Here is a 243793-nt window from a genome sequence, read left to right on the forward strand (position 1 = left end):
GAGATGGGCCTAATAGGTTTTTTGTCAGGGTAAGTCCACTTTCGCATCCCATGAAATATCAGGGATTTTTCAGCTTTCAGGGTTTATTTTTTAATAGAGTTTGCATTTTAAATACTGCTTTTTAGTTTCTCTTTAAGGCCAGGCCAAAGGAGAACAGCTGTGGTTAAAAAAGGGTTCTCCTTGAATTGCAACAAGGACCTCTGCTGCTTTAATGGCAACCCATTGGTTATGAAAACTACTTTGCTAATGAAATCACAGCAATTCCCACAGACGCCCCCACCCCAAGTTGAGTGCCTCCCAGCACATCAATGATGCCAATTGGGGGGCAGGCATTCCTGCCCCCAGGTTTTTGGACCTGCTCAAATTTCCATAGGCCACAGAGCCAAGAGTGGGGAATCATGGACCAGCCACTTTTACACAGCAGCTCTGCTCTAAATCAGTAAGGCTGTTGCCAGAACATCATTCCAGTCATAACGCCACTGAATTTTGGCTCCACGTAAATTGCCCCGCTGGCAGAGTCCAAATCCCACAGCTCCAAATGGCACCAAGCCATTGCTTGGTGGGGCCAGGATGATCTGACCACTGCAGAAAGATGGGGAGAGGAGAGGGTGAAAGGACATCAGAGAGAATAAAGTACTACTTGTAAAAAGTAGTATCAGTATTCATCTTATCGGACACATCCAAAGCCTTTCGCTCCATTTCCCCATAAGTTCCCTTACCTTTTAGGCAAATCCAAAGTTTCCCAAGGGATGCAAACCCTATTTGGTGCCCAAATTCAGTACATTTTTCCCAAGGTGACTGCCGTGCTGCCTTTGCCTTCCTGGAGCTATTCCCCCCCAACTTTTCTGCAAAATCCCAGTATCCTTAGGTATTGCCTTTCCTCCACTCTGCCTCTCTTTCATGAATGAGCTGAGTCTGGCTTATATAGACACCAGACTAGACCCTTCCCACTCCCAGCAGTCTCAACAGGAGTGGCTAATTAGAGTCAGCTGCTTGTTTTGTTTTTTTCCATCTCCTTTACCCCCATGTGACAGGTCACATCATCACAGTAAGAAAGTGTTGTAAGCCCTGTGCTTGGAAGAAAGAACAGAGGTAAGCACTGGGATGTATTTATGCTTTTGCCTGGTTTTAATAACAGATGCCTTCAAAATGCATAATTAATTATTTTTCACTTCTCTGGGCCCTGTGAAATGTGCATGTTCTGTAATGCAGCCTCCTGGGCTGCAGGCACCACTCTTTCTCCCCGCCCATCTCACTATTCATTCTGCTCCGTGAAGATGTAACATTTGTCACTGCGTTAGGATGAGGTGCAATGTCACAGGTTATTTATGAACTTGCTATTTATTGAAATATTTGCAGGTGATTTTATCACATTGGTGCTAGGAAGAGAATCAACCACAGTTCACTGATCCCGTGCGGCTTTAACCACTTCACTTCACTTGGTATGCGTCTCTGATGCATGCTTCACGTGCTGGTGGTGAAGCAGGCATGCTCAGCAGATCACGCTGGAGGAGTATTCTAGACCCATGCTATTGAACAGGCATTGTTAGGCATTCACCTCCCAGCATTTCACTGTATCAGCCTCATGCAAACAATATCAAAGAGGGGCAAGAAAGCTCCAGCAGCCAATTGGGTTTGACAAAAACATGTGTGAAGAGGAACACATTATCATTTTCTGATTGCTGGAGGAAAGACAATCCTAAGATCTCTTAGCAAGAGTTATTGAAGGAGATTTTCAAAGGTACAAGGGACAGTTAGTTGCTCAACTCCCCTTTGCAGCTTTGAAAATCTACCCTCTTATTATTTATTGCAGACCCCACCCGGGAATCTGACTCCCACAGTGTCACACACAACCCACAGATGATCCCTGCCCTCAAAGAGCTTACAGTCTAGTGAAGACAATCAGTGGTGATACAATGATGAGATGGGGAGAGCACAAAAGTCCCAGAGAGATGCTAGCAATCAGTGTAATGAGCAACGGTCACAGCACCAGCTGCTTAGCCAAGAGTTCAGGTCTGCTACCTGCTGCTTCGCTCGCACGGAGACCATCTGTTGGCTCCAGTATTGCTGCTTGCCCTGAGAATGGCTGTCTCGAACCCACGCCTGCCACCTGTCGGGGTACACCAACTGGTGCCCAAACATTACAGAGCATTTATAACCAACGAGCAGAATCGCCAGCTGGTAGATGGACCTACGGTGCCCTCAGTGTGTTCCTGTGGATGAGGCTTGAATAGAGACCCTCATGGTACATACGAAGTAGCTTTATCAGGACAGCCAAAAGGTTGCAACCCTGGCACAACCACTAGAAGCTGTGCTGAGCTTGTCTTTCCCATGTGTCAGAGCTGCAAAACCAGCAAGCCTAGTGAATGTCTTCTTGAAGGTAGACCAATTCAGACTGGAAATAAGGTGCAAATCTTTAAGAGTGAGGTTAATTAACCATTGGAACAACTTTCCAGTGATGGAGAATCCAGCACAACACGTGGTATTTTTTAAATCAAGACTGGATGCTTTTCTGCTCTATGTGCTCTAGTGCAAACTATGCAGTCCTATGGCCTGTGTTATACAATAGCTCAGACGAGATGATCTGGCTGTGTGATCTATGAAAATGCTCCCTCCCCCCTCTTAAAACAGCCTCAGACTCATCTCCCCTAGAACAAAAAGATTTCAAAGCTCTATTCTGTTCTCCCCTTCCATTTTCTCCCAGCCCAGGGCACCCAAAGGTTTTAACACAGATTTAGTTAGCTACAATTATAGGACCAAATCTTCCAAAGATCTCAGCTCCCATTTAGGTAACTAAATAAAGGCCAGATTTTAAACAATATTTAGCACCCAGTAGCTCCCAATGGGACATCTGTGACCAGATTTTCCAAAGGGCAAAGCGTTCAATGTGCTGAACTCTTGTGATAATCTAGCACCTCATGCAAAGATGCTCAGCTCTTATTTCTATAGCCAAATACCTGGCCCAAATTTTGGCTGCACAGCACTTTTGGAAGTTCCAGACATATAGTGTAATTAGGACCCAGCAACAGTGCATTTTCTTAATTTCTGGAACTTCTAACTAGCAATCAGGATCATGCTCCATTCTGGCTTCCCATACTCACAGAGCAAAGATATTGTTTCAGTCAAACGGGCTTTCCCTGTGGTGTTGGTCTCTTAACTTTCATTAAGCTATATACACATGTACATACAAGCTTCGTGCTGCGGTCACGTTACTACACAGAGCCGGTTGGAAAACATTTGGGGGGTTTCTGTGGAACCTCTAAATGAAAGGAAAAAATAAAGTTTTCACTGAATTTTTCTGACTTTTCATCAAAACCTCAAAAAAATCAATTTTCAGCAACTGAATTTTTGGCTGAAAACCAAAATGTTTATGATTTTCAGTAATTTTGGCCCAAAATTTGTGGTTTTGACACACAAACTTTTGAGGACAGCAAATGCTTCCCATAAAAAACTTTTTATGGAACTGAAAAGCCAAATTTTTCAACCAGCTCTATTGCAGTTTATAAGTATTCTCTAACACCCCTCGCAACTCAACACCACGGCTAGAACAGAAAAACAACATTCAGGAACTATAGGAAGATTCAAGCGATATACCACATATATATCTCCTTACATAGGCATAGATACTGGTGTTGTGTTTGAAGAATACTGTCTGGGCTAGAGCTGGTCAAATGTTTTCCAACAAAATGTTTTTCTGTTGGGAAAATGCCATTTCATCAAAAAGGAATGTTTCTGTGTGAATGTGTCAATTTCAAAGAATTTTCATTTTTAAAAAAGGAAACGGAGCATTTTGATGATGTTGAAACAGACCAGACCGTTTTGATTTTTGGTTTCAAAACAACTCCATTTTAAAATTAATTTTATGCTCTATTATAAAATGATCATAGAATATAAAACATTGTAAAAATCAAAATCAAAATGAAACACTTGATTTGATCAAAAGGAAACATTTCAGTTGACACAAAACAAGTTTTATTTGGAAAATTTCATTTCAATTTCAAATTTTTTTAGGATTTTTTTTTTTGGGGGGGGTGGGCGGGAGGGGCTGTGTTATGATTTGTCATGAAAATAAATTTTGAAATGTCAGAATTTCCCACAGAATGGATTTGCTGAGTTTCAACCAGTTCTAATCTGGGCCTGATTCTCTACTCCCTTCTCCGCTGCGTAGTTAGTTATTTACAATTGTGCCAAACGGATGTAAAATGATACTCTGATTTAGTAGCATTTTGCCCCACTTTGCACAACTGTAAATGATCACACAGTGTGCAAGGAAATGGCGAATCAGGCCATCTGTATACAGGAAGGGGCCTGATCCAGAGAATTACTGAGCCTCTTCATCGTTCCATAACTCCTAAGGAATGAAGTTAATCCTGATCTACTCCTGTGTAACCATATACAACTGCTGGGGCTCAGGCTCAGAACCAAATGCGGGATCTCCTCCACAGACATAGAAACTACATCCTGCATAGCAGTGAGTTCATTGCTGGTATTTAATGCAAATATCGTTATTCTGGGGAGGTGGTATTGTCCAGTGGATGGAGCACTGGGCTGAGCATCAGGAGACCTCAAGTTCTAATCCCAACTCTGCTGGCAGCCTTGGGCATGTCTCCTACCCACTCTCTGCCTCAGTTTCCCCATCTGTAAAATGGAGATAACGAACCAGAAAAGAAATAATACTCAGCTCTTCTAGTATTGAGCTCTCCAAATCACAGCCAGAAGCTCAGAGGGTTTTCTTCATCCCTCCCAAGGGCCATGGACTCATAGAAAATTAGGGTTGAAAAGGACCTCAGGAAATCATCTAGTCCAACCCCCTGCTCAAAGTAGGACCAACCATAACTAAATCATTCCAGCCAGGACTTTGTCAAGCCGCACTGGACAAAGACACACTTTGGATAAAGTCAGACAGATTTGCCAGTGTTTGAAGTTAATGGGAGATGTTGCTGTCCAAATCAAGGACAGAAAGTGCAAAAGGGCTGGTGTGAGCTTGTCAGGGTGAGGTGGGGGGTGACCATCTTCTTGAAGAACAAACATGGATAATAAACCTGTCCTAATTCCTCTTGAGGAGTGTGATCTGACCTTATCTATATGCAAATGTTGGTGCTGTCTTTCTCCCCTGTGAGGGAGGGCAAGCTGGTTAAAATATGACTGATAACGGCAGCGCATTTGCATTTCAGCAGAAGCCATTATAGACTTCTCTTCTCTTTGTTCATGGTGACTTCTGCTGTATATAAAAAAATCCCATTGGATTAACAACAGCCCTGTGCTGCTGCCACCTGTTACAGACTCACCAGAGCCTCAGGGAAACTTTTAGAAACAACTCAGCATCTCCTGCCTCTTTGTTCTTTGTCACTGGGAGACATTTGCATGGAAACAGGCTCTTTGTTGCTTAGGAATCCATCTGTTCTATTGCTTATTCCTCACCTGAAGTCAGAAATCTCTGAGTAGGACCCATTACGAAAGCCACTTTCCCCATCTCTCCACACCACAGTGCAGGATTGTTCCCTACAGTATATTCTCCAGCGCTTTGTCTGGCCCCGGGAAATAATGCCAGAGATGGAACTTCCATTCAGCGAATTATTCAGCGGACAGAAGAAGGGATGGGCAAACTAGTTAGGGTAAAGAAAGGCCCAACCAAAACCTTTGCCAAATACAAGCTACGCCCTCACTGGATGCCCAGTTAACAGAGTCCAGTTCAAGATCGCCATTACAGCGGGTCAGAAATTTTCCACCTGAACGTTTTTCTCTCGGAAAATGCTGGGCATGTTCGTGAAACAGAATGACGTCAAAACAGTCATTTTCAGGTCAGAAACGTCAGGTTTTTTTAATTCAGTTTTCTCTCCTCAGAAGCATCCAGAGAGTCCACCCTGGACATCAGAAACCTTCCCGTTGAAAAAGTTATTGAAATCGATAAGTCTCTGCAAGGCATTTCAGCTTTGACAAACAGCCTGCTCCAGCGAAAATATATTTTGTCAATTATCTTCTGACCGACTCTATAACTCAGCATAGCTCCTTTGTCAAGTACCTGTTTCCCATGGAGCTACCCTGATTTAGAGCAGCTGAAGACTTTGTCCTGAAGACAATAGGACTAATGGTGAGCTGTGACCCGGTTTGCATCCAAACTTATTGCATCTAAACTGTAGAGACCTTTTTGGCCTTTCTTCAAACCCCAGACTAATATTGTCCTCTCGAGGGTTAGTCTGTCTTTAGGGGACAAGGATACAGCAGGAGCAGGTGATTTTTAAAAAATACATAGCACACTGTTTTTATGCAAATAGCCTTAATAACAAATAATGGAGAGAAAATGGGGGAGAGGAATCTATTAAAACAAATCTTTCTGCTTCTATTCTTCTTTTTCCCTCTGTGCCCCCCTTTAGCTTTTCAATATGATTTGGGTAGTTCTGCAACGATGAGCTATAAAGCTTTTAATAAGAGCAAGAATGAAAGAAAGAATACTGTTTAAGATCCCAAATCAGTCCCACAATACATGTCTAGACTCCCGCATTACTAATACATTTACTTCTTTTAAAGAAGGTATTTGAAAATCAGTTCCTCTTTCAACTCTTCTGCTAAGCCCCACACTTGGGAGTCAATGCATTCCTGTCTGGATGGGTAATGAAATGACAATACAAACAGTGACCCCTTCTGGAAAGCACTTCATCATATGTAGCATTTACATTGTACTTTTCAGTTCTGATTCTCAGTTACACCACCCTGGGAGCCTATAGAGGCTTTCACATGGGTATAAATCTAAACCTTGATTCATGGGGGGATCCTATTTTTAATTCTGCATCATGCACTAGCACTGTGCTCAGTTCTACACAAAATACAAAGCGTTATAGTCCCAGCCTTTTTTACTGATGTCTGTGAATGTAGGGCCATTGTTTCCCATCTTGGATGGTTAACATCTCTCCTGCATCACAGCACCGCCTCCTACGGCACTGGGTGAACAGGGTTTGTGAATGTCCCTTCAAATCAGGAGTGCCTGTTTGTTCAGTTTGTCTGGTCTGGCACTCTTTTCATTAGCTTTTCACAAACATTGGTGCAAGCAAGTTTTTATCTGTGTAGGCATTTGCGGAGTGGCTATTTACATGCAAATGCCAATATTCAGACTCAGAAGGGTAGGTGTGTGTGTGAACATATGTATTTGTTATTCACTCTCCTCATGGTTAGCCAGCCAACCAGGAAGCAGATAACACCATGTGACTTGAGTGACCAGTTACAGACCAGAACAGCAAATAGTCCAGTTAAGATGTTTGGCACAGCGACATTCTCTTGGTGATGTATTTTGTTCCACACCTACAACAATGGAGCCCTGATCCAGGCCTCAACACCCTTCTGCAAAACTAGTAAATAATAAATGATGATTAAGTCAATAACTTCCAATCTGTGTCCACATAAAAGGTCTACTGAACAATTACGAACAACAAATGCACCACATTTGTTAATCTTAATTTGCCAAGAGGAAAAAAGGGCAACATTTGTTGGTGAAAATAGATCATTTGACCAGCTCTGGCCCAAATGCTGCTGTAATTGGCCAGAAATGTTCTGTACAAGCAGAGTCAGGTCACTGTGCTATACTTACCCTTAAACATTGATATTTTCCAGGCAGTCAGCAATTAGGATGAAGATATAGATAATAATACTCCTGAGATAGCATGGTTTGTCTGTTTTGGAGGCAGAGGTTGGTCTCGGGGTGAAGGCACTGAAATGAGTCTCAAGAGATCCAGGTTCAGTTCCCAGCTCTACTACAGACTCGCAGTGTGACCTTGGGCAAGTCACAATCTCTCTGTGTTTCAGTCGCCAGCTGTATAACTGGGACAATGCTACTTTTCTCTCACCCCTTCTCTGTCTTGTCTATTTAGCCTGCAAGCCATTGGGGGCAGGGTCTGCCTCTCATGCTGAGTATGGACAATGACTGAAATAATGGGACCCTGATATCGTTTGGAGCCGTTAGGTGTGACTGTGACATGAATAATTAATCACAATAATGCACACAAGTATGCAATTTCCAAAGGGTTCACAAGAATGTCTGTGCATGGGGGTTAGCCAGTATACTGCTCCTCTGTATTGCTCATGCAAGAGACAACCACGGAGCTACAGAGTGTCCAACGGCAGCTGATCTAGCACTTACATAACTCAGGAGTCTCCAAAACCACAAATCTGTCATGCAGCCTGCAGCTAAATTTAGACCCCATTTTCTATGCCTCAGCTGGGCTTTCTTCATCAATGTAATGTAAATCCCCAGTGCAGTCAGGACCTCCCACAGGAAATCCTTGTTTCTTCGCTTAGCTATTTCCTTCCCTCTTGCTCTGGGAACTTCTAGATCAGCTGTTCTGAACTAAATGGGTAGTGCTGTGTCGCAGGTGAGCGCCTTGAATCAAACCATTGAGGCTTGATGTTCACATATGTACCAATGAATGCTAGTATCCATGTGGCCCTGATTCACCCTTGCCTCAGCATGTGCTCACCTTTGGGACAGGCAAAGAACCACCTGCCACCAGAGAATATATAACTTTCTGCCTTGTCTGGAGAGAGCTCCAGGTTCTAGAGGAATGCTGTGCAAAACACAGTCATTTCGATTCCCAGGGTTCATCTCCCCCTGCCCAAGTATGGCTCAGAGTCAGGTTCAAGAAGTTCCAAAATTATATAGATGAACTCAACCCCACAAAACAAGCAAAGCTCAGCGAAGCTGACCCATCACTGCCCAGTGGCCACTTGATGCCGGCTACAACGTGTCACTCCCGTAAGTTTGAGTTTTTCAAAGCCGCCCAAGGAATTTCTCATTAAGATGAATAGGAATAGGGCATCCACATTCCTTAGATGGCTTTGAAAAACTCATCCTAAAAGCCCCTTTTTAACTACTGATTTCTCCCCTAGCTGTCCAAGAAAAAGAACTCTGGTCTTTAAGAACATAAGAACAGCCATACTGGGTCAGACCAATGGTCCATCTACCCCAGAATTCTGTCTTCCGACAGTGGGCAATGTCAGGTGCTTCAGAGGGAATGATCATAACAAGTGACTATCAAGTGATCCATCTTCTGTCGCCCATTCCCAGCTTCTGGCAAACAGAGGTTAGGGACACTTCAGAACATGGTTTTGCATCCCTGCCCATCCTGGCTAAATAGCCACTGATGGAACTTATCCTCCATGAACTTTAGTTCTTTTTTGAACCCCGTTATAGTCTCTCTTAGCCTTCACAACATCCCCTGGCAAAGAGTTCCACAGGTTGATTGGGCGTTGTGTGAAGAAATACTTCTTTTTGTTTCTTTTAAATCTGCTGCCTATTAATTTCATTTGGTGACCCCTAGTTCTGTTCTGTTCCTTATTTACTTTCTCCACTCTAGTCATGATTTTATAGACCTCTATCATATCCCTCCTTAGTCGTCTCTTTTCCAAGCTGAAAAAGTCCCAGTTGTATTAATCTCTCCTCAACTGAAAGCTGTTCCATACCCCTAATCATTTTTGTTGCCCTTTTCTGTACCTTTTCCAGTTCCAATATATCTTTTTTGAGATGGGGTGACCAGATCTGCACACAGTATTCAAAATATGGGCATACCATGGATTTATAAAGAGGCAATATAATATTATTTTCTGTCTTATTATCTGTCCCTTTCCTAATGATTCCCAACATTCTGTTAGCTTTTTTGACTGCCATTGCACATTGAGTGGATGTTTTCAGAGAACTATCCACAGTGACTCCAAGATCTCTTTGAGTGGTAACAGCTAATTAGACCCCATCATTTTATATGTATAGTTGGGATTATGTTTTCCAATGTGCATTACTTTGAATTTATCAACATTGGGTGACTGCAACAAAACGGCAGATGAAATTCAGTTTTGTGAGATCCCTTTGTAACTCTTTGCCATCTGCTTTGGACTTATCTGCAAATTTTGCCACCTGACTGTTTACACCTTTTTCCAGATCTTTTATGAATATGTTGAACAGTTCTGTTTTAACCAGTTACTGATCCAGGAGGAGTCCTTCCCTCTTATCCCATGACAGCTTACTTTGCTTAAGAGCCTTTGATGAGGGAACTTGTCAAAGGCTTTCTGAAAATCTAAGAACATTGTATCCACTGGATTACCCTTGTCCACATGTTTGTTGACTCTCCCAAAGAATTCTAGTAGATTGGTGAAGCATGATTTCCCTCAGAAAACATATTGACTCTTCTCCAACAAATCATATTCATCTGTGCATCTGATAATTCTGTTCTTTAGTTTACTTTGTAAGAAGGAAACTACATTTGACTTTAATTGGTAGTAATAAACAGTGAAAAACTCAAAATAACGCATCATTACTGCTCAGTACTGCTCATTAGTAGTATTGCCATTCCAGATCATCAACCACACCGCTTTACCTAGGTTTCAACCGAAGCTGTGAACCGACATTTCAAAACCAATTAAAATATTGTTAAGCAACCATGTGTAAACAAACCTGGATGTAGCTACAAATGGGAAATAACAATAGATCAGCAAACGTGGGAATCCTAGTTTATCTAACCTGCTGGGGTACTGAATATCTTAATGATGACCTCAGTTTGCACGGTGTCATAAGGAATAAGATCATGGTTGTTTCCCTGTTCATGCCGTAGGCTAAGCCAAAGTCTCAGTTGGGTCTGGGTCTTATAGGTTTATAGGGCGGTATTATGGGAGTATTAGGAAAAGCCTAGTACTTGTTCCTGTGCAAGTCTTTGTTCTTAGCAGCCAGGCTAGCTCGGTGGGTGCAAATGGTGGGGAGTTGGGCTGCTGTCTCAGAGAAGAGACATAAGCGTGAATCAAGGTCTAGAAGCTTTTCAGCTTTTCAATTTAGCTTTATGGAGCTAAATATTAAAGGGCTCTAACAGACTAAGATCCAGAGCCTGGTTGTTGGAAGCTGGATAGATTCATATTGGAAATACAGGGTAAACATTTAACCATGAAGGTAATTAACCATCTGAACATCTTCCCTAGAACTAGGGTGGATTCTCCATCACTTGGCGTCTTTAAATCAAGACTGGGTGGCCTCAGCCAAAAAAGTTATTGGCGTGGTGCAGGACTTGCTGGCTGGAGTTCTGTGGCCTGTGGTACAGAGGAGGTCCAAGCAGGTGATCATAAGGCCCTTTCTGGCCTTGGAAGCTATGACTCTATAAATCTTCTCTTTGATTCAGCTCCAGATGGTACTGTCCTCTCACAGCAGTCACTGAAAATTAAGCCCACTTTTTTTTCCCTCCCCCTGCTGTTAGCGGGGGTCATTTGTAGTGCTGAATTCATGGTAGGCTCCCCTGATGCTCTGAAGTTCACTTGCTCAATTACTGAATTCTCAGGTCTCAGGCTTAGCTGGCTGATTCTTCACAGGGAACCACACCATCTCTCCCTTCAGGATCTTTGACCTGACACACTTTACTCTCTCACTGCAGCTCACTTCATTAAGCTTTGCAGAGCCTGCCTCTCTCTTTGTTGCCTCTGTACTTGGTCTTGGCTCGGAATGTTATAGGATTTTATCAATGTTATAAGGCGTTTTAGGGTTTTATCAAAGCAACTACTCTAGAAATGATGTTAGCCCCACTAAAACCAAATGGTCTAATAACTGTGAAGCCATTTGGTATTAGGCTATTGGTCTGAGACCTGTTTTATAGTGTGTCTGCAAAGGGGAACGTCTGTTCTGACTTGTGTTATGTTTGCAATTCCAGTGGAATTAAAAGTAATGGCTTTTACTCATGGTAGTAAATATATATAAAGTGCCAGTGCTGATGTGGCACTTCATAGAGATTTTTAAGAGATGTGGGATGAAGTTTTGGCCTCACTGAGGTCAGTGGCAAAACTCTCACTGACTTCAACAGGGACAGGAATTCATCTGTGGTCTCTGCCTTGAATTTACAATGTACTGCTCCAATCTTGAAATCAGATCTGTCTAAAGTATTTCTATGGCCCCTATTACCGTAGTATCTGAGCACCGGACAATCCCCCATGCACTTATACTCACAATAGCTTTGTGACTTAGGGCAGACCTATTAACCACATTTCACAAATAATTGCAGAGGGTAAGTCTACAGTGCAACTAAACACGGTGGCTGGCCCAAGTAATCTGACCCTCCTGCCTCACAGGATCCCAGAGCCTGAGGGGCAGCCGGGTTCCTGGTAGACAGCTGCCAGCCGAGCTGAGAGACCAGGCTCTCAGCTCCCCACACTGCCCCTTGTAGGTCGGTGGGAGAGCTCCTGGTGAAGATGCACGCCACCGACTGACTTCAGACATCAGCCACAGTAATTAATGCAGTGGCTGTAAGTCAGCCTAAGATAGGTCGACTTATCTTTGTTGTGTAGACAAGGCCTTAGTTAATGCTTCCATCCTGCTTCACATGCCGTGTGAAGCAATTCAAGCCCGGGCACCATTTAGGTAAGGAAATGCTAGTCCCCCAATATACAGATTGACAAACTGAGGCAGAGAGAGCTGGGGATCCAGCCCAGCAGTCCTGACTGCCAGTCTGCTGCTCTAACCACTGGACAATACTCCTCTCATGTATTCTCCCCTTCTCCCAGTTATTTCCCTGATATTAAGAAGTGACCTTCCAGGGGCTCAGCATCCCAGTAGCCACATGCCACCTAGGGGTGCTCTGGCAGCACCTAGCATCTGACCTGTGAGGTGCTGAGTAACTCCTCGAGGGGCTGGGTGCTCTCAGCTCCCATTCATTCAGGGCAGAACCTTCACACGTCACTCACCATTTTGTGCAATCCAGTTCTCAGATGTCAGCAAACCCTGCTGAAAACGTAACCCACGGCTGAGTGCTTTTTAGCTCCGGAGATCGCTGGTTCAGTGCCCAGTATGGCGGCCATCACACAAGGCGATAATGCGCAGGCTGTTCGGAGAGGCAGGGTCTGGCAGAGAGCGGGGCTGTTTGATGCAGGGCTGCTGCTGGCCCAGTGAGCTGAAGGTATGTGAAGCTGCAGCAGGACGGTTATTGATGCTGCTTCTTGAGGGATTACGGTTGTTTTCATATTTATCGCTTACAATAGCAAAGGGTTGACAAGGAAAGGAATCAGCCTTGCTTTTAAGGAGCCTATTGGTAACTTCAAGAAAGGAGGGAGAAAAGCAGAACCGCATCTGTATTTATTAGCACAGCTTGGAGCTCTCCTCTCCTATCATTAGCTCAGCAGGAACAGCACAGTATGCGACAAGCACCACTTTCTGCACGGGATCTCCTGGGGTGATCCCTGCAGACAATGCATTGCACCTGTGCTCCAGGGGCAGTACCCGCTGCCCCTCCAACTCAGGATGGAATTTAAGGGGTAGATTTTGACCTCAAAAGCCCCTAAATGATTCAGGACCAGACTGCTTCAGAGATTGCCCCCACCGCCTCCTGCCATGCTCCCAGGGCTGTGATCAGAGGATGCAGCCGTTCAAAGAGCACCTTATTTTAAAAGGGAAGGGCTGGCGGCAGGACACTGTCTGAGAAGCATTCTGATCTCTGAGACTCACTCCTCCCCTTGGTCTGGCAGAGCCCAGACTTCTTGTCCTACAGGGCCTGTTGCAAAGTGGTCTGTCAAGGTGTGGGTGGAGCTCTGGGCATGGTCAGATGGGCAGCTGTTGTTAAGATTTATTATCTGTGTTGCAGTAGCACCTAGCAGCTCCAGTCGAGGGCCAGGATTCCATTGTGCTAGGCACTGTACAAACACAGAACAAAAAGACAGTATCTGCCCAAAGATTTTACAGTCTATCTAATAATCCAGCCTATTATTGTATATATCTGTTGTATAGCCATCAGGCCACCAGTGAGTGCTTTTGAAAACCCCACCTTAAAATTCCAGCAGCACCGTTGTCTGCTCACTGTGTGCTAATTGGCAGTCACCCTCCACCCCAGAGAAGGCTACAACAAGTGCTATCATATGGGTGTGGCCATAAAGTGGGTTTGGAGCTTGCAGTTTCAAAGATCCTTTGCAAATAATTTTGGGAAATTAGTTTTAATAACTCAGTCACTTCAAGGAATATCACACTTGGATTTTTATGTTTTTGGTTCTTATTTCATTTATTATTCATAAGAAAAGGGAGGAGAGTTGACTGTTTTTGTTTTTGTTTGGGTTTTTTTTTGCCAGAAAGACAGAAAGAAAACTCTCCTGAACTCATTATTGAGCTGACTCAGTGATTTAGTTTTTTTGCACTGGCTACTTTTTCATTCCTTTCCTTTAGACAGCTAATTTCTTTAATTTTCCACTTAAATCCTTTATTTGCGTGATAGCGCTGTCCAGCCTTAAGCACATTTTCCTTGTCTTTGAATTTTATCTTTCTTGGTTTTTTAATTAAAAAGCAGCCCTGAACTAGGTCACTGTAAAACATTTCCGCTTCCTCGCCCCTAAAGAGAACTCACCCTAAATTGAATCCCTCCAGACCTTTATGTTTTTCAGGGCTTTGCAGCAAGAAATAAGGACTTCCATTCTGCATTTGACTCATTGATGGATTTGATTCAATCCTCTCGATGCAAAAAGGTATCAGGAGTATAACTCCTTTAGCAAGAGTTTGTAAAGAGAGACCATTGTGGACCAAGACGGTATGAATTTAAAGTGCAACAGCTATTCTGGAATAACTCCCCATTTTATTTCAAAATAGCGATAGCAGACTACTTATTCCGCCACAGCTATTTGGGTCAACTTCCCCAGGCGGACAAGTCCTAAGTTTACCTCTGTTATAAACAGCTGCGCTGACATTATTAGTATTAGAAAGGGACCCAAACCAAACCCTCGATCAGAATTTTTATATCTTTATAATATATCAAAAGCCCAGCAATGAGCAAACTCTCCTGAATTTGAAGGACAGGGCATTTGAAATCAATTCTCAGCTTCCCCCCAAGATTTGACATCCTGGGGCCATTGAAGATAATGGCAAAACTCCCACTGATTTCAGTAGGGTCAGGATTACACCCATGGTGTCTGATTTGCTGTTTGGTTAGACCCATTACAGTGTCCATTACCAATCCACAGTGGATGCCACCTGGTGTAGTTCTATTGATTTCATTGGTGCTGCTCCAGATTACACCAGCTAGGGATCAGGCCTATTAAACACGTCTGCAAACTGAAACCCCCCCACATCAGACCCTGCATCCACCTGGAGCCCCACTAACTTCAGGTCCGTTTGCAGGACTGAGACCTTGGACCCTAACAGCAATTGGGGATTTAGAAGCAGGGTTTTGGCTTGAGCACATCTGGAATTGTAATAGCTTTACAATAGCTAAACACCGTGTGAGGATTTTCCTGTAAAGCCACCGTTTTTCACACCTTCCTGAGAAATTCTCCCTTGGGAATGAAATTTCTCCGATTGGTCTCTAGAGGATTTGTTGCTGTGATTCTCGAGTGTTTCAGCCAAATCCCCCTCCATCCTTTTTGAGTTCTTGGAGGGTGAAAAAATTACCCCTTTTTCATCTCACCAGTGACCCAGTCCTGCAATGTGCTAAACTCCCTGCATTCCTGAGAACGCTGGGGGAAGGAGGGGACAAGGAATACGTAACATCACATTAGTGATGTTGGCTGAGCCAAAATAAACTCCGGGCTTTGATTTTTACCTCCCTCTCCCCCCTTGCAAAGAGCTGACACTGTCATTTAAAATTATTTCCATGCAAAGAGGTGCAAGTGACTGGACAACCAGGGAACTCCAGGAAGGCTCACTTGGGATGTGCTAAGATTTGAGCAGATCCCACAGAGGCCCCGTTTCCCACTCAGCCAGGGGCCACTGACAAGATCTGCAGGAGAGAGATTGCAAATGCCTCATTGAAACATATGCAGCACAAACCACCAAGAGACGCAGTACAAACCAAATTGGAGGGCCAGATTCCCATTCCGGTGCAAACCTGGAGTAACCCTATTGACTTGGACTGAAGTGCTCCAGGTTCATACCCGAGTGAATTAGACCAGAATCTGATCCTCTAGCTTTTTCTGCTCCTGCCTAGAAGACCTGGGCTATTAATAGCTTCTTTTGCTACCTTGGATTGTGCAGCTTCTGTTATTGACATCAAAACCGCTGCTCAGAGCTCTGCGGGGATCATGGATATGAGCAAATCAAAGTATATTAAATAATATATTAATCCAGTTACTGCTCTCCATTCATTCCCCCGCCCTGAAATGCTGGCTGCTCAGCAACAGCACAAGCGAAGTGTATTTCAGCTTCAAGTTGTGCTAAGCAAAGATGATGGGTGGTGGGGCATGAAAGAGGGAGAGAGAAAAAACTGAGCCCCGGTCTACACCTAAAAATTAGATAGACCTAGTTACATCACTCAGCGCTGTGAAAAATTTTGCTCTCTACGAGGCATAGTTAGTTCAACCTAACCCCCATTTGTAGACGCAGCTAGCTCGACAGAAGAATTTCTCCATCCACCTCGCCACCACCTCTCAGAGAGGTGGATTACCAACATCAATAGAAAACCCCCTTCTGTTGAGGTAGGAAAGGTCTACACAGCAACCCTACAGCAGCAGCCACTGTGGTGTAGGCGTATCCTTACTGTGCACTTTACTGAACCAATGGGATCCAATCAAGCCCGAGCCAGGAAGGTTGCTGGAACTATGGTGAGGTGTCTTCTTTGCAGCTGACCAAGGGAGGCCAAGATAATACCAGAACCTAGCATCACTCATTTTATAACAGCCCCTGCGCTTGGACCCTTCAGTGTGATCAGCCACTTGGATCTCAGCATGAGGGGTGATGAGAGGCAGTGTGGCCTAGTGGCTAGAGTATGGGACTGGTCCTCAGGAGAACTGTGTTCTATTCCTGGCTCTGCTGCAGGGTGACCTTAGGCAAGTCACTTCCCCTCTTGGTGCCTCAGTTTCCCCATCTATCCCTGCCATTACCCAATGATCCTGCTCCCCCTGGTAAACACTTTGAGAGCCACTGATGAAAAGTGCTATATAACAGCTAGGGGGTGTTGTTATTAATGTAAAATCCTGGATCAATAAAGAGGGTGCTAACAATGGGGTCCTCGAGCAGGAAACATGAAACTAAGCTGCGATTGCTTATTTCTCTTCTGCCCACCTTCTAGATATGGCGCTCAAACCAGCTGTGGGCCCTGGAGAGGGTGCCATCCTACTAGATGATCCCTGCAAGGGACCAGTTTGTCACCAAGCCCTGGAGGACAGTCTTGCCAGGCATAGTTTTATTTTCCAAACTCAGGCAGACACACAGAACAGCTCCTCAGCCCACCAGGGTCAAGAGCTCCCAGGGGATTTTCGCCTGCGTTTCCCTCAGTCCCTCCTGCTTCAGGGCCTATGGCAGGATTCTTCCTTGCTCCTTCAGCTGAGCACCGCCTGCATACCTGGTCTTTCTCCCTGGAGGCCATTATTCCCCCCGCTGATTCCCAACTGCCTGCCCTCCCACAGCTGCTTGCCCTCTCTTAGTGACAGCTGAGTGCTTTATAGGGAACACCTGTCCACTCCTCAACTGCTCCTGGTGAATTCATGAACAGGGCTAGCTAGTCCCAGGCCTCTGGTACTTCCCAGGGCAGACCTTCCGGTTACTATCCTTGTACAGAGCGGAAGCTCTGTTAATCTCTTCTAATATAACCTGCTGCTGGTAGTTACCCAGCTTTGGTGCATTGTCTGAAGCTGGTGCCTGGCCAAATTTGGAGAGCCTCCGAGAAGAAAACCCAGTGTTGAGTATTATCTGTTTCCTCATTCTTATCTCCTCCCTTTGGAAATCTCTTAACTATGGGTAACCTTCTCCTTTTTAATTTCTAAAGGCTGATGCTAATTGTTTAATATCTTCATTGCTTCTGCTCTCCTTTATCTTGGAATCCCTGCTGTAATTCATTGAAGGATCTGCATTTTCTCTCCCCCTATTCCACCATGTGTGCTTGAAAATCCTTTCTTTGTTGACTGAGATACTCAGTACTAATTGATGCTTATTATTCCTTTTAAGCCTGTAATTGCTTTTCCTTTTCTAAACTTACTAGTTTTTTTTCCCCTGAAAATTGCTTTGGCTTTCTCTTCTAATCAGCCCAAATCTTGTTCTTTGCAGGATACTTTGAGAGAGTACCATTCCCTTGCCCCCTACATTTTACTATGACTATCAAGAAGTTGAAGCAAACTCAATGGATGTGTGGAGCCAAGATAGTAGAGCAAGGAAAATCTTTGGCACACACTCGAACTCCCACACACTCTATGAATTAAGTGCCTAAGGTCAGAGGGGACCATTAGATAATCTAAATCTGACCTCCAGTAGAATCCTGGTCTTGGATTTCTATCCAGTTACTCCTGTAATGGGAACAGATTTCACAGGAGCTCAAGCACATCAGGTGAACACTGGGTGATGAGCTGTTTTGGAAATCTGGCCCCAGGTGGCTTTATAGAAGGAGCTAAGACAAAATGTTATGGGTAAAATAAGAACTGACTCAAACTTTTGCTTGTTAAAGCCCCTTCCCTGATCCATACTTTGAGAGTATTGTGTGTGTAGGAAAAGCAAACACAATGTGTCCTATTGGTGAGAGCTTTGGGGCAGCAAACTGGGACATCTAGACATGAGACATCGAAGAGAGAGACAGAAGCTTATAAAGATGATATTGAGTTGTGGGTGGTTTAGTGGGAAGACTCCATTAATTGCTAACCCAGAGACACCATGATGGCACTTTGCAAATGGGAAGGAGGTCCCCAAAGGTGCTAATAATTTGAATAGCATTTTCCTCTGGTGATCTCAGTGATTGATCTGCACCAGGGCTTCCAAACACAGACCTAAAGGAGCTTCACCCTTGCTGTGCACAAGTTCTGAGTGAATCTAGAAGAAGTTATATATTTTCAGCTGAGCACCACATGGCATTGCATTCCTTCCCAGTGAAAACAGCCAAGGGGGACTGATCCTCACTAACCTCTCTACAATGGAATCAAATCAGATCAAGCCTACCCCTCTCTGACTTAGGACTAGAGCTGAGTGAATAACTGGTAATTAGTTTTGATTGGAAACTGAATTTTTTTCCAGATTGCAATTATTAACTGGTTGATTTGTTTCCTTTGCAAAAACTTAACAAAAGAAAAGAACCGGTTCAGGTTGAACGAAGCATTGCCAATGACAATTTGAAATTACATTTTCTATATGAAATGTTTGGGCATTTCTGAAATTTTTCTTTCAGCCAGAACTATTCACCAAGTTTGACCCACATTTACAAATAGTTTCAGTGCTCTGAAAAATGCATTTTTTTTTTCTCCCAGCAAATTTACTGTTTGCCAAAAAAAAAAACCCCACCCAGCTCTACTCAGGAATAATATCTTGATTGTGTGCAGAAACCCTGCAGTGGAAAAAAACACACTTAGTGCAGGCCATGAGTGTCCACTGCCCGTGTTGTCAGATGCAAAGGACATGTAAAGCTGCCAGCTAGAATTTTCTAGTCATTCACACTGGCGGCAGAGTTCCATACCCACTTTGCACAGGAGTAAATGACTATGTCAGGTGCAAGGCCATGGGGAAATTAGGCCCAGGGTGTCTAACACCAGTCGGCTGTCAAGGTGAAAGAGCACAGAGGTACTTTACAGAGGTTTTTCCCACCAACTGAGTTTCAGGTCGGCACCCTATTGACTGGACCCTATTTGTAGCTGTGCTAACTAGATTAAAGCTAGCTCAGGTATGCCTACCCAAGCCCCAATCACCCCTCCAACTGCAGTATAGACAGACCCTATCTATTCATACAGCACCTAGCACAAAAGGACCAAGATCTCTGGCAGGGCCTTTAGGCACAACTATAATGTAAATTGTAATCATCAAGTCGGTGTCACTGCAATATTGTCCTTGTACTTCTTGCCCCTCAGGTGCAGGTTATGTAAGAGCTGCTATTCTGGGTGAGACCTATGGTCCATCCAGCCCAATATCCTGTCTCTAGTTGTGGCCAGCACCAGAGCTTCAGGGAGAGAGTATACAACAGGACTATTTTGGAGCCATCCACCCCGTCTTCCTCTCCCAGCTTCTGGCAGTCAGAAATTTAGGGATGCCCAGAGCATGGGGGTGCATCCATGACCATCTAGGTTAATAGCCATTGATGGACCTATCCTCCAGGAATGTCTCTAATTCTTTTGTGAACTAACGAAATCCAAACGCATAAACAGGAGCAGCATGGAAAGAATAGAAATAACTACAAACATAGGAAAGATTCTTGGGGGATTTTCTTTTTCTTTAAAACAGATTTCTCCTTCAGCTCCAGTGACCTGATGGGAATCTGATATGAACATTAGCAAGGGCACAACTTGCTAACAAATTCTAATTAAAGATTAACTAATGGAATTCAATGTGCTAAAATGACATCCAAAGCAACAACGTTAACAAATAAAAACACAAATAATAAATTAGATTTAAACTTTTTATAGCATTTCATTGGATTCTCTACCTCTCACACCAAGGTTCAATGTACTTATGGCTGCATGTGCTATCAAGGTAAATTGGGGATTAAGATCATTAAACCTGTCTAGGGGGTTGTGTGGTTTTTACCCCAGAGGAAAGAGTGCCATTTTTCAGAGAGCAAAATAGCAAATTTCACAGGGTATCATGAAATGTATCACTGGCCAAAGCCCATATATCATCTCCATCAATCATAAGATTTTCCCATAACCTAATCTCCCCTTTCAAAGGGATTATCACTGTCCTATAGTTTCCTGAATGATGCTTTTTTTAGAATAGGGCTACACTGCAGGTGGAGGTGTAATTTCCAGCTGAGATAGACATACACTAATTCTGATTGAGCTACCATGTTCAACACGGCAGTGTAGCTGCACCAGCAAAGGCAGCGGAAGGGGTTCATCAATCACCTTGAGTACATACGTAGGGTGTCCCATGGGTTTGTACTCAGATGGCCAGCCCCTCCCTCCAGCCACACTGCCGTGGGAGCACTGCTGTTTTTAGGACACAAGCACATATGTCTACCCAAGCTTGGAATCTTGCCTCCAGCCGCAACATAGACGGACACTACGTCAGATGCCTTCGAGGCGTCGGAGGTCTGAACAAAGTCAATACTGAGTGAAGCCTTCCCAGGTTGCCGAGGTCTAATAAGAAGCTCGAGCAGAGGATGTTCAGTCATGAGGGACCAGAGTCTGACCTGTGTCCACCAATTCATCTCTCCAATAAAGAGGCAGCCTGCAGGAGGACAGGTCCCAAAACACACAGCTCCCTCTCAAACCAAGTTGGAGGCTGCTCATAACAAAAGAGTATGTTGCATGCTGGGGTCTGCCCTCTCTGGGGGTTTGCAGAGCCATGATAAAGATAGCAGCTACTCTAATTTATGCCAGACTGGTGTGGCCGTTGGTCTCCTAGCCATTTGCTAGGCAGATTTTTGGGCTCTTCTGGCATTCAGCAGATCTCATTGCAAAATGCAGAACCATGCTGCGGTTCACAGCCTCTTGGCAATTAGGGGTAGGTCACCTCTTGTCCATCACCCCAAGATCCGATGCAAGATTTGTCCCTGCAGCATAGTGTGTTCACTACATTGGCTCGAATGGAGTTACTCTGGATTTACACCCACTGGTGCCAGTCACAACAGAGGGCCAGATGCTCAGCTGCTTCAACTCAAAGCTCCATTGACTTCAGTGGGGTGACGCCAGTTTGCACCAAATGAGGATCTGTTCCCAAAATGGGCCCAATAGGTTATAGCCCAGTCCTATTCAGGGGAAGCAGGTGCCACAATGCAGGGCAACTGCCCCTGTATGTCCCCCTCCTCATCCACCCAGGGCACCCGCTCTAGGCTCCCCCCACTATCTCCTCTCTTCGGCAGAGGCCAGCATCATTCTCCCTCCTGAGCAGGGTTTTTCCAGGCTGCACGGTTCCCCAGCAAACCAGACTGCCTTAACAGGCCAGCGTCTGTGCTTTGCTTTCTCCTCAGAGGCTCCGAACAGCTGTAATTGCTCACAGTTATAAGTTATCACGCAGCCCTTTCTAAGCGAGCAGCTTTTTCTTAAGGTGACAGCATTACAGAGAAAACACATTAAAGCAATAAAAGAACCTACATGCACGCTAACAAGTTTACCAGCGATCTCCCCCAATGCCAACAGAGGCTCTGTTTCGAGTCAGTCCTTCAAACTACTCCAAAGATTTTATAATCCTATAATCACAAATTCATAACAGCTTTTTCCTCAAAGCAAGCACACACATCCACAGCCTTTCCTTTATTCAGAGGGACTCTGATATTCAGAGACTGGGAATAGGTGATCAATCAGACAATGGTGCTTTCCTCAGGGTGTAGCTTCAAAAAGTTGGTCCAGGTCCCGAAAGGTTGAGAATTTGCATTCCTCACCCCTCTCCCCAAGTATTTCCTAGGCAACTCACTTAACTTTGTTTATCCCAAAAGTTCCTTCTTTTTTGGCACACTATTCTGAGTGTCATAACACTTCCCAGGGTTTACCCTGGCCATGTTTCCCCCCATTAGAGAAGTTACATCCAATCCCACAATAATACAGAAACTTTGCATTTAAAATGCAATGGTTTCCCAAGCTATTTAAAGTGAATTCAGTAAGCCCTCGCAAAGATGCTGCAGGAAATTGCCATCTCTGTCACAGCCGGTTCCTGTTCAAAGTTAAGTTTAAAAACACAGGTGTGACATAGAAAGAACAGAAAGTTCATTAGATATTTTTATAGCACACTATACCTTTATTTTTAAATCCCTTCTAAAGTAGATTTATGTGAGATATTATTTATTCACTGTACAATTGTGGCAGTGATACAGATTGAACATGAATCTGCCCAGGAAATTTTGTAAGGGGTTTAGTTATTTATAAAGTGATGCACGCTAGGGATTTATTTCACACCATAACTCTGATGGGATTTCGATGGAAGGAGCACAGCTGGGGACCAAATTAAAACCTCAACAGCCTCCCTTGCCCTGGGACTGCAACTCCTGTCTATACCTCCCAGAAGGGTGAATAAATGGAGTCTGTGGAATGAACTCAGGGGACACACAGCTAAGAGCATTGTTACCTCTTTTGACCTGAGTGCCTAACCAGAAATGTGTGGTCTTGGAGGTTGTTCTAGTTGGGAGGAGAAAATGGTGATGCAGTTAAGTGTTTCTTTGCTGCATTTGGTTTCGTTACAAAGAATGGACAAAGGCCTCTTTCTCTGAATGCAGGATGATTCAAACAGCAGGAAACAGTTTCCTTGCTCACAGCTCCAAACTTCTTCCAGCCAACACCCAGCCTAGATTTCTTCCAGGCCCACTGACCATGCTTCTCCAGGCTGTGTCTGCAGCTTCTTTTTCTGCCTGTCCTTGTGTCCTTCTCTCCCTCCCCCAGCACACACTCCCGTCCCCAAAATACCCACTGATGCAAATACCCTCTGCCACACCATTCTAATTCCCAGGTACACTCACATTTGCCTTTGTTTTAGATGGGCTACTATAAAGGACCTTAACAGCTTCTTATAATTTTAAATGGGGATTTACACCCACCATCTTCAACAAGATTTAACCCAATCTAAAATAGGCATCATGGCTCCGATGTGCACATCTCAGCTTCCTTGGATTGGACATTAGCCAGGAGACCTTGGGACATTTTCACGGCTGATGTGAAATGGGCTCAACTCCAGTTAAATCAGCGGAGTTGTCCCCCCCAATAATTTATGTTCTACCGGCTGTTATTAATGGAGTAGAGGCACCTTGCAGAATTAAAAAGCCTGGGCACAGTGACACCTGAGCCAGCTGATGCCAATGACAGGAGGCTGTGGTCATGCAATCAGTGACTGAGAGAAGCCAGACTGAATTTAGCTAGCAGCACGTGGGTGTGGGTAAGAAATCTGTGCTTCCAGTGTGAGCAGATGATTGAAGACAAAATGGATTCCTCCAATGTGCATAAAACTTGTAAGGAGACAGTGCAAAACCGGTTCTGGGTTGAGAGAATGGAAACCACCTCCAGGAGAAGCCCGAGGCAGAGAAAAGTGAAGTCAGACAAGGAGAGCTTTGCTTTGCGTTGCAAATAGAAAGGATCAGATTCATTCCTGATATAAGAAATTGCAAATGAGAGGCAGCAGGGCCTAGTGGACAGGCCACTTGGCTGGCAATCAGGGGACCTAGATTTAATGCCCAGCTCTCCTGCTAACCTTGGACAAGTCACTTGTCATCTCTGTTGTCCATCTCCCTTCTGTCTGTCTAGACCACCAGCTCTTTCAGCAAGGGACTGTCTCTCATTATGTGTACGTACAACACCTAGCAGCTTGGTTGGGGTCTCTACGTGCTACATAAACCCAATAACAGTTTATGACTGAGTTGCACTTCCTGACACTGGGTCTGAATTTGACTCCATGTGTCTGATGAAAATGAAAATGAGCTGAATTAGGAGTATAAATCATGCCTGCTTGGTGTGGTGTTCTGTCTCTCTCTAGTGGTCGCTAGGTGAACTACAGCTCAATGAGCCTGCCATAGGCATGGCTAAGAGACATGGGTCTTTTTGCTCAGACAGTAGTGGCTCACATATTAACATCCAGAAGACTCAGGTTCAATCCCTGCTACTGACAACCCAACCAAGAGTGTCCATTTTACATGAGTTATAGCAAGGATAGCCTGCAGGTCCCAGGGTTTCTAGTAAGCAGCATACAACACCCATCACAATGGGAAATCCACAGTCAAAAGAGAGCTTTCCATTCGGAGGAATTTTCCTTTGGAATAAGGGTGCTTTTAAAAAAAAAAAAAAAAAAAAAAATTGGAGAGAGCAGAACTGCACACCACCAGTGAACTGGGAACTGGCTATGGCGTCTCTCACCTAAGCTTACAAGTTCAAATCCAGCCTAGATCATCTGTGAAAGTTCTTCACTGTCCAATGGCCAAGAGGAAGTGCATTTGGCTTCCAGTGAACACCACAAAAACCACTGTTATTAACTGACTATCTTAGCTGATACCTCATTACTTAAAAGCTACTAGAAACCTTATCAGCTTCATACAAGATGTGGGGAAAGCAGCGAAAGGAAGAGCTGGATATCAATCCCACACAACCTGGGTATTCATTGAGCCCTATATTCTGCTGTATCCTTCATATTCTGGAGCAAGTAGCCCCTGGGCATGTCACTGTGCATTTGGGAAATGGATTTTTATAGCATTTTGCACTGGAGATGGCTTTTGTCCCCAAACATCTAAAATGATAAATGCAGAAAGAGTAAGGCTGACACCAGGCAATGAGGAATGAGCAACCTTTTCAAAGTTCAACCTGAAGCTCTGGACCAAATGCAGCAGTGATGTAAGTGGGAGTGTAAGTTACATGCAGGGTGTAAATAGAATCACGGTGTACTTTGCATCAGACCTGGCATTCACCCTGGGTGCTCCAGATGAGTAATTTACCAGCTGATGAGCAAAATGAGGAGGTTAGCAGAAAAGACTAGAGGTAGCCGCTCAGGATTGGGGCCTTATTTTTCCACACCCACTAAAATACCAAATTGGTTCAAGTCACAGCGCTTTACTGCTTACATGCATTTCCTGGTCAACTCACACCCAACATGTAATTCACATGCCCAGAGATTTCCTTGAGTGTTGCATCTACTTGAACTACAACTGAATACAGCCCTCGGTCATCATTCTGACCCTCCTTGGTTTTGCAGCCCCAGAATGGCATGGGATAAATTCTGGCACGTCCCTTTGTATCTCCGAACTCTGCATTGGTGACACAAAGCGAAACAACGCTATTTAACTGGGGGGCTTGTGTGTTTACACAGAAGATCACAGCCCAAAAAGAGGAGCAAGTCTGTGTTTCTGTATACTATACAAGAAAACCTGTCATTTACCCAGAATGGCCCGTGCTTATTAAGGATTGTATGAGATAGAGATTAGCAATAAAACAGACTGTAGTCAAAGGACAATGGTCTCCTGCTACTATGTAAATGCCAAGGAAAAGACGAAGAGTTTATTTTCAAAGCAGGAAACATTGATCCTGCAACAATGACTCCATCTCCATTAGACCTTATGATTGATATTGATTTAATTAGCTGCTTGATTGGATGTAGTGTTCTGCGGCGACATCTGCTCGCTGCATCATCATTGGCCTTCTCCATTTTCACTGGCTAAGAGAGCAGTCTAGTCCTTCCCTGACAGCCAATCCCAGTACAGTTTACCATTCAAATGTGGGTTTGTAGAAATCCCTGATTTCTGATTGGCTGGACTTGTATACTCTTGCTTAAGTGTTTGATCTATAATGAAGACCCTCCTGCCTGTGTTCTGATTGGTGAGTAATGATTTTATCGCGTATAACTCAACACGTATGTAATTCCTTAACTTCCTAGAGATTTCATAGAGTTGACTGATTGATATCCATCTCTTCCTTTCACTGCTTTCCCCACATCTTGTTTAAAGCCAGAAGGAACCATTAGATCATCTTGTCTGACTTCCTGTATATCACAGGCCATTATATTTGATTCAGATGCCCCTAGATTAAGCCCAATGGTTTTCATTAGACTAAAGCCTTTCAGTCCTCAAAACACTGTCTGTTGCATGCCACAGACAGAGAACAGGAGAGACCAAAGTGCCACCAATGCCTGATGCCCCCCCGAAACTGATTAGGTGCAATATGCCCAGATAATCCATGCCCCATGCTGCAGAGGTAGGTGACAAAGACCCAAGGTCTCTGTCAATCTGACCCGGGGAAAATTTCTTCCTGACTTGAAAGCAGCTGACCAGTTAGACCCAAAGCATGTGAGGAAGACACCAGTCAGGCATCTAAGAAAGAGGATTCTGTGTACCATCTCAAAGACTGGGCCACCCCATCCAACATCTCATCTCCAGTTGTGGGCAAGCACTGGTGCTTCTGAGTAAGGTGGGGAAAAAAGCTAACCACCACAAAATACATTGGATCAATCAGTATGGAGGGAGCAGAATTCCTTCCTGATCTCCTGCAGGTGACCAGCTGAAGCCCTGAAACATGAGATTTGATTGTCATCATTGTCCTTGTACAAAGCTGTTAGCACTGTGAGCATGCTTAGAGCAGAGCAGGCAATTCTGTTCTCCCCATGGCCCATGAAGGAAGAGGATGAATGGGGGGGTTGTAGATTCCAAGGCCAGAAGGGAGAACTTTGACCATCCAGCCCCACACCCCCACACACACACACATGCACACACACACGCACTGTAGAATTTCTATATTAAAGCACATCTTTTAGAAAAATCTAATCTCATTTTAGAGGCACAGGTACAAATCCCAAGATAGTCAACTCAGCCCCTTAGCCTCCCAATGCTGACTTTGGTACATGCATTTCAACTGAGTCTTACAAAAAACAAAGGTCCTGTCTCCTGTGCATTGACATTAAGGAGTTCATGGCATTTTTCACAAGCATAGGAGTGCCTGTGTGTATTGGGATCATTTTGAAAAAGACACACAGTTGAGATGTGCAGTGGGCTGCCACCCTCCACCCCAGAGACAGCTGCATTTCAGTTGTGCAATGTGAATATACTGTTGTAGGTTAAGTGCTTTGGGATCATGCTATAGAAATGCAAGTTAGAATCCAACAGTCTCTTCAGAATGATTGTTCTATGAATGCGTTTATATCCACTTGGGACAATTCGTCTGCCAAACAATCGCTGTCCAGCTGGTACAGAAATGATTTACACAAGCAATAGCAAATTTCAAGAAGTGGAGTTATATTAGTTAGCCGCACTGTTGAGCGCCTATAAGCACATGGAGGCTTTCCAATTTCCCTGAAATAAACAGATACCCAATATAACAGCACAGCACTTGCGGGGTTTGTGTAAGACATGTTTCTTTCATTCTTTGAATTCAAAATAATTGACTTGCAATAAAAACAATAAAATGAAATATGATTTGCCATCCACAGAAGAAATCCAAATAGATCTTCTGACACAGGGTTTTCACAAATAGCAGGACAACTATCTAAACTATGCAGGAAATCATACCGCCATCAGCCATCGCTGGACGCCCCTGGGATAGAGCGGTATGGATATAGCAGTGGTTCTCAACCCACAATTCAATCAGTGCACAGCTGCAGCCATGTGACATCCTCAGGGCCATACAGGTAGTATATATATTGTGTGGATGTGGCCCACATAACACAAAGAGCTGCATACGTGGCCCACAAAGGTAAATAGGCTGAGAACCACTGAGTTATAGCACACCACTGGGTGTGTAGAGCTACAACATAACACTCCAGCTGACTTGGAACACACATAAAATGTATTGTAGGAGACCTCACTTTAAATGCATCTAAACATAGAATTTTGCTCATTGATTTCACAGTGAATTATTCCCACCTCCTCCAAGGCTGAATTTCTCTCTCATAGCTTGATATTTACTGACTCCACTGGTGTAAATCCAGGGTAACTCTGCTTTAAATTTAGAACAACTCTCCTAGTGAAATCCACTAGTTGTCCAGTGAATCTGGACGACTGTAAATTTCCTGTTAACCCCAGGCCTAAATTTGGCTCAGGAATTGCATTTAAACTGTATGTGGTTTGTTTGTTTATTTAATCTGCACATGATCACCATCACCTGCCCTGCTTGGTATTTTGCCAGTCTAAATGTAGCAGCTGTTGAAACTTGGCAAATAAGATGAAGCCCCAGATGTTTTAGTTTGGGGAAGGAGCGGGGCAGGGGGGAATAATGCTTAAATTAATCTTCTAAAAAATACAACTCTAAGACATCCAAAAAAAGTATTTTTCTTTCATATTTCAGACATGGGCCTTCCCCCCCGACACATGCTGCAAGCTTAAAAAAACCAAAAACAGCATTGTTTTAAAAGAAAAACAAATGTTTGCAGTTGCCAAGTCCCTTCGTCTTTTTGGTAGCACAGAGGAAAGAAAAAAAAAAGTGAAGGCAGAGCCAATATGTTCAAAGCACCGCTAACGTATTCTGACACCCTAGCCTCTTCCTCGGAGCCATAACAGGTGGTCCTCTTATGACGGTCTCTTTCTAGACAGAGATTTAAAGCAATCACGCCTTCAACCACATGACACACCCCAAATATCCAGAGCTTTTCTCCTTTCCTTAGGTTTTTGATGGCTCTTGTCTCCGAAGGCCCAGCTACAACCATCACTTTTGGTTTAATTCTGTCATACTGTCTGGAGTGGCTCACGAGAGTGGGTACCAACTTCACAGCAGACTGTCCGGAAACAGGGCACAAACCCCAAATTGGTTGTCTGTTCTATACTGAGATTTCATCAAGCAAGTAACAAATGTGAACTCCTAAAGCACTACAACACCTTCCCAGGGATTCTCAGGCAGCCCCCTTGGGCACTTCAGTCTTTCTTACCACCCCAGGCAAGCCTCCCTCTGTGATAGATCGTCCCTTATGCCAAAAATCACAATAATATCCAGGTTACTCCCTGTCCCAAAACGCCATTCACTTACCCCAGGCCAATTGTACACTAGATCTCCCAACGACGACAACGCTTGTAGCCAATCCTGTAATAAAATAACTAAAGGTTGATTAACTAGGAAAAGGAAATAGAGTTATTTCCAAAGTTAAAGCAGGTAAACACACACACACACACACACACACATGAGTTACAGTCTTAGACTCCAAAAGATAATAGAAACTTCTATAATAAGCAAACGAATAAGTCCTTGAGGGCTAAACCAGGCAAAACAGCTGGGGATAACGGAGGAAGGGTTTTGCTTATGCCTCGTGATTCTTGGTTCTTTTTGTTCCTCGGACTCGAAAGGGGTACGTTTCTCCGTGTCTGTCAGGGATTTTGATCTCCTTCTCCCCAGAATCCAAGCTGATGGGATGAGTTCGTGTGTGGGTCCTTTTGTGGCGGGGAAGAGGCATGCAATTAAAGTCTTTTTATATTTCACAAAGACTCATTTACTTTCAAAGGCGTCTCACTGGGCAGGACCTTCCACCTTCAATTGGAAGGCAGCATTTGCACTAGAGTTCGATGTGTTAAACAGTTGCAGAAGTTTACAATGCAAACATTTGCTATCGCTTTATGACATGGGGTACGGAGAAGTGAGACTAGTACCTGCAGCATCCAACAAGCCACTCATAAGGTCAAATGTAACTATTGGGCACATGTAATGTGATAACATCCCCTGTTCTGTTCTAACAAGTGAATTGGTACACTTAACACTTGCTTGAAGTTGTGACCTGAGCTGGCTAGTTGTCAGCACCACAGGGGCATGGCACCACAGGCAATCTGGACCATGCCACAGCCCAGAGCATCCTAGACTGGACTGCCAGTAATTAGAACAACTGGAAGCCATTTGAACTTAGAAGACTTTGGAGGACATAAAGGTGGTGTGAAGTTACTATTGCCTCCCATCCCCATAGGCTGCCTCTCCTGGGAGTGGGACACAGAATCTCACCCTGAGATTTTAAACCAAAACTCTCTCCTAACCACAACCAAGAGATAGCCTAGGGCTTGGACTACTGGAGCTCCATTCCCGGCTCTGCCACAGACTTGTTATGTGACCTTGGGCAAGTCACTTAGATCTAATCCTCAAAGGAATTGAGGCCCCTAACGTCTACTGATTTAAATAGAAGTTAGGAGCCTCAATACCTTTGACGATTTGGGCCCTAGCCACTCTGTTTTAACAAGCCCCAGGGAATTTGTCTCTAGCAGGGACAGTTTACCCAGAGAAGTAGCAGTGGCCACCATCCAAGATGGAAAATCCTCCAAACCCTCCCTCCATGCTGACCAGCAGGTATCGCTTCTAGGGTGACAGTGAGGGTGCCTCCAAGCTCCATCCAAATCATTAATAATGTCATGGCCAGTAAGGAAGCACTCTGTAATGGAGGGTGTTAATGATGTGGACGCCTGTGTGGCAGAGAATAAGGATCGACCTCCATGATCCTCTGTGTCATTGTGACAAGTAGCATCTCCAATCCCAAATGTTCAGTAGGCAGGAGTTTGCCCCCCGCTTCTCCCTCCAAAATCATGAAAGTGGCTTAAAAATCTTGAGGGTTTCTTTTAAATAATAAATTTGGAGGATGTAGTATTTTCTTTCTGGTTTCTGAGCCTTTAGGGTGCACCCGGGTCTCATTTTCACTCAGTTCTCCATAGAGAACCATAGAATCACAGGAATGTAGGGCAGCTAAGAGATCACATAGTCCATCTCCCCACACTGATGCAGGGCCAAGTAAACATAGACCATCCCTGGCAGATGTTTGTCCAGCCTGTCCTTAAAAACCTCCACTGGTGGGGATTCCAGAGCTTTAATATCCTTAGGAGTTAGTCAGTTTTTCATAATATCTAAACTAAATCTCCTTTGCTACAGATTAAGCCCATTACTTCGTATCTTACATTCAGTGGATATGGGGAACAATTGATCACCATCCTCTTTATAACAGCCCTTAACATATTTGAAGACTATTTTCAGATCCCCTCTCAATCTTCTTTTCTCAAGACGAAACATGCCCAGTAGCATTTTTGTTGTTCTCCTCTGGACTCTCTCCAATTTGTCCACATCTTTCCTAAAATGTGGCATCCAGAACTGGACACGGTACTCCAGCTGAGGCCTCACCAGTGTTGAGTAGAACAGTCACCACTTGTCTCTTACATATAACACGTCTGTTCATACACCCCAGAACGATGTTAGCCTTCCTTGCCACTGCGTCAGATTGTTGATGCATATTCCATTTGTGAGCCTCTATCATCCTCAGATTCTCTCCAGACGTACCACCACCTAGCCAGTTATTCCCCGTTTTGTAGTTGAGCATTTGATTTGTCCTTCCTAAGGGCATTACTTTCCATTTGTCTTTATTGAATTTCATCTTGCTGAATTCAGACCAATTCCCCGATTTGTCATGGTCTTTTTTAATTCCAATCCTGTCCTCCAAAGTTCTTGCAACCCCTCCCAACTCAGCGTCATCTCCAAATTTCATAAGCATACACTCCACTTCATTATCTAAGTCATTAATGAATAGTACCAGACCTATGACTGCAGGACCCCACTAGATATGCCTTCCCGGTTTGACAGCGAACCACTGACAACTACTCTTTGAGTATGGTCTTTCAACTAGTTGTACACCCACATTATCGTAATTTCATCTAGACCACATTACCCTTATTTGCCTATGAGAATTTCATGCGGGACTGTGTCAAAAGCCTTACTAAAAATCAAGATATATCATCTCTACTGCTTCCAACTACCTGCTAGGCCAGTAACCCTGTCAAAGGCTAGAAACTTTTAAAAAAAAATAAGAACTGGGATTCTACAGCAAAAACACTGGACAGGATAAAGGGGCTGCAGCACATAAAGGTTTAACAAGTCCCAGCTGGTCACAGGGCACCTCGGGATCAGGGTATAAAAGGAAGGAGAAGGTGGGTCAAAGGAGAACTAAGAGGAAAGTTGTGTCCTCCCTTCTGGCCGGCTCACTGAAGTGGAGATTATTGGCCAGCGTTTTTCTGTTGATTTGCTTTGTTTTGTGGACTGCAGAACAAAGGAGCTTCGTTTCCCTTCCCTAGCTGGTAAACCACACACCACCAGGTTACACTAAGCAATTATTTATAATTCATTTATTTCAGTTTAACCCGGAGCCCATCCAGAGCTCTAGAACACATTCATGGGTAGAAATAGCCACAGCTATTCCACAGCTCCCCATCCCCACTAGCTTTCATTTCCTGGTGTCACTATCCCAGCTATTTCCCCACAAATCTTCACATGCCTCCTCAGTGTTGTATTTTCCAGCGGATGCATCCAGTGATTTAGTGTGAATGCTAAGCAGGTGTCAGAGCTGGGACTGTACATCATACAGTTGCATGTTATCCCTGCCAGCTACAGAACTATTGCAGACTTTTAGCTTTCACTGAAAAAGTTTCTAGCCCTTTGGGGGGGGGGGGAGGGAGGGGGTCAAAAACTGAAATGCATCCCTGTTCTGTGCTGTCTGCAAACAGACAAACAATAGCTTTGAGAGATGTGACCTCCCCCAACAATCTCTCTTGGATGTTAACTCTGAAGACTAATAACTATCTAAACATCAAAACGGCTAATTCTTTCACTGCTGATTATTATAGCTGGAACATCCAGCTACTTTGGGACTGAAGGCAGAGTTTGAATATCACTACTTCTCTCCACTCCGTTGGACCCCTCCCCTGTAAGTACAGGTCTGTTTGGTAATAAATGCCATGAGGTAGAAAGGGTCTGGTCAATTTCTAACCCTCATTAGAATTCCACAAGAGGGGTAACATGATCCACAGAGCCCAACACGTGCATTTTCATCTACACAGAATCCAGCAGCTATGCACTAAGACAAGAGACCCCTCCCTTCAACTCAAATGAAACAGATTCTAGTTGTATCCCATTCCCACCAAAGAGCTGTTAATTACCCTTGATGGGTCTGTCTACACTGTAGTGAAGGCCAGGGTTAGTAGAACTTGAGGTAGCAGATCCTGGGTTTGTTAACCCAGGGCTTGAGCATTTATACTCTTTTGTAACCCCAGGCTAGGAATTGTTGAACCCTGGATCCCAGCCTGGGGCTTCAGTGTCTACACTGCATTATGCAGGAACAAGTCCAATCACCCATATCCCAGACTTCCTAGAGCCCTTCCAACATGCGGCCACTGTAGCCCTTTGTTCATGATGCAGTGTGGGAAAACATGACTGTCCACCAAACTTGACTGTCTAAAGGACAAAGAGTCGGCCCATTGGATTATGGGATACTTTTGGCAGACTCCCAGAGCACAAGTCCAGTGGGGCTGTGTCTACACTGCAAAGCAATAGGGCTTGAACCCTGGATCCTGGCTTGACTCAGGTTCAAATGCTTCATCCGCACAAGTCTTGGGACCCTGGGCCCAAGCCCTGGGTTTGCATGATGTGTGTGTAGACAGAAAGGAGGTCAGGTTTGAGCTTGAGTTCAAATTATGGTCTGACATTGCATTGTAGACATACCTGGTGAATCCCAAAAATATTACCATGATTAACAGAAAAGAAGCAAATTATGGCCAGGAAATGGGAAACTGCTCACAATGCAAATATGTGGCAAGCACAGATCACTTGTAAGACAGTTGCACCATATGAATATTCATTACTTAATACCATGTAGGAAATTGGTGTGCAGAAGCTCGTGCTAGACAAGAAGCTAGTGCTGGACTGAAGATAGATAAATGCAGTGTCCTTCCCTTTTCACTGAGCCTGAAGCAGGAAGGGAGTATAAGAGGAAAGAAATGTATCTTCCTTTGGATTCAAAATCAAATTTGTCTCTAACTTGAGGTGCATGAACCCACAAGGACATCTAGGAATCATAAGACGCACAAGCTCTGTCACTGTTATTCTCATATGTACCTGGCAGAGTTAAGAAAACATACACTGCATATTATGTTTTTATGAAAGCAAATTTAAAACCACACGCAAAACCAAGTTCTCCCTCCCAAACAGATGGAATGGTTGGCAACCTTCTTTGTGCCTTCCAAGACTATGCCTGCAAATAGGGCAACACTCCAGCACGGCTCTTTGAACAGAAGTTTCCTGAAGATATCACTCTCCCTTTGATCTTGTCTTTATGATCTATATTAAATTATCTATAGGCTTTGTAGGGAAAAAAAAAGAAAAAAACCCAGCTAATACTTCATTGATCATTTCTTGTTCTCCCTGTCTTGTGATATGACTGGATTTGACTTTGTAATCTCACCCCTGTTAATACTGATTAAAAATAAATTATTATATATTTATATCATCCATGGCAGCTTTGGCTTCTTTGTCCTTCAGCATTAACGAGCAAGGTTCTGAAGCAATTGATGCTTGAAAAAGCATCTGATGCCCCTAGAAAACTTAGTACAGAGGCAAGTGACTGCGACAGAAGAGCAGAATTGGTTCTAAATACACTGGCATTTGAGTGAGGAAGGAGCTTAACTGATTCATAATTTATCTGCACCTGTTGCTTATTCCCCACCTGAAGTTATAATCCATCAGAATCAGCCATCTCCAGATCATGCTGATATCACATACAGAGGATTACGGTAATTAAAAATCCTATGGCACTTTTCACTGGAGTAGGTAACAATGCACAGTGATACCGCCGCATTCAGTTCAGCCTTGAGTGAAGTTATTCCTGTCGGTAGAACTAATGTGTCAGGATGAAAGGTGCTTTGTACATAGAAAGGATTATCATCTCATACTGCCTGCACCCTGCACAATTTGCTGAAATCCCCAGACTTCTTCTTATTGCATCCTGAACTATTTGCATTATGGTTCTAGAAGGAAAAAAATATTCTCAGGCAAAACAAAAACTATTTTAATTCTAAATTCACAGTAAGAATACAAATGAAGGATTTCAGAGTAGCATCTGTTGGCCCTAACTGAGATCAGAGCCCCATCATGCTATGCACTGTACAAAACACATAGTAAGAGATAGGCCCTGCCCCAAAGAGTTTACAGTCTAAATGGCAGAGCTGTACAAAAGTCAGAATCTCCATCCTGCAGATACTCCCATGATGCACCACACAGCTCTATCTGAGGGAAACCAGCACGTTGCCTTATGGGAAATGTAGTCCTTCAGGGAGCCTGTCCCATATGAAAGAATGGGGCTGGAACGACAACTCTCATGAGGCAGTGCAGTGATAATTTAATACTGTTTGATGTTTTGTTGACCCGATTTGAAACAAAATATTTTGAGGCAGTTCACAAAACAAACTAGTCAATTTGGGGTCAAGCTGAACTGAAATGAAAATATTTCATTTCAATTTTCCCACCAGAAAATGAAAAGTTTTCAGGAAAATCAAAATTTCCCCATGGAAAAAATATCAATTTTGTGGTAACTGCATTTTCCTCAGAATCATTTTCTGGAGGAAAATTCCAGACTAGACAAGATAGACATGAGGTGGGAGAAATGAATTATCATCATCCCTATTATTAAACCCAAGGTCACCCAAGATGTCACTCAGTCTTTCTGTGCCTCAATTTCCCATCTGTAAAATGAGGCTCATTATTAAAGCTGACTGTAAAACATGGATACGATTCTCCCCCCCAACCCCCAGGTCAATTTTTTCCCTTTTTTCATTGAGATTTTATAAAACATCTCACCAATTTCAGAATTTGAATCAGCTCTATTAATTCTTTCTGCCACCCTTTATATTGTCTATGTAGGCAATAAGATCTTCAGAGCAAGGACTGTATCTTACTTCATGTTTATACAGCTCCTAGTTCAGTGGGCTCTCAAGGAGTTGCTATAATGGAAATAATTAGTAATAATAGTGGGGAGTTTTTTATCCTGTATTAGTTTATGATTTACTTCAAAACAAAATCAATTAGGATGTTTTCTTTAAAAAAAAATAAAGAAGAAGTCACAAGTTTTTAGAAAGTTTGGCAATACCAAGTTAAGGATCCACTTTACAAAAAAATCCAGACATTTGAAAACAAGCAAATGCACAGTTAATATAATACAAATAACCTTAACTGTGCCCCATAGCACTGTCCACCTCCACTTCCAAAACGCAAAGAACTGTGCTCATATCCTTTGTGCATGAAGAATTGAAAACATGGAGCACTGGTTTTATAGTCTTCACTGATAAGCGTCATGCTTTGTCTAGTCACTAAATCTTGACTCTTGTCCATGCAAGTGCCATGGTTTCAGCTTAGGAGATTTGCATGTGTCAATACACCAGCTGTGTTTCCCGGTGGTGGAAATGCCAGTACACACATACAGTGAGGAATGATTAGCCTCTGGATGCTTTTGTTTAATCAAGAATTGTTAATTTCTTTTTAATTCTGTAGACTGTATGGCTGTAAAGAAGACTAGAGTCTGACCATCCATTGCATGAGTAGAGTAAAGCATTGCCATTTTTGTGGCTACTCTGAGATGAATGGATGAGGTTGCCTCCTACTGTCTGGCTGTTTTCATGGTGGCGTTAGTGAGGCAGAGTTAAGGTCATTTGGATGAACTGAAGTATGCATTTACACATTTTCATCAGGCACTGACAGGATTCCCAGCTGGCATTGCTTTCAGGGAGCAGTATGCTCAGAAGTCGGAAGAAACTGTCATAAAACAGGGAAAGGGTAGGAGAAATTTAGTAGAGATGAGAGTGTGAAGAGGTTCAGCATTATTCATTTCCACCGTCATACCCACTCCAGACAGAAAACTCTTTTTTGACATACGATCTTTGGGCACCTCACTTGATGGACTTGATAAATAGGTATCCTTGATTCTTAGAAGGGAAAAAACCTACCCTTGGGTCATGCTACCCATCCAGTTTATGGAAATCATCTATCATTTATCTGATAGCTTAAGCACATCTGCATAATAAGCTACACACAACCAAAGGAGCTCTCTATATTTCACAAAACCTTACCAATGCATTTTTTAATAGAAAACATCAGTCCCAACTAGCCTCAAGGAACAATCCCTCTTTAAATCATCCACCACACTGAGGACTAATTTTAGCCAAAGGTTCCATGCTCCAAGACACCTATACTATGCAGCCAATTCTTAAATCTGTGGGGAAAGGTTCCATCTCCTTTTCAAAGTTGTATTTCAGAGGCTGTGTTAATTACTATGGCAAATTACATCTATGAGACTCGGCTAAGCTTTGCAATAAATGCTGTCTGATCTACTTCTGTTCAGTCTTGAACTCTTTGTGGAATATTTGTAAATGTAATGGGTACTCTGTTTCCACCATTGCTCCTGAATAATTCATACCATGGCAGATCCTACACATGCTTGCTCTGAGAATCAAGAGGTTTGGAATATTTCCCTCATTCGCTCTTCATGGTTAATGGATTAAGGTTTGCCCATCAGGCAGATTACTGCAGCCAGGAAACCAGCTGACTCACCAACATAAAAGTAGCACAGTTCAAACATTCATAGGTTCAATTTATAAGCATGGCTGAATGTATCCAAACTAGAGCTTGTTAGAAAATGGGTTTTCCATCCTGAAGAAAATTTAGATTTCAGAAAAAAAAATTCATCCCAAATTGAGCCAGCAAGCCAAAATTTCAAAATTGTTCACAAATCATAATTTTGGCTCAATATAAATATTACATTTTGATAAATTCAAAATGCTACATTTCAATTTTGACTATTTTGGGGGAGCTTTAAAATACATACAATGAAGTCAATTTCTAAATGAAAACTCAAAACTTCCCATTTCGAAAATCTCAAACTGGGACAGTTCAACATTCTCAGAAATATTGTTAACAATTATTTTCCTCCAAAATGAAATTGGCAAAATCGTATTGATTTTGACCAACAAAATTCAGTTTAGTCAAAACAGCATTTTCTGTTGGAAAACTGCTTTGACAAAATGTTTGGTAACAGCTCTAATCCAGTTGTCTTTAACCTAAAAAATCTCACAACAGGATCTCAGAATTTCTAATACATCCTCAGCTGGGTCAGATCTGAAATACTGTGAAGATGCAATTTGGTTGATCCTAGTACAGTCCTATGGCTGACCACTTCTTTTATGTCGGAGTAACATAACAGAACCAAGTGCACCTTTAATGTCAAGAGGCAGGACTTGCCTTCAAACGTTCTGGGAACTAAACTGGGCGTGGACACTGAGTCTATGACGTGAACTGCAGTATTTTACTTTGGAGCAGATTCTTCCTGAGACCTGTGTTCACATGGGAAGAGAGCTTCTTTTCAGTTCTGTCTTTAAAATGTGGGAGCAAGCAGTGTGGATAACATCCTATCCTCATTCTCCAAGCAGCTCACTGACCCTCAGGTCTAAGGTAGCTTTATACGCCAAGCGCAACTCAATACTACTGCTTCTCATGTGGATTTCAGTACAACTTATATGTGCTTTTTCAGGCCCCAAACTGCACACCAGCTTTCAGCATGGATCTTTAACAGAGACTGTCACTATCAGAACAAGTACTTCAACATGGGCAAGGGATGGTCAGCCAGGATAATAGCTACGTTGCCTTGACAGAATCCAGTGCATTCAGACATACATTCAGAGCCAATTTGAAAGAAATCCTATTGCAGACACGGCTTAAATTTTAAGACAGACTTATTGTGGGGCTCCATGTTCATTGTTTCCATCAAATTTGCTCAGTTTACATGTAAAAAGATGGTTTCCCCCCGAGTGCCAGGCCACAAACTCACACTGGGATGTCACGTTATTCTCCTTTTGGCTCAAACAAAATCACCAGCAATAAAGATTCTCCAGGCCTAATGCTGCCTGCACTGACACCTCTGCAATCCTGTTGCCTTCTAAGGGACAATACAGCTTTAGATTAGGGCACAAATATGAATTCAGTATGGTTACACAGCTGGCCCTACAGTTGGAAAATTGTTAACTATTCTGTGGGTGATTCAAAAACCATAAGAGAATCCCCTGTACTCCCCCAGAGCTGGCTTGGTTCTGCAGGGATGGATTGGCACCAATAAAAACTAGCTAAACCCTACTTTTTATCAACAAAGCAGATATGACTCTGTTGCTACCTGCTTGTATCCAGAGAAAGAAGGGGTTATTTTTACATCATCAGTTTTCTGACCTTAACAATCTCTCCAGTGGTATTTCTGAGCTACAAAGCAGTTTGTGTGTTAGTACCCTTATGTCAAGAACAAATCATGTCAAACCAACATAACAGCTTTCTGTGACAGGCTAACAAGCCTTGTAGTTAGGGGGGAAGTGGTAGATGTGGCATATCTTGACTTTAGTAAGGCTTTTGATGCTGTTTTTCATGATCTTCTCATAAACAAACTAGGGAACTACAACCTAGATGGAGCTACTATAAGGTGGGTGCATAACTAGTTGGAAAACCATTCCCAGAGAGTAGTCATCAGTGGTTCACAGTCAAGCTGGAAGAGCATATCGAGTAGGGTCCGCAGGATCAGTTCTGGGTCCAGTTCTGTTTAATATCTTCATCAATGATTTAGATAATGGCATAGAGAGCACACTTATAAATGGCATAGAGAGCACACATAGAGAGCAGATGATACCAAGCTGGGAGTCATTGCAAGTGCTTTGGAGGATAGGATTAAAATTCAAAATGATCTGGACAAAGTGGAGAAATGGTCTGAAGTAAATAGGATGAAATTCAATAAGGACACATGCAAAGTGCTCCACTTGGGAAGGAACAATCAGTTGCACACATACAAAACAGGAAATGACTGCCTAGGATGGAGTACTGCAGAAAGGATCTGGGGGTCATAGTGGATCACAAGCTAAATAGGAGTCAACAGTGTGACACTGCTGCAAAAAAAGCAAACATCATTCTGGGATGTATTTGCAGAAGTGTTGTAAGCAAGACACAAGAAGTAATTCTTCCCTTCTAATTTGCACTGATCAGGCCTCAGCTGGAGTATTGTGTCCAGTTCTGACACCACATTTCAGGATAGATGTGGAAAAATTGGAGAAAGTCCAGAGAAGAGCAACAAAAATTATTAAAAGTCTAGAAAACATGACCTGTGAGGAAAGACTGAAAAAACTGGGTTTGTGCAGTCTAGAGAAGAGAAAACTGAGGGGGAAACGTGTTCACAGTTTTCAAGTACATAAAAGGTTGTTACAAGGAGGAGGAAGGTAAATTGTTCTCTAACCTCTGAGGACAGGACAAGAAGCAATGGGCTTAAATTGCAGCAAGGGCTGTTTAGGTTGGAAATTAGAAAAAACTTCCTAACTGGCAGGGTAGTTAAGCACTGAAATAAATTGCCTAGGGATGTTGTGAAATCTCCATCATTTGAGGTTTTTAAGAACAGGTTAGACAAACACCTGTCAGGGATGGTCTGGATAATTCTTAGAATCATTGAATTGCAAGATTGGTAGGGACCTCGCAAGGTCGTCTAGTCCAGTCTCCTGCACTCATGGCAGGACTATGTTCAGCCTCCCATGGAATCTCCAAACAATAAAAAGGAAGATGAGAAATGGCCAGGATGCTACTGCTAAGGCCATGTTGAGCCAAAGGTGCTCTTCTAGTAAGGTCCTGTTTCGCATGCTGACCGTAGGTGGCCATCAGGACTGGGATAGTGTCTAGAATGATCACAGCAATGTGGACACCTAGTCCAAATTCACATACTTGTAGGACCATTCCAAGAGAATGAGACCATACGGTCTCGGTTCAAGGTAGATTTCTTACCAATCTTTTTCTTTCCAGCCACAGCTGACTCTATCTTAGTCAAGACCATCCACACTAGTACAAGGGGATGGTTTCCCTTGTCTTCCTAGGTGAGAGGTCTTTGCCTACGCAAATTTTTCATTTATATATTCAGTTCCCAGAGACTTCAACCCCCTTGGTTGAAGGACCCATCTTTCTCAGCTTGCAAGAGCTCTGGCCCCTTGTGTCTGCCTGTGTGTGTATGTGAGGACACATCATTACAAAGGGAAGCATGGATGAACTCTTGGAAAAACTATGAAATCTGCCCCTCTTCTTGTCTAGACATGAGCCCTCCACCATGCAACCAGGCTTCTCCTCTTTCCTTGTATCTTCCTTAACTGACTCTTTTGTCCCCAGACTCAGGATGACCTCACGCTGTTCTTCCCTTCCTGTGGACTTCCCATCGCTCTGCTGTTTCATATGTAAATGGGGCTTCCATTGGTTTTGGTCACACATTTTACAATACTATTAATTGCCAGTGTCTCATTAGCCTTCATAAAAGACCTTACTTGATACACTTTTACAATACAGCAATATTGCATACCATCAGTTGCTTCCATTCCTTATCATTTGTGGTTCAGACCCCTTCAAGAGGTTCTCCCCCACTTGCTAGGTTAGGTTGCTTTGTTTAGCTTTTATGTAGATGTACCTTCACATTGTCTCTCCCTGAGAAGCAGGCTGGTCAGACAAACACGCATTCCCTTGTCCAAGGCAGACGGTGCTTATGCATTGCTTGACAAACCCATTTTAAGAACTTTATTCTAGCACATATTCATAACCCTTTATACACACCCAGCAGGCCCGCCGACAGCAATTCCAGGCCCGAGGGCAGAACAGTCAATGGCCCCCTTAGAAAGCAATGGCTGAGGTTTATGGCCATAGGCAGCACCTGAAGCTTCCACTGGGAGGGGGCCCCAGAATGCTGCGGGGGTGGAGTATGGGCAGGGCTGCAGATGGAAGAGGTGGGATGGGGAGCTTCACCAGCCACCCATGGTATCTAACCCATCTGCCTGAGCCCTTTTAAATTTCCGGGCCCCTGGGCAATTGACCTTTCCTCCCCCCATTGGTGGGCCTGAGACCCAGTACATACATCACATAATAATATTAGTGATCAGTGAGGTATTAGTTTTCCAATGATGCCACCTTTTGGGTATATATCATGACAACAGTGTTAGGTGTAATGACTACATCAGGCCTAACAATAGTCTTGGACACAGAAAGAGCGATCCACAAATGAGCCTCTGACTCCTCAAAAGTTATCTCCTGGAATTGGGGATGGAAACCCAAAATCCTGCAGGCAGGTGTCCTAAGTTGGTGGTCAACCCACCAACCAAAAACTGAGTTAAGTCCTCAACCACCACACAAACCTGGTGTCCTTTCAGGTCAGCCACTATTTGATCATTAATCAGGATGTTCCAGGCAAACCCTTGAGACTGGGCACCATGGGTCACTGGAGAACAGAACAAGCTTTTCATGCACAGCAGAGTTGATGCACTTGTGAAGAGAGCACTTTGCAAATGGAAAGTGCTCTGTTTTAGTTTAATTAAAAGGCACTTGGGAAAGTGATAAGTGCATCATGCAATTTACTAGGCACTGAGGGCACGTATGCAACTTTGCATGGTTTATGGCACAATTGCCAACAAGCGAGATAGAGAGAAATCACTTTGTTACCCTGTTGGGGCGGGGGAACAATCTGATTTTAGCTGATGGTCAACAAAAACCCAGAGGAGAAGGGAAATTACTTCTCTAGCTGTGGCTGCTGCTGAAGTGTCAGAGGCAGCAATCGCCTCTGTTATGGTCCAGAGAAAGTTGATGCTGTAGCAATGCCCCCTCGGTGGGATGGCTTGTTTGCTTGTGGTATCCCCTCCAAGACAGATCTGCTCAATTCACCGGCTCAGATGAATTAGTGCTGTCAGCCACAATGGTGCTTGGGAAAGCAAACGGGATTCCATTCTGCCTCTCACCTTAGATTAACTACCAGCTCAGTTCAGAGCCCAGGATCCTGCAGACGAGAGCTTAAGTGACAGGACTGCTCATTCTTTACATGACAGGAAGTTCTGGGAAATGAAACAAATGAACGCAGGCCATATGCTGTCAGAGTGTGAGCTGTGTCAGTCAAGAGCACTGGGAAGGAAGCTCCTTCGCTGGCCAGGATCGGAAAGGAACTAGTTGGAGGGTGGCAGAGCACCTGAGGTCGCTGCTATCGGGGCATGGTCTGTAAGAGACAGGCTACCAGAGCCCTCTCAGAAGGATAAAAAGAAATTTGGGGGACTCAACGTTGGGCCCCCTTTGTGCAGGGCAAACTGGAAGTGGAAGTCACTGAGGGAGGATCAATCTGCCATGCTAAAATGTCGGCATAGATTGGGGGGTTTCAAGCATTCGGGAGGGAGGAGATCGTAGGGGGAGCTGTAACCATGCTTCAGAACAGAGGCCTCCTTCATTCCACCCTCCCTCCCCCCAAAAAATCTGACTTCATTCTCCTACTTTGCTGCAGGCTGGCATAGCCAGCTGGCACTGCAGAGACAAATCTAATAAAACTTGTCCTCCCACAAAGACAGTGCAGATAATAAATCACCTTGGAAGGAGTCTTGCTGTTGTCTTCTATTTCCACCCTCTGCCCCCACCAACCTCTTGTCTCATTGCTCCTTGGTCTGCTTTGTCTAGTCAGCTGCTGCTGCTGCTGCTCCCATCTCCCCACCCAAGTGGCATAACATTGACCAACTGCTAGACAGCTCAGATGGTGACCAGAGACAAATGTCTGACTAAGGGTGTGTCCACACGGTCTGTTAGTGCAAGACAGAATGCAGGGCCTGTCTGTATCCTCAGTTAGTGTGCGGCATGCTGGGTATAAAGCCTCAATGATCTTGCCTATGTTGCTCCTGGGAGAGGGGACACATCGGCAGAGGTTAAAGGAATTTTTCTCTTTCTGGAATTTCCAACATTTCACAAAATGTGTTTTCATTCCGAAGCAGAACAAAAAGCTGCTGTTTCAAACTCTCTCACACAATGGAAATTCCAAAAAGGTTTGATTTGGAAACACTTCCCTTCGGCAAGATCAAGATATGCTATAAAAATATGTTAACAATAATTAATAATAGAGTCGAGGCTAAATTAAATTAAATGAAAGTCAAATGAAAGTTTTTAATACTATGAAAAATAAAATGAAAAAGTCAAGGATGAGTCATTGTTGAATTCAGTGTTGAACATTTTGCTGGTATACACTTATTCCTGCTCAATTTTTCAATTTGGATGCAACTGTATTTTTTGATGGAAAAAATGTTCCGTCAAAATACACTAGACCAACTCCAGCAGGGACCAGGCAAAGATGCCCAGAGCTCAATTATGTTCTTAATGCACCATTATCCAGCTAGGATTCTAAAATTGCAGCAGCCTAAGCGATCACCATCCTGCTGGTCAGGCAGACCTTCTAGTGCTGGACGCTGCAGCCAAGACTTTTGGACTTGGTTTGCTATGTTCAAATTCCCTTTTCCTTCCAATTACAGTGCCCTCTTCCTCTCTCTCTCTCTTACTAAACATGCCACCCTGGTACCTTAAGCCCATGGTTCCCCACATTTACTGGTAAAGCGCCCCCTGCTGATAGCAAGGAGGACATGCATTGTCATATCCCCTCGTGCCAACCCCCCCTCATTGCCTCTCTCCTCATCCTCTCCGGCATCTCATTTTTATTCCAGCGTTTGCTCTGCTTTTAGTCATTTTTTCATCTTCATTTTCTCCCCCTCACTTGTCTGGGAGGGGTGTCTCTTGCGGCTGTGTGTGTACGAGAAGCCTAGATCAGGAGCTAGGAAACTCATGCTAGCAGGACTCAAGGGTGAAAAATAGCAGTATGGACATTGCGGCATGGGCTCTCAAGCAGGCCACTATTTTAGCATGCTAGCGCAAACACCACGAGCACAAGTCTGTCTAACTCAGGCTTTGAGGCTTGCTTGCAGCTCCAGGGCAGATGTACCTAGTGGGGCTGGGACACAGGCTCACATAGCTCAACTGTGTATAGGGGGAGAGCACAGACACCAAGCTTGGGTTGCTGAGCTGTTCCTGTACACACGAGGTGCTCCTGGGGCAGATTCAGAGGGAGGGAGGAAAGAACGGAAGGAGGTTTCAAGGAGCTACCCTACCCTGTGCCCAAGTCATCACATTTGCATGGGGGAGTTGAGCTGTTCAAGAATTTTTTTACTAAACTTTTTTCATTGGAAGGCATCAATTCGTCAAAACCAAAGCTTTTTGCAGCAAAGAGCCGAGTCTGACACAATTTTCAACTTGAAAATTTTTTTTGACAAGGTTTCAAGGTTGGGAAAGTGTTTCCTTTTGACATGAAACGTTCCAGTCCCAAATGGCTTTTTGGTTAGAAACTTAACCGACTTGTGGTAAATAAAAAGTTCAAAATGGGAACAAAACTTTTTGACTGAACCAGTAATATGGGGGGGGGGGGGGGGGGATTTTCAGTTTGGGGATTTTTTAGATTTTTGACTTTTTCTCCCAATTGGAACAGGAAATTTTTTTTGGGAAAGCTCTAAAATGTTCTCAGGATGGGAAAACTGTTTCCTGCCCAGCTCTGGTGGGGAGCCCACATGGATCCATGATCATAAGGCTTTTCCCACACCCCACTGCTCCTCACCGCTGCCTCCTACCCTCTCCCCTTTGCACTAGTCTGGCACACCTAAGGTCAGGAATGTTGACCCTGGACCATACTTGCTGGCTAGTTTCTCAGAAAGCCAATAGCAGAGCATGATACTGTACACTCAAAGAGTGGAGGTTTCCTGACTTAGACACAACCTAGTGAGGGGGCAGGCAGGAGGCATTTGGGATAACGACAGTGCTTTGCACTGGGATAGTCCTTCATCAGAGGGGCACGCCCACCTTTGCCCACCGGATCCCCAGTGCTGTTTATCATTGGTCGCGAGTGGTCAACATTTGGCCTATTGTGAGCCAATTAGAAAAGGTACTGGGCAGTGGCCCTATGCTTTGCCCAAGGCTGCAGCAACGCTGAGTGTGCCGTGCCTGTGTTCTACCAGTCTAGCACATTGCAGACAGCATTTTGACACATTCAGACACTCCCAAGGACGTTGGTTTAGTCAGTAACTTGCCGGGTCATCAGGCACAATGATATCTCACTAGCATAGTGTGACCCACAGGGAGTGTGTTACAGGTCTCCTGCAGTGCTGATCCACAGAGGATATGAGCTGTTACAGCCCAGGGACAGCGGCTTGGTTCTTTAGCTGGAGTACCTCCTGCTCTTAGCTCTGGATGCCCCCGGTTCAGTCCCCAGTGTGACGGCAAAGATAGCAGCCTTCAGAATAGCACATAGTCCACCCTGTACAGCAAACAATACGTGACCCTGGGATTCCACAAGAGACTCAGGAAAATGCCTGAGGGTACATGGAGCCTCTTGCTAGCAGGCCTGAGACAAAGGACCCCTATTTCTACCTTGCCTCCAGTTTCAGAACAATCAGTAGAGGGGTCAGCTCATGTGGCATGTGAGCTGGTTAGGTTAGAGTAGGGCTCAGGCATCCTATTCCTTCCTCTGCCACTGACTCTGCGACTTTAGAGAAATCGCTTGCACTCTCTGCTCCTCAGTTTCTCCATCTATAAAATGGGCACAATGATCCTACCCAAACTTTTGTGAAGTGCTTGAACCGCCACATTCTGCACTTCTACAGCACCTCTGAATGGAGGAGCTTAAACTAACCCTGCAGCAGATGGTACGACGAGAGAGCTAGTGAAAGAATGTTCTGTGCCTTGCGTCTGCTGCACCTGCTTTCTGGGATGGCGTGCACGTCCCTGCCCACGTACCCTTACGATGCATCAGCACTTCAGTTGGAGGTGGGACTGCAGCGTGATCTGGCGATGACATGCTAGCTTTAAGAGCCGTGAAAAGGCAGCAGCCCAGGCTTCAGCACAAAGGACACTGGGTTCTGATTGTCATTGCTGGCCCATGCCGCGGCAGCTTGACTGCTATTTTTAGCCACGCTAGCTAAATCAAAGCTGGCATGGGCGTGCCTGCCCAGGCTTAGTGCAATCACACCTCTGACTGCAGGCTGGACACACCCTTAGGGTCAGAGTCTTCACTGAGCCTGGTGCAGCACAGAACACACAGGTCAGAGTGAGGTGAAGACGGGGTCATGTGCAGCCTCCCAGTCCTGGCGAGCCATCTGAGTTATGACAATCTGTCACCCGCTGCCTATGGGCAGCAGCACTGGCTGGAATGCTGCCGTAGGAGCAACAGGTCCACCCCTGACTCCTTCCCCACCACGTTCTCTACGCCAGGCCTTGTGAAGGGGTCCTTAGCCTCAGCCAGGGGCTTTGAAGCCCCTGCAGACACTACTTCAGCCCCTTTCCCTGGCATACAGGGGGCAGAGTGGGGGATGAGAACGTCACCTTACTCTTGGAGGACCTGAGTTTTTGAATGGCTGATGGAGCTCAGCCAGCTCTGCAAAGCAAGCCCTGTGTCTTAGGGTGAGTTTTTCAGACAGTGGTTTTCTCTTCTGCCTGCCAGAGCCAGTTTTACAGCAGCTCTCATCCTGTGGGATCCCAAAGCATTTCCACGCTAACCGCACTCACGCGCACAGCACCGTCAGCCACCTCTTAAAAGGGGGGAGCAGCAGCAGCAGCCGATACTTCACAAAAAGAGGCAGGAGCAGGATCTGCCGCCAGCTAGTGTGCTTACAAAACAGCCTCTTGGGAGTCTAATGTCCACACAGCACAGGCAGGGGCTCCATTTAGAAGGTCTCGTCTGAATGACCCCCACGTAAAGCTGCAGACTACTCAGTTTATTGATCTCAGCAGAACAAAGGACTAAACTGACCCTTCTGGGATTTGAACCTGCCTTTCCTACTGTGTCTAGTTATTTAAACCTCACTGCTTAGAGCTCAAGTCTCTTGTTCCTGGCTTTATGCTTCTTTACCATTGAGATGATATGTCTTTCTGGGAAACTGCTGTTCCTTTTTATTTAGAGGACCGGTTTTTTCTAAAAGCCAACGGCCAGCCCAGCATCCTCAGTACCACTTACCATAATCAAGAGCTCAGCCTGGGGATGCATGAGTACAAGTACCCATGTGCAGAAAGACTGATCTGCACATGCAGAGTCCCTGTTTGCTCGCACAACGGCAGAAGCTGCAAATTCAAACCCAGCCCATCAGTGCTGCATACAACAGGATCTGGTACAGCAACTGCCACATGGATCCTCAGGGCAGTTTAGAATTAATGCCATGTGGCATTGTGTGCGCTATTAAACAGCAGCTGGGTTCCACCCCAAAAGCAGCTGCATTTCCATGGTAGAGAAAGAGATCATTTTAATCTGCTTCTGTACCAGATGACTGGAATATAGCTAATGTGACTCAAATTTTTAAAAAAGGCTCCAGAGGCAATCCTGGCAATTACAGGCCAAGGAGCCTGACTTCAGTACCAGGCAAATTGGTTGAAACTATACTAAAGAACAGAATGATCTGACACATAGATGAATACGATTTGTTGGGGAAGAGTCAACATGGTTTTTGAAAAGGGAAATCATACCTCACCAATCTAGTAGAATAATTTGAGGGGTTCAGCAAGCATATGGACAAGGGTGACCAAGTGGATATAGTGTTCTTAGATTTTCAGAAAGCCTTTGACAAGGTCCCTCACCAAAGTCTCTTAAGCAAAGTAGGCAGTCATGGGGTAAGAGGAAAGGTTCTCTCCTGGATCAGTAACTGGTTAAAAGATAGGAAACAAAGGTTAGGACTATATGGTCAGTTTTTGGAATGGAGAGAGGTAAATAGTGGCATCCCCCAGGGGTCTGTACTGGGACCAGTACTGTTCAACATATTCATAAATGATCTGGGAAAAAGAGGTAAACAGTGAGGTGGCAAAATTTGCAGATGATATAAAACAAGTCCAAAGCAGACTGAAGAGTTACAAAGGAATCTCACAAAACTGGGTGACTATGCAACAAAATGGCAGATGAATTCAATGTTGATAAATGCAAAGTAATGCAAATAATGGAAAACATAATCCCAACTGAACTGCTGAAATTAAATTTGTTAGTCTTTAAAGTGCTACAGAACTCTCGTTGTTTTTGCTATAATCCCAACTATACATATACAATGATGGGGTGTAAATTAGCAGTTACCACTCAAGAAAGCCATTGGAGCCATCGTGGATAGTACTATGAAAACATTCACTCAGTGTGCAGCAGCAGTCAAAAAAGCTAACCGAATGTTGGGAATCATTAGGAAAGGGATAGATAATATGACAGATAATATCATATTGCCTCTTTATAAATTCATGGTATGCCCACATCTTCAATACTGCATGCAGATCTGGTCACCCCATCTCAAAAAAAGATATATTGGAATTGGAAAAGGTACAGTAAAAGGCAACAAAAATGATTAGAGGTATGGAAAAGCTTCCAGATGAGGACAGATTAATAAGACTGGGACTTTTCAGCTTGGAAAAGAGAGGACTTCGTGAGGATATGATAGAGGTCTATAAAAATATGACTGGTGTGGAGAAAGTATATGAGAAGGAATAAATAAAACTTCCTTATAACACAAAAACTAAGGGTCACCAAATGAAATTAATAGGCAGCAGGTTTAAAAATGAACAAAAGGAAGTATTTCTTCACACAACACGCAGTCAACCTGTGGAACTCCTTGACAGAGGATGTTGTGAAGGCCAAGATTATAATGGGGTTCAAAAAAGAACTAAATAAATTCATGAGGATAGGTCCATCAATGGCTATTAGCCAGGATAGACAGGGATTGCTATTTGTCAGAGCCTGGGAATGGCCGACAGGATGGATCACTTGATGATTACCTGTTCTGTTCATTCCCTCTGAAGCACCTGGCATTGGCCACTGTTAGAAGACAGGATACTGGGCTAAATGGACTCTTCGTCTGACCCAGTATGGCCGTTCTTATGATTTCCCCCCTCCCCTCTCCCCCCCCCCCCCCCAGGGTAAATAGTCTGAAGCATCCTTGGATCCTTCCAAGTGAAAATGCTCACGCTGAAAGATTCTGATGGCCTTTGTGGGGGAAGGTCTTTGAGCTACTCTGAAATAGTACTGCTCTCTTAGGTGTGTCCAGTGGTCAGGACAATGGAGTCCTGATCCATGGCTGGGGCCTCTTGGGGCTACTCTAACAAAAATAATTAATTATAATAATCCTCCTGGCTTTCCAAACTAAGGCCAGGTTCTCAGAGGGGCAGCATAAGGCATAGTCTAGTGGTTAGGGCATGAAAAGAGGCTACGGGAGACCTGGATTCTCCTGTTCTGGGTTCTCCCACTGATCTGCTCTGAAACCGTAGGCAAATCACTTCCCTTCCCTCTGCCTGCTTAGACTGTCAGCACTTCAGGCCAGGAACTGTTTCTGTACACATAGCACCTAGCGCCCTGGGCCCCTGATTTTGGTTGGGATCCCTAGGCCTTATTCAAATAATAAGAACAGCTCCTCAAGCATAGATCAGGCTAACCTCTCTCTTCCCACATAGTGACCCTTCCAAAACCCTGTAATGATTGGGAGTTGGGGAGAATTACAGTCAGAAAGCATGAGAAAAGTCAAGCAATGTATTTTGTTCAATGGCTTATCCACTCACGACAGAACTTCTAGAGGGGTTCTGAAGTTGCTGCTGCTGCTGGCTGGCCATTCTTGATATTTATACTTCATTCACAGGCTCCTTTCGAACAGACAGGAGCCACATTCTGCCCGACAGATGTGGTTTAAAGAGTTCTAGGGTATGCGTGCACGCTCCAGCACACGTGTATATATAAAGTTTGTAAGTGATCAAAGGGACCGTGGCTGAGGCAGGATTGCAGACATTAAATTTAAGACAGATTTCCCCAATAAGCCTGAGAGAGATGGAAAAAGCTGCCACAAGGCCTTGCTGGAGGCTCAGAAATTGCTCTGTGAAATCAGCCGCAATTGGTAATTAAATGGGAACCTTGGGGGTGTTCTGAAGACTCTTTCATAGCTCAGCACAAAAGAACTAATCTGTAAACTAAATGGATTTGTACCTTTTCTCTCTCTCTCTCTCTTTATTCCCACAAGTCCTTGCTAGGAGTGGCTAGGCAGTGAACTGGGCTGCACAGGCCTCTCTTGGCACAAGGAAAACCCCGGCCAACTGCAGGCTGCTAGGTGCACAAAGATGACGGTGATGGCAAATAGGTGCCTAGACAGAACCCACTATTGATAGTGAGGGAAGGGCTGTCCCCATCTAACCAGCGCACAGATGCAGGTATGCGTCAATCACACACCTTTTCTGGGAGATGTACAGGAAGCTTAGAATGGAGCAAGAGTCCAGGGTTATGCAGGGTGGTCCATGTCCATCACAGGCTACCCAACCCTTTTAAGCCCCGTACCAAGTGTTTGAGCTATTTGCAAATATGTCCTGTATCTGCTACAGCTGATGTGCCCAGTCCACCTGTACATATGCGCCTTTCCTTCACTAAGACATTTTTTTCAGCCTAGGCACTTGCTTTCCTATGGATTGAGTTACGTGGTCTCTTAGCTACCCAGGGGCCTCCTTTTGGTTAGAGGACAGGGGAGGGGGGAAGAAATCTCCAGTCTTTGAGTTCTGGTTTTGATCTAATTACGATTGGTTTTCATTTCACTGACTGCTCACCGCTGCAAGTGAGAGAGGAACGGGTTGGGCAGGGAAGCATGGACCTCTGAAGTAAGGTCACTGCTCACGTAGGTCAGCAAGGGGAAGGAAGGATGAGGGTCTTGTGACTAAGATTAGGCCTCGGGAGATCTGGATTTTGATGCACAGCTCTCCCACCGACTGCCTGTGACCTCGAGCACATGACTTCCACCCCGCTTTGCCCCTATTCCCAGTTGTAAAATGAAGCTCCTGCCTTAGGACCCCATTCCACCGACATGGAAATTGCTCCTGCTTTGAGGCAATCTCTGTCCGTACCGTAGAAGTCATTCCCACATTCTCAGTCTAATCCCTCTCCTTTGGCAGGTGCAACTTTTTATGCTTAAAGAACAGGTGTGATGTCCCAACTCCAGCAGTAGGACAAGGCACAGGAAGGACAGCCAACTCAGACGTATCGTTAGCTGATGACCGAAGAATCAAAGACAAAAAAACATTTTTAAAAAGCAGTGCAATAAAAAAAGCACTAAATTCCAGCAGAGTATGAAGGAGGTAGCCAGAAATAGCCACCACTGGGATATATCAGCATCCATATAAATAGCAGCAACTCAAATGTGTGGCGGGGAGAGATTTCTTGCAAGAACTAGATTAGAACTTTCTAGAGACTTTGAGACGGAGCCTGGGTCCAGAAGCTGCTACATCATCACTCCTTACAGCACAGACCAGATTGGTTAACCATCCTACTGTGTCACAATGCCGCTTTCTCAGGCGTTTGGGGAAGGGGTGGAATTATGGTCTTGGCTATTGCACCCACCCCAGCCAACAGTCCCAAGCTGCAAAAGTTGCATGCTAGGCTTTGCATTTATTACACACTAGTGTGCCAGTGTGTTTGGCTGGCTGTGCAGACTCCTGCAGACGGACACACACGGGGAGCTGTCCTCCATCGGGCATTGGAGCACACACAGTTGAATAGAGGTAGGCAGTGTGCAAAGGAGTTCAGCACTGAGGTGGCACACTGGATTTTATTCAGGGCCAGATTCTACTGCCCCCTCTCTCGTTGTGTAGGCCTGTAGCCCCACTGGCTCGACTGGAATTACTCACCACGTCAGCTCCTACGCCACATGAGTGAAAGTAGCAGAGTCTGGCCCCCTGGTAGGGAGAAGAGGAAGCCAATGGCTGGAGGGGACCCCGGCGTGATTGGCAGCAAAGCGATCAACTGGCTAGGGAGGGAGATGAAATGGCTGATGGTGGATAGGGCAGGGGCTGTTGGGTGTGGGGGAGAGGGGGAGACTTCATCATTGGCTGGGAAGAGCAGGTAGGTGTGGTTATCCTGACTAGAAATGAACAGGAGCATAGGCGTAGTGGGACAATTGCAAGTCAATCCTATATATTTATGATACCAAGTATACTGGGCCCAGATCCTCAAAAGGTATTTTGGTGCTTAACGCCCATTGGAACCCAGGGGGGATTAGGTGCCTAAATACTTTGGAGGATCTGGGCCCTGGTGACTACTGTTATAATGGATACAGAGACATGAGTCCATTAATAACCTAATCTTAAATTCTGGGGAGAGTTTGGACTCACTTCCTAGCCCAGGAAGAAGAGTTGGCCACCTGGGACTTCCGGAGGGAGTATTAAAAAACCGAAAGCAACCCTGACTGGGCGAGGAGTCCAGGAGTCAGAGCAGAGAGGCCAGAGGACTAGAATATTTCAGTGCCAGAGTGGCATCTCCAACACCAGCATGTTTCTGTCTCAGCTACTTTATATTTTCGCCCCTACATCTAATTCTCTAATAATCGCCCACTTAATGTTCCATTTGCCATGCAATTCAGGATATTAATCCTATTAGTCAGTGCTAATCCTGTGCAAAACAAATAGAAATATCCAGTCTCTCATTTTCTCTGGCTAGGAAAAAAAAAAGGGGGGGGGAGGGGCAAAGAGACAAAAACGTTTTGGAGGTTTACAGCTTTGTATATTAATCTAATGGAAGTGGCCTTCTGTGGTTTCCACGTAGAGTTCTATTATCACGTAACGGGGTGTCACACGCAGCCTGGTGATAAGAGCCAGTTTGTCAGATTAAGCATTAACTATCATGGTTAGAAACCATACATTTTTCAACCCATTGGGGCATCAAAAAACAATATCCTATTTTTTCTCCCCCTCTTCACTGAAGCATTTATCTTGAGCCATCCAGCCCTCTGTCCCCCTATCTCATTAATAAGCTTTGCTGAGTAGGTAAAAAGATAAGCAAAAAGAGCAAAGAAGGGGGTTGGAAGAAAAATGAAAAGCTATAGAGAAGAACTTCATTTTCCAGCATGTTCATTTCTCTTACTTCTGTTAGGAGTGGCTAGAACCTTGTGTTTGCCTTTTATCCAGCACTTTGCATGGCAAGTCTGCCACCTAGAGGAGAATTCTGGGAACCACAGGGAGAGAAAAGCTTTCCAAACCAGCTTTGTATGAAGGTTTAATGTGAACTTTATTCCCCTACCTCCCATCCCCGTCAGATAGATAAACAGCTCTGCAGATGTAGCGATATTACCTTGAGAAGCATGCGTTGCACAAGGCACTGACAAGCTCGATTATAAAGGTGTTGTGCTCAGTGTATAGAAAAATAGCCATTTTGATTTAATTGGGGGACAGCATATAAAGAGACCCATTTTATTCATGTCAGCCAGCAATGGGGGTGCTGCTAAAAGCCCTGGGAAGATCTACATGGCTATACAGCATCTTGAGGCATTCATTCTTTTTCTATGTCTGGAGTTAGGTATTAGAGAAAAAAGAGCAGACGCACATTCAGCTCTCTAGGTACATCTCCATTAGGTACCTAGCTGGGCCCCATTACCAGAATCTTTGGGCACCGCACATTCCCCAATGCATTTATCCTCAGCACCCCTGGGAGGTAGCAGTTCCCTATTAACCCCATGTTAAAGAGAAGGAACAGAGGGCTACGGCCTCAACTTTCAAAAGTATCTAGGCTCATAATTTCCACTGAAATCAGCTTTGAGGATCTAGGCACAAGCAACTTGCCCAAGATCACACAAAGTCTGTAGCAGAGCAAATACTTGAAGCCAGATCTCTGAAGTTCTGGGCTAGTGTTGTAACCGCTGGATTATCATTCCTCTCACAGAGCTTCAGCTCCATCTTACCAGCCAGGATGGACTATGTGTTTTTCTCCAGGCTGCTCCCCCCATCACACAAACAACTGCCTTCTCTTTCCCACTCCACTCCACTACTTCCCATGTCGTTCCTCCAGCCCAGCAGCCTCTCACCACGTGTAGCTACTCTGAGTACATGGCCGATGTTCTTGCTAAGACCTGACAAACTGCTATTGGTCTTCAGCCCTTTTGTGAGTTCCCAAGAGAGGGTCACCCAGAATGCACTGCAATCCATATGCCCAGGAGAGCTGAAGAATGCAGAATGGGGTTTTCAAAAGCATCCAGGGCTGGCTTCCCGCAATGGGCGTTTTGCCACTGATGTCAATGGGAGCTGGTCTAGACCACTTTTGAAATGAAAATCCTGCCCAGCAGCAGCCTCCTCAACATCCCCAGCCACCTGGGAGCATCACATCCAGCAAAACGGCTCAATGGACTCAGAATGACAAAACCTGGAGCAACATGGGGCAGTGAGAGAAGCAGAGAGGGAAGGGAAAGGCAAAGGAGAGTGACAGAATCCAAGATGGGAGACGGGGTCAGGATCAAACTCAGCCAGAAGAGAGGCTTTTGGGGAACAAAGCCCAGCTGCAGGCTGGAAGCATCTCCCATTCTGAGACCCGCTTCAAGTCAGGGGTAGGGCCGATGTTTGCGAGGTTCTCGCTCTATCTGGATGAGCTGGCTCATCGTGAATAGTCCCCATCTAATCCACTGACCCGAACACATGCATAATTCATTGTTATAGATGCTGTTCTGCCCCAACACAATACCAGACGCCTCCTGATTAGCAAGTCTAATTCTCTCCACTATAACCTCATTCTTAGGGGACTCTGGTTCAATAGACTCACCACTTGTTTGAGATGCAGAGGCGTGGCACAGACTTGTCACTGGTGCCAAACTGATGGGGTCAGATGGAAGGAGCTGACTGTTGTCCCCTGGCTGGTGCTCATTGACTGATGCTCTCTCCTTAGTAGCAACACACACACACACACCAAAGTCACCACTTGATAAATGCAAAGTGCTATCTACCATTATGGCTAAGTGCTATCCAAACATTAGCTAATTAATTCACATAACACCCCAAGAATAACATTTGTAGTTCTGCATACTAAGACAGGGATAAGAAGATCTCCCACTGTACGGCATAAATTAAATGCAAGTTAGGAAGGAATCAGGCACACACATATTATGGCAAAATAAGCCAGCTGTGCTTATGTGGGAGGATGGGGGAGGTTCCACTTCCAACAAAAGTGCAAGAATTTACCACTGCCACAGGCAGGATATCAGATAATGAGCAATGGTCTCATGCAGCGTGGAAAAACAGCTTTTCTGTCATACTGGTGCAAATCCAGAATAGTTCCATTGGCAGCCAGGGAGTTACCCTGGTGTAACAAGAATGCAAGGTGTACATCAGCTCTGATTCTCGTCTCACATTAAGGTGACTGCAGTTGCTCCTGTGAAATTACTCCAGGTTCCCAGCTGGAGAGAGAGAAGAACCAGGTACTTATTCGTAACTAAGAGTCAGCCATCCCTTATCTCCCTGGCTGGCTGGCAATCCATAGTCTAATTCTGAAATCAGTAGAGGCTGAGGGATCTCAGCAACTCAGAGTCCAGCCCTTAATTTGCTTTAATTCCAAACTATTGGGTAGTTCCCTTCAGGTTTCTTTAGATTAACAGTCACGGCAGAATGGCAATGAAAAGGTGTGTGCACATACCTGGCCCTCCCTCATACTTTGCCTCAGCCACCTCTACACACTTGTCTATCTCTGGCCTATTCACCCAAACTGGGCATTCAGTGTTAACTTTTCCACCAATACCACTAGGCCTAGGAAGAGATGGTAGGTAGGTAGGTTTAAAACTGCAGGGGGGAGCCAGATTTTTTGTTTGCTTGGGGGCAGTATTCTTCTTCTCCAGCTTCACAGGCATAGGTGTGTTGGACCGGGTGTCTCTAGGCTAGGTAATCCTTTGAGACTTCCTAAAGTCTTTGGATTGCTTTGACTGCCTAGGCATATCTTCCAGCAACTCTACACTAAAACTTTTAAAGGAACTCAAACAGTTAAACTTTACTAATGCTTCTGAGAAAGAACTGCACCACAGCTAGTAATAGCATTTCTTTCAAGATCTAATTGCCAATACATTCAGCTAAAGACAACTTGTGAACTGTGACTCATAATTACAGGCCATATATTCCTTCCTTATCCAAATCTTTGGGAAAGAGTGAGCACCAACTATGGGTATGTTTATACATATAGCAGTGCAGTGGCGCGGCCGAACCAATACACTGCACCACTGCAGTGCATCTGGTAAAGACGCTGTGAGGGGGGGAGGGGGGGAAGCTACCTACATGAGGGGCAGAAGCTATGTTGGCAGCAGATGCTTTCCAGCTGACATAGCGCTGTGCACACAAGAACTTAGGTCGGAGTAATTTCTGTCACTCAGGAGGGTGGAATATTCACACCCCGAGTGACATAAGTTTTGCTGACCTCGGCTATGAGAGTACTAGTTTGCAGAGTAAACACATCATAGGGCTCCCCAAAGGGAAGGCTGCTCTGGTTCTGGGAAGACAATGGAACATCTTTTACTCACCTGCCCTTTTAATGTCAATGTTTGGGATTTGCTGGCAAGACAACTGGCATGGCCAGACCTACCTACAGGTGGTTTCAGGGTCCCCCACAATCAGGAGGATTGTACCTCTACTTCTGCAGGATGGAGACTATAGCTTCAGATTTTCTAGATGCTTGCCATAAGTAACCCATGCTATGATTCTGCACAATCACTGGCAAAGTCACCATTCGGCCAGCTTTCAGGTGCAAAAAGAGTCAGCCGTGGCACTAGTTCAGACTATTTTCACTGCCATGCAGCACAGTGCAATGACAAACCATTGCACGACTAGGAAATGGCAATTGGCCTGAGAGAATGAAATTTTGAACCAACTTTTGAAGTTCAACGGGTGAGAGGCGTGGGGAGTTTCTAAATATGATTTTGTTATTGCTTTGAGTTTTTAATTTAATAAACAGAGAGAGAAATAGGAACACACTTCACATAGAATGAGATGGTGAAATTCCAGGATGCTTTCTAGAGCAGATGAAATATGAGGGTGAAATCTGGCAGGTGAGAGACTGTTTCTAGTTGAAGGTATGGTACGAGGGATAGCTAGAGTACACTGGAAATACAGGGCATATACCACCATAGCCAGTATCAGAGCTGGAAAACTGGAACTGGGCTAGCAGGATAGCTAGAATGGAGGTTATTTGCAATGAGGACCTCTCTCATAGCAGTGAAAGCAGGAAAGCACCACTGTAAAATGCAGCTAGTTAGGGCATGCACAGACAGCTCAGAATGCACTGTGAACTACGAACAGAGCTGAATGCCTATTGTCCATTGTATTTTGATGTGGCAGGAGCACCCTCTGGTGGTTAGACACCTTAAAATATCTTTTAAAATATCACCTTTTTAATACATGCAGGAATTTTAGCCTCCAGAAAATACATTTAGAGAGCACAAATGCAACAGCCAGGAGATTGGCTCTCAAGCTAATGAAGAAAAGGAGATAAATAATGGCTTGGGTGATAATTAGCTTCTATGCTGTTTATTTCCCAGCAGTTTTATTTGTAGGAAAGTGAATCTGGGGTCAGTTCGGGGCAGGAGTGGCTAAGGCAGATGTTTCATGTCCTGCAGCAGGAATATGAACCAGTTAATTAGCTACATCTCCAGCTTCTCTGGTTTCTTGTGTGTGCTTTGGTGGTGGCACCATGATGAAGAAAGAAAGATAATCCAAGAAAACCCATGAAAGTGACAGAGCTCACAGGAGAGAGGGAAGTGAGTCAGTTAGGAAGGTGAGCAGTTTCCACTCTCCACCACGTTCTGGTTTCTTGGAGGGTGTTGGAGTAGCTCAGTGGCCCCACTGATGTTGTGGAGTCTATGGAAGGAAGACTGGAAAAACTGCCCATGGCTCACCCAAAAAAGAGTTTTACTCCAAATCTGTGGTAACAGTTATCTAGACATCACAAGTGGCCATTCATGGAGACCAGAACAAGCTCTCCAAAAATAAAATAAATACATAAATAAAGACCTCTCCCAGTGACCTATGGGAGAATCTTTGTAAATCTTACTACTACATTGGTTTCTATATCTCAATCTGCAGTTGATTGAGCATAGCTCTTTCCAAGTTTCAGTTAGGGCAGGTAAGTAATCCTGAGTTTGGGGTATGAATTGATCTACAAACACATCTAAACTCAGTCAAAGTCACTGTTTCACATGGTTCCAACCACAACCCTCTCTTCCCAGGCTCCCTTGAAAGCCAACCTGTATTCAACCTGCTTTGAGCAGTGGGGTGGACTAGATGACCTCCTGAGGTCCCTTCCAACCCTAATCTTTTATGATTCATGACACCGGGCCAAGTTTTAGGTTTTTAACAGAACCTCAAGTTCTCTTGTGACCATTTTTTCTCAACCTTAGAAGTTGGAGACCCAAGTTGAAGATATGACTAACCGGTAAGAAGAAAAACACTTGAACCGATCAGATTCCATCCAGTAGAGGGCCCTGGTGCAAAACCAGCAGTCAATGCACATCACAGTCAAACACCTAAAGGAAAACTTTCAAACTGAGGAAATACTGAGGGCAAGGCTACTCAGACTCTTTCAGCTTTGCTTATGGATGAGAATACTCTGCTACTTGGAAAAATTGAGCAGGAGCTTGTGCGCTGGACATAAAGGATGCTGCATCCTGTACACAGATGAGATCGATTGGACCTCTCCTGTGACCTGCTCCAATATCATACTGAGACTGCAGTGACAAGTGTCGTATCAGAACCTCAATAAAATTGTATTAGGTAGCACTTTAGTAACCATTCTGCTGCAAAAGCCTATCTATTCTGTTAGTTATTTATAGTCCTTCTCCCAGGATGTGGGTGCATTTCAGCAGTGGATGAAGTCAGTGGCTTTGGAGACTCTAGCCCCTCTGACTGGGGGGCAGATAATTTAAAAACCACAAGAGAGCTGACATTCTTCTTTATATTTCAATCTCTAGGTATTTTTCCTGCAACGAGATCTTTGGAAACATATACCCCTCTCTGAAGTGATAGCTAAAGGCTTAAAGGAACAAGGAGCTGGACTCCACTTCTGCAGTTGCAGGTGGGGATGGAAACCTAAAGATCTCCCAGCACACACCCACCTTTAGATGAAGGGGAATTCCACTTATCCATCTCATTTACCCTCCCTAGAATCTCTAGGGCAGCGCTGTGCAGAGTGGCACAATCCGGGCAAATCAGAAACTGATTATGATTGGTAAGGAGGATGTTTTGCAGGTATGGCAGGCACCGAGTGGAGCACAGCAGCAGATTAGAATTATTACAGGGCTACCATGGTATTTAGGGGCATCACAGAGATTACCAGTATCAATGCACATTATTATAGGGTGGGAAAAATACCCAATCACATGTATGTTCTTCCTACCAAGATTCTCTTAGCTTTAGTTACTACCACAGTTATTTGGTCATGATACCAATGTTAACATCCCTGCTTTTCTAAAACGTGCCCAGAGACCTTTACTCTCAGTTTCATATCTTATCTAAAAGGTGACATCTCCAGCCCCCGAGCACCTAGATGGAGCATTACTTCACTACCCAGTGGCTTGCCAATACCTTTTTCTGAAGCACCTGCTGATGCCTTGGGTATTTCCCATCCGAGTATGGACCAGGCCTCACGTTGCTGGTCAGTAATACAAAGGCCTACATTCAGCCACCCTTAGTCCCATCTATTTTAAAAGGAGCAAATTACTACTCAGAGTAAGAGTAGGAGAGTCTGGCCCAAGGCAATTTGGCTGCAGGATTTGATCAGAGCTGTTCCATTAGCTCTAGATTTCCTCAACCAGAGGCAGAATGAATGGCTTTCATTCCCAGAAGGGCAGAAGACTTGTATTTTTGAGCAGAAGCCTGAATTCCACTCCCTATGCCGTGTACGGGGTTAAAGTGACGGGTACTTGTACATGAGGATGCATCATTACAAAGGGAGACATGGATGAGCTCTTGGAAAAACTAGACAAGAAGAGGGGCAGATTTCTTAGACGTGAACCTTCCACCGCAGAACCAAGCACAAGCCTGGAGGGAAAAAAAAGTTTATTAAGATTAATGCTTTTTGACTTTCCATCTCCCTGCAGCATGGCTCCTCCATTTCCATAAACCCATTATCCTCACTGCTGTTTCACTTAATTGGAAAATGTCTATTGCAGCCTAGCATGTTCCAATACAAACCTTGGATGTATATAACAGGCACTTAAAAGCTTTCAAATATTTCAAGTTTGCTCAACACAATTATGTTAACGGAAACCCCGTGGGACTTTAAAAAAAAAAAAAAATACACACACACAATAGTCATAAAGCATGTGTTCATAGGGCTAGAAATGCCATTACATTTATTCTGATTAGAATTTGCTAAGCTTTTATGGGCTCACGCAGCTATTGGCAGAGGGGGAGAGAGGAGTGGGGAATGACGGTAAATTATTTGGCTGGTGAAGGTCAAGGGACTAAAGATGCTGGTGCCAGAATGCCTGTTTCGGTGCAGGCCCAAGGAATGCTCGATCTGCACACAGTTACTACTCTAAGTAGGGAGCTAGTGGCACAGATCTGTTTGTCTAGTGATTTGCTATTTATGCCCCATCAACAGGAAGAGCCAAGCAACCGTGTGTTTGGAACTATAAACAAGAGTAATAGCAACTGATGCTTCAGGGCCCGAACTTTCAGAAATTAAATCCACTGCAATGGAACCACACTGTCTAACTGGCCAAGTGCATTATGGGCAAGTGCAGGGCTCAGTTTTGCCCCAGAGCATCAAGTCACAACCCAGAACCCAGATGAGACAGACACAGAATAGCAATAGGCAGGATTCTGGACCTGGTGGGTTAATAGCCTGAACTAATACAGCAATTGGTACGTTACAGGTCTTGCTGGACCTGTGTGGGCCCCTATTGGGAGTAACAGGAAAGGAAGGAAAGAGGCAGGCAGATATCACTCCATGGAAGGTCCCGGCTGCCATTCCTCCCGCCAAACTGAGGATGCACATCACAAGGGTAGCATACCTTTTGTTATGCATTGACTGCCAATGCATGAATGCTTCCTATGAAATAGGGGAAATAAGTTTTTCCAAGTGTTGCACTGTACATTTTAATGTAGGCACTTCTGACCTCCCCCCGCTTCAAGGCATCTGAGCAACTCGCACACCGGGCATTTATTCTCACAATCCCCTTCTGAGACAAGGAAGGATTATCCCAGATGGGGAGCTGAGACACTAAGTGACTTTCCCAAGGAAGCTTGTGGCATGGCTGAGAACAGCCCTTTACTGACACTTTTTCCCTCTACCTTCTGATTCATAGACTCCTAGAACCATAGGGTTAGAAAGGACCGCAAGGGTCATCTAATCTAACCCCCTGTCAAGATGCAGAATTCCTCTACAACGGAGTAGAACTAAGCAAATTAAGGAGGGTTGGCTCGTCCTCAAACTCTTATTTTCCCAGTGGATGTTAGGAGAAGGCTAATCTTATTTGGATGCTGGAACAAGCTGCTGGGTGAAGAGATACTTTCATCGCACTTTCAGGTCCAGCATATCCACTGGGATGGTGCTGCACAAAGGCAGCTGGCTGTGAAACAGCTGCATGTTTCTCAGTAAGAATTCATATACTTTTGCTTTCAATGCCTCTCCGGTGGTTATTACACTCTGCACCGGGGAAGGGGGGATCTGGCTAGGACATAGCAGTACAGTGGTATGGGTGGCTATGCCCTTCAGGGAGAGATGAGGTTAGGATTTGACAGACAAAAATCTCTTCCAGAGCAACATCCTGAACTTCATACATATTCATCCCAAAGTCCCGAGTCTTCATGTAATGTGTCCAAGCAGAGCAGGGGAGTCAATTCCTCCTTTAACTTTCCTCAAGAACAAATACCCAAAGGGCAATCAAGCTTATCATGCTTGATCATATATTTTCTTCCAGACGATTTTTTTTTTTTTGGAATCACAATTTTCTGAAACACTGGAAGGGATGGAATGCAGCTAACAGCAGAGTTTGTGACTAAGAGTTGGGGGAGAAGGTTATTTTGAGGGGGGGTTCCCCTTCCTTTTCCTAGCTATGGGGTCTAGGAAGAGAAGTCCATGATTACTACTGAGGCAGCACCAGAAGAGACCCAAAGAGGAGGGGAGAGAAAGAAGATAGTTGATGCAGGATGTACATCATCCTTGAGTGGATACCTGATGGAAGCTACTTATGCATTAAATGATAGAGCTCGTGGCACAGAAGATTCTGGGCTTAGAGATGCAGCTGGAGACAATGATGGAATTCAAATGGGGATTTGAAGGCTTCATGAAGGAAAGGAGATGGTAAAGGCAACTCAAGATTTGCAGACACCTGCTAAAGAAAAGGACGTGGATGGCAGACTTCCACTAGTGGAGGGTGATGCATGGAAGAATGTGACCATGAGGACAAGGTAGAGGAAGAAAGTAGCTACTACTGGTGAAATCAAGTTGAGTAACAGGTTTGCTGCAATGGGGAATAAGGAGGAGAAACAGGCAGAAGACTGGGTGCAATGAGGAAGAAAATAAGAAATGCCAGGTGCTGCAGAAGAAAAGAAGAGATATGGAGATAGCTAGGGACTCGAGCCTAAGGAAAAATGAGGATGATGTAGAAGGTACTGCAAAAAAGATTATAAAACAGATTCATACCAATACTAGGAAGAGAACTGCTAGAAATCAAGTTGAATTAGCTCTTGACAAGGAAATAAAAATAAAGAGGTTTTTGTAATTATATAAATAAAAAAAGAATAAGGAGGGATGAGGTTGGGCTGCTATGCCGTATGGATGGAAAGGAGATTAAAGATAATCTAGGGATAGCCCAAAAACTAAATGAATACTTTGCCTCTGTTTTCAATAAGGATGATAACATGGAACATGGGCATGAAGGCAGTGCAAATGAGTACCTAGAAATAGAAATTAGCTCATCTGAAGTGGAATAAAAACCTAAGGAGGTTAATGCACTCAAATCGGAGGAACTGGATAATTTCCATCCCAGAATACTGAAAGAGCTGGCACATGAGACTGCTAGTCCAGATTTTTAATAAATGTATTCAGGGGTAGTACCAGATGACTGGAGAATAGCTAACATTGTACCCATATTTTGGAAAGGGGGAAAAGAGTGATCCATGCAATTACACACCTGTTAGTCTGATCTCAGTAGAATGCAAGACTTTAGAACAAATTGTGAGGTAAAGAATAATTAAATTCATAGAAGTGTCAAAGGGGATGTAATGCAATATGGGTTTACCAAAGGTAGATTATGCCGAACTAACCTGATTTCCTTAATTGAGAAAATCACCGATTTTCTTAGATAAGTGAAACACAGTAGATCTAATATACTTGAGCTTTAGTAAAGCATTTGACACAGTACCGCATGGGAAATTATGAGGGAAGATCAGTACAAGTATTATAAGGTGGATATGGAACTGACTAAAGGGGAGAAGGCAACAGGTTATGATGAAAGATGAATTATCAGACTGGAGGGAGGTTAGGATGGAGTTCCTCACAGACTGATCTTGGGACCAATCTTATTCAATGTTTTTATTTATGAGCTTGGCACAAAAAGTAGGGAGTGTGCTAATTAAATTTGCTAGTGAGATGAAGTTTGGAGGCATCGTCATACAGAGGAGGATCAGAATATTATACAGGAAGATCTAGATGACCTTGAAAGCTGGAGTGAAGCAAATGGGATGAAATTGAATAGCACAAAACGCAAGATCATGCACTTATGGTCTAATAATAAGAATGTCTGCTACAATCTGGGAGTGTATCAGATAGAAGCAACAGAGGAGAGAGACCTGGATGTGCAGGTTGATCACAGGATGACCACGAGCCACTAATGTGATGTGGCTGTGAAAAAGGGCAAATGTGATCCAAGGACATATCAGGAGAGGCATTTCCAGTAGAAATGAAGTATCAGTGCCATTGAACAAGGCACTGGTAACACCTCATTTGGAATAGTGTGTACAGTTATGTTTGCCCATGTTCAAGAAAGATTAATTTAAACCGGAACAGGTGCAGAGAAGAGCTATCAGGGGAATGGAAGGCCTATCTTATGAAAAAAGACTGGAAGAGTTTGGTTTGGTTAGCCTAGCAAAAAGAAGGCTGAAAGGGGATATGATTACCCTGCTCGGTATTTATTCCCCTAATGTATTTATAGAGAGCAAAGAACTATTTACACTAAAGGACAATGTTGGCATGAACAAATGGATGTCAATTGGCCATGAACAAATTCAGGCTGGAAATTAGAAGACAACGTCTAACCATCAGAGGGGTGAGGTTCCGGAACAGCCTCCCGCTAGGCATTGTGGGGTCAAACAACTTATAAATTGGGCCCGCTCTCTTGAGTGTGATAGTCTGACAGTGTTGCTTGTGATGGTAGGGGGCAGGGCTCAACAGCCCTGGGGCTCACTTCCAGTTTATGTTCCTAAAAGATCATGCTTCAGAGTTTCAGCTGGCCACTGGCAGGGGTCAGGAACTAGTTCTGACCCCCTTTTATGATTCTGGCAGGTGTTATTTTTTTTCCCATCAATCTCCCTCCTCTGAAGCATCAGGGATGGCCAATGCTGGAGATGGGACAGGGTGAGCCAGGGCTCTTAGGTGGCACTGAGCACTTTCTCTCTCTCTCTCAGGTGCTTGCTGGTTGATCCCTGCTCATATGCTCAGTGTCTAACTGATCACCATACATGGGGTCAGGAATGTATTTTCCCCCACATCAGATTAGCAGTGACCTTGGGGGGGTTGGTCACCCTCCTTGCAGCAAGTGGGTGCGGGTCACTTGCCAGGATTATCTGCGTCTCTCTCACTTAATTCCCTGACATTGTGGGGGCCTCAGGAACTGGTGCACTTAGGTCCCTCCTATTCTCTGCCTCTGGCCATAATATCCTAGTTTCCTGTGGGCTGTGAGCTGTAACTTTGGTCTCATTTCAGTTGTGGGGTTTCATGTGAGGGTGCTGGTGGATGGTGGCCTGTGATGCACAGGGGGTCAGACTAGATCCTCTGATAAACCTTTCTAGCCTTGATCTCTATGACTGACAGTGGCCTGTTCCTCTAAAATGGGGAATGAGTTATGTAGGATGAGGATGAAGCCTGGGATTTTTGTTGCATGGCACCTCAGGAACATTTCTCTTAACTGTCCTGCTGTGCCTATGAAAGTCTCCCCCCCACACACACACACAAAAATCACTCTAGTGGTTGTGGAATGAGAATTATCCTGTGATTAAACTAATCTCTGGACTGGGTTAGGAGACAGACTGCTCCCACAGTGTGGCAGCAGGAAGGACACCTGGGCAGCTCTCAGACCCGTGAGTAATCCTGGCAGAACAAGTTAGCTGTAGGGCACTCAATACTAAAACACATTCATCTGAAAATGCAAAGAATAGAATATCTTCAAGCACTTCATCTGCTGCACCTCAGCAGGCCAAACAACCCACAAGAGCATGGACCTTAGCACTAGCTCCTTCAAGAAGAAGGGATTTGAACAACGGGGTTTAAAAGCAAAATGAAGGTGAAAAGATGGATTTCCAGGATAGCTCAGCACTCTCAGACAGGGCCAGGTTAAGCACAATAATAAGCAACCAGATTTCCAAGAGTTTAGTATGTTGGACACTGAACTCTTTTAAAAGCACATGCCTAACTGAGTCCCAAGGACTGGAAAATGTCACCAGCGCAGGCTGGGCGAGTCCGGCCCAGGGCCAGCAACACCTCTCGCAGTTTGCAGGGCTCTGGGTCCCCCTTGAAGGAAGCCGAGGGCGGCTGCACACCCACTCCCCAGCCTGCTTGTGTTGGGGAGGAGGAGGGTGGAATGAGCAAAACAGCCCAAAAAGATTAAACTTTGAGTGTCTCTAATAAACCAAAAATTTATGATGCCATGGGAGAGGAATTTAGAACAGTTTTACTACCAAGCATAATTTGATCCAGAGTCTAATGTCAATTCAGTTTTTATTTCCTCCTCTCTAACTACAAGACATTGAGTTTAATGTGAAGTAGCTATTTCGCTAATGGTGTAAAGCTTTGATACAGAAGTTCAAGAGGTGGCTCCTGGTTTAGCAAGACTCAGGGTTGCTCTGAGATGGCTCAATTCCTTCACGGCTGAGCATTCCCAGAGGTGGTGTTGGGCAGTTGCTCATCTTCCTCATTATTGCAATCATGCAGGGCTCCATCTCGTCTCCCTTCGGGTTCAGGTGTTTATGGGGCTGTCATAAGTGCTAGGGAAGAGGCATGAGCAGTGGTACTTTCAGCACATTAATGACATCCAACCCAATGTCCCCATCTCATCTGATCCACCAAGTGTCGTCAAATGCCTTACTTGGGACTAGTAAGGTTAGGATTAGGGCATGTGAGACAGGTCCCAAGGAGGATGAGCTGTGAATTGTGAGATTCCTTGAATCCAGAGTAGCAGAGGCAGATGCCACAAGGTGTCCAGTGCAGCAAGTGATCCCGGAGAAGCTGGCAGGAACCCCTGGGACAGTTCTCTTTTCTTTGTGAAGAGCAAGGGGCCATGGAATGGGGTATCCTGAGAGGGGCCTAGCCCATGCAGAGAATTAGCCAGAAAAAGGGAGAGAGAGAGATGGCCATAGACACTGCTTCCCCCTTCCTTGCTCTGAAGATGGCACCCATTACGCTGAAACGGCAGCACTCTGGCACACACTGTCCTAGCACAGCTCCTTCCCCCTGCTCTTGCCCCTCTGGTTCTGAAGGGCGCAGTTTGTTTTATTCTCCTCCCTCCATAAAACCTCTTTGCATTTTGATTACTTCCACACATTCCACCTCGCCAGCATCATTACTAAGAAGTGTCCAAGTGCTGCTGACAGTCCATTCCCTCTAATAATGGAGCTGCTTCATCAAGCACGCTCCCCATTAAAGAGGAAAACACACGCCAGCTGGGCCATTTCAGACAGCCATTTTTCTCCCTTAGCATCTGCGAAGGGCACTTGCTCACACCAGGGACACTTTATTATAAAATGAAATTTGGATCCACAGAGCAGGATGGGATAGCTTCCATCCCACTCAGATGCTAAAGGGAGGGGGAAGGATCGCCCTTTGTTCACAGCCCCTTGCCAGGGGCTGTTGCTGTTCCTGTTCCTCACGGCTATCAAGTCAGTGTCTTTTAGCAGCCCTGGAAAGCTGAATAATGTTCCTCTTGCCGTACCCCAGAAGAGTCACCACCAGGGATAAGGACTGTTTTGTCTCCACAGGCCAGCGTGTCTTCTCTGCCAGGACTGCCAACATGGGGCCCAGCTAGGGACAGCTGCAGTGGTTTCTGTGATGCAGAGTAGACACCAGTGCTGTCATTATTGGGCTGAGAGCACACACAGGCCCCTGCACTGCCAGATAGAACAACTTTCCACCAATGGCCAAGATAGGTTAAGTCTTGGAGGTAAAATACTCTCCATTGTCAGTCCCCAGGCCATCCAAACTTCCCGTTCATACCTATTTCAACAGGTGTAATCTGAATCTATCCAGAGCAAGAGGGAGCTTTGTGTGGAGGCTGATCTTCTATCTGCCTGAAGAATTAGGAAAACGAGTGAATGGAACAAACAGGCGCTAGGATTAGTCTTCATGGAAACACCCCCAAACGGGGTGAGTCACTTTGCCTGAATGGTGCTGGCATAGGGTTCTGTCTGTCTATGCCTCTGACACTGCCTTCTGGGTGATGATGCCAGCTGTGCCTCTTTCCTCTGGCAGCTGATGCATCACCATTGCCTGTGTCATGAGCAATGTGTGCCTTCCAGTTCCCGCAGGTAATCTTCCATCTGAGTATGCACCTGCAACCTTTCACCCAAGTGTAGAGCGCCAGGCTGCCCGCTGACTCCCCTATCACTTATGGCAGAGGTGGTCTGGTACTTCAAGTCCTGCATGTGCCTGTGTAGCTTTTCACAGGCTGCTACAGCAAGAGAGCTTTGCTCTCGCTCTGTTCCAGCTGGTACCCTAACACATACTTAGACAACTGCAGCTGATAGGTCAGTTTCATATTAGGTCACCCAATTCTTGCTACAACTGGGATCTTAGTCTTGGCTCCTTCAGCACTGGGCTTCTGCTTTTCAGTTCAGCTTCAGAGGCAGCAGCTTCATCTCAGCACAGAGTTTAACCAGCATCTCCTTCAGCAACAGCCACTGCTACTTCCCATTCTCCATCTCTGCCTTCAGAGGGATTAGGATCTTCTGAGATGAGCCAAGAACCTACCCTCACTGTTTGCAGAAAGGAGTACTCTCAGCCCTGAAGCACTCCATCATCAGTTTAACTAATAAAGGGAGGTGACTTGGGCTAGCTATTCGAAGATCAGTATTACAAGGGAAGCCAGGACACCTGATTCCTTCCAAGAGTCAGATATGCTATAACAAAGGCAATTCGGCTGCATTACTAATGGGGATCTTATAAAGAGGACAGTCTCTAAAGAAAGAATTAGAGAGAACCTACCTTTCCTAATAATCCTGGAGAATATAGCCTTATTCTGTAGATGACTGTGTTATAGGTTGGTTTGTGAAGCCAGCCCAGAGCCATTAGGCAGGACACTTGATTCTGATTTATTTTGAGGTTCTCTAGCCATAATAAATTAGACTTCTGCAGGCAGGTTTTTCTTTTGCTGAAGAGCCTCTGGTGATGGGCGGAATGGGGCCACCCTAAGATTTCCAGAGACCAGTACTTGCAAATGAAGGATGGTCTTGTGGTTAAGGCACTGCACTGGGACTTAGGAGATATAGGTTAAATTACCAGCTCCGTCACAGCCTCTGTATGACCCAGGGCAAGTCATACACCTCTCTAGGACTCAGTTCTCCATCTGTGAGAACTGAGAATAAATTAATGAAGACTAACCAATGAGGACATTCATGAATGTTTGAGATGCTCAGAGACTAAGGGAATTGTATATAGAATGGGAGAAGCACTGCACAGATTCAGGATATGTAAATCCCCATTTCCTATGACTCTTGTCTTAATAGATCATTAGTGATCCTAGGAGGAAGGCCAACAGAATATCCACCCCAGTGCTAGAGACCCAGCAAGCCATCCATTACAAGTGAAGATGGCGAGCTGGCCCAGGGAAGCATCATCCTGCAAAGGAAATGCTACCATAGGCTTTTATACTGCTGCTCATCACCCTAGCATGACAGCACACCAGGACAGAAGCAGACACTGTTTAAAAAAAGAATGAAATCTCTAGGATTACTCAAAGCCAGGCTGAAATATACATATTCTGAAGATTTAAGTTCATAGAGTTTCAAATTCAGCTTTCAATTACTTATCTGAATTAGGAGCAATTCCCCTGAAATCACTGGAGTTGCTGCAGATTTACACTTGGATAGCTGAGAGCAGATCTTAATAGGATGGCAATCCCATTGTTAGCATACCGCTCTATTCATGCAGGTGTTGCCAGCAGATATAACAGGCAACTAAGGGGAAGAGATGCAACAGATAGAGCTGCAATGGCGCCAATGGAATATCTTCAGATGTTCTTTTCACTACTGAAACAATAGCACAGATGGAGAGGCTAAACATTTGTCTTTTTAGACCTTACCTTCTTTGGCACAGAGAGCATCTCCCCCTCTGTTTAGAAAGTGCATAGCACAAGATGGATGATGCCCCCACAATAAATAATGAACGAGAGCTATTAACAAAGTTCTATGAAATGGATGGAGCAAATGAAACCGACATCCACTCACCGGTTAGGGTGTCCTGTAGTCAAAGGGAAGTATCTCAGCCATTACGCTGCCAATAACACACTGAACCATCAGCTCTGCTTCCTCAGATTTCCTTTATAAGAGGCATGGAATGCTCAGGTAGAAAGCTAGCAGGCCAGCACTTTTTGTATTGTCCACATTCTCACCTTAAAATGCATTCACATTAGGCTGCACTTTAGAAGAATATTGGCTGTTAGTACTTTAGAGAATTAACCAAAGTGTACAGCATTTATCAAGGAGAAAGGGTGGGACACACTGTACTTCAAAGGAAGGCCCTGTAACCTCCATATTCATCATTCAGATAGGGTTGTGGTATTTCATACAAAAACAGGTTATGTAAGATATCATATGAATGGTCATGATCTGCTGAAACCCACTGTTCTGTTCAAGTACGTATATCATTATTGGGTATGAAGTTATGAGATTTTGCTGTATGGTTGTTATTGTAATATTTGTGAGTTTGGGAATCGCCCATTGCTAGTTCTCCAGCAACAACCAAGGAGGTGACCCACACCCAGGCAGGTGTTAAACAACCATTAATCAGCAGGAGAGTTATAAACAAGGGATTTACAATTCTGTAGGAGTTGTGCAAGCACCACACAATGGTGATTGCTCAACTCTATAACTCAGTTGCAGAAGACCACACCAGGGGAACTGCTCAACTCTATGACTTAGCGAAGTCCACTAGAACATGTCGGCTAGTATTTTCCAGGCCAATGGATTGAGGGTATAAAATTAGGAACAGCGGCATCATGCAATGACCTTTCTCCTCCCCCACCTACACTGAAGGCAACAAGAACACTGGGAAGACAAAGACTTGAACTAAAGAGACTGGTACCAGGCTGAGAAGGAAAGTCAGCCTACGTATTAAGGACTGTATCCTGCGTGCAACATCCAGTGGGGTGAGAAAATCTGCTTGATCCAAATACCGCTTGTCTAATAAGGTTTAGGATTTAGACTGAATGCTCACTTTTTATTTTCTTTGGTAACTCTCTCTGTTCTTTATGCCTACCACGTATAATCACTTAAAATCTGTTTTTAGTTAATAAACTTATTTTAATATTTTATCCTTACCAATGAGTTTATCTAAAGTGCTTGGGAAATCTGCTCAAGTTACAGTCTGGTGCATGTCCACTTTCCTTTGATGAAGCAGTTAGCTAATTAATAAGCTTGCACTGTTCAAGAGAAGGTCTTGAGCAGTGTAAGATAGTATATTTCTGGGGTGCAAAGCTGGGGGCTTGGGAGATTTCCTGGTGTTTCCCTGTGTATAGTTCATGAGAGGTTTGGGGAGTCTTCATGAAACTTAGCCGGGTGTGCCTCTGCATGCTGGTGGCTGAGTGATAACAGCAACTAGAGGGATTTGCTGCTTGTTACTGGCAAAGCACCATGAGAGACTAAGCAGGCTGGAGAATTAAGGGGGCACAGAGGTCTGAGAGTTCCAGGTTGTATCCTGGGGGTCCATCACAAAGGGATCAACTGGAGAGAGACTCCTGCCATGTTTCTTTAATATTTTTCAGGTATGGATAGATAGGCTGTCTTGAAATATTTTTAATTTTACTCTTACATAGCACTTTTCATAGGTGCTCTAATAAAGGCTGGAAGCAGCAGCATCCCCATTTTACAGATGGGAAAAGTAACTTGGCCAAGGTCACATAGTGACAGAGTTGGGAATCAAAGCCAGATGCCCCGACCTCAGCCGTAGCATACATAAAACAACAACAACTGATAGTTCCATAGAGCTGATCTGGAAAAATCTGAAATGCCACCTTATGCCATTCAGAAAGCCAAGAGCTGTTGAGAAGCATTTGTACGTAGTGCAGTGAAATACTGACCCTTGAGATGTACATGATAAATGCATTCATTGAATGACCGTTATAGAGAACCACAGGAAAAGCACTGGAATGCAATGAGCAGCCATAGATACACACAATATATAGCACTTTTAATGGCCAAGCTCTTCCACCACTGGGTGAGGTGAAGGTGTCCCCCTTATGGTTTGGGAGTAGGTGGTATGTGTAATAATGGTTTGCAGTTGGGAGGGGATTGCCTTCCAACCCTCTGAAGTTGCCTCCGCACCTTGCATTGGTGATTCAAAGGATAGTTTCCCTTTCAAGTTTAGTCAGAGAGGCCAGAAGCAACTGTCTGTAGACTAACCTTTCAGACACACAAGCAGTACATAGTGGGAAGGGTAAGAGTCTCAAGAACAAGACCCAACCTTTGCAATCACCTATCATTGCTCTAAGCTTTTAAACACACTGAGGGCTCTAGAAACAAGCAGTGATGTGTTATAGAAGGTGGAAGCAAGCTCAGTGAGAGAAGCTGAATTGTCCAAGTTACATTGGGGGCAGCTGCAGCCGGTTATGGAGAGACCTAACAGTAATTCTAAAGGGCAATGCAATATTTTATAATGTGACCATGACTGAACAGCAAGACGGTGTTAGGATGAACATGGCATCTCCAAGTCCTGGAGTCTTAGCATTCCACCAGAAATTGTGGGAAGGAAGGCAGAGATCAGGAGGTTGGGGGACTGATAGGATTCACTCTAAATGACTGGAAAAGCCCTGTACAGGGCAAATAGGAGTTTGAGGCTCCGGGACTTTATCCTCACCCCCCACAAACACAGACACACACACATTGCATATTTCACTGTCTAACCTTTCTGCAGGCCTATAACCATCTCCACATCAAGGATTGCCCCACTGACGCCCTTTCCCCAAGCTCAAAAGCATGGTCTGACATTCGCGCTAATGTCTACCCAACTCCACTCCCAAATGCTGAAAAATCCATTAAACCAGCCACCTGAGGCAGCTTGTCTCCTCTTACCCAACATTCCCAGAAGCAACACAAGTCTTGAGTGCTTTTAACTCCACTGCAGCGCAAACTTGAATGCACTTAGCAGTCCTCAAAAGAGGACTCCTAAGGAGCCTAGGGTCTCCCGTGCAGTGTAAATAAAGTGACAGAACCTCACTGGAGGCTTCATAGTTTCTAAATTTCCTCTCCAAGAGCTGTAAGAAAAGCTGCAGGGTCATCTGGGATCCCAGCAGATCACACATCCCCATCCCACTCCAGATGATCCATATTTAGAGGAACACTTAAAGCCACCTCATCAATTCTCTCCAGAGGAAACAAAATCCAAGGCAGTCTCAAATTTTCTTGCCAGACAGTCTTAAACTGTGCAGGGGATTTCCAATTACAGCCCCTTAATTTAATTTTTGGTCAGGACCAGTCAGCTGATTTATGTGATGTTATGAAGTTTTGTGCTCTGTTTGTTAACTGCAATATGTTGTGAGGTTTAGAACACCTACAACCAGCCTTTCAGATACAACAATGGAGTAATCAGAGGTGGTGAAGGCCCATTAAGGCGAATCCACTCTCCTTACGGCCATCTCAGAAGATTTCTCAGGGAGAGCACATAGACAATGGAGACTGCTTGATCAATGGGGGAGGACCCCATATCACAGCAAACAATGTGTCCAGAAAGCTGGAAGAAACTATAAAAGAGGGGAAATAATATCACTTGGCCTCCCAACTCAACACCTGGAAGAAACATCTGAAGGACAAAGACTTTGAACTGGGGAAGAGTGGTCCCGGGCTGGAAGATACACAGGCTGGAACTATCAAGGAACAGAAACCTATCTGTGCCATCTGTCAGAGTGAGACACTGCTTGATTCAAATCCTGTTTAGTTTGTGGAAAAAAGACAATTTTTATTTCTTAAGTAACCAACTCTGATCTCTATGCTTGCTACTTATAATCACTTAAAATCTATCTTTCTGTAGTTAATAAATCTGTTTTATATTTTCCCTAAACAGTGTGTTTTGGTTCAAGTGCTTGGGAAATTTCAATTCAGGTTACAAAGGCTCTCCACATCGAGGGAGGAGCAGACTGAATAATAAACTTACACTGGCCACGCTTCTGACCATGCAAGATGATACAGTTCTGGGGTGCAAGGCTGGGGAGCTGGGTGAAATTGCCTGGAGTCTGTCTCTAGTTGGTTCATGAGTGACTGGGAAAAGCATTCATGTAACTCAGTTGGATGTGTCCCTGCCTGTGGATATCTGTGTAAGTGCAGTCCCTGCCAGAGGTTTGCAGCTTGCCAATAGCATCACAGGGTGAGAGGGATACCCCAAGTTGGTGGGACAGACGGCTCAGTGGTCCCACAATCCAGGTTGCACCCTGGGAACCCCATCACAACAGGATAACTAGGAGTTGGGAGCTTGGCTGAGTCTATGAACTTCTTGGCCCCTGCCCTTCCACAGAAGGAGCCAGGCCGTTTCCTGGAAGAAGCTTGTGTTTCCAGGAGAAGGGTGCAGTTCCCAGTTCAGTGATGGGAAGATCATCATGCCTTTTGGTAGGAGGGCAAAGGGGCAGCACTGAGAACTCATGGGCCCTCTTAAGCTAGGGGGCAGATCACAAGTTGTTGTGTGGTCCTGCTGGTGCAGAGGGTGTCATCATCTGCTAGGATTCCTGGCTCCCTCCGTGAAGTGCACCAGCTTCTCCCTTTTTGAGCATCCATGGCTCCAGGGCAAGACTTCACAAGTTGTAGGCTCTTTGTCCTACAGCTGTCCTTGGCCAAGCTCTGGCTTAGTCACCAGGACCATGGGGTCTATTCACACAAGCAGTAGAAACTGAGATTCCAGGTTCAATCCCTGCTGCTGCTCACTCATGCAGCATTACTATAGTCATTTTATGAAAAGGTGGAAAGATGGTACAGGTCTGAACACTGTGCTTGACAGTACGATTATTTTAAGTCTGCATGAGATCTCCCCTGTAGATATTGTTAACTGACAAAACAGAATAAATATCTGCACATCTCTGGGAGAAAGCAACTAAGCAAATTGATTTTAAAAGCCAGCAGCAATATCCACTGTGCCATCTATCAAGTGGAAGGGGAAGCTGAATTGACACTCTGCAAGTCAAAGAAACCATTTTTAAAATGTGATGTTAGAGCCATTACCAGCTACATACATTTCATTTAATTATGTATGCAGCCATGCACATTATTGGCTTTTTATTTCCTTCCCTGTTTGTTTCAGAATTTTGATTAAAATTATCAAGCATTTCAAGAGCTGCCAGGTTGTGCTTAAACCATTAGGTACATCTATGAAAAATATTTGTTTTAGGAAAAAGGGAAACTGAATAATTGGTCATTTGTCTTTAACTTAGGAATCAAGCAATTGCTTCCTGGATTCTGGCTCTGTAAGGGACCTGCCATTTATGAGAAAGGCATTTAAACAGATTGCGAGAGACCACACGTTCTCATTATGCTGCAGAGGAAAAGGAACAGCGCTACCCATTGACTGTGGGTCGCATGAGAAACATCAGAAATCTAGAGCTCACAATGGATGCTGAAGCCACATTTGGAAAATTTGGGCTCTCTTTTCCAGCTGCAGTGTAATGAACTCTTGCCGAGGTGTTAGGACTGCCTCTTTAAGCTGGATAAAGTTTGGACACTTAGATGGTCTTATTAACATTTCTGAAGCTGAGAATCAACCTAAGCTGCAGAATAAGATGGCATCTACCCTCCTCTAACAGGCCAATGCAACCCATTCACATCACAAGTATCAGCATGTGATGCACCTTGCAGCCTGTATTCTCTGCTGTTCACACCTTCATTAAGGTGCAAGCAGCCACAGCTCACAACAGACCACATGTTTTATATCCAATCCAGGTCAAGTGTAGAGCTGGAGCAGCAAGTGCTGCAAAATAATTTGTGAATCTTCATTCACATTTGTAAGCCTGTTCACTGAGCCCATTTGCTTTCTAGAAACATTCTAGCCAGTAGAGTTATCAGCAGGAAATGATTACTTGAAAATGTATTGTCTGGAAATAAGGAATATTCCTGAATAGCAAGTTTCAGCTTTATAAAACATTCATTCATGATGTAATGAAGTAGTCATGATAGGACTAGTCAGGTATTATGGGATGGAGCCAGACTGCACTCCTTCCTAACATCCTGTTTTACAAATGGGAGTTCACATACATCCACACTATTGTGAGACAGTTGAATAAAGCAGCAAGTTCCCAACCTGCAGTCCTGTGAATAAAAAGTAATTTTTGTTAACTGAGCGGTCCCCTTACAAAACACTCAAATGTGATTAATGCTCAGCTGATCAGCAAATGTACAATGTAACCTATGGGCTCAATCAAATTTCATATTCTTAAGAACCACAATTTGGGCACAGTCTTATTTCTATTGACACGTATCTGCTTGTTTGCAAAAGAAAAACCTTGCATTTTATTTGCATTCATGAAGATAAATCCATAGTGTATTGTATTTACTAATGAACCTCTTTCTAAATCTGCCATCTGTATCATCTTGCAGCAATAAAAATTAGAGATGCAGTGAACCGTGTATTTTGAGACATAATGGGAATATATTTAACTACCATTTTAGATTTTGGCTAGTTTTTTTCATGCTACATGATCTTCCTCAGTAGTTAAAGCAATGTCAGCACTTTTATTGATGTGCTTTTAGTGCAGACCACTAGTGACAAATGTGCTGGAGTATGTTACACAGATAGCATAGTGGATTTTATTCCCCATTCAGCTCCCATTTTAGATTATCCATATGTGTTCACCCCCTCTTCCCTCCCAATGATACTACAAGAATCAGGAGAGATTGCTTTGGATTGACATGCGTGGCCTTTTTAGCTTGACACTTAACATGAGTAGCCCAAAATCAAACACATGTACTGCAGATGATCAATTCTTCCTTTTAATATGCTTAATTTCATACTCCCTTAGTATCTTTCTTCTGTCTCGCTTGGCAGAATTCCTTCCTCCCCATAACTAGCTCTATTTCAGGGTATGAATTCTGAATAGCTAAAAAGTTTGAGGAAAATAAGACACAGCTTATGAACAGAAAGAGGCAATTTATACAAAAACACCTCACTGCAATTGTTTCCCCAACTCTAAGGAAGACGATGCTAATATAACTCTCCTCTGGAGGGGGAAAGAGAAGAGAAGCTCAATTAGGCGGGGTTTTCAATGAAGGAGGACAGCAGAATCACGCTTGCTTCATGGAGAGCTTTGTGAAATATTGCCTTCCTTGATTTACCATGCACCAAATTCCTTGCCTGAGTTAAGCAGAATCAGACTGAACAGAAGGCAGACTCATTTGTGTACGATGTGCTTTATCAGAGGCAGGCACCTGCCAGGTCTTCTGGGAAATCTGGGAGAGTCCCAGTTACTGTGCGTCTCTAACAGATTGATGTTTAATACCGAGATCTCAGAAGCCCAGAGCTCATTCCCTGCTTTGGACTATAAGCTCTTTAGGGGGGGAAAAAAACAAAAACAAACATTCTTGTCTATAAAGCGCCATGCACGTTTATGGTTCCACACACACAAACAGCTCAGCAATGTTATCAACTGGTGTCGGCATGGCAGGATTTCCTGTATGACTGCACATTGAATAAGTGCTGCGAGTGTGAATGTTCCCTGGGCTCCGCCATTTAAAAGGAGATGCAGGACACTGAATGGACTATTAGCCTGCTATAGGGCAACCTCCAGCCTGCTAAGCATATCTAGGACTTCAGCGAGCACTAAGGCCTGTACCATGAGTCATGAGGGGAAAAGAAAGTGTAATGTGGAGATCTTCAGCGCAAGGCAGTAATTTTAAGCCATCTAGTAAAGTAAAATGTGCCGTGCGTGTATGAGAGGAAAATCCCTAATTGGACACACAGTTGTCTCATAAGAAGGGCTCCAAAAGCAACAGCTACTTTGATTTATATGGTATTTTATCTAGCCAAACGTTCCCTGAGAGCTTTGCAAGATGAGCTGCAACAGAGCTTATAAAACTAGCCATCTACAATAGAGGATGAGGAAAAGGAAATAAAAGGCCTTTTAGCATTTGAATTACTAGAGAGAAATGGGAATGTGCCAATCTTCTGATGATCCCTGGGCATGGAAGCTCAGAGGAGGGTTGTAGTGGTTTAGATATGTAGCTATGCATTGCAGGGGAACATGCAAAACAGAGCTGCATCCAGCCACCTATGAAGTCAGAGACATTGGCTAATGAGGACAGGTTCCTGTGGGATTAGTTGTAGGGGAGTTACTAGATAAGGAAGAGAAAAGTGCTGTGGTACTTTCCCCAGCAATCAGGAGTATTGGAGGATCTCACATCCCAAAGGATGTAGAATGTTCTGGGACCAGTTTCAAGACTGTGAAATGAACTCCAGAATACAGAACCCCTTGAACCTCACCTCATTTAGTTCCCAGGTAAAGCTGCTTTTCAACCTGGCCTTCAGGCAATAGGCATCATACAACAAAGTATAATTTTACAAATTCAGTTTTTCCCTGGGTAGAGGAAGAAAGAACCCCATCACAGTAGATTCTAGACACATCCCATAAGGCACTTCAGAAGGTACCTAGATACCACAGTGATGAGGAAGAATTTCTGGAAAAATGTGGAACAAAACCAGCAATATGCCTGAGATACATTGATATTTTCATCCTCTGGATAGACATCCTGAACTCTCTCAGAGTTCCACCCACCACACGTTCAACAAACACGCCTGCACCAGTATCAACTTCCTAGACACCAGGATCAGCTTCAGCAATGGAACCCTACAGTGACTATATACAAGAAACCCACGGATCACCATATTTACCTCCACAAGCTCAGCAACCACCTAGGACACACCAAGAAATTGTTATCTACAGCCTGCCACTCAGATACCACAGAATGTGCTCCAAAGAGCAAATTTGGGATACACAACTAAATACTAATGCAGCAAATAAAGCGTAAAGAATGAGCAGCAACATGGCATCAAAGGATTTAGTATGTTTTGGTGATGTGATTTCCATCCAGGATGCTCCAAGCCAGGCATCCTACTTTTGCCATCTTTATATTAACATACTGAGCATATTGTGCCATAATGCCCAAAAAGCATGACCACACCAGCATCACCACACGATGTGCCCTTTTTCCAGTCTTTATGTTCATCACCATACATCTGAAGCATAGCAGAGGCCACCTTGTATGACAGGCTGCAGAGCATAATGGGAGACAAAGTGGCCTTTGGGAGCCATTTAAACCCCCTTTAAATACCAGCAGAGGCCAACAAACATGACTTAGCCCAGATGAAGCCAGAGATTGTTGAGAATATTGCACGAGTGGGCCCAGAATCAGAGCATCTGCTTTGCTTTGCAGCTAGGTTTCAGTCACCAATGGCAAGGAAGAGGCTGCAATTAGACTAACGAATTCCATTAGCACCACAGAGAGGTAGATTTGTTGAATTGTCTCAAGGCCTTCTTAATCATTATTAAGTTAATGTATGTCTTTCCTGGGTTATACGTTATTCTGTGTATTAATGGCCCTTCTTCAAAAAAAGGGGTTTAAACATCTTGCAAATTCCTTGATAATATGAATGAAAGTTTGCAAATTGATGGTTAGGTTATAAAAGTGCTTGATGGTCAATTGATTTTAAATACAGGAAACAGTGGTGAACAAATACAGGCTGTTTCTTCTCAGCTTGGTTTTAAAACACCAAGGTACAGGAGCAAGAGACTTCCTTTTGAAACATCTTTCATGTCTCACATCAGAGGCATAATTAAGAAAAGCCTTTATCTTTTAGCATAGTTTTCTCCATTGGCTAAGTTAATGCCACCAGTGCTAGAAATGCATCTCCAGAATGGAGCGAGTTATCTAGCCCCAGTCACAAGTCTACCAGCTATTTTAAGCCCCCTTTCCCTGGATGGAAATGTTCCACTGGTTAGTCATTCATTCATGGAAACAAATATTTCATTTGTCAGAATCAGCACCTCCAGCCAAATCTCACTGAACAAACTGCAGGAATATGTGCATGAACACATTGCTTTCACTGGTATGGGAAAAAGCAGTCTGAGCCCAGTTTTTGCCACCTTCTGCAAATGATCCAAGAACTCTTTTCTTAGGCCTTTTTTCCATATGAGGTTACTATCAGCCGGTAGGAAGGCGCTGTGGCCTCCCCCGGAATCAGGACCCGAAGAAGGGCCGCAGCGGCCTGGCTGGACCGAAAGAGACCCAGCAGACAAGTCTCTCCGGCAACCAAAAGGCCAAGAAGTGATAGGGCCGCCCGTCCAGCCCAATTAGCAGCAGCAGGGCAGAATCCCTACAGGAAGGGCCAGTATAAAAGACAGGCCCCAGAGCTCAGTCAGGAGGAGACTGCCGCCTAGGCCGGAGTGGAACCGAGCCGACACCAGGGATGCTTGCCTCCCAGAGCAGAGACCCCAACCATTCCCCGATCCTGCCTCAGGGCCTGGAAACTGGGTAGGGCCCTCAGGTAGCTGGACCCTGGACCTCTGACCACCAGGCCAGAGTGACTGGACTGAGCTACCAGAACCACGGGACTGGACCGAGACCCCTGAGCAACCCGGATGGGAGATATCCCCTGAGGCCAGACAAGACCTGGAGGAGCTGCCGGACGCCGAGTTCCCAGAGATGGAACAGGACCTGGACGAGCTGCCTGAGGCTGAGCCACTCCCGAGCCCTGTGACCTGGAGGAGCTGCCCCTCACATAGGAGCTCTCCAACTTGCCACCTGTGGACGAGGAGGGGACTGGCGGGCCTACCCTGGACCGAGTACCACAGTAACCCTGGGGACCCTGACAAGACAGGTACCTGGGGATACGGGGAGGAAGTGGCCCAGGGACAGCCATAGACAGTGGCTGAGTCTGGGGCAAGAACCCCATCAGCATGTTGCGGCGGGAACCCCGCCGATTCAGTGGCAACGCCTTTGTCACTGCTAGGGCCCTGGGCTGGGACACAGTGGAGACGGGTGGGCCTGCGTCCCCCTCCCCTTTTCCCTAGCCACCCCGGGAGAGCCTACTCCTCTGTACCGCTACAGATAGCGGAGCCACTGATCATCCGCCCTGCCTAAGGGCCGGGGCAATTGACTGCTTGCTCGCCCGCCCGATCTAAGGGCTGGGGTGATTGACCACCAGACTGCCTGCCAGCGGGAGAACCACACCCTCGTCCAGGCCTACGAGCAGCTGTCTGCTGTGGATGGGGTGATAATTGACCCCCAACAAGCAGCCCAGTGGCAGCGGTTCAAGTTACGTCGGGACCGGCTCTACCGGGACGCCCAGCTCGTGGTGCCACAGCCCCACCAAAGGGTGATCATGAAGCTGGCCCACGATATTCTGGCCGCACAACACCTTGGCATCGATAAAACCCTCTCCCGAGTCCTTGCCTGGTTTTACTGGCCAGGAGTACATCGGGAGATCCGGGATTATTGCACCTCCTGCGAGTGGCCCTGGCCGGAGTTCCATGGGCCCCCCTTGTACCGCCTCCCTGTGGTGGGGAGTCCATTCGACCGAGTGGCCATAGACCTGGTTGGGCTGTTGGAAAAGAATGTGGCCGGCTTCCAGTACCTCCTCATTATGGTGGATTACACCACCCGCTGTCCCAAGGCCATCCCCCTAAAGAACGCCACCGTGGCGGGCAAACTGGTCAAGGTGTTTGCTTGGGTGGGCCTGCCCTGGGAGCTATTGATAGACCAAGGGACGAACTTTACCTCGCAGCTCCTAAAGGAAGTTTGTACTATCCTCGGGGTTAAGCAACTCCAGACCTCGGTGTACCACCCCCCCAGCCTTATGGAGTGCTTTAAATCGGACCATCAAGCACATGCTGCGGAAATTCTTCCCTGAGGATCTGCGGCAGTGAGACCAGTTGATCCCACCATTGCTCCTGGCTATCTGGGAAGTCCCCCAGGCCTTCAGGCAATTCTCCCCTTTCGAATTGCTGTACGACCGGCAACCCTGAGGGATCCTGGACCTGATGAGGGAGTAATGGGAGCAGACCACGTCCCCCACCAAGGGAATGCTCCAGTATGTCCTCGAGCTGCAGGAGCGCCTGTGCTGGGTGGGAACTCTGGCCCAGGACAATCTCCAGGCCGTCCAGAAAAACCAGGCTCGGACATACAACATGGGAGCCTGGGCCCGTTCCTTTGAACTTGGGGACAGGGTTTTAGTATTACCCTCAACCAAATCGAAGTTATTGGCCAAATGGCAGGGGCCCTACGAGGTCCTCCGACCAGTGGGGCCCATGAACTATGAAATCCACCAGCGCGACCGAAGAAAAAAGAAACAAGTCTACCATATCAACTTGCTGAAACCCTGGAAGGAGTGAGAGGGGTTACTGATCAACCCTCACCTCCCAGACCCCGAATTGGGCCCATTGATCCCCGAAGAGGAAGTGGGGACTCCCCAGCTCGGGAATGCCTTGTCTGACACCCAGTGGTGGCAGGCCTGGCATCTGGTCGAGACCTTCACAGCCACCTTTACCATGAGCCCCAGGGAGATCACGCAAGTCTACCATGTTATTGACACTCAGCTGGGGGAGGTCATGCAGACGTGCGCCCGCTTGCCGCCCCATCACCTACAAGCGGCTGTGGAGGAGGAGGTCCAAGCCATGCTACGAATGGGGGTGATTGAGCCCTTGACGAGCAAGTGGCGGAGTCCCGTCGTGCTCATCCCCAAGCCTGACGGATTGTGTCGGTTCTGCATCAACTTTCGACAAGTCAACAGCATCTCGAAATTTGATGCATACCCCATGCCACGCATTGATGAACTGCGGGACCGGCTTGGGGAGGCACGCTACTTCTCCACCTCGGACCTCATGAAGGGGTACTGGCAAATCCCTCTGGAAACCCGCTCCCAGGAGAAGACGGCCTTTGCCACCCCCAGCGGCTTTTACCACTTTGTGCAGATGCCTTTTGGACTCCACGGGGCCCCCGCGACCTTCTAGCGCCTCATGGACCAACTCCTGGCGCCCCACTTAAATTACACAGCCACCTATTTTGACGTCATCGTCATCTATAGCCAGGACTGGAACAATCATCTCAACCAGGTGGCGGTGGTGCTGCGGACCCTCCGAGACAGAGGGCTAACTGCCAACCCCCGGAAATGCCGCATTGGGTGGCGAGAGACTACTTACCTGGAGTATACATTGGGCCAGGGGACCCTCCGACCCCTGATTGGAAAAGTACAGGGCCTGCAAAAGTACCCCAGACCAGCCACCAAGAAACACGTGTAACAGTTCCAGCGCCTGGCAGGGTACTATCGGCAGTTCATTCCGAACTTCACCACGCTCGCCAGCCCACTGATAGATACCTTGCAGAAGGACCAGCCACATTCAGTGGACCCCGGAGCGAGACCGGGCTTTCCGGGCCCTGCAAGAGGCACTATGCCAAGAGCCCATCCTGTATAGCCTGGACTTCAGCCGCCCATTAGGGGTGCAGACTGACACCTTGGCCGTTGGACTAGGGGCCGTACTGACCCAAGTCTTCGGGGGAGAAGAACACCTCACCCTCTACCTCAGCCGCAGACTGTTCCCCCGCAAAGAGTGGTACGCAACCATGGAGAAGGAAGCCCTCGCCATAAAGTGGGCCCTTGAGGCATTGCGCTACTACCTCCTAGGAAGCCCCTTTACTGTAGTCACCGACCATACCCCCCTCCGCTGGCTCCAGGGTATGAAGGACATGAATGCCCGGGTGATGCAGTGGTACCTCACCTTGCAATCATTTGCGTTTACCATCCAGCACCGCGCGGGGTAAGACCATGCCAATGCCGACGCTCTGTCCCAGATAGAGGGGGCGAAACCAACCAGCCCCGGAGACCGGGAGCCGGACTTGGGGGGAGTGCTTGTAGGAAGGCGCTGTGGCCTCCCCCAGAGTTGGGACCCAAGGAAGGGCCGCAGTGACCCATCCGGAGAGGACGGCCATCCAACACAGCCCCACAAATACCTGGATTTGTTTGCTTTTAAAGAATACGGCATACAGTACGGTCCTTTCCTATGAGTATTCAATGCACTTTGCAACACTTATGTTGTGCCCAGGTACTTGGGTGACAGGCCCCTTAAGAGGCTTGAAGGATCATTAGCTTGCCAATCAAAGTTTGAGCCTTCAAGTAGGGCGAGGTGTTACTCTGAAGTCATGCCCTAAATTTGCTCAAAATCTCATGGAGGGCCCACTACTAATGCCCAAGTCCTTTTGTAGATTACTTCACTGCATAAGAAGCTGTTCTGTAAACAGTTACTGTATTTTTGCACAGAGGTGGCTTCATTCCAAGAGTGGATGAAGTAGTTATTATAGTTGGGGAATTTTTGGACTGTTGGGGATAAAAGGCGATTGCTACAGAAAACGTTAGCACAAGAGAATATAGTTAGGTTTTGATTAGTTTGGTATAGTTTGGTTTCAGAGACCAAGAAGGTGTGCAGCAGGAAGGTGACCTCTGACAGATCATTCCACATACTTGGAGCATTTATTCAGCAGCTCTCACACCTTAGAGTCTGACAAAACTGAAGAAAGTTTCCAACAGCATTTTACTGACTAAAGTGAGAGGTTTCTGAACAGAAGGGTAGATTGTTTTGTATTCAGAGTCACTGAAGCTCTTGCTGAAGTTTTATGCTGGTTAGAGAAATTTTGCAAGGAAGCCGTAAGTGCCTCATTACAGAGAGTTTCCAACACAATTTCTTTAAGTACAGCTGTTTGATGGTTTGCTTAAATACAGCTATTTGAATGAGCATGTTTGAGTTTCTGATTTCTCCCTCTGTAATTTTATGGAAAATAATATGGATGATACAAATGCTTCTCACATTACACACAGGCAACTAGTTTAGAAGAAAGTGGATACAATACAGATAAATATGAAATTAGATTCAACATCTTCAACTTTTTTAAGTTATACTTTGTATTTCAAACTACTTTAATATTAGTTAGATAAACCTAGTGTCACAGGCAGGCAGATGCTTTTAAGGGGAGAATGGTCCAGCCCACCTGAGCGTTCTGGGGCTTACATATCTCGCTTCGAGCACTCACCTACTGCCCTCTGCCCTTGCTATATCACAGCACTCAAAACCCTAAATGCTTTAAACAAAATTACCAAACCAAAGGACACCCACTTAATGTATTATGCTAACCACCTTGTCCTCAAAGTTATAGAACTTTGCTCAGGAAAGACTATTGGTATGAAATCTAAAAGGATTAAGTTGGAGAATGGTGAGGGGACAAACATGTGAGATAATATAATAAATCATTCAATCTGTAAATAAAAATATCTATTGAAAAGACCTTTGGGACGGTTTGTTATAAGGTTTGTGTGGTCTTTAAATAAAATGAAGTGTTTGATGGCATATCTCAGTTTGTTTTCAAGGGCTGTATGTATTAAATAAAAACAAACAAAGCTGCCACAAAGCAGCGGAAGAGCACAAAAACCATGAAGACAGTCCAGTGCTCAAATACATCAAACCAAAGGACAAAACAAAACACACTGGTAAAAAGCAACAATACAGACATACCTCCAGTCCCTCAGTGATCAACACTAAACACTAAATCCTGAGAAAACAGAGTGAAGACAGATTCAGAAACCCAAAGCATATCTTTTATGGGTTGTGAACAAAAGAGATGTGAAAGATCACACACTACAAAAACCTTATGAAATGTTTGATGCTGTTGGTGAAATACTGTCTCTCTTCAGAGATAGTGACAAATTAGTTAAAGCTCTTTGTGAAGATGATGATTCTTTGAAGAGAGGTGATAGATTGTTTTGTGTTGGAAGCTGCAACACCGGATGTCCAGAAGGCAAAAGACAACTTCTGAAAAACTTACACATTTTTTAAAGCTTTAACTCGTAGCTATAAACAAACATGACTAAGCTTTGGTATCAAGGTTGTACAGACAAGGGGATGTAAAAGGGGGTTGAATGCAAAAGAGATTGTGCAGAGTTTGGGGGTAAGAACAGGGTTTCACAACAGTTGCTGGGGAAACAATGTGGGGGAATCAGCGTTTGGGGATAAACAGATTGCTGCCAATAAGTTATGGGCCAGAGTCACTGCAAAAAAAATTTTTAAAAGAGGCGATGAGGAAAAAAAACCAAAAAGTTGCTCCCTGTGGATGCTCAAACCGATATGCCAGAGGATGAGGATGTGGGTCTGCCCCATGGCTCATAGGGCAGTGGTGATTCTCACATAGAGAATGATTTAGAATACTCTGCAGAAGGGTCTGTAGAGAGGCTCCCAGCCACTCCTGATGAGCCACTGGAGACAGACACTCAGTGTCAGATGTAGAAGACCCCTGATGGTTCTATTGAGGAACCCCCAAACAACCCTGTTGACGGGGATGACAGCCCCCAGATAGATGCGTACACAGAGCATGTGAGAAGCTGCCATCTGGAACTACCTAGATTTAGGGGAGTGACACAGTGGGAAGAAATTAATTGTGTCAGTCTAGAGCATATAATTCAAGCTATCAGGTTTGGAAACCACATACAGCTAGTTCTTGATATTAACAATAGACTATCCCCAGATTTTGTTCAGTTCTGTTTGGAGAGCCGTCATTTAAAACAACCCGTTGTTGTCAGTAAGAACTAAGGATGAGGTTCATCCCAGGAGCTGGTGATGCCAAGTGGCTTACCCTAGTGAGAGTATGACCCAAAAATGGGGTTGACACACTGAAGGGGTCCTCCCAGGGACTGTTCAAGAACACCGAACCTGTGGATCCATGACAAGCTGTAATCCAAAACAACCCTTTGTTAGGAAGACCTAGGGATGGCCTGTCTGCTGAAGTTTTCTAAAAATCAGGCCACTAAATTGCAACGAAAAAAAAAAGAGATACAGGCTGATGGAACATTAGGCCTTGTTTTTCACAATTGTCACAATATGGATAGGGGGTGGCCATGGAGTTTATATTCTATCCTTAACAGTCTAATCATGCATTAAAAAAAGTATTTAGAATTGAATTACACAGGTAATCTGTGTTTGATGCAGAGCCTCTTGGCCGTAATGTCTGATGGGAAACCCACAGATGCACAGAAAACTGCATTAGAAATTGGGGTGGTCACAGTAGAAAAGAAGATCATGCTCAGCCATGTAGCAGTGTTTAAATAGGGATTACAAGTTAACAACTGGTGTTTTATGTAGAAAAAGGGTTCTTTGTTTTTAAAAATAGGGGTCCCAGAGTATCTCAAGACATTTTTCAGACTGCTGCATAAAGAGCACTATTACGTGGTTTTGGATGTGACAAAGCTGTTTGGTGCAAGAAATTGTGAATTTTTCTAAACGCCATCCAGTCACAGCCACACTTGCAGGCTTCAGAGCCGCATCCGCTTAAGCAATATTAAGACAGTACAGGTGTACCGCGGAGATACCCTATCTGCAGACTGTATCATACATCCCAAAAGTGTTTAGACAGACAGACCTGGCATCAAAAACACCCAACTGAATGTCTGTCAAACTTTATGTGATAAGTGTCAGTCTTATGTAGATATGGGACAGAAATGCAAAAGGTAGCACTGTAAACAGTATCAGGGATTGCTCTCTGGTGATCTAAATAGTCACCTGTGTTTTATGGACATTAATAAAAAAGAACTTACTGATGACTCAGTCTTTTTATTTTGAATGCATATGGGGTTGCATGTGCCCAAAGTTGGAAAAATCCAGAGAATGTAAGGGTAGTGAGTGTCTCTGCCTTTAGGTTTTTTATTGGCAAAAAGTTCCAAGACTACATATTCATAGCGCACAGTTCCAAAGGCTACAATGTGTATTTTGTCATGAGTTAGTGACAGAAAATAGGTACATAGAACTGGTAACTCAAGGTAGTAATCTAATGTGAAAGTTAAGACCATAGGCATTTGTTTTATAGACTTTAAACTTCTTGACTCGAAAGCTCAGCAAGCTCCCACAGGTGATGGAGTTTGAAGGTTGCAAAGGGTATTTTCTACTTTTTAAACACTTTAAAAAACCAAAATTATGTGGAACCACTGCTGGGATGGAGCACTACAGCATTGCCTGAGGAGAAAGCAGAATTTCTTGACTGGTACTAGGGCAACCAGTGTAAGAAAATTGACTTTCAGAAACAGTTTGCATATTATTGTCGGCAGATGTCAAAATTTTTAGAGGGGCTTGTCCACTGCACAGAGAAGAGACCATGAAAATGACAGAGCTGGAAGATATTGTAGAGAAAGACAACTCTACTTCTATGAATTTATCTTGATCTATCGCACCTTTCCAGTACATAACACTGGCATCTGTCTGCATAGCTATGTACGCATTTTTACAGTCCAACACCACAGTACATCTCCTTCCAGACAACTCTCAGACAAAAAAGATATATAACCCCAGCTATTATGTGGCTGTTATATACTGCACACAAAGAAAATAGTCAGATATGATAGGTATTACAGGGTGGGGAATTACAGGTAGGACCCTGCTTTCTCGACAGTTACACCATCATTGACCAGAAACTGCCTGTGAAATTAAACCAGAGCTTCCACAGCTATGTCACCTTTTATTGTGATAAGCACAGAAACCTGTGATGGGGACAACTTTCAGGTCTCTTGATTACAAGACCGCTCCAGACTGAGTCTCTGAAAAGATAAGAGTAAGTAGTCAGGACCCTCTCAGAGCAAGAGTGGAAAGTAATAGAAACAGGTAGGGAGCTTGCAAATTTCTTGAATAAAGAACAAATGCTTCAATCTCTGGTGCCTACAGATGCTCTTTTTGGGCAGAGGACTAAAGCCATTTGCCTGTATTACAAATCTACTCCCGGTGAAGAAATCCACCATTACAATTTTACCGATCTGTTCTCTTTTGTAAGCAAAGCCAAAGAGAGTACCCTATCAACATTCCAAAATCATTTATGGGGTAATTTGGCTCTCCCACAAATTTTTCTGGAATTGAAAAAGTTGAAGTGCACCCCTCTCCCCCCCCCCCAGCCTCTCTGTCACCCACTCTGATAGCTAACGTGTGGAAACTGAGCAGCAGGAGACATGCACCCATGCTGTTGAGAAGAGGGTCATCCTCAGGACTTGGTGCACTTATGCAATTGAACGAGGCCATAGTAAAGGGGTATGTAGTTGTGAAAGTCTACGAAATCTGGCATTTTGTAGAAAAATCTGACACTTTCTCAGCACACAAAATTACACCTCTGTTAGAAACCAGAGGAGCCAGGATATCCCAACTGGTGCACAGACAAAGACCAAAATAAGTATGTTAATGATTGCTCACAGAAAGCAGTGCATCTACACCACTGAGATCATGATGAAGCCTGAAAAGTGCCAAATTGCTAAACTGTTTTTAATTCTCTGTGGGCTACATTCAGCCAAAGAACAAACTTTTCTATTACCAGCAGCGTGAGACACTCTGATAAACCCTTTCAGTACCTGTTCCCCACCACACACACCCTTGTTATGAGATTTCATCCTCTGAGTTTAATCGATTAAACCGTTCGTCTTGGAAGCATGCAGAAGAACACTACATGATCTCTGGCAAAACAAACATCTTCATAGCCTGTTTCTCCATTGCGCATGCCGGTTTAGAACTATGCAACCTGCTAGACAGGTTCCAAGAGCACTACCTGTATCATGACTGACTCAGTAATATTAGTGAAATAGGAGAGAGATTATTGGGGAATAGGGAATTATTTATGGAACAAGTGAGATCCCACCAGAGCAACACATCATGGAATTGGTGGCACGAGGAAAGATCTGTATGAAAGTCAAAGATTACACTGACTGTAGCAGGCTATGAAAGGATCAACTCAATGTGAGAAAGATCTAGGCCTGAACATGCCTAAAAAGATAGAAGTGCGGCAGCAGCATTCTATCATAAAAAGAGACAAAGTCCATTAAGAAAACGGTCTTTGCAACACGAAAGTCATCGCAGAAGGCTTTAAAACCCTGCCCTATAACTTTGGGGCATGGATACGCAATGTGAACATCCCTTTTCTGTAATTCTTACAGGGCCTAACACCCATAGGAAAAGTTACTTTATGAAAAAGGCATGCTGGATAATGCTGAATGAGTTGTCTGTTATACCAGAGAATACTGTGTGGTGTTACAGTTGTTGGCAGCCTCTATGTAAAGAAAGGCTTTGTAAATACTCTTATCAATTTGCAGGGTTGCCAGATACTTTTAACAACAACCAGTTGTTTCCTACCAAGATGTGACAAAGTGGGAATTTTCTGTAGTATTTTATGGGGCCTGTGTGCACCTCAGTTTCCCCTATATTTTTCATGGCTACCCAGGGAGGAGGGGAAGAGAAAATGGCAGGTTTGCTCTTGGAGCAGGCTAGGAGATAGCAGTGATGTGTGAGTGTGAAAGAGAGCACACCCTAATTGCCTGAGCCTGAATAAGTCATTTAAAAAGAAAAAAGGACTGGCTGAGGTTGACCCAATATCAGTGGAAAATGGGAGAACCGAAAGGGAAACCCAATCACCAGGACATTGACGTTGCTAATCAATGACCCAGAGGAGATGGAAAGGATCCACAGGCAAGTGAGAAAGATGATCCAAGGGATGGAATTCAAGCCATATGAGCAAAGGCTCAAGCAACTAGTTATGTTTAGTCTGGAAAAAAAGAGATTAAGGGGAGATATGATAGTGGTCTTCAAATACTCAAAAGGCTGCCATAAAAAAAGATGGAGAAAAATTGTTCTCTTGCCACAGAGGGCAGGACAAGAGGAAATGGGTTCAAATTTACAGCATACCAGATTTAGATTAAATCTCAGGAAAAAACTTCCTAACTGTAAATCCCCACAGTGATTGCAAAAAGACAGAAGTGTCATTTAATTTAGCCTGAAGTTAGGTAAATTCATTTACAGTAGCTTTCATTTTAATCTTTGCTTGTAACATGACTATTCTCTTCTATCTCCTTAACATTTCTTCCTGTTTTATTTACTGCATTTTCCAGCTGGGGGGGGGGAGGGGGGGGGATATTCCCCTTCCATAAACTTTTGAGAAAAATACCCAGTTGTTGGAAGTTATCCTAGCAGCAATTACAACTACAACAACATTTGGCAGCCTTGTTTCAGAGGCCAAAGAAATCAAATATTGCCTCTTTCTGTTGGTTGAATAACGTGAAAAGACTTGCACTGTATGTGGCAACTACTGTAGTCTCCAATGCTGCCAGCATGAATTTTTTCCAAGTATTCCAGCATGCTCAAAAAAACTTTAAAAAACAGTGTATCTGACAACTGATTATGTGTTATCAGTTAGCCAACTATCCCACATGCACTTAAGCTTCTTGCAGATATGCCAGATGATGATAGCAAAGAAACGAAGATCAGTATCTAGTCATTTCTACTTAAGTTTATGAACTGGTGCATCACCCACGTTATCTAGTTTCCCAGTTCAGTCCTGATACAGTAGGATCTACCTGAATTATTCTTTGAAATAAAAGGACATTTAATTCTGGTTTTATGTTCTGTGCCAATCCCTAGTCTAACACACATAAGGACTGTATGACCACATGTAGCTTTACATCTATGGCACTGTTAGACAATGCTTTAAACACATTTGAAATGCACTCAGTTGGTTCACATTCAAAACACTATTGTAAATCTAACCTGTAACAAAAAGCTTCAGCTCTTCACATGCTAAGTAAGACCACTTTAATTTAGTTTTGGATAATGAAACAGCTACAAAAAAGTTAGGTGCATTCTGGGCCAGTGGCATGTATAGCACAGATTTATATTCACCATCTTGTCTCATTTATTTTCTTGGGTTTTTTCTTCATCTCAGTTTCAAGTATCCAGGAAAGTTTTTCTGCTTCATTTACAGATTATGTTTTGTATTTCTGCTGATTTAAATTGATTAGCTAGTATATCAGATTGCAATGAATTAGAAACCACAGAACAAAAAGATATGCAAAGTCTGTAGTTTTCTTCTTCTAGTGCAAAATTAGCAACATAAGCAGCTGTTCCTTAATTGTTTTCAATTGCGTCTCTGTCTTCCCTTTTCTTTGTTTCTTTTCAATTTCTGAGTCCTTGCAATAGTTGGCAGTTCTGGTATCTGCCTCTGATGAAGATTGAAGGAGTGTCTAAAATTAAACATCACCATGCATATAATTGTATAAAACTTAGTGTTAAGACACCAGCCACAGGTAAAATACTGTAAAAATGTATATGCTAAGAGCCCTTCAGGTGAACTCTGAGTGAACTGAGGGATAATAGCCCTGATTTCTTGAGATCCAATATATATTCTAGGAGCATTTCAAGAGTAGCAGCTGCTGGGGAAATTTGCTTGGAGTTACAAACATGAAACCTGGTCCACTTTGGCTATTCGTCATATTTACCTGCAACTTTCCTACTGTGTAGGAACACTTCCTGTACCTCCGCCAAGCAGACTTTTTCTGTGTGTTGGAACCATGAAGGAGTCATGCTTTGAGTCAGAATATCCACCGGTTGGGGTGGAGAATGTGTCCTTAATTCTGCAAGAGGACTTATGGAGTGGGATGAAAAGGGATCGGCGGACATGTTGCCAGCTGCATCAGGATACCATGTCTGTCTCATCCACGTGGGAGCAGTCAGTCTAACGTTGGTGCTTTTTTTATTTTTAATCAGAACTCTCAGCAATAGAGGAAATGGGGGAAAGGCCTATAGAAGGCCCTTGTCCCGGGAGAGAAGGAGAGCATCCCTTAAGGAGTGCTGGCTGAAGCTTGCCCTGGAGCAGTAGTGCCGGCATTCCCTGTTCAGGTAAATGGCGAACAAGTCTATTGTCAGTGTCCCCCACTATCTGAAAGTGTCACGGAATACTACTGAGTTCATGGTCATGTGGGAACTTGCAGCTGAAACTGTCCGCTGATATCATCACATTGTGGGAAATGTACAAGTTCCATAGCTTTAGTGCGTCCACACAGAGGGAGGGCAATCTGACACTCCGGCCCCTCCTCCCTGATGATTTATATAGCATATGCATGCTATGTTGTCAATCCTGATCCTTGTGCATGTACACTTCTGATCAGCGGAAGGAAGTATGCACATGCGTTCCTGACTACTCCGAGTTCAAAGAAGTTGATATGAAGATATGACACAAGGCAAAGTGTCAGCCACAGAGGTATGAGGTTGTTGTGATGTGCTCCCCATCCTAAGAGGTATGCATCTGCATTGGTGGTAAGGAGGAGTGATAGGGAGGGCTGTGCCAATTGGATCCCTGTGTGGACTTTTGCTGGGTCCTTCCACCAGTTCAAGGATTGTTTGACCTTGGTGGGTAATGCTTGGGAGTTTGTCTAGGTTGTCTCTGGCCTGTATGCTGCACTGAACCACAACTGGAGATTTCACGTGAAGTCTGGCGTGCACTATCACAAATGTGCCCGCAGCCACATGCCCCAGAAGTTGAAGGCTGTGTCTGACTGATTTATGTGATGTGTTCTAATATTTTCAGTACATACCTTCCTGTTCCTTACCCAGCCTACAATTGTGTGTTAAATGTGCAGCAACAGCCAAAAAGCAGAGGTCTTCAATGAGCTGTCTACAATTTTGCCCAGGTGTTTTTCCTGAGATGTCAGTTAATTTACATTTCACTAAGAGTGCATGAGTATTTCAAATTATTGCTTCCTATGTGCCACATCTTGCACATAGATAATGTTCAAAAATTTGTGTATGTCAAGTACATGCTTTACATAAGCCAGTTCTATGAAGTAGTTGTTTAAGGAACCATATATGAGTGCTACTGCTGAAACTAAACCATCTGTCAACATTGGCCAGCAGATGGGATTCTTGAGCTGCATTAAAAACGGTATTGGGAGGAACAGCAATCAGCAACATGACAGTATCTTCATGACAGAACTCAAGTCTTTCAAGTAAGATTAGGGACCAATAGTGACCTAGTGTAAATTGGAGAAGCCCTTCAGGCCTCTCTAACATAGTTCAGGGCAACTAACCCTGTGCACAGTTGCAGCAGAATCAGGGACGTACAAAGGTAAGCGGTAAACCACTTAAGCCATGCATCTTCACACCCCGGATTCTATGCAGATCAGCAACACGGCAGAATCTGGTCCAAGGTTTTGTACAAACACTCCCCTCACTAGCACAGATTTACAAAGATTAGAAGATTATTCTGTTCTTAAAAGGAGTAAGGCTTCATTAAATACAACCAATAATTTTCAAATAAAGCTATGAGTTTCCAAAACATCAAGTGTTTGTATATCAACTTTTCAGTCAAAACAGTTATGGAATCATTATGTTTCCATAATTAAGATCAGACATTTTAAATGCAAAATTCAATTCAAGAGTCTCTCAGATTAACTGCAGACAAGCTGTTTCTACCGTGTCCCCAAATTATTTGAGAGCTTTTAACAACTTTTCATTTTAGAGCACATGCATTCCTTCAATATTTTTATAAGGCTGAAAACCCTGCTAAAAGACAGCTTAAAAAAATCACTGCATCTACAGTATTTTAGAATGGCTGTGTAAGACGATTTATACATTATGTTGTATACAGACAGGTGGAGATACCACTCTAGAACTGTACCAGAGAATGAATGGTTCTACAGTTTCAGTTACCTAGGTAACTGATATTTACCTTTACTTCCAAGGCTTTTGCTTTCAAGCTGTGTCATCTTGTTCAGGTTTTTCCGTTTCAATTCATCTAGAACACATTCAGGTTTTGTATTTGTTTCAGTGCACTGAAAAATACATGCATAAGTATTCAGTACAAATCTAATTTTACAATATGAGTATTAGTATCTAATAATATTTGCAACAAGCCATGTCAATATTCCCTAAATGAGGGTACAATAATCACTTGGTTAGCTAAGACGTCTGGAATAGCAGGAACAGACGTCTCAACTGTGGTTAACGGTTTAAAAATACAAAAGTTACAGGAATCAGGAAGGTTGGGAGATTCTCTAGATCAGGTTCAGCTGCTCCAGCAACCACTCGAATCTAGTATTGGGGGAAAGGCTCAGCCTGAGGCGGAAAACGTCACTCTGCAAACAAAAGCTTTAAACGGATGAGCTGCAGAGCAAAGACCTGTGGCATACTCATGATAAGCAGCAACAGGAAAAATTAGGGGAAACGAGGTTGCTGTTAAAGGAAACAGCCACACAGACAACAACTGCAATGCTGGATCTGCAGAACCAATGGGAAACTGACTGACCATGCACATTGCCAGCAAGAAATGGCTTGCTAGCAGAAGGAACTGCAGACTGTGCAATTGACCAACAGCACAGCTTAGGAGAGTGGTGCTGTGGGGAGCATTGGAAAGTCTGTGTTCATAAGATTAGAGAAAAAAGGCTAACCCCAAAATCAAATCAGGAGAACTTTTCTAGATTTCCCTATAGAGGTAATACTAATAGCCCAGAAAGAAAAATGATGAAACCTTTCCTTTCAGGAGAGCTCATCATAGATTCTCCTCCTGGAAAGAAACAGTAGTTAAAGGAAAGATCAGAGCCACGTATAACTCAACCCAGGTCTCCTTAAAACTTGTGCCCTCCCAAAATTGTTACCCTTCTGCGCTGGGTCATCAACAACTTCATCAGCTTCCTGATGTGTCATATTTCTGCTCCTGGTCAAGGTGCTCTGAATGAGCTGCAATTACTTTTTTAAAAGAGTGAATGGAGGCATCCGACTGGCCATCCTGCTCACTTTAAAATGAACACGGTTTTGTCAATTTCACTAATCACTGATTGGTTTGGCACTGGCTATTTAAAAGTCAGAGCAAGTTTCTCCCCCCACATTCCCCCGCTTTCTTTTCTGGTTTTGGAGTTGGATTCAAGGGTTTGCTCCTTGTTCTCATTTGGATATTCACCAAAAAGTTTGGTTTCACTTGTAATGATATTCTTTACTGGATTATTCAGATTCTTTCGGGGACCTACTTCTGTTACTTGAGCCAAATGTTAAGAGACGGGCCCTTACACCCAGGGTGCTGGGTCTATGGGTGGGCCAGGCAGCCTGTGCCAGTCCACCAGCCAAGCCATGCAGTTTCACGTTGGAGGGATTTTGGGGGGGAAAGCTGCAGTGATTCCAGGCCAGTTGACCCAGCCAGGCAGGCAGTTTCACACTCGGGGAGGGAGGAGAACTAGGAGGAGATAGGTGACAGACTGTAGCATGGAGGTGCCAGCTGAACAGTTTCATGCCACCCTGAATAAACTGCATCACCCCTCCCCCTGGAGATATACATTTCTTCGTAGCTCTAGGGATGTCTGTTGTATGGGTATACAGGGCTGTGCCAGAGTCAGTTGGCTGGGCAAGGGGACTGTGTGCAGACTGGGAAATGGCAGGGGACACCAGCCACCTTCCTCCCACTACTTGTAGTAGACAAGTGAAATGAAAAATGTTTCCTAGTGCGGTCCTTTTACATAATACATTTACATTTCACATAACATTGTCAGGGAATGGTACAGAAACTGACTAATGCTGCTGCAGAGTCGGCACTGCAATTTGTCATGGCAAAGAATTGTATAGAAATTGACTAATGCTTGGGTGCCAGAGCTATCCTAGAGTTCTGCATACGCCCCGATTGTGCTGCTACATTTGGTAAAAGATTGGCTCCTGGTTCAAAATCTCAAGCAAATGGGCCAAGTAAAGACGGACTGCAAGCAACAGCAGGAAGAATCATCTGAAACCATGGATTAAGCCTGTTGTCGGGGATGTCGATCTGACTGGCTGCAACCCTGCACTTTGTGCCCACCGTGGGCGTCTCATGCAGCACAGGAAGACAGAAGAGCACTAGAAAATGCTGTTCCATTCTCCCCGAAACGTTTGACTGATCTGGGGTTAAGGTTTCCCAGCAGATCTACTTCTGCTTCAGGGCGACAGACAGAACCGAGAGTTGTTTGCTTTCCAGCATGCCATGCAGCCACACAAGCCGTGGACATTTAAGGACATTTGGAAAATATCAGAATTGGAACAGATGGCTTTGTTACAGTGGGAAGAAACAATTGTGTACACTAAATTTCAGAAGAATATACCTCCTGTCCCGTCGAAATGTTTGCTACTCCATGCAGTGAGTGACGCCCTGGATAGGTTGCCCAGACACTGAGAATTTGATCTGAGTTCTACAAGTGGTTTTCCCACAGCACTACCTGGCAACATAAATACACTAAACTATATAGATCAACTGCAAAGTGCAGTCTCTGAAACATATACAGGTTATTTTACAACTGTTTTCTTGCCTCCTTGAAGGGATGAAATGTAACTGCACTTTCAATTGTGCAAAGAGGATGAGCGTTGCTACAATGCAGACCTTTTGTATAGGTACAGTGGTGAGAACAAAGTTTAGCTGCAATTTGTGGCATCAATCATTCAACAATTCCACCAACTGAGGCTTGGTCTACACTGCCGGCAAAATTCAGCAGCAGTCGACAGGAGATACATAGCTTGTGTATCTCCCATTGACTTCCTAGTTTCTACCTACCACAGCATCCCCACTACGCTGCACCGATGGGAAATGACCTTCCATCAACGCAGCACTACTCTTTATGTGGGGGTGGATTAACTGCATCAGCTTCTGGATTGATCAGGCGGGTCTCCACTGCTGCTCAATCGTACCCTCAGAATCGATTCGTCGGCACGGGCAGTGCTGCTGTCAATATAGACATCCCCTGGGTAAGTTATTCTAAATGGATACAGAAAACCCCATTCATGTGTTTTTGTGCTCTTCAGATCGTTGGTTGCTAGAGTTCTGAAGCCAACTTGCATGCCCATATCTGATAGAAGACTTCTCGGATCAATTTGGATGACAGAAACCACCAACCACTTTCTGGTGTAGCCTTTGGTGCAAGTATCCACATCATGGTGCAAGAAGCACAACTACAGGATCATGCATCAAAGTCAGGGGTGCAGAATGTCTCCTGTGAGGCCACCAAATAGGTTCAAAGGAGGCTGCCTGACAACATTGCAGAATGGAGCTCAGTGTCCACATTCAGGTCCTGGTATTCTCTCCCATGGAGAGCCCCCCATTGTCCTCAATACAATTGCTAAAACTATTCAACTATACAAACGGACGATGTGTTTGTATATCATTGTGGGAGGGGGTATTCTGGGAAGTTGGGAGTGCTAGCAAACCCCCTGTAGATGAATGCAAATGCAATGTAAGTGTTCTGTACACCACTAACCATACATATTACCTACCAAAAATCCAAGGGTACGATACAACTCGCACTGCAAATTTAACAGAATTTTCAGTGAGCCTTGGGTTAAATTGGTCTGAAATAGCTGATCACTTGTTACAGGGAGCAAAAGTAACCCAGTTTCTGCAGCAAACAAAGAAAGATGCTGTAAAAAGGACTATCCAGATTTCACATTCTAATGGGGAAATGATTAGAATTGCTAAAGCAGAAAAAGAACTTACTGCATATCATTGGTATAATGTTTTTACCGGATGGTCCCCCACCTCTACAGGGAGCGGGCTTATGCCAGCCCAGAAGGGAAAGGTGCACCAATCGGGGATGGGGCGGAATCTCTGGGGCTCCATGGTTGGTCGAGTGGCAGTGCCACCCCCGGAAGTCTCGGGGCCTTTAAAGCATCTCATTTTCGAGACCGCGTGGTTCACAGCTCAGGAAAAAATGCCAAGAGGAGAACATAGACACCTTCACCACTCCTGTGAGGCCTTCGGAATTTGTTTTGGCTCCGAAGGCATTGGCCCCCCTGCGTAGAAAATGTTACATCAGCGACAGTTCTGAGGACAGCCCTTTGTCTCAGCCTTTGTTCGACACATTGGAACCTGAAACGCGAGCGACCGTAAGGCAGCCTGATGAGCCTGACGGCCTCATGTTGTCCGTCCCCATGAAGGAAGGCGGCTCACGGGAGACACCAGTGGGACAGGCCAAAGGAAAAGACATGGCACAGGTAAAGGAACGAGCATGGGTGGGGAGCGTGATGGGGTTAGTACCCGATCCGGGTAGTATAGATCTAAAAACAAACACAAAAGCAAAGCTGTAGAGACTTACAGCTATTTCTTTTCTGAAAATCTCTCAGCAGGTGACCCCAAACAACGTTGCATCAGACAGCGTAAATGAATTGGGCCAGTCCTGTTTCTGCTCAACGCCGATACAAACCGATGAAGAGGATGACCCCGAGGATGATGCCTATATGGAGTTTAATTTTTTTTTTAAAAACCTGGGTATTAAATCGGTTGCAGGGTGGAGGGTTTGATGCATTTGTGGTATCATACTAACTCAAATCATGCTTGTTCTTCCATTCAAAAGGTGCAGCTACACATGTGCCAGCTTGTCTTTACCCTGTGATGGAAGGTAAATATTTGCAATTGGTTTTTGAGTTTGTGTGTTTAAAATGTTTTTTTTTTTTTAAAGTTGGTGAGGCCAGGATTTATTGTGTGTGTTTAAATTGACTGTGGGGATTTTTTTTCATTTTGTGCAAAAGGTGGTGTGTTTTTAATGCTTGAATTGTTGTTTGTGAAGCAGGCCTTGAGCTAAGTTAAGCAGTGCGTTTCTTGAAATGTATTTTGATGGCATGTTTTAATTTTTTTTTTTTTTTTAAGTTTGAGTTTTTGTTGGGGCTAGAGATAACGGTGTTTTAAATGACTTTTTTAAATTCTGTGCAAAAGGCGGTGTTAAACAGTGGGTTTCTTGAAATGTATTTTGGGGTGTTTAAAACTGTTTGTTTGTTTTTTACTCTGAGCACATGGTGATATGTTTTAATTGTTGATGGGCCTTGGGGTACAGATAGTTATGGTTGGGGGATTTAAAAAATATTTTATTGCACATTTTGGTTTTGGGACCTAGTGGCAAACTAGGCTACACTAGGGGTAGAAATCCATGTTTGTTGTACAGCCTGAAATAGATATTTTTAAAATAGTATGGAAAGATTAAACCCAATGAGTATTTTATTTTATAATAATGTTGTTTTTGCTTTACAATATGGTCAAAACATGAAAGAACTTTAAACCTGGGAGTAAAACAAGCTCAAAAGAAAAAGGAAAGAGGAAAATTCACCACCGTCAGCGACTGACAGAGAGATGAACTCCAGTAAATATATTAGTTTATGTGCTTTTTATTTTAAATAAATACGTAGCCGGTGTGGTAAAATTTCATTTTCTAAAAATGTTATATTTGACGCTTAATTGGAACATCTGTTTTCCTGACGCTGTTGTAGGTGGAGTTCCAAGGACACCTCCAAAGAACCAGAAGTCTTCTCCAAGACCGTTAACGATGACACCAGCTCAAAACAGCAGAGGGGCCCAGATGAAGCATCAGGAAAGTCCCGAGCTCAGATATGTCAAGCCCAAAGACTCTGGTAAAAAACACAAACACACCTCCAGTTCCTCAGCCGTTGACACCACACCAAACCCTGAGAACTGTGAGTGAACACACACACATTCACAAACCCGGAACACGCGCTCTAAGGGTTATGAATCAAAAACCAAGGACAAGAACAAACCTGCCGAAGACCAGCATCGTAAGAGACCCCAATGAACTTTTTGGGTGCCTGTTTTCCCCCAATTACGAGGTTTCGTCCTGCGAGTTTATCGATGATGAAACAGCGTGCGTGTCTGTCTCCAGCAATACCAACGTCTTCATTGCCTGTTTCACCACCGCTTATGCCCATTTGGAACTGTACAACCTGCTAGACAGGTTGGAAGAGCGGTGCCTGTACCACGACACAGACTCAGTGATATTTGTGTAAAGGGAGGGGGACTGGAATCCCCCTCTAGGGGATTATTTAGGGGACCTCACAATCGAAATCCCACCAGATCAGCACATCACCAAGTTTGTGTCAGCTGGTCCGAAAACATATGGGTAACAAGCTGTCGGGAGGGGTCTACCAACTGCGGGAAAAGTTACTTTATAAAAAAGTGTTGGATAACACCAAGCAAATGTTGTCTCTCACGCTTGAGAACATCGTGTGGTGTTACAGTTGTTGGCAGCCTCTGTATAAAGAGCTGCTCGGTAAATATCCCTTCATCAATTTTGTAGAGGGGCTGCCCGATTCTTTTGACGATGACCATTTGTTTCCCACCAATAAAGTAAATATGATTATCATAGACGATCTGATGAACTCTGCTTGTGAAAGCGATGAAATTGAGAAAGCCTTTACCAAGTATGTGCATCACAAGAACCTGAGCATTATGTGTATAGTTCAGAACGTGTTTTGTCGGGGGGGGGGGGGGGGGGAAAAAAAAAAAAAAAAAAAAAAGAGTTGCACGATTAACCTAAATGCCAAATACATAGTTCTGTTTATCCCTTGGGTTTTTGAACTACAAATCGCCACGCTCAGCTGGCAAACGTACCCCGGCAAGATGCAATTCTTTCTAGAAGCTTTTGAGGATGCTACCAAAAATCTTATGGCTACCTGGTGGTGGATTTAAACACTTTCACACCAGAGGCTTTTAGACTAAGAATCGGTCTTTTCCCTCCAGACTGGCCGGCGGTTTACACTTTAAAAAGAACAGCTGGGTATAAAAGAGAGGTGACTTGTTGGTCGGTCCTTTTTAACAGTCGGACCAGCTGGCCAAAAACGTGTCTAGCCATGTGAAAAGAAACCTGGTCCTTTTAAAATCACTTAGCAAATCGTCCCCACAGCAAAGGAAGGCTATACTGTGTTCAGCTTCTGCCAATTTAGTGGCAGCCATCTCAGAAATAACATTGAATACTTTAAAAGGAAACATACCTTTGACACAGAATCCAGTGCGTGTGCTGAAAAAGCCGCACGTTTATAGAAACTCTGTAATAAGAGGGTCTCGTTTAAAAGAAAAAAGCGTCTGGTGAAACAGTCCGGAGGGTTTATTGGTCCTCTGGTACGTTTTGCTATCCCTCTGCTAACTGGACTTTTGACTAATCAATAATGGAGCACATGGAAAAAATGTATCTGGTGCCCAGCCGCCAGTTGGAGCAATTAAGGGATCCCACAGAGCAAAAATATCAGAAAGACCACAACTCACTTGCTGGATGCTGAAATGAAGTCTGTTCTTCAGAGGACTGACTCAGATGAACATGAAAAGGCTAAACTATACGCCACCGTGCTTCAGAGGTACCTAATGTACATGAAGCAGAGCGATGTGGCTCAAGGGAAAATAAGTCTTTCTACCAAAACAGGAACAGAACATGCCCCTAGAACCACCAAAAACCTTTGACCCTGTTGCTCAGGAAGTATTGGATAGCATCAGTAAGCGCTATAAGAAAAATGCAACAGTATTGCTAAATAAGCTGGGACAGGATAAAAATATATTTGTGGGATGATAAAGGGGCTTTTGTGTACAAAGGCTCGGTGATTAACGGCTCTAACATGTTGGACTTTTTCAGGGCTGTCACCCAAACGCGCTCTGGTCCTAGCGGACACGAACCAAAAGGATGGGACACGATGAGTGTCATGGCGGAGCTAAACGTGCAAAAACAGCTGACGCATGATTGATTTACTACCACAGGGCTACCGATGTGTAGGTTCTCAAAGGCCCGTAGAAAGGCATCGTGGACCTGTCGAAAGATTTTCAGAAAAGAAATAGCTGTAAGTCTCTACAGCTTGGCTTTTGTTTTTATTTTTAGATCTACATGACCCGGATCAGTTACTAACCCCATCACGCTCCCCACCCATGCTCATTCCTTTACCTGTGCCACGTCTTTTTCTTTGATCTGGCCCACCGGCGACTCCCGCGAGCTGCCTTCCTCCATGGGGACGGACAATGTGAGGCCGTCAAGCTCACCAGCTGGCTCACAGTCACTCGGGTTTCCAGTTCCAGCATGTCAAACAAAGGCCGAGCCTAAGGGCTGTCCTCAGAACGGTCGCTGATGTAGCGCTTTCTACACAGGGGAGCCAAGACCTTAGGAGCCAAAACAAATTCTGAAGGCCTCACAGGAGTGGTAAAGGCGTCCATGTTCTCCTCTCGGCATTGTTCCACAAGCCATGAACCACGCAGTCTCAAAAACGAGACACTTTAAAGGCCCTTAGACTTCCGGGGCGGCGCTGCTATCTGCCCAACCGTGAAGCCCCAGAGATTCCACCCCATCTCCAATTGGTGCACCTTTCCCTTCTGGGATGGCCTAAGCCCGCTCCTCCTGTGCCGTTTCTGGGCCAATCCTGCTCTCGGCGTGTAACGCACACCTATTGGCGGAGAGTGTTGCGCCACCCGCTTCCAGTCAGTTGGCCATCTGGGATCCAATCCCATTCTCAGGGCGGTCCCACGGGGGTGGTCCTGTGGGGCAAAACCCTCTCCCATTGGTGGAGAGTGGGCAGGAGGCCTTCTTGGAGGGACCACACCACCCGTTTCCGGTCAGGTGCCCATCTTGACCCGGAAGTCATAACCCAGGGTGGGACTGGATTGTCAGGTGACCAGTTCAGTGGGACTTCCAATGACAGGGGCGGGGCCTAAGGGTCAAGGGGGCGGAGCATTTGGGGGTGGAAGTCCGGTGGCAGGTGGGCGGATCTTCCAGTGACAGGTGGGTGGGGATAACGTTTGATTGATGGTAGGCCCATTGTACTACTTTCTACCCTTTGAAATGTTCACTTCAATCTTTTTAAAATATTCATTTACTCTTTAGGAACAAGAGATCCCAGATTTTTGTCTAAGCTAGTCTCTGTAAGTCCTATATTCCAGTTTGACATGGTTCCAAATCCTATTATTCAGTGATAATTCAAGTCTGTCTTTATTTTGAATAATTCTATTTGTTTTAAGATTTGTAAAACTACTCCACTGATTTGTATCTGTTGATTTTACCCATTTTCAAAATATTTGTAAAAATCCTATTTTATATGTGCTTAAGTACGAGAAGCCAAATTGTGAAATGTAATTACATATAGCTAATTGCGAAAGACACTTGCAAAAATGAAGTAATGTTTGCTTTAAAAAAGACGTGAGTTCTTCAGCTAGGAGTTTGCACTGAGTGATTGGAGTGTTAATGGCTGAGCAATTGAGGTGGGTGTAGACGAGGAGAGTGATTGAACAAATTGGTCTTAGTAAAGGATGTCAAAACATGATGAAGAAAACACCAGCCTAATCTCCAACTTTTGAGGGAGGAAGAAAGGAGCAAAGATAACAACTTTTACCACTCAACTGGCCAAAGAGGAGTCCACCCTGATAACTCTGGAGTCAACCCACTTCAAAGGACAAAATCTGATCAGGCTTACAACAATGTGTGTGATTGAGGATCACACCAAATGCAGATGCAGCATGACAGAGCAAAAACCCACAGACTTAAATGGGATCTTTTTCCTATAAAATGGGATAGAAAGATAAAGGCTGGAGATTTGAGTCTACATCACCACACCATCCAGGAGTACCGATGCGCATCAGCAGAACCTTGCTCCTCATCCTCGTGCTACAGTCACCTGGCCAGTGACTACCACGAGCACCAAGAAGCTGGCAAATATAACGTCTGAGACCACTATGTATGTTTATCTGTCTCTGTATGCCTGTCTGTGTGTACGAGTGCGAATGATGTACCAGTTGAAACGTGTGTCAATGAAGTATACTTTATTAACAAGAGTCTCTGTATTTGCAATCACTAAGTAAAGCACAATATTGATATTGTTACAATGTTGATATTGTTTTCCTGGTATTTGCACTATTGATACTATTTACCAAATTTTGTATTCACAATAAACATGACTTGTTGCCTTATTCCCTGAAAAAGATCCTGTGATATTTGTTATTTGAATAACATCCAGCCACCTGCAAGTTCCTATAGCAATTCAATGCACTGAATATATAGTGGTACCATCAGCACAGAAGACCCAGACAATGAGATGGAGGACTTTCTATTGGACTAGGAATAGTGCCTATTATTTACACAGCGTTGGTGAGGACATTTTTTTTTTCTCTTCAGATTTAAAGATGTAAGTCTGTACCATTAACAGCCAACTAAAGTAAAAAATCAGGAGCAGGACCAAAATGAACACATTTGTAAATATTGTTTGCTTTTGTACTTGAAGTTTGGTGCACCACAGGAGTAGGGGAGATAACCATAGACAACAAAGCAGCAGATGGTGTAGAGCTGAAGGTTTGGGCTGAAGCCACAGAAAGGATAGCCTGCCTAGGAGACTGCACTGGTGGTAGCCTGCTGGTGGACTTGGACTTCTGGAAGGAAGTAGCCTCAACTGGAGGATGGAGCCGCTGACAACTGTGGTTTAAGGTGCCCTGCTGGCTAAGGTGAGATTGGGAGTTTTAGCTCATGGATTGTGTTATTGTTACTTCCAAAGTAAAGTTACTGTTATTTTAAACCCTGCTCTGGATCTGCAGCATATGGGATCAGCCAATTTGGCAAAGTGTGCACGTCAAGGAGAAGGCGGGAGGTGGGAGAGGGGAGAATACGAATGGCATCCATGCTTATGGTTGATTGAAGTGTGGTATGTTGTCTGTGCTTCTTTTCAGAGTTTGGGGCAGCTTTTGAGACCAGTTTCAGCTAGTTTTTTTAAAAATCTGGCAGCCCTTCCTGAAAAGTGGCTGGACATCCCCCCTAACTCAGGCAAAAGCTCCTCTCTGAAGAAACTCAGAGATTCTCTACATTTTTCATGTGGCTACTATGGAGACTGGAGAAGGAACCAGGTGCTACAGAAGCTGCTGCTCAAAATCAGGAGAGAGGTGCGGTTTTGTAGGACACTACCTCCTCCCCAGGAAACAAGGGGTTGATCCCAGCTCAGCTTCTTCCTCTCGCAAAGGCATTTCAGGGAAAGGCCTGTGAAGCAACTATATGGGAGAACAGAATACCTTTGGGAAGGCCAGGCTCCATGAGACGAGTCTCCACTACTGGGATGAAACTCGTGCTGGGGAACATTTGCTTGCTTTCTGTTATAAGCCCAGAGGAAGAGACCCGACTGGCCGCCTCAATCTGATAATTTCACCAGCTAAGGCCCTTGTCCCATTACTTTGAGGGTTTCCTTCACCTTTGGAATCCAGCTTGAGGCTCCTCTCTCTTTCTTCAAGAATTGAAGCTTCACCAAGGCCTGGTCTGCATACACAAGAGTGGTGCTAGTGTAATTTTTCATTTTGGCAGAAGCAGAGAGAGACAGATGTGAATTCATTTAAAAACCACAGAGACCCTCCCAAGAGTAACGAAACAACAAACTGTATGAATATAGGGTAGCTTGTACTCGAGTGGGAGTTCTTGCAGATAGGAGTCTTTGTTTTAATGTAACTCATACTTAATTTGGTGAGTTGAAGGGATAAAGCTATGATCTTGTTTAGAGGCAATAATTAAAGCTCCAAACACTGGAAGTGATTGGCCCCAGAAGGGAATGTGGTTTGCTGTTTTACTGTAAGATAGATCCTCTATTGTGTTACAATGTTTAGATGGGTACTCAAGTAGATGGAATGTTAATATGCACTAGACAGACATGTTATACCTAAGTTTGTCTGATTTCCTTTGCTGCTGCTTCTGGAAAATAGAAATTAGAGATAGAAAAGACCAACAGCATTAGGTCATCCATCCCACTGCCCTGCCAATGGATGGTTGCTCTCCATGTAGTCAAGTGTCTTGTCCAGTTTCACTGGAAAAAGTGATGGGTGTTCTTGCTGTCATGACACTTCCATGGGCTCAACCTAAAATTTCCCTCTTAGGCTTTGTTTATCTCAGAAGGTTGCACCTGTGGAGTTTGTCTATGTGAACTGCTGCGTCCACACACATTTCTTCCCCATAAGTGGTTTTCTGGACTTCCTTCAATTGCAGTTACTGTTTTCAAACTCCTCAGTTGAGGTTAAATATGTTTAATGACAATGTGGATGCATCTTGTTTCCAATTAAACTAAACCAGGGCAAGTAGTCCTCCCACTAGAGACATGAGTGGTCTGTTTACTTTTTCTACACTGCTGTAGAGGTATTTGAACTACCAGTCATTTACCTGTTCAGACAGCACCAGCAGACATATGGGGGCCATTTGCAAGCCATTTTTGTAGTGAGCAACCACTTCTTGAGATTCTAAACAGTGTAGTTTGATGTAGCTAAACTGATAGAAATATTCTAATGCCATTTGTGTTAACTAATGGCTTGTCTAATCCCATTGCTCCTAGTCGGGCCTTCTTGTAGCTCCTTAAATAAAGCCTTTGCCACCTACTTGTGAACAGTTATCACTACCTTTTTAAACATGTTGAGTTCTTTATTTTAGAGAAAGAGAGAGAGAGAAGGTGGGGGAGAAACAACTGGACATTTGCTGAATTCTGCTTCTTGGGAGCAGTCACATTCCTGTAGTAAATCCTGTTTCAGACACCTTCAAATGTCAGCTTGTTTCTCAACTCTGGAATGAGGATTAGTTGAACACATCCTGGGATGATCTAATGGGACACATCATGGGTTAAACCTAGTTAACCCTGCTCCTTTTTAAAAGGGGACCTATAGGCTCAGGAACATGCAGTGCTGAGCGCAAGAGCAGCCAATTTCTAATAAGATCAATGGATGATTTCCTATCTTCTTCATTTCTTGGATCTGAGCAATGTAAGGATTTGTTACTATCACCATATGCACCTGCCTGGCAGAGAGAGTCCAGTGCTCTTTGCTCATTCCTGTTAAGAATGCAATTGCCTTAATTATGCATTTGGTTAAGGCAGCATATAAAAAGAAGTCTGAATTCACGTCATCTCTTCAATAGAATGAGGAGGAGAGAAGTCTTTTCAAGTGATAATCAATACAAGCAAGACCTTTATTGCTCAGTTTAACTGTCTAGAGACCTGACTACTCATTTAACGCATAAATGAAGAATAGTGATTATTAGAGGCATCTGCCTCATTGCATACATTAGCAACTAGCTTCCTTCAGCATGTTGATGAGGGACACATTCCCCTTCTATGCTGAAGTGCTTCACATTTCCAGAGTATGCTGTTGTACATCACATATGTTTAAGCCACTCATTGCAGTATAGTTTGCTCAAGCCATCTCTTGGCATTGGTTTCCTAGCATAAGAGCAAAGGTGGATCTACTGATGGCACATTTCAGTCTAGGCCTTAACTAAGTAGCAAGCATTTTGTCAGATAAAACAGCCAGCAGATCCAGAACCAAGGGTAGCTTCTTCTCTTCATAATCCCCCAGTCCTGACGTGACAGGGTAGGCTCACCATGGTTAGGGAAGGCTATTGGAGCAGCCTCTATGGCAACACCTATGAGCTGACCCCCTTGCCTTTTCAGAAGGTCTAAGAGTATGCAGCCTGGCAACAGGCAACTTAAGAAAGGAGAGTAAGCCCTCTTTTTGGTACTTCACTACTGGACATAGAAATACAAAGCTACCTTTCCTTGAAAGGTGGGAGTAGTTTGCATTGGTATTTAAAATTAGTTTTGCATAATTCCTTCCAAGACCAAGAAGTTTATGCGTGTTTGACACTTGTGTGGCATCTCCTGTTCAGAGATCTTTACAAACATTAATTAATCCATGCAACATGCGGAGTTGGCTGCTATCTCCATTTTAGAGGAGCAGCTTGTCCCAAGGCCATGCCACCCAGATAGAAGATCAGTGACCAGTTAGCATTTGCATTGTACTAAACAAGAACTAAGTTTTGGGATCTGAAGCCGTTGAAAGCTCATCTTCAGCTCTAAACTGGTGGTTTCCTCTGATTATGTATGTGCAGTACCAGATCTAGTTTTTAGGGAACTCACTCACCTTTTACAAGTTGAAGGTGGCTTGAAATCCTCTAACATGGGGCACAGATCTATTTTACATATAGGTTTTCTACTCCCTTACAGTAATGCAAAATTCTTCTATTCTGTGAAATGCAGTACTTGCAAGACATACTACAATGATTACTCTCAGTCTTCTGCAAAGTACTGAATGTTTGTGATAGCTACATGAAATAAGCCTTTAGTTTTTATCTGGAATGCTTCCTTTTAGATACCCTCATACATCCATTGTTCTGCATATTGATGGAATTCATGTTCCCCCTCTTCAATGACTAAGTAGGGAAGGGTTTTTGTTAGTTTCTAGAAGATTTGGGACAGATTTAGCTAGAAACTGGAGTTAAAAAGTTTTGAAGTTGATTCAGAAGCACACCATTTTATTGCTACCACACAATTCTGTTCTATTGCTAGATATTTGATGGAAGGTGGCAATATTTTAAAACATTAAGAACAGTCATCTCAGGGACAGAGTTGTCAGATTTAAGGATCAGAAGTTATATAGGCAGCTATAAAAGGATGGGAAGTGAATAGATCAAAGTTATGAGACCCTGTAGCTCTAAGATATTAAAATGAAATGGGAGAACTATGTTTGCAAGAATAACCCTATGATTTAAGTCATGAAGCAACGTAGTGGGGTCCTGAAAAGGCTAATGTAAAGCTGTATGGTAACACCTGCATCAAGACATTTGAAAAGAGTTAAAGGCACCATTAATGTGATTTAAAAATATATCAAGCTTTGATTCTCAAGGACAGAATACTAAATGAAAATGGGACTATGCTGAAAGTCCTATTTTCTGAGATTAGAATTGGTAAAGCATTCTGATGATTTTACTAAAAAGAGCAAGAAATTATACTGACATTCATACTTAATTCAGATGAACTAGACATTGATTATGCAGTTACCCTATTTTTGTATCCCTCAAGATTGTCTATGCCCCAGTTTGTTTCATTTAATGCAAGGAGTGGTCTTAATTGGATCCATTTTCTTTGATTTTACAAAGATTAAATTGAAACGTTATACATGTTTAGGAAAGCAAATTGATGTTCAACTCAGATTATTGGTAGTGGGGCAAAGAAACTGCCAATAACATACATTGTTGCATGAATCTTAAGATCAGGTTCTTTTTCCAAAGGCGCTATGTTTGCTAGGAGTTTTTGCTCATTTTATATTCCCAGAAGGAGACCACTCTGTCCGCAGTTCCAAACAGATTCTCTTTATAAAAAGATTTGACAGTTCAGCATGAAAGAAAAGTTTTTAAGACTAGACAATCTCGGTTAAGGTACTCACTAGATGACTCCACACAAGCCACCAGTTATTCAACTTCCAATTATAAAAAGGGTGCTAGAGATGCCAGGCAGAGCACAGTGCCCTTTAGAAGCCTAACCAGATCCAACTGGAAGTTGAAGTATGCTTGCTTTTTACTCTTGAGCATCGGGGGACTTAATTCCATGTTAGGGAAAAAGATGAACTGAAATTAAAGTTCCTCACCTGAAAAATCTGTCAGATTTTGTGCTGTGACTAGAGTGAAAAGATTTTATGAGAAAAAAAATAAGCTCCAAGACTGCAGAGAAGCCACTAGAAATCTGTGTCTCAGACCTTAAGGAAAGGGCTGTAGCTCAGAACTGCAATGCTTTTTATAAGGTGCACTGCCAGCTATCAGGCAGCAGCCAGTATCAGATGCTTCAGAGGAAGGTGCAAGAAGCCCAGTAGGAGGCAGTAAAGAGATAAACCTTGAGTCCTGGAAGAGCTTTTAAATCTTTATTTTTGGATTGATAAATGGAATGTCTGCTTTTTCTAAATCCTGCTAGGCTCCTGGCCACACCCAACATCTTGTGGCAATGAGTTCCACAAGCCAACTGTGCACAGTGTGGAAAATTTCCTTTCAAGCTTTAGATTTACCACTCTTCAATTTCAATAGATGTTCTCTCTGCCCTCTCTAAAGAATAAGGGAAGGTAGATTAGGAACTTCTAGCCATTCATTTCATGTACCTTTTCCATGTTTCCTCTGTTCATCTCCTCCCCAAGATTGGTCCCAATCTTCAGTATTTTACTGATTCAGTGCTTTCAACCACATTTGAGCCCCCTTTTGATATACATTGACTAGAGCTAAAGTAGTATTCCAAGTGTGGGCATACAATTGCTTTATACACCAACATTGTAACATTTAATCTCCTTTTATGCATCCTAAAAAGTAAGTAGTTTTCTTTTTAAACCATTACTGCACAATGACCAGAAGTCTTCAGTGAGCTGTCTACAATACCCTGATCTCCCTACTGAGCTGTTTAGAACCCCTTAAAAGTTTATATGAATAGTTCACATCCTTTCCAGATGTTGTATGTTAATATTGACTTCAGCTGTTGTCTTGTTGCCCATTTCTTAATAGCCTCTTATGTAGGGACTTGTCCTTTTTGACTGGTTTTATAAAAAACATACCAATCATCAACTATTCTATTGACACTTTCAGAGAATCCCAGTATGGGACCCCTCCTGGTGACTGGCTCAAAACAATTTGCTTTTTCAGTCTATGCTAATGTAGCTACATAGAGCTGAAGGCAGAATGTTCACCTTTGACACTAAACAGCAAAAAGAGAGACAGAGGAACTGTAACTACAGTTACGAGTATTATGCTGGAAATTGTTAATCGCTTCCATGGAAAGTCTGATCCAAAGATTCAGAGACCTGATTACAGCCAATGGGTCTGCTAAACATCTTTCTTTCAGGCTAAATGAAAGCAGCAATTAAGCTGCTTCATGCAGTGAGATAGGTGGAAACAATAGAAGACATTGCCTAAGGCAGTCTGACAGGTGCCAATGCCTGAGCAAAACCTAACCCAGGTAAATTTCCAAGGCAGGGTCTAAATTTTGGGTTGGTGTGTTAGAGGCAGAAAGTGAGAGAAGCAATGGCAAGCATGACGCTGAGCTGAAACAGAGTGTTCTTGGGCACAGAACTTGGAAGTAGGCTTGGGGATTTCTGAGCAAAGAAACTACCTGCTTGTTCTACTGCCTTCTGGCAAACAGGGTTGTGTGTATATCTAGTAGACAGGATAGCACCAAAGAATACACCTAATTGGTATCAGGCCAAATGGGCAAGGATATCATTCACTATGCCTTCTTAGCTGCACCATTCTTCTTTGAGACTAGTCTCTGAGTTGAGCAGATTCAAATTCCTGTTTGACTCAGGTCTAGCACTTACATTTCGTAAAAACTAATTATAAAGTCACCTGTCTAATTATAAAGTCCAACATCTTGTTATGGGAAAGGTTCACTGTGACAAATTCTGCTCTGTGTGTACTAGGAAGATCTGGTGATTAATGGGCCTTTAAATATTAAGGCTTTCCTAGCCATTTGTATCACCTACAGCTTTCAGATTTGTTGTTGGGATGACTTGCTGTCATTGAAACTTAAGAATGGTACCTCTTCCCCAGTTAAACATGTAGGTAAGATGGACAATTCCTCATGTGAAATTGCTATATGTCGGACATCAGTAAGAAAGTGGCAACTATGCTAAAAGCAAGGGATGGAGCAGAGCTATTTAAAGCTGGGTATTAAAACCCACCCCAATCCAGATTTCAAGTTAGTGTGAAAAACCTCAAAAAGTTAGTTTAGCTCCTCACAGCTGGAGTACCCTCTGGGAGGTTTGATACTGATTTACTATTAAGTGGTCAGATTGCATTGCCCTATACCAATCATTCAGTCTGCCACCATGCTATGTGGTGTCAGTTCTCCACAAAGCCTACCATGAATATGCAGCTGATGCCTACCAGTTTGTATTGATTTATTTTATTGCTTCTTAAAATGACTCCTACCTAGCGGTACTTCATCTAGAAAAACACCATAAAGTTAGTTTAAATAAAGTAACCCAAGAGATTTCAGCTAATTTTGGTTCAAAATTCTGAAGGTATACTCAAAGTTTCAGGCAGACTTATAATGGTGAATAGTTGTATTGATTACAGAGATGTTTGAGGTTGCAGTATTTAAAAAAAGAGGGGATTGGTGAATATGGCAAAGCAATGCCTTGGTGTAGCCTCTTCCCTACTTACAATGAGCCAGCACCCCAGGAGTTATATTTTTTTAGTGTTGTTAAAGCTAGGAGGAGCCACTTCAGTCTGCATATTTTAAGTATCACTTAGACATTTAATAGTTAGAACCAGCAAAGGTATTCTAGTACAATTGGACAAATTGATTCTGGTTATTTTGTGTAATCATGGTTTGTTCCCTGACTTTTGTTTGTGGAAAGATGGAGTCTGTTTAACAGCAAAAACATTCTAAAGCAAAGTGTAAGGAATGGGTAACTGATTCGTCAGACTAGATAGAGGTATGTTTGGAAACCTAGCCTGGACTGGGGGGAGAAAAAAAAAAAGTAGTTCTTAGCATGTCTATACATAAGATTTCTTAATACCCTCATCACTAAACCATAAGTAATTTTAGCTCATGTGTTTAAATGTGTTGCATTTCTAAACTCAGGGGGCATACCTGAGATTCTAGAGAAACTGAAGACCAGAAAGTCTCCTGCTTGCCAATTACTTTGATCTGGGTGGTAGCAATCCAGACCATGTTCATTCCTTGCATTACCTCTCTAAGGCAATGGCAATGATGCAGTAGCAGCTATTTACTAGCAACTAGTAATATCTCCTATAGACCACTGAAGGGACTAAAAGCTTCAGCAGCATCCAGAGAAGGCAGTACACATTGCAACTAATACTCACCCCTGTATATGATAGGAAATAAATTCTGTTCTAAACCTCAGCTAGAAAGACTTCTACACCATACCAGCTTTACACCTGAGACACATGTGCTAATTAACCTATGTTAAGGTGATAGGGAGGACTACAGACCTGACTCATAGCTACTAGAGGTCAGACTGCCCATTCAGAAATCTTAACTTATCACAGCATTGCATAATTGAGTTTCTCCTATATTCCTAGAAGGAGTTTCACCCTCATAACAGAGATATTCCAGGATATCAACTCAATTAGTTTAAGAGGAAGAATGTATGTTGCTATCATCTTCAGATGAAAAATGTTAATCTTCCCTCATACAGTTTAGAACAGGAAGGTTAAGAATAGTTGGGTTTTTTAAAAAAAAAATTGTTTCTAAATCCCTCTAGTAGATTCATTCAGTTGGAAAACTAAGGTTGGGAAGACAGCAAAGTTACAATAGGTTTAGAAAGTAAGAAGAGTCAGGAGAAGTTTTTCCTTGTCTAGCTGAAGTACTGCTAAAGATTAGTTCTAAAGGCTCTGGTGGTCTTAATGAAAAAAGAGTTTTCCAATCTCTATACAAGAAAAGTCAGCCCCTTCTCCTCTGATAAAGGCCCAGCCTGTACACATTTGTAGCAGAAATATCCATATTCTAGACTTCCTGGCTAGAACAATAATCTCTTAATTTCTTTTTTAAAAAAGAGAGAAAGCTATCCTGATTTATATAAGCTAGTTAAACTTAATTTAGAGAGGTCCCTGTTCAGATGTCAAGCACTCATTTTGAGCTAATATTTCCTATTGTTTTACCCCTCTCCAAACAGAAAAGAACTATCAGAGTTTGGCTATTAAAAAGCCCAACCATTTGCCTCAACCACCTAGCCCTCATAGCTGCAAATCTCCCCCCACAGCAACAAACCACTAGCCTGCTTCCTGGGAGTTTTATAGCAAAAGAAGGCTGGTTAATTGGATTTAATCAGCAGCAGCTGTGGGGGCTCCCAACCCCAGTAAACACCTGTTTTTAGGCAGTCACAGCATTCTTTTCTTAAAAGGACAGCTCGGACAGTCTGGCATACTCAAAAAAAAAAAAAAAAAAGGTTGGATTTATGTTTCTGATCAGGATGGAGACTCTTTTTAATTACATTTTAAATAAAGTTAATTCAACATGTAGCTGTTTCTGTTATATGTATTCCAGGCAAATCCCCACAGTTATTTTATAGCTGATTTTAATTACCCTGCTGTTTAAAAAATAACTTTGAAAATGTACAGTCAGAAATTAGCCATCTTCTGTTTACCAGAATCTTAGCTCTGCCATTATAAAAGACATCCTTCAAGAAACCATGAGCTATGGGGGAAGCACATCATTATGGAGACTCTGGCCAACAATGCAGAAAGGGGGATGGATAGGATGATGTTATTATACACAAGGCTGGCAATCCCACCTTTTAGTAAGATTGCCCAACATTTGCCATTATAAGACCCTGTTTTCGGTTACAAATTACTTTGCCAAACTCCAACGATTTGGGCTGAAATTTTTGCTGCTGGGTGTCTGCCTCAGGCTAACTGTTTTTGGGAAATTTCAGACAAAATTGTTTAGCTATTTCCAAGAAGAAAAAGTACATTGTTTTGCCTGTGTTTGAAAATTTTTGAAACCTTTTCTTTGAACAGCTCTGGTGCCCCTATACTTAGGAGTAGGGTCTGGAAAATTGGCAGTAGAGTGGACTTTATGGCAGGGATGTGCCTTTTGCTGTCCCTCTGAAAATTCACCCAAATTTGACTAAGTTAAAAAACCTTTGAAAAATTGCAGTTCAAACTTGCACAGTAGAGACTTGCTAGAACTTAACAGCTAAAATCTCTGAAAATTCCATCCTCATTGAGCTTGCTCCAGCCCCTTACAACTCTTGGTGCTGACCAGGCTGCATATGTGCCACCTCTCCCCACACAGCAATTGAACTTGCTCCAGCCCAGGGGCTCAGAAGGACTTTCCCTGCAATGGTTGCTCCCAGCTGCTCAGGACCAGGACTGGGCAAAGCACTTGAACTGAGAATGGGGACCCCATTTCTACCATACTCTCAATGATCCCCCTGGTGGCACTGAGGCAGCAAGAAGGGGTAAGCCATCTGATTCAAATGCAGAAGGGACAAAAGGCAGACTGAAGGGAGGAAAAGGAGTAGATTGAGGAGTCTAGTGAGGGAAGAGAAACTGTGATTGGGAGTTTGAGTGGGGAGACTAGGACTGGTTGGGCAAGGAGACCGGGAGCCAGAGGGAAAGGCAGACTGGGAATGGTTAGGCAAAGAGACTGTGACTGGGAGCTGAGTCGGGGAGATTGGGAGCGAGAATGGGAAGTGGGAGCTGGGCGGCAGTTGGCAGGGGGTTGGGGGACACTGAGATCAGATGACAAGCTGGGCAAGGGGAGGAAACTGGGACTGGCTGGGCAACAAGGCTGGGACTGGGAACCAGTGGCAGAAAGAGCCAGATATGACAAGGAGCAGGGATGTGGGTGGAGAACTGGGACAAGAGCCAGGGTGGAGGTGAGGAGGCAGACTCAGATAGGATGAGGTGCCTCAGAAGGGACACTGGGAGTGGGAGCCAGTGGGGGAAGACAGATTGGATGAGGAACTAGGAGGGGGGAACTGGGACTGGCTAAGTAAAGAGGCTGGGACTGGGATAAGAAGCCTGAGAAGTGGAAACTGGGACTGGGTAGGCAAGGATTATATTTAGGGAATGGATCTAGGCCTCAAGGTCTCTGCATCAGTAGCAATTTCCCTTCCTGAAGGGCTAGATAGCAGCCTGGCATTCCTGTTAATCTGGAGGATGGAGCCAAGCCTCAGAGTCTTGGTATCAGGAACAGAGGGTCCCTCTCTGCAGGTCTATACATCATCCTGGCATTGATGTTAAATTTGAGGATGGTGCCAGGCCTCAGGGTCTCCATAGCAGCAGCAACACAAGCAACAGTAGTGTATCCCCCTCCTCATGTTCATGATGGTATCTTGGGGTGGCATGTAGGTCCCTGCTTTGAGTCACCTGGCATTTTTGGCAGCAGCAGGGAAGAAGAGATGGTGTAAGGTGTGCGGTAGGAGAGAAAGTCCCAGAGGGGATGACGTTCTGGTATGTGCAGGGGCAGGAGAACCTGATGTTAAAGCCCTGGAAGAAGAGGAGGATCCAGTAGGGACTGTTGCTACTGCAGGGGAAAGAAAGGAACTGCATTTTGGTAAATAAAGTGGATTTATTAGCTGGAAGATTCCTTAAAGTTATTGTGCAAATCCTCCTCATGAAAAATCATGTATGACAGCATCACAGTCTTTCAGGTAGTTTGTGACGCTTGAGCTGCATGCAAAATTGCTGCTACATAAGCACCAAGTTAAAGTTGGCTGGTTGATCTCAGCTGGCCATTGCCTGTCTTTTAACGTTATCTGTGCATTATCATTTCATCATTTGGGTCACATCATAATATCCTCAGCGTAGGGATTTAAAGTGGGAAACTGAGTCACAAGTCCACCCAATTTAGGCTTAATCAATTTTCGTCTTGATTTATACAATTTAAGACAGAATTATTATCACTGATAATATCTGAACATCCATTTATGCCAGGAAATATACCAGACAAGATGGAATAGGTAGAGGACCCAAGTTACCACATGCCAAGGCCCCAGGAAGTTCTCCTGTACTTGATGATGGTCATCACTTCCCCTGATCCCTTGGTCTGGTCTTTCAGTCCCTTCTTCAGTTTCTGGTCTGGTGTTTCTCAGATCTGGGCCTTGTTCACTTGGATTTTTATGAATTTCCACAATCTGCATTACTTGACTTCTCTTCAATCAGCTTTTAGCACATCCAGCCTCTGGGTTTTATGTAACCCATACATTATGCATGCGCAAGCTTCAGTTTACACAATTTCTGCATTTTTTGCTGTTTATGCAGTTTTTAAGTCATGTTGTTTTGTGTCACTCTGTTTCTTGGTCTTCCCAGAAGAAAGGCTTCTTTTACAGTTTTGTGTATATTTACCACAAAACTTCCAGCACAACATGTTACCTTTCTGCAGTCAGCAATAACATCATTTTAAGCAGATCAGCAATTCTATATAAGAGAAAAATTGGCAAAACCACTTATGCCAGCAAGGCCTTGGCCTAAGTGTTACCTCATTTAAACTCATTCACTATCCATAATTACAAATCATTAAAATATAGCTAGCAAAGCTTTTAATCCTACCATTTAGCAATTTTTCATTTTGATGTTTCAATATCCTATTCAGTACGTGTGTATCGTCCTACCCACTTCTATTTGGCGTGGGGGAGTTATGGAAAACACAATGTCCTTTTTCTATCAGAATTACTTATTTTCTTTCAATGTGGTTTTCAAAGGCCTTTTTCACTCAGGGTCTAGTTTTGTCTGTGAATCATTACAAATGCAAAAATTTTCATTAGAAATTTTCCTCTGTTGCATTTGGAGAGGTATCTCAGTTGTACGGCCTGGATATTTAGTTGTTTTTTATGATACCACGACACCATTATTAGAAGAGATAATGTCCCCGTGATTAGAGTTCCATTAATGCATCAGAAGTAAGATCCAGAAACTGAGTGTTGCTGGAAGAGACCTGCCCTGTCCAGTAGTTGCCTCTTAGCGAGCGCTAGAGTCTAAGGCCATGTCTATACTGACGGCGGCAAATTCGCCGCCACCAGATCCATCTTTCTGGATCGATTGAGCGGTCAGTGTAGACCCGCTCAATCGATCAGGAAGTCGACGCTGGTAAACCACCCCCTCAAGCAGTGTAACGCTGCGTTGGCGGGAACGCTGTTCCCGTTGGCACAGCGCTGTGTAGACAGCGCGCAGATGGGAAGCAGAGCAGTCGAGGTGTGTTACGCAAGCTACTCTGCGTAGTTTGCGTAACTCCCGTCGACTGCCGCCAAATCTCCAGGTAAGTGTAGACCAGAGCTAAGGGAGTTAAACTCCCAACTTTTATTCAGTTATGTAACGCGCCTGATCAAAAGCCCATTGCAGTCAAAAGGAATCTTTTCATTGGCATCATTGGGCATTGGATTAGGACCATAATAATTGTTATAACAACACTTGTGCATTAGCAGAGGAAATTTGTTCTCTTTTGATCAGACCTCTTAACTTGCATCTTAACCAAGGCCTAGTCCCACTTTTGGTTCTAGAGAACCCTTTGTCTATCTATGTGAATGCACATGAACTGAATGAAAGTGCACTTTATCTATTAGTTCTCAACAGATGATATTCAACCCTGTGCAGAGGATTAGAAAAAGTTCTATGCCTCACTAATCCCATTTAAAACAGATTTCTAGAGGAATTTAACTAGCATACAGCCGTCTGCTCAGTGGTGAATTTCATCCAAACAGGTATGACATGAAAATAAATTGAGGGGTCATTCAAACATAAACTTTTTTTAACTTCAGAGCCTGGGAAAATCTTGGAAACCATTTCTCATTAAAAAAAATCATGAATCCCTTTCAAATTGAATGTCTATACACCATTTTAGGTGTGACTCTGCCATTAGGGGTGCAGTAGGCTTTCCTTTATAAACCCTATCAAAATAAACCCTATTGGCAAATAAGTGCAATATTTCTGCAAATAAATGAGTAATATTGAATTGAAGAGGCTCATTATAGAGCAGTTGGATCCCTTATTTGACCAGCATTACTCCACCTTTCTTCAAATAATTCCATATACATGCTTGCTTTCGGTAATCCTGTCTATTTATCTTATTTCTTTCCTATTAATGCCCAGATTCAGTACTTACTGTAGGAGCCATAGAGGAGAGAGAACTGTTCAGAGCAGTTATTAAAATTCCAAACATCTTCCCTTTATTTGATATAGTGTGATTCTGGACATTTTCTCAATGCCAAGAAGACTGGATTCATTGGAATGTATCTCTGAAATAAATATTGCAACAGGACTTTAATTTCAGATAAAAAAATTATCAATCTAAGGATTCCCAGAAGATTTGGAGATGGTGACCCTTTGGTTTGATAATCTCTCCAGCACTGTATCATAAATGCAGCAGCTAAATTTGCTGTGTTGCAGATGTGTGTAAAAAATTTGGGGCCAAAACCTGAGATTTAAGGATTTGGCTCCTGGTCATTATCCTCCATTATAAATCTAATGGAATGTTGATAATGAAGTCCCTTTCCTATTGGCTCTCATACTGGTCTTAGATTGCTAGCCATGTAAAATGAACTCTATATATATCCATGGCAACAACCAGTTCAGGTGTCTAACTTTCCAACGTGTAAGAAGTTAATTATTTTATTTTTTCTTCACACTTCTATATTTTTCTGGTTATTAATAGCAATGATGATCTCTAGGCCATGAATTTCCAAGCACTTAGGGCCAAAAGGTGTATGGGCAGGCCTGAGGAGATGGGATTTACCATAAGGGGAGGAATTTGCCATGAGGAGGTGGCGTCTGTGCTAAGGGGGTGAGGGTTGTCAGGAGGGAGCAGGGTATGTTCTGAGGGGGAAGGATTTGCCATTCTACTAGGATCTCTGGAGGATGTTAAACAGAAGCTACTAAAGTTAGACATTTTTAAATCAGAGGGTCCAGATAACTTGCAGCCAAGAGTTTTAAAAGAGCTGGCTGAGCCACTCATTGGACTGAGGAAGTTCTAGAAGACTGGAAGAAAGCTAATGTTTCACCAATTTTTAAAAAGGGTAAACATGATGACCTAGGTAATTATAGGCCTATCAGCCTGATATCGATCCCAGGCAAGATAATGAAGTAGTTGATATAGGATTTGATTAATGATGAATTAAGGGAGAGTAGTGTAATTAATGCAAATCAACATGGGTTTATGGAAAATAGAACCTGTCAAACTAACATGATATCCTTTTTTGATGAGATTACAAGTTTGGTGATAAAGGTAAGGCATTTGACTTTGTGCTGCATGATATTTTGATTAAAAAATTAGAACAATTATAAACTTAACATGGCATACATTAAATGGATTAAAAACTGGCTAACTGATAGGTCTCAGAATGTAACTGTAAACAGAATCATCATTGAGCAGGTCTATTTCCAGTTGGGTCCCACAAGAATCAGCTCTTGGCCCTATACTATTTAACATTTTTGTCAGTGACCTACAGGAAAACATGAAATCATCACTGATAAAGTTTGCAGATGACAGAAAAATTGGGGGAGTGGTAAATAATGAAGACAGGTCACTGATTCAGAGCAATCTAGATTGCTTAGTAAACTGGGTGCAAGCAAACAATATATGTTTTAATACAGCTAAATATAAAGGTATACATCTAGGAAAAAAGAATGTAGGCCATACTTACAGGATTGGGGACTCTACCCTGGGAAGCAGCAACTCTGAAAAAGTTTTGGAGATCATGGTGGATGATCAGCTGAACATGAGCTCCCAGTGTGACTCTGTGGACAGAAGATCTAATGCATTTCTGGGATTCATAAACAGGGGCATTTCAAGTAAGAACAGAGAGGTTATTTTACTCCTGTATTTGGCACTGGTGCGATCACTGCTGCAATACTGTGTCTGGTTCTAGTGCCCACAATTCAAGAAAGATAAATAGGAGAGGGTTCAGAGAAGAGCCACAACAATGATTAAAGGATTAGAAAACCTGTGTTGTAATGATAGATTCAATCTATTTAGTTTAGCGAAGAATAGGTTATGGGCTAATTTGATCACAATCTGTAAGTATCATGGGGAACACATATTTAATAATGTGTTCTCTTCAGTCTAGTTAAGAAAGGTCTAACATGATCCAATGGCTGGAAGTTGATGTTAGACAAATTCAGATGGGAAATAAGACATACATTTTGACCAGCGAGAGTAATTAACCATTGGAACAATGTCCAAGGGTCATGGTGATTTCTCATCATTGACAATTTTGAAATCAGGATGGGATGTTTTTCTGAAAGATCTGCTCTAGGAATTATTTTGGGGCAGTTCTCTGGCCTGTGCTATACAAGAGGTCAGACTAGAATCACTAGATGATCACAATGGGCCCCTGTGGCCTTGGAATCTATGAATGAGGGAGTAGGGTCTCTGGTGAGGGATGTGTTATGATGGGGTGTGCTCTGTGCTGAGGAGCAGGGATTTTCTGTGAGGAGGCGGGGTCTATGCTGAAGGGGGGTTTCTTGTGAGAGGGCGGGTCTATGCTGAGGGGGAGGGGTTTACTGTGAGGGGGCGGGGTCTATGCTGAGGGGGAGGTGTTTTCTATTTGGAGGCGGGGTCAGTGCTGAGGAGGAGGGTTTCCTGTAAGGAGGTGGGGTCAATGCTGAGGAGGAGGGGTTTTCTATTTGCGGGCGGGGTCTATTCTGAAGGGGGGGGTTCTATTTGGAGGCGAGGTCTATGCTGAGGGGGAGGGGTTTCCTATTTGGGGGCGGGTCTATGCTGAGGGGGAGGGTTTACTGTGAGGAGGCGGGGTCTATTCTATTCTGTGAGGGGAGGGGGGCTGAGGAGGGTTTACTGTGAGGGTTTACTGTGAGGAGGCGGGGTCTATTCTGAGGGGGAGGAGGGTTTACTGTGAGGGGGAGGGGGTCTATGCTGAGGGGAAGGGTTTACTGTGAGGGGAAGGGGAGTCTACACTGAGGGGCGGGTTTTTCTGTGGGGGTCCCTGTCGTTGCTGAACCTGGAATTGTGGAGGGGCAGGGTCTCTTCTCCGGGGGGTGCAGCTTCCCTGTGAGGAACGCGGCCAACGCTGTGGCTGTGGGGCGGAGTCAGTCTCGAGGGGTGTGGCCAGTTCCACGGGGCGGGGTCAGCCGCGAGTCCCTACTCTCGGACCAACCGTCCTTTCTCGCGGGCCGCCGTACGTAATGCGAACTGCGCATGCGCCATGCCCTCCGAGTCCCGGATTTAAAGGGGACGGACACGCGTCCCGCAGCTGGACGGGGCGGCGTGGCCGTAGTAGGGCTGCGTCTGTTAGCTAGTCTACTCCCGGACCGGACAAGGTAGCGGGCGCGCGCGCAAGTCGCGGTGGGGCCGGGCTCTGGACTGCAGGCGCTGGGCTGGGGTTGCGCGTGCCCCGCTCCCTGCGGCGGCCCCGACCTTGTCGTCTCTCTCTGGCCCGAGCCGTGGCTGGGGCTGCGGTGAGGGGCGCCGCCAGCCTCCGCCGGGCCGGGCCGATCCGTGGCGTCCCGGCCCCGCCATGGAGGCAGCGGCTCCGCGCTGGACGCCGGGCGCCTGGCAGGGTCCTAGCCCAGCTCGGCCGCGGCTTCCCGTGGACAGGGGGCAGAGCGGTGCGTGCTGTGAGACCCCGGGGGGCCCCAGCTCCCTGCCCGGCCGTGGGGACCTGGCGCTGCTGGAGACCCCGGCCCACGGTGTCCTAAGCTGGGCGCGGGAGGGGGCTGATCCTCAGGGCACAAGCATAATTTTTGGGGCCCAGTACAAACGTGTAACACGGGGCCCCCCACACACCCATGGGGATTGCAGCCTGGGCCAGGCCTCCCAAGGTCTCTGGGCCCCAGTAAAGTGTACCCTTCTCTCCTCCCCTCCCCCGTCCCCCCAGGAGTCGTGCTTGATCCTACAGGAGATGGCCTTGCTCTGCCACTCCACTTGTACGGCCCGGGACTGGGCTCAGGGCAGCGTGGTTGGGAGTGCAGGCTGGCGTTGAAAGCGGTGGTTACCTGGCTGCATGCCTATGGCTCGTTCACATGCATAGTAGATAGTCTCTCTATGTTCAACCCAGGGACAACACTTTAGGGAGCGCTTACCCTGACTTAGGAAGGTGCCTTGTTTTGTTCCCCCTTTTTCTCTGACTTAGTGTTGCACCGAGGGATCTGTATGGCTGCTGTTTTCAAGAGCTTCTTCTTACAGACTGCCAGGACGCTAAGCAGAAGGGAAGGACTTTGCTTGCCCGAGAGACCGCCTTTTCTGCTGAGATTTGAAAGTCGCCTTCTTGGTTTCCCTGTGGCCATCACATTTACATGGTATCAGTTGCTGGTAAGAAATAAGTCTTTCCTTTCGGCCAGCAGAAATCAGGGAGCTTGTGCCGAAGACTTTGCTCTTTCTTCAGCTTTGCATGCTTGGCATCGTAGGGTCTGCACAGTTCCTGATGAGATGGCGGAGCAGAGGTATTGCGTGGACTATGCCAAACGTGGCACAGCTGGCTGCAAGAAATGTAAGGAGAAGATTTTGAAGGGGATGGTGCGCATTGGGAAGGTGGTTCCCAATCCGTTCACGGAGTCAGGCGGGGACATGAAGGAGTGGTACCACGTGAAGTGCATTTTTGAGAAGCTGGAGAAGGCTCGGGCCACAACAAAGAAGATAGAGGATATCACAGACTTGGAGGGTTGGGAAGAGCTTCAGGATGCAGAGAAAGATATGATAAACCAGCACATCTCAGGTGAGCTACTAGAGGGAGAACCTCTGACATTTTCTTGTGATTTAATAATCTATAATGTTAGGCAATGTCAGTGATTCCAACCCAATAGTATATGTACCAGAACATGGAATTGCAATTCCTTGTGACTAGTGCAGTTGGCTTTTCCTCATAATGCGTGTCTGATACTGGCTGCTTTCCAGTCAGTGGTGCTATAGTCCATCCTGGAGATTGGGACATATGAAATCATGAAGTGGATTTGGAGAAGCCCATGTTCCATCATGTACAACTGACTCGGAGGTGTCAGGCACTAGCAAGTATAGCTAAATTCTTTGGTTAAATTAATCCACTTGCTCAAGAAAGATTGGAAGTTAGTGGTGTAGGCTGTAAATCTACAAGCATTTTTACAGTTGCTGTCACTTGGTTGCCACTGACTTCACGATCCACTTAATTTGTTTTAAAAATGGGCTGTTTGCACTGAAGTTGATAGAAAGGTATTTGCATTTGCTTTTTAAAACATCAGGACTGCTTCTATGATGTTTTCTACATCAGTTATTCCACTGAGTCGTGATTTATTTTCTGTTCCCAATCAGTACTGAGGACTTCCCTTCACAAATTTCTCATTTTTAAGTCATTTTCATGAAAAGCTTTTCACTTTTTGGAGTCAGTCATGTAATTTAGCTGTTTAACCAGAAATGAATGCATTTCTTCAGCAGTTGTTACAGACTCTGGCTACCTTAGAAACCACCTTAATCCATACTTAACTTTTTCCAAAGAGGTTGAGAGATAAGGCCTTGAAATGGATCCCTCCTCCCTGATCCATGATACTCGAGATATGCCTTCATGGCAGAGAGAACTTGTGTGGTCACCTGGGTTAGCTCAGTTTGAGTGTGAGCAGCTACACTGCAAAGCCATACTTGAGTTACTGTGTCCGCACTAGTGCTGCACCCCCAGTTGTGTATCACTAGGACTTCTGGGGGCATATGCCATAGTTCTTTGAACTTCACTAAGCTGAGCCACTCTGATTCTTTCCCAGTGTGTTGAGAGAACTTATCTGTCCTTGGGGGCAGGTGAGAGGAACTATGGGAAGGCATTGGAGGACTATCAGCACTCAAGTGATTTATTATTTGTGTTACCATAGCTCCTGGGAGCCATGTTCATGGACCAGAATCTCTCTGTGTTCGGCACTGTCCAAACACAGAACAAAAAGAGGATCCCTGCCTCCAGGAGCTTAGCCTGTGTTCTCACAGAAATGGGTGGATTACCAGCCTAAATGAAAGAGGCTAGCGCCTGGGTGCCAATCTCCCCCCAGCTGGGCCAGCTAACCCAGTTTTAAAGCATCCCTAAACTCATGTGAGCAGGTTTTATTTGTGGATGGGAGGGGTTTAGAGGCAACATCTGAACAAGTGCCTGAGTTAACTCTGCAGTGAAGATGTGCTCTCCGAATTCAAGCACTAAAAGACTGGAAGAGAGAAGCACTGTTCTCAGTGGTGAGAGCAAGACACTGGGAGCCTCAAATCTTGGCTACCATTCCTAGCTAGCTCTATCTTGCTGTAGGAGGTTTGGCATCACTTAATCCCTCCTCATTTTCTCATTTGTAAAATGTTTACCTACCCCCTCCCATTGGGTGCTGTGGATTAGTTGTTTGTAAGCTCTGACACAAGTTGCTCATTGCAAAGTATTGTAAGTTACTCACCTGATTTTGTTGCTGGGGGTATACGGGTTGCCTTTGATCACTGACACCAATGCTTTATCTCTCTCTATGTTCCATAGAGGCCAATTCCAAGGCTGCGAACACACCTAAGAAAAAGGCAACCGTCCAGGCAAAACTCTCTCCCAGTGGACAGCTAACCACTCCCAAGAAGGAGCTACCAGGTACCCCTAGTCCATCACCAAAGAAATTCTCTGGATTCACAGGTGAGAGTTATACTGAAGCTGGGGGAACCTTCATTTAGGGATGTAAATATTGTTTTAAAAAGTACCCGTTTAAACTATTTAAAATTATATTGGTTAACTGTTTAAAACAGTTAACCAATATAACTGTGTCCCCTGCCCCCTCTACTCCTGGGTAGTGCCCCCATCCCGGCTCTGCGGGGAACCCCATTTCCTAACCATGATCCCTGGTGTTCTGCAGCAGGGCACCCTGCAGCGCTTACACCAGGGCCTCGACCTCCCTGGGAAGCAGCAGCAGCGTGGCCGCCTCTGCCATGACCCCATGCCGTCACCATGGAGAAGTAGAGCCCGTGCCCCTGGTTAAGGATCCGCACCCCTTAACAGTAGTCTTAACAGTAAGACTAACATTTATCAGTTAACCATTTAGTATTTTACATCCTCTTATAATAACTTCAGAGGCGTTTCAATTTGAGTCAAACCTCAGTAGTTTATATCTAGTGAGTAAGAAATGATTTAATGCTAATAACACTTTGTCTACACAAAATAAATGTTTCAAGTGTCTTCTAAGCTGTCAGTCATAAAAGAACTGATGTTTGCATTATTTTGGTGATGTGTACAAAAGGAATAAAACCTACCAAATCTTCTGCCCAGAAAGAGTAAGGTGAGCAGAATATTTATAAATACAGAGTTGTATTTATAAACCTAGATGGAATGTTGACTCCACTTATCTGTAATCAGCAAGGACCTGCTACTGTTGGCATCCTTGGGAAAACTCTGCACTCAGCTGTATGCATAAACAATGATAATATTTTGGAACCTATAACCAAAGTGGAGAGCATTTTTATTTTGTGACTTACACTGGCTACCTGGTTGGCTCTTTGAAGAGCCATTGAGGTTTGGAAATTGCACCCTTCTCTACAGAAAGAGAGGCTGAATTAAACCAGGGAGCACATCTGGGATTTTTTTTAAATGTTTAATGACACTAGTAAAAGTAAAATCACTTTTCCCTCAGAATTGCAGAAATTCTGCTCTTGTTATGAAAGCACTATTATGGATCCTTTTTAGATTTGTGAAACAATAGTGTTATGCTCAGAGCCCTTCTTTGCCTTGGTAACACTGGAAAAAAACTTGATTTTTAAATGAAAATTCAGTAAATATGTTTTGTTTTATGGACAAACTCTGGTTTTGTAAGTTACTTTGGTGCTCAGAATTGTGTAACAAAAGCTAGAGATGAAAAGACTCTATTACTTGACCCAGTCTTTCTTGCCCCTGTAGGATTCTCTCCTATGCTATTTTCTAGTTTTTGTCCAGTTTAGTTCTAAGGAATTGAGATTCCACCATCTCTCTTGGGTGAGGGAAGGGAAACCACATTGCTGAGAAGTGTAGCAATACATTTCTCAAGGTTTTCAGAATATAACTGTCCAGAAGCAGTGCAGATCTTAATCCCTCTCAAGTGGCATATCCTGTTAACTGAAAGCCTCTGCAATAATTTGAGCATTTGCTGGTTAGTTCCTGAAACTTGTGAGCAGTAAAGAGGCCTGAGTGTGATGGGTTCAGTTAATTAAGTTATTGCTAGGGTATTGATCCTTATGTCTCTGTAACATAATACAAAGGGATGCTCACTAGGTACTCAGACTAATTACATTACAGTAGAACCTAGTTTATCCATATGCAACTGGAAATTGGATTGTCCCCTCAGGCTCATCTCTTGCACAGTAAAATCTGCTGTTAATTCCAATTCCAATTCCCCTGATTTATGTGGAGGAATTGGTCGTATTGTACGTCAGGTGTCCAGATCCTATTGGCTTTTGATGGGATAGGCTTCATCTTGGCAATTGCTCTGGAAGTTGAATGGGAAGAAATGAAAAATGGTTAGGGAGGGATCATAAGGGAGCCTGCAGCTTTGTCAAGCCTCTTCCTTCCACTGAAGGTTACCTTTTTTCCTGTGAGAGTATTGGGGAAACCTGGTGCTGGAGTGTAGTATTGCTCATAAAGTGAGAATAAAATGAAAGGATCAGTCAGCATGAGAATTTTTCATCATCTCCAGAAAATTCTCATAGGCTCTGAGTGCAAAGTACTGACTAAAGTAGCTTAATTTTTTGTTAAATCTGCGCATTCAGATTTTTAATCCTGACTTTACAGCTCTCATTGCCATGCACTTCACTATTCATATCTGAAGCTTTGCCAGCTTGTTGGGATTGTTCTTGCTTTTATTTGCTCAGACAGTGGTGATCTCCTCTTCAAAGTTCGTACCATGTCATCCCATCCTAGTTATTAAAAAGTTAAATACATGCTGTCTCCTTTTGTACAGCTAAACCAGGTGATTCTGATGAAGCCCTTGCGAGCTCTTCCCACAAGTCTAGCCTCTCTGCAAAGAAGTGTGACCCAAAGCACAAGGATTGCTTGCTGCGGGAGTTCAGGAAGTTGTGTGCCATGGTTGCTGAGAAGCCCAGCTATAATGTGAAAACGCAGATCATTCAGGACTTCTTGCGGAAAGGAACTGCAGGAGGTGTGTGTGACTCCTGCTTGGCGTTTTTCTGTGTTGGGAGGGCATCTGAAAATAATGAACAGCAAAGGCCACCAAGCTTTGTCAGGGATGGGGACAAAGGACAGCCCAATCCATGGGTGAGATGTGGCTCACAGAGTTGTGCGCTATACCACTTTTGTGTCTATTGTGATGTGGGCAGTGCCTGTGGTATCGAGTGCCGTGTTCCCACCTATTATCTAGATAATAAATCCAATAAGACTGGCTCACGTGATGGGATTGTGGGAAACTTTTTTGTAGCTGGTGCTAAACTTGCAGTACCAAAATTAACTATGGAGGACCAGTGGGAGATGCCCTTGAATGTAGAGTAGAACCACATAGGAGAACACATGATGGGCTGTGGTTGTGTTTTTTTTGTTTGTTTGTTTGTTTTTTGGTACTTATCTACGGGGCCCATGTGTACGTGAATCTAGAGCCTGTAGCTGAGATCAAGATCTGACCATTTCTAATGATGCACATTCTCTTTTCCAGATGGCTTCCATGGTGACCTTTACCTCACTATTAAGCTGCTATTACCAGGTGTCATTAAAAGTGTTTACAACTTGAATGACAAGCAGATCGTCAAGCTGTTCAGCAGGATTTTCAGTTGCAGCCAGGAGGAGATGGTCCGGGACCTGGAGCAGGTCAGTAAAGAGATGGAGGCAGCATGTTCTCTTCATCCCTCACGGTTCAGCCCCTTGATGCTGAAACTGTGCAAGTTTGCCTTCACTTAAGAGGATTATAAGCTTCCAGAACTGGAGTTGGTGGTTCTTTTATCTTGGCAATTTATCATGACACTTCTCACAAACTGGACCTTTTATGCAATGTTGTTTCAATAGAAAGCAAGGTAGCAGTATGATACTCATCAATTAACCCCTAGCATCCAGGACTAAAGCTGTGCTAATGCAAAGGTTATGAACAATATACTGGTCACACGTGGCACTGTGAAATCTTTGCTGCAGCTACCTCAGGAGTTCTTGTTTTAAATGGGAATAGGCCAGACAACTGATTATTTTATAAGGACTTTTTTAATAAAAAGGGGGGTGGATTATAATCCAAATCCAGATGGGGCCATGTCTGTAGGCTTAGAGTGCATTGGCTTCCAGTGAACTCAGCAGAAGTTCACAACAGAAGCTCTACAAGACTGAGTGGTGTTGGAATCTCCATCCTTAAAGGTTTTTAAGGGGTGGCTTCTCAAAGCCTTGGCTAGGATCATTTAGTTGGGGTTGGTCCTGCTTTGAGCAAGGGTTTGGACTAGATGACCTCCTGAGGTCCCTTCCAGCCCTAATCTTCTATGATTGGCTTCATGGTGAGGAAATTAAAGGCCCCAAATGTTGCAGTGGTGGAAAGTGTGACAGCAGGGCATTGTCTGTTTGCATAGACCATTTAAAAGAAATAGCTGGTAAAACAGTCCGTGCTGTGGCAGGGCTGTACTTCCTCACTCTGGTTGTGACCCATTCATAGAGGTCTGGCATCAGACTCCCTTTTTCTCCCCCTACTAAGGATTATTGAACCATACTTCATCTCCAGTACCCCAGTCCTTTTGCCTTAATCTCCTGCCAGAGAGTTGATAAACACCCTGGTTTTGTTTGTTTTGGAGACAGGGAGATGTTTCCGAAACGGTGCGCATCTTTTTCGAACAGAGCAAGTCCTGCTCTCCTGCTGCCAAAAGTCTCCTTACCATCCAGGAAGTGGATGAGTTTCTAACCCAACTTTCAAAGCTTTCCAAGGAGGATGACCAGCAAAGTGTGCTGCAGAGTATTGCTAACCGGTAAGGTCAGACGCTGATAAATCTGACTGAGGCCATGAATGCAAATCGGTGGGTGGTTCTGGTGGGTTTTTTTTTAAAGGGCTAAGGCTCCGTGTCTCTTAAACTTAGGTAACTGATTTGAATCCAACAGAACGAATTCCTTAGAGTTTGCGCTGAGACCTTCCTGGGTTTTTTCGTTTTCTAACATTCTGTATATTCTCAATCTTTTCGGTAACTTTCCTTTAATTTGCATAGGAGTTGATCTCACTGGAAAATATTGACTTAAGAATCATCCTTTAATTGAATTAGGAGTTGTTACTGGAAATCAGTAAAATTTTCATCCCTGCTATTTATTTGGGTCCAAAGGCCAAGATCTCATTGAGATGACACTATCAATATCTAGAAGGTTGATGCAGAGACATCTGTCCTCTGACCTCTTATGTAGCATCATTGCAAACAGCTTTGCAAACTATATACATAGAACAGCACTGGCTAGCCCTCCACCCCAAAGATGGTTGTAGCAGCTAAATAATCCATAGTGCAACTGAGGGAAGGACAAATCCCTGTGTTAAATCCCATAGTATCTTTATCTCGACATTTCACGTAGGGTCTCCTCTAAAAACCTCCCTCCCTCTCACTATTTGCGGTAAATTGCATAGAACACGGAGTCTCTGCTGCTGCTGAAGGAAAGGTTTTGACCTTGCTGAGATTTGAAGCTGTGGTTCTGGAGAGTTTGGGAGCCTCAACCTAAAATTTAGATCACTGTCTGAGTCATCCTCTAAGAGCATTTGCTTTTGATCATTTGCAGGGATAGTTGAGACGTCAGACACCCTGATTTCAGTACTGTGACCTGCTGAGTGTGTGGCTTGTATCTGTTCAAACTTGAGTGAGCAGCAGGCATACCTGGAAAGTGGTGGTATTGCTGAAATGCAGCTGTGCCAGTCTGCCTTGTAATTTGTCTCACCCATGTGAGATCAATTATACACATCACCTTCCAAGGAAAGTGGTGGGAGCTCTATCTCCTCAGTCATTTAGAGCCCTAGAAAGTACATTGCAGTGACTGGTGGCATGGCTTTAAACGGCTCTTGTACAGAGGGGCCCACGTTTTGTGTTGTATAGCTGCTATTGCAGTGACACTGTAAATTTAAAAGTTCTCTAGGACTCGCATCTCAATGTGGGGGGAGGGGGAAGCGGGCCTCATCTTCTGCTTCTGTTCAGTCCCACTCTCACTCTGCTGCCCAGTTTACCCCTTGGTGCTGAGATTTGGAGTGGATTCCGTTCCCTGTTATCATGGGAAGGAGTAGTTCAGATGAACATCTGCTGATTGAGTCTTCTTTTCATCTTAGGTGCACGGGCAATGACCTGAAATGCATCATCAGGCTAATAAAGCATGATCTGAAAATGAATGCTGGCGCAAAGCATGTGTGAGTCCCACATTTACTGTCTGAGAAATAAAACTGGAAGCGGGCAACCATCTCAACTGTCTGCAGAAAGGCTGGGCTTGAGAGTGAGACTTTATTTTCCCCTCTTAATTGTTTAAAGGTTGGATGCTTTGGACCCTAATGCTTATGAGGCATTCAAAGCTTCACGCAATCTCCAGAATGTGGTGGAGCGAGTGCTGAGGAACCAGCAGGAGGCGGAGAAGTTACCTGGTCTAAAGCGAACCCTCAGCGTGCAGGCCTCCCTGATGACCCCTGTTCAGCCCATGCTGGTAATGTGGATTTCCTTCAGTACCCTACCTAGACTAGAGAGATGAGGATCCTCAGACAAACTGTCCTGAGAGCCTGACCTTCAAGGATCAGTAGACACATAAGTAGCTATGCAAGATGGGGAGACCGTGTGTGAGGCACTGATACAATACCTGGCTTTAAGCAGCTCTTCCGCAGAGAGGCCTGCCCTCAGTGTGTTGTATAATCATAGTGATGTGATATAAGCTAAAAATTCTGCTACTGAAATTTGTTGTTTCTTCTGGCTTTTCTTTGGAAAGCCTTGTAGAAAATGATTTCAGCTGTTTTGGGGCATGATGGTTTCAATAGTTTTTCTCTTCTTGGAACAAAAGAGAACTAAATATTTATCTGGGCTAAGAGATCCTTAGAAGGAAAGAAGCTACTTGCAGCCTCTGAATATTTGGGAGGGGTAAACACTGAAGTGGAGTTATGTAGGGTGAGACAGAGGGTTCTAAATATGGTTGATTGAGTTAAATTAAGAAAAAGAGAACTTGGTTTGGAGGTCAGGAGACAGTCCCTGACAGTACGATCTGTTTAAAGGGGCACTGTCAGCATGAAATCTGTCATACTTTTAACTAGTTTCTTGGTAACTTCAGTTAATACCTCCTAAAAGTGAAGTTTTCATGGGATTCTTCTCTCCTGCCTTCGGTAAGGCTGAAGCCTGCAAGTCTATCGAATATGCCATGAAGAAGTGCCCTAATGGGATGTATGCAGAGATCAAATATGACGGGGAGCGAGTTCAGGTCCACAAGAACGAAGATCACTTCAGCTACTTCAGCCGAAGCCTCAAACCTGTCCTCCGTCACAAAGTAAGCAAAGTCCTAAGCTCCCTCTTGTAACTTGCCTTCTATTTCCTTTTCTCCTCTGCAGGCTTGTTTGACAGACTGAATTCCCCAGCTGATCCTGGAGCCAGGAAGCCCAGTTTCTGTTGCAGGACAATTGTTAAACATATCAAATATTCCATGAATTTTGAAAACTGCATTTAACATTGTGGGTGAAATTCATTGTTAACCTTTTGGGGTATGTCTACACTGCACAGTAAACGTGGGCTCTGACTCAGGTTTGAGCCTAATTCAAAGGCACCATATGTTAAAGCAGGTGAATGATGATGGACACTTGTCCCATTTGGTAGGATTTACATTAGGAATCTTTATGGCATGTGAGAGAACTGATTCATACTGTGTGGCATTTGGAAAGGGAGGTGGGAGAAGCTCAAGATTGCTGTACATTGCTCTGAAAGCCCGAGTCTGACCTCGCTCTCCATCTTCTAGAATTCATGTCCTACATACAAACCCATCTCCTCCCTCCTGCTGTTACCTATCCTTTCCATGTTTCTCCATAATTCCCCACCTTCCCCCTGCCCTGTGAAAGTCAGGGATTATGCTTCTGCCCCTCTTTTGAGACCCTGGTCTCTTTCCTACTCCTCTCATTGTGAAGGATGCTTTGCCTAACCCATGGCATGCTTTGCCTGACCCAAGGATGCAACACAAAATTGAAAGGGGGAAAATTACTCCTCCTGCAAGTTGCCCCTGGTATGTTCCCATGTGTTTATAGCTTTGATTCAGTTAGCTATGGCTTATGTATCTCTCCAATGTAAAATTGTTTGCTGCTGGAATAGTGGGAAGCTGTCCAGCCAAGCAAATTGCATTCTGAGTAGAGCATATTGAGTGTGTTGCTGTTTGTCAGTTTTCCTCCCAGGACTTCATAGACGGTGGGAGTCCCTGTCTTTCCTGAAAGACTGAGACAAACCCTGAGGCAGACTTAAGAGGATAAGGGAAGTAAGTCATTGCTCTGTACTTTTTCAGGTTGCCCATTTTAAGGACTTCATCCCCAAGGCTTTCCCTGGTGGACACAGTATGATCCTCGATGCAGAAGTTCTTCTGATTGACAACAAAACTGGCAAGCCACTACCCTTCGGTACCCTTGGAGTGCATAAGGTACAAAAGAGGGCACTTGTCTTGTACTGCTTTTAACCTTCAGACTACAGCAGCTGGTTGAGTCTTTTTTTCAATTGGGGGGGGAAAAAAGACTCAGTTGTGCATTTTATTATCACTTAGGGCCATTGACGTGCCCAGTGCTGAACAGAACATAAGAGGAAGCTATGGTCCCTGGACCAAGGATGTTATAGTGCAGTGGTTCTCAAACTTTTTATATTGACGACCCCTTTCACACAGCAAGCCTCTGAGTGCGACCCACCCCATGTCAATTAAAATACTTTTATATTTAATGCTATTTTAAATGCTAAATTTATAACTCTATTGTTTTAAAATGAATTTACCTTTTCTCATTGCTTTTAAATTAAGACTAAAACACATTTTATTGAATTATTGTTATAAGCGGAAAAGTTTTTTGTTAAAAACAAAACAAAAAAGTTACTGTTTAATATTGGGGATGCAAAGAAATTTTGTCAATGTTACTTTTCATAGCAGACTTAGCACACCATTGCCACCCTTACGTCTGCGCTGCTGCTGGCAGTGGCGCTGCCTTCAGAGCAGGGTGGCTCGCCACCCCCACATAATAGCCTCATGATCCCTTGATGGGTCGTGACCCCTGGTTTGAGAACCCCTGTTATCATGTAAATTAGAAGGTACAGCTGAGACCCACAGTGCATCAGATTATCAGACCATAGTCTGATCAAAATATCTGGACCACCTTTTGAAGACTTCGGCCCAGGATATCTACTTAAAAAGATTGCTGGAAAAAATCAGTTACTTACAGGCTTCCCTGCAGTTGAATATTCAGGGTTGCTTGCAACATTTGTTAGTAGGGGGAAAAGGCCAGCATGATATTGACATTAGCTTTAGGTCCACAGCAATGTGGTCTTAAAGCTTAGACCTACCTATGTTAAACTGAAGTGAGGATCAGGGCCATAAACTGAAAATTAAATTGGAATGGTTTTACTGATTTCTAAGTAGCTGCTTATCTGAAATCAATGGAAGGTTTATTTAGGTTTTCCACATAGCCGTAACTCCTTGTATTTGGGTTGCTTGAAGCCATTAATAGCCATATAGCATTTATTACCAGCTCACTTGGAAATTAAAATGTCTTATTTTCCTATTTTGTGTTTAAAGAGGCACTGCAAATTTAAATGAGACTTCTGAGAGAACGTTTGACTTCTATACGAATAGAAGTTATCCATGAAAGATTAGAGGGGGAAATATTTGTTTAGTGTATTTTGTACACTTGAGCACTTTGCATATAGTCACATTTCTCCTGTATTCCTGCTTGCATAATAACTTTTGATGCTAAAACATTTCTTTAAGTGATCTTAATTGCCTTGCAGAAAGCTGCTTTTCAGGATGCCAATGTCTGCCTGTTTGTGTTTGACTGCATCTATTTCAATGACTCCAGCTTGATGGACAGGTGTGTTTGACAGACATAGCTTCATTGATACTCGGAACGGAGAAATAGGTCTAGGGCAACATTTTCAAAAGCTCCTAAATACCATTTTCAAAAGGGACTTAAGCATTTAGGAGCCTTACTCACAGTGAAAGATGATGGGATTTAGGCTCTTAAGTAGCTAAATCCCTTTTGAAAATGGGACTTGGGCTCCTAAATGAGGCACTCTTGAAAATATCATCCCTTGTCTGAAGATAGCATGGCACATTTTCCTCCCCAAAATTCTAGCTGGCATATTGGCAAACAGAGTGTAGAGCACACACAAATTTCCAGCCAGAATTCTGAGGAGGAAATATAACAACCATAATTCTTCGTGCTGCTTACAATGTGCTCAATATTTAAGAGCAAAAGAGTGGAAGCCAGGACTTCTGGGTTCTGTTCAGAATTCTGCCCCTAGTTACTCATGTTGTGAGCTTTGGCAGGTCACTCCTATGTGCCATCGTTGATTTGTATGATGTATACATAACATGGTGTGTAATGGAGACTGCCTACTTCAGTGAGCAAGCCTCAGAACCCCTCTGTTGCCAAAACACTTTGAGATCCTTGAATGATCGGTGCTATAAGTGCACGTTATTGTTAAAAACACAACTTCTTCTCTGTGTAGAAATAAACGTAGGAAGGCACTTGCGAAGTGCTGTTTAAATGTTCATGTGACTAGTACTTAGTGTCTTAGGGATCCTTTGCTTCTCCTTGGTTGATGTGTCGCTACTGTGTTTCTTAGGCCTCTGTGTGAGCGTCGAAAGTTTCTCCATGATAACATGGTGGAAATCCCCAACCGGATACTCTTCTCCGAGATGAAGCATGTCACAGTGAGTTCAGTTTCAACTAGCAAACTGTCGTCTTAAATGGTAATCTCTCTGGGCCTATGACCTGGGCACTTTGCACCCCCCCCCCCCCCCTCTCTACCCCCCAAATTAACGGAGCAGCAGTGTAGCCAGTGCTGCAATTGTGGTGATTTTTAATCTGATTGTCCTCATGGATTCGACTTCTGGTGTGCTCAGATTTTTTGGCCTTCAGTGTCTGTTGGGGCTGCATCTGCACCCTATATGTCCTCACACCCCCACTCGAGGGCAGAGCAGGCTCATCATTTCTTTAGTTTCTTTGGAACCTTTGCAATGTCCTGGGCTGTCTTTCTTAGGCTCATTAGTAGCATAGTTAGAAAAGTTCCCACAAGAACGTAGGGAGCAGCTGAAATACATTGTGATTGGGGGATAGTTAATAGCCTGAACATCACTAGTGACTGCATTAGATGTTTCAGATACAGCAGCTCAGTCAGGGGCCACTTCCATCAGCGTGCGCAGGGCTTTATGGCCCCGATCCTTGGAAGCACTGAAGGAGAGGTCCAAATGATTGGAGGCCTTCCATTGGAAGGTTATGGCCTGTTTGATGCATTTACTAATGAATCTTCAAAGAATGCTGGGATTCAAGAGCCACTCACCACTCATTGGGAGTCTAAACACCAGCCTCTAGGAGGATGCAGGCCAGATCCCAGGGGTTCACCTTTGTACTTAATGCTGCAGTCCACAAATGACATTGGAGTCACTGAGGAAGAAACAGAGGTCCCAGCAAAGGAGGCCCTCTGCCTCTCTCCCCTACAGCACACCCTATATCTACCTCACTGCAAGTTTGACCCCATCGTTGAGAGCCAATCGGAACCATTCCAAGATTTATGCCCCTTTTCCCTTTTGGCAACCACCTTTTTTATTTTTGGGAGGCCTGGACTTAGTTCACTTCGGACCAATGGTTCTTAGAATTTATAAACGAGGGATATTCTATCCAATTTCAGTTGCTCCCTTCCCATTGCATTCCCTGGCCCTACTGTTAAAACAAGTGGATTTCCTTCAGTCTTGGAGCAGTGAGAGGAGGTGCATTTGGAATTCAGAGGGAAGAGGTTTTACTGATTGTTATCTAATCCCCTAGAAGGGAGGCTAGCACCTGATTCTAAATTGAGATGTCTCAAGAGGTTCAGCCGCTGTTTCATATTCGGGATGGTAACTCTGCCTCTCATAATTTCCTCAATGGATCACCAAGACTGGTTCGCAGCTCTTGACCCACAAGATGCCTGCTTTTACACATCACCTGGCATCAAGGAAAACCTCAGATCCTAAGTAGGATCATCTTACTGCCAGTACAAAGTCCCACCCTCCTGAATTTGCAGCAGCACCGAGGGTATTTCACCATGTGCTCGGCAGTCATGATGGCTCACCTAATGAGTCCAAGGATCCAGGCATAGTCATACCTCAGCAGTTGGCTCATCTGAGGAAGATCACCCCAACAGGTGCATGACTCCACTCACTTGATACTAGAGCTCTTCATCACATTGATGTAGGGTCAGCAGAGAAGTCCATACTGTAGGGATTGTTAGATTTGACATCAGCAAGAGCTTATCTATGGTAGACACTATCTATGGTGTTGAGATTATTATGGGGGGGTCACAAGCTGTCAGCTCCTGTGCCTGCCGGTAAAGGCAGCATGGTATGGGAGGGGGGTCGTCCTAGCCTGAAATATTTTCGAAGGGAGTCCCAGCATAAAAAGTTTGAGAATACCATGGACTCCATAGATCAGGCAGACACCATTTTCAGACTCACACTCTTACAGAGGTCTCTGGTGCCTCAGACTTCAGGGTCACATGGCTTCCTGCACTTATGTCACAGATGATTCCAGACTTCATATGTGCTCCATGCCAGGATGGCTGAAATAAGTATTCCCAGCAAACACCACATAGACATGAAGGTGACTGTCCCCCAAGAAGTCCTGTCTTTGTTAACCTGGTTGAAGAGCCCTCTTCATGTGTGCATATAGTTTTATTCTTCCTACCAAACCTCTGATGCCTTTGCACTCGGAGGGGAAGCTCATCTGGACCCCCTTCAGACTCAAGGCCTTTGGTCTCCCCAGGAAATTCACTTCCACCTGTTTTAGAACTCTGGGCCATACACAGCATTTCTACCTTTGCTGTGCAGATGCACAAATCAAGTAATAACTGACAACACAACAACCATGTTTTGTATCAGACAGGGTGAAGTACAGTCATCCCACCTCCTCCAAGAAGCTGTTAGTCTCTGAAACTGGTGCTTACTCAGCAAATCACACCAGTAGCTCTGCATCTACTAAGCTTGCTGAATGTCCTAATGGTTAGCTTAGTGAGCAATTTTCAGATGCCCATGAGTGGACTGTCAGACTTGAGGCACATCTTTCACAAGAGAGGATTTCCAAGGATTAGAGCCGTTTGCTACAGGCCACAATAAGAAATGCCAAATATTCTGTTCAAGGAGCACTTAAGCCAGGCACCCTGTCAGATGCCCTCTCATGGACACCAGGGATCATGTATACCTTCCTACCGACCCCATTAATACCCAGTGTCCTGAGGAAACTCAGACTGGATTCATGAGTAGTGATCTTGCGAGCCCCAGCTTGGCCCTGGTGGTTCTGGTATCTGCATTTAACGAACCTGTCAGCACAGCCCCTGACCGCTCTACTTGGTCTACCCAGTGTGATCTTAGGGTAGAGAACAGCTTAGTGCATAGCAGAAAAGACATTACTGGACTGACCCATGCAGCTGAATGGATGTTTTCTATTTGGGCAGCACAACATCACCTGTCTCCCAGGGAAGTGCAGCTTTCTGCTGTTCTGGACTACCAGCTATCCCTAAAACATTCAGGGCTATCCAGCTGCTTCCTAATATCAGCACATCATCCTTGTGTTTGGGCATCACTTCATATTCCTCCTTCCCCTGATTCATGATTCTCCCAGGCTGGGAAACCTCTTCCATCCTGGGACTTCATTATAATATTACCTGGTTAAAGGGCACTTGTTTTTGAGCCTCCAGTGGCCTACTCTGTATACCGTTCTTAAAGACTGCCTTTTTAGTTGCTGTGATGTCAGCTTAGAGGGTAAGAGAAATTCAGGTCCTCATGGCTGGGCCGTCTGACACGGTGCTTCAGAAAGTCAGTGACCCTCAGTTCTTGCCTAAAATTGTTTCTGGTTTTATTAAAATCAGCTGATCCAGCTGCCAGTTTTCCCCTCTCAAATCAGGGGAAGCCAAACTGCAGACTCTTGATGTGGTCAGGGCTCTTTCATACTTCCTTGACAAAACAAGACCCTTCAGGAACTCCTCTGGCTACTTCTAGCACTCACAGATAGGGTTAAAGGTCCGGCAATATCCACCCAAAGATTGTCTGAATGGGTATCTATTATTAAATCGTGCTATGGGATAGCTAGACAGGATCCAGCCTTCATACAGGTTTGAACCCATTCCGCCAGAGCTCAAATAGCTTCTATGGCTAGTCTAAGTAGAGCCCTCTCTCAAAACTTCCCAAGCAGCTGCTACGTGGAGGTCAGTCTATGCTTTCACCCTGCACTGTTCCTTAGCTGAGGCATCCAGGTCTGCTGCCTGCTTTGGTAGAGCTGTCCTGCCATCGTTGTTTAAATAGGACTCCTAATATCGACCTCTGAATGAGGTTACTACTTTCTAGTCACCAGAAATGGAATCCATAGACACAATCACTCAAAGACGAGAGAACAGTTACTTACCTTAGTGACTGTGTTGTCCACGTAGATTCCACGAGCAGTCGTCCTCTGCTACAACAGAGTCCTATACCATCTAGATTCTGTACGACAAAGGAACTGAGGGAACGTTGGGTCTGCTCCATCCTATCTAAGACTTAAGTGCAGCCCCAGAGGACATTGCTGGCCAAAAGAATCTGATCTGGCACGTGTGCGATGCATGCACACCAGAATTGGAATCCATTTGCATGACACATCTCAAATAACCACGTTTATTGTAAGGTCAATGACTGTTCTTTGTGTTTTGAAGACATTGGTGGCAGTAGCCACTGTATGCTCAGAGTGCAAAATAGAGACAAGTAAGAAGTGGGGCTAGTCTGTTTTTGAAAATCACCGTGCTGAAACTGGCTTGTTCCTTTCCTTTGCAGTCACTTTCTGTTTTCTTTATGCATTTCTGCTGCTGTAACAATAGACAGGGGAAATGCCCATGAACACAGCCCCATCTAGTGTGGTAATCTTATCACAACAGTTTCCTTTTCCTTCCAGAAAGCTTCAGATCTGGTAGATATGATCAATCGAGTCATCCGTGAGGGGCTGGAAGGATTGGTGCTGAAAGATATAAAGGCAAGTCTGCTTATGTCCATGATCTTTCCTCGCTTAGACTTCCTCTGGAATCTTGGCATAACAATTTCTAGGGATAAAGGTGCAATGTATTTAATATTAAATTGTTTTCATCTGATCTTACCTCACACTCTGCTCTTAAGTAGATAAAAGTCTTTGTACAATGCCTTGAATGGGTCTGTTGCCTTTACTGTGGATTTTCATTTGTCACTGCTTCTTACCTAAATCAGTGTTCTCACTTCCTTTCCCACTTGCGTATTTTCCTGTCACCTGGACTCTTGTTTATCTAAATGTGCTTGTTTGAGGTCCCTGAAGCATTTTTTTTTTAAACTGGGCTGTATTGTGGTCATGGGCCTTTAGCAGTGTTATCCAGTGGCTAAGGCACCGAACTGGGAATCGGGAAACATGGGTTCTAGCCATGCCACTGGCCAGTTGTATGATGATAGGCATGTCACTACATTGCACTATGCCTCAATTTCCCCACTTTTAAAAGTGGATAATGATACTTTTACAAAGGAGGTTAAAGTGATTTGAGTGTCTGGATGAAAATGCTCAAATCACTTATTTATAATTAGCTTGCTTCTGAAATATCACGTCTTACTGGATTATGGTAGGTGCTGTTTTCATGACCAATCAGTCTCAATCTAAATCTGTCCTTGTGAACGGGAGTATTGAAGTGCTCTAGTACAGTGTGGCTGAATAGATGTCTTGGGCCACTTTTCGCCACAGAAACCTGAACGGCCCCTTTCTGATTCGGAGCTCTTGCTTGTTTGATGCAGAGTACCTATGAGCCTGGAAAACGTCATTGGCTAAAAGTGAAAAAGGATTATCTGAATGAAGGCGCCATGGCTGACACGGCAGACCTGGTGGTTCTAGGAGCTTTCTATGGCCAAGGCAGTAAAGGTGTGTCTCCTCGAACTAACACAAGTCAATAACTTGCCCATCCTTTAGCTGGGAGAAAACTCTGTCTTTCTGGCTCATTGGTTTCTTAGCTGGTTAAGATTTACCTGGCCCAGCTATTGCCTGCCACTTGCTATATGTGTACTGTAATCTATAATACAGCTAGCAGCTCAGGCTCCGTTGTGGGTAGGGTACACACAGCGAATAAGAGTTGGCAGGCTAGCACACTGTGGCCCCATGTACAGATGCTCATTGTTAAACTCTGGGGGTTGGGGTTTGCCCAGTCCCAAGAATCCCAGAGGAACCACTGTTCAGCTTGATGGCTCTTGGTGCTATGAACTGGTGGGCTCATCCTGGCATTCAGATGCTGAAACTCCCTCCTCCCTGTTCCAGGTGGGATGATGTCCATTTTCCTCATGGGCTGCTATGATCCCAAGAGCCAGATGTGGTGCACAGTAACAAAGTGTGCTGGGGGGCACGATGATGCCACCCTGGCTCGCCTGCAGAAGGAGCTGGACATGGTGAAGATCAGCAAGGTGAGGGGGAGGGAGGGTCTCTAACATGTGCCTGGTTGGGGCAGAGCTTAGTGAAGGGCTTGGGGAAAAAAAGATCCCTTCCCCCTTGGGCTTGAGCAGAGGAGGAGGCTGGCTATAGAGTGGAAATGCTTTCCCTGGATTGAAATGGCTCTTGCGAGGGGGCTTCGATAACTGAGGAGCTGGCTAAAAATCTTGGACATCATGAAGCTGTCCTCCCATTAGAAGCTCAAAATGGCAATTTAGCTTACTGTGGTTAACATACCTAACCACTAGATGGGATTGTTGCTTCACAAACACTGAGGCCACAATTTTCAAACTCTAGTGCCTTTCAGACCTAAATCCAATATCTCAGGCCACTTTAAACCTCTAAAAGAAACCAAGGTTCTGAATTTTAGATACCAAGCATTTACCTGGCACTTTAGAAGGTTGAGAATTCATCTTACCTGGCACATCTGGGTAGATTAAAGTCTGTTTGAGTTAAGCAGTTTGGGGAACACTTAATTTTCACATGTGGGAAGAACATGCAGCTGGAAGCCAAGTCTCCTGAGTCAGCAGAAGATTTGGTACAGATCTAAGGGATACATTGCCTCCCAATTCTGGGGTTTAAGGGGGAACACTGGGTTCTCTGCAGTAGAGATCTCTTGTGCAGAGATGGAGTGAGCTGTTGATAATCTACCAGGCTAACATCCCTTCAGCATATCTTTGCTATTGGAGCAAGTTTGTATTTTAACAGGCATGTTGTTGTAATGATCGTCTTTCTCGTGTTTGATCTTGGCCTTCTAGGATCCCAGTAAAATTCCAAGCTGGCTGAAGATTAACAAGACCTATTATCCAGACTTTGTTGTTCCAGATCCAAAGGCAAGTGGTTCCACTAACAAATCCTGCTTTCCAGGGCTGGCATAAAGCAATGCACTAATCTCTTAGTAAAGGTAGAGGTTTTCTACGCTACATAGTGCTTCTTCTCCGTGCCCCACCATGGATACTACAAGCTCTTACTGTCTCATTTGCAACCTTTCTTGGGAAAAATATTCCCGTCCATCAAACCTCACCTAGGATTTAAATTTTTTTAAAATGGAGGTTTCCATCCCAAGCTGCTGTTAAGAGATGGATTGACAAACATTTAGAGGGACTCATTTACTTCTGGAAACCTCCTGTTTTTCTGAAACACCTGATCCAAACAAACTCGCTTTTCCCACCAAATCCATCCTGGCAAGAGACCTCAAGTGAAATGTCCGGGGGAAAGAAGCTTCACTGAGTTAAAGAATGGTGAAAATTGAATTGCAACCTTAAATATGAAGTTGCTACTGTCACTCCATAATTTAGCAGACAAAAGCATCAGTGCCAGGCATATTGGTTAAACTGATTGTGCATGTGAGTCAACTTTGAGATAATCTGTGATGCTGCTGGTCATGTCATTGAAAACACAGAGTTACTAGTTGTGGCTGCCTATAGACATTTGGTGGAAGATCTAATGGCAGTGCTCAAAGGATTGATTTGTGTGTTTTTTAGCTCCGTTTGGCCAGGTCTCCTGCAGTGAAAGAGGTGGGAGGGCTCAGATGCATTCAGTTAGTAGATGAAGGAAAGGATTACAAAGGAAAATAATGTGTGGTTTTCTTGCTGATGGATCTCCAATATGCTCTGTCTAGAAAGCCCCAGTGTGGGAGATCACAGGTGCTGAGTTCTCTAAAGCAGAAGCCCACACTGCAGATGGGATCTCCATCCGCTTCCCTCGCTGCACCCGGATCCGAGATGACAAAGACTGGAAGACAGCCACCAACCTCCCCCAGCTCAAGGTGAGGTTTGTAATATAGTTACAGGTGCAGCACAGTAAGGATATCAATCCAAAGGGAAACCCCTTCATAAAGTTAGAGGCAAATTCTGACTGCATGGTGCATACAGAGATATTTGCTGGAAGTGGGGTTCGCGCTGGCAGGCTGCATTTTTGCACTGCTTCTGGGATCAGTTGGGTTATTTAGATTGTAAGCTCTTCGGGGCAGGGACCACCTACTTCTGTTGGTAGCACAGTGGAGCCCCATTCTTGGCTGGCTTTTAGGTACTACTGTAATAAACATGATCAGTAATAGTACTGGACTACAGTTGCTGTGAAACTTGGTTTTTATAGTTGTCTTTCCTGAGGCTTTTGAATGAGTAACTAGAGCAATTGTGCACTGTCGGGAAATACCGTATTGTCAATATGTTGCATTAGCTTTTTAACAGCCATGATGAGAGGAAGCAGTTTTCTGAAAAGGGATAACCTACAACCTTCTGCCAATTCCCAATAAGGGATGGGGAGACATCAGGAAATGTTCTGTAAAGGAGGAGTGGCCATAGTCTGACAGCGAGGTCTGAATGGCAATCTGCCAAGAGTTGTGCACAACCCGAATGCCCCTTGTACTTGTCGCTTCCTTGACTGACTGATAGAAATGGCATCTTGGTTGCCTTTGCCAGTCACCTGCTGGTCAGCTTTGCTCTCAGCCGCACCATTGTCATTCGGTATTCAGTCACACGAATATAAAGAGCCATAACATCTTGCATGAAGCGCTGATAGGAATTCTGAGAAGGAATTCAGAAGAAGGTGGAGGATGTGGATAGGGTGAGGAAAGGGCTTCAGAGCCAAGGTGCTGGAGAGAGGAGCTCTAGGTTTATCGCTTGTGGCTCGTAAGTGGGCATTTCACATCTGGTGTTGGGGATTTCACTGTGGCTAACAGGCCATATCCATTTTCTTGGGGCACAGGAGCTGTACCAGCTCTCCAAAGAGAAGCTGGATTTCAGTATCGTTGTACCCGAGGAGGAGGGGTCCACAGCCAGCAGCAGTGGCGAGACTGAAGGAAATTCTAGGTCTTCCACACCCCACAAAATTGCTAAGACCCCCCCAACCAAGTCGCCTGCAAAAGCCAAGAAGCCAGAAGGTAAGATACACTCTGTGAAGGGTACTAAGGGCGTCTCAGGGTTTGGATTTGGTGGCTGGGCTTTCGTTTGCCTTCAGCTAACATTGACGTATGTGTTGCAGCACCAGATACCTAGTGGTTAGTGTCAGTCGCACTGTGCAAAGGTGTTGGCACCTGTGGTTTGGGTGTTGGCATTCACAGCGCAAAGTGAAGGGCCATGGCTTTGAGGCTCACTGGGTTTGAGAAGAAGTGGAAGCCAGGCTGATGTCCTGCAGCCCAGTATTGAGACAAACTGGTAAATAATGAGAGCACTCCAAGATACAAGTGGTTAGAGCAGGAAACGTATTCTCTTTCTCTATCTGTGCATCAAAACCTGCTGTAAAACACACTTGTCTCTGCAAAATGCAGTAATACAGGCCATTCCTATTGACAGGCAGCAAAGCAGTTGGTAGGTCCCCCCAAAAGAAGGCTGAGGAGAAACAAGGGGAGAAACGGAAAGCAGCTGAGCTGGATGACAACAGGAAGAAGGTATGGACAGCTGGGTGGCTATGTCTTCTGACAGGTGGAGAACTGCATGGCTGAAAGACAAGGAAAACCGAAGTACATTTAATGCTCCAGAACAAATCTGAAGCAGAGGCCATGTGCTGTGCAGGAGATAGCTAGACTGCTGACGTGCCAGCCACGCTGGAGTCTTATGGGCCTGATGTAACTTCCCCTGAACCTTGGGTAGCAGTAGTATTCTCAGATAAAGCAACTATTCCCAGCAGGCCAAACTCTGGACAGCCCACGCAGCAAGCCAGGCCCTGGGGAAAAGGGCTAAGGATTAGCCTGGAGCATGCTGCCAAGTGGGGGTGCCGCCATCATCGTTTCACTTCCAGCCAAGGCGTTGTGGAGACCCAGACCCGCACCCAAGGGATCTTAGGCTCAGACACTGCCTCCTGCACGGTTGATGCAGTGAGTGGGAGGGTAGGGAAGCAGTTCCTCTAACTCAGCATTGCGGGGTCTGCTCGTCCTGCGCACAGAACAGTGGAGTCAGAGAGGAGCAGCAGCGTGGAGTCCGTTGCTTTGGGACACATTCCCTGGCATGGCAGCAGCCAGATGTCTGGAAAATGAGGGTTGCCATGCAGAGGTGGGTGCTTTAAACCTCCCTCCCTCAACCTGAGCGTAGTGCTGCTCTTGGCTGTTGAATCCAGTGCAAGACGACCTGCCAGAACTTGTATCCAATCTCTGGGCCAAGCCAGCAGTCCATTCAGGCTAGGAAGCAGGCACATTCTTTCTCTTTTACTGGCTTCTTGCCCCTCTGTCTTCCGGAGAAGCCACGAGGAAGGGTGAATGGGAATGGGCTGTGAGTAACTCCAGGGGAGCTGGGGCCTTGTACACCCAGGCACGTGCAGAGCGGAGTCTCTGCTCGAATGCAGACTCCGTGCAGGCAGAACTGCTGCTCAGAGTGGCTGTTTGTTGTTGCAGAGGAGACCGGTTGGAGAGAGAACCAGCAGGTGAGCTGTGCACCCAGGAGGGTGCTAGCAGATCCACTTGTAGAAAAGCTAAAGGCTTCCCCAGCCACCCTCATAGAGCAGCACGTTAGCTAGTCATTAAAGACCGAAATGGAACCTGTTACGCAGACTGGATTTTTCTCTTGCAAAAGAGCTTGCTGAGAGGTTGTGCTGCAGCTGGGTTTGCAGGAAATTACTGAGCGGTTTCTGGTGGAGGATCTGGCATGCCCACGCACCACATCTAAGAGACTGGCAGTCTGCCTCTGCTCTCTGTCCTTGGCAGTGCAGTGATGACTCGATATTTGCCTACCGGATCGATTTTAAGCCAGTCTGAAAAACTGAGTCAAGGTGAAATGTTAAAGCAGAAAAGGTAGCAACAAGCGCATCAGTCTAGAAGACAGGCCGAGGCCTGCACTTCCTTTATCACTTCCTTTCACACTGAGTGGCTGAGATAATGGGTTTGTCATCCCAGAGCAGCTCAGTGGTGCCTCTCGTCTGGCACCCTGACCCCAACAGTGGGCTGTACTAGATGCTGTGATGGAAGGCGCGTCTACTGTTACTGCACCTGGTGGTTTGTGCAGTGCTGTGTATGGCAGCGATTTGGGGTGCAGAGGGGAGGAAATGTCTGTCCTCATCCCAGCTGGGGATCAGCTTATGTATGAAGCGTCTGAGCCATTCCAGTTTCTGCATTAACTAGTGTAACTGCTGCTTATGTAAATTTTATCATCACAGGGAGGAGGAAAGGACTGTAATAAGGTCACATGGCTAGATGGGGTAACAACGTGCTAGATGGGGTAAAAATCGACTGATCTTCAGCCTTCGCCATTAGCTGAGTGACCACCTCTAGAAAGGTGGGTCTGTAGACGGCAAGCGAGCGTGTTCTGGATCAGTTTGGAGCGCTCCATGCAGCGCACATGGTGCGGAAGAAAGCACAGACATCCATGAGAGATGTGGACAAACTGGCAGCTGAGGCTGGCAGAGGGGATAGTATGACAGGAGACACAGGCAGAGTGCAAAGGACCTCGCAGGTGAGGACAAGGAGCTTTCACATGACGTGGTAGATGAGGGGCTTTGCTGTGCTAATCTGCATTAAATCCGTCAGTCTTTGCAAGTGCAGCAGATCCTGTTGCGGTGCTGGCGCTGCTGAGCAATTCATGGAAGGTCTGAGTTTTGAGTGTGCGAGAGAACTATTGTAGCCTTTGCATGGAGAGACGTGGCAAAGCCAATACTGTGCTTTGTCTGAGCTGTGGGTGGGGTGCAGGCCGAGGGGCAGGGAAAACAGTGGGAGCAGTTCCTGGGTTTGTGGAGGCTCAAACACTCCTGGAGTATTTTTCCTGGTGTGAATAGCAAGTGTGAACTCCCAGGGCTGCTGTGCTGCACTAGATAAACTGAGAAACATCCGCTTCCAAAGTCACTGGGCATCTCCGCAGCAGGTGTTTTGGTCACTGGGCCACAAGAGCAGCAGGCTAGAGGTAGCACTGGGGCCTAATACAGTGGCCCGTTACCTCTTGGCAAGGTACTTAGCGATAGAAGTACAGTTCAGTTGCAGCGGCCGACACCCACAGGAGTGTGTGACAGATCCCATTGCAGATGGATTAACTGAAGCCCAAAGGCAGTGAGGGATTTTATTAAGGTAAGACAGCTGTAGCCTATCGGACTAGCCTGCTTGCTTACACATGTATACCTTTCCTTAGATTTGAGTAATGTTTGTTATAATAGTCATAGATTCAGATGAAAGCATTAGCTGTAATGCAAGGTACCTTACAGGCCACATCCTATATGAAAGCTAAGGCAGTTAGCATACATATGTTTGGGACCTTGGGCCCAGATAAGTAATGATGAGTTAAAGGATAAGATATAGATGGCTATAACCTTTACCCTAGATAAGTCAGGAGGCATCAAGACGGGGGGCTGTCTCCGTTTATGCACCGAGTAAACTTCGGATACACCACAGAACCCACAAAAGGCCAGAAATAACACAGGTGAGAAGTGAACCATCTGAAAAGGATGTGGATATGTCATAATACACACAAACCTGCCAGCCTATAGAATAAATAAGTGTACCCTAATTTGGGGGTGAAGAATTCAAGTTTGAACTTAAGAGGACCCATGTTCTTCAGGGTCTAAGAAGGAGCAAATCATGTTACTTGGGGCGATTGTCAGCTACTCCTTCTAGAAACTTCTTTTAGTTAGTGAGTTAAGAAGATCTTTTGTTTTATACTTAGTATTATTTGTAGTGTTAGTCTCAGCATTGCCTCGCTCTCATCCCTCTGCTCAAGAGTTGAGGAACTGGACATCTCTCTCAACCAGGTCATCAGGGAAGGGTGAGAGTATATTAATCCAAAGCATACCGTATAAATCTACGTATCACGTGTCTTTAGAATAAGACTGTAATTCTATCCATTTGATTATTCATTTTCTTTTAATCAATCAATTGTCGATCAGTTTCTTAATAAAAGCTTAAAAAAATTACACAGATTCAGCTATAAAACTCTTCTGGAGCCTGATTCTGGGACTAGAAACTTACCTTCTGATCAGATCAATTGGCGAGCCTATAACCTCATTCAAATGACTAAACACCCAGAAATCAGGCAACAGCCTCTGAACTGGGATTAGAACAAGATCCTCTTGGTTTGCAACCCCTTGTCTGATCTCATTAGGTCACAGGACTGTACTTGAGGAGCTTGTGCTTGGAACCTGCTGAATACTTGAAAAGAACTGAGATTGGGGCACTGGAGAGCATTTGTTCAGTCTGTCCATGTCCGCTCGGGTGTCCTGCTGGGTTCTTAGCAGATGTTGCTGCAGGTAGAGGGGGTAAGGTCCACTCGCCTTGTAAACCCTACCTACAGCACCACTTGCTGATCCATCACCAGGTGGCTCAGAAGAGTTGACACCTGTCATGTCCTGCTGCAGCTTTCACGCTGTACAGTGGTAGCATAGAAGTTAGGCCCCGTGCTTCCTATTCATGTCTGCATTCGGGGGGCATCTTGCTTCCTCAGCATGCTCCATGTCCACCTCCTGCTGGGGCGAGCCCCTGTGAATTGGAGGTCCCAGTTGAAACAACACTGAGAACATTTTCAGCATTGAAAAAAGTCTGTCCCCAAAACTTTTATTAAAGGTGCATCATTTGTGTTGCAGTCGTGCCCCATTGTGCTGGGTGCTGTACGGCATGAGACAGTCCATGCCTAAAGAGCTCTTCATCTAGTAAAGCTCCCAGGCCACTCTAGTCTCCGTCCCACTCTTTTGCCTCACCATCTTTTTATTTTTCCTACCATTTGCAGACGCTGCTGGACATATTTACAGGGGTGAAGCTGTATCTACCATCCTCCGTGAAAGACTTCAGCAAAATCCGCCGGTACTTTGTGGCGTATGACGGAGACCTTGTGCAAGAGTTTGACACTGCCTCAGCAACCCATGTAATAGGGGACATTGATGAGAACCTGGGAGCCAAGCGTGTCTCTCCTGATTGGATCTGGGAGTGTATCCGGAAACGGAGGCTAGTAACCCCCTGTTAAATTCAAGGCAGCTGCCTGGCCCAATACTGCTGTACTCTAGGAAGGAACTTCCTAAGTGAAGAGCAGAGACTAGGCAGGTGGAAGAAATGCTGAGACCCTTTGCGTTTCTGTCCACATTTGTCAAATGCCCGTAGTTCCTCAAAGCTGGGTTCTAAGAGCCCTAGCAACCACTTTGATTTTTATCCGTGCCAACTGGAATGAATTCAGAGCTCACTGACAGATGGCACTATTGGAATCCATTCTCTTTCTGCCCATCCTTTAAACCAATCCATTCCATCTAGGTGCTGGGTTCATCGCTTTTGTTTTAAAGGTTGGGTATTTTTATAAATAAAAACTACACTGTCTTGTCCTTTCCAATAATGACAGACATTCCTCTCAGGCTATTCTGTATCTGAACAGAAGACAAACCCAGGCTGTGTGTATAACTGTCTGTAGACCTATTACCAGTATGAACGTGCTGCACTACTATAATTCAAACAGAGGAAGGCTAGTCTAAACACTCAACCATTTATAGTACTTGGTATTTTCGCCTCTGTTTTGAGACTGTTGCTGGCTGAACTGTTTTAATAATCAAAGCTGTAGCTCAGCATCCAGAAACCAGGTAGACAGTTTCATTTTCCAGTTGTCACAAATAACCTTTTCATTAAGGGTTTGTGTCACCAAGATATTCTTTTGTCACACCCAGCATGCTGAAGTCAAAGGTTAGTGAAGAGCTAATTCTCTTTTTAGTGTCTCCTGGAATTCATAGTTTATAAAGCCAGAAGGGATTATTTTAACCATCAGTCTGATCTCTAACACCACACCACAGGACTTCTCTGAATTAATTTGAACTACAGCAGATCTTCATGGGGGGGGAACCCTAATCATGATCTTAAAAGGGCCAGCAATGGAAAATCCACCACAACCCTGGATAAGTTGTTCCAATGGTTAATTACCCTCACTGTTAAATATTTGACTCGTTTCCAGTCTGAGTTTGTCTAACTTCCACTTCCAGGCAGTGGAACCTTGTTTGCTTTTGGCTGCTAGATTGAAGAGCCTCTTATCAAATGTTTGTTCCTCCTGTAGGTACTTAGACTGATCAAGTCATCCCTTAATCTTCTCTTTAAGCTAAACTGATACTCCAATACACAGAATGTTTTTCAGTCTTTTCCCATTCTTGGGGCTCTTCTCTGAACCCTCTAATTTATCAAACTCCTTCTTGAATTGGGGATATCAGGACTGGACACTGTTCCAGTAGTCCCACCTTGTATAACAAGAAGCCTCCACACTCTCCTCCCAACCATCAGTTCTGGTCACATTACCTATAGCTCCTGTAAAGCAGAGCAATTTGGATCCTGTGGGAGCAGTGAATGCACCATTTGGTTTCTCCATCATAGCAGGATAGTGAGGTCTTTAGCCAAGGGAAGGACACTCAGAACCCATTATTTGGACTGGACTGTTTCACACATGACAGCACTCAAACAAGGTACCATAAGGAAAATTGTATGTATTGTCTCTGAAGATTTCACTAGGCATATTATAAAGAAAACAGGGTGGAAGCATGTAAATGCTGTGGGATGTTCATTTTACAATTTGATTCTCAAGATGGTGCCTCTAATTTAGATTTTTCCCTTCTAGTACAAAGCAAAGATCTCTAGGTTGTTGGTGTCTAGGAATGTTACTTTAATCCACACTTAATAGGATGCTTGGATTTGCTGTTTCTACCTCAATGAGGCAGTATTCACACAACTCTATAGTATAGCTCTGTTGTATGTGGACTGTACAATACCACACTGCTTCTCTAAACATCTAATGGATCTGATTTTCAGGTGATGAGTATTCTCAGCTCTAGGGCACAAAGTAATTCTGTAAACCTCTGCCAAAACATGTTAACCTTGCTCAGGAATTCTAAGATATAGGATTCTTTCTATTCCAACAGACTTCTTGGAATCAATTTAATAAGCTGCTCAAAACAATTTCAGACATTTTGATGGTGTGGCATCTTGCAGTGTTTTTATTTGAATGTTTGTGCTCACTTTAAGTTTTAGGATGTATAATGGTTGGCTTTTTGCCAGTATTTACAAATATGTAATATGAAAATGGCAAAAGACTGATCAAGATGTTAAGTGTCCAAGTCCCATGGACTTCAGTGGCAGTTGATGGTACTCAGCATCTTGCGGAATTAGACCCTCAAAGCAAGGGGCTTGCTATAACTATGTTAAAATGTACTCTTGTGAATTGAGTATTCATCTTTTCTTCCTCAGACTTTTGAAGAATAGCTTTAAAGGGGGGTATGGGGGTGGCTGGTGAGGAATTTACATTATTCAGGTTCTTATTCAATACCACAGTGCTGTGGTATTGAAGAACCTACAGCCCTGAATTCTATTTTTGTTTCATGCTTATCCTTACCTTTTTAAATTTCAAAAGCATTAGTAAGAAACTTCTCTGCCCATCCCTCTCCCCTGCTCCTAAAAAGAAATTCAGAAAATTTAAGTAGTTGGATAAATCATGTTTTAACTTTATTATAAAATTATAAAGCAGCACTCTGTACCAAAAGTAGTTGTTTAACTATCACAACTAGTATGTAAAGAATTTAATAGAAGCCATTTCAAGTAGAACATTAGCTTTCAAAAATTTGAACAAATGTACATCAAGCACTTAAGTATTTTCATACAGTATATTCCTTTGGATTATGAACCAGTTTCCTCTAGATCTTTTAAAATTTCACTTTAAAAGAAATTCTCAGTCACCCCCACAGCAAAGAATCAATTTTTGCAATGGGAAAACTTCACTACAAAACTAGGAAAGCAAAGTGCAAGTGTCAGGTGCATGTGTACATCTGTCTTAAAATCATCCCTATAGAGACTGACCTGTACAGTAGCCTTTCTGCTATAGAATGTAGGCTGAAGAATCTTAGAGCATAACTTACTCACTCAATAGGGAAATAGTCTTCCACCAGCCAAGCCCCCTGTCCTGAGGTTATTGCTGAATATGATTAGCTGCATTATTTTTCACAGTGAATTTGATTGATCAGGGGTTCATAAGTTGAGCCCATACCTAGCGATTCTTAGACAACCTCTTCCCATTCATGATTGAACATCTCACTGTTAACTCTACTTGCTTATCAGGAAAATATCAATATAATGTAGCCACTACCAACAAGGGCATATCAGCACCCCTCTGTTTAGGAAGGTCTGTGCTAGGTTTTGAGCCCGAGATTAGAAAACACATTTCAGAATGTCCAGAACTAGCTGCTCCCTTAACATGAAATGAAGAGAAACACCAGCAAGAAGGGGAAAGGACAAAGATCAGGGTGGGCAAACTTACTGATCCACCTGAGATCCCTTCCACACTGGGCAGAATCCTCTAGCCCCACCACCCTATCCCCCTCAGCTGGTAGGTGGAGAAGAGGGGGCACACAGAGAGGGCTCTGCAAGCTGCACTTTAACTGTAAGAGCCACATACCGCTCACAAGCCCCTTTGGCCACCCTTGACATAGAGGCATGAGATTAAGCTAAGCACCTGTCTTTCCCCTAGGGGAATCACCACCAAAAAAAAGCATCGCTAATATACAGGTGCTATCAATCTCAGTGCAGATGTAAAGCTTCCTTTATCTATATATGAATAATACTTATCTAGAAGGAAGTTGGTTCACTCTTTTCCATAAGACCAACCCCCCCATACATTTCTTGGAGCAGATGCATTACTACTGTTGTACAGCACTGTTAAATAGTTGCGAAGATTACCTAAATTTGCAGTTACTTAGATTACCATCTGTTACCACAAGCGTGCATAGGTATATCAATAGAGGCTGCTGCTTTAAGTACATATGTAGGGCTGCTGTGACTGGAATGTCCACTCATCTTAGAGTAGCCCTATATATTTTTTATATAGCTGCTGCTCCTGGCACAATACCATACAGGAATGCACACACTGATTCACTCCAAATACTGATGCACTCACTCTAATAATGAAAGAACTCAAGATACAGATCATCGTGTAAGACCTACAACCAGGTGAAAAACAATCTGAAGCAAATGTTAAGCCTTAAAAATGGCTCCAGTAGCCTTTTGAGATAAGGTAAGACACTAGTGTAACTATAATATAGCTGGGAAAAAAAATCTTAAAGCATAATAGGATGATTCTGAAATGTAATTTTTCTGGCAGTTAAAAATGGAGTATTTCCATGATACCTTGTAAAACTCACTTTTTCCCACACTCCATAGGGGGGAAAAATGCAAGTTATACTATGGCTCCAGCAGGACTTTCTAAATCAGTTACATAGGAATTGCTTGTGTACCCTGCATGCAAAGCCCCAGCCTGTGGTCCTATAAAAAAGAATGACCAGGGAACGGCAAATAGTGAAAGGGAAGGAGATACACACTACCTAATGCTGGGTAAGTGTCAAGAGGAGGCTCTATGCCCTAAACCATTTCACTGCCTCTTACCTTTCAAAGGAAAAGAATGTATCTTTAATAGTATGAAGTCCTGCCTCCTTTCCCTATTAATCTGTAGCAATAGTGAATGTTTCACCATGATCACACTGGGCTGGGATTAAATTAATCCTGAATATGAAAAAGCTAAAAGCACCAGGAGAAAAGTTCAGCTGGGCTTGCAAGCATAAAGAACTTGAGATTAAAATAAAGTTACACAAACAAAACAAAAAAAAAAAGGCAGGAGGGGAGGGAACGGAACCCAGCCCCAAGAGATTTTTGTTCCCTGAAAATAAAAATACCAGTGGATGAAACAGATCAAATTAAAGAGGGAATCAGAATGGGAGAATTCAGTAGTAGCAAAACAAAAGATGTCATGTGCCAAAACCTCAGTCCACCTTTTTTATTATTGGGGAGGAAATAACAAGCCCCAGACTCTGGTGTTAGTTTTAGAAAGCCAAGTGATTATTTGTCCCCATCATCAGTTGAGCAAGGTAGCCCAGAAAGCAGGCTGTTAATTATTTCTGTGTCTGCCAGCAGTGGGCTCCAGGAGTGAGGCACTGCAGTGTAAAGCACTGTGGTGTGAAGCGCACAGCCAGCCAAAGGCTAGAAGGAGATCAATTCCCCAAACTTCCTTCTTTCCTCATCTCACCTATGAACTTCAGGTTTCTTGGGAGGTCGCACATGCCAGTCTCTGACCTAGTTCTAGAGATTCAGACCATCTCTAATAGCAGATGAGGTTATAAGGCAACACTGGTTTTCCTCATGCTCTCTCAGGACTTAAAGACGTGGACAGCTCTGATCACATACTGCCTGCAGATGGGACACTCACTCATACGCTTTCCACACTTGGTGCAGGTGACCATGTGGCCACATTCTAACAAGACACAGTCAATGGGTGAGTCCATGCAGATTTTGCAGAGATTCTCTTCAGTGCCCGGGAGCCCAGCCCTGCCTGAGGAAACTGAAGACAAAAAGGGTTTTACATATTACATTTCAGGAAATGACATCATGGCGTTAGGACAGGGGGGCAGTGTTATCTAATACACATACATTTTATTAGGGGCTTCAACACTGCATATCAAATTATATATAATTATGTGAGACTACAGTTAAGAAGCTCCGTCTTTTCATAATAGTGTACAGAGCACTACTGGAGACTTGGAAACAATCCTGGGCCTGCATCAATACCAATGGGGGACAGTTTGCCTGATCAGGTGGGAAGGAAGAGCTGAAATTTTTGCTTATAACAAAAGACCCCCCTCTATAAGAACACAACAGCAACAACTAGCCTTAAGAATCTTGGGGTGAGACTGTTGAACAAACGACAGACAACTTACCCTTTTGATCATCCGTGTCAGAAACTGCAATATAAAAAGGGGGAAGTTGCATTACATAGGGGGACTATGGGTAAGCGAATAGATTGTCTTCAAGTACAGTTAATTTAAGACCTTAGAAAACTAAATGACTAAATTATTTCTGTTTGTTATAAAAAGACATCACAAATTCCAGTTTTTGTGGTTTTACACAATTTCTCTATTTTTAATGTTTTTCTCACCCTGTTGTGGTGTGAAAGATTTCCACAAGAGGGAAACTGAGTGACTATATGCGAAGTGCTTGTCTAAAGCATAAAGTAAACAGTGAGAAAAAATAATCTTGCCCTTTAGTTATAATGATTTTACTTTAATGATAGTAGGTGGTGATCAAAACCAAACACAGCTCCAAACCTGAAAATTAAAGGGCTAAAATGAGATTCTGTTCCTAAATGATTCTCAACAATTGGCATAGTGCGTTTCCATGTTTATCTCCTCTCAAACTTCCACAACAAATTGTCTCAATTTAAAAGTAAATAAATGTTTTTCTAACTGCTGGACCTGAAACTCAACCTGAGTTCTGAGAGTTAAGCTGGGTTGTTTACTTGTTGCAAGTCACCACCAGGAACAAAGATCTGCACAGCGAATTCGGCTCTCAGTGACACCTATATTTATTACTCAACTGTCTTCCAATTGCCCCTCAATGATAACCTCTGGAGACTGCTGGCAATAGGTATTCATGAGTGCTTCTTGTTGGAACTTAATCAACAGTTCTGGTGATGGTGCACAAGAACTAGGTTGTAGCTCAGTCTGCCACAGCAATGTCAGCTCTGACAGGGCTAACACGCAGGAAAAATCTTGTTTTGTCATTAGTCAACTATTCTCACTCTCAATACACAGTGGAGAAGTCACTTTCTTGAGTTGAACCACACTAACAAAGCTCTTAATGTAGATAAACACATGCAATGGTAAACCACAGTTAGGGGTGGAACGTTACATCAAATGTTAGTAAATAGAGGTTTCATGGTACAAACACAAAGCAATGAAAAAATATTTCCATCAATGATCAAAACGTACACATTGGCAAAGTAGGATAGTGCTGCTTAGAACTTGAGTTTGATTTAAGGATATTTAGATATTTTGACATATGATATTGACAATTTGTGCTTTAACATTTTGAATCTAAACATCTACTGTCATTAAATAATTCCCCATGCTATCATGCAACTGTGAATATTTAAATTGATAAAAATCTAAATGAAATGCTTAAAAACAAGCTATTTTATCATTTCAGTAGATAATATAATCAAAGTCTGCCAAGCCAATTATATGCAGTGTTGTTGCCATGTTCGCCCCAGGGTATGAGATAGACGGGGGAGGTAATATCTTTTATCAGACCAGCTTCTGTTGATGTGAGAGACAAGCTTTCGAGCTTACAAAGAGCTCTTCTTCAGGCTGAAAGTTTGTCTCACCAACAGAAGCCGGTCCAATAAAAGATGTCTCTCTAATACCTGGGGGCAAACACAGCTTATCCCTATGCAGTAGTGTTGTTGCTAAGCCTAACGATAGTTTAACAGCATTCACTCTAAGCAAGGCAACAATATGTCATTTAGCACGAGGCCTTCTGTCTGTTCTGACTTGCAAAGGACAGAGGAAGAAACTTTTGGAGGCGACATTCAAAAAGAGTGAAGGAAGGAAGAATGAGAAGAGAAAGGAAACCCTAGCCCCTGCTACTGCTGATGCCAAAGCTGAGAGTTGAGAGAGATAGTTAGTGAGCCAGGCAAACTGACAGAGTTCCTCCATCATACCCAGATGTTGAAGGTCTTTCTCTTTATAAAGACGGGTCACCCTCTCCATCAGCTCCCACTTCTCACAGCAGCCTTTATAGTTGACAAAATTGCGAGCAAGGATTTCCTTCAGCTGTCGCACAGAGAGCGCATCAATGTCTCCAACACTTGTTAGGTCAGAAAGAGAGGCCCTCCGTCCCTGCACCAGGTTATCCTCCGAGTCAACAGACTGAAATGGAGCAAAGACAGACTAACGTATAAGCTCATGGTGTGATGACAGAATTCAAAGCAGCTTTTCTTAGGTTTACTAGCAGGAACTCATTCATGCAGGCGAACGATCTTTCATCCCTCCATATTGTAACAGGTACCTTCAACCCATGAATCCCTCCAGTTATAAGGAACACAAGATCCTTCTAGGAGGATGATAAAAGCAACTCCTATTATGAAGTTACATTATAATGTCCTCTGTTATGGAGGACATTTGTATTAAGTGACACCAGGTTCTCTGCATATATGGTCTTCCTGCAGCTGTATTCTGAACTGTTCTTCTGCTACACTGTGCAGTATCCTTTGTAGGGGCAATTCTGCATTGGCTGGGTGATGGACAAGATAATCCTAATAAGAATCCTTCCATTTCTACTGTTTGATTTTAGGGGGGACACACAAACCTGTGTCTCCTCCTCTGTTGGTGCTTCAGCTGCATTCTCAATTCCTGTCATATCGTCTTGGTTCGGAGGCACATGTCCATTTGCCTAGAAGAGGAAATACAACTTTCACCAACAGTGAATCTCCCTACATACCCAGAGGGGAAATAGGTTTGACAGCAGAGCATGCACTGTACCGTGGAAGTAGGAAACTCATTACAAGACAAACTGAGCCATAGGTAAGCTTCCTATCCACACTCCTGAAGCTTAAACAAGTAAAACTCAATTGGACACTTTAGTGTTACATGTGCCCCTTTCAGGTCCCACCTTATTATATACTGAGCCCTTTTAGAATACTTGATGTACAATATACCCCCACATGTTGTTCTTGTGGGGCATACAAGTCTGGACTGGGAGGAGACAGATGGTATAGAGACTCAAAATGGAGTTGCACAAAGCCACCGGATAATCATGATGTCAAGTCCTGACATTGCTTTGCAATCTTTCATTGTGAGGTGGCATCAATATGTGATAAGTCACGACAGCACAATCACTACAACGTGTCAAGAATTTGTGCTGTGTTGCTCATTGTGAGACCACTTCATGGCGCTCTTCAAGACTGCTCAGTTCAGTTACTCAATGAGCGTAACGGCACAGTGCTCTGATTGTTGCTGGGTTTCGGATATTCTGTTGGAGATGCTAAGTGAGGGATTGGTTGCTTCTCTCCGCCAGCTCCCCCAGAGCAGTGTTCAAGTTTGGGGGAAGCGCCACTTCAAGCTGCTCTGGAGTTTACAGCTTCCCTAGAGCAGAGCACTGTGTGGGCAGGTAGGGGTGAGAAACTGCAATGGGAAAAGGTGGAGCAACAATGGCAGCTGGAGAGGAGGGAGGATATAAGTTTTGAGCACTGGATGGGGTGAAAGGAACTGAGCTGTAACCCCAGCTCATATCAATTCCCCATCTGTAGCTTTGGGCATGTATTTATTCTCTCCTCCTCAGTTTGCGTTCTAGTAAAAATGGAGAGAATGTTCCTCTACTACTTAGGGGAGCTGGGATTAGTTATCTGTAAAACATTAGGAGCATGAAAAGCATTTTAAGAGCCAATATTACTGAGAATTCCCATATGGTGACTGGATGAAACAGGAGTCAAGCCAGGAGCTGAAATTTGCTGGAGAAAACTTAGAACATAAGTATTTCCAAACATGAGCTACCACAAAAGCAGTAAAAAGGCCCTTCTAATTATACATGTGAAAGATGTCTTCAAGTATAACCACTTTTAAACAAGATACCTTGCCTCATGATACACCTACAGAGAAACTAAGAGGTGCATTTTCCAAGCTGGCCCAGGGAGAACTAAGCCCACCAGGAAGGCCCAGAGTAGATGTTAAACATTAAATATTTGTCTAAACGAACACTCAGTTCATGGGAAGCTGGGGTGTAAATCTACCTCGCACTAGTGTACATGCACTGAGTATCTGTACGGACCCTGCTGCCATGCACTCAAAATTCCAGTGTGCACTTTGATCTTTGCCCCTTTGAAACGGGAGTAGATTAAAGCACACGAGGGAACTTTTAGTGTGTGGCAGACTAATGTAAGGTAAATTTACACCCCAGCTTGCTGTGAACTTAGTGTTTGTATAGATAAGCCTTAAGAAAACATTCCACAGCAGTCAGTAGAAAGACTACTAACAAAGCTAGGCAATATAAATAATCAGATTACAAATTTCCTCTGAAAGAGTCCAGCTGGACAGTTTCTGGCAGTGTCCATGCTAGGGACTAATAACTTGGCCTCAGTCAAAGCATTCCTGCAGACCCAAATCAGTAGATGATCAGACCCCAGGAGCCTCCTCAGCCATCTTCTCCCATTCACCTCCCCCTCTGTTTCAACTCCAATATAACTTTGAAATTTTGGTTGCCTCCTGGCACAAGAAATAAGGAAATACAGAATGAGGATATAACATTTTAACCGCTGCTTGTAGTTGTCAGTATGATGTCAATATCCTAGCTAGAAAGGGAAGTAAAATATGCTTTAGCATCAGTACAGATATCAAATAGCCGTATGATTTATTGGTCACAGGGATATCCAGTGCTGATGTAAGTGTGGAACACACAGCAACGATCAGACCACCTTACCAGTGACTGAAGTATCCAATAGATCCAACCCAGTGACAAGGAAATACACAAGTTAGAATGGAAACGTAAAGACTTCCTTTAATTTCTGAATTGTTCTGCAGCAAAGTCTAAGGTCCTTATTCAAACACTGACGTCAATGGGAGTTTACCTAAGCAAGGACCTCAGCATTTGGCCCACCTGAATTTGCTTTGTTATGGACAGAGGTGAGCAGATGCCTAATACGCAGCTGAAGCACTTTGTCATTTATGGTTATGCAAGTACTCGTTATGCACTGATCTTTAATAAAGGAAGATATATGCAGAACTTTGATTGGAAAAACACAAACAATGTCTCAATAATTAACCTGACAATGAGGGGGAATGAGTACACGAAAGGTACTTCTAACTGGAGACTGGTTGTACCTGTTGATGTTCCTGAGTTACTGAACTAGAGATGGGGTCTGCAGACACGGGAGAGGCATCATGTGAGGTAGAAGACGTTGTGCTGGTGTGCGGCAGAATCGTGAAGCTTTGCTGTCCAGAGGTGCCAGCTGGAGGGATTCGTATTCGTATTCTATCGTCCTGGGTAATTACAGGCTGCTGGCCAAGAATCAGAAACACCAGCTCTTCCTTTTCACGGCACATCTCTGAGGAAACCTCGTGGAGTGCCAGATAGTCTCGTAGATCCTTCACCTTCATCTTTATCAACTCTTCCCGCTGAAAGGCTGTGGCTTGGAACCGCTGACAGAGATGGCAGAGAAGGGGACTGCTTGCAGGCTGGCTTGAACAGGAAGTGCAGAAATTCTTTTTACAGTCAAAGCACATGTGCTGCTCAAACAGAAAAGGGGGAGAAAAAAGACACAAGCTCAGATATTTTAGCCGCAAAGGTTGAGAGTGATTATAGAAGAATGGTATGTGGGTTAACACAACACAGACGTGGAAGATAATATAAATTGTAGTCCACGTCCAAGACAAATCAAAGCCTTATTTACGAAAGATATGTCAAGCACACAATGTGTGCAGTTGACTGAAAGAAAATTAACAAACAGAAGCATTTCTGATATGTGATAGGAGTCACACAGTTCTTATAAAAGAAATAAGATAAATTGTTTTACACAAATCACAAACATGTTTTTAAACAATAATGAATTCCACCACAACTGCAAGTTTTCAATAGTTTATTCTGAACCCACCCGTCCAGTTAAATCACAGATGGAATACAATAGATCTATCTATCCTATCTATACTGTCCAAAGTAAATCAGATCTATCTGTGTGCTGGTTTTAAAATTTAAACAGACAGCATGCATAAATTATCTACTGGGGGGCCCCTCCACCCAGACAAAAAGGAAACAAGAATAAGTTTTACAACAGCGGACAGTTTTTCAAAAATAATGCAGCTTGTATTTAGGCATCAAAATAAGTAGCCAGAAGCCCAGCATACTAGCAACAAGTTAAGTGCTAAGTTCTTGAGAATCTGGCCTTCATTGTCACAAGAGCTGCTGGATGCTGAGCATTTTAGAAAATCTGAGCTCTTCTGAGAGTCTGAGGCATCTAAATAGATGATAATTTTTAAGTTCTATTGCTTCATATCTAAGTTTTTCTACTACCCTCAGCATCCTGGACACAGGGGCTTGCTTTTCAGGGTTCTGAACACTTGCTGCTCCTGCTGACTTCAGCTGGAACTGAATTGCTCAGCACTTCTGAAAGTCAGGTTAGAGCACTTACTTAAAAGGATCATCATCATAACAGTCCCTTCAGTTCTTCCTCCCTCCTGACTTTTTTTTTTTCCAGTGTAAGGATGGATTCAGTGCTAGTAAAAGGTGACAAACCAACAATACTTGGGGCAATTCCCATCTCTATAAAATAGGTACAGCATACGTACATGTACAAAATTTTTGTCCCCTCCTAAGTCAGGCAGAGTGCCTCAACCTTGCTCTGGAGGGTCCACCTCTAGAGTGTGACTAAGCAAAGGGATTCGGTACTTTGCTTTCTCCTGAGACTACCATTTATGACGGAGATTTTTGTGTTGGGCTCAATGATCCACTGGCAGTTGGACTGAGACCAAACTTCTTTCACATAGAAAATTATCTGATAGCTGATTGGTGGCCTATCACTACAAACCTGGACTGGATTTGTACTCTATTACTAATCCCCGATTCCCACATCCATTTAGTCACTGGCTTTCTTTGTCTCACTAATTTATTTTCAATTCACTATAAATTTGCACTGCTCTCCACGCTCTAGAGCTATGCAGTAAGGAATCAAAAGTAGGACTTGGAAGCAAGAGATGTAATCTCCTAAACCAAGGTCATCAATCTTTTTTATTTTATGAATTATTTATGATGAATGAGAAAATTTTCAACTCTGCTGTTCAAAGAGAACAGATTTATAGAGTCATGCTTTTGAGTCAGCTCTTCTAAAACTGGTATGCAGGGTGTGGTTTGTTAGCTTGATCTGTTCAGACTTCTTCCTCTCATGGATAATGTCTTGAGAGGTAGAAATACTACACTCACTGACATAAGCTCCCTCTCAACCTAGATCACTGCTTACCCATGTCACCCTACTGAAGGATAAATATCCAGCTGAATCGCTGACCAGTGACATCTGTGGGACTTCTGCTAGTGTTCTGGAACTTCATAAATGACCTGTTGATGGGGCTCGATGGAAAGATACAAAATCTCCTTGCATAAACATTTATAGACCAGAATCATCTCCATCCCTTTATAACCTCAGGATAGAAAAAGGAGCAATGGTCTCAAGTTGCAGGGCGGGAGGTCTAGGTTGGACATTAGGAAAAAGTTTTTCACTAGGAGGGTGGTGAAGCACTGGAATGGGTTACCTAGGGAGGTGGTGGAATCTCCATCCTTAGAGGTTTTTAAGCTGAGGCTTGACAAAGCCCTGGCTGGGATGATATAGCTGAGGTTAGTCCTGCTTTGAGCAGGGGGTTGGACTGGATGACCTCCTGAGGTCCCTTCCAACTCTAATATTCTATGATTCTATCACAACTAGTACAAAATATAAATCTAGTCTCAAGATTCCTATTAACCAAAGCACACAATTCATCTCAGGAGAAGATTGCTCCTATGCAAGACAAAAGAAATTCAAGTCCATTAAGAACAAGATGAGTTGCTGGCACAAAGGTGTGTCTCTGCTTACTGTCCAGCTTAAAGAGTCCCACCCCAGTTGTTAATGTAAAATGTTACTGCTTGGCTGTCGGACTTGTTGGACACAGGATTCCTGAAGGAATCTAGTCAATGTAACAAACGTCCAGTGCAAAGTCAGGGACTGTTGTCTGTGCCCAGACTAGACTAATGGAGCAAACACTGTTTGCCAAGAATCAGTTTTATCATCCTACAGTGTGCTCATCACAGGGGCATCTGGATACATTACACAAATATTAATGGAGAATGTCGATTGTGGCCAATACTTTCCCTCTTCCAATTAGCCATCAGAGAAGATAAGAGAGAAAATACAATTCTTTAGTTTAGAACAGGGGTAGGCCAAATACGGCCCACGGGCCGGATCAAGCCTGTCTGACACATTGGCCAGAAGGTGCTCATGAAGCCGCCTGCTTCCAGCCCGGTCCCAGTGCGCAGCCGCCTGCTTCCTGCCTGGTCTCGAAGTAGCAGCACTCTGAGAACTCAGTTTTTGCAAAAATTATTTTATTACGTGCGCTGCAGTGGAGGGGGTAGAATTCCTAAGATGAGCTTTGGATAACTGTGTACTCGGTTAATTGTTATTAAGTGTAATTACTTTGTTGTGGCAAGAACATAATGGGGTCTTTATACAATAGATGGTGAGGTAATTTCATTAATATAGTAGAAATGTGCGGCCCGCAACAACTTACCAAAATTCGTGGAATGGCCCCTTTGCTAAAATTATTGCCCACCCCTGGTTTAGCAGCATCTGACAGTCGTTTCTGAAAAAACGAGCCTTTCGCCATGCTCTAAAATCTGCCAAACTGGCTCTGAAGGATCAATACAAGCATCACATTCCACAGCTGAGGATGCTTCGCTGAGAACGTCCCTGTGTTTAACACTCAAGAGTGAATAGGTGTTTGGATACCACAATGGTGAGCATGGTACAAGAGATACATCATCTAATTTATCTCAGCAAGGGATCAGCAGCAATAACATTGTCACAGTTCAGGGTAACTGAACCTGTATTCCCCCTCCATGGTCCCTCAAGGCACCTGCTTTAGGTTCCCAGCTCCCTCAGTGATCATCTCTCTTGGGCGGACACTCACATCTCTCTCCCTCCCAACCAGAGTTTTCTAGGCTGCACAGTTCTCTGCCTACACTGAGTTCCCAAGCAAATCAGACTGCCTCTATACAGGACAGTGTCTGTGCTTTGCTTTCTCTCTGAAAGCTCTGAACAGCTGTAACTGCCAATAGTTACAAGCTACCGCACAGTTCTTTCTAAGCAAGCACGTTTATTTTTAAGATGAAAGCATTAGAGAAAATATATTAAAAACAATAAAATTACCTATATAAATCCTAAAAAGCTTAGCAGATAGCAGCCCCTAACTCCAACAAGGGCTTTAGTAGGAGTCAGTCCTTCAAACACCACAAAGGGTTTTCTTCTGTGGTTACAAGTACATAACAGCCTTAACTCAGAACCAGAACAACCAGTCTTTCTTTTACACAGCTTGGTCCTTTGATCCATGCATTATATAACAGGTGATCAGTAGACAAAGGCCCACACCTCAGGGCATAGCTTCAAAGGGTAGGGTTTTTGCATAACTGGAAGTGGAGAATTTGCGTTCACTTCTCCATAGATACTTCTCAGACATTCCACTTCACATTTATTGTCCCAAAAGTCCATTCTTGTGTGGCACATATTGCTTAATATAGTCCTTTGATCATCCAGGCCTTGCATCACATCTCCCCCAGTAGAGAAGTTACATACAGTCCCGTCCCAGAATAATACATAACCTCTCTTTTTAAACAATGGACTCCAAATATACTTAAATGTAATTCAGCACATTTTTTTCAAAGATATTGAAGAAAATTGCCATATCTGTCACAAACACCTCAGCTAATCTCCAGCTATCAGAATGATGCACAGAGACTGGTGAAAATAAAAACACCACAAATATGTCCCTGGTATATCAAATGACCAGTAGCAAGTAACTTCAAAAAAATCATTTTGCCCTCCTGGATTTGAGCATCAATTATTTAATTACACATAGAAGGAGAGTAAATATTTGATGCCTCCTATTACATATGTTCACTACAAACTTCTAATGTATTTGTTGAACAGTGACGTATATTTGGACAGAAAGGGTGTTATTAAAGAGAATATCACCACCAAAACAGCTACTTTAAAAATGGAGACAATGTATTAAACCATGCCATTGGGTGAGTCATTATTCAGTCCACATTTAAGATGATGCCCAGTATGCCTAATCCAAAGTCCTGTGGTCACAAAACCATAGGTTGGTTATACAACAATGTAATATTTTAATCAAAACACTGCCCAAAATTTGATGTTTGACAGCACAATGTAAATTGTGAAAGGTTCAGTTTGCACTAATAGCTAGGGTGGAGATTCTAGAATTTCTGTTTAATTCACTCAGCTCATCATTTTGTTGAATCAATGCGAACATTCAAGCTTTAACTAGAGTTACTGTTTTATATCTTATACCTGAGCTTGCCAGGAGCTCTTCCAGTAAATATGCTACAGAGAAAATGGTCTTCCTGAAAATGTCAGTCAATGTCTGAGACACTTAAAAAATAATCTTTGGCAGGGGGCAGGGTAGGAGGACGTAAGGAGAACTTGACCTCATCCCAAAAAATATCTGGCATACCTTGCTAATAGCAGAGAAAAATCAGCAAAGCTGGACTTAAATTAATGATCATCCTGAAAACAGGAAGCCAGAATCAGAAGTTAACTTGGAGCATAGAGGGAAAAACAAGATTGTTTTCACTACCTAAAACAATGTATCATCCTTTAAATATGCTTCAACGATTATATAAAGGCATCTTTTTAGAAACAATAGAAAATTTCCATATTTACCTCATTGCAAAATCATCTTCCCTGTTCCCTACCCTGCTCCTTTTAACAAGTATCTGAATTTTCCAAACTATATTTCTTGAGAGGTCAACGTTCTTACTGAATCTCACTTTTAGCATATTGGGCTTGATTTAAATATTAATTGCATAACACAGCTCAAGGTAACTGCTTCAGCCATCCTGGGATAAGATACAGGTTTTCTGTGATCCTGTTGCAGAAGAATCAGATTTCAATATGTCCTTTAATTCATTTCCCTGATGGTGGCCTAAAGTGGCATCACCTTAGACTATCCTGTAACGTTAATGACATGTTGGTAAACAAATGAGTAACCAATATAACCCTTAGGACACTATACGCTTGTTGGTTTTATTTAGAAGCACACATCTGAGTAAATTATGGAACAGGTGGGTAGTCTGAAGTCTTGCTTTAAAGACTAAGTAACTCAAGAAGTGTGAATCAATAAACAGTTCTACCTTCAATGAACTTGACACCAACTCTGTGGGATGCTACTGATGACTCAAGTAGTAGGCCATCACTTTCAGGATGGATTCTATTAAAATACACATTTTAAAAAAATCAGGGTTACATTATTTTTGTATTAGATTTTTGCAAAGAGATCAAGTTTTTATTACCACCAATATTGTACCACACTTGGGACTGTGGCAGCCTCTATAGCATTCATATCTTTCACTGTGCTGACAAAAATAATCTATTCCTCACCTTTTATTCACCACTGTGAAAGAGAGTCAAAGTTTGATTCTGAATAATTCTTTTGCCATGTATTCTGTAGACAGAGAGGCTCTTTTATAGGGGACAGTATTTAGAGGATGCCTAGTGCAGTGGTACATACTATTATACACACACAAACTGCCTACTTTCAGAACAAAGTTCTGAGTACACATATGTGCCTGAAACCTGTTTGAGAGAAAAATGTATTTCCAAAATTTTAATCTTTAGAATAGTTTCTTAAGCAATGTAAGAGTCTCACAATACAACACAATACAAAAAATACATATCTATGTTGTGTCTAGGGGCAGGCAGGTAAAGCAGCTTTATCAAGAGTTATCGTCTCCCAGACACGACAGCATCCAAACATGGCTAAAAATGAAAAGTCCAATTCTACGAATTTCCTAGTCCGAAATTTCCAATGCCTAAAAAGGGATAAAGCCAAAAACTAATTTGACTCCTTAGCAGTTATGGAGTTTACTGTAGGTTTTATAACTCCTTCTGAAGACAGTTTCATGAAGGAGTACCTTAAAATCGAGCTTTTTAAAAGTTTAATTTATCCAGGTCAAATGCCTCCATTTTTTATTCATCACCTTACTTCTGAAAACATGGTACAGATCAGATACTGGCTGAGCCATGGGGTGTGGATTCTAACCAGCTCCTAAACACTTACAGGAAGCACTCAGGGAACCTCCCTGTTTAAATCATTTCCCTGGCCAGAGGCTACTGATTAATCTTGAATCCCATGACACTAATGGTTTTGGCAGCTACAATGCACAAGGCTCAATTACACAAAACAGAATAACAATTAAAAAAAAAAAAAAGATTGTGTTTCTTTTAGTGAGAGCTTCAGGAATGAATGCTAAACTGGTAGGTAATTCACTCCCTGCAAGTCATGGCTTTTTAGCTGAAGACTAATGTTTTAAAGAGTTGGCCCTCTTTTCATTGTAAGCATGATGGATTTTGCTTACTGACATCTGCTTCTCAAAGGGACACACCTTCAAACCTAGTCAATTTGAAAATAATGAATTATGGTGATTTCAGGTACTACACCTGTGATTTTGCAGTGACATTTGCCTGTTTTTAAAATGTTTTCTTCTCCCCTATTACTGGGTGAAAGACACACAAGAACACCAGGGAAAACAGATTATACAACATGAAGTGCTGTCAAGCGCACAAAATAAACAATCTACAAATGAACTCAGTAATTCTAGGTGATAACCTCAATAACAGTAGGCAACACTTTATTAAGTTGGTATCCCTTTAACTGAGTACAAGTAGCTTGCTCTCCTTTATCAAAGGATCTAGTACAGCCAAGAATACTGTGCCTTAACCATTAAAATGCAGGTTATTTTCAACTGTGCCAGATAATTGTGAAAGTGACTAAGAAATAAAGAAGCAAAGCGAGTTGTCCTTTGTTATACCTTATGTCCCTAAATCAATGGCCTCCTTTGGTTGTGTGTTTTGCAGGCTCTTGAAACTGACTCTCTGTAAATCAATTATCTGGGAGTCAGATTGTGTATTTGAGTCAAACCAAAAGAGGTGCCCAAATCAGTGGCTAAGTTCACCACTTACCTTCCTGGAGGAATTTTCAAAGTGCATCCCACATGCCTTGCAGTTCTGTTCAGAACCTGTAGGAGAAGGGTAGGAGCTGTAACCTGGGTTGGAATACGCCTGGGGTCTGACACCCTGCTGTGGCCGCTGCTGTATGTCCTCAGGTTGTCCATCCAGACAAAACCAGTTACAACAGGTTGCCCACATAGTAACTAAAAGGGTGAGAAAAAACACAAGTTAAACAGCACACTGGAGGCCAGCAGACCACATATTTGCTACCAAAGTGAGGGCCAGGCATGAAGTGAATGTTTACGCTTCTTCATTAACTAAGCTACTTGCTGTCAAGTAGCAGGGGGATTGGATCTTTTTTCTTAGTGTATGCCAAAAATGAACATATCTGTAACACACAACATGCTCTAAACCCTTAATGAAAATGCATGGGCAGTTCCAGAATGGACTTTATGGGCATTTTTCAGTGAAGTTCATCACGGTAGGGGAAAGACAACATTTAAATTCCACTCTGTTATCATGGGCATAGTTCAGAGCTCTGTAATCACAGCACTGTCATTTGTACTGCATTACGTAGCTACAACAGAGTGAGGGTGAAGGCAGTTTTCAGTTACTTTGCAGTGAGGAGTAAGGCAAAAGTTTAGAGAGGAACTGGAATTTCTCCCTCAGAAAGACATTAGAGACTCATGTTCTCTCTCACATGGTGCTTATATAAGATCAACAGCAAGACTCTAGCTGGTTTTCCTCTACACCCTGGCTCCACATATAGAGCTACTGCTGCAGGCCTGTAAACGGACAAGAACAGACAGCTGAAATGTAAACAGCCAGCTGCCATCGCCTTGTTCCCTCAGCAAGCTTCCATACAGTGAATCCGCGTTAACCTCTGGTGACTTGTTTAGAAAAACAGTTGAATACAGGAAAGCAAAATGGTAAGAAATGATGAACGTCTCTACATTCATATTTGCTTGGCCTCTGAGTGGTAGGATATGTACCCTTATCTAAAATCCTTGAGGAAACAGTGTGTATGTGGGGGCGGGTACCACGAGGGAAGAATGGGGAAGAGAGAGGAGGGGGAATGATTTCTCTCAGTATTTTTACAGCAAAATGACTTATGCAATAATATACTTACTTATTTGTAATCTATTAAGCACACAGGCCTGAAAACATTCCTCTGAGCACTCAGACCATGTGCTAGGTGTCATCAGCCACTAGCATAAGGAATACACTTTGCTTCCTGCCCTGTATTTGCTGCATTTGTGTTGTAGTGAATGGACACTTTTAAGCTGCTTTTAAATCTTTCAGTCTATGGCAGTAGGAACTGCCAGGACAGCCCTTCCCAGCATGGAGCCAGCTGCCGCCCCCTGCCAAATCCAAGTCCCCTCCCTGCCCCTCTATGCCCCTCAAACACAGCGAGCTTCCACCCTTCACCTTCCCAGATTCTGTCAGCTTCGGTATACACCAGCTCAATCCCTGTTGCTCAATTTTCCAAACCTCTGGAGGCAACCTTTTTTCTTAGCTAAGCTGTTATAAAAATGTTACGTAGTGAACATGCATTGATACAGATTTCCAAAGTATTGCTTAACCATCAATGAAGATGAGCTCTGAGGAGTGGTTGGCATGAGGGACTAGCATATAGTATTTGAATGTTTTACGCAATCAACCCTGTTGGGTTAATGTATTTAAACAGGGAGACTTTTGAAGTTTGGTGCAGTTCCAGTAATCTGTAGGTTTACTGGACTCTTTAATCCTTTCAAAGTCTAGCTGAATTTAGTCCATCAAAGTTACCACTGTCACTGCAGTGGACACATGCCTGAGCAGGACAATGGTAAGCTTACCCATGACTCTGAAACTACCCTGCAGCTTCAGCAAATGTTAATGTTCAAATAGAAAACAAGAGTCTTGATGACACAGGAGAAACAGTGCATACAGTATGTCACGCTGTGAATTATACATTTAGAGCAGCAACTGCACTTCTAACCTTTGTAGGAAAAGTGAATGCATACTATTTTTAATGTTCAGGTTAACTGAATTAGTCTATTATGCTTATGTGTACATACGTCACCTAGTGCTGAAAGCCTGTTCTTTCTAACGTCCACGGAAATAATCTATTCGTGTAGGTGAACCAACTTTACTTCTATATCATGTGGAGCTGTTCTGAAATATGCTGAGGGCTAGTCTGCTTTATTTCTGCCCAGATATTTTTAAATGGGCAAGTACAATGGGAAACGGGGGGCATATCCTGTAGAGCAAATATTTTGGGATAACTACCATACTGAAAAATAATCTGGTCATTTAGGCCTATAAAGAATTTAGACTGGTTTACAGCTCAGTGTGTAAAACCTGGAGCCTGAAGGTTTTAACCTTAAACAGTTTTTAAATCAAACTATAAACAGGTTCAGTGATCACCAAAAAGCAGGATAAGTTGTTATTGACATGGTGTGAGGTCTGAGGGCCCAGTATATTAATGGAGGAGCTGTAGTTAGTCGAGCATTCTATATTATATATTCATGGCACTCGTTCCAAAGTAAGAAAACATATCTAGCATTTAAGGAATACCTTTTGACAGAAGCATTCCATGTTACAGAGTCATAATATAGAATGTATTTAGCTTCATCATGTGTATTAGCCTGAAGTTGAAACCATAGCTTCCCGGGTAATGGCTCTAAATGCATATACTGTAAATACATATATCCAGAACTTACCTATGCTTTTTTTTTTCTGAATTCTAATTTCAGCGTATTACATTTCTGTCAGAAGTTATGTATATTAGAAATTCAACATTTTTGCAATAGCTAATTTAAGGTCTGATTAAATTGTTTTGAGAGACTTAATTTGATCCTAAGATTTACAGACCCGAGATATGAGAATCCTGTGAACACTGAAAGAAGCATTCACAACGTCCACAAGAGATGAAAACTACATCCACATTAAGCCCATAAGGACTCCCGTGAATTGGACTTCACCCACAGTAGCAGAATATACAAACGTCATGGTTTGAGCTGATTTTTTTTCTTAAAAGGACAGCCCATTAACTCACTCAAACTTTACACCATTTTCAATGTTGCAAAGAAAGAGCAAACCAGAAGAAACAAAGACTGAGCTCAGTGTAATTAAGCCTTTGTTTTGTTCTAGAGTTGTCAGAAGATTGATAATAAGACTCAGATGTGGTTTCAGGACATCCTTAAACCTGCTTAGCTGATAAAGTCTGAAAGAATAGCTTCTATATGTGAAAAAGTTAACAGTTACTGTAATTCACTAAACTGTAAGGTTCTTAAGAAGCTGCTTCCCAGGTTTAAGAGAAATGGGTAAGAATACTCCAGAACAAATGACAGCCATTAATATAACAACACAAATAGTGATCAGTGGTTATAGATTTCCATCAACTACAGTAAGATTATAAAAAAGCATAACAAAAGTTTTTTTCAAGTACTACATTTTGATCAATATTAGATGTTAATATTCAACTCCTAAAAAAAATTTTTTTTTTTAATAAATTACCATGTTAGCGTATCTAGATAAACAAAACTAAGCCTGCAGTTCTAGTGGGGCCCAACAGCATAAAATTAAGACATTCAGTCCCATGAATTAAGGGACTATTGGGCATTGCAGATCTCTAAACACTGTATGATCTTGACCATCTCAGAAGCTGCAATATCTAGATAGAGCTTTATAATCTCAGGGCGAACCTTAACTCAGGTGTACTTAGTTTTAATCAGGTTAAGTGAATTCTTGAAGATGATTTAAAACTAAGAATTTGGAGATTTAAGTTTTAAAAGAAATAACTCCAAGTTATAAAAGGGATATTAATCAGAACTGGAAAATGTATAAGTATGCTTTTATTTTAAATAGTATAGAAAATAGCAATGCTTTCCCAGCCTATTGGGTAAATTAAACACTAAGAAACTTTTAGGGTCCCTTAAAAATAACCTGACAGGAAGTTACAAAATTCCCACACCAATCTTGACCAAAAGGAGGACTTCACTGATGTTTGCAAAATGATGGGCTCACTGACCCTAGCAGTAGCAAGCCGATATGATAACCAGCAAGAAATATTCTGGCGTTTTAAAGAAACGTAGACAGGCTGCCCTGAAGAAGGCAGATTGGGGAGGGAAAAGTTTTCTCTTTTCTGCAAAGGAGAACAGAGGAGGAAACTATTAGCAAAAATGCAGTATTTGAAAATCATCTTCAGGAACCTGCCTGCCAAACTCCAAGGGAACAAGAGATAAGACTACTGTAAAACAGCTTCTGAAGCTTCAGCAGGGCAGATGTAAGCCCCAGCAAACAGCACTGAGCTGCCAGAGTGCAGATGCTCTTAGCTGATTCTTATGCAATTCTGGATGCCACATTATAGGAAAGATGTGGATAAACTGGAAAAAGCCCAGAGGAGAGCAACAAAAATGATAAAAGGTTTAGAAAACCTAACCTATCAGCAAAGATTTTAAAAACTGCGCACGTTGAATCAGGATGAAAAGAAGACTGAAGGCTGATAACAGTCTCCCAATATATTAAGGGCTGTTATAAAAAAAGGACAGTAATCAACTGTTCTCTATGTCTGCTGAATGCAGGACAAGAAGTAAATGGCTTAATCCACAGCAAGGGAGACTTCAAAAATTTTTCCTACTATCTAACCTAACTCTAAGGGTAGTTAAGATCTGGAATAGGCTCCCAAGGGAGGTCGTGGAATCCTCATCATTGGAGGTTTTTAAGAACATGTTGGTCAGAGATGGTCTAGGTTTACTTGATCTTGCCTCAGCATAGGTGGCTGGCCTTGATGACCTCTTGAGGTCCCTTCCAGCCCTGCATTTCTATGATTTTATGATGCTCCCATAGAAATTGTTCAAAGTAGTTCTACTTCACATTAAGGTTTTCATTTTACTAGATTATGAGGTTCAGAATTCAGATCAATGCCCTTACAATATGCAGACAACTCACAAGCTTATACTCCGTTAACTTTAGCTAGCAGAAGTAGATATTTTAGCAGCAATTGTAGAATATAGGGTTAATAAAATGCAACCTCTTGGTAGCTAGCCAAGAAATGCTTTTATAGTGCCTTTGCCTGCCAAGACATTTCAATCACTTTGCTAAGAATATTCATTACCAGGCTAATGTTTAATAAGCTAAGGAAAATGAATGAACCTTAAGCTTTTATTTATAAATTGAAATGACAGCAGCAGTTCTGGGCAGGAAGTTCTAGAGCAGCGGTTCCCAACCTGTGGTCCGCAGACCCCTGGTGGTCCATGAGGCTACTACAGAGGGTCCACGGAAAAGAAAAAAAATAATATCCTCACCAAGGAAATATACAATTTAGAATAAAAAATAATTTAATATAATTTTTAAAAACCTACTACTGTAATTTATTTTACAACTAATAGCACGTGGTGTCTGCGAAATGTTTGGAGGTTGAAAAGGGGTCTGGACACTCGAAAAGGTTGGGAACCACTGTTCTAGAGAAAAGGAACTAATTGGCTGAGATAGTTGGTACAGTATCTTGCCATTCAATATGAAATCAACCTGCTTTTCTATTGGGCAGTATGATAGATTTTTCTATAACCTTTTATCTTCTAGACTGTATTCAGTCATGAAAGAGAATAATCCCTTAGTTTCAAGTTTTCATTAAGATGCTAACAAAAACTGCTACAAAAAAGGTATGCACATAGACACACAGGGAGGTAAAGATTCCAAGGTATTAAACTTAATCTTCTGGGCAAATTAGTTTTATGCCCAATATTTGTGCATATCCAACTTAAACCACTCAACTCTGACAAATTCAAAGAGTTCTTATAAGAAAGGTGAAAAAAATCTTTGAAATACAGATATACAAATTAGAAGAAAAAAAAGATGGCTTATGTGGCAAAAAGAAATAATGAAGCTAATCAAACATGCTGCAACCTTGAAATGTAAAATCTATTTGTACTGGTGTCTGGACAAAGGGATAAAGTTATATATAACTTGCCAATGAAGACAACACCTAGACTCTCCAAACCACAGCGAACTAGAAGAGAAAGGAAGAATGGAAGTAAAGAACATTTGCCCTTGCTGGGACGTTGACAAACAGACCAACTGGCAACAGAATAGTTCACAAAGGTAATGTGCAAGTTTCATCTGGATTATTCCATGTGTATGGTAACTAAATTTAGAATCCAGTTACCTACGCTTTCTCATATATTTCCAGGCCAAAGGACATCATTATGACCATCCAGTCTGACCTTCTGCATAACACAAGCCACAGAACTTCATCCAGTGATTCCTGCATCAACCCCAACCAACTTGTGGTTGAACTAAAGCATACTTTTTCCAGACATATCCAATTTTGACCGCAAATGAAGGAGAATTTACACATCTATTGGTAAACTGTTCAGTGGTTAATTACCCTCTCTGTTAAAAATATGCATTTTACTTCCAGTTTGAGCTTTGCTGACTTCAACTTCCAGTCATTGGATCGTGTTATCCCTTTCCTCTACCAGGTTTAAAAGCTTTGTGGTATAAGGTCTCTTCTCTCTGAGCTTATCTAAATTTACAAATTTTGCTGATATAGATATACTTTTGTACTGGTGTTCTGGAGTAAGGAAAGAAAAGCATTGGTTAAAAAATGAAGAGTACATGGAGTTGGCATAAAGAATCAAATATTTTTGAAGCATCTTTATTTTAAATTTTCAAACACGTCCACGCTGTGAGTTAGCTCCCACCTAGCTCTCCGTACAAAGGAGAACGTTGGGATCACTTTCAGATAACTGCACATGAGCAATAGTCAGCAGCTTTCCAGCTGAGTGACTGGCAACACTTGACACATCTTTGGCAAACATTACTTCAGCAACTGAGTAAAGTTTACACAGTACAATGACTCAGTGCTAGAAGTAAAATTACAGCGCAGTCTACTCAACGATTTCCGCTTTACATATTACACAATACTGCAAACAGCCCTCCATGCATACTGTACATTAAGTCCCCCTCTTCTCCACAATTTTAGTATTGCAGAGTTAGATTGTAACATTAGGTAAGCCTGAATGTGATGTTGTCTACCAACAATGCTTCCCCATCAACACTATCCATTCATTTGTCCCAATCAGATCATTCTGTAAAGGACAAATAACTAGTTTTAGCCAAAAAACGTAATTTTCATTAGTATTTTATCTATTTACATCAGCTAAACAAAGACTACCATTAAAAGAAATACTTATTTTTATAATAAACTGCCATGTTTTCTGAGGGTTTCTACTAGACCTATAACTAATGAAACTATTCACTTGCATCTGTAATAAAAATGTAATATGCATTAAGAGTATGTAAGCAGACAAGCAGACTCCTTTCCCTTTCAATCAGTGTTTTATTATCTGTTTTGGGGACAACTGCTATTTTTATTGCAATCATAAGAACTAGATGAAAGATCACATGATGCTTTTCAAAACTCCACACATGCACACAGAGTCATTTTTAGTATGCTTAGATTCTGTTTAACATGATTTCCACAGAAACTTATAGACAAATTTTCACAGGCAAAAACACCAAGCTACATTTTATGTACAAAATTTTTTAAATAAAGTGTATGGATGAATCTAAATAAAAGGTCTTCTTTTAAGCATAATCTTCATTGTAGATGACGTATTTAAGGACCGGTGGAAAATGTATGACAATTTGGTTATATATTCATAAGTGTTAATACTCAACCAACACCCCCAGCATGATGTGGGGTGACTCGTGCTGCATTTGAAGTAAGTACTCAGATGGAAGTCTTGACTACTCGTATTCAGTAAAAATTCCAGTGTCCTTTTAAAACAAGAGTGAGATGTGCCATCCCATATAATCTGGCTACACAGAGCATTTAAGTGTTGTACATAACTTTAACTATGAAATAAGCATAATTACAAAAATATTTAATCTAAAAATCAAGCAAGAATGCAAGAGCAGGGGCCTCTTCTTGGACTCTAACAATGGCAAAATTAACTTTTTAGATTCTGGTTAATTGAACACTTGAGAAACATACAAGATCTAAGGCCTGAAGCCTGACGTTCTCATTTTCTCTTTGGCACAGGTGCACACAGGCAGGAGTACACTGGAGCCCCTACTAGAGGTAGAAAGCATGGTTTGTACCCATCCTATTTAATCTTAGTGCTACAGAAAAACCTTAGATCAAGGATAGGCAACAAAATCCACTAGAACCCTTTGGCGAGCCATCAAGGTTGAGGAAGTGGTCCTTGCTGTCCTGGGGCAGCTTGCCTGGCTACTCCTACAAGGACACATGCCCGAGCAATGTGTCCCACACTGACACCACCTGCCACGCTGAGTCACATACACCTGCCTCCCAATGGTCAGCTCCATGACTTCTAGGAAGGCAGTGGAACCCATTCCCCCAACATCCCCCTGCCCAGGTCCCCAAAGCTGGGAGACAAGCCATTCCTGTTCTGTAACTCACTCACTCACACTCACACACACGAGTCCACTAGTTACGTGGGTTTTTTTATTTTATTTCTATGTAGATACATGACTAGTAGGAAAAGGCTCAAGACCACAATCTCATTCCCCATAGGCCAATGAGCAACTGGGTACTAAACTTTCACATTCTTAACTGTCCTCTCTAAGACAAAGTAACTCCCTGTTTTTTTAAGTAGCACCTTGTTATTTGGTGATAAGAGATACACAAATTTTCTAAAAGATCTGCTCTAGGAATTATTTGGGGAAGTTCTACGCCCTGTGTTACACAGGAGGTCACGCCAGATGATCATAATGGTCTGTTCTGACCTTGGAATCTGTGAATCGTGTGTGTCATTTGAGCCATGGTGAAATCCAATTGTCCTCATGGTCCACCATTCATTCCCCTTTCAGCTTCTAGAGTGTTCTGGAACATTCACATTGTTGCCTTATAGCAGAACAAGTTCCTTAATGACCTTCTCATTATTTCCCTTTTAACTTTGCTAAGGAGTTTTAATTCACATATTGAAATTGAATCTAATGTTTCCAGACAGTGGTTTTCAGAGGAGCGCAAGGAAGTTAAGCAGCCAGCTCCAACTGAAAATTCAGTAGGAACCAGGCACCTGTCTCCCAAGACTCCTTTGGAAATCCCAGCTCCAGCATCAAAAGTCTTTAAAACAGAAGCAGTGTTGCTAATTCTTGCAGTTTTATCACGAGTCTCACAATATTTGGTATTTTTTTCTTAAAGGTCCAGCTTCTAGAACCTTGTGATTATGAGACAATCTCAGTTTTTATTTCAAAAAGTTTGTTTCTAGTTCTCAGTCATGGAGCAAAACTTAACCATGTGACTCAAGGGCACCTCAGTGGCTCAGAAACTAAAGAACAAATGAAAATAACCTAAAACTTATTTGTTAAAAATCTGATGATTTTAAGCCAATCTGACTCATTATTATTTTGAACACTTGGTGTTGGCAATATTTTAGAAGTTAATATTTATGTAAATACTTCAATGACACGCAACTATGAAAAAGGAAAGACCCCCTGCAAAAAAACAAAAGCAAAACACTCCTCCCATCTTGGAAAAAATACTACGTTACTTTTTCCCCCTAGATGGGAAGAGAGCAAATCAGGGTTGTTCACAACTCTTGTTTGTGCTCACTTGGATTCCTCCTTCAGTATTCATTTATCCCAGAGAACAATCTCCAACGATTGAACAGGAAATGACATTGTGTGGGAGGAGAGCTGGGGGAAGAGGGTGGGTGTTTCTGCTAACAGATTGCTAACACGTAAGTTTTTCAGCTGTAATTACACTTACAATACTGTTAGGTTTTCAATTGTCAGATGAAGCCTTATTTTTTTAAATAGATTTTCACATCTAGTCTATCAGATGATGGCTTGACTGGATTTCTGTTGTTCAATTACTGCATGTAAATTCACTCATAATTCTTCAGAAATGTCAAATTTAAAAAAATCTGAGATTCGGGGGGAGGAGGGGAAGAGGAGGGGGGAACAGGGAGAAGGGACACAAGGTTTTCCTTACTAACTATGCTCTGTCTAATACTATGCTATCACTGAAGCATCAGCAAATATGGGCTTGCTGAAAAGTGAGAACAATTACATACAGTAGCCTTTTATGAGGCATAAAAAAAGTCACTGAACAATAATGATTCTATCAGTGTGGCATAATGACCCGTGGTCCCTTTTATTTCAATGAACTGTTATACTTTGAGTGGAAAGTATGAAGCACAATTCGTTCTAATTTACAGTTTTGCTGCTGAAGTAAAAGTAGCCTCATTGAAGACTACAAGGGCTAGAGTCCCCCTGTGATGTGCTGATATAACTTCTGCTAAATGCCTAGTGCCATGGTATTACTCACAGCAGTACATCAACTTTATATTTAGAAAGGTGATCATCTTTAAGATTAATGGAAGCAGTTATTAATTACTTGCCTTTGGCATATTATATCACCAGATTTATTTGACCTTGGTGGATATGTTGAAAAAGTAATAAACACACTAATAATTAGAAATAAATATAAGAGTACGAGACAGAACTTTTTAGAGTGTGTAAGCAAGTACTATCTTATAGAAGACTAATAAAAAAAGGTGGTCGTATAGAAATAAAATTGTGAAAACCAAGGAATGCAAAATGCCTGAAACCAAATGTTTTACAGAAACAGAAGAATTAAAATCCCAGAAAATGAGAGTGTACAATTTTAGGAGAACAAATCTGAGAACATGGGCATTTCCTAAGTACTAAACTGTTCACCAAGACACAAACTGATTTAAACTACACCTACACCATGATCTGCATAGTGTATATTCAGTATGCCTATGCAAACAATAGTTGTAAGAAAGGTCATGTGACAAAAGGACTTTTGGTAGACAGTATAAAGTTATACTTCAGAGAGAAAACGGCAACGAGAAAATAGAGATCTACCACCGCTCCCACTGTAGTAGAGGGGAGTAGGAGTAAGTCCTAAATCTTACAGTATTTATTAATCTTACGGTTATGTACATACACTGGAAATGAACGCTTCATAACTGGCAGTTTGGGGTAGCTTGTTGGCTTGTTTTTAAAAGCCAGGTTAAAAAAAACAATTCTCTTTACCCATTTCTGATAGGGTCTGAAATCTGAGAAAACAATTTGGAGAGTGAGAAGAGCCAATTCTCCCAGTACTTTAAAGTTTGAATTTAATTTTATTAGAGAAGTATCAACAACTTATTCTTTTCACTATTAGAGGATTTGCCAGGAAAGCAAAGACATTATTAAACACAGCATCAACAGCATGCTAGAAACTTTTGAGAGATAGAGGACTATAAAGTCCATGTAAAAAATCTTGCAGTCTAAGTAAACCAGTTAACTTTATTTGGTTCTGATTCTATTTAGCCTGAAGTTTGTATGCTTACATTTGTAGTTTGGCTTCCATGGCTTGTTATTCTTATAGTATGTCTTAAAACACGTTTCACCAGTTTGACCAAGTGGGAAGCACAGGATAGTTGATAAAAACACTAATCTACTTCCTTGCAGCTGTCACAGTTACTGTTACAAAAGGTCACACTTTTGTCATATGGCAGGGGACAATATTCACTGGTTTCTGAGGCTGCTCTCATCACGGGGTTTAAGCCAAAACCAAAGTTCTAAATCACTGAATGATAAACGTTTTTTTTAAAAAAGGGACATCATCAGGTAGTTTAGGCTCCAAATTTTGAAGGTAAGGGCTTTTTCATTTGTAAAATATTTTACAAAATCTATTAGAAATATTTTTAAATGTCCAAACTGAATGAAATACAAAGAGTAAGCAAAGAAAACTGAAAAGAAAGCTGGATCTTTAACATTTTTCACTTTTAATTATGTAATGTGTTAATAGTACGAGATAAAGATTTTTTAAAATACATATGTGGTTTTTAACCTTTGTCCCTACTGATTTCATTTTCAAAAACATGACATTACTGCAAGCAATGAAGGTATGGGGTTTATCTGCACATAGAAGTTGCACTAGTTTAAGGTAAACTTAAAACCCATGTAAACCCCTGTGTGGACATACTTATGTCTGTTTCAAACTAGTTATACTGGTTTCATTTTACTGAGCATCCAGACAGACAGACCATTACACCCATTTAAACTAACCTGGTTTAAAATTGCATCTTTGGTTAAACCAGCGTAATTCTCTGCATAGACCAGGTATTAGCAAAAGCTAGAAAGCATCACAGGATGCTGCATCAGTAGACATATTTTAGCTCTTTCCACTCCTCCACTTGGGAGGGAGTAGAATTTTAAATTACTGGAGAACCAAATACAATAGAAGGATTAAGATGATGCTGGTTGCTGCACAGAACAAGGTAGGCATCAATATTTAAACAACATATTTGAAATGTTTGGTTTGCACACTTTTCCCAAAAATATCTGCACCCAATAAAACTTCTGTACATAGAGTCAAAAACTGAGATGCTGTAACAACTGCCTATTGTGCAATATCTTGTCTTAAAAATAAAAGAAGATTCAGGAAGGAATTGGACAATACCCAAATTGTAACCATGTCTGATTGAAGACAGAAGAAAAGGTGCAAAAAGCAGAAAAGGAAAACTACGGATTTCTTAATCTGAAGCAAATAATCCAGCAAAGATAAGCCTTAAAAGGTAGTTAAAATATCTTTCTCCAATGAAAATCTGCCAATCAACTAAACTGCAGGCAATCTGCTAGGCTGGTTTGTATTTTCTGGGATACTGATGTGGATATCTATCTTAACAGAAGATATAATACTACTGCTTTGAACTTCTACACCACCTTCCATCAGAGGACCTCAAAGTGCTGTATGAATGTCAATGAGTTAAACCTCATAACACCCCTTTGAAGTAAAGACCTATTATTCTCATTTTACAATTGGGAAAAATGCTTTAGAAAGGCTTAACGGCTTGCATCCCATTGCATAGGAAGTCCATAGATAGCATGGACAGGACTAGCATATCTCCTGATGCCCAGTCCTGTGCCTTAACTACAAGATCAATATTCTCCTCCTCTTTTTCATATTTAAAGTCAACTACTATATGAATGAGACAGAGAACTTGGAAATCCTCTTTTCTTTTGAAACAACTGGTCCACTGGAGTCTAGCATATTTCAGTTTAAACTGTTTACTGAACTGAAGTTGTGTTTTGTATATTGAGAAATGTTTAAGTAAAGCACTCATCTTGCTATTGTCATTATTAGAGTCCCTGGAAACCTGCAAATATTGGAAACTGGAAATTTTGCCAATTTCTTGTAAGTCTATGAGGTTCTTTGAGCACGTTAACTCAAAACATACAAAAATACTAAAGATGAATGCAGTTATCTGTCTGAATAGTTTTAAATAAAATTGGCTTATTTCACCCAGTCTTGTTCTTTCCTTACCTCCCCACGCTCTTTCGTTCCACCACCAACTCCCCACAGATCTTCCAATTATCTCCAATGACTGTCTCCTTTCCCCTCTCTCTTAGACTATGCTGAGGAACAAATACATACAATATTAAACAGAAAACTCAATCAGTTTGTTTACCTTGGAAAGGCAGAGACTTTAAAATGACCTGGAAGGCCAAGCCCACTAGAAGAGAGACCACTGCAGGGCCAGGGCAACTGTTGGCAGGAGTTGCTAAAAGGAGAAAGAACTGGTATCCCATGCCCAGCCACGAGGGATATACCAGCAGGGAGTCCACTCTTCTACTCTACAGTACCACTTTGGTTATAGTGGCGCTGACAACTTCTAGTGAGGGTGAAAGATTAGAAGAAATGTGCTTCTCACACTTCATACGCTGGACAAGGAAAAGTGATGCAACACAAATTTGAGGGAAGTGTGATGCTGGAAAATATACATCCAAGAGAGGAGTCAATATCCATGTTACTAAGTAGAACTGTGCATCAACGTATAAAACCGAAGCAGACCTGTAAGCGTAGCCTAAAGACCTGGTGTACAACTGTACTCTGAAAAAAATCTGATTTCAGTTTGTTCTCATGTTTGTGGGCTTCTACTCTACTTGGCTGGATTGAATGAGACCTAAAATATATGCATGCAGTTTTAATAAGAGGGATGCAGTATTGTACATACAGTACTAGTTCTTTACAAATGCAGCAAACCTGTTGCTTAACTAGTTTTATTCAAGACAGACCTGAAATTCAAACCCAAACTGGTTCTGAAATGCAAAGGAAAATGTAAATGCAAACTAAACACCTACTCATTCAACATGACACACACAGAGCAGAGTCTAGTCTACTTCGCAGCATCTAAAATGGTTGGAAAAATTCAGTTATCAGATAATGGGTAATATGCCTTTTTTTAAAAAAAAAGTGTATAACAGGTAAAAGACATGGATATAGTAGAAAGACCATTGTACTAGAAAACAGGAAATCCTGCATGCTAGTTCTGGTTTTAATTCCAGTATCCTTTGTGGTCTTGGCAAATGAATTAACCTTTGGCTTAGGCCTGGTCTAGACTTTCAAACTAGGTTGACATAGCTACAACACTCATGGGTATGAAAAATCCATACTCCTAAACACCATAGTCATGCCAACCTAACTCTGAGTGTAGACAGAGCTAGGTCAACAGAAGAATGCCTCCGTCAACTAACTACGGTCACTTGGAGAGGTAATGTTCCTACAATGACCAAAAAAAACCAACCTTCCGTCAGTGTAGGCTGCATCTACGTTACTGCAACACAGCTACAGCACCATAGCTATCCTGGTATAGGTATATCCTGGTACTGTAGACTTACCCTCATTTCTTCATCTATAAAATAGGAATGAAAATACTTGCCTCCATGCAGGAGTGCTATATGGGTAACAGATTGCAGACACTTCAACGCTGTGTTCTATAGGTGTTCTTTTTAAACACTAATATCATTAGAAACTCCAAAAACAATACCCATTTAGCACAGAATTGTTTGAAGTCCAAGATTTGCTCTGTTCAGTTTTGGACAACTGCTAAAAAAACCAAAAACAAAACCAAGAGGACTGAATGTGATGTCTGATATAAGACAGTAGGGCTAGTAGGAGATGTATGGCATTTATAGTACTCTTCATTATTACAGAACTGAATCCCTCAGCTTTCCAGTAATATAGTACATTTTTTTCTATGCCTGGTAGATTCTCGATTAAGTGACCTTAAAACTGCATATTTTCAATTTCCATCTTGCTTCTCTGCCTTCCTCCAACCTTAATTCCAGCAGGATCTTAATGGTTGGTAACCTGCAAACTACTAGAGCTAGAAACCAGCATTTTATGCCATCTGGAAACTTGCAATCCCAACTCTCAAACAGTATAAAGCAATAATATGTACCTAGCAATTTGAAAGATACCATTTCTACAATCTTAGGGGAACGTTGTCACTTCAGGTGTGTCTGCCTGAATGAATGTCAGCCCAGACAGACAGAGACTTGTGCTAGCAGGGCTTGAGCTAGGGTGCTAAAAATAGCATGGACTTTGGGGCTCAGGATGGAGCTCATATTCTCAAGCTTAGGGTGTCAGGTTCACATTGTTATTTTTAGCACACTAGCTCCAGTCTTCCTACCTGGGCTGGGAAACTTGCCCCCAGCTGCAGTGTAGACCTACCCAGAGATGCTTAGCCGACAGATCAGTACAAACACTCTGAAGACGAGTGATGGTTTCAAAACACTGTTACCCACAACTCTGGCAAGAAATAAAAATTGATTCCTAAGTTTTTGTTTTCCCGCATGGTGTAACAACTACACCTGTACCATGGTGGAACTTTACAGTGATCTAGCACATACTTAAAAAAAAATCAAAAAATCTATATGGAATGTCAAGACAAGCACAATGAAACGACGGTGCAGTTCCGAATTATGATTCACCTAAAGGTACTGGCACGCCTATCCCCCAAAACTGTATTTCAATAAAACAGGCATATTACAGTGGCTGGTAATACAAGATGTTATGGAGGCATCCCCAGTAAACAACATAAATTTGACAAACCGAGTTAAGACAGCTCCCTGAAAAATAAGTCACCATTCCAAGTAATTCAAAAGCCACACTAACAATTCTAAAAAAGATGGAGAGGATATTAACTATTGATCGCTTCAACTGTCCCACAATAACCAACATCAACTAGATTCTTGACCTATATTATAGAGAGAAAATTCCTCATATATGATCCAAGACATCGGGTAGACCTGGTTCATATTTTACAGTAGAATCTCAGTTACGAACACCAGTGTAACAAACTGATCAGTCAACCACACGGCTCATTTGAAAGTACTTAATCAGGCAGCAGCAGAGACCAAAAACAAAAAACAAAACAGCAAATACAGCACAATATTGTGTTAAATGTGAACTACTAAAAAAAAGGGAACATTTAAAAAAGATTTGACAAGGTAAGGAAACTGTTTCTGTGCTTGTTTCATTTAAATTAAGCTGGTTAAAAGAAGCATTTTTCTCTTGCATAGTAAAATTTCAAAGCTGTATTAAGTCAATGTTCAGTTGTAAACTTTTTAAAGAATAACCATAACATTTTGTTCAGCATTACAAACAACTTCCATTCCCGAGATGTTCGTAACTCTGAGGTTCTACCGTAGTTCCAACCTGATATAGTACCGTCAACCCCAGACACTCAAAATCGTAAGTAAAGCCCCCGGAAAAATCATGAGTGGCTAAAAATCCATGAGATTAAAAAAAATCTGGGGAGTTTTATTTGTTTTTGAACCCTTAGTTACTCTTCAGTCACATTTTCAAGTTCTCCTTGGCAACCATGATAGGCAGATCCTGGGGGTGAGGGGACAGGCTGTTTTTTTAATTAAAGCTGAGATTGTCAAGTAATAATATGATTCCTGGAATTGGGGCTTGAAGAAAAACATCAAACATGAAAGTTGGCAGGAGCTGATCTCTTATTTTCTCATTCTCTTGTGAAAAAATCACTCTCACTCTTAAACATAACTTTTGAATGACGCAGTGTACTTACTCATTCATTTCTAAAACAACTAAAGATGTCAATTAATTTCAGTTCTTCCTATGCATTCTGTGATGGGTCAGAAATGGCAGCTGTTATTATCTGGCATCCTCCCACAAGACAGAAAACAGTTCTGACATTAAATAGATCTATATTATGTTGTCTTTTTAGCCAAACAGCCTTTTAACATCAAATTAATTTATATCCCCAATGGTAATCCCCTGGTCTGGAAAAAAAGTCCCTGCTTACAGCTTTCTGAACAGGCATGTGTTCATAAAGATTGTGTGTCATGCACCTTCCCTGACCATCCCGCATGGATATCAGTAAAATATCCCTGGTGATCCACCAACACTTGCAATACCATAGAAAAGTAGCCCTCTCTGTTGATTTACTCTGTAGCAAGTTGGTCTGGTGACAAAATAGGGATATGCATGCCATTTATTGCCCCACCATTGGGAACCCCATTGAAGGAAAATCATCCATTATGTCCTGCACATTCTCCAGAGTCACAGTCCTTCGTAGCAGGATGCGATTAATGGCCTTGCACTCTTGCATCACAGCAATCCCCACGGTGGATTTCCCAACTCCAAACTGATTCCCAACTGATCGGTAGCAATCTGGCATTGCAAACTTCCACACAGTAATCACCACTTGCTTCTGCACTGTCAGTGCAGCTCTCATTTTGCTGTTGCTGCGCTAGAGGGCTTGGGCAAGCTCCGCACACACATCCAGGAATGCGGTCTTGCACATCTGAAAATTCTGCAGCCACTGCTCGTCATCCCATACCTGCATAACAATGCGATCCCCACCAGTCAGTGCTTGTTTCTTGGGTCCGGAACCAGTACTCCACTATCTGTAGCTGCTCCGCGAATGCCAACAACCACCTTGAATTGCTTTTTCTATGTCCCACAGCAAGCTAGCCTCCAAGGAACCGTCATGTTCCCTGCCAATCCTCTGGCAGCTCTGCAAATACTGCAGGACTAGGCATGCCATGCTCACAACGCTCATCACAACAGAACAGAGCAGTGCAGGATCCGTGCTTCTCACACAGATGGAGGACGTGTGGGTTTGTGGGGCTTTTGAAAAAGGTGTGAAACATTATGGGATGCAGATAAAATTATGGGATGGAGAAAACATCATATTCCCAATCGGCCCTGTGCGACACGTTTGCCCCCATGAGGCATTGCATGCCCTACCCAAAACACCCTGCACTAGATGATAGCAAATTGCACAGTGGGGTAACTACCCATGATGCACTGCGCTTTGCATCGATGCAAGTGCTGCTGGTGAGAATACACACAGATGACACAAGCAGCACACTGTGGACATGCAAAAGCGATTTAATTACTGCAACAGCTGTACATCGACATAACTGCGGTTGACTTAATTTTGCCCTTACTCATGGTAACAGAGGCCCCTGTGCACAAAAAGGATACGAAATAGCACAGTGTTTCCCCACCTGTCTGCCCCGGCACACTGGTGCGCCGTCAGGCCTGATCAAGTGTGCCACGGAATTTTTTTGAGAAACGACTTGAAGGGTGCTGAATTGGCTCATGATTATTCATGAGTTCATTTGGAGACTATATGATGGTGTGCCTCAAAATAATTAAAGATATCAAGGTGTGCCACGGCGGAGAAAAGTTTGGGACCCACTGAAATAGCAACACAAGAAACTGACTGACCTTATAAGGAAACAAGTAATCACATGCAACAACTCACAAGTTTTTCAATTTCTTTAAAAACTTCAAGGCATGAACTATCTGAGTATCAGTCTACATTTTGAAGAACCTGAATTTTGAACCGCAGCATTCTGTGAATTAATATAAGAATTATTTCCATCAATTTCTAGGTTTTTGATTATACAATGGGAAGGGACATTTCAGACACAGCTTTATTTGGAATCAGAAAAATAAACTGTTTCCAAAAATATTTTGCAATGCTTGTGTAATGGCCTCAAGACAGCCAGTAATTTAGACAACTATGCTTCTAGCAGACACAGAAGCTGTATTTTAGAGCTAGCCTTGCTCTGGAACAATTGAAACTTTCTCCAGTGCAAAGTCCACACACAGGCAGCAGTGTTTGTTTCCCTGCAGGCATCTAACAGTTTCATCATTGTTTAACCACCCTACCCCGCAAAAAAAATCCTCCAACAATCTATTAAGCATCACATTTCATCCACCTCTGCAATTAATCTAGAATATCAGGCACACATGGGAAAAGTTTCCTGGATTCACATGAGAAAAATGCTAATTGCCTAAACACAGAAGCCATTTATCTTGCTATAATTAAAAGATAGCGATCATTTTTTAAAAAGCTTATTTAGGGTCTCTGGGACCCCTTTGTGTTAAAAGTTACAAAAACAGGTACCTTTGAAGACCCCATTAGAGATGCAATGAATAAAAGGAGTTCATTTCACTGCAAATAGTTCTAGGACAAAAGATTCCACCAATCCAACTCTTTATAGGAGGGACTTCTCATTGGGAATGCAGGGTTACCAGCTGTGTATCAGAATGCACTAGTTTCACAGTACAATGCAGTTTTAATTTGCTACTGACCACCCCTCCCATCCAAAGAATTCCTTTGCTCAGTGCAATGTTTCCCAACCAGTGTGTCGTAGCACACTGATGTGCCGTCAGGCCTGAGCAAATATGACACGGAATTTTTTGAAAAACTACTTGAAGAGTTCTGAATTGGCTCACGAATATTCATTAGTTCATTTGGAGACTATATGGTGGTGTGCCTCAAAATATTTAAAGGTATCAAGGTGTGCCATGGCAAAGAAACATTTGGGAACCACTGGCTTAGCAAATTGCCTGAGCCACGGCTATCTAAAGAGAAAAAAGTTCCAAAGAAAATGTGCAAGAAAACTATGAATGCATGAAACAAGCCTGCAAAACATGTCATCATTGCACATAAACATAAAGCACTATAAATAAACCTCTCGTTAGCAAATCTTTACAGTGGGTGATTTTAACTCCACAAAACTGACTGCATGGTATGGTATTTAGAAGCTATTAATACTGATGCCATAAAATAACTGTTTGTAGAGCAGATTGTTTTGACACTGACAATGGAGGAGGACAATATCAACTGAGGCTTGGTCTACACGTACAAGTTGCACTAGTGTACCTAAAGATGTGATGTTGCAGTAATGCAGTTAAACCAATGCATCTTTGTGCGTGAGCACTCTTACATAGGTTAAAACCCAGCTTACATAGATTTAGCTTTTGGGGCAAGTTAAACAACTGTAGGCACAGCAATAGCAATGTCTATGCAAAGGTTACCTGCCATAGGAAGTCAGTGTGGCTTTACTAAAAAAAGGAAATGTAATTAGTATTCTAGAGCAAACTGAGAAACTCAAGTGCAGTAAATAGCCAGGTACTCAATAGATATTGGGAGATACTGAAAAAAGATGCAGCCTGTCTCTAAAATCAACAACTGTTTCTAAAGACTTGAAAATCACTAATGAGGAAATGTATCTTCCAGAAAAAAAAGCCATGAGGAGTTTCCAGGAATTACAGATTGATGAACCTCATCTCCAGTTTAGAGAAACTGAGTAAAATCTAACCAAGTGCTTCAGAGGAAGGTGCATGATTTCCACAGTAAACAGCTACAGGATAACCTGCCTCCACATGAAGTTTCATCCTGATCTCTATAGGGAGTAGCTTAAGGCCTGAAGCATGAGGTTTAATATTGCTTGCAAAATAGTTAGGCACTGAACAAACATGTATTTAAGTCGGTCCCTGCTCCAAGGAATTTACAATTAGGTTATAAGTAAACGAAACCAACAAACTTGGTGGGTTGAATTACAAGGCTACAGTATTACAAGTAATCAGTACATCTTCACCTACCAAAATTAAAACATATATTTCCAAAGCCAACAACAATAAAGAGAAGGACTACAGGTTTGGGATGGGGAAGGCAGGAAGGAATTAACTTGCCAAGATAAATGCACCTAGCATACTACCAATAGTTTAAAGATATTATTGTATGGCTTTCTGGTTTGTTTATTTTTAATCTTGCAAGCATAGGAAGAGAGGATACAGAGATACTCCATTCAAAGGGAGTAACCTCTGTGGAAACCTGAGTTGTTCTAAGTCAGGGGTCCTCAAACTTGTTTTTCTGGGACTCCCTTTGAAAATATTTCAGGCTGTAACGACCCCCCCAAAAAGTGACAACCCCTCCCATGACAGGCCCCCGGTGACATTCCACCCTTACTTCTGTGCTGCTGCTGGGGGCAGCGCTGCCTTCAGGGCAGGGGGCCAGCAGCTGCTGCTCTCCAGCCACACAGCTCTGAAGGGCTCTGGCTGTCAGCCATGGCATGGAAGGGGGCTGACAGCTCCCCCCCCCTTCCCATAATAAACTCATGACCCCTTGAAGGGTCCCAATCCCCAGTTTGAGAACCCTTGTTCTAAGTCTATTTCACCTCAGGAAAGGCATGAGTAATAAACAAACATTTATCCACATCTATAAACCACAGTGGAAGATCTCTGTTTTCATTAAAGTCTGATTATTACTGACAGAGGGAGAGTCTGAACCATGCTGCTCTATAGTTAGACAATCCTCCAATCACACACAGGATGCATCCTTAAGCAGCTAGCATAGGCCAGTGTGGGAGATGAGGTAATGGATTTAGGTGGACCAATTTGTTTCATTGGACCCAGTTGTTCCATTAATGGCCATTATGTTTATCCATAGGGCAATTTGCAGCTATAACTACAAATCTGTCTTACCCCCAACATTGTGAACACAGAAGGTGTTATAGAGACATAATATTTTGAGTATGTGGGGAAGTGAGGGTCTAGAACATGCAGGAAATAATATAAAAATATAATTTAAGCACAAATAGTTCACCTTCACTACTCTTCTGCTAATATTTGTTTGGGTTCGGCTTCTTTGGATCTGGCAAAATAAGATGGTACTAGTGAAAATTATGACAATGAGTACATTTTTAACAAAACCAAAAAGGAGTAATGTTGCCATCTATGCCGTATCAATTTTCAGTTAGCACAGTTTTTGTAAGAAAAAGAAAACCCACTACCATCTAAATGGCAGAAAGATAATCCTAAATAAACAATTACTGTGCTTTCCAATCACCAGCATAATGAAATGGAGTGCTGAAACTAGAGAAGTATGTTCCTTAGTCCAGATCCTTATTTATCCAGCGAGTAACACAATTTAATACACCATCGTGTAATAGTCCTCTAAAGAGAAAATCTAATTAAGAATTGCACAGCATGCTCTAGTAGCACATACTGTGCACATATTCTGTGACAAAATTAGTGACAATGCAGAGTCTTAGAAAACAAAACATAAATGAACACACTTCCATATCTCTTGGCAGATTAAAGAACATCACCTTGCACACTATTAGGATCTGAGAACTGTTAAGCAAAATCCTTCTGTCTGGGTTCTTATATCATGCTAACCTCCACAGCATCCCAGTGCCTTCTGCTGTCATAAGGATACATTAGAAGGTATGTTACAAAGTGCAAGAGCCCTTCCTTTAACTTTCAAAACATTTGAAGTGTTTGCATATGCTTCACCATCACCCCATCCCACCCTCCCCCCAATAAGTGCCTAATCTGTAAAAATTCAGACTGGATGGACTGTGTGTGAGTTTTCAGTGTGACAAACTTATTTATAATACCCTACAATGAAACAGAATAGTACTTCAACAACACAGAAAACATGTTGTCTATTAATGAAACTACCTTCAATTTTCACTTACTCACAGATAATGGCCCTTTGACTTCCTGTTACATCTCCATTACTTACACTTCGTTAAGCTAGGTATTTATTTTTTGCCGGATTGTGTTTATGACACAGAAACAGGGAAGGTATTTAACATATAAGGGCAAAATTAAACTGAGGAACCAGGCTGGCTCCATTACATCAAGAAAACAGCGTCCTGGTGCCACTGGCATCGTACCAAACCAGCCGGGCCCTTTGGAGGTGATCACATGAAAATGAGAGCAAACGGCTGGGCACTTCCACAGAGCTCCACGGCCTCCCTGTGTTTACACACAGCGAGTGACTCACCCAACCACCCCCCTGCGAGGCGGGTCGGTGTCACTCCGGCCATGGGACAGATGGGGAAAGCGAGGCACACAAAGGGGAAGGGGACTGACTTACCACAGCAGCTCCTAACGCCCCCTCCCCACGGCCCCGGGCAGCCTCCGCTTTGCCCAGCACACCTTGGAAAGGGGCTCCCCGGCCCTTCAGCCACCGCTCTGCAGCATACAGCCCCTGCGCCTCACCCCGCCTGCAGAGAACGAAGTCCGGGGCCGCCCCCTCCTGCACCCCCCAACAAACAAACCAACCATCGACCCAGCCCCCCCACCCCCCCCACCCCACCACAGCCCCGGGCAGCCCCTCCCACCACCCGCCAGTAGCCCATCTCCCCGGCCCCCACCTGCGCTGCTCCTCGCTCCCAGGAGGGGGTGTCTCCGGTGTTACCCGGCCCGGGCCCGCCCCTCCGGCTCCGAGGGGGGGGGAGGGGGCGGCTGGACCGAACCTCCCGCTCCGCACCGCGCGGCGGCGGCGCTATGGCAACTGCCCACCCAGGCTGGAGACAGCCAGCCAGCCGCCACCGAGATGTGGGGGCCAGAGCGGCGGAAGCCACAAAGAGGGAGGCTTAAGCTAGAACGGCCTCTCGTGTGCCCGCTGGCCGGTGCCGACAGAGCGCCCTCTGGGGGTGGGAGGTAGCACAGCTCAGCGCGCCAGGGTGGAAATCAGCCCCCTAGGCAGGGCCTGGGCCCAAGATCCCCTCACTAAGGGTGGCCAGATAGCAAGTGTGAAAAATCAGGACAATTTTTTTTTTTTTTTTTTTTTTTGGGGGGGGGGGGGATGGTATAAGGCAAAGTCCTTAATATCAGGACCCTATCCTCACCCCCCAATTGGGCCTAGCCCTGAGATCCCATCACCCCACAAGAGGACCTGGCCCCCGGAGCCCAGTACTCTCAGGCCAGGGTATCACTGTGGGAGCTGAATCCCCCCCTGGCTCCAAGAGCAGATCCCCAGGCAGGGCCTAGCTTGAGCTTCATATACCTGGGCAGGGCCCCATTTCAGGTTCAAATCTGAATGCTCTCAGGTCGAGTCCTGGCTCCAAGATCCAACTCCCCCACGAGCAAGACCTGGTGCTAAGAGCTGACTCCCACCCACAGTGGGACATAGAGCTGGCTCTAGGTTCAAATCCCGGCATAGGCCCCACCTTCAGGAATAAATCTGAATCCAAGACAAGCCCTGCTGTGTGTTGAGAGCCTGACCCAACTCACGGCTGCCCTTCCTGCTCTTTGAGGCAGGGAGTTCCAAGGCGATTACTGTGTCTGGCTGTGGGGGGCAAGGACTCAGATCACGCCTGCTCTGGGTGGATATTAAAGATCCCTGGGCACTCTGTGGTTTGCCCCAACTTTGCAGCATGCTGCCGTGAAGCTGAATGCGCGTCCTCGCTACAGAAAGGTACAGTTAGAAGTAGGATTATATGCAAAATATCTATCAGATATTTGATCCCCTTGTTTGCAACAGCATCTACAGCTGGCGCAGCTCCCGTCAGCTTTGTTTCAGTTGATAGGGATGGCACAGAAGGCATTTTTCAATCTCATCTCCTGCATTTGGAAAACTATCTAAGCTGCTTTATCTCCCTGTGTACAGGGAGCGCATAGCATAGCTTGCATTAGAGCAGCGTTGAGTCTGAGCACTGAGATGATGAACCAGATCATCATGATATTTTGAACATGGTTTACGACCTATAATGGGTTTATTGCAAATGTAGGGAAAGTCAACTTTGGTAGAAAATTACAGTTTGCCACACTGGATCTATCTGCTGAATCTAGGGCCCTTCCTTTTGCATTGGTCACTACCTTTCAGCTGAAGACAAGACACTATAACCATCACATCACTGATAAAACAATATGTGTCACTTCTCTCATACATCTCCTGTTCAAAGTGCTTGAAATGCAGCCAGAAAATTCAGGACATTATTTGTTATGAACCACCACCCCCCCGCCCCCAATTTACCTCAGAGCCAACACCAGGTAGCAGCAGCCTGTGTCTGTCGCCTCACAGGAAGGCTTAAAACACCAAATAGGCTCAGTACACTGATCCAGGAAGGATGTTTCTTCCTGACCTCTTCTGGTGAGCAGTGTGTGCCCTGAAGTGGAAGGACTGATAGCTTGTAGCAGGATAGCTCAGGTTTACTGGGTTTAAGCCTTTTCTGCTTAGCAATTTGCTCCAGAGCTTTTGCATCACAGCCCCATGATTGTGAAACACGCTGAGCAATAGCAGTTGCATCAAATTTCTTCATTTCCTTGCTTCTGAATATTTGCATATGTTCTACCCCAGTTGGGCGCATGAGATGACTTACTGCAGTGATCCACTGTGGGGGAAACTGAAATCAAAACTATTGCAACAGCGCATGGAGAGTTTGGAAGGAGACAGGAAAGGATGGATGGAGACCACATGACTGCTGCATTCTTATGATTAATACTTGTCCTTCCGTACTTCCTTGGTGCATTGCGATAGGGGTTTTTGCCATTAACATGGGCACTGAAAGTGCTTGCAATGTATATATTTTAAATTGCTCTTGCTTCCAATGCAGTCCATAAACTCATTCCACCCATCTTCTTCAGTGTTCTTCAAAACACTCCATTCCCCACAGGTACTCACTGAACTCTTCCAATCTCCCGTTACCTCTCTGCCTATTTCCCACCCACTCACTCACTCAAAATAGCCACCCTGACATTCTGAGGCTGTCTTTCATATAGCTCCTCTTGTCTGTCCATGCCTCCATTCTCTCCCCCTACCTCCAACCACACATCTCCTACTTCCCCAACCCACTCGTTCCCCACAGTCCAGCCTCTCCAGTTGTAGAAGCTTCTTTCACTTGCCTTGCTCCCTCTAGCTGGATTTTGTTCCCCTCCTCCTTCCATACCACCAAGTCACTTCATCGCTTCCGATCTCACCTCTGAAGCTTTCTTCTGACTGGCATGGCTGGTAGTTAGAGAGAGCACAGCAATTGCCCAGAAACAAATTAGTCTCTGCCTCTGTAGAAGTTTCCATCTCTGTCCTTGGACTCTCCCAGAGAATGTGACAGCGACACTGATTCCTAGAAGACTGACAATCATTCTCAAAAGTACATAGAACATAACACACACAAAACGTTGTTCAGGTGAAGCTAAAGTTGCAGGCACATGTCAATGGTTTAACGCTGAGATTTTCAAAGCCATCTAAGGGTTCCGGAGTCCCAATACCCATCCAAATTGTTTAGTAGCTTAGAAAATCTCAGGCTAAATGCAGGTTACATAAAGTTGAGGTCAGACTAGATGATCTAATTGTCCCTTCTGGCCTTAAACTCTATGGAACTATGACAGCATCTGGAAATGTTTACATTTGTTTCCTTCTCTACCCCACATTTCCCAAGTTGTACTCCACCTTCTTACATAACTCGGACTCCCAAACTAAATGGATCAAGTAATTATGACAGATAGGAGTCTACCTGAAATGTTTATAAATCAGTGTGTAAACATAATTGGTATAAAAAGACATAACTGGTCCAACTGGTCACTAATGATCTAAATTGGCACAGCTCCACTGACCTCAATGCAGCTGTGCTAATTTATAGTCCCAGAGAATTTGGCCCATTGTATCTCCATTACACACACAATGAATATTTGCACAGAAAAGTAAGACGGTAAACTAAAAGTGATTGCAAGCTGTTTGGGACAGGGATTTTTGTGTGTGTTTGTTCAGTGCCTAACAGTGGGTCTTGGTCCCTGACTACAAATAGTTTTATCATCATCATTGGAAGCAATTTTATCTACATCTGGTCATGTTGTTTTTTGCTACTTTCCTAGGCTAGACAAATTCCTAGGCGAATATTGTGCTTATTGTTATCTTACACAACAATGCATATGCATTAAATTGTTGGTTGACTGAGTTAATGGGAAGAGTTATACACCTGCCTGTTAAATTATATCCCTGAGAGAACAGAGATTTCGGGTTCTCTCTAGCACTGTAGCAACACACAGGTGAGAGGGGGGAAAAAACATCTTGTGGTAGCAAAACCCAGATCTGTTGCTGCCTCCTGGGAAATGTTGAAAAACGGGCAATTTAAGGTGATTTGATGGAGATCTCAGGTCTGTTGTGTGTGTTTCTTTGCCCCTTTCATTACTGGGGACATTTGCCTAGAGACAAAAAATAGAAGACCCAACTTCATGTCTACTCTGGAAAAAATTTACAAAAACACCTTGCGGAGTCAGAAACCAGTTTTGGCTGCAGCAGTGCTAGCACTAATGGGAGGTGTGGTATAGAATGAAGCTGGACCCATTTATATTGCAGCACTAGCGAAAAGCAAGTCTAATCAATATGATGGTAAAAATGGATCCGGACACCAGAGCCTTGTCTACACTAATTTTCCCACTGGTGCAAACACACTGATTCAGCTGAATCAGATGAGTGTTTTTCTGTACAATTCCCTGAGTTCGGGCAAGGCCTTAGAGTCTTTTGTACTCACCTGAAATCATGATCTTTTGCAGGAGCAGAATAACCTCATTAAAACAAAGTTCCTCTTTTCCAAGCAAAATATTCCTTATAATAATAATTTGAAAAGAGTCAAAAAAAGTGAAATACAGAAAGTGACACCAAATACATAATCTGAACAGAGTGTAAACACAGGACCAGATCCTCCGCTGGTGTAAATCAGGAGAAATACCAATTTGCACCAGCTGAGGATCTGGCCCAATATGCTTACACCTTTTCCACGAGGTAGCAGCAATATACACCAAAATACCACTGACACCACCTACCAACAACCCAGTATTACTCTGGGCAACAAGGATGTGACCATAAATGTCTAAGAACTTACCATGTGGTTTTCCTTTAGCAGCTTGTGTCCACCCTAGTTCTGCTATGGAATAAGCAGAGCGGGAGCCAGGCCTGAAGGCTGCTGTTGTGATTACCCTTTAAAGTTATAACCGGACTAAAACAAATGGTTGCTACAGTCGATGGAATTCTTTTTGTATTCTTTATTGAGATCTCTCAGAGATCCTCACTAGAGAGCTGGAGATTCTGGGATCAGGCAACAGTCAGCTATAAAAAGCCACGTGACCAGCAGTGTGGTATTTATGCAGTCGATACACATACCCATCAAAGAATTCAGCAAAATTCCCGCTGATCCTGTGACACCCTGAGACAAAGGTTTCTCTGACAATCCACAAAGCACAAAGACCCCAGAAAAGGGCCTGTGGTTTTATTGCACTCCAGAAAAGTGCTACAGCCACAGACAGTGCTTGTCTGAGTCACAGACACATTCCCTTTATCTCCTAGGGACCCCAAACCTCTCTTGTCCAGGATGAGGGAATTCTTTTGTTGGCAGGAGCAACAGAAAACAGCCCTGGTTCTACTGGGACTCCAAGCATCTCTCCATGCCCCCAAGATGGCGTGGCTAATGTGGTCTGGTTCTGCAATCTTCAGTGTATTAGCTTCAAAGGTGCTCACAGTAAAGGTTCTTTGTAATCTGCTTTTCACCCTCCATCAGGATCCCTCTCCAGATGCAGTTGGGCTCTCTTCCAACACCCCACAGTTTCTGATGACCAGCTCCACCTGAATGCCAGTTGGCTGTAAGAGAAGCCAAGACGAATTTAAGCTCACATGTCTAAGGGTTTGTCTATACTGAGGCATCCTGGAAAATTTTGATTTTGATTTGGGCTTTTGGACACTACCGCGGTACAAATACACTCAACAGCAATTTGGCTTAGGAACTGAAACAGAATATAGGGCCAGATCTTCAGGAGGTGTAAATCAGCATGGACCCAGTGCCTTCAATGGAGTTACACTGGTTTACACCATATGAGGGCCTGGCCCATTGTATCTAATTTGAAGCTGGAGTGAGAACAATACGACACAGTCACCCATGTTAGTAACTGGCCAGGACATCTGAGCCAACGTTCTTCCTCTTGCAAGTAGTGATATGGGATCTTTAATGACCAGGCATAGTCAGGAGTGCTTGAAGGCACTGAGTCAGTGTGGCCCAAACTGGAAATGGAGCAACTGATTTAGTGTGCCCAGAATTATAAGATGGGCCATTTAGAAGGAGCGGGGGAATGCATGCATGTTCCACCGTTTATAGCTTGGTTGTATTTTCTTCAGGTCCCCAAAATCCATCACAGTGCTCTTCTGGTGACTCCTGGATGAGGACTCCCCAAAGGATTCGGTCCCTGCCCGACATCCTGTCTCTGCCTTAGCTCCAAACCACCTTCTCCACAGCTATCCTCACCATTCCCAGATGGGCTCTCCAGCACGGTCTCACCTGCCGGGGGGATTTTGTTATGGAAGCAACGCGACGGGTGCTGGCTTTTCCCCAAGTCCCTTCTCTGCTCTCTAACAGCACCCGGGTGCTGGGCACGAAACTCCAGGAGCGACCCAGGGCTGGCTTGAGGTGGCCGCTGCCGCTATCTCTGGTCACATGGTTAGTCACCTGCAGTGCAACAAATCGGCTTAGCAGTTCCAGCCAGTTACCAGCAATAACTATGCAACTTCTTGCAGTCAAACACAGGGACGCTTAGGGAGCTAATGGATGCAATCAGCTGCTTCCACTGAGTTTTATTCCTCTCCTTCCTTTGCCCTTTGTCATGACTGGCCCTGCTGCCATTCCAGTGCTTAATTTGTAATGAGAGAGATGCAATTTTGTTTACTTGCATAACTGATGCAGGAAGCAAGGGTGCCAAGCCTAGAAGTGCCGGGGCTCAGCCCTGCCACAAATTAAGCACTGTGCCCTTCTAAATGTAATACGGTGTGGCTCTGCACCCCTTTAGCGGTTATGCCATGTACACAGGTTTATAAATCCGCTACTGTTTCCAAGCTCGTCTTTTAGCTCAAGCTTCTCCAGGCAGGCAGTTCTCCAGGCCACATCCCTGGATGGCCACCACTTTACATGTCTTAGAAGCATGAAATTCTATTACTCGAGCTAACCCTCCAGGTCTGTTAGCTCACATGGCCTCAATTCACTACACATGGTCTAGCCATTAGAGGGAGACAAAAAGCCACAGTGTGATAGCACGGGTTACGCAAAACTGCTAGGTTAAGACCTGTGCATTGTCTTAAAATGAATTCTGGCCCCAGACTGGCTATGAAGCAAGGAGAGGACAATGTATAGCGGATTCCCTCATGTCTGGGAACTGCAGAGCCTGGCGACTTTAAACTCGACTCTGATTGTTCTTCCCCCCTGCAGAATAGTGACTATTCGTAAAGCTTCTCTGCCACGGCCTCCCCATTCGGCATGGTGATCAGGGTCCCCGCATCAGTCCTGGGAGTCAAACACAAATGCACGGCCCCAGAACCAAAGAAGAACAGAGTAGAGAGGCCTTTCCAGTTACCATCCATTTATAAGTGCTGCAATGCCCTGCACCTACCCAAAGACAACTGGACCAAGGGCCAGGCACATAGATTACACATGAATCTACGTCAGTTGTTGAATCAGAGCGACCCTAACAACCACCCGTCCTTAACTCCTCCTGGATCAGTGAGGAGAAATGGCTTGTTGGCAGAGTTGATAAAAAGCTGCTCAGCTCTGTTCTCGCCCTGCAGTCCCAGGGGGTTTGTGGGCTGCATGGAAGTGGTGCTGCAGTTCAGAGGACAATCCCAGGGGAATGAAGCTAACAGAGCTGCAGGACCCCCGTTTCCTGCTCCTGTGCAGCTTTGAACAGATTCACCCCTGTCAAAATCATCTGCCTCCAAATTCTTTTGAAAGCAGGATCCCTCGCTCCCAGCCCAGGAAGAGAAAGGCCAGGTCCAACGAACTCACCACCACAGCCATGCTAAGTTCTCTGGCGAGCGTTTTCAGTTCCCTGGCCAGCTGCATCATGAGGGCCAAGCCTGTGGATGATGATACAATGGTATTTTGGGGCTTGCTTCCGTTAGAAATGGCTTAGAGACCTAGGACCCTCTCCTGAGGGAATGAATCAGGAGCAGTTCCCTCAATCCTCTGCACCCACTCACGCATGCAGGTGATCCCTATATATTGTGTAAACTTAGTGCAGTTGATAAGTGCTTATTTATCAGTCCTGGACTCCTTCTATTCCTTGTGTCCAGGGAATAAACCTAGCATAAGCAGCTGCAGTTCCAGCTTTCCCTCCCCTCCCTCAACACACACACATCATTAATGTGCACCAGCCCTGAACCTGGGGGGAGCCAAAACTAGAATAATACCATCACCTAGTTCTTCTCTTCAATAGATCTCAAAGTGCACTACAAAGAAGGGCAGTACCATTATCCCCATTTTACAGAGGAGGAAGCTGAGGCACAGGGAAGGGAAGCAACTTGTGCAAGATCATCCTATAAGCCAGCTGGAGCACTAGGAATAGAGCTTAGGGTTCCTGGGTCCCAGTCGAGTGCTCTGTCCATTAGGCCTCCCCCCTCTAGGTGACATAGACTGTCCATGACCCATTCAACCCTTGGCCTCTCTGCAGAGACTGCAGTGTGCACACTTGTCCTCTAGACACCATACTGCAAGTCCCCGGCTTGTTTCAGGCCACCAGACAGCTGGTAGGTGGCATTTTCCTTACTGACTTTCTATAACCACTGGCCAGATGGCTCAGGGGATTGGCAACGGGCAGTGGAATCCCTCACTTTTAGGTGCAATCAAATGCAGCCCAAGTTAGCAGTGACTAGAAAGTTCCCCTCTGGCCTACGTGAAGTGTTTCAGCAGCAGCAGCCCCGTTCCAGGATTAATTGCCTGCAGTATCCAGTCCCGCCACCCCCAGCTAACCAGAAATCAGTGACAAAATCCATGGGGCTGCCGGAACCTCTACAAAGTCCTGACAAGTAAGAAACCAGCTAGGTTTTCAGGCTTATTTGGGAGGGAGCGAATAAGGAGGTATCTGAACGATACAGCTTTACATGGCCTCCAGTGTGTGCTTTGTATCTGTTGCACCCTGAGCAGACGGGGCATTATATAACCTCACGCAGCACTGGAATAAAGAACCCCACAACAAAGTTTTCCTTTCCCCAACAAAGCTTTCCTCTCCCCATCATCCTGGGCTGTCAATACCAGCTGGAAATTTTGCAGGTAAGTAGCAGATCCAGAAGAAACATTGGCAGCAGCTTCCCCCGTTACCTCGTTGCACAGGGCACTGTGCGCCCAGCACGTGTCTATTTCAATCCCCGTCCATTCTCTGGATGATTTGTAAGTGATGAGATTCTCATCAGTGAAGGGCAAAGGAGCGGACGGCGGAAGCCTCACTCTCTGTCCATACGACAGGCAGCTAGAGTGTTTCTTTGCTGCAGAGACCCAGTTCTAAATGCTCAAACTGTTCTCGCTCTGCGGTGCCCCTCACTCACCCTCCGCCTGCCTGCCTCCGAGGAGTGGGTAAATCACAGCTGAGACGGAATCAACCACCAGCACCTTCACCGGCCCCGAGGAGCTCATGACCTGTGGAGCAAAGCACAGAGAGCGTGAGGGCAAGGCACAGGCCACCAGGTACCACACAGAGTGGCAGTTGGACAGCTCGTGCCAGCAGAGGATGCATGGTCACCAGCAGCTCTGGAGCAGGATGAATATTATTGGAGTCTTGAAGGAGCCTGGAAATGCTGACATCAACAGAACCGTCCGCCCAATCTTGCACATTCGTACCCATGTGAGTAAACCCCTGGGTTCCCAGGATCGGGCCATTGCTCCGACGGGGTGGATCTTTACACCGTCAGAGCATGAGAGCCAGAACCCCACCTGCTGGGCCACGCTGCACCGGAGCTCCTGCAACACATCCAGCATTTTATAGATATCGAACACACGGGCCACCTGAATCCTCTGCAGAGCCTCCACCTGCACAGAGAGGAGAGCAGCAGCGTCACGCAGAGACAGCTCATTCGGAGCTGGCCTTACGCTCTCCATGAACTGCACCGTCTTCCACACCCAAACAAGCCCATGCAGCTACAACACATTGGAACCTGGTGCTCACCATTCCCAGCCAATGCATCTACACACACCTGTAATCCAAGGAGCCTCATCCCTTTCTACTGCCCCATGCAGCAGTGCCATTATCCCCACTTTACAGATGGGGAAACTGAAGCACGGAGCCATTCTGGCCAATGTCTGGCAGCTTAACTCTAGAACAAGGAACCTGAATAGGTGGTGCTGACCCCCCCACAGCACCAACTGAGCCAGGAGAGGAAGGTTTGGGACCCATAAAAGAGAGCCAGGAGAAGCCCAAGAAGGCTGGAGCACGGAACAAGCTGAAAGTCTCTCCGAGAAAAAGTCGGCTTCCTGGGTGTCGTGGGCACCCGCCCGGCTGGTTCAGGGCCGGGCCACCATCAGCAACAGCAGCAGAGGAGCATTAGCCCCATTGCTCTGGACACTGGAATCCGTCAGGATCAGTGATGCAGCCAAACTCACCTGCTCCTCCTCGTCCTCCGTCCTGCTCTGAGCCAGCTGGAGCAGGCGAGAGGCTGTGAACCCCCCCGTGGAGTCGATGTAGAGGACGTTCTGCCGGAGGCTGTGGGACGTGCTGAGGGCTATGCTGAGGCACACCTAGGAGGGAGAGCACGTGGATGGATCTTCCCCACATCCCGGCCATCCTTCCTAGCGGACAGGCTTGTTTTCATACTGAACCCCAGCACATTACAAGTCTCTATCACACAGTCACACAGCAGCGGGACAGCAGAGGCACAAGGGCCCCTTGACCTCTGCGGGCAGGAAGATTGACACAGACCCCACCCAGCGGATCCAGGCCTTCTGCCCCGCCAGGCTGGACGACTGCCACGCACTCTAGGTAAGGCATGGCAGCTCACAGCCCCGAGTTCCAGGATGCGTCAGTTTGACACGTCTCCTTCCTTGGGCTATTAGCCGGAGAAGATCAGCAGCCACAAGCAGTGGGATGAATTCTTGCCAGATGTCTGGCGAGAGCTGGTTGTTGGTCTTCAATTCTTGTAAATATCCCTCAGTTAACCCCCAATGAGCACGGTATAAACCATCAAACTGAATTAAAAGTAGAATGACAAACAAGGCCTGGGCTCCCCTTCCCCTGTGGACGCCGAATGGGCCATGGGTGTAGGGAGTGGCCACCTTAAATAACGGGGCAGGAGTCACAACATCTGCTCTGTTAGGTCTAGAAGGTCTTACCCAGAACTGCCCACCTGTGTCTTGCCACTGCCAGGCGCACCTGTGAGCTCTGTCACTTCCCCCGTGTACAGGCCGGAGTCCAGCAGCTTATCCAAGCTAAAGGAGAAACCCACAGCAAAAAAAAAAAAAAAGAGACCATCAACAACCCTGAGCTGATGAAGGCTGGAAATCTGCGATCTCTGGCTATCTGTGTCTCCGATATACTCAGGGCGCACCGCCCTGTTGGCCATACCAACTCAAAGCCACAGCTCCATGGACTCGCCCTCCTTCCTGTCACTCCTCATTCCACACTCCTGGTGAGGGAGGAAAAGCTGCAGCGTGGCAGGTATAGGAACTGAGTCTGAATGGGGAGTCCCTTTGCCTTGCTGGAAGCTCTGGGGGTTTGAATACAGCATAAAGGCAACAGGTGGGCTTCTTTGAGGAGTCACTTTATTGTAACAACGGGGAGGGAAGAAAAAAAGGGGGAGTGGTTGATACTAAGTATTGAACTGTTCATTTCTATACCTGCACCTTACATCACGACTCGATGCTGTTCCAAGAGCAGTAACCATCCTTAATGGCTCAACTCGCCACCCGTGCAAATGCTTAAAACGTTCTGCAGCCGAATGGGATACAAATCTCCAGTACTGATGCAAGCGCACGTGGTGATGAATACATTTCAGGGGCTCAGAGCAAGTTTCCACTGCAGGAGCGTGGCTTGAAATAGGTGAATAGCGCTCATTTGCTAATGCTGTGGACAGGAAAAGCAGAATCTCCATCTACTCAAGAGGCAGTCCTGCTGCTTCCAGATGCAAAAAGTCCCCAGCTCAGCCCTTGCTGGGGGGGGGAAGCCTGACAGACACCGAGTCAATTCAGCTCTCAGCCAAGTGGTTTGACTGTCTCCAGGTCAAAGGTTAATATCCAATTCGGCTTCTGGCAACACAGGTTGGGGAAGGGACGAACCTTTCAGTTGTAACCCTGGACCACCTCCCCTTCGTGTGCGCCATACTCACCTCATGCTCCCTGTGGACAGGATGGCTGTGGAACTCTTGAGCTCCTCGTAGAGATCAGCCCCATTGACAGGAAATGCTGAAAACTGGGCCAGCAACACGCGTCTCACAGCGACCAGGGCCTGTGGGGCAGAAGGCCATCCCCGAATGGGACTCTGACGAGTTGTGAGAGCTTTGGGGGTGGGGACAGTCATTTTGTTCTGGGTCTGTACAGCACCTAGCACAACGGGGCTGTGGTCCACGGCTGGGGCTGCTACACACTACTTCAGTACAATGATTTCCCCAGGGGAGGAGTCTTTGCAGACAGACTGCCGGCACTAGGGAACGTAGGGTCAGATCTACAGCTCACCACAGACAGACTGATTGGGGTGGGGATGCATTGTTAGCTCAGTCATGCCTCATGGCAGGGTCTCTGCAGACAGGCCATGGACATCACAGCATTTAGCTAAACATGGCTCTCCTTTCCAGCGGGCTACAGCTTTAGCTCCCAAGTGAAAAATCCATACCAAGAAATCTCTTCTCACCTTGTAGGACAGGGAGCACTTCTGGGCAACTTCCTCCAGGTCCGAGGCGACGAGGTCCACCACTGCAAGAAACATTCAGAGATGAACGGGTGGAGGCCAAGATCTACCAGCCCTGAAACACCAGGGAACTCATCAGGTACAACACACTATGATGCTATTCCGCCGTGTCCCCTCTCGAAGCCACAAGACAGCTCCAAATCCAACTTTGGGCAGGGATATCTAACACGCAGCTGTGCACACACACAGACACCGAGCTGTGTTAACTGAGCTTCTCAGCCCAACGGCGAGCGGGGCTCCCTGAGCAGCGGTGAATCACAGGAACGCTCCATTAAGATGTCACAGGCCTAATCTGAGACACATTAACTCCCAAGTTTGTACTGGAACACAGAGCGTAAAGGGAACGGCGTTTGGGGCTTATCAAACTCATTGCACCATTGTTGTTCACTGCTCAGGAGGGCCCAGGGCTGCAATGACAGGGAGCGCTGCACATCACGATTCAGGTGCATTGGCAGGTCTGGAAGCCCAGGACTGGAATAGCAGCTAGTGCTAACGTGCAGAATTACAGCGTCTCTGCAGAGCACTGAGCGGCCCAGCGGGCAACACGTGACATAAAATAGATGAGCTGTGCCAAAATCCTGCAGGGATGGACGCTGCACCAAACCCTTAGGGTACGTCTACACGGCAATCAGATGTGAGACTGCAGCCTGTGTGGACGCATGGGAGCTAGCGAGCTCAGACAACTGCAGCAATGAAACCACAGCACGCTGGCCACACTGTAAGGCTGTCCACACTCGCTTGGGACCTGGGTATGTTCTCGAATGGCCACGGCGTCCTGGCTACGGGTTACTCAAGCTGACTATGTCACAGCTAGCTCGGCTGTGCCTAGGTGTGCTGCACTCACACCTCGGATAATTATGAGGAGAGGCTGAGGGAACTAGGCTTGTGTAGTCTGCAGAAGAGAAGAGTGAGGGGGGATTTGATAGCAGCCTTTAACTACCTGAAAGGGGGTTCCAGGGAGGATGGAGCTAGGCTGTTCTCAGTGGTAGTAGATGACAAAACAAGGAGCAACGGTCTCAAGTTGCAGTGGCTGCGGTCTAGGTTGGATATTAGGAAAATCTTTTCCCCTAGGACGGTGGGGAAGCACTGGAATGGGTTACCTAGGGAGGTGGTGGAATCTCCATCTTTAGAGGTTTTTAAGCTGTGGCTTGACAAAGCCCTGGCTGGGATGATTTAGCTGAGGTTAGTCCTGCTTTGAGCAGAGGGTTGGACTAGAAACCGCCTGAGCTCCCTTCCAACTCTGATCTTCTCTGATTCTATGATAATTGCAGCACAGCTATCCCCCTTAGCTACAGAGCGGAGACAGACAGCTCTGTGGCATGTCTGGCTGCCTTAACAGGATGGGGATTCAGGTACAGACCCCTAACCCTGCTGAGGGAGGTGTAAGCCCCATCTCCTCCCCTTCCCTGCTCCAGTAGGAGGATTGGGGAATGCTTAAGTGCAATGCTGGGCTCCCGGCCAGTCACGCCCACTAGTGCAGGAGCACAGCCCCACAGCACAGGCCAGCAAGCAAGACAGCTCTGGAGGCCACCCCTCATTACCCTCCTGGGTTCACCCAGAGCTCCAGGTTGGGGAGATCCTAACGCTGAGACCCCAGGCTGCCCTTTTACCTGTTGTGATGCTGTTGGCTTTCAGAAGCTGGATCATCTCTGCCGTGAGGCCGGGGCAGAGGTCTGCTCGGAGGACCACCATGTCCCTGTGACAGCCCCTAAAGGGAAGGGGGCAGGACCTACATGTGGGGAGGCCGAGTGCCACGCAGTCATGCACCCTGTGCAAGAGAGAAGAGGATGGGTTGGTTATTCCAGGCACCCGGAAACACCCTTACCCGTCACTCTGCGTACCACACACGCATCTTGGTTGCAGCATCCCAGCTTAACGACCAAAGGCGTGACCGAGTCCCACGGACAGCACTGTGAGTGAGGATCATTGCAGGGTTCGCCATGCAGCATGTACGCCGGGGAGTGTCTCTAGGGATCTGGGCTGGACAGAGGCTAAATTACAAGCTTGTGTAGCCCTCCTGTAGCTCACACTGGTTCCTGCAGCTGCTGGTCTCTAACAGGTTCATGCATGACGATCATTTATTGTTCGTCTTATGGCAGCACCTGGGGACTGTCGTTACGGGTCGATGGTCCTCGGCCCTGGACGCACATGATGAAAAGCCAGTCCCTGCTCCATCCTTCCAAGAGGAGCGAGGGCTCCAAGTCCTTTGCGCTGGTCCCAGCAGCTTTTCTTTAACACAGTCGTGGCTGGGAGTTTGGCAGGGTAGCAATCAGAGAACCTGAGCCCAGGCCAGCACCTCCAAGCTATTTGCCAGGCAATGGCCAGAACGTTGTGACTGCATGGGGACCTCCGGCCTGGCTGCAGGGAAATAACCAGTCCTAGGGAACCTTATAGTTAGCGTGTAGGGCTGCAGGGAAGCCGGCATGCCGTGAACATGACTCTCAGGAGCTATAGTCGTACAAATAATAAATGAATTAATTATAGAGCTAAAATTCAGCAGGATCTTGATAAATTGGAGCACTGGGCTGTAGACAACAAAATGAAATTTAACAAAGACAAATGTAAAGTGCTACGCTTCGGGAAGAAAAACCAAATAAACAAAGACCAAATGGGGGGTGACTGGCTTGGCAGCAGAAGTGCTGAGAAGGATCGGAGAGTTGTGGCAGATCACAACCTCCACGTGCGTCAGCAATGCGATGCTGTTGCAAAACAAGCAAGTGCAGTTTTAGGTTGCATGCAAGTCACAGGTGGGGATAGCACCGCTCTACTCGGCGCTGGTTCGGCCTCAGCTGGAGTACTGGGTCCAGTTTTGGTTGCCAGTGTATAGAAAGGATGTGGAGAAACTGGCAAGATCCAGAGGGAGCGACAGAAATGATCCAAAGGATGGAATGCAAACCACATGAGCAAAGGCTGAAGGAACTGGGCATGTTCTGTTTGGAAAAGAAGAGATTAAGGGGGGACATGAAATACTTGAAAGGCTGCCCTAAAAAGATGGAGAAAAGTTGTTCTCTCTTGCCACAGAGGGCAGGACAAGCAGCCATGGGTTCAAACAACAGCATGGCAGAGTTGGATTAAATCTCAGAAAAAGCTTCCTAACGGTGAGAACAGTCAGACAATGGCACAGGTGGCCTAGGGAGGTTGTGGAAGCTCCTTCACTGGAGGTTTTCAGGAGGAGGCTGGGCAGCCACCTGTCCTGGATGGTTCAGACACAACAAATCCTGCATCTTGGCAGGGGGTCAGACTAGACGACCCTTGCGGTCCCATCTAAGCCTCTGATTGCAGACGATCCCGGTGCACTGAGACCCCTTCCATGGGTTCCCAACACGCCCGTCGCTCCGCTCCCACCCAGCCCCTCTCCCCACAGGCAGCAGCCAGGGTTCAACTCACGTCTCTGTCTCCACCTCGCCTCCCAGTGCGGGACACAGAATAAGCAACTGTGTTGCGGGGCTATTGCAGACAGGTCCCGGGGGCTAGCAAACCTGGCACCCCCCCTCTCCCCTGGCAGGGCCCAGGTCTAATCTTTTCAGGCCCAGTGCAAACTTGTAACACGGGCCCCCTCCCACACACACACCCAGGGGAGTTGCAGCCTGGGCTGGGGGGCCTCTGGTAAAGTGTATCCTCCCCCCCCCCCACGGGGGCCCTGCCCCCCGGCTGGCTGACAGATCAGCAAGGGAGGACAGGCACCAAGGCAGCTCCCCAACAGCTGCAGAGCCGCCACCCGCAGCGAGCGGAGCCCGGAGCATCCCCTGGGACGGCCCCGTCTGGCCCACCACCCGCGCTCCGCATGCAGAAGCGACCCACGAGCCTCACCTCCACCAGCCAGGCCCCCCACCTCTCAGACCCCAGGCTCAGCTCCTATTCCCCAGCAGCACAGAGCTGGCTCTGCCGCCACTTCCTGCTCCTCCGCCCCGTTCAGAGATGGGAGAGAGCAAACCCCAGCCTGTCAGCTGCACAGCAAGGCTCGCATCTCAATAGCTATCTCCACCTGCTGGCTGCCCGGAGGAGGAGGAGGGAAATCCCAGCAGAAGGAGGAAAACACCAACCCCAGGCGCGTTCCTGAATCAGGGCCTTGGTCCCTCTGCTGCAAGTCTGACACCGTTCTAGAATGACAAATGTTCTGCACGTCGACAGCCCCTTCTTTCCCAGGATCCCAGAGCACCTGAGAACACATTCATGAATGAATGAATGAAAGGAACACCATCAGCTTTGGCAAGCGGGTTCAGAATACCTACAGGTAACCCCTAAGGCGACAGCCAGGACATTGCAATCAAGTCCAGTTGGGTGGATCTCTGTGATCTAACTGGAGAATCCAGGCCCATAACTGAAAGAAGCTAGCAACAGATTACCTCCCTGCCCCTTCCGTTTTGTCAGTGGTTTACCTTGGCAGCACTTTGTACAGCCCATTTCATTGCTCCTCTGTCTAGGCTGTTGGGCCCCACCCTTGCAACCAGCTTCTGTGCACACAGGACTCATAGCAGGTTGGACACTCTGGTTTGCCCCCCTCTTGTATGTATTTGACTGTATTCATGGGAATCCCATGCACTGAGGCCGTGTGTGTTTGCATATAACCAAGCACACGTAGAATCAGGACTTCAATCAGCTACCTGGGAATTAATACCTCTGAGAATGCAGGCTATCTCACTCCCATTGAAATCTAGCCCCCATTGATTTCAACTGAAGTTAGGAACCTTGATGCTTCTGAGAGGCTGGGCCTTTCTTCCTTGCTGAAATGCCCCACACAGAGAAAAGGGGGGGGGGGGAAACCTTTCTACACCTTTTTTAATGGCAATTTTTACAAAATTAAAAATCAGGGCCCCTGTTAGAAACAATGACTGGATAACAATAATACCACTGAGCATGCATATGACACACAGATATCTTCAGATCACAGTGTACTAACCAGGTTGCTGTAGAAATCCCTGGTCAATGACAATGACTGAAAACTGCTCTGAATCTGGTATATGACTTAAAAGCACCACAACATTTCCATAGCACAGGGAGATAACTGGGGAAGGGGGGGGAATCCAACCATGTTTCTAGCTGGGATACATTTCTAATCAGCTGTTTTATGGAAGAATCTAGCTCTCTTGCCACCAGAATTATCCCAGGTGATTGCAATTCAGTGCCTTCCTGGGTCTACAAATAGTGGGAAGGCAGGACTTTCTGATTTAGCTGCTAAAGTAGTAGGTGCTACAAGTATTTGAGAGAAGGGTTAGTTGGGGGGGGAAGCTGTTAGTGCTGAGAGAGGGAAGTTTTGAAAAGGGGAGAAACAAACGTTAATTAAGAAGAATAACCTAATGGTGAGATTAGTTAGAAAATAGAGTGAGGCTTAGAACTGAAGAGCAAGATATACGGGGCTACTGATTTTTCTGAATGAATGTCACTAAGTTCTGTCTCTCTTCCTGAATTGATCCCTGCTGAATATTAGGAGCAACAATTCACTCTTATAGCTGCTGGTATCAAATGAGCAAGGATTGCAAGTTGTGGCTCTAACTCTTTTCTCTTGCATAAACTGCTGACTAGGAGAGGCTCATGAAATGCAACTGTTTCTGTGAGGGTGTGTGGGAAACAGTAAATAAAATCTGCATACTCTGGGGCAGCTGAAATGAACCATCTTAAACCCTTTGCTGTAAGGGAGCAGGCAATGTGAACATGATCAGAAAGTCAGTTACTACTGTCACTGACAAGGCTCCTTCAGATAAGGACTTGTAGCTCTAAACAAGTCTATGAGGTCTTGTTAGTTTGTTAAACTTACTCCAGCAACTTGAAGTAGCAAATCCAAAAGGCTGGGTCTGCAGAACTTACTTAGCTCTGGACATGGCAACCAAATAGCCACTTGTGAACAAAGTACCGAAAGTCCTTAACTAAAGATCCTGAAGTGGAAGTAATCAAAATGCTCATCAGTGGTATGTTGAAGCAATGTTTTATTTCTGGGCTCAGACCAGCTCAGTTAATAGTCTTGAGGAGTCCTGGATTTCTCTAAAAACATGCAGCAATCACTCGTTCTCCAGAGACTTTAAATACTACCCCAGCTTCAGAATGAGTAACACTTGCTGCTGAAGTACTTCTTGACAAACTCTTGATCTAGTATGCGCACCCTGGAGTGCGCTATGGCTGGAGTGTGTAATTCACAAAGCAAGGAAGAGATACAAACTGGCTCTAACAAACTAACCAGATACTGCTTCTCTTAAAAGCAGGCAGGTTTCTGTGATCTAGGAAGTGAAATGAAACGTGCCCATTTCAGACCTGGTTAATGGCTGACTTAACTACAGTCTGTCATTCAGAAGCCAATTCAGTCTGAATTATTCTAGTGCTCAGTAGGGACAAGTAGTCCTTTTTACAGAACTGACAGATTCCTGTGACCAGACCCCTGTGGAATTAACTTCCACAGGATCCAAAGACTATCCCAAATGTCCCCACCTCCCAGTCTCAGGGGAAGGGGTTACTTGACCTTGCTTTCCCTAGCAAACAGCACTGTGTATGTACTATAAAATATACAAAATAAAGCACTCCACTGCATACCCTTCTTGCCTTGGGGAAAGGAGAGCAAACACATGAGATGTTAGTCAGCCTGCTTAATGCATGACTGGAAGGTGCTCAGGTACGATGGTGTTGCACATAGAACAACACAGCAGGGTTTAGTGCAGCTTAGGAAATGGCTGGCTGTTCACTCCGCTACTCGGTTTCGTGTTTTGGCTGTACAATAAGAAGCCTCAACTCTGACATTCTACAACACACTCAAAGGGCTAGTCAGTTACCTTGCTACAACGCTATGCTCTTCTCAGATCCTGCTCATGACACAACCCCATCCAAATGTATCCTTCAAAGGTCCTCAGACCCGGGAATACTGCAGAACTGTGTTGTAAACGATGGAGCTTGGAACAAGCATAGGTCCCTTTAGCTTTCTTCTTCTGGCGGTCTTTTTTTGTCTTGTCGCCAGGAGATGAGGCTTCTACTGGAACCCCCAGTCCTTACAGAGCATGCTGACAAACAGTTCCTTTGGAGACTAGCCATCAGATCCTCTAATCTGGTAGACTTGAGCTGAAGAAATGGCAAATCTGAGGCCCACTCCACTTCAAGACAAAACTTGGCCGTTTCCTCGTACGTGCCAGAAAAAGTGGAGTTTAAGCTGGTCAGGCTCCCCTTGGACTCTCACCAGGTTAGTGTGTTTAGGCCCATGTGCGGCTGCTTTTTAAAGCTATCCTGGGTCTCAAGCTCCAGCCACCGTCTCTGCTTCTGGCATGCTCCCTGGGCACAGACTTTCTGGTATCCCTCTTTGGAAGTGGGGACCCCACAGCCATCCACCCTTAACCCCCAGACCTATGGTGAACACTCCACAAGCCTCTCCAGAGCTTAAGCACGACCTACTCAGAACTCCTTGTGGGCGTTCTAGTAGATCGTTGTCTGCCCTCAGTGGTACATGACCGCTGAAGCAAATAAACTTTGCAAAAAGATTTCTAAAACAACCATGCTACTCTTTCGACAGCACAAGAGATGTTGATCTATGCAAAAGCACACACCTGCACATGCGTCCCTGCCTCAGTTTCTTCACCCTCTTCACCTTCTTCTTGAGTTCTTTAGGGCTTGATCAGTGCCTGGTTTTGGGAGACCAGGCTCCTTGCTCTCCCCCTTCTACAGCACAGCTTCATCCTGTCCTCCTTGGTCTCTTCTTTCCCTCTAAAAGGAAGAATGAGAAGTTCAGAGAAGAATCCTTTGTTAGACTTCTGGTCTCCTTTGTCAGGTGACTTCTCTCATCATTGTAACATAGCATCCGATTGGCTGTCAGGAAGAAGGTGCATGAGCAATAACCTTCAGTCACACTTCAAAGCCCGTGTCAATTGGCTGAGGAGTCAGGAGGCTTGCTCTCCTGCCTCTTTATACTACTGCTCACCTTAAGAGGTACCTTTGCTTGGCAGGATAATAGGGTACTCCAGGCAAAATTAGTCAGTCACCTTAGCTTGGAGACCCAGCAGAGAGACGCTCAGTCATGGAATCCTAGAAGTTAGAGATGGAAGAGACCTATTAGGTTATCTAGGCCCTGTCCAAGCCAACATGGGATTGTACCCATGTGCTGCTGTTCAAGAATCAAAATAAATGTAAAAGTTTGAGCGCAATAACTTTCTGTTCCTCTCACATCTCCAAACACGTCACCAGCAACATGGCAAGATACAGACTAAACCGATAAACTTCCTCCCCGTTGAACATAGCAATTGCTTTGCCATCTGGTCTCCTGTCATCTGAAATGGCAGGCTTCTTTCCTCAGTGTAGCTCTCAGCTTCAAGTCATGGGCCTCCACTGCTTCCCTCGAGAGACTTTGCCCTAGAGTCTGGGACAGAGAACTTCCGAAGATCCTATAGTTAGGAAGTTCTCTCCCATATTCAACTTGTTTCTTTTTGCTCTTCATCCCATTGCCTAGGTTGATACCTGGTAGAAGGCATCTCTGTAGACTTCTTTGCCTTTCCTGCTACTTACACAATTCAAATATCAATATTTTACCCTCTGTTTGTTTGTGTCATGCCTGTTTTCCTGATAGCCCTCAACTATTAAGCTGTTAACTCATGTCCTTTGTTGGGTTGGCCTGTAGCTTCTCTCCTAAAGCAGATTCACCCTCTCCTCTTTATTATATAACTTAACTGGGGGACAGAAGTTCATATGTCACAGCTCCCCCTTTAACATTAAACTGCAGCAATGTATACATGCAGGCAGGTTTTGGAAGCTCTCTCACGTCCTTGCATTATGCATCCCCCTGCTATTTTGTTCACCCCCTTTATGTAATGAACTCCCCCATATCAAGCTGGGACAGCCAAACTCCAGTGTTCGTTTTCCATTGAATCCTTTCATCTAATGCAACCAGCGAGTGGTGTGTGTACACCTGTACAATTCCTGCCCTACAGCTAAGTTTAAAAAAAATTAAACCAGCCCCCGAGAGCCAGGCATTCTTTCTTGACAGTAGCAACTTTTCTCTCTTGGGTGCTCTGTTCTGCTCAGGTTCACACTTGGGGTTGCCTTTCCCTCCACATTGAAGCAGGGAAACTACAGTCATGGGCAGAACTTGTGGTGGGGTTGACTTCTGGAGTTACCCGTTTGTCTGCTGAGAAAGACAGTTACCTAGTGCTTAAAAATCTTCTTGAAATTCTCTGTATTTCACTTCTGAGTGCTCCTGAATATAATCATCTTGTTATACTGTTGTGTTCTCTCTGCACCATCGACTTTCTCAATGTGAGTTTAGTTTGCAAACTCAATATAACGACAAGTGTGGCTCTGTATTCCTTTTATCCTAAGCCACTCTCTTCCTCCCCCATCTGTCAACTAAACTGCTCATAAATCAATATCTTCCGTTACCTTTTGCCTTTACAGATTTGTTTTAGATTACAGATTAACTGTTCATACTGAACTCATCCGTGAGCCATTATGAAGGTCTCTTGGGCTTTGTGAAGAAACTCTACAAACGCACTATGTGGTGTTGAGGGCTGATGTTTGTGAGCTGGCAGTGTGTTGTATAAATGAAGGCTCTGGGCAGCGTGTCCAAGGAAGGAGATCTGACTGGCTGTTCTGTCTGTTGACAGTGTCTCTGGAGACCAGGAGCAGGGGCATAGAGGGGGGAGATCCTTCATGGCATGGGTGTACTATTTGCATGGACTCCACCTCACTTCTCTTTTTGAACTTCCCAGGAAATGCTCCAATAATTCTATAGAATTAAAATGTCCCTTCTGCGGGTAGGTTTTATTAACATAAACTGGTCAAAAAACATTTTTTTCAAGACTCAAAATACAGTTCAACAGTATAATTCCCACTCCCAGCCTGCCGTCCTCTGGCAATTCTGGGGGCTTTTCCTCAGACCCAGTCTGTTTTTCTATAGCAGGGGCCTCTCTTCGGCTTGGTTCTCTCAAGCCTCCCTCATTCCATCCTGCCAGAGAATTTTGTTCTGAAAACTGCCACTTTTGCCAGCCTCCTTAGTCCCTTTCCTCAAGTGACACAAGCTCTCTGCTGGTATAGTTCTCTTGGCACAGTGCCAGAGCGGATGCAGATTTACCTGTGGTGGCATAAGCGGTCTTCCACTGACGGCCCACAATGCAACTGTTCCCATGGCTAATGCCAGCTAATTCCCACTTCTCTTTTGTTGTATTTGGATGTTGTGTTCGGAGCACAGCTGGAATATATTGGGTAATTTAAAAAAACATATGGCATGAGGAATACACACTGCAACCTTCACTCCCCTAAAAATGCAGCTTTTGTAATCCTGAAAAATAAGTTACTCTGGGATTGCAAGCATCCTATTTAATTGGGAAAGCATTGCCCAACCTTTAACTATTGTCCCGGTTAGTGTGCCGCTAATTCTGAGATCCAACGCTCTCATCACAGGGATGAGAAATTATCCTGGGTGAAGGCATAGCACCTGGGTGGGATTCAGCAGTTGCCGTGAGGCAGTGCAGGATTCAAGGTGAGCGTATCTGGGAACTTTGCAGGGCTGGATGGGAGCACCGCTGTCTCTGGGTTTCAGCAGTTCTAGATGACTTCCAGAACGGATCAGAGAAGGAAGAGCTGAATATGTGAATGGGGTTCCCTGCTGAAGCAACTTCTCGAAGGTGCTGGGAGACTCTAGCTGTTGCAGCTGCTGCTGGGTCTCTTCCCAAACACAGGAATCAAACCATTTGCTCCTGAGGCTCAGATGTCTAATGCTTCCTTAAATAGAAAAGGAAGGGGGTCTGCGCATTTTGGGCAGGGGTGTTCAATCATCCAAGCTGTCAGCTTTTCCGATTTCAAAAGCCCGTATTCCAGCTTTCAGTTACAGCAGTGCAGGTGCTTGAAATGCATTTTGACTCTTTAGCAGGAGACCGCATAATCCTCCAATTCAAGAAAGTCTCTCCTTTTGAAATCCAGCCTCCCCCCTAACCACTATCCTCATGTCCTTGACTCATTGAGTTTCATTGAGATATATAAAGCACAGGAGAGCAGCATATCTGTGTACTACAAAGGGAGGGAGCTAGCGGACACGGGCTCAGCAAAGGAGAGAAAGTGACCCAAGCTGGTGACCTTCCAAGCATTCTGAATCCACGCAAGGTATGGAGGGCAGGGATGGACAGAAATCAGTGGGATGTAGTACACGGCAGTTTGTACATTAAAGACGAGTTTTATTTGAAATGCATTTCCTCAGGGGAGGAATGGGGGGACGTGGAGTTCAGTGACAGGTGACACTGACAGGCTGCAGGGCAGCTAACGCTGTCCAAATATGGTTAGGAACTGAAATGCGAGATAGGGTCTTTTCTCACCATGTGATGCAGACGCTCTGACCACACTGTTTACTGTGCTGATTTTTAAGACTAATCCTCAAACTGGCTGCTGAGAAAAGAATCTTCGGGCTTTAAATAAAACTTTTTAAGAACCCAGCTCAGTCCCTTTCATGCAATTTGGGTTTTGTTTTAAATGCTTCAGCCTAGCAAACAACTCCAATTGGGGTACTAATCGTACACCCGTCCTGGCAGTGGGAAGAGCTTGAGAGTCTAAGGATTCACTTTCCTGAGGAATAGAGACAGAATGAGCCATAATCTGAGGAAATCTTTACTCAGCCTTCTTCTCACTTGTCTAATTGGTTGGATTTAAAAGGGCTGTTTTTTAATTTAGTTAACAATTAGAGTTGGTTGAAATTTATAGGTGGGGAGGGAATATTAAAATGGCCTTGTTGACATTTGAATTTTTATGAGAAAAGACTTTTTTCACTTTTTTGAAAATGTTTCCTGTAATTTTGAAATACAAAATATTGCGTATTTATTGTCTTGCAAAATTAATTTTGGTGCCGTCCCTTCTTCCACGCTTACCACAGAATACTGTAAACTGACACCAGGTTTTTATTTGTTTCTTTTTTCTTCTTTGAGCTTAGTCAGGAGGTAGGCGTGTTCCCAATTTCTTGAAAAGTGTAGCCATAAATACCAATGGCTGTGTGCGGGGTCACCTCCCTCGACCTGTTCCCCTCACACAGAGGAAACGGTTGCTCTCTTCCTGAGAGAGCAAGGCTGGGAACCCAGACTAGGAAATTCTTTGGCTGTCATCCTGTCTTTATGGCTCCAAACTGTTTCTCAGACTAATTGAATTAATCTGCTGCTTAAGGGGTGTCATTACTGAGACGTCCATGGCACCCCTGCTTGTCACAAAGCCTGTACATGAAGTGATGCACAGCCAGAGATAACGGAGCCTCGCAGACAGATGGGTCAAGTGCTGCTAGTGCTGAGGGGCCTATCCAGGCCTTACTCACATCCCCATGCGCCTGTGGTCATAATCATATTATCCCTTTTCATCTCGAGTGACCCCGGCAGTGGAGGGAAGGAAGTGTCTGCCTCCAAGACACACAGCTGGTACCAGGCATCGTAACAGCATATTGGCACCTTCTCTCAGTCCCCACAATGAGTTTTACGTCTGGCAAACCGCAGTGAGATCACGAAGTAGTTGGTTATGGAATAACTAGGGAAGAGAAGTCCTATACCCCAAGCTTGGGATTCTGAATAAAGAAGGTAGTGTTGAACAAGCCAGGATACGACCAGATATCCCAGGAGCTGCATGGGAGGAGCCAGATAGATAAGAGGAACTTTTTTTAGAGTCAGAAAGTTCGTCTGGAGAGGGATATTTTCCCTAGGTGACAACCTGACGTGCAAAGAGGAAGAGGCGATTATGATGCTGATCGTCAAACGAAGTCTTCAAAGGACTAGCAGGAAATGAAAAATTGGCTCAAGGAAAGTTTTTGTTTCTGAATTCATGTGTGGCCGCCCCTTAGAGTGAGCAGCGAGCAAGTGTGAAAAATCGGGGCAGGGGTGGGGGGTAATAGGCACCTCTGTAAGAACAAGCCCTGAATATCAGGACTGTCCCATATGAAATCAGGACATCTGGTCACCCTGCCGTCCCTTCCACTTAGTCTGGGAGAGAGGCCACGCCTCCTCGCTGTCATACACCTGTGAAGGTGATCTCAGAAAGGGGAATTAGTTGCTTCTAATGTTCCAGCTGGATCAAGCAGTACAGCAGTCTGTGAGCCCAGGCCCTTAGACAGGGTGGGGCACCAAATATTGAAGGGGCTCCTGGCCTATGCAGGGAAGCTGCTGGCAGGGAGACCCAGGCCCACCCTACTCCACTGGGTCCCAGCCCAGGGCTCTAACAGTGGCGACATGGTCCGCCACTGGGTCGGCAGGGAGCCGACCACTGCTGAGGCACCAATACAGACGAACTAGTCTGCATCCCTGAGCTGATTCCTACCATCCCCTCAGGGTGTACCTGGATCCATGGGGCATCGTCCATCTACCTCCATGTCCTCGTTCCCATTTGCCAGCCTGCCACTTACCCCCTCAACTCTTCATTAGCCTCATTAAAAACTGAGGCAAAGTATTCGTTTAGGTGGTGGGCCATGCCTAGATTATCTTTAATCTCCACCCTGTCTTCAGTGTTCTGCGGTCCCACTTCTTCTTTCCTCGTTGGTGCATTACATGCATTAATATATGTAAATAGGCTGCCAACATTCACCAGGGCCGGTTTTAAGAGCTGCTTCAATTCCAGTAAAATGGTGCTGGTTTTCCCAAGTGGTGGCAAAATGAGCTTGCAATTTCTCTCCCTTGCTTCCTTAACCTGCAATGAGGTAGTCATAAGTGCTTGTGTTAAAATCTGAAATGCCTGGCCTCCTGCTGAAGCTGCCTGCGTTGGGAGGAGGTCATGGGATAAGACTGGTTCTAGGTTTGGCTACCCCGTCACTGGGACCTGGAATTCCAGACTTCTTCTGTTTAAAACAAATGCACATTAGAAAGAATCCAGCATGGATCGGGGAGTAGTTCCTCCCATCTCCGTTGGCTTATTCAGTCCAACTCCCCTGATTCTAGAATACTTTGCACCCTGCTATAGGGACTCAAAATTGTCAGGAAAGGGCTGTGAAAAGATTTTGGACACCGATTAGAGCAACTCTCCATCCCAGTATTGCTACTTTGATGCTGACTTGCTGACCTGTTATCCAGCATTATGCATCTCTGCTCCAAGGGAGAGGTTTAATCTTCACTGCACCGTGAGGTAGGTAACTGAACATAGAAAGTGCCGAGTGTTTTGCCAATATTAACCAAAGCATTAACTTCCATTGATATTTCCCCTAAAATTCCTAGAGAGGCTGAACTGTGACTTCCCTTCCCCAGATGGAGGACCCGGCTCAATTGAAGGAGGAAGGCAATAAGTATTTTCAGGCCAGCGACTATGAGAATGCTATTAACAGCTACACCAAAGCCATGACGCTTACCAAGGACAAGTCACTGCAGGCTGTGCTGTACAGGAACAGAGCAGCATGCTTCTTGAAGAAGGTGAGAGAAGAACCTCTGAACTGGGTCTGGACAGGTGGATTAGGAGATTGGGTGGGTTTATCTGCTCACTTTATTTTTAATACAGAAAACAGTGCTGCTCGCACCACCAGTTTCAAACTGTTTTGTTCTCTTCAGCATATCGAGTTGTGAGCCCAGAGACATTCAGAGTGTTTAGCAAAAGTTTTGAGCCATTTGCATCACAACTAAGTACTAAGACATTGTTTTGAGATAGATATGCTAAAGTGCATCGTCTTTCAGTGAATTGTTGCTGGTTGTGCCATCATTCCCCTTTCGGGATGAGTATTGGTAGAGGGCTGTTTACTGGGAAGGCATGAAGTTGCACCAATGCCCTCAGTCGCTGGTCTTATGTCGGAGCCATCCTGCCTATTAAACAAACAGGATCTCACCGAAACACACTCTGCCTAGCCACAAACCAAATGCAGACAATTAAGTTCTTAAAGCAGGGACCATACAAACAGAGGCCTTCAATTATTCTCAACCAGCAAAGAGCCAAAGCCATGCAGTATTCACTCTGTCAGCAGTCACTACGAAGCTGATCTTAATTCCAATGACGTTCCAGGTGACACTGTTTGAGGATGAAGCAAAAATACCAGGTGCTACATTCCACTATGTCTTCCAGGGCATCTCTGTGAAATGTTATCTTCTGGGCCCAGCCTCTAGAGGATAAGGCCTCCATGCTTCTTACCAGTGTTAAGGAACCATTACAGACACATGAGTTACAGATTACAGGCCTTAATCAGATAAAAGCCTGCATCGTCTCATGCAGTTAATTTGAGTCAGGGTCCTTTTTCAGCTGAGACAAAAAGACTGGACAGACACACAGATAGGCTCATAGGAAAAGAATCATTTATTCAGCTGAAGGCTTACAGAGAGAGTAAGCACTGATTCCTTCTTCACTGCAGACTTTTATACCCTAGACATATGGGAGTGGGGCATCCTTATCTCTAAACCAGCTAATGCAGACTTCCTGTTTCTTCCTGGTAGTTTTACTTATACGATATTCCCATACATACTTCTTTTCTTTTCCTGTTATTTTTCTGCTTACATGACATTTCTATTTTCTAACTACGTGACATTTTCATGCATAACTTCCTTTTTCATTGTTACCTATTTCTATACCTTACGCTAATAATTCTTATTCCCTTACACCAGTTAAGGGAGATCTTTAGCCCAAACACTAGAGGTTTTTGGTAATAGAGTGACCTGATTTCTTGACCCTCCTCCCTCTGTGTAAGATTTATACAGATGTCTCTCTGCAGGATAAGAATTTGGGTGCCAACTTACCCACAATAAGCTATTCGTGCACACATCAAAGGAGTCTAACTCTCACAAGGCTGGTTTACGGTGACTTGCGATGATGTTTTCTACAGAAGACCATCATACACAAGCCTGCCTATTCCCTGACCATCTTCACTACTGATATCCCCAGGAGAAAAATGGTGCAGAATGATGCAGACCACCTCTTTGGAGCACCTCCAACACTCAATGGTTTTACTGGAAGCTGTTACATTATATCTTACTTATGTGACAACCTTTCTCAGCTGGATGGGTATCAGCAAGGAAAGAGTGTCTACAAATCTGTCGCCTTCACTGATATAATAGGAATTAGCATTTACCAAGTACTTTTCATCACAGACCTAGGTGCTTTACACAGTTGTGACCCATCCCCTGAAAATGCCAAAGTCAGGGCAGACTGTAAAAAGAGAGCAGATTCTCCCAACACTAGTGGGTGACACTGAAGTCAGGCTTCCCAACCAGCCACAAACTGCGCTTCTGAATCCCCACAGAAGCCAGTATACAAATACACACAGCCCCCTTTATTGCATTTCAGTTTCTGGCTCCCAATTAGCCACTGGGTCCAGTAAAGAGACCAGTTATTTAAACTCTATGCTCTTTATTACAAAGGTTCCCTCTGACCCCAAGGGGTCAGCCACAGTACCAGATCATTATAAGTTTGGATCTTACCCAAAATGCCACGCTGCCAGCCAATCCTGTAGTAACTAAAACTAAAGGTTTATTACAAAAAGAAAGAAACAAAGCATAAGAGAAGTGTTAAAGGATTAGAGCACTCAGATACATACAAATGATTGGAAAGTCCATATACATCAGGTTTCTAGAAGAATTGTGGAGTTTGCAGGCTTGTACAGTTCCTCTGGTGTGCACCCAGTCTCTGGGTGGGTCTCAGTCCTTTGTTTCACAGCTTCAGTTCAGTTGTAGATGAACTGATCCAGAGGTAAGTTGGTACCTGAAGCTGAATCCTGGCTGAAGACAAAATGGATTCCCAAGGCCTCTGCCTTATATACCCTCTGGCCTGGCCAGGCCGTTTGTAGAGTTTTACAGAAACTAAAATGGAGTCCAGAGCCACATGGGCCAGTCCTGGTGCCTCATCAGGCATGCTGCTCATGGAATTTTACAGGAACCAAAATGGAGTTCCGAGTCACATGGGCAAGTCCTGGCGCCTCATCAGGTGTATCTCCGGCTTCTCCCCCTGGGCCCCTTGCACCTGGAGATGTCTTAATGGGCCGTCAAGCAGACTATTGTTCTGCATCTATCCTGTCTGAGTCGTTACCCAGACAGCACAATTTGAAATACAGATACATCAAATATATCTATAACTTCCATTTCACATATCACACATGAACATAAATATTATCATCTTACTTAATATATTACAACAATTTCTGACATGGCATATCTCACATGAACGATTATGATTTTGACATATTGATGTTAAACCATCTAGTATTTGCCTTTGTTCACATCTGTGAAGTGTGGCTAAGCGACTTGCCCAAGATCACACTGCAAACTCAGTACTGGGAATATATTGCCCATCTTTATAGCTAATAAATCTCTATTCCTTCTGAATTGACAGGAGAGCTATGCCCAGGCAGCATCGGATGCTTCTAGAGGTAAGTCAAAGGATAGCTCTAAAATGTGGGATTTGAGTCCCGCTACGTGCACGTGCACCTCCATCGAGGGTATTCGGAGACCTCTGGTTTTGTGTCAGCCTAATAAAATCAGCTAAACTCACATTTCAACTTGTTTGGTTTGGTTTGGTTTGCTATTGTGAGATAGATAGGTTTTCTATAACTGGATTCCTCTCTTGTATTTTCCTTTTCCATTACTAACTGCTATATACTGTACTCCTGTAGTTTTACTGGTTTATGCAGTTCAAGAAATCTGCTATAAATTGCTGAGAATGTTAAATATCAGGATTCTGTACTAGTTTATGTAAAGTTCATCCTCTTAACTTTAAAATGAAATGAGAGCATCACTGTTCCATGTACTCACAGAATGGGGTGTGGTGGGGAAATTAAAGCAGGAATACAGGTATCATCTCTACATATCCATTGTGCTTAAAAGGGGATGAAACTGTTCTACCCAGGTAAACACGCCCTTAAAAATTGAAGATTAAAAAGATCCCAAACCTCAGAATGCACTTTGATTAGGAAAGGGATAGATAACAAGACAATAAATCTCATAATGCAACTATATAAATCTATAGTACGCTCACAGCTTGAATACTGCATGCAGTTCTGGTCACCCCATCTCAAGAAAGATATATTAGAATTGGAAAAGGTACAGAGAGGGGCAACAGAAATTAAAGGTATGGAACAGCTTCCATATGAGGAGAGATTGAAGAGACTGGTACTAAGGGGATGATATGATAGAGGTCTATAAAATCATAACTGGTGTGGAGAAAGTGAATAGGGAAGTGTTATTTACCCCTTCACATAACACAAGAACCAGGGGTCACCTGATGAAATTAATAGGCAGCAAGTTTAAAACAAACAAAAGGAAGCACAACGCTCAGCCTGTGGAACTCCTTGCCAAGAGATGTTGCGAAGGTCCAAACTAGAACAGGGTTCAAAAAAGAACTAGATACATTCATGGAGGATAGGTCCAGCAATGGCTGTTAGCCGGGATGGAAAACCATGATCTGGGTGTCCCTGGCTTCTGACTGCCGGAAGCTAGGAGTGGACAACAAGGGATGGATCACACAATGTGATTGCCTGTTCTGTTTATTCTCTCTGAAGCGCCTGGCATTTGGCCAGATGGACCATGGGGCATTTGGCCAGATGGACCAGGATTTACTGGACCATGGCTAGATGGACCATTGGTCTGACCCAATATGGCTGTTCTTACGTTCGCTTTGGCAAATCCATACAGTGAACTAATTGGGGAAATTTCTTCCCTAGACAAAAATCGATGTTCAAGTGTCAGTGTGGTTCCCACTCTAGGTGCACACGAGCCGCATGCATGCAGGATCTGAATCTGTTGAATAGCAGTGTCCATTGGGCTATGTCTGTGCCACCCCCCAAATCCAAGGACACGGTGACCACTACCATCCCTCCGTTCCCTCTTTCTACCCGTTACTGTCTTAGTGAATCCCCTGTGAAGCAAATGTTGATGTCTTTTTGTACTCGATCACTTTCCCAGCGATTGACATCAATGCTTCGGATATTAAGGCCTTGTTCAGGCGCAGCCAAGCTCTGGAGAGGCTGGGTAAGTTGGACCAAGCCTTCAAAGATGTCCAGAGGTGTGCCACCCTTGAGCCCCGCAACAGAAACTTCCAGGAGACCCTGAGGCGTCTGGGAGCCAATATTCAGGAAAAGGTAAAGGCCTTTGCAACAACACCACATGCTTGGGCGGTGCACACAGAGCTTTGCATCGAGGTGTGTTAAAGCTGAAGGTGTACTACTGTATTCCAGAGTAAGAATATCCGCTGAGTCAATGTCACATGGAGGGCTAGAAGGTGACATGCCGTGTGTTCAAAGGCCTGCGCTCCACACCGAGAGAACAGCTTATGGGCTGAATCTCTGGCCCTGTTCTTGAGTTTCAGAGGTGGAAATATATATTTAAAAAGTCAAAACACCAAAGTCAATGTGTAATTGAAGTTGATTTAACAGGCAGCTTAAAAGGACTGCAGTTTGAGAGAGACCTAAGCACAGATGGAAGAAGTCCGCCTCAGGTTTTGTGCTAAGACGTGATGTTTTTTCATCCTCCTACAGTTGCACATTCAGTTCTCCACCGATGCCAGAGTGCAGAGCATGTTTGAAATCCTGCTGGATGGGAACAGTGAGAAAGAGAAGCGAGAGAAGGTGAGAGATGTACAAGGCCGGTGGTGAGAGTCCTGAGATTAACTTTATCAGCCTTCAAAGCCCACAGTCTGGAGCAAAAGTCTCTCCTCCCCACAACCGGTTCATAGGGCTCCCAATAGACATGAAGAAACAGAAGGGGGAAGGGGAGGAACTGAGCACAGTGAGACAACAGAGAACTGAAATGTTTTAGAGGGGCAGACCTACAAAGCCCGGGGGAGCATCAGCAACCCTCCCAAATCACAAATTAAGCTCAAAACCAGATCTGGTGTCTGCAACTTAGGCCCATCTCTCACTGCCCATCCTTTACTCCCCCTTTTCCTCCGCTCCCTCCACCCCGAAAAGTTTGCCAGTGTTCAGAGGAAGGACCCCATCTCCACCTGCAGGACTGCTGTATGAGTAGCTGTATGTCTCCCAAGAAAGAGCACTCCCTCCTTTTCTTGTGGGGCATTATTGTTGTCAGGAAACTCTCCTTTCCTCTCCTTAGTGCTGGTTGTGCCCTCTGACACCACCCAACATCTTTCCCTTTCAGTCTTGGGGCTAAGCCTTCAAATATTTGCAAACTGGTAACAAGTTTCCCAAACCACCACTTAGCCAATCTATATTGGCTTCGCCCTTTTTTCTTTATCCCTCTCAGGCTACGTCTACACTGCACACCACTGGCAGTGGTACGCGGCGCTAGGTGCTGCAGAAAAAGGCATGGGGAAGGGCTTCAGAAGAAGGGAGGCCGTGGGATGCTAGACAGAGATGCAAGGTTTGGTGAGCAGAGAACCATGCACTCAAGTACATACCCAGGCATCTTCACTTACCTCTCTCCACTGCTGTTTATATCCATGGCAGGGGGGGTCTACATGGATGTGTGCACAACACACTGCTGAAAGAAGTGTGCAGTGTAAATGTATCTCAGGCCCCCCCTTCCTTCAAAGTCTCGTTCTGAATGCAACTGGTTTACTAGGAGGTGGATCGAGATTGGCTACCACCCCTGGATTACTGATCCGTTGATTGGCTACCGCCCCTGGATTACTGACCTGTTGATTTTTTTTCACTCGTTTTTACCTAGGCTGCAAACAATCTCATTGTTCTTGGGCGGGAGCAGGCAGGAGCCGAGAGGCTATTTCAGAACAACGGGGTGAAGCTGCTGCTGCAGCTGATAGAAACCAAAAATGCGGAGATGATCCTGGCCTCCGTAAGGACCCTTTCAGGCATGTGCACAGGACACCAGGCCCGGGTAAGTCGAGCAGCTCAGAACCCCTGTCTCTGTCTCTCACTGCAGCCGGGGCACTCAAAGGTACCTGCTTCTCGTGGTTTCAGAAGGGCAATTCTTACTTCCCTATCTGTCTCCACTTACTAGAAGGGTGAGGAAGATCAATCTGGTACTCCTCTGATTTGGCTGTTCGTGGACCCGAGCCTGTTTCTAAAAGAAAAATAAACCTTACACTGAATGAAACACACAAGCCTGGGGGTGAAAGTTAGCAACTGTAGGGTGCAAACTTTTGGAGCTGAACCTGCAAGCTTCAGGTTCAAAGATATTCCTTGGCGGGTGACTGAGGCTGGTTTAACACAGGCCCCTTGTGAAATGAGCTGTATGTACAGCTACAATCCTGTAGGAGGCCGTGACCAAAGAGGGGTTAAGACAGGATCCCTGACTCCGAGTGGGCTGAGGTGCCATTATAGAGCAGTGAGACACATGCTTTCTCTGAGAAGACTGAGAGGTGATTAGCCAAGACCTTCATTAGGTGAAGAAACAGTCAGAGGGCTGGAGGAGGAAGATCAAGGTATCTAGAAAGGCCCCAAAGTTTTGATGGACCGGGGGCCGCCTTTCAAGTTAATCCACCTTTGTGAGAAATGTGATCCTCAAATGGCCCATGTAACAGCACATGAGACACTCATTGCAATCCAGACTCTGAACTGATACACAGTAAGACTTCAATTATGGAAGGAATAAGCAGCAGAGAGATTGAGCCCATATTTGTTGTGGTTGCGCGCAGGGGGTACATGCAACCCCACCAGAGACAGCACCGTCTACCAGTGACCAGTCAACTTTCACTGAGCTCAGTGCCTTTTATTTAGGACAAAAGCGTGACAAAGAAAACATCCTACAAAAATAGACCATCTACATGCATGCAGGTTTCAGTTCTCCAAGTCCTTTCAGCACGATTTGGCCCTCTCTGCTAGTCTCATGTCCAACATAAAATCAAATGAGGATTACTCAGTCAGTTCAGGCTGATCCTTTATGCCAAAAACACTTTCTTTGACCACTGAGCCTCTTGACTCTGCTCTGAACCAGATATACAATTCTCCCCAAGGGAGGGTGCTTCTCTGGAATTATCTGTCCCAGGATTTGCCATAATCACCCCCCCACTGATTTAAGTTTCTGGAGGAAGCTCCGTAACAGTCCTACATGGAGCCAGAATACATTCCCAAACCCATAAAGATGCAGATCACATTTACAGATACGTTTTATGAACGTTCCCTGTGCCCATGGCTTCCTGCACATCTTTTGAAGCTACCATGCTTCCAAGGAGTCTCATCTGTTACACAGGTCATTGTACGCAATTTCACTGAATCCATCCACCAGCTGGATTTATCTGCAAACTAAACAATACCTGGCTGATGACTGAGGAATCCTTAGAGTAGTAGTATCATTTATTTGTATTACTGTAGGACCTAGGATGCCTCATCATCATAGACCATGACACCACTGAGCCAGGCGTATGAAAGTCTCCTTGGGAAAATTGCAATTATAAAGTACAGATGGTTAAGTCCTTCCTTCTGCCCAACCCCCTGGCTGCAAACTGCTCTTTGTTGTCTCCCCTTCAGGATCTTAGTCGGACAGAAACTGCTTCTATATATACAAATGTGAGTCAGGAAGTATAAAACCACTCCCTGTGCCTGGACTGGCCAACCGCGGTACATTCAGTATTCAGCATTTGGGTTATTTCATTGGCCATGCCAAGTGTGATGTTTTAATGAGTGCGAGAAGAAAATTGCTTTATCTGGATCATATGACCTATAACACTGACCCCTATCTTTTATCTGGTCAGGCCACAGCAATCCTTCACCTGCTGGGAATTGATCAAATTTGTATGTGGATGGCAGTGGATAATGAAGAAATCTCAATGGCTGTTTGCAATCTCCTGCAAGCCATCACAGACTCCTTATCTGGGGAGGGAAGGAAGGAGCAACATGGGAAAGAAGAAGCTCTGGTGCTGGGTAATTAATCTAACAACCGAATGATGGCGGAGGTGGATGAGATGTAAAGAGATCTAGGGTTCCCACTGCACTGAACAGCAGATCCTACAAATTCTGCTTCTAGTTGCCTGTGGGTGGATTTGCAAACATCTAGGCCAGGTAGCTAGGCTTCCCAGTGCCCACTGTTAAAAACACCTTTATTTGCCAGACCTGAAGACCCCAGAGCCATAACAAGCAGGCATGCACATCCGTGACGCTTTTCTGTACTTGTATGAAATTGACACATTGGCTTGGGCACAGCCCCATGTACAATTCTAATAAAATAACCATTCAAAAATGGTATTCAGTGGGTTAATCAGCCTTCAGAGTGCTCCTTCTTTTAACTTTCCGCCACTGCCTTGTCTTTTGTGCAGACACAAAGAAGGATTTGAAGATGATCACGATGCACCTGCTGGACATGCTGGTCAGTAAGAAGGTATCTGGGCAAGGTCGGGACCAGGCTCTCAACCTGCTGAACAAGAACATACCCAGGAAGGATCTGAAAATCCACGACAACTCCAGAACCATCTTTGTCATTGACAATGGTGAATGCCCTTTCTCCACACCTAGACGTGCATGTGTGTCGTGGGCAGCAAAAGCTCTCCAGCCATGCTCCCTTAGAAGCATGTAAAATAATACCTGGCTAGAAAAGTAATCTGATATGCCGAGACTTTCCAAAACAACTGGATTTTTCTTTTAAAAAATGAAGAACTTTTGTGTTTATTAAAAAAAACAAAAAACAAAAAAACCCACAACTATTTTTTGGGTTTGACCACTGAAACTCTTCAAACCCAATACCGTCTTTTAATGACGATTTATTCCAGAATCACCTCTAATATTTCAAAGTCCCTCTTCCTCATTATAAGGCCTTTCTGCTACTAACTTCAGCAGGTTTTGTACCTCTTCAAATAAAGGACAGATCCAGTTGCTGAACAAGTACTGTGAAAAGGACAATATTATTTTGGCCATCGTTTTATGACTGCTGCTTAACAGCTCAGGTCTGCAAACTTTTGTGGTCATGGGTAGTCCTTCCTCGCATCTGTAAATGAATTGCTTACATCTTTGCCTAAGGGTTAACAAGATTGTATTAAATTAGTTTACAGGCCAGATGTCCGAAAATATTCCAACCTGTACAATTCGGTGCAGGAGAATGTCCACGGCACAGCACCTTAATTTGGTGTAGGCCCATCCTCTCTAAAAGCCCTGTTAATTCTGTGTCCCAGGTCTCAAAAAGATACTAAAAGTTGTAGGCCAGGTTCCTGAGTTGCCCAACTGCCTGCCCTTAACGGAGAACACCCGGATGATCGCTTCCATTCTCCTGAATAAGCTGTATGATGACCTGCGGTGTGATCCCGAGCGAGATAACTTCAGAGAGATCTGTGAAGAATACATCAAGTGAGTCAGAGCACATCACAGGGAGGGACAAAGTAGAGCTCCTAAGAACCCGGGATTGGGTCAGATGCTGTGTTGTAATCCTTTCAGATTCGTAGCAGGGGGAAGTGAGCCAAAATAAAATGTGCCCAAGGTTTTTTATTTTTCCACTGTCATTAAAAAGCTCTTTGCTGGCTCTGAGTGAATTCTAGAGTTTTTCAAGGGAGGATGGCAACCAGAAAAGCACTGAATAGTTCAGCAGATTGATAATGGGAACACTGAGCCTCTCCTCTTGAGGTTGCTATTGAGATCGAACTTACAAGCCATGGTGCAGTCATCAGTGACTGAAAGCAGGCCCTTCTTCTGAACAACGTACTCTGCATCTTCCACTTATATAGTGCTTTTCTCACCTGTCCATCAGCAAACGCATTATTGGTGACTTAGCATTTTTAATCCCCAGACAGATAAACTGAGATACAGGGAGGGTGAAGTGACTCACTAAGGGTCACACACATCGATGGTGGAGCTGGGAATAGAAACCGGGGCTGATTTCTGCTCTGGTGCTTTTATCCACTGGCCTGCAATGTTGGCTTCATTTCTGTTCTGAGTGAACATGTGTCCATGTCATCCAAACAACACAGTCTGGCAGTTAGTTCAATTCACTAGAGAAATAAAAGGACCCTTTTTATCTTTTAGGGTAAAGGAGTTAAAGGGTAGTTCCATCTCCATAGTTCAGAGGCGATTCCTCTATTTATGGGTGGGGTATTGAGGAAACTCACCTGGCTTTTGCCTGTGGTGTTCCCATCCTGTGGATAAAAATGAGGCGAAGTTGTTCAGAGTTGGTCATAAAAAGTTGGGATAAAATGTGCGGGACTAAATTCCAGTTGGGCAATGGTGCCCTGTTCGACAGAGGAGATTGGCCACAATGCATGGCCCTCAAGGAGAGAGACGGGTAAAGCCCCAGAGGCTCTGATGATAACACTGCCCTGCCCCCACTGATTCTTTTTCTGCTGTCCCCTCCAGGAGCAAGGTTGACCCTCAGGACATGGATAAGACTCTCCATGCCATCCAGACAGTGTCTGGGATACTGCAAGGGCCTTTAGACTTGGGCAACAAGTTGCTGGGCATGAAGGGCGTCATGGAGATGATGGTTGCGTTGTGTGGATCTGAAAGAGAGATCGACCAGCTGGTGGCCGTGGAGGCCCTCATTTATGCCTCCACCAAGCTGAGCCGGGCCACCTTCATCATCACCAATGGAGTGGCGCTACTGAAGGAAGTCTACAAGAAGACCAAGAATGAGAAGATCAAAATTCGAGCTCTAGTGGTGAGTTTTCAGCCCTCAGCCTGCTCTGCGACCTGCCAACGCTTTATCATCCTATCCGAGGAAGAGCTCTGCCTCTGTATCCATTCCAGGGGACAGATTCAATCTAGGTTTGCAATGCTGCAAACTCCGCTCCGCCAGAGTAGCTTGCACTAATGTCACTCTAAAGAGTTTGGGGAAGGAGGAGGGCATGACAGTTTGCAGGTCTTGGCAGAGAACAAGTTTTTTGTAATGCAACAAATCTCTCATGCCCTTCACGTCTGTCATCTTGGATTCTTCTCTATGAGCCAGTGGAATAGCAGTGACTGCTATATAAAGTTGAACAGCTCTGTCAAGTTTCTTTTAAGGCTTGTGCATGGTGACTAAGGTCTTTTCATTCTATAATGGACAGTGAATGGATGCAGGGCTTCAAAATAGAAGTGCAAAATTAAAGCAATACAGACTTCTCGATTTGTTGTAATCTGTTTCAATTTATGTGGAAGATAATTCATTCCCTTTCACTTAAATTGCATCTGGACTTGAGGCTGCCACTGAGAATGTTACATATACCCGTATCTAGCGAAATAATGCTCTTTCTTTCAATCTCTTTCTCAGGGTCTTTGCAAGCTGGGTTCGGCGGGAGGCACGGACTATGGCTTGCGACAATTTGCTGAGGGATCCACAGAAAAGCTGGCGAAACAGTGTCGAAAGTAAGCAGAATGGAAATGTGCTCTTGATCGTCTTCACCTGTTACTTGCGTTCCACTCCTTTCTTTCCAAAACATTTTTCAATACCCTCTCTCCTGCGGAGGTCCTCAGCTACATGTTACTTTTCCTCGGTTGACTAAAAAGTGACAGACAGTCACTGTTAACATCTAGATGATCCTTAACAAAGGTTTCTAGCACTTCCCAAAACATTTAGGATTCCATGCCTAGAACTCGGGTACCTCATTTTCTGTTCTCCACCCCCCGCCTCCCCTTTATCTTTGTTAGCATCAAATCCATCTGGTTCCTCACTCACTCACCAGCTAAGAAACCAAAGAAGATAGCCTTATTGCCTAAAAAATATAATATATTAAAGGCCTGTTTTATAAAATGCATAGGCATACCCCCCTTAGATTCCCCAGGGGAACTTCGTATCCAAAGATAACCTTCACCACTAGGATTTGTGGTTTCCTGAGTCTGCTTCACGGTGTCTGAATATGCTGGTAAAACTAAAGCACAGTTCCCCAGCACCTTGGGTGACCAGATGTCCTGATTTTATAGGGACAGTCCCGATATTCAGAACTTTTTCTTATATAGGCACCTATTACCGCCCCCCCCCCCACTCCCTGTCCTGATTTTTCACATTAGTGATCTGGTAGCACCCCTTTGGGTTTTTGCCTCTTCCTCTTATGTAAATCTGTTTTCGCCATTCAGGTAGAATGATGGGATCTTTTGTCTCGTTCAGGTGGCTGTGTAACACCAGCATTGACATCCGCACCAGAAAGTGGGCGGTGGAAGGTCTGGCATACCTAACCCTGGATGCGGATGTGAAAGACGACTTTGTGGAAGATAAGCCAGCCCTGCAAGCCATGTTTGAATTAGCCAAGGTACCGTCTCCTCTCCGCAGCCTCTTGCCACGCTAAAAATAATCCCTTGTCTTCTGCCTCCAACCTGGCGACCGTTGCATGGGTTAATAATCTGGATGGGTGATCTCGAAGGTGACCAGGCGAGAGGATGTTTATTACCACCATTCGTTAATTGATACGATGCCTCTTAATGTCCCACCAGGCCAGTGACAATCATTCACCACCTGAACAGTATCTTCCTTCAGAGTGCTCCCTGTCTTCCTTCCCCTCTTGCGGTATGGCTTATAAGTCACTGCACGTCCTTAATGAGGTGACAGTGAGGTACAAAGATGCACTCTGAAACCCAGAACAGAATCCAAGAGTCCTAACCCACATACTGTTCTCCAGTCACTACACCACACTCCTGCTTGTGATCTCAGCATCCCAGTCCATTGTAATGTTTCCGTTTGCGGTGCAGACGAGCGACAAGACCGTCCTGTACTCTGTGGCGTCCACTCTGGTGAACTGTACCAACAGTTACGACGTCAAAGAACTGGTCCCGGAGCTTGTGCAGCTGGCGCAGTTTTCCAAACAGCATGTACCTGAGGAGCACCCCAAGGTAGGTGCTTACACCCAGGACTTGCTGATCCCTAACACTTTGCCTCAGACGGCAGGGATTCCAGAACCCCCCAAACAACCCTTCTGAGAAGGGATGTATCCCCAGCTGCTTCATGGGAAGGCTCTACGGACTCCAAGTAGTAACACTGCCCATCTCCTACAGTGCATCTCGGGCTGTACATCCCAGGACTAAAGGCAGATACAGAACATTTCAAGTTAAGCAGTGCTTTTTTCATTATAGTGATGCCTCAAGGCCCCAAAATGAGATTGGGACCCCATTGTGCTAGGCACTGTACATCCATAAAGTCAGTTCTTGTCCTGAACACTTTACAATCTAAATACGTAAAACAAAGGGCAAGGGGAAACTGAGGCAGAGGGAAGTGATTTGCCCAAGGTCATGCAGCAGGTCAGTGGCAGAGATGGGACCAGAATCCAGGTCTACTGAGTCCCAGCCCACTAGACTCATGCTGCCTTAGTAGCTGAGGGCTTGTCTACACGAGACAGAACAGGATATTACCAGGCAGCAAGCCGGGGTGTGAATGTCCAGCACAGAAGCTTGTCCCCTCAGTAACATCCCATGTGGACATGGGTGCTGCCCAATAAAAGCTCCAGCGTGAGCAGTAACATACCAGTTTGAAACGGGGAGTGGTTACATCATACTCCAGAACTGCTAGTGCACAGTGCCTGTGTCCACACAGGACATGACTGTGGGGCAAGCGTTTGTGCAGTCCAGTTTTCTCTGCAGTAACATCTCCTGCAGACAAGGCCTACATGTGTGACAGTAATCGCTGGAGTGGCGGCTGCGTATAAAAACTGGGCCCAAGCATATTTTTTTCAGGCCCAGTACAAACTTGGAACACGGGCCCCCTCCCACACACATACAACCTCATGAGCCATGAACATTTTTTTCCTCATGGTAATGGGGGTTGCAACCTGGGCTGGGCCTCCCAGGGCCTCCGGGCCCTGGTAAAATGTACCCTTTCCCTCCCCGCAGTGTGAGGGCCCTGTATAAAGACTCTATGATGAAAGCCCTGCTCATTCTTTTTTAATGGCCCTTTCAGGACAAGAAGGACTTTGTTTTCAAGCGAGTGAAACGGTTGCTCAAAGCTGACGTCATTTCTGCCCTGGTCTGTATGGTGAAGGCTGATAGTGCCATCTTAACAGACCAAACCAAGGAGCTGCTAGCCAGGTACACCTGCCTTACTCGGACACGTGCTGAGACCCCGTGGGGCAGTTGTTTGGGTAATTACTGTAAATGGTCTTGCATGAGAAAATCTTCACTTAACACCTAACGCAGGAATGCAGGGGCTGCACTGCATTTTACAGCTCAGTTTAATGCCCAAGCAGTTTAAACTTCCAAATCACAGAATAAATTGGTGGTGTTATAAATGTGTTAACCGTTGAGCCACATTAAAGCTCTTCGCACAACGTGTGATATACATTATGTCAAAAGAAAAATGTGTGTTCATCTATGCCGTGGGTTCCCACCAATGAATCTGCTAATGAAAGCTAAAGATGGCAGTAGAGGAAAATACTTTAATGAGTTTTTACAAAAATCTGGATGTTGGGCCTGAAACTAATTGGCAGGGCTCATTTACAATCTATCACTAGGCTACTGTTCGAATGTCGAATCTTACCAAACCTTATAAAAACCTAATGGAATAGTGGAGGGATTGGAGGGGAGGATCAAAGCTGCTGGAGTTCTCTTAATTTATTGCCCTGCATTAAAACTTCGGTACCGCTGGGGAATCTATCTGCTGAATTTAATTCTGTTTCACTGAACATTAGCCGCTTGCATCGTAACAGATTGAACAGGTGGGATGTGGTCCCTTTGCAGGTCTGTTTAACTCAGCAACGCTGGTTTTTTTGCAGGGTATTCCTTGCTTTGTGTGACGATCCCAAGGACCGAGGTACCATTGTGGCTCAAGGTGGTGGGAAGGTAACTGATTATCATTACAAGCTTTAGGATATTCTGAAACCGTCATCATTTAACACTAGCCATGGGGAGCATAAACTGTTTATACCTAATTTTAATGATCTAAAACCTTAACCAAAATGAAAATGTACATCAGTGATGTGGTTTTTAACTTGAGCATGCAGGACAACTAAATTCTTTGAGTGATTGCACGTCTGTTCCATGTAGGCGTTTGTGAGCTCCAATGCACAGTTGTCAGAGAGTTTTTCCCTTGCAGAAGTGGTGCTCTGGACCTCTCAATCAGCCCCCTCCCTCCTCACTCCCACTTCACACGGACTTGATTTCACAGAATCGCAGCTGCCTCCTCCACTGCAATCTTCAGGCCCTTCACCTGATGGCCTGGAGGCATCGTGGTTAACGTTGGTGGAGCCGTTCTGCTCTAGAGAAGTTCAGGATGTGCTTCTGAATAGTAGGAAACCACCACCAAGAAGTATTTATCTAGCTAAACGGAAGAGGTTTTCCAACTGGTCCAGACTGAAAGAGATTTCCCTCGTTCTTGCTTCTATTCAGCACATGCTGGACAATCTTCTGTCCTTGAAACATCAAGGATTGGTGATTAGCTCTACCAGACTACACCTAATGGCTATATCCGCATTGCACCCACATGTGGATAACCGTTCTCTCGGTTCCGACCTGGTGGCTGTATGATTTTTAAAGGGTTTGGACAGACTCTTCCTGCAGGCACAGAGCCCTATTCCACCATGGAGCCGTGATCTAGTTTGCACAAAGTTGATGAGTCCTCACTTTGAGACTCAAGGGACCTGCTCTGTTGCATCTTTCGGTGAAGGTAGCGTTTTCAGTAGCCCGTCCGTCACCTAGGAGAGTGGGATGGTTGGGGTCTTTAGTATCTGATCCTCCATATATGCTTTTCCATACGGACAAAGCCAACCTTTGTCCTCACCCAAGTTTTCTTACGAAAGTGGTCTCCACTTTTCATATTAACCACGCAATTTTCATACCAAACTTCTTCCCAAAGCCTCGTGGTAATGAAGGGGAGGAGAGACAACATGCTTTGGACATTAGAGCTTCAGTGTTTTATCTGGAATGGACTAAACCTTTCAAGGCTTCACAATTGTTCATTCAGTCTGTGGACAGAACGAAGGGAAGTCCTGTTTCCATGCAAAGGATTTTGTCATGGATATGCAGTTGTATTCACCTGTGTTACCAGTTGGCTAACGTGAAGCTGCCAAATAGCATTCAGTCATTCAACTAGGTCCCAAGTGACCTCTGAGGCTTTTCTGGCTAGCATGTCCATGCTGGACGTTTGCAACCTGGTCATCATGTCATACGTCAACGTAGCAAGAGGCAATCTGTCAACAATCTAGGGACGATGCTAAATTTGGAGGAGTGGTCTTTCAATCTCTGTGCAAACAGACTCCAGGGATTGCTTGTAAGTCATTTACAGTGTGAACCCTCCCCAGGCATTGTGCAAACAAATCAAATGTCAACTCCTTGTTCTATTGTATAAGTGAGATACAGGTAGAGAGACTTTTTTCCTTTACTGTTATGATAATGGTATAGTGCTGTTTAGTTTGGCATAAGTGGACTCTATCTTGTTAGTTTCTTGAAGTGAACTCTTTCCTGAAACTTGTACTATTGAACCTAAAAAAATCTTGATAAATTCTCTTTGTGTGAGTGAGGAATGTATGTGCAGGGCATAAAAAGACACCAACCTAAACTGCTCTAACAACAGACGATGGAGTAAAGACACAACTGCCATCCTGACCCTGAAGGCTGAAGCATACCTATCAACGACACTAAAGTGCAAATTAACGACCCTAAAGTACAGAAGGATCCACCCTGGGGAAAAAAGAAAGTATAGAAATAAGAGAATCTCGTCATGCTTTCAATTAGCTGGTGATTAACAACTATACTGAACCCAGAGGCAGCATGACACATCAAGGCCCATAGACTTACGCGAGAGCCAGCAAGTATAAAAGATGGGTAAAAACATGGAACTTTGGGTCTCATTCTGCAATTGGAATGGAGATGAGCAATCAATCAAAGAAAAAAACTTTCTGTAACTGTTGTTCTTCAAGATGTGTTGCAGGTGTCCGTTTCACAACCCACCCTCCTTCCCTTCTCTGGGTCTTTACGGTAGGAAGGAACTGGGGGAACTGAGGGGGGTCAGGGTGGCTCGGCCCAGTATGCCTGAGTGTGAGGCAGCAGAGAGTGCTTGGGCTGCCCCGATGGGTACCGCTAAGGGAAAAACTTTCGAACAACTGCACACTGAAGCGCACCAATACCTATAGTGGAAAGGACGTGTGCACCACGTCTCAAAGAACAAAGCTTTGGCAAGGTTAGTAATAGGTTTTTACAAGACCTATTACAATTCCAATTGCTCTACAATTCCAAGTTCGTTTATTTGTCCAATAGATTTGGACAAAATGTGACCCTTCTAGAGGCTTTCCTTAAATAAACTCTTGAGTAAAATAAGGATGGTACCATAAAGCTTTTCATAAGCCTAAATTCTTTGCTGTGTATGATAGGCCCTGATACCTCTGGCTCTAGAAGGCACAGATGTCGGCAAAGTGAAGGCTTCTCATGCTCTCGCCAAAATTGCTGCCATCTCCAATCCAGACATAGCATTCCCAGGGGAGAGGGTAAGTCAACACAATTTTTCCTTGTAGTATTTTTGTGACTAGTGGCAACGGACTGGGATCCGGAAACCAAAGAGTGACAATCCAATATTCCCTACTCTTAGGTGTATGAAGTGGTGCGGCCACTGGTCAGTTTGTTGAACACGGAGAGAGATGGGCTCCAGAATTATGAGGCTCTGCTAGGTCTCACTAACCTGTCAGGAAGAAGTGACAAGCTCAGGTAAGTGTCACCTTGTCCCCAGACTGCCACTCAATCAGCGTGTGGAATGTTTTAGAAAAGTCAAGATAAAGCAGGTTCTCCTTTCCGGCGACGTCAGTATGGCTCAGTAAATAGCCCCCACAGACTAATGACTAGGTGGCCAGTCCTAAAAGTGTTTGAAGATTTCTCCCGTCCTCCCGCCCCCATCAAATTGTTTAACTTTCACCAAAAAATTTTAAAGGAAATTTGAGTTTTTGTTGAAAAGCTAAAGATTTTTCTATGAAAACTGAAATATACGAAAATAACTTTTAAAAAAAAGGTTAAATTACTCAAAGCCACTTTTCATCTGAAAACCTGGGTGAAATTTTTTTCACTCAGCTCTAGACGGTTCCATTCCAGGAGCCGGATTCATACTGTGGAGTAAAGCTACCATAAGCATCATCATGAGACCGGCAGAAGGGAATTCTGTTTAATCTCTCATTCTAATTCCCATTGTATGTTTTGTCAATATACCTGAGTTATCCTCCACTTCAAATATTCCTTCTCAATTTAATAATCCCATGAGCCTCCCAATCTCCAGGGAACATTTTTTTAAACAGATACAGATCTTTGCAGTTCCTGATCACCAGTAGCCAAAATTTTTAGCCCTCTGAAGCTCAATGGCCTATATTAAAATAATCGGTGGTCTGTTGTATTAATTTAGATGGAATATGTGGGCCCAAAGAATCCAAGGGGTTAGCGTGACCCTGTTACCATCCCACATTAAACAGTTTTACTGTTTTTGGTATACCATGACAGACACATCATTAAACATTCTTTTAACCTGTTATTAAAGATACAGAAAAGAAGGAAAAACAGTTAAAGCGTTTGAAATATAAAGAATTAAATAAGGTATTCATTTTAACACCCTCCCTTTCTCTCTTTTCCCTTTAGCTGAAGAGAGATTTTAGGGAGGAGAAAAATCTTGTTTAATGGTCTCTAAGATATTTGCAGCGTTGTTGTAGACATGCTGGTCCCAGGATATTGGCGAGACAAGGTGGAGGAGCTAATAAGATATTACCTCACCCACCTTGTGTCTCTAGTCTCTAGGATGACAATAACTGTCCTGTGGGGGGAAAGAGAACGTTATTGAGATGGGCTGGAAATGCTGCTGCTGCTGTTAAAGTCCGTTCCTGCTTTCTTTAAGACAAAACAAGACAATGACGCACGAGAGGGAAGAGAAAAGAGCAGCACAGACAGAAAAGGCAGCTTCTGTCTCTGGTGTTGGCTCTCACTTGGAACCGTGCTGCTGAAGAAATGCAGGCCCAGCACACAGTGTGATCAGCCGCTCTGAGACCTGGCAAACTCATAACAGCATTGGGCTGTTTCGGGCAGTGCTTTTAGCTGCCACTTTCTGGTCACAAGCCCACAGCAGTGTTGCAAATACGCAGTCTTGGCCAGCCCAGTCAGACTCTTATTAAACAGAAAGCAAAAGAAGAGGGATAGGAAAGAGAAGAAATTAGAAGGAGAAGTAAAAAATCATTGCAGGGGAGGGGGGGAATAACCACGTGTCACATCCTAGGTGATTGTTGGGATTCATCTGGGGCCCATGGAGGTGGCAAAATCATCTGACTCCCTCTCTGCGGCCACGACATCTTTCAGGGTCAGGGTGTAGAAAGTCTAGGTTCCCAGGAGACAGTGGGGTTGGCAGCTGGGATGGTGATGCTCGTTCCTTTCCATTAGTCATCCAGCACTGCAGTAGCTCCCTCCGACCCTCTCGGCTAACTTCCCCAAAAGTCTTTTCTTTTTAAAAATCCCAAAAGGGAGCGGTGGGTGGGTCAACCCGCCTCCTCGTTATTTTGTTCACCAGTTAGGCCCAATTTTCGACACACCAGTTTTGGTTTATTGATTTCCAGTCTCCCACTTTTTTTCTTGCTGAACGGGCATGATCTTAACGCAGCCCTCGAATTATACCAGTAAGCCTTTTTGTTTGAACTAATCTAGTTTTTGTCTCCCTTTTGCACTTTTCCCTGTCAATATTTATTGCTACAGGTTATGAGGACACTTTGTGAACTTTCTCACACTTGAGCTCAGAATTAAGGTAAACTTGTAGGCCCAATTATTACAACAGGTCCCATCATCACCATGCTACTGCCAAACTCTTTGTTCTTGTGGTTGAATTTACTTCGAGGAGGAAAGAAGGAAAAGTCTGCTGTGCTGTTCCTTTAAGATTAGGCAAGGTGCAGCAAAAACATGGAGACACACTTGCAAAACTGAAGGAAAGCCAGAGACAATGGACCACAAGCATATCCATGCTGCGCCAATTAGTGTGTGTTTGCAGGAAGTGTAGCTCCATGGAATAGAACAGGTCGAAAGACAAAAGGTATTAAACCAAGGCATCTGTGGATCAGGTTGCTGTCAGTGCAAACTGATGTGGCAAGCATATGTTCCATTCTCAATGCACATTCATGGTCAACTGGCAAGGTTCAGGGGCAAAGAAATTCCATTGGAGGTAGGGCTTCTGATTTTCGCCAACAGTCCCCCTAAAATACCCCCATTTCAAAACCAATGAAATCGGTATGTAATAACCACCGGAAAAGATGACTCAATTCATGTTGACTTCCCCTCTTTCCCATTGCAGTCTGTTTATACAGATGATGTTTCTGCTCCCTGGTTTGGATCTATGGGTTTGTCTACACAGCACAATAATGAGGACTACCGGGGTCTGATTTCTAAAGCGCACTAACGTGTTGCGCATTAATTGGTCCATGTAGACCCTGCTCGAAGACTAAAGGTTCCACAGTGTGCTTTAACATTTGAAACTATGTCAAAGTGCCCTAGTGACCACTGTCAATCAATGCTATACCCAGGGGTTCGGTAACAAAGATACAAAGCTTTAAATTAACGTGTGAGTCATTTTTGTACATATTATAAAAATTAAAGTAGGTTCTAGTTAGTCAAGAATTTTGGGAAGCACCTGAAAAAAAGCTTCTCATTATCAGCGAGAGCTCTGAAAACCACTGATATTTGGACATCTACATAAAACTCAAATTGATAAAAATAAACCCTAAAAACAGAAGCTTTGACTATAAGAAATCTCCTACACTTCTCTCTCGTTCTGAAGATGTCATATCTCAATGCCTGATCAATCAACCATATGCCCATTTATTGACTTGTCTTTATGTTAGCTTGCTCATTTTATTGGAAAGATGAGCAATTGCTGAGATCTACAGTTTAATTTAATTCTTCCATTTGAACTCATGCAGAACTTCAGAATAGTCTCTGATAAACAACTACAATAGTTACTTCTCCAGCTCTGCAAAAGGGATTTTGGATTCCACCCTACAGATGATGGAGCATCTTTCATGAAGGCACAATTACGACTCTAAACACAGGGCATTAACAAGGTGTTAAGTACTAGTAATATAAAGATCATAAGATGTTACACAATATGTAATCAAGATAAATCTTCCTGCATGGTTGGCATGGAAGTGCCCTGAAAAGAATTCCTATTATAAGAAGGAAGAAATGCTATCAGAAGGGATTATAAGAAGTCTGGATGACTGTTCTTAAATTAGTAGTCGGTAAGAAAATGTTACATGACTTAGATGAAGAGAGTTTGTTTTTAAAGGCTTTCCCTGTCTCCTCTGCCTGCTGGTTAATATTTCATGGCAAGCACATTATTGTACATGCTATGACCGTATCTTTTTGCTCCCTCGATTCAGGCTGAAGATAATCAAAGAGAAAGCCCTGCCAGACATCGAGAATTACATGTTTGAGAACCATGACCAACTCCGCCAGGCAGCTACAGAATGCATGTGCAACCTGGTTGTCAACAAAGAGGTAACAATTCTGCCTCTTGCAGCACAGCTGACTGTTAACTTCACACGCTATGTTTTGAATGATATAGAGATGGTAGATCGGGAGCGTCTGTTCTCGCATAGGAACAAGGACATTCAGTGAAACTAACAGGTGTCAAATTCAAATCTGAAACTTTTTCGCTCAGCATATAATTAAACTGTGGAACTCATTGCCACAGAATGGTGAGGCCAAGAACTCAGAAGGATTCAGAGGGATTGGACCTCTAGATGGGCAACAAGAATATCTAGAGATATAATAGCTAATGCCGAAAAAATGTTTTGAAAAGGATCTAAAACGTCATGCGTCAGAGATTGGTTTAAGCCTTAACTATTAGGATTTAAGATGACTCTTGTTGGAAAACTAGGGGGACCAGATGTCCCAATTTTACAGGGACAGTCCCGATATTCAGGGCTTTTTCTTATATAGTGTCTATTACCTCCCATCCCTGTCCTGATTTTTCACACTTGCTGTCTGGGCACCCTGTTGGGAACAGGTTATCCCCCATCTCCCCACTATGAAGCTCCTTGCACTTTCCTCTGAAACACTTGGTGCTGGTCATTGTTTGAGACAGAGTCCTGGACTTAAATGGACCACACAGGTCTGATGTAATACTCCTAGATACATTTTTAAAGTGTGTTCTATTGTGTATTTATATCAGATGGTTTGTGAAATTGCTGCTCCAACATGAATTCGATAAGTCTTGCAATTCACTCTGGTTTTTGCATTTTGTTCTGTGGAGGTTCAAGAGAGATTTGTGGCCGATGGAAATGACAGACTCAAGCTCGTAGTGTTACTGTGCGGTGAGGATGACGTGAAGGTCCAGAACGCAGCTGCAGGAGCCCTGGCCATGCTGACAGCGGCACACAAGAAACTCTGCCATAAGATGACCCAAGTGGTAAGAGGAGAAATCTGATGCCAAACACTAAATAGTTTCAACAAAAAACTCAATGGCAACCTGGGTATGTTGTAAAATTCTGATCCAAAGGGGCCCCTCTGCATTTTAAAGAACTTCTATAGCAACAGACTTAAGTATTTATACTAAATCCTGCGGAAAGCTTTCAAATATTTTGGAGTATAAAATGCTGTATGTTTAAGCTAACTGTCTAATTTAGTGACTTCCAGCACAGGAATGATCTACTAAAGCTGATTCTAAACTCCCTGCTCCAGATTCTTCCCATGTTAAAGTTTTCAAGGACTAAAACAGCCTAAAACGGAAGGATTTCAAGGACTAAAACACCTCAGGTGTGCCCGTGAATCTCTGATTGAAGACTTGTGTTTGAAAGGGTCTGTCCTTTCACCGCATCCACTCTCATGTCCCAAATTTATGGTTAGGCTTGGCGGGATTCCATTTTTAACTGCTTATAATTTCAGTGGATAATTTTGATGTTTATTCATTATTTTCCCCCATTGTTATTGTTTTAATGTTTACAGTTGTAGGAAATTGGGGGAGGAGGGAAGCCAGACAATTGTGTAATGACAGTAATGCCATAGTCCCAATCTATTTGTTTAAGCACTTTAGTTTTTCATTTCTGATGCCCTGCATCCAAAGCCGAACTGCGGTCAGAAGTGAAATGTGATGGATGTTTAACTTGGCAAATAATTAACTCTCTTGCACAGATGTCTAGTCCTAAACTGCTCTGAAGCAAACAGATCATTAAAACTGTTTGCTCCTTGAATTTCAAACCTCTGCGAAGAGAAATCACATGATCCAAAGCTGCCAGAAAAGCTAGCACATTTGAGTTGTTTCATATTTTAACAAACCCAGACACTCAGGCAGTGGATGGAGACTCAAGACCAAGCTTCTGTTCCCACAGACCTCTTGTGAGGCTGGGCAAGTTGCGTATCTGTGCCTGCATTTCTCCGTTTGTAACACTGGGATAATTCAACTTCTCTGAAGTATGGAAGTGAGAATAGATTCATTAGTATAGATGAGGTGCCCAGCTGCCACAGTCATGGGTGCAACGGTAAAGTCTATTTAAAACAAAAATCAAAACCACCATGTTTCAACGAGCTTTACATTGTGATAAAACCATGCAAAACTCTGATCTCTGTAATGAAACCTGAATCGAAGGTTTTGCACCTGGTTTTTATTGTGGGGAAACCATACAAAGTTTGATACAGCCTGGCGAAAGACTGGGCAGGCAGTAGGTGCTGCAGATCCGGAGGTAGGTAGCAGCAGAGCCATTTGTGGAAGCCCTTCATTCAGCCAGTACTGCACCTGCCCTTACCATGCAAGTGCTAAGTATCCAGAACTTACTGCTTGTTATGCAAGTTGGTGGCTGTTCTGACTCCCAGGTGACAGTTCCTATACAGACTCACTCCTCAACAAGTTGAGACAAGTTTTCATGCAGTGAATAAACTTGTTTGCAGACTCCTTATTCTAAATCGCCATTTTCACCCCCTTGGGAAGTGCCTTGCATAGGGGCAAGCTAACCTTGCCCTTCAATGATTTCCTCTGCTATAGACCACCTCAATTTTTTAAAAACTCACAGCTATTTCCTTCCTTGCAGACAACCCAGTGGCTGGAAATCCTGCAGCGGCTCTGCCTGCATGATAAACTGGAGGTGCAGCACCGTGGGCTGGTGGTGGCTTACAACCTAATCAATGCAGACCAAGAGCTGGCCAAGAAATTGGTGGAGAGCGAGCTGCTGGAGATCCTGACAGTCGTTGGTAAACAAGCCGATGACGCCAAGAAACAGCATGTCATTAACGTGGCTCGCGAGTGTCTTGTGAAATGCATGGACTATGGGCTGATCAAACCTCTCTCCCAGGCATGAGAACCCAAGGCAATGACAGCCTATTGAGAGACACCAAGCAGAAGGGGAAGGCACATGGAAGGTCTGGAAATCTACTGAATCCACAGAAGAAAATCCAGTTGATTTGCCAAGGCTTTGCTGAGCGCAGGGCATACTTTATTTCTCCCAGGCATTAAAAAAAAAAAAAAAGAGTAATTCCTAGACACTGCAACTTTTAGTGCCAGGATTCCATTGCTAGCAATGAACACATCAAACTTCCACTGTAAAAGAATCAATCTGTGCAATGCTTTCAGCTGCTGCTGGTTCAGGAAGTCTCACAAGTTTAGGGCAAGACAGAGGTTCCAAGTAGACCTTTTTTTGGTGAAAAATCACAACTTTTTATATTTCAGCAGTTCCAAGTGCTGATAGGAGAACACAGGTGAAAGGCTGAACTTTCTCCCGTCACATTCATAAAGGAGTTTGTTTGGTTTTTTGAAAACGTTTGATGTTTTTATAACTGGAATGCAAATATTTAGTGTGAGAATATCGGGTGGATTCTTCATTAATAAATTCTGTGCTTTGCTCTGTGTGTGTACTTCAGTGTGGCATTATCTCTGTTTTGTGAGCAGTTATTCCTGAGACCCTTTCTATTAAGTGCCTATCAACCTACCATTGTAGCTACAAAACTGACTCTTAGAAACGTGGCACAAAAAACAACCACGATGTTGCAGTAAATGTTTTTAAAATAGCTAGTTCTGTTCGATGGGTGGGCAGGGACACCATACAACAGCAGGAAGGTGGTTCTGTTGCTGACACAGCATGGTTGTACCTGAAGCTTGAATACTACTATGTGCAATTATGGTCTGTAGATATATTTTTTCACTTTTCTCTATCCAAAGTAATCCCAGCATGGAGGACAACATACTGTACGTGAAATGCTTGAAAGAGAAAACTCTATGAGGAGCTGACGCTGACCTCTGTCTTTAACACTGGCATTTCTAAGCAACAGAAAATTGGCGCTTATAATGAAAGAACTACACCCTGTCTCCCTCTCCGTCTTAGTTGATTTTTTTTTTCTTTAGAAAGTTCCTACCGAAGAGGTTAACTATTGCTGAGAATGAGACGCGGTGGGAAGTAACTGCTTTGCCGTTGTTTAAAGAACTCTAGTGTCTCCAAAGTATGGAGCAGAGACTTGCAATGTGGCAGGAACACAGGGTAGGCATCAAGGAGGTGTCTTTTGGTTTTTCCCATCAATCGGGGGTTGTGAGGTTATTATGGGGAGGTCGTGAGCTGCCAGCCCCCCGTCTGGCTGACAGCCAGTGCCCTTCAGAGCCGGGTGGCTGTAGATCAGCAGCTGCTGGCTGGGTGCCCAGCTCTGAAGACAACACGGCCTCCAGCAGCAGCGCAGAAGTAAGGGTGGCATGGGCGCGGGTCATCACTTTTGAGGGAGGGTCATCACAGCCTGGAATATTTTCAAAGTGGGTCCCAGCAAAAAAAGGTTGAGAACCCCTGTGGCATAAACTGTGTGGCTAA

The 243793-nt window shown here is 44.2% G+C and overlaps 4 protein-coding genes across 15 annotated transcripts; 2 read left to right on the top strand and 2 right to left on the bottom strand.

Annotated features, from left to right (window-relative positions):
* Positions 1 to 122097: 122097 nt before the first annotated feature.
* LIG3 (DNA ligase 3) lies at positions 122098 to 150210 on the top strand. The gene is made up of 20 exons (XM_067537782.1): positions 122098 to 122197; positions 123010 to 123591; positions 125341 to 125484; positions 127772 to 127969; positions 128477 to 128628; positions 129589 to 129755; positions 131081 to 131158; positions 131277 to 131445; positions 132115 to 132270; positions 133267 to 133398; positions 134745 to 134824; positions 135582 to 135669; positions 139910 to 139987; positions 140764 to 140887; positions 141278 to 141420; positions 142204 to 142278; positions 143067 to 143213; positions 144155 to 144329; positions 144742 to 144836; positions 149083 to 150210. The coding sequence occupies exons 2-20, from the start codon at positions 123030 to 123032 to the stop codon at positions 149314 to 149316; spliced, it is 2997 nt and encodes a 998-aa protein (XP_067393883.1). The 5' UTR covers positions 122098 to 122197; positions 123010 to 123029; the 3' UTR covers positions 149317 to 150210.
* A 2206-nt stretch (positions 150211 to 152416) lies between these two features.
* Positions 152417 to 191277, bottom strand: RFFL (ring finger and FYVE like domain containing E3 ubiquitin protein ligase). 6 transcript variants are annotated; one of them, XM_067537775.1, is made up of 7 exons: positions 191137 to 191277; positions 167899 to 168089; positions 160004 to 160408; positions 157497 to 157580; positions 156850 to 157057; positions 155069 to 155092; positions 152417 to 154692 (listed from the first exon to the last, which is right to left on the bottom strand). In XM_067537775.1, the coding sequence occupies exons 2-7, from the start codon at positions 168082 to 168084 to the stop codon at positions 154502 to 154504; spliced, it is 1098 nt and encodes a 365-aa protein (XP_067393876.1). In that variant the 5' UTR covers positions 168085 to 168089; positions 191137 to 191277; the 3' UTR covers positions 152417 to 154501. The 6 variants fall into 6 exon arrangements, with proteins under 6 accessions (XP_067393876.1, XP_067393879.1, XP_067393878.1 ...); XM_067537778.1 differs by lacking the exon at positions 191137 to 191277 and adding an exon at positions 190857 to 190934; XM_067537777.1 differs by lacking the exon at positions 191137 to 191277 and adding an exon at positions 189576 to 189594.
* A 4453-nt stretch (positions 191278 to 195730) lies between these two features.
* On the bottom strand, positions 195731 to 208392 carry RAD51D (RAD51 paralog D). Of its 5 annotated transcripts, XM_067537678.1 has the most exons (11): positions 208305 to 208392; positions 205015 to 205172; positions 203348 to 203409; positions 202827 to 202945; positions 201849 to 201930; positions 201109 to 201243; positions 200443 to 200538; positions 200058 to 200148; positions 198523 to 198593; positions 197029 to 197196; positions 195731 to 196337 (listed from the first exon to the last, which is right to left on the bottom strand). In XM_067537678.1, the coding sequence occupies exons 2-11, from the start codon at positions 205094 to 205096 to the stop codon at positions 196254 to 196256; spliced, it is 990 nt and encodes a 329-aa protein (XP_067393779.1). In that variant the 5' UTR covers positions 205097 to 205172; positions 208305 to 208392; the 3' UTR covers positions 195731 to 196253. The 5 variants fall into 5 exon arrangements, with proteins under 5 accessions (XP_067393779.1, XP_067393780.1, XP_067393781.1 ...); XM_067537679.1 differs by lacking the exon at positions 201109 to 201243; XM_067537680.1 differs by lacking the exon at positions 197029 to 197196.
* A 5988-nt stretch (positions 208393 to 214380) lies between these two features.
* Positions 214381 to 242855, top strand: UNC45B (unc-45 myosin chaperone B). 3 transcript variants are annotated; one of them, XM_067537784.1, is made up of 20 exons: positions 214381 to 214465; positions 217531 to 217722; positions 220616 to 220652; positions 222184 to 222359; positions 222756 to 222845; positions 223903 to 224070; positions 225887 to 226055; positions 226448 to 226618; positions 227297 to 227468; positions 228468 to 228768; positions 229360 to 229454; positions 230194 to 230335; positions 230772 to 230912; positions 231973 to 232100; positions 232784 to 232850; positions 235376 to 235489; positions 235591 to 235706; positions 239390 to 239507; positions 240265 to 240420; positions 242036 to 242855. In XM_067537784.1, exons 2-20 carry the CDS (start codon positions 217561 to 217563, stop codon positions 242300 to 242302), a joined length of 2790 nt encoding a protein of 929 aa, XP_067393885.1. In that variant the 5' UTR covers positions 214381 to 214465; positions 217531 to 217560; the 3' UTR covers positions 242303 to 242855. The 3 variants fall into 3 exon arrangements, with proteins under 3 accessions (XP_067393885.1, XP_067393884.1, XP_067393886.1); XM_067537783.1 differs by having other exon boundaries at positions 214384 to 214465; positions 217561 to 217722; XM_067537785.1 differs by lacking the exons at positions 214381 to 214465; positions 220616 to 220652 and having other exon boundaries at positions 217574 to 217722.
* Positions 242856 to 243793: the final 938 nt, after the last annotated feature.

This window comes from Emydura macquarii, unplaced genomic scaffold, assembly GCF_026122565.2.
Source record: "Emydura macquarii macquarii isolate MOO-44397 ecotype Brisbane River unplaced genomic scaffold, CSIRO-AGI_Emac_v2 contig_450, whole genome shotgun sequence".
Lineage (NCBI taxonomy): Eukaryota > Metazoa > Chordata > Testudines > Chelidae > Emydura > Emydura macquarii.

What these genes read in the sequence shown, in the direction of transcription:
- RAD51D (XM_067537678.1), bottom strand. Translation starts at nt 205,096, where the DNA reads ATGGTGGTCCTCCGAGCAGACCTCTGCCCCGGCCTCACGGCAGAGATG. An exon ending in AGCCAACAGCATCACAACAG is followed by an intron (nt 203,410 to 205,014) that starts GTAAAAGGGCAG and finishes TGTTTCTTGCAG; the next exon opens with TGGTGGACCTCGTCGCCTCG. An exon ending in AACTTAGCATGGCTGTGGTG is followed by an intron (nt 197,197 to 198,522) that starts GTGAGTTCGTTG and finishes GTTGCACTGCAG; the next exon opens with GTGACTAACCATGTGACCAG.
- RFFL (XM_067537775.1), bottom strand. Translation starts at nt 168,084, where the DNA reads ATGTGGGCAACCTGTTGTAACTGGTTTTGTCTGGATGGACAACCTGAG. An exon ending in GAAAGACCTTCAACATCTGG is followed by an intron (nt 155,093 to 156,849) that starts GTATGATGGAGG and finishes TTTATATTGCAG; the next exon opens with TTTCTGACACGGATGATCAA. An exon ending in TGACACGGATGATCAAAAGG is followed by an intron (nt 154,693 to 155,068) that starts GTAAGTTGTCTG and finishes TTTTGTCTTCAG; the next exon opens with TTTCCTCAGGCAGGGCTGGG.
- LIG3 (XM_067537782.1), top strand. Translation starts at nt 123,030, where the DNA reads ATGGCTGCTGTTTTCAAGAGCTTCTTCTTACAGACTGCCAGGACGCTA. An exon ending in CTGCAGAGTATTGCTAACCG is followed by an intron (nt 129,756 to 131,080) that starts GTAAGGTCAGAC and finishes TTTTCATCTTAG; the next exon opens with GTGCACGGGCAATGACCTGA. An exon ending in GTACCCTTGGAGTGCATAAG is followed by an intron (nt 133,399 to 134,744) that starts GTACAAAAGAGG and finishes ATTGCCTTGCAG; the next exon opens with AAAGCTGCTTTTCAGGATGC.
- UNC45B (XM_067537784.1), top strand. Translation starts at nt 217,561, where the DNA reads ATGGAGGACCCGGCTCAATTGAAGGAGGAAGGCAATAAGTATTTTCAG. An exon ending in ATCTGTGAAGAATACATCAA is followed by an intron (nt 227,469 to 228,467) that starts GTGAGTCAGAGC and finishes TGTCCCCTCCAG; the next exon opens with GAGCAAGGTTGACCCTCAGG. An exon ending in GGAAGAAGTGACAAGCTCAG is followed by an intron (nt 235,707 to 239,389) that starts GTAAGTGTCACC and finishes CCCTCGATTCAG; the next exon opens with GCTGAAGATAATCAAAGAGA.